Source organism: Opisthocomus hoazin, chromosome 12 (assembly GCF_030867145.1).
Source record: "Opisthocomus hoazin isolate bOpiHoa1 chromosome 12, bOpiHoa1.hap1, whole genome shotgun sequence".
Lineage (NCBI taxonomy): Eukaryota > Metazoa > Chordata > Aves > Opisthocomiformes > Opisthocomidae > Opisthocomus > Opisthocomus hoazin.
The window spans coordinates 17,197,317-17,485,674 of NC_134425.1; the positions used below are offsets into that span (position 1 = coordinate 17,197,317).

At 40.5% G+C, this 288,358-nt stretch overlaps 3 protein-coding genes across 5 annotated transcripts; all 3 read right to left on the reverse strand.

The window, feature by feature from the left end:
• Window positions 1–17,967: 17,967 nt before the first annotated feature.
• SLC6A2 (solute carrier family 6 member 2) lies at window positions 17,968–94,667 on the reverse strand. 2 transcript variants are annotated; one of them, XM_075433778.1, is made up of 14 exons: window positions 94,211–94,667; window positions 72,398–72,529; window positions 68,370–68,607; window positions 55,741–55,879; window positions 54,796–54,930; window positions 49,803–49,906; window positions 47,130–47,254; window positions 46,240–46,352; window positions 43,766–43,894; window positions 40,964–41,063; window positions 32,208–32,308; window positions 29,320–29,487; window positions 26,767–26,838; window positions 17,968–25,179 (listed from the first exon to the last, which is right to left on the reverse strand). In XM_075433778.1, exons 1-14 carry the CDS (start codon window positions 94,665–94,667, stop codon window positions 25,156–25,158), a joined length of 2,037 nt encoding a protein of 678 aa, XP_075289893.1. In that variant the 3' UTR covers window positions 17,968–25,155. The 2 variants fall into 2 exon arrangements, with proteins under 2 accessions (XP_075289893.1, XP_075289894.1); XM_075433779.1 differs by lacking the exon at window positions 26,767–26,838 and having other exon boundaries at window positions 94,211–94,550.
• A 24,025-nt stretch (window positions 94,668–118,692) lies between these two features.
• LOC104333945 (lysophosphatidylcholine acyltransferase 2) lies at window positions 118,693–151,379 on the reverse strand. 2 transcript variants are annotated; one of them, XM_075433989.1, is made up of 14 exons: window positions 151,250–151,379; window positions 145,693–145,832; window positions 144,404–144,621; window positions 142,942–143,054; window positions 139,780–139,840; window positions 138,683–138,741; window positions 137,334–137,368; window positions 134,768–134,822; window positions 131,499–131,581; window positions 130,834–130,959; window positions 129,563–129,716; window positions 122,487–122,585; window positions 120,548–120,689; window positions 118,693–120,283 (listed from the first exon to the last, which is right to left on the reverse strand). In XM_075433989.1, the coding sequence occupies exons 1-14, from the start codon at window positions 151,355–151,357 to the stop codon at window positions 120,036–120,038; spliced, it is 1,641 nt and encodes a 546-aa protein (XP_075290104.1). In that variant the 5' UTR covers window positions 151,358–151,379; the 3' UTR covers window positions 118,693–120,035. The 2 variants fall into 2 exon arrangements, with proteins under 2 accessions (XP_075290104.1, XP_075290105.1); XM_075433990.1 differs by lacking the exons at window positions 118,693–120,283; window positions 120,548–120,689; window positions 122,487–122,585 and adding an exon at window positions 126,814–127,745.
• Window positions 151,380–185,865: 34,486 nt separating this feature from the next.
• MMP2 (matrix metallopeptidase 2) lies at window positions 185,866–221,409 on the reverse strand. Its single transcript, XM_009939512.2, has 13 exons — window positions 221,116–221,409; window positions 216,632–216,858; window positions 214,928–215,076; window positions 212,627–212,755; window positions 210,833–211,006; window positions 204,621–204,794; window positions 202,474–202,647; window positions 201,166–201,321; window positions 199,229–199,376; window positions 193,970–194,106; window positions 191,972–192,131; window positions 188,419–188,528; window positions 185,866–187,080 (listed from the first exon to the last, which is right to left on the reverse strand). Exons 1-13 carry the CDS (start codon window positions 221,257–221,259, stop codon window positions 186,977–186,979), a joined length of 1,986 nt encoding a protein of 661 aa, XP_009937814.1. The 5' UTR covers window positions 221,260–221,409; the 3' UTR covers window positions 185,866–186,976.
• Window positions 221,410–288,358: the final 66,949 nt, after the last annotated feature.

Below are 288,358 nucleotides of genomic sequence, written 5' to 3' on the forward strand. Positions count from 1 at the left end.
ACTTTTATGAAAGCTAGACAAAAAGGCTGTGGAGTCCTATGGTGCTAAGAAACCCTGAAAATGAGTCAGCCTTAAATAATTTGTAACAGACAACAATTGCTCTGTTTTCCAAATATGTGAAAACTATTAGCAGTTGCTACGCAAGTTAATTTGACATTTAATTGCATGGTATTTGTCAGTGAGCCAGAAAATATATAGAGCAAGCTTTGTTTATTGTTATGTTATGCACCAAAAGCATGGGTGCATCAGCTTACCCCTAGGATAAATACCAACTTCTCCAGCAACGGTTTTTCATTTGGGAACCCTGAGCTTTGGTGAAACTGCAATATTTTAAAAATTCTGCTGTGTAGGAATCGTGTGACCTGGCAAGACATGGGGAAAAGGATATATGAGTTGAAGTAAAACTGTGTATCATGTTAGTTTTGTCATGTGGATGTATTCCTTGGACATCTGTGGCACTATGTCTTAGGACACAGAAGTCACGGTGCCTGTGTCTCTTGCACATCAACATAAAGCAATATCTGTGTGTTGTGAGACTGGTTCTAATAGCAGTCCTGAAGTTATTCGTTTTCCTCCTCGTCTAGCCGTGTCAATTATAGCCCACAAGAGCTTGTGATGGCGGCTGGTTTTGAAGACAGGATTACTGCCAGTGCTCCTTTTTGGGGCAGTAAAACCATTCTGCAGCTCAACACGGCCCTTGGTAGTTTAGTTGTCTTCATGTCTGCATATAAGTTTTATTTGTTCAGAAGGGAGTGGTCATTTTGTTTTACAGGTTATAGCTTTTCTTGTACTTCGGATTTACTTGCCAGGTCAGAGGCTTGAAATTCTTTGCTCTTGTATAGCAGGAGTACAGTTTCTTTCTGTGTTTCTAAACCCTTTAAGCATTTTAATCTGGTGACTTGGGAACAATTAATAATGTTTTGGTAATGAATTTTGATAGCTATTTGACAAGAGAAGTAGTATTTATAGGGATTGTATTGCACAGCACACAGTAAACCTTGTTTACAAACGGGTGAGGCTTTTTTCTTAGAGAGTGCAATCTCATATTACTAAGATGGAGAAAGGAAAGCTTCCTTTCAGAATTCTGATAATGCTGTTTCAGATTTTAAAAGCAATTAAAAAAATTATAAAAATCATTCCAGCAACAACTAATGAAAAACTTTCATGTGCTTCTTACCACAGTTATATGCCAACAGCCTGATGCTTGTGTAATCCTGGAGGCATTTTTCTGGGAGATTACATATGTTTTTTTCTTTGGTTTGAATGAGATTATGAGGAGAGCCCATTTGTTATCTCGGAGAAGAGCAGTGTCATCTCTCTTCCAGGAAAAAGTAAGATAGGGTGTGCAATTCCTTAAAAACGTTCAGAAAACATTTTCACCTATTGATCTACCAAGGCCTGTACTGTAGTTGATGGAAGTATGGAATAAACTGCAGATGTTGTTCTACTACCTCAACTGACAAGCCAATAGTACAAGTTTGTGTACAATTTTAAAATAGTACAGAATGCAAACTATAGCTACATTTAGTGTGAAATTATAGGAGTAACTATAGTTTCAGATTAAATATTCTGAAATTATTTTGCTGTGTTCTTGAATGGATGCCTTTTTCATGGATTTGTGTAAAATACACATTTTATAATTCATAAGATTTAAACAAAACTACTGATCTAAACAGAACAAAGTCTAAATTTCTTCAGAATTGATAGAAAAGCATAATCACCATGAACTGTTGGAAGCTCTGCTCATCTGCTTTGTATACTAGGCTGCAAAACACACCTGTCAAGCTGTTAGTGGTTCACAAAACAACCCCTCCACCCCTCCTCTTGTTCCTGGCTTGGAACTTCTGTTAAACAGGTAAAATCCTTGAATGCGTTTATTGTTCGAAGTTCTTTCTCATTATGCTTTTCAGTAACTTTTTTATCCTTTGAAATGGTTAATTCAAATACATGCTGCTTTATAGTGTTCTCAGACTACCACATCAGAAGATGTCTGCAAACATTGCTTGTCTGCACATCCAGCTTTTTCAAGAGAGTTGATACTGGGGAATGTAAATTCTGGTGGGTCAATTAGGATGCTGTTCCATACAAAAATATGAACCTATCATAGCATGACTGAGACTCATAATTAAAGGATCTAGTTGATGAAGAGCAAAGACAAAGATTCCGGAAAGTAATTCAGCCTGTTAAAGATCTGAATTGTTAATGCTGTCTGGTGATGCCTTTTTCTACTGACTGCAGAGGAAGTCTAAATGTGTATACATTAGTATTTAAATTCAGATCAGGATTATGTTTTTAAGACACATTTCCTATTTGTGTCTCCTCATGTATTTTGGCTTGCATGGAGCAATATTGGAGCAGTCTTCAGTGAACCTCACAAATTCTGTGGCAGTGTCCGCAGAAGACTGTGATCACACTGTTTTCAGTCCTACATTAGAAACTTGCCTTTTCCTATGTGACACAAAAAACGAAGGCAGCATGGTCATCTAAACTTGTAACTGCACTTTTACTAATATGCATGATTGCACAGCTTTGGTCCCAAATTATTCTGTAGGAGTTTAACATATGTTATTGGTAGAATGGAAGTTAGACCCTTAGAAGCTTCTTTCAGTCTTTGAGCAAGAAAGCTTCTGTGTTGCAGAGACTTGTCAGTTCAAAACTTCACGCCGAATTCCAATGGATATTCGTGCAAGATGTTTCCTTGTATTTCCTCTGCCCTACGTTTTCTTTGTCTTGGTGAACATTTCAAAGGAGATTGGCTATTTGGTGAATGACCAAGCCTGAGAATTTTCTGCAGAACTTCTGAAAGCCTTTCACTAGACAGATACGAGTATGTTTACCCAGTTGAATCTGGGTATATTTCTGGATTGATATTTTCTGAAAGTATTGCTGCTCTGGAAATTTTAGGAAATAACAAAAGTCCCCTCTCTAGGGTTATGCTAACTGTGGTCAGTGGCTTTGAGTTTATAGTTTATTATAGCCAGATCTCATATAAGAATTTTCCCTTGGAATAAACATGCATCAATCTAGCTGCCACTAGTTGGGCACACGAAGTACATCAGAAATAAGGAGGAATCTATAACTCTGCATACTTGAATCGTAATAGGGATAGGATTGGAATTAAGTGTTCTCTAGGATTTGGAAGAAGCTGGAACAGGAGCTGAGAGTTTTTTACAAAGTTCGTGTTCTGTGAAAGTCTTCTGGTAGAGAAGTTTTCTATAAATTGGCACATTACATTGCTTGACATCAGGCTATTCTGTTGCATTTTGTATGTTGTAAGAGTATGTACAAACTATATTAATGAAATACATAGAAAAAACACTACAGGAAATTAGCTTAAAGAATGACTTTACTTTCTTGGATATTTCTTAACTACCTTAAATTTGGGATAGTATTTAATGTTTAGTATTTATAAATGATGGAAAGGACTTTTCTGGAAACTTGTACAAGAATCGAAATAGTGTTCTCGCATGTACTTTTTCCTGCTGGAAGACGTTTGACAGGTTTTTTTATACAGCTTGAAAACATTCAAATAAGATCAGATGCAAGTTTTGGGGAATGGTAGCTTTTCGATCAGCAATCAGACGGATTAATGTTTTGTGAATTAGATTAGTTGAAATTGTCTGAACAAGTTTGATACCAGACAGCTAACGAAAATTTTTTTTCCTCTTGAATTGGATTAAACTGTTGTAGTCACAGCAATTATGCTGTCGTTTGTGCAGTTTACTGACTTACTATTTAAATAAACTTTAAGGAATTTTGTAAGTTTGACCTTTTGTAACATCAGATAGCAGCAGGAGTTTGGAAGGAAACCAACTGGCTAAAGAACTGTTCAAATGCCAGATTTTCTTAAGCTTATAATAATTATTGAAGATGGATTATATTAAAGCTGTAGAAGATCTTTGAAACTTCTCAAATAATTCTAAGGGATATTTTTCTAATTTGTAGTGTTTAGTTCACAGCAGTTTTTCTTTATTGCTATGTTGGAAATAAAGCCTTGGAAATCAAGAAATACTGGGCAGTAATTACTCTTCCAAATACTTTTGATACCCTACTGATGCATTTGTTCTAGCTAGGTGATAAGTACTTATTCTACTTGCATACCAAAACTGTTAAGTAACATCCTCCAGAAATAAAGGAAGAAAATCGCTGTGAATGTCTGACAATCTGTGGAACTCTTACTTATTTCCATTTTGAATCAAAATTATATTGCAGGCAGAGATTTAAGTAAGGATTGTGCAAACCTGAATTGTGAGTACAGAGTTGTTTCAAACCCAGTACAAGCAGAGTAAAAAATCAGTGAAGTGAATAGCAATAAATTCTACCAATTTTGTATGTACAGGATTAAAATCTGTATGGAACAGTTTTTTTGTATGTGCAATCTAATAAACATCCTTGTAGGACGTAATTTGATTTTTTTGGCCTGGAAATGGGAATGTAGCATGAGTTAGAGGAACTCAGGATCCAGTCAAATTTGTTAAACTTTCTCTATCATCTGTACTTATTCTCTATAAAATATTCCAGTGTTATTAAATACATGAGCAAAAGTTAGCTATTTGATATAAATAAAAGGACTATTTTTGCTGAAATTATAGCAAAATGTTATGTAGGACAAAGCAGTAAATAATCGCTTCTCTTCTTTGCATAGAGAAATTCTCTGAAACAAAATTTTGGGAGGGCTAGTTTAGTTTTCTTGACAGAAGCTTTAACTTCTTGTCTAAACATACACCATATTTTACAAAATATTTAGCTCATAAACCCTTTTTGTTAGACTGAGGCCCTCATTTGGACAATTGTAATTTTAATCTTATGGAGATTGAGGTTGCTATCATGAAAATAATCCAAAAAGTTTGTTCTGGTGTAGCTACAGGACACATAGCTGAGTTGAAGATATTCCTTGAAATAGAGTTGGTAATGCTGATAGCTAGGTGCTAATGATGGCTGATGAAAAATAGCAGTTATAACTCATTGGTCATGGACTAGAACTCAAAACCTAGGGAAAAATGAAACATGTCTTTAAAATATGAAACCGAAATATCTCAGAAGCCTTTGGAACAGGGCCTATGTAGTGCCTAAAAAAGTGTTGCAAGGGCTGTTACTTAAAGCAAAACATCCAGAAGATGTGATAAGGTATCTCTGAAGTTTTGTGGGACTCCTAAGTCTGGAAAAAAACCCACACCAAACTCTAACCCACAGAATAGAGCCCGAACTGAACTCTTTCTGACCTGAATGTGCCTGCTGTCCTCATTTGTGTTGTGAGGACTGTCAGAGCTTGTATACCTCCAACAGGGCTCTGCATGGAAGGAGCGAATGGGAGCAGAAATGGTTGATCATGATTCCTTTTTTTAGCTTTTCTTTTTAGTTGTTTAATTGTATCTTAGCTTTGTAGACAGTGACTTTTCTGTGCTACCTCTTTCTTGATGACAGCAGCCTCATGTACTTAAAGGGTAATGTCATTTGGGCTTCAGAAAGTGTTGAAAATTCAGTGGAAAATGTGAACTACTGAACTGGCATATTGCAAGGACAAAACCATTCCATCAAATGAGTACAAAACAGTTCATTCTGTTATTGAAAAACAAAGAATATTCTACATGCCTAGGAGGGACATTAATATTTCAGATTTTATTTCTAAATAGATTTAAAAGCAAGGAACAAAATAGTTCAAGAGATTCAGGGTCAGTTCAATAGGTGCATTCAATTATTTGCTCTGTAACATGCTTCACAAAAAACAGAAGAGCAAAATAGTGATTTAAAGATAGTTTGAAATTCCTAGGCTGCTTAAGTGTTTCACACTAAAGCAAAGCTGATACAGGCTTCTGGCCTTTCTAAGTAGGTGTACTGGCACTCAGTCAGCACCCTAGCTTTCCTTGCCATTCTTTTGGATGAGACAATTAGAAATTGAAAAATAGTTTGCTCTTTTCCAAAAATGGGAAATCAGAGTTCTTATACAGTCAATTCTCAGCCTTATTTACTTAGCCTCATATTTAGAGTAGGAACGGGGCCATTAAAGCCTGCTGAAACAGGAAGCCAAATTTAGTATTTACGTTATAAAAATCAAATCAGCTCTTTCTAACATTCAAACTTAATAGTGTTCAGATGCAGACCCTTATCTGTGTTTTCTTGGCAGGTTACCTTTTTCTTATGCAACCGCTCTATTACTTGTCCTAGACCAAATGAGCTACAACTGGTTGAAATAGCATTGTTGACTTGAATCTCTTTGAGTAAAGAAGATTAGGAAAACTATACACAGGTTGTATAGCTGGCAAATCTGAGGTGACAGGAAAGGCAAGGCAGTAACCTGTAGCATGGTGCAGTGCAGCTAGGGGACAATATTAGTGTCAGCTGGCAGAGCTGATGCCAGTCAATGTGTGCCGTGGCCTCACCTCATTAATGCTGCATGTTCGTTGAGGGCTCTCCTTTCACTACATGAAACTTGGTCATCTGTGTTTCTCACCACGCAGCCCTAAAATGCCTTTGTCTCCTTCAGAATTTTCATTACTGATGGTGAAAGGTTAGTGACAGCAGAATTAAAAATTAGCTGTAAAGTTAAATCAATATACTGTCTACAATGAGGTTTGATAAAGGTTTGAAAGCAGAAGCTTGAGGGAAGCTGTCAGTGACCGCTTAGCAGAACATGGTAGACTTCGTGTTGTTCAGCTCTCGGGACCAAAGTTCTAATGAAGACAGTAGGTGGCAGAAAAATCAATCAGTTCTAGGAACAAAAAACCAGGACAAGATCCTTTAGCTTGCGCTCAGTGTCTGTTTCACCTCAGGCTCAAAAATTCTGTTCTCTGGTTCTTTTAATGTGCGTTCTGGAAAGAAGTCAGGAAATAGTTTGGATACATGTGTATTTGATTGCAAGGACATCATCCACATTTACGTTAAGCCTTGATTCAAGATAAGCTTCCCTTCTTGGGGCGGGATGAATTAGCCTTAGTTAAGTATGTATTGAACAGATACGTGCTTTTTTTGTCCCTTATATTGCACTTGGAGAAAGAACATAAGCTTCTATATGATTGGGCCACCTGCACTCAGAATATCCTTTGAGTCAGGTGTTCCTAGAGAGCCACTTGAATTCTGTCTCTGTTTTAGTGACTCTTGCGCCATAAACAGGGTAGGCTTTTTGTAGGGAATTTTCCACATCAATCTCTTTCCACATAATTCTCCCAGGATTGTCCCATGTATAATGGTTAATAGCCATAATGAAATCTTTGATATTTTATTTTAGTTTTTCTGGTTTTCCCCTTACAAATACAAGAATGAAGTATTGCTCTCTTGTGGTAGTATTTTAAATTTGTTAAAGTAATTTTTCACTTGTGTTTGTCACTTGATGGAACACTGAGTACCCTGGCAGGCTTGTGATAGTCACTGTCTGCATGTGAGGTAGCAGTGACAGTGCAGAGTAAGGCTTGCTCTCTTATGGGCTGGATTTGTCAGAAACTTTCTTCAGGAGGAAGCTGATATTCTGTCAGGTGGCTGCTGTATTCCGGTCTGTGGGCTCTTATGCTTATCAACCTGTAGCAGCTTTGCCAAATCTGTAGTCTTGTTTTCCATGTCGCTTGTCTGCTCTTGGAGTGAAATTCCAGTAGAATTTTTTTGTTGAGCTCCTTCATTAACAGTTGACTTGAATGTGATTAATGGTCATAATGACATCCCTGGACCTTTTGGTCTTGCAGCGGATTTTTGCCTGTCTGTTCTTTCTGTACACCTGTATATACATGTGTTTGTGGTGATATGCACTGGGCAATGGCATGCAATTGTCTTGAAGACTTTGTCAGTAGCTTCCACGTTATCTTACTGACTGGAAACACCTTTTGCAAAATGCATGTTTTGCTGTCAATTTTTTCATCTACCAAAGAAGAAAATCATTATTTGCAGGAAATCCCATTGATTTTCAGAAGGAAATAATTATCCTTAAACTCCACTATATTTATACCTAGGCGCTCCCCATTAGAACTTTTGTGGCAGAAGATCAGCAGGAAAATACCCAGAGTTGTTATGGTCAAGCTTAGTAGGATGTGTAGGATAGCTTTCCTAGTTGTAAAATTTATGGGTTCAAAGACAGATGTGTTCATATTTTTAAGGTAGCCTGTTGTTCATGAACAACAGTTGCTCAGCTGCAAGCACTGATGAGAAATGATACATACTTGGCAATGAAGAAGAATGCTGTTGGCACATAGATCAGTCTGCAGATTAGGTGCTTCAGCTGCTCTAGCAGAGGTTTTATATGCAGATAAACTGTGAGTAATAGGTAATTTGTATTAAGTGTGGTCAGCAGCAGACAGCTTTGCCTGTGGAGGTAAGCTGCTTCAAGCCTTTTAAAAGGTTGTGCCAACATGTGTGGATTTTTTTTTTATTAGTAAAACTTGCTTGACGTTCCCATTTTTTGGATAGGCCTCCTATGTGTAATGATAGTATGTGGGTTAATGCTGGTTAAGATTATGTTAATGAGAAGTAACAGCATGTGGCTTTTGATATTTCACAGAATTGTCTTGACTGGCTACAGCGTTAGTGGGGCATCCAGTATACCTCCATCAGGAAAGAATGGAGAATTTTGACAGTACTAGCACAGGAGCGTGGCTTCTGCACTTCTAATATGTTCATTAATGTTGGAAAGAATAGTAGTACATGATTTTCTTAGATCTAAAGTTCTTACTGTATGGAATATTATGTTTAAAAATTGTAATTTTTAAGGGTTCTTCAGAGCATATCAAAGTAAACTTAAGGTAGATATGAAATTTTTATGTAAGGCTGTATGAGAGAAGAGATCGAACTATGGAGACAGGGTTAAATTCAATCCCACATTTTATGTCCTATAGCTTTTGAATCCTTGGGAAACTTCTTCCATATTGAATGATGGTATCTGAGCCTCTCTCAGAGGTTTTCAGGTTGGCAGCTCTCACTAAGGGAGTCAATACTGTCAGAATTCTGCTATTGTAGGCATAGGTTATGATAGAAACACCTTTTTTTTGTGAAGTTTTTCCTGTCTATTAATTTTTTCACTCTTTCAAATTTAAAAAAGAGTGAAAATCTGCAGTATCAATTATGAAGCTTTCAATTTTTCAATTGAATAGCTGTAACTGTGAGCATTTCCAGTCACAATCAATGTCAAAATATACACATTTCTCAAAAGACTTACTTTCATGGGCACCACATAATGAAGTGTCAAGCATCTCTTCTTTGAAAGGTAGTAGTATTGTTTCTCTACCAGAAATTAAAGCTTTTTGTAATTCCCCCCCCCCATCCTTTATTTCTACTGTAGCTGTCTGGTAAAGTTTAGGTAAAAGGTAATGCGTCATGAAGACCAAAATGTCATAGCAATATATTGATGTAGGTGAAAGTTTCAAAGGGAATGGGATTTCCAGTCGCGGTTATAGACAGGTAATAAGAACAGGTAACAAAAAACTCAAACTGCATAGTCACTCCCAGATTCAGAATAGGGTCAGGAGCAGCTCATTGCAACATTTCGGCTGAAAAACAACCCATGGCACTGAATCACAATGAACAATGTTCTGTAGATAGACAAACCACTCGCAACTGAGATTAAAAGCAGGTCTGCTTGAATTAGAATAGGATTTGGACCTAGATTTCTTGCATTCTGTACAAGTACCTACCTATCAATTAGATCCAGGGAATGAGGAATACAGCAGCCTCTTTATGTGGAGAGTATGCACATGAATGAAAAATTGAAAGCAGGACACTTTTAAAAAGTGTTCTTGCTTTTCTTTGAGCCCTCTTCCATAATGTGCAGAAAATATTGAATGTACAGGTAATGACTAATGCAAATTTCACTGTGTTGTCTCAGTGTTCCCTTAAATATGTTATGTTCATGTCCTCTGACCTAAGTTTTGTTTTTATGGTATTTGGAAAGGTCAGTGGGAAGCACTGCACTAACTTCGTGTAGGTGACAATTCTGTTCTTGAAATTACACTGGTAGTCTGAAACTTAGTTGATTATTTGGCAAATAGGATTACAGCCTTAGATTTTGATGTGTTTTCCTAAGATGTCTGCTGCAGAATAATACAGCTATTAGCTTTAGAAGCAAGCTGGTGCAGTCAGATTATTGCATGTGGTTTACATCACCTGGGATTTCAAGATTCATTACTACATCTTCAGAGAATAGCTTGATTAAAAGCCACTCATTGCATCTATATGATGGACTATTATGCACGGCTGAGAAAAATATGGGATTTTCTTGTTTCTTCAACAATGATATAGTTGGTCATTGTAGTGAATACGTAGATGTCACATCCTTCTTCTAGTAAGGGAATGATTTGTGTAGACCACGAATGTCTAAATAGTCATCCTTTGAAATTATCACAGAATAAGCCACTATGAACCCTTCTCTAGATGTACTCCTTTTTATTTTGTCTAGTTCATACAATAAACAAGTGACTTGAATTGGTTTTTTTCCTTAAAAGCCAAGTAGCGAGCCAGGTTCTTTCACAAGCTTTCTTCTATAGGAAAATCAATCTTTTTAAAGTACAAATATTACAGGAACAAATACTTGCATGAACTGGGTTGGAATTACTGAGTCGAAGCATTCGGGTTGGGAATATTTCTTCCTTCTGACTTTTAAACTTAGCCACAGATCTTTTATTTTCTCTGTACTGAAATAGTTATACTGAACTAAAGAGACAACCTGTTTAAACATGTTATTGTTTTGTTCTTAATCTTTCAAGTTGAAGAATTGGGAGCTAATTGGTCAAATGAGGCCTTAATTCTACCTGTCTTATGTTCACTGAGACTGACCAATCTAGAAAAAAAGGTATAATCAATCTCCAAGTATTTCAATAAATCTTTGTATGAATTAGGCTGGTGTAGCTGATCCTTCACCATCCATAGCATGACAGGTCTGGAAAATAAAAGACCAGTCACATGTCCATAATGCTGGTCACCAGCAAAATCTTAGTCCTTGCTTGAATTCACACAATTAAGACTCCATATGAAGGTACTCTGAATTCATCCATGGTCCTGATGTGTTACTCAGTTGCCAGGAATTAGTGAATTGCAAAAGTGGCTTTACAGCAGAAATGGCTTGGCAGGAGAAGAGCACAAAGTCATTTAGTTATAAAAGGTATTCTATGTGTTAGAATAAAGGAGCAATGAAACTTGATTTCAGGAGTGGTTTTTATGTGCAGATGTATGCAGTGTGGAAGCTCCCAAGGGACTAGAACACTCCTCTACAGCACTAGAAATGCAACAGCAGCCATGTAAATAGTCACGTGGACCAAAAGCCTGTGAAACTGAGTACTCTAGTGGTTGTACTCCAAGATGTCTGAATTGCAAAGGCACAGCTGAGCAAATATTTCCCAAAATTGTGCATGACTTAGACCACAACCTCAGTTTTGTTCTCTGTTTGTAAACTACTATGTTCACATTTGTTAACATTGTTGCAAATAGTTGCTTGCAGAAGTATCTGTAGAAGCAATAATTTTCATGTTAGTATTTGTGGAAAGCAAGTGGGTTTTTGCTTAAAACCGAAAACCTGTTTCTGAGCATTAATCTCCTGAATTTGTCAGGACTGTGTCAATTAAGACAACTTGAACTTCAAGTGTTGTTTTACAAGCCAGTCTGTGGAAAATTTGTGATCAGGAATTTAGAAAAACAGTATTGACAAACAATAGTCTCTGCTTGATTGTTTTCTGGCTTTGGCAGAAATAAAGGTAATTACAAAAAATGGATTTTAATTTTAAAATGTTTCAGTGTTATGTAGGTATCTTAAATTATATTTTGGTTTTTTGAGTCTCAGTAGCTACAAGTAATAAAACCTCAACCTTGATCCCTTGTGAAAATTTATGCAGTGTCATATATTTTGGTTAAAATTGATTTCTGTCCATGTAGCTTGAGAACTAAATCTTGACTGAAATGGAAATCAATGGCTTGACCGTACATTTTTGCCTGAAATAGTAGTAAAAGTTACAATTTCATTTTAACAAGTTACTGAAGAGATGAATTCCTGGGTGGCTGAACTCTTAGTATGCTTATGTGCATAAGGAGAAATTAAGACCAGTCGATAGTGGTGTTTAATTCTCCAGTTTGGTTCAATGATTGTGATTTGATTAATGTGGAATAACTGTTCATTGAAATGTGGAAATGTTTCCACTGACCTGTGTAGACATCTAAGAAGAAAATTATTGCCGCCTTTTGATTCTTTATGGCAAACCATGAGAAAGGGAGAATTAACACTTGGTCTCCCTTGTCTTGCATAAGTGCTCAAGTGGTGATTTATAAGTGCAGGAACTCCTTTTCTTCCACTCATTTTCTATGTCTACATCAAATCAAGCCCCCCAACACCTATATCTTTCCAGTGACTCAAGTTATATTTTTAAACATAGTTTTGAGGAAATGCTTACTGATTTCTGCAGCATGGCGTGCTTGTTTGGTGCCTTGGGGTTTTGCTTTTCTAGAATGGATCCCAAAGCAGGATAGTAATGCCTATCTGAATTAGAATTCTTCTGTGCTATAGTTAAAACAAGTAGGAAATAAAGTTCATACAGAAGTCAGTTTATATAAAAAAAAAAACTTTGCTAGCTGTTTTAGCATGAATGGTTAGTTTGATTAATTCTCTGTACTAGAAAATAGAGCTGTGAACAATAGATTTGACTTCTTCCTCTAGAAAAATCTGTCAGTTAAATGACTGAAATTTGAAACACCGAGCTTTTCTATACTCCAGTTGAAAATGCAGTCACATATCCATAAAGATCATCTAATTTCAAATACAGTGAGAAAATTACTGTTTTATTAAGTATTCCAACTATAACGATTTGAATATTTTTCTTCCATAACAACAAAGGACCCAAAGAAAAACAACGGTTTATCTGCAAAGAATTTCAAATATCATTGATTTTTGTCAAGAACAAAAATACAGGAATTCCTGAAGACTAAAGGTGTATGTAATTTAACTATCTTTTTCTGGCTAGTATTTTTTTCTTGTTCTTGGCTAGCTGAGTTTTGAATGTCAAGCGGACTTTGGATCTATCTGGCTGAATTTCTGCCCAAGGCAGTGTAAATTGGCATTGTGTAAGATGTAATGATCGGAAAAAGATCAGCCAGTATTATGAAAATCTAAACACATACAGTAATGATAATACTTAGCTTTTACAGTGCACTTTTCATCCGCTGAGTTGAAGGTACTTTACAAGAGATCAACTCCCTTACCCTGATTAGCCATTCTGTTGAAACATGAATTGTTCGTGTATACCTGCAAAGAATTATTTTGTTACTTGACTCCTTGTGTTATTCTGGTGTCTCTTATGATGTTTGAAAACACTTGCTATTAATGTTTGTTTAATTTGGAAGATGTGTTAAGCTTCCGAATTGCTGAAATATTTGATAAGGAGCTGTCCTGACTTAACCATTCATGTTTTCACTTCCAAAAATCCTTCAGGGTTTCAGGATAGATTAGGAGCTGTTAGCTATAGAATTATTCCTGCTATCTGAAAATTGGAGCTATTTGTAGTTACTTCAGTTCTGTAAGAATTCTCTAGAATGCTTCTATATTCTCTAGAATATCGAAGCTCTTACCTGTTCTTTTGATTTCAGAAGCAACCGTGCTTGTCAAGTATTTCACTCTCATGAATGAGGAGAGGGCAGAGGAGCATACGTCTTCACCCTTGTAAAAGCTGAAACAGTGGTTTTCAAAGTGGCTGATCTAAAGTATTTTGATGGCTAGACTTCAAAATTGGTTTATTTTTGCTTTTCATCTATTTTTAATCTGACTAAATTAAAAATGCTTTTAGTTCTTAATTGCTGAATATTTTGGTTTTATTCTTTTTTGTCTTGTTCTCTCACCTCTGCTTGTGATGCAAGGCAATTGAGCTGGAAATTGTTTATTTTACTCTATTTTTATTTGTTGATTTTGAAAAATGTTTATTTTCCTATAGAAATGTTTCATGTTACCTTTCATTTTCTATACTTTCTGCTTTGTCTTCAGTGGTATGAATACACAATTTTGTCCCTCCAGGATGGAAAACTTCCATATTTTTAAACCTTGGCTTTTCTTTTCTTACATATTTCCAGCATTTAGAATGGCAATGGCCATATATGGCACTCTGATATAAGAGACTTTCTCTGTATTTTTAAGATATTTAAAACTTGGTGTTTAAGTCAGAAGAAAATGAGTTCTCTAGGAAGATTATCCTGCAAAAGTAATTCTGAAAATAATCTAGCACAATAATTTTAGTCATGGCACCAGCTGTGTATATTTCTGCCATATCTCATCACTTTCTGTTTGTACATCTGCCCACAATTGATGTTTTCCAATCTGAAGTAAAAGCAGCCAGGCAGATTGACTGGATTGACATAATGGGTTTTTTTTTTTAGTAGATACCAATGTTATGCAACTCCAGAATGTGTCAATTTATTTTGAATGTGCAAGTGGAAGATATGATGGCTGTTCCCTTCAGCAATTAATTTGTGTATGTTTATGTAAAATATACTGCCCCTTTAAAGTGGGTCCAAGCTGGCTCCAGATTTTCACTGTTGGCTGAGGTGGATAGTTAAAATTATTGAGCTTTGTATAAAACCAGAAGATTGGTTCTTTGTCATGTTACTAAGAAAATTGAGAACTGTGCTTCAGAATGCTAAATGTCATCTGATATCTAAATTCAGTGAAAATACCCAATATTTGGATGGACGAGGTGCCTGAGCCTATGAACGTATGGTATGCTGTTATTCCTGTATCGTGAAGGAACATAGTGGGCACTGACCTATTCTGCCATGCCAAAGAATAATTAATCTGGTAACAAGAGTATAAAGATGACTTTACTAGAAATGGTTAGACAATAAAATGTGATAGCATAGGGAAAGGTCATATTGATGTAAGAAGAAAAATGTAGTAGTCACTCTAAAGGTGACTCTTTCTCTAAATTCAATTTAATCTTATATATTCAGAGCACTTTAAATACAGAGGTGGATACCAGATCCAATATTGCATGTCTCTTAACTTGCATCTAGAAGCATGATGAGAAACAACAGAATGTAACTTGGCACCTACAGTGGTACATTAGCTGAAGGGTTGTGACTGGCCATTCTTTTCCTAATCTGTTTTACACAATGGTTTGGAAGTTTGTCACTGGTCTTGTGAGAGAAATTATCTCTCTTGTGACTTCAGCCAAGTTTGAGGTCAGGACCCATGAGAGGGGTTGGCATCCAAAGGCATAATTCTTTAATTCTTGAATCTTAGACTGGAATCCACAGTACTGAGCTCGGTTTCTTTCAGGAGGGTACTAAAACTCCCACAAAATTCATAGGTAACTTTGAAGATAGTGTTGAAGAAAATAGGAGTAAGAGAAGCAGGCATATAGCTGGATTGGGAGAAGAGGAGGCAGGCAGCAGTGGATAGTTTTGTCAGAAAAGATTGTTGAGGTTGTGTTCGGAACCATGTAAAATGCAGATCCTTTCAAAGGCAAACTGCTTTTACACTTCAATGATTTAAAGTCCTTAACTGAAAATAATACTTTTCAATGGAGATGTGAAAGAAAGCTAAGGCAAACTTCTTTCCAAAATACAGGAGCGTTTATAGGAAGGTACATCATTATGGGGTTCTTTGGTGCTTTAATAAGTTTAAATAACTGTAGGAGTGAAGGGTTCTCTAATAATTGGCTATATGCCACTGCTCTGCTCTGTCGAAGATCTTGCAAAACTTTATGGAGATACGCAGTATTATCACTGTTTTTACAGTTGAGGAAGCAGACCCTTTCTTTTCTCAAGGAATTACTTTTGATTTATTGCTGGAATTACACATTGGTAGATTATGCAAGTGAGCATTTCTGGTTCTCCCTCAATTATAGCAGTACATCTTTTAGTTTAAGAAAAGGCTAAACTGGTTTCTCTTTGAACTTTTTAAAAAAAGTAAGCTTTTGTTACTCATAGTTACTACTTCTAAACACGACATCTGTTTTTCCCTCTCCATGCTCTGCATTTACAAGAGCGTCATGTCTTAACTTTTTGCTAGAATTGTTTATTTGTGTTGTGATGAAAAAAGAATCAGATATATTCCGATTTATCCCCAGCCTTCAATTTTCTTTTCAAAGATAAAATTTTTGCTTATGTTAACTTATATATTAGCTAATAAATAATAATAAATATTCGGTTGGGTAAGATGGCAAATTAAAATGTCATGCTTGCTTTTACAAATCTGAGATGCTGAAGAATCAGAGATGCTGAAGCAGTTTTCTTTACTACTAGCAGAATAGGTACCTAATCTGCCTCTTCTGTTTTGGGGTGTTGAAAAAGGAAGTAACTTAAGTTCTTACTTTTAGAGTAAGGTAGGGAATATCAGAAGAGATTATGTAGTTGTTTAAAAGCAGCCAGGAAACTTGGTATCTGTAATAATTCCAGGAGGGCAAAATTCTACAGTTATTTTAAGCAAGCACTGCCTAGTTTTACTTTCATAACAGTATGCTAATGCTGAGTCTAAAAGACTTACCAGTTGAGAGAAGCTTGGTGAAAATGGTAAATGGGAGAATGAATAGTAGTGAAAAATGAAAATTTTGTAAACAGGCTTTTGTTGAACAGCAAAACAGATTAAAAAAAACTTCTGTGAAACACTTAGAAGTATTTTAAAATTAATTAACTTTGAATTATTTTAGTATTAATTTTTGGGTTTAAGTATTTTACATTATTAGAAACTGACATACAAAAATTTCATTATTCAGTTTCAGATGTATTAAAATAATTTAAGCCATGTTTTTCTTAGAGGCAGTAGAGAAACAAACAATTGAATGTACCTTAACAATGTTGAGATCCACTTTAAAAAAAGCACTAAGGGAAGTAGATTAGTCTCTGTATGAAATTTGTATGTAGATAATTGAGGTTGCCTAACAAAATGTACCTTTGGAAATAGTGCTTCACATCATTTTGTGAAGTTCCGTATGGAAATACAAGAAAATGGTTTTAGTAAAAAAAAGCACCAAAAACATTTTTATCTATTCTTCCTTTGTGTTGGATAAGAGTAGCCTTTTTCCTGGCTGATCTATAGACTAAGAATAATGCTTTTATGGCTATTACTACTTACGGCAAAGTTAATGAGACAAAACAATTTGCTTATAAAAAGGAAAACAATGTAGCCTTGGGGAATTACAGTTTTTGTGCTATGCGTTTCAATTCATGTTCCTAAAAGGTCTTGATTATTTGCTTTCAGTGTGTGGTTGTGAAAACTTCATTGTACTACTGTTGTTACATTCCTGAAAGGAGTTCAAATGTATGTATAAATCTGTTCACTGCATCCAGCGGACACCGCAAAGATGTTAACTATCGCATGAAGGCTGAGAGCTGTTGTTGTGGTTTTGCCTCAATATGCAACAAAAGAACCATGCAGTTACTTTCTCACTCCTTCCCCCTCCCCGGTGGGATGGGGAGGAGAATCGGAAGGAAAAAAGGGGGAAACTTGTGGGTTGGGATGAGAACAGTTTAACAGAATGGCAAAGGGAGAAGAAAATAACAATAATACTGATAAAAAGCATATACACCATGCAGTGTTCTCGCCACCCGATACTCAGTTTGCTCCTGAGTAGTAAAAGCTTCTCCTTCAGCCAGCTCCCCACTTAAAACACTCAGCCTGACATCCCATGGTATAGAATATCCCATTGGACTGGCTGTTTGGGTCAGCCCAGCCAGTTTCTGGTGAAAATTAACTCTATCCTAGCTGAACCCACGACAGCTGTATAGGGTTCCTGCTTCTGGGCTTTTGTTTTTAGTTGTCTGCTAGCCTCTGGAGTCAGCTCAGGACTGACTTCTGGCAGCCTTTTCTGCACTGCTATCAGGCAGGCCTGCCCCGGAAATGCCCATCCCTGGGAGACAAGCATGCCACTGCTGGGGAGATCTCTGCAGAGAGCTGCCTGTCACTGTGAAGCTTTACCTGGCAACAGTATTGACCATACACAAAACTTTCATTTCAGCTTTTAATTGACTGTCATAAGTAAATTCTTGGTACATAAGACTTTTCTTTATACTTTATGTGCATATTTGTCAGATTTTATTTAAATAATTTTATACACTATATTGGAATAATCTGTTACATTAATGCACAGCTTAGAACAGTTCTTATTTACACTGATCACAGGACAGAGGAATGAGGACAAATACTTTACATTCACCATCTTTATCAGCATTTTAAGTATAGTTAACCAGCACACATCACATACATCCATATCCATATTTATAAGAAATGTAGTTGTTTCTGATTACACACATGGGCATGTAGGTGTCTCCCTTTAAAAAAAACAACAAACAACCAAAAAACAATTAATGCCATTTCCCCCAGATAACCAAAGATTTACAAAAAAGCCAAATGGCCCTGCAAATTGCACAATTAATGGAGTCAGGTATGGAAATGTGGTGGCTGTGTTTGGACACTTTTTGTTACTGGGGTGCCTTGGAGAGTATTTTAACTGGTGACAAGTTTTGAACTCCTATGACAACTTATTCCTGAAAACTGCAATGTGATCTCTTGCTTTGGAAGTAGACCTACTGGACACTAACACGTTTGGCTTAACGTCAAGCTGTCTCACAACATAGAACTGCAGCCATAGGATGCTCTGGATTTTTTGTTCTTTTCAAATATAAATTAAAAACACATGACTTCCTTTTATGAGATTAAGGCAGCAATGGAGAATATTGTGCTACAATATGCACTTAGTTATAGATAATGTTTTATTCTCCTTTATCACATTTTTACATTTATAATCGAAGGCCAACATATTATTGAACTAGACTGGCTGACTAAAAAAGCTTATAATGGAGAAATAGGTCTTGTGTGATAACCTGCTTACATAAAAATTGAATTTCTTGCCTTACAATATACACTTATATTCTATGAAAATTAAAAAAACTGGTAAAAATATTAAAATATTTCCTATACAGAGGTACCCTTATCTAAGGTAAACTCTAGTCACTGCTATAAAAAGGCATTAAAAATTAAGTAAAACACTGGTGTAAACTAAGTAAATGCTCACTACAAAGCTTTTATTTGTAAGGCAAATCTTCATCAGACCTATTAGAAGTTATTTTCAAAATGCACTATTTGGAGATTCTCCCTTTGTAACTGATACTACCCATAGCAAACAAAAGCTAAGTCTTGCAGATAGGCTTACAGAGAGTGTAACATAAATTACAAATGCAGGTCACCTGCAAGTTTGAGGCTTCTTGGCAATGACCAATAAACAACAGGACACCTTTAAAAGAGAGCCAGCTTAAGGCTTAGTCATGTTCTTAGTTCACTGAATTTATTCAGTTCCCTTAGCAAAGAAATTGAGTAACTTGTGTTTAGCGTTTCTTTAGCTGCTATACTAAAGAAACACTAAAGAAAGGAGGAAAGCAAAGCACACAGGTGGCCCAATGTGGCCATCAGTGCTTGGGCAAAAAAGGCCCACTGTTCTCAACATGAAAAGTAAGGGCAGTAATGGTTAACTTGCAGGATGGCTGCATTGCTGGACTGGGACTTAAGCCTCTCAGTTTCTTCCCTTCTTGGCTCCATCCCAACCACTTGTATCTAGACACCTACATGTTCTTCTAAGGAGGACAGTTTCACTGAATACAATCACAATGTCTATGTTACTGGCTGTCTTTGTTTCTCTGTGTGCTTCTGCTAGGTTTGTACAGTGACTGCAGCTTGTCTGAACGTGTTGTGTTTTTAAATGGCAAACGGAAACTGATCAAATTCTGCACTTACATAACTGCTTTTTTCCTGCTGGTTGAAATGTCTTTATCTGCCATCTAGTTCTCTATAGTAGTCTATGCATGTAGAAGCATCTAAATTGAGTCGCAGGCAGTGAACAGTACCACTATACAAATTAATCACTAGCTGAGGATCTTGGTCCTATGTTGATTTTATTTTTATTAGAAACAATGTGCAAAAATCTGAAATTTTTTGGCCTAGGAAAAATTTCTCTGTGCAGGGCATGGCTTACAAGTCTTGTCATTTCCATTAAGCTGAAGCAGATAAACCCAAGTAATTGTACATCTAATCACAGCTAAGGAACACCTCCATGCCTGCTTGGTCAGCCAAGTGGTCTTGGCTGACTGTCAGCAAAAATTGTCCTTTGAAAATATGGATTAGAGAGGGCCAAGTGCTTGGTGAAATGTTTCTGTTGAAATCTGAGTTACCATAGACTGAAATGGCTGACCAAAAAATTATCTTCCACAGCACAGAGGCACTCAAACATAGATGTTTGAGATACAACTATTCCCTGCATATGATCCTCTCTGAAACTCAGTGACGCAAGGTCACAGGTGTAACAGGGCTTCACCGAAGGCTTAACTTCTGTAAATTAAGTTCTAAAATGATTTCCCAACTGTTCTGCAGTAGCCTCTACTAGTGTACCTTTTTCCTAAAGGAACCCAGAAGGTGGCCGGCTTTCTTGTGTACCAGCTAATATTAGTTTAGTAAATGAAGACCTGTAGTAGTTTAGGTGTCCAAGCAGCTCATAGATTCAGTCCTGTATGGTGATTTCTGGCCAGCTTTGCTTAGAATGGTCCATATGCTGCTCTCAGCTTGTATGTAGATATGAACCTAGTAAGGTCACTTCAAGGTCCTGTTTCTGACTTCTGTAATGTATTACAAACATTTAAGCTTCATATTCTAACAGCTTAACTTTCCACTGATTATCTAGATCAGCCCACAGTCAACAATAGGAACAGGGGTATGAATCAGAGGAAGGTAGACTGAAAAAGTGTTTTTCCTTTGGAGAAGACTTTCTGGAAGTGTTTCTAGAGATTTGTCTCCCTATACTATAGCCAAGACTCCAAAATTATTCAAGGGTCTAAGCTGCGACATTGTGTTGGCCTTTAATGGGACTGAGTTCTTGCACATGAGCTGATCTGTGGACCATAAATATTCTTAGCCCTGAGAAAATAGTGTATTAGAACAAACATATCCTGTTTTACTGCTCTGTGAAGCTCAGAGTATATGTGTAATTTCTGCAGGTAGATTATATACTGTCATTTGTTGTGCTGTGGTAACTGTCTTATATCAGAGTTCTTCATGCCCATTTTTGAATGTTATAATAGGGCACTGCAAATAAAACATTTGTGAGTCTCATCTCTTTTGAAATTGCTAATCTATGGTTTAAATTTGGTTTTTAGGAAAGAAATTCTTAAATGTTTGCCAGTGTCTCATGAAACTTAGTGAATTAGTCCAGGGTATGGACAAAAGCTATCTACTCCCATAAAAGCAAGTATCTGCTAATTAATGCTGTATGAGTTGGAAGAACTGCAAGAGACATAAAAAGCGAAAGAACTTTCTACGTGACCTCCTACAACCTAACAGTACAAAATAAACTTAATCATGTCAAAACAATAGCGTGAGAAGTGGATGTATATAGAAAATGTTTCAGTTTAACCTTTTTAAATAATAGCATTTAAGTGGTATTTTGCTGAGAAGAAATGACCAATTATCTGGAATTTCCTCTGGGCAAATTACATACCACATACATTGCATGTGCAGTTAGGGAACATGTACAATAGTAACAGCCAAGCATTTCTCCTACATTCTATATTTAAAATATCGTGTTTGATCCTGGATTTTCTGCAAAATCCCTCACTATGGTAAAATGTCTTTCAAGTGTTGCCAGGGTGTATGCCTCAGGACATGACAGAACACAAGACAGACTGACAAAAAACATATGGTTCAAACAAGGACCAAACACTAAATAGCACTAGTGCTTTTTGGACTGTTGCCCATGAAGGACCCATTGTTTCTACCAGAAATCTGAATCTCTGGAGTTTTAGTAATGCAACTTTAGAACAGTAACAAGTATATGAAGTATTGTTCTGCTGAATGACAGCAGAAGTACAAAGAAAATGGAGGATCTCTTTCCTTGGTGCTAACTAACTTTCTGTGGCTTGATGAAAAAAACATGGATCACTGACGGGAAGGAAGGTCAGAAGAGAGATGCTAATGTATGACAGCTGCTTCCTTTATCAGTTTACAAAAAGGCCTTCATGAAAATATTTTCTAGGACTGTCAGATGAGCTGTTAAATTGCTTCACTCAATTCTTCCCACTGGCTTGTTGCTAAAATAGCCAACATAATTAGCAAGCAGATGATACTGCATCTTGAATAAGCTTGTATTAAATTTCTTCTTTTGGAAGTGGTCTGCCTACTCCAACAACATATACTTGCCATCCCACAGGGATATATGGGAGAGCACCAGTCCCCATAGCAGGTCTGTTCCCACAACAGGTATAGCTGAGGGAAAGTGTGACCTGCTTGGCTGAAAATTCAAGACTGAGTTAGTGGAAGACTTGCAGTTAAACCACATGGGTGATAAGGACCTGACTGGGTGATCGGTTTTTTTTAAATACAAGTGGTTGAACTGAAGGGAGATGAATACCTTAGTGGCATTTGATATTTTCCATATTGGAGATGTATTAGGCAGCTCAAAGCAGGTGCCTAAGAGCAGCTAGGTGCTAGAGTTGTGGCTTCTTATTGGACGGTCTGTACCATATCACTGGGTCAAGGCAAAGAATATAACCTGGTCTTCACAAAGGTATTTGGCATTTGAATGGGTGCTAGTTTGTGTCTAAGGGCATCATTTATTCGTCCAAGAGGCATGAGGTAGTTGAGCATCTTATTCTGTGGAGAATTGAAGACACTATTCTTCATCTCTGGTACAGAAGTCATATTGCTTTTGGGGAGACTTCCTTTGGGCAACATCTTGAACTTAAAGCCTAGCTGTGTGGTCGTGCAATGTGTATTATCTTTATTTTTTCATTCGGGTTATTGGTAATGAGATTCCTGCTTTCTCTGATTTGCCTATTGTCTTCTGTATAGATTGCAAGCTCTTTGTCTATAAAACCTCAAAACAAGATGGCAGTAGTGCAATGGAGTCCTGAGCTATAAATACTACACTAAACCTAAGAAATTATACAGCAATAGAAATAAAAATAACGTAGTAGGTAAGTGCCTTGGGAGATGGTATAAAAAATACAGTGAAACTCTAACATGCTGGGTAAATCCGATTTCATTCCTGTGTTAACATAGCTTTGCTCCTATTTCAGGGCTGAGCAGTGACAAAATGCAGCTTTTCATGCATGGATTTTGCTATTCAGATGGTGGTGATGGGCTGTATCACAAGTGAACATTGATGCAGGTTGTCAGCATTTCTAGTCATGAGTGAACCAAACAATGTGTAATGTGACCAGCTATTAAAGCTCCACGTTAAAGAGCCTTCAAGAGTTTCAAAAACTTCGTAATTATATCTATGCTAAGAAACTTTTGAAACGTGCCAAGTCAGTGACCGAAGCAGCTGTATTACTGAAAAGTAAGCTTTATAATGATGAAAAGATGCTAATGTAGCTTAGCAAACAATAAAAATGGGATTAACTGTGAAGCTGGTGGGATGGCTTTCTTGAAGCCCTCAACATATTTTCACTGTTTGGCATCTTGTATAATTACAGAACTAGAACCACAACATTTGAAATTCCAATATTATTGAAATATATTTAATAACAGGGTTTAAACAGCTATTGGCCATCAGCTGGGCCAGAAAATATGACTTCCTTTGTAATTGGAATAAAATATCCTTTGGGTTTAAAACCCTGTTTAAATAAAACTACTATTTGTTACTGAGACTTTGCAAGAAAAGGACAATTCTTGATATCTTCCAAAGCATGGATTATGTTGGATAAATAAGGAGAGAAATTTACATTCTATTTTGAACAGAAATCGATGTTAAATGGAAAAGGCCAAAATCACTTGGGACTTATAAATTCCACTATTTCAAAAAAGGAAAAAAAACCTCAACAAAAACTGTATTTTAAATTAAAAAGTCCCATCCTTTTAAATGGCCTTTTTAAAAAGAGGAAGCACTACATACATTTAAAAGACAAGCTGAATTGAATGTATAAAGGCAGAAAAAATCAGAGTTAAGGTCCAGAGGTAAACTCTGGGCTGGGTTCAGCTGAGAAGCTACTGCTTCTGAAAATTACTATTGATCTAGTGATAAAAAGTACAAGAAATAACTTAAAGCTACCAAATCTAGTGATTGCTGGGAAGATACTACGGTGATAAGTGATCACAGAATAAGAACAGCACCCAAATGCAGAGTTTGTTCTGTATTTTCTACCTTGCATAATGCTACTGGAGAGAACAACTGAGTATGCATAAAATATCCTTCCAAATTATTAATCGTAATCTTACTATGGCTTGGTAGGTGAATCTAAGTTAGATTATAATAATAGCATGTTCACAGCAGGAGAATAAAGCCAAAGTTTGGTATTTTGGTTCCTCTAGGTAGATCATGTAATTCTAAAAATGATTCTCTCTTCCTATGTATTTTACATTCTTTATCTGGAGCAAAATATAACAAAAAAATGAAAGGCTGTCTTTGTATGTAACTTTCATACTTAGCTGAAAAAGTCTGTGGAGTATGGATCATATGATAAAGCCATTTTAATTGTTGGTATAAGGGAATATATTTAAGTACAGCATTGTATTAAACTGTATTTTGTACTTAGCTGTAACAGGATTTCTGTTCCTGCTTCTCTTCAGCTTGTATAATTAAACTGGACAGAAAATGGCACGGACCTATACAGACAGCAAAGACAACCTTCTTCACCAAGAGAAGAAACTAATAACAAACCACTGAAAATGAAGCACTGAGTCTTCACTTCAGAAGGATGCAAACTCATATCCCAAAGGATAGTATGGCAAGAAAGCTAATGACATGAGTAATAGTTAAAGTTGCTTTTTCTTCATAATTGAGATGTACTCTTCCTTTAGATCTAAAAACGTTCAGGTGGTGTTGGTTTAAAATAGGTCGTGGCATGAATATCTGAAGTAATTATTACTGTCAGAAAAATTTAATTCACTTCTTCATGATAAAAGAGCATTTAACTTATGTTGATTGCTTTTTTGGTCTGCTCCCCCTTCCTCCACTTCTGTCAGTAGCAAAACTCACAAGTTTTGGTCATGTAGGGATCTCATGGCACCAAAGGATATATGAAAAAATAACTGGAGTCTTTAAAGATCGTTTGAAGCCAAGTAATAGAAGGGAGGCACTGAGAACAGAGAGCAGATGTCTTCCTTCAAAGAGTCAGTAGATAAGCTCTGAGCCAGCCTGGTCCAAGCATAATCGAGGGAGCTTTGAACTTGACTTTTCTGTACTCCCATTTTAACTTAACATACTGGCTTTTTCCTCAACCTGTTGGTTGTCATATTGTTAGCCAGTGTTGAAGCTGTAAGGGAACAGAAGTAGTTGTTTAATAACATAATTGATTCAAATGATGAAAATGAGAGATGTTTTAAATACATTAGTTGACAAATCTAGAGTTACAAAGAGGTTTCAAAATCATGGATAGATTATAACCAAATTTCTGTGGATTCCACTTGGCAGTGAGAAATCTGCTGAATATAAAGGCTATTTAGTCAGCTCTCAGTTCAGTTTTAAAATTCAGAACTGCTGAAGATATGAGAGTTTTTTGTACTTGTTTGGTTATGATAGTGTTTTGTTTACAAACTTAAGCATCATGAACAAATCACTAACTATGCTTTAGCAATAAGAAAGCTGTTCCTAGCTGTTTGAAAACAACAACAAATTAACATACCCTGGTGTCTGAAATGGTTTGAGGTATCATCAGGAATTTATTTCTGAGTACAATCTTTTCTAATTTAAGTGAAATTCATTTGCTTCCTTTTTGCTGTCATAGATTTGCATTCAGAAGACTGGTACTGTGTAGGAATGGCTGTTTATAGCCCACTTGCACAGGAACGTCTGCCTCTGGAAAAATGAAGTTATTACCTACAACTGGAACATTAAATCTTCAGACAACTGAGGGGAGGAATAGGGGATAGATAAGGCAGGAAGAGGTGCTGTGCTACTGTATATTTTTGGCCACGTCAAATGAACTGTGATCATGAAACAGGAAGCCTTTTTTTCCTGCTTCCATTCTGCATCCCATAAATCTACACTTGGATTATTTCCTTTAAAATTCAAAATTATACTTCAAAGAGTATTTTTCAGAGTAAGCAAAAGGCAAATTTATTTTTTCAATACCAACATACAAACCACCACTATAAAATCTGGGTCATGTTTTGAGGTGATGTGCATAATTCTAGCTGCTTTCAACTTTGAAGACAGAAAGTGGTCTGGCATGAATGCTGATAAGTGTAACCAGTTTCATATTTGCATCCTTTTTATCTTCTACAAAAAGGACTTTATTTCAATAAGCTTATTTTATTTGCTAAAAGGAAAGCAGTGTTTGGAAGCCTATAGCATATTTTTCATGGCTGCTTAAGAAGTCTCCAGCAGTGTTTTCAATCAGCCTGTGGGGAAAGCCTATTCCACATAACCTAGCACATTATTTCATCACGGCCATTATGTCTGAGGTCTGACACTGAATATTTGTTCTGCTGTTTACCATGTGCTGTGGTACATAACTTGAATTTAGGAAACATGACTTCAAATTGTTGTGCAGTAACTGAGAAATAGGCTATGACCTGTTTAAATGTTCATGATAGTTTGGAAATACCTTCGTCTCTTGGTGAGATCTCACTGTGTTCAGATACAATCTAAACTACTGTATTCAAGTGATCAGTGAGATTGTAGGTTCTGCTTCGTTGAGGAAGGAAGGTGCCAAAAGCCTTCCAACAGAGCTGATGCGTGTGGTACTGAGCATCCTGCATCTTGTCATGCTGGCAGAAAAAAAGAACTACAGACCTGCAGAGGTATCCACTATGAGGAGATTGGTCCAAACCTGTAGTTGTTGCTAGAGACAGGAATGGGTTGGTATCAGGAGAGAAAGCATGGTGAAAGGTGTACAAACCTTAAACTGCCTGACATTTCCTTGGGCCACGAGTTGGTGCTCATTTTCAGGTGTGATGCAGTAAGCTAGTCTCTAAACCAAATGAGAAGAGGAAAGTCAGCCATATGAAGTGGTATTATGTCTGTAATCCCCAGTCTATAATGGGGAAGTAGCATGAACTTTATTTAGAATGGAAACTTAAATCTTTAATATCACTGCATCATGTGCCATTAATTTAGTCACTGAGAGAACAAGCTCGTTATAAGCCCCTTGGTATTTGCCTTTAATATAAGAAGCAACAGTAGAAAGTTTATGCAAACACCAAGTCCAAATATTTCGCAAGTGCATATGGAGAAGAACATCAGGAACAAGTTGGTATTACAGGCCTTACCTCCCTTAAATTCACACTGTTCTGATAGTGCTGTAATGAGGTTGACTAGTCCCAGTGAGAGGGGGAGGAGGTACTGACTATTTCCCAGCTCATCTGCCTTGTCTACCCTATGCTGTGTCATTTGGGATCACATGTAGATGTTGATTTTTAAGTTCCTGTTAGACTAAGAGCATACTTTTCGCCATACTTTTAAAAGCCCCACTTTAGGGCATCATATCTTATAATAGTTATTTGGATGTAATATACTAGCCTTTTGCTCTATTTCTCATGGGGAGACGGAAGACCTGCTGTCTACAGGAGCTGTAAAAGACAAACCAGAGCTTGCTACCACTACAAAATGAGTGAGAAATGTGTTTTTGGCCAAAGGCTTGTGCATCCCAGTATCATAAACTTGTGCAAGATGGTAAAAGCCTTGTTGGGTTAGGCAGTACTAGAAAATGAGTTTGTAAACCTCCAGGAACAGAACAAAATAAAGGGCTTATAGAGTTGCTGGAAACGAGAGCTAGAAATCATGCACAACACTGAGATTTTGGAGCTGATGAAAACAGCGTAGGTAAAGAGGAGTTCCCAGTCTGGGGTGCCCTTCTGAGGTGAACATTACGTGAGGTGACTGTAATGTTTCAGAAACAAGGCATTTAGGCCTGCCAGGTCGATGCAAGGGGGATATGTGCCCTGTCTAGGTAAAGGATGAGATCCTGTTTTCTTCTTAATTCTCTGTGTGGTGATGGTTCAGTGATTTGCCTAAGAGTGTGAATATCTTGCTGCACCACTGTGTAACTCTTAACTGTAGGAAAGGAGAGCAACAGAAATAGGTATGTCAGAGGTTCTAGATTATGTTATAAAATTATGACATGACGGGACAAAAATTCATGCTGTATAGTGGTGAGGAGTCTTCATTCTAAGCACCATTAGATATTTTAAGACTATAGATAATTTACTATGACAGTGATAGTCAAATTAATATGGCGGTAAAATTAATATGATCAGTGAACCTTAATCTTGTGCCACTCTGAACAGATAAAGAAAAGTACAGGGGAGTGAACTAAGGAAACACAGATGCATTTATTTCCCATAGAAACAGGTTCTTTCAAATAGAATCGATATATTAATATTGCACATAAATTATAAATGAAAATAAAAGAACACTATTGAGGTTGCAATGTTAAACCTTGCTGTTCAGCAATTCATTAGAGTAAGATGGTCACAAATTTTCTCCCTCAGTTTCTGCTTTATTCAGTGCACAGACCAGATATATTATGCATGAAGTAGGTTTATGTAGAGCAAGATGCTGCTGCCTAGTACCCTGGATCTTTTACTGAAGTAGTTAAAAAGCAGCAGGCTAGATGAGACTGTAAGCAGTGTCTATATCAGAATTTTCATGATTTCCAGATCTATTTCAGCACCTTGGACTATCCTGAATATTAAGTTTCTTCAAGCATTCCGATATTCATGATGAATAAACTAGAAAGATCTGCATTAATTCTAGCCTTGGCAGAATGTTGTAATAATTCCAGTAAAGAGACAGAGAATTTGACAGAGAAAATCAAATATGAAGTGGCTTCTGTTATAGACAGGATACTGGGCTAAATGGATCTATTGCTGTGACCAGTAAGGCATTTCTTCTGTCCTTGCTAGATGCTCATTAGATGAACAAAGGCCATCCTGAACACAGGACTACTTTGGGGGCACATTCCACTCTGCCAGCATGTGGACATGTAGAGACTCTTATAATGCTAAGATAGGAGAGGTCTGAATTACCTTTGTACATATAAGTTTACAACACTCTAGTATAGAGTGAGTAAAGCATACCTTGGACTGAACTTTCTTTAGGTAGAACTGTGTAAAGACCATACCTCAGAACTGAATATGAAGATTCCATAACTTGTACATTTTTTTGTTAATAAGGAAAAAATAATCTCATCAATCAGATTAATTACATGCAGCAAAAATAATTTTTCAGAATTAATATGGTGCTTTCTGAAAAGCTAATTTCTATCTAGCAACTCAAAACAGCATGCAGTAATCATACATCAAAACTCCAATCCATCTGATGGTTGGATCCAAAAGGTCACTCATAAGTAATAAGTTTCAGGAGTAAGAGAAACAACCAACCAACCTCACTCCAGCCATTTCATTTCATAGCATAGCAACATTTCATGACATTTTATTAGCGTTTCACTTACTTCTTTAAAGGTCCCACGCACACTCATAAATTTATAGATAATATAGGCAGGCACAAGTATCATTGAAGATAATGCTATTCCCCAGCCAATGCGATTTGCCCAGAGAGGGAAGGTGTAGTCATCGTAGGTCAAAGGCTTGAAATTTATTATACTGACTATCACGACAAACTAGGGAAGAAAGAATAAAATGAACCACAGTTTTGAGACCAAGAAACTTTGTGGGAAACCGGTTTCATGTGTTTTATTAGGCAGCTGTCCTAAGGTGTATTTCAACCCAGCTCTACCATTTACCTTAATCCTATTTACTTTGTGCCTCTTACTGCTTAAACTGTTGAAGTTCTTCACGCATTTACTAGTATTAATGGTTCAGTTTAGCTACTCTGGACAGAGACTATTTGATATTTTGATGGGAAGATCATTTAAATGAATGTTACAGATATATAAAAGGAATTCTGTAGTCAAGAAAAACCTCTGCAGGAGGTTATATTGGTTTTTCCCTTCTTTGTTTCCCTGAGGCATTAGGTTTCATTTAGAAGTTTTGTCCTGATTTTTCAGTGAGGCACGATGCAAGCTCCAGCATGATACACTTACTGAGGAAAGGTTAAGCAGCCTTTAGGACTGTAAAATAAAGTTGTTGTTTTTTTCTGCTGGTGTTACCCCATCCAGTGCTAGATGCAAGAAGTAAAGAGCAGGGTACTACCCTATCTGCCTCCTGTTAAATCTGTATGGGTTGTGTAAGATGCAGAGTTCCTTGACTTGGTTCTCCGGGCATATACATTCTGCTCCATATAGTGATTTCAAATTAGAGTATTTTCAGCCTAGAGTTTGAAAAGCTACACAAGGAGAGTAATGGTGTGGGCTAAAGGAAGCCGATAGTGTGAAATCCAGTTAGAAGAATACTAATTCCATTTTGAGATCTTTCTTGGGATGATATACATAGCTCCAGACAGTATGGAGAAAAAGCTTCAAGGAGATACTTCCTAATACCAGATACCTGACCAACCCCAAATTACCTTTATTTTATTTAGAATTGTACTTATCCTTAGGAACTACTCTAATACATTACCAGTCCCAAACAGGGGCCACTTTGCACTAAACATGCATGGGATTGTTAGAGCAAGAATTATACTGAAGTCTAACAGTTTTATAGCCTTTCCAAATTATCCTAAACTATATCTGATTTTTTTTTTAATTTGTTTTTACCATGCTTATGGTCTCAGTCTCTTCTGGTGAGGCAGTTTGTACGTTTCATACAGGTGGCATAAAAATGCTGTTTCTCAGATTAAGTGACCAATTTTCTACAATTTGTAGTTTTAAATTATGTAGGCTAATAGTGGACTACCTTTTTTCATGCTAGTGACCATCTTATAGTTTTCACTTATAAATTACTAAGTTAAACTGGTTTAGTTAATTTGATGTAATTTATTTTCCTAATGTATTGAATAATGAACCCAAAAGGCTGTGAGAAGGTAAATTAGAATTACTTTTTCCCTATAAATCAAGATTGTCATGTCCACGTTGCCTTTTAGAAAATCGAGGAAAATGTACAGCTATAATAAAACTACCCAATGTCCCCTACCCAGTGTGATACCATTCCCGTGGGTTTTAAAGTATATTAGTACCCAGTAATTAGTTGATATGTTCCAAGTTTAGCACTTCCAGCTGGGATTAAAAAAAAAAATTGTTCATTGTGTTGGCTGAAAGATGCATTACCTACAGATTCATTCTGATCCTTATGTTTATAGGTTTCAGTAGGATGGTATTGGGGCCATTTCACCAAGAAATCGTAAGCTGCCTGAAGGTTAGACTGACAATCACTTCAGTTGTCTCTAGCTAGCTTGGCAGAACTCTGCTCTTTGTAAAACTTAAATTTTGACAGTCTCCTAGCATGCAAAGCCTAAGGATGCTTGGTGCAGCATTTTTCCGTTCTGCTTGAGTCAGCCTGTTTGAAGTGCTGCAGGATATAGTTCCACACAAGTTTGTCTATAGAATAGTGTTTAAAAGGATAATTAAAACATGATTGGTAGGTACTTAGTGATGAATTGGGACCAGAAGCTTTTATACAAAAGAAAAAATGTGGACCTGAAGGCTGTCATAAAAGCCTACACAGTGTATCTTTGGAACACCAGTACTGTTTTAAGAATGCATGGCTTTAATGCAATTAATAGTCTCCTAAAATCATAGCGAGGTCAAATTTCCATATTACTCATCCTGACCTTTTGATTTACAAATATGCATAGGGAAAGTTCCCAATATAAAGCTGTACTTCAGTTCTGAATCTAACCTTTACACAAAGCAACCAAATGCACACTCTGGGATTTTTTTTTTTCCCCAAATGTAATGAAGCACTTGTTTTTCACATCAAGCAGCGTACAAGTTATATTTAATAAATCTCTTCAGTGTTTTGCATAGCTAATTACCGGATGTAGTGGCATGTTAGTTATGCTAAGGTGTTATTCCACAATTCAGGGATCTTGGTATCCTCCGATGAAAAACAAATTCTTGCTAATGCAATCTCTTATCCCTGGTTAGTTTATTTTTCCAACAGGATGATTTATGTTTAATATGTGTAGATGCTGGGGGGACAGGAAGAACACTGCCTAAAGTGTTCAGTGTTTCCTAAGAAAAGCTGCTTTCTTTAAATCCTGCAAACATGAAAGGACAGAAGGTGACCACAGCCAAAATTAACTTATCTTTCATAACCAAAATATATATTATAAAATATAACCAATGCCATTGAGTAGAAAAAAGGAATTAAATTGGACTGTCTTCTATTCATCCTGACAAAATCAGGCATAGCAAGAAATCTTGCTCTTCATACCTATTGTATATTCTAGGAAGCAACATACTATCATTCTTTCCATGATGAAATAACTATCAATACTTACCAATAAAAAAGCAGGGCTAACAAATTTCCAGCACAGTCTCCAGTAGAGGCCTGGCTTGAAGCCCATCATTTGTTGGATATCTTCGCTGAATCTGTCCACACCTAAAAGGGATGTGAACATCAGACTGGTGTAAATCTAAACTGATGAGATGCTGGCATACCCCAAAACATCTGCTTTTTCAGAAAGCAGACAATAACGACTTCCAAATCATAAGACATGTAACAGACACATGATCTCCTTTCAATGACTACATGTGTCTTTGTCATTGCTGTATCCAAGTCTTCAATGCCTGTGAGCACTTGCAAATAGCCTTAACATTGAGAAGTGATGTTTCACAAATATGTAGAATTTAAGTTGTGAATGGGATGCATTTTTTAATATTTGTGGACTATTGTAACCTAATTACTCAATGCTATTGTGACTACACTGAAGGAGAACCCAGATCCTTACACAAACTGCTTACTGATAATGAGGTAGATTCATACGATTTTTATTTTATCGAAGGAAGCTTATTTGTTCCACTTAATGGCATACTTATCTATCAGGGTTTCACTAAATAGCACAAATGTTCATTGTATCTATGAGAAATGTCATTTCACCTTTTATCACCTTTCCAAGGCAGATCCTTCTTCTGTTCAATGTAAGTATGTACAAAATTACATTAGTTAGAAACAGGTAGCCTTTTTTAGAGTATCCTGTTTGTTTATGAAAATTATAATACCAACCACAAATTTTTAAAACTTTTATGTCTATGAATCTAAATATCTAGTAATGTAGCTGTTGTAGATATCTTAGAAGATACATGATCTGTTCATGTGAGTAAAAACAAAGAGTAGTCAGAAATTTTATCTGCTGCAGTAATCAACACAGCAGAGGATAACATGAAAATCATTAAATGAAGACACAGAGGACATCAAAGATAAGTGCTGATAATTGTACCAGGCATACAGAATATAGGTTTAGAAACATGACTTGATTGCTTGATTATTATCAAACCCTTGATAGTAACATACACTATTTTAGTATAAGGCTCTGTATATTAGCATGCAAGAAGTAATGTATAAGACTTCTATTGTCAGGAAAACTATGTAACAGTATTCCATTCAAAAGCCCTCAAACAATAGCTACCTGCAATGGGATTCTCTGCATGGCAGTGCAGAGAAATGGAGGTACCAGAACAAAGTGTTTAACAAATGACCACAAGGGAGAAGAGCTGCCAATACCCAGTTCTCGGTCTGCAATATTCCTTGAATCCATCTAGTCTGAGATTTTGTGTGTGTGTTAAGTGTGTGTGTTTAGTACTTATGTCAGTTAATAGCTGTGGAAATAGTTGAAGTGGAAATCTCTTCGCACAGCCAATGCAGAAAGGAAGATCTTCTGACCTTGTTGACTCCCCTTCAGAAACACTGTCTAGATGACTTCAAAATCAGAATGGGTCATGCTGCGCAGACCAAGGTGAAAACAAAAAAATCTGGACTAGCAAAATTCTGTGACAGTGAATAAGGAAGAAAAGGCATTTCAGTCAGTGTCTTTTAATTCCTTGTGGGTTTTACATGTTTAAGTAAGTGTTATGAATGCTGTGTCTGAACACCTTAGGAAGCACTAAGCCAGTATAATGCACTTTCTGTGAGTGGCACTAGCCTGATCTAGTTAACATTTTGAGTAGTGTACAAGGTTATCAACCTTTGTATGTGAGAAATGAATGTGTTTTTTTTTAATCTACTAATATTAATTCATGGTAACTCACATGCTCTGGACTTTCTGGAAGTACTCTAGACTTCAGTGGGACATTTTCCATCTTCAGTATTTATTAGAACACTTTTTTGCATTAGGTGATTTACTATGATTTACTATGCAAAGCAAACATGCATTTTATGGTGACTGTAAAACATCCATTTGAATGGTAGCTTCTTCCCAGTTTTTGAATGGATTGTATTCTGGTTGGGTTTACCAATATGAGGTATCTTGCACAAGTTTAATCTAAGCCCATGCTATTTTCCGCACTGTATTTTAGAATGGGATGATTATCGCTGATGTGAAAATGATAAAAACATATCCTTCTCAGTTTTCTTTAGAAATAAAACAATCTCTGACTTAACACCTTAGAGACATTGGCTAACAGAAGTTCTCTCTAGTGCAATCTGTCATGTCAGACTACTAGTCTGTAATTTATTATCATTGATGTGTTCAGGAAGTTTACTTTTAATTCTGAACCCTATTAGGTAAACAGCAGAAGTGCATTTTTTGCCATGAATATTTGTTTGTTAGAGGGGATGCATAGTTTACCATAATATTTTTTCTATTCCTGTGGATCAGTTCAGTAGGATTTATTTAATGTATTTAATGCAAATAATTAGGACAGATTGAGTTAGTCCCTTACATGCAGCCAGGAGGTAACGTATTTGCAATGTCTGGACATTGGAATGTAAACTTCTCTTTGGTTTCCACCCCACTGATATTATGTACAGGTGAAGCAAAGTAGCCAAAAGGATCTGCAAGTGCTCTTTAAATTTAATCTAATTCTGTTTGTAGTGCCTTCTGTGAACTTTAAAGTGACTGAATTTCAACTGCTATGAATACTGAGTGAAATTTATCATTATGCAGAAGGTCAAAGACAAGGACTAGATATCTAAAAAAAATTTTATTCATAGATTTCCAGACAGACATACTTATACAGCTCAAATAGTGCTTTGTACTCAATTTCTACTGAAAATGGGGAATATGTAGGCCATGCTCCGACTCCTTTTTCAACAGCATGCTTTTTCAATACTATATGTCTTCAAATAACTGTTGTAAGAATCAGCCTGTGAAGTAGAATGTAGCTATAGCTACAGATGATGGTACCTGTAGGGCCTGTTTTTTTTTTTTCCAGTTCTTGAAAGCATTTACCCCAGTTTCTTTGTGATTCTGTAGGACAAACTGAGACTCTGCATAACTCATTTAGTTACAGGAAGAAACTGGTGTACCACAAACAGAACTCCAGCTTACTTGTTGCAGACCTGGTGTTGAATATGGAAATAATCTCCTTGCTTTTCCAGTGAAAAACAAGTAAGAGATACATACAATTTATGGTCAGATCCTGGTTAAATACACTAAATTCAAAGAATTGCAGTGTAATTTCTGAACTAATAAATACTGCAGCTGCCTGAGAATGTCTCCGCTGTAATTATCTATTAAATAGTACAGAAAATTTGACCCGTTCTCTATGTACACAATACCGTGTTGTCAAGGGAATTAAATATGAAAAAAAGAACAGATTAGGAAGAAAGGGAAAAGTAGAGGCAAGTTATCCTTCTCACGCTGGGACAACCTTCTTTCATCTTGGTGATACAGATATCAGAGTTCAGGTAGAATGAAAGCCTATGTGTTAACAGAACCTCCTGCACCTGCTGTCTCATTTTATGGTGTAGGCTCAGCCAGTGGCTTCAGAACCACTCACTTGCACAGAAGCCCTTCAGCATGTCATGGCCCTGAGGTGAAAATGCTCAGTGGCCATAGCTGAAATAATTTGTGGGCATGTTTCCCAAAAGGAGTGCCAAAGCTCAAACAATCATTTGGATCCCTACAAGCAATCTTTGTATGTGTCATTTTCCCCTCCTGTCTTGTTTAACTATGTGATGCACAGTATTCTTTTATATGCTTGGAGTATTTTTTTAATTTGGAAAGTAAAAATTAGTAATAATGCCTTTAATGCCATACATATGATTTAAATGAATCAAAGAAATCAAATTAACTATACTGAAATAATAAAGTAGTAAGAAAAAAGGTATATTGAATCAGTTCTGAAATTATTTTGCACTCAATTCCCTTTCCCTGTGAATGTTACTTCACCGTTTCTTCTCCTGTATCGAGTTTTACTTGTGTGGGCATGTATAACAGTGTATGAGCTCACATAGTTTGTATGCAGATAAAGAGTTTTAGTAAAACTGCTTCGTTGATCCATCCTATATTTTGGCCGTTGGGAATTACAGTAAATCATAGAACCATCACATTACTCCTTGGGAGGTCTCTAGTTCAGCCTCTTGCTCAAATCAAGATCAGCACAATTCAGAACAGCTTGCTTATGGCTCTGTCCAGTTGGTTCTTGGAGGTGTTCAAGACCCAAGTCAGCCAGTGCTCTCTGGGCAAACTGTTCCAATGTGTAATTATACAGAAAAATTATTTTCTTCCTTCATTGATGTGCACAATGGGAGACAGAAGACCATAATCTAACTGAAACTCTTGACTCTCTTGATAACTTCATGTAGGTATTGGAAGACCACTATCAGGTCCTCCCTAAGCCTTCTTTATGCTAAATAAGCTTAGTTCTCAGACTTTCTTCACAGGGTGTGTGCTCCAGCTCCTGAATACCTTGGTGGCCCAACACTGGACTCTCTCCAGCTTAACACCACCTTCTTGTACTCAGGGTTAAAAACAGGACACAGTATTCCTTCCAGGTGCAGTCTAACAAGTGCCAACTTAATCTCCTGGTTATGCTTCTGTTAACAGTTCAGTAGGGTGTTGGCCTTCATATGCTGGCAGGTCACTCTTCTGACTCATTTAGCCAGTTGCCCACATCCCTGAGCAGCTCATCTTTGAATGTAAGTAGCAGATCCAGGAGAGTGTCACTTCTGGTTTGCCCACCCAGCATCTGTACTAAGAATTTGTTCCTGATACTTTCATATGTAACAACCAAGGTCTGATCTGGTTACTTCAATTTGCCTAAAAAAGGCTTCTTCCACTTCCTGACCCTGATCAGGTGCCCTGGAACAATATTCCCTACAATGTCACCCTTTCCGGCCTCTGCCCTGACCCACAAGCAGTCAGCCATCTTGTCATCCGTTCACTGCATCTGAGTTGCTCTTCTGCACATAGATGACACTTGCCCCCTGCTTCTGTCCTAACAAGCATGTATCTATCAAATGCAGAACTCCAGTTGCATAAGCCCTTGGCCAGGAGACGATGAGGGAAGACATTGTTTTTTCATGCAGCTCAGTGATTGCTGACATTGGGAACAGGAGAAAGAAGGGATAAAAACAATATAGAATTCATCTGCAAATCCTACAGAGCACAGAACAAGGTATCTGTTGATTAGCCCTGTAATGAAGCAACAACAATGATCCTTTTTTGTTCCTGAGTCTTCTTTCTAACTCTGGAGCAATACTGATATTTGTTGGTGGTGACCCTCACCTGGTGGCAGTAAGCCATACCACTACCATTCCCAAAGAAGGGCAGCTGTGCTAGTGTAGAAGCAAGTGGGATGGTAGGAAACATTTCCGCACCGTGGCAGTGCAGTAAGCTCTCCAAGTTGGTTTGCTTCATTTGTATTTACATTCTGTGGAAATGTGTGCATTCGTACTTTGTCTCATGCCAGGCACGCATCCATATAAAAGCATCTGTGTGCAAAGATGAGTTCCAGTAGTCAGTACTTGGTTAATTTCTTTCCCTTCTGCAAAATGAAATGGTCAACCTTAGTTTTTTGTGGTGGGTTTTTTTTTTTTTTTTTTTTCCCAAATAAATGCACCTTTTGGTCTGAAATTTCAGTCTAAGGAATCTTTTTGGAAATTATTTAAGTAAATGAAAACAATGAGATTACTTATTATGAGGATGAAGATCATTGCTAGCTCATGCTGAGCTTATTGTGGTCATTCAGGCAGGTGTTCACATTAACATCTGAGCAGAGACTTTCCTGCAAATGAAACCGAAGAGCAGTCTGGTGTCAGTGGGAGATGCGTCTGGCTTTTCTTAGAATATTTTTCAGAGGAGTGATATCAGGGTTGCACAAGAGGAAAACTGCTAACTAGCTAGCAGTCATAACTAAACTAGCTCTCCCTTCTCTGACACATACAGGTGGCCTTTGCAAGAAGAAACTTCACAGTAAGTGGTCATAGGTATAATGTGAACTAAATTTCCACCTTTTTGGTCTGTGCCAAAATGTCAATGCTTGCCTTCAGGCTGGCTTAATATTCAGCTGGGTCATTAAGGCAACTGGGGTATGTCAGAAAAGAAGAGGTAGACAAGACCATGCCAGATTTAATCAGTTTAAATAGCACCTGGGGCTACAACAAGTTCTTTATAAAGCAACAGGTCATGCTGTGTCAGTAAAAACATGTCAGCTGTCTAAGACAAATGAGTGGATATTTTCTTGGTCATGGGGAGGCAGGAGGAAGAAAGGAAAGGATGACAAAGGAGAGAAGGTGCAAGAAATAAAATTTTACTAACCTTGGCTTAGTCTGTGAACCACATACAAAGCCTAGCTATTGTAAAGTGCAGTAAATCCTATTTTAATAGCAGTAGGTAATAACTTGCCCTTACTAACTGAAGAATATTTTTATGCCTCTGCTTCTGAGCTATGATCACTCTTCTGCATTCAGCTCTTTCACAGGGATTAAAAACAGTTGTCTGTGAAATCTAGTGCCTCCACTATTGAGAGAGAACAGCATATGAGCTGCTAGCTTGATGCTTATGTTGGGTGACAGAATTAGTACATTAAAACTAAAAACTGTTACTTTCGTAGATTGAACAGCTTTGTGCATGAATGCATTTCTTTCACTTCATTCACTCATCAACAGTTTTTAACTGCAAGCGAGAGTTTGTTTCACTAGAAGAATATGCTGGCACAACTCAGATAAGTGACTGAGGGAGGTAAATGGCAGTAAGAATGATAATATCTAAGAACCTTCTGAATCATATGTTAACTGTAAACACTATCTCTGAATAGAAATGAAGGTGACTTTCCGGGGAAGAACAGTCTTATTGGGAATCAGGGCAACTAGTTCAATACAGACTTCAATGGGAAGATGATTTGTAGGCTGCTATGACATTGAAACCTGGTAATAATGAGAAGAGCCAGAAAGTATGACATGAGAATTAACAGGAGATGAGGAAGAAAAACAAGAGCTCAAGAAATTTGATTAATCTAGCAGCATGCGATTTCAGATATAACTGATGGTTTGGACTGTTGCAGTGAGATAACTTGTATACAACCTAAGACGCAGAATCCTATTGCTTTACTTGAAGAAAATGAGATATACTTCTGGGGTCCTTATAATTTTACTAATCCCGTCTATGACAAGTTAAAGAACTGATAGCATTCTCCGTAAAAGAAAGGAAAAATCAATTTCACTGTTTCTTTAGCAAGATATACCTAATTCAGTATAAATTATGACTTTTTTTCTGCTTGATTTCGTGACTTAACAGTACTTTGTAATTTCTGCTCTTTCAGTGAGTAATTTCTTCTTTTCCAGTGAATAAGCTTGAGGCTATGAATTGCCCTACCTTCCTCTATGATAGGGGAAATTTTGAACTCTGTCAGCGCTAGAGCATAAAAGTATTCCTCTAGGTTGGGGGCTTAGGGGAAAAGGGAAATGTTTGAAATATTGACTTCAGATATTTAAAAACACCTCATCTATTAAATGCTGAATTAAGGACGTGGAGAACACCCATGGGCCAGACACTCTCTCATAACTTTATAATCAGATGTTTAGCAGGCTATATATAATCAAATATTCAAATACTTCTGTATTCAATATTCAGTTTAATCCTTTTGTTTCACTTTGAGAGTAGTAGTAGTCAACTTGGCACTTCTAGCAGAGGATTAGGTTTTTTTCCGTGATGAAATTACACAACGCAGTGTGTAAATTACACAACAACTTCACAAGACTGAAGCTGTTGTAGGCGAAGGACTGAGCTCAGGCAGACTCAGTGTCCTGCTATGTTGCCAAAGTCAGTGTTGTGGTAGAAAGCACAACTTCAGTTTGTTGGGTTTTTCCCTGTTAAGGTTATCCAAGTGCATTCATGTGGGTTCAGAGCAGTGAACATGGCTGTTTGCCATCATTGTGGTCATTTACATGGTGGGAAGGAAAAAATGTTTTTTCTTCTTTCTTATGAAACTTGTGTATCAAGTGTCTTGCTTTTTATTTATGTTACTTTAGGGAGGAGAATAATATTGAAGACTAAATAAGGCCAGGGAAGTTATTTAATAAGCAGGGCACATCTTCTGAGACCTGACTTAAGTTCTGAGGCATATTTTTTTCAGGGTACTGTAGAACATCCCTGCGCTATGGTTGGCACACAGTGATTCCAACCTAGTGCCAGAGATCAACTGAATACTCCGAAAGCCTGACGTATTTGGGATAAAGCAAATTACTGCACCCTTTTTGTGGCATAAATTAGTATGAAATACTAAAATAGTATTTTTTTCTGGTATCTAGGGTGTTGGGTGTTCCATACCATGCTGTGAAAGAAGATAAATTTTAACCCAGTAGTGTTTTACGATTAAGTAGAATATTGTCTCAAGCAAAGGGGACTAATGTAGGAATTACTATAATTCTTTAAAGACAAGCTACTGTTATTTGTACTGCATGGGAGGATCTTGAGATTGGCCCTGGAGAAATCACGGAAAAGAGGAACAGGTGAATCTATATTTCGGCTAATCTACTTGCTGTGAAACTACCAGGTATAAATGTGCTATTAGCAGTCATCAGCTGTGTTAACAGCTGCAAAATACTGGCAAAAGTATCAATGTTTCCATCCCACTGCAGTCTCCTTCACAAGGCAGTTTTCTTTGGCTTTGTGCAGGGTTTCAGTTTGGCTCACTGAGCGTCTGCATTCCTGCCGCTATTCATAAATCAGATGAAAATCACTGTATGAAATCTGGCTTGTCATGGCGTTGTGTGTACAAGGCTATGCTGTTTTCCCTTAAAACAGTGTGTAAGCCTGTCACGAGCACTTGGAATTTTAGAAAAGATTTTGCAGGTGCAAAATGAAGTGCTTACCATAAAACCAGGAGACTCCAATTGCCTCCATTAGAACAGCAAACAATATCGAAGTTCCAGCTGCAAATGTGTCCAGAAGCGTGAGCACATAAATTCCACCCTAGCATTGGGGAGTTAAAAGATGCAACAAAATGAAGTTACAAATACAATTGTCTCAGTAGCTTAGTATCTAGTTAACAGAAATCTGCTTTACTTTAAACAGTATCTTAACACGAGTATCTTAATGTAGAGCTGATACTGCAGACGCGGGTTCATATTTGCATATAAAATAGTGGAATCAGACTTGCAGCTCTTTTAAAGAGGCTTCCTTTCACCTGTGTCCTCACTGAACTGGGAAACAGAAGCCCCAGCTTAGCATGAATACTGAGGGCGTCTTGGCACTTGGCGTGTTCAGTGGAAGGTGAAGGCACTGGCTGTTCAGGGGAATGCTCAGCAGCTTGCAGGACAGGGCCTGTCTACAGCAGCTAATGAGGATCTTTCTAAATTACTGCCAGGAGTGGAGCACTACAAGAGTTTCCACAAGCCGTTATCACTCCGTTTGTTCCTAAGGCAAGCTGTTCTGTAGTCCAGTGAATCTGCAGTCTGAGACTGATGTCTCCTTTTCCCAGAGTGCCTGCATCTCTCTTTTCCAATGCTCCTGCAAAGGGCGCAGTTGCATGTTAAGTCTGTGTTACCAGCCCAGCATGGAAGCAGCTTTTCCCTGTTCAGTTTCTTTGCTGTGGCATTAGCAAGCCTTTGCCCAGTGGAGAGAGCGAACCAGCTCATCTTCCTTCACAACACATTCCTGTTCTTCAGTGGTTCATGACTGAGAACAGTAAACACATTTACTAAAGTCTTGTTTCACTATTTTTTGTTGGTTTTTTGAGCTGCAATTTGACTACTGTTTGCCTTATCCAATATGGTATAAATTTGTGTAAATTACATCTCATTTTATCAAGTTTGGGCTAATGAGGAATGGCAGACCATGGTATGTTTACTTGTTTCAAAATGACCCTGAATAAAGTGTTTCAGGACATTCTTCATCATATGTAAACAACGAATAATTTTGCAGTTGCAGTAGGTATTTGTTAAAATCTTTTTTTTTATAACCAAACCTAATCTGCCTGTTCAGAAGAGGAGGAGCAAAGAAATTATTTTCCATGTTTTTACCAATGATTTAAATAGCACTTGTACCATTTAGAACTCTAGGTGATTTTAATCTCTGCAATCAGTTTTCTTTTTTCTTATGAAAAGATGGTTTTCTGAAACAGCTGTGCATATTTACAAAAAAAGAGAGAACAGTACTTAGGCCTTGTCTAGGTTTTTAATTCTGTGGGGACTTGTCCGGAAACTGAATGAACTTTGGTGGTTGTGTTAGAAAGAAAATGTTACTTATTGAATGACATTTGAGTTTGACCTCTTGTTTTTGCTCTACACCTGCTCTAAATGAATGCCTTTGCTATCAAACTTAGTAAAGCAAATGACAAATATGGTTTTGTAAGAAACATGTTTTGAAAACACAGCCTTAAAATTTCAGAGGACAAAATCAGATTAATTTAATGTGATAGTATCACAAGGTTTTTTCTTTGTATTTTGTACACATTAGAAATGTTCTTCAGTTTTGTGAACCAACACATTTGGACAAGTTTGGGCAGTTTTGTGCATTCCAACTGCTGGGATGAACTGAAGTCCGAACAGGTGCAATTATTTGAAAGCTAGAGCTAGGCATTATCTTGATCTGCGGTAGCTCACTTGAAGGCAGTGGAATTGCACCCATTGGCACCTGTTCAGATTCTTAACTACCGAGTTTGTTCTGATATTGTATTTCAGGAAACTTTACTGCAGTTGAAACTTTGAATAAGGAAGGAGCATGTTCAATTCTTTAGGTAACAACTGAGAGCACGCAGTATTAAAACAATAGGTATTTAAAATGATGCATGTATATTTAGTGTGTCAAATGTTTTCTGATTTGAGGAAACTAGAGTAAAAATACTGGGTGTTTTTTTTTTTAGTGTAAAAAGAGCTCTGTGATTCATAAACTTATGCCATTTCAGTAGTCTTAATAATAGATCTGGACACCATTTCTAGGGAAGGAGAGGGGTTCAGCCTATATACTTTCGTGGTAGCTACCTCAAGTTTCAGTTGTTTTATGACGCTTTTGGCATCTTTGCTTACAGGTCTTTTTACTTTTTCGTCAAAAAAAACGTGGAAAGTTCTCTCCAGGCTAGAACACTGTGATTCTCATCCTTTAATTAGTTGTCAAAAGCCAAATTATTCAGGATGATGGTAGTGATAAATACAGGTTACTAGATGTTCAGGATAAGTTCTCTGTGTGCTTTTTATGGTGTTAAGAGTAAGAGATAAGATCTAGGTACATGAAAGAACATTAAGAAACACATGGGGGAGAGGAGATGATTATTATAAACTCCTCTTAAGAAGTGAATGCTGCTTACTTGCTGCCCAGATGACTAAGGGTCTGGTCACCCGAAATTCTTAGTTCCTCACACAGGAATAAACACTCAACACAGTTCCATTTTAATATGATTTAAAAAAAAACAAACACACAAAACCAAACAAAAACAACAGTAGCACAGGCAGTTCCTTGGAACAAAGACTCGTAGGTTCAGTTGATAGCTAACGATCTTGTGCAAAAAAGCAGACAAGCTTCATGTAGGTAAGACTAAAAGTAATGTTCTGCCCATAACGTTGTTTAAGAATTAATTTGTAACAAAAATAGTCACCTGAGCCTATTCATATTTCTGTCTGAGGAGGTTAACTGCATTTTTAAGGTAGCTTGTTAATGGAAACTTTTGTTGTACTTACATTGGTGATGCAAAAAAGAGCAACTAGGAAGGTGCCAAAAGAAACACCAAAGGTGAAGAGTTTTCTGTGCTGCTTCAGAATTTGGAAATCATCTGCCAAGCCAGTGATGACAGCCTCCATTCCGCCCATCTGAAGAAGGGAAGGCAAGAGCTCTGGTTAAATGCTACTGACTGTTGTAAATACAGATCAAAGAATGTAAAGCAGTTTGTATAATTAATTCCCAACCACTGTATGACTTCTGACATTTCAGCTGTAAATCACTGGTGTTCTGAGGTATAATTTATTTTCTGGTGGTAGAGAACTGCGTCAGGGAACTGGACATCAAGTGCCATGGTTGTTAGCTTGATAGCCATATCCTCTGCAGACCCTTTGCTGACTCATGAGGATGGTATGTAGACAGTACTTCAGGAAAAATAATACACGTTTTAATATATTTTGGAAAAAAACCTGGTAGCATAAGTAACCAAACTCCTGAAGATATTTCTAATATTGAGATAGACAAATCAAGCACCTAGGGGACATGCACTGAACAAAGGCTCAGTTTAGCTGTTGATTAACCAAATCCGGTTTGACAAAAGTCTTTACATACCTGGAAGAATCACTACATAGGAAGCTTGACGTAAATTTTTTGTTGACAGCATAAAAGAATTTTACTTTGTTTTCTAGAACTTAATGCTGAACATTAGCCATTGTTGTACAATATAGGAAAGGTATTTTCCAAGTTTTCATTGAAATTGCTGGGTTATGTAGGTGGTTATGAATTTTAATTTCTTTCCACCAATGAAGCGTTCTGTCCCTTCTCCACCAAGAAGTTGTGAAAATGAATTCATGTCTTCTGTCATAATAAATAAATTTATTTAATATTTTAGGGAGGCTGGATTTAATGCTTTTTCTGATGCTGAAAGATCGTGGCAAGACCTGGAGTGTTTGGTGCAATACAGTAGTTGGTTAGCAGGTGCTGACATAGCCTGTCCCTTTCCTATAAGTATTTGGTGAAACTAACATCTCCGGTTGAAATCAGTAGCAGAGAACTATCTAGAATGTGAATGATTCCTGTCTAGAGCCAAATTGCTGGGGGCAGTGGACCTATTTTTTTTTTTTTAAAGTTAATGAATGCTTATAAGTAAAATGTCCCAAAACCTAGTGTAGGCCTGGATTTACTAATGTCTAGGGGGGCATCAGTGAGTGCCCTGCAGTTAAGATGGGTTAATACTTGATGTTGTCAGAAGTTGTTACCATGTTGGCACTTCAATGGTCTTGGAGAAGTTGAAAATGGGAAGAGATAGCTTGGATTATTTTGGCGAAGGACCACTTCTTAATATATTCTTAATGATTTATTCCCCTTGTTATTTCCCTGTGCCAAGATAGATACCTAGTCCAAAAAATATTTGCAAACCTTTGTTCCATTTTCTGTCCTTTTCATTGTTGCTTGCTTAAACTTGCATGATCAGATTTCTCTTTGCTTAAACATTTGGACAGTTCATTTTTGTAGAGATGTCTCTATTTCTGTGCCAGTGCAGGGTTATATGCATGAGTAAAAGTATTAATATATAATTATTCCTCTTTAGCTCTGGGATTTTTTTATTTTTAGCTTAAAAAATTTTAATTTTCCCTTTGAGGACTTGGTGAGCCAAATGTGTGGGGAGAGTTGAGGAGACTACCATAAAAAAATTACTGCATGACCAGAGGGGTTTTTAGGTAAATGTAAATATAGCATGATGTCTTGATGCCTCCTTGGCAAGAACAAAGCAGTACAAATCTTGTTAGGGGACTTGGGATATTTTATGGTCTGAAGTTTCTGTGATCCTGAATATTATGGTACAGTAAATGTCATGACATAATGGAAAGAGCAAATACACTCGTCATACTAGATATTTTAAAGTAAGATGGTAAAAAGAAACTGCTATGGAAATATTCTGGTGTCACTGTTAAATTGTAACTAAATTTACAGGAAATTCGGTATCATTGCTTGTAGAATAACATCAGACTACCTTCAGACACGGTCTGTCTTGAGCAGATTAATGAATTTCAGCACATGTAAAAGTCTCTTCTAGAAACCACTCTATTCAATGTCTTACTGTGGCTTGTGTTTTGCAAGTAGGGTTCCAAAACCTTTTTGCAGGTTTGTAGTGGTAATAGTTCATAGCAGTGATGTTGGGTCATACCTTTAAATAGTAGTAATAGTTGATGAACAGCCCCTCTGTACGATCGTAAAAAATCAGCAGTAAGTAATTATTTGCTGGCTTGTAAAAGCTTTGATCTGTTCCTAAACCTCTTAAATTTTGTGAGTCTCTAAATAAACTGCAAGATGTAATACTATTGGTATGTTAGCTGTGACTGTGAAAACAGATTCAGGGAATGTACAGAATGTTTATCTGAAATGTAGTAAAGCCCCTATTTAAGGTTGATACATCTCCAGTTACAGAATATAACAGTAAAGTAAAAGTATCATGGCTACAAGGAAAAATACTCACCGAACTGTCGATGCCAAGAGTAAGGAGCATGATGAAGAATACTACAGCCCAAAATGTAGATCCTGAAAGAGTTGAAATTGCCTCTGGATACAGGATGAAAACTAAACCGGCTCCTGAAATAGAAAAGAAAAAAAACCACAAGCCAAATATTACTAAATGAGGTTTTATTAGCTTCACAAAAGTGTTCATTTTAATAAGATAAATTATGACTAAGTTGGCTTTTTACATTGGTCCACATCACACTCTGAGTAGCTGTTAAAACTAAATTTCCATTATACCAAAAATAAATTCAAAACACTTTAATAATGTACTCATGACAGTTTTGTATTTAAAAAAATCTATCCCATTCTTTTCCACTTATGATAATCTTTTATGGACTTCACAACCTTACTAGCCATTTTTCAACTATGTAGTAGAGAAGGAACCCTGTGGATGTGGACTCCACTCTTTGGCAGGTGGACTCCACTCTTTGGCAGGAGAACTCTGGGATGCGATAAGAGATCCAGGAACTGAAATCACAGGTGACCTGTTATCAGTGAAAGGACTCTACAGCTAAGCTTATCAGAACCATCCAAACCAGTAACCTATGGCACTGAACAGCAATACTTTCTGAAGATACTGTGCAGTGGTAAATGCCTATTTGTTGCACAGGCTGAACTTCTAATGAGCAGGATGTTGGGGAACCACAATTCAGTAGAGGGTGAGATGAATCGATACCATTTAGAGCTCACATTTCAGCGAGGTGTTTACACATACAGTGTTAGTTTTACTAATATAACTCGGGTCACTTCTGTGAGATTTTCACATACTTGTTTGAAACAAATATAAACACTGTTACAAAGAAATGGTGGACAAAAAGGTATAAAACTAGTATAAAATTCACTTCATACCTTCAGTGGCTACATCCTCAATTTTAACTTTGTGCTCATGAGCCATGTAGCCCAATATGGAGAAAATTGCAAATCCTGAGATGAAGCTTGTGACACAATTAATGGTACTCGTCAGCAAAGCATCCCTAATGATGGAGAGAACAACAGCCCAGTGAAAAAAAACCACTTTAAGAACTAGGTGGGCATTGTCTTACAGCAATAGGAAGATTCTTGTGAAAATGCTAATTGTGCAATTATCCTGATGATCAAAAGCTCATATCAGCATACTATGCTAGAAAATGACATATTTCTGTTTACTGTTTTGATTTAAAACTGAGTTCTGTTAAAAAAAAAATCAACAAAGCTGTATTAAATATTAAGATATTAAAGAGTAAGTCATCATCCTAGCTGGTGAAACAGCCTTACTAGTCATCAATTCACATAAGCAGTTATTCAGGAGTATTTTCAGACAACTCCAGTAGTGTATTTTTAGCAAACTGCTGCCATGCAGATGGCAGTGGATAACCATCCTTAATCTGTAATGAGGTCCCTTCATCTATGAAGTTGGCTAGGCTTTTCTGAAAAAAATACCACTCTTGTTTATCAGATCGTTACAACAGGGAATTTGGTTTAAAGGTTAAATATTACGTGATGTGCATCATATAGTAATCATTGTACAAAGTTGTTTGAATCAATCTGCCATGGTATTATGATAGGTATTTGAGTTTTCCTGAGTATTAATAACCCCTATTTCCAAACCTGGCTTGAAAATAGGTAGACCATACGTCTTTAGATGCTTTCTTAATTTGTACAGTGTCTGGTATGTAGTCTTCTGCTGCATATGACCTTTAGAACAGAGCACATGGCTCTGTGAACATCAGTGATGTTTAGTACGCAGGAAGCAAATATGATTTCCTATCATCAGTTACACTACCTAAAAACACAGGTGCCATATGCCAAACTTCATCCTCTTACTTATATTACTGAATTTTGATAACACTGAAGAATTTATATCCTGCAATTCTTAAAGTGTTTTCCTGGGGGACGGCTGCAGGATTGAGGGATACCGGATTGGACCCATAAACTCCAATTATTTTCAGTTATTAAAGAAGAAAATTTCTAGGTATTTGTCACTTATAAGATGGCAACAGTATTTCTTGTTTCCCAAAATTAAAAAATATTCTTATGCAAGTGAATAATGCTTCTTTCCACTTAAGCATCACTTATTCCAGTTATTGACTATCTCCTTAAAAACTGAGCTGAGGTAGCTCTCAGTATTTTGCATGTAAAACTAGATTATAAATTAAGTACAGTTTCTCATATTTTCTAGCCCTGATTTTCAGTATTGTTACCCTAACTTACATTGACACTATTCCTCTCAAGGAAAGCGTGTTGAAGCATAGATGGGACGCCATAGTGCCGAGTCATGGCCTTCATTTGGAAACAGTACTAGTTTCACCTTATTCTGTTTCAAGAAAGCCTTTTGAAAAAAATATGTCAGCACGCTATGGAGTTATTTGACGAGAAGACAGATATTTGTGTTGTAAGTGCTACTGAACTGAAGCTTCCATTTATGGTTAGAACTAAAACACAGTATTTAATGATACTATGGATTACTCTTACAGGGAGGGCAAGGCTTACGAAGCAACACTTAACAAATATAGTAAGCTAAGAATAAAATAATATGATTTCACATATAGTCTGTAGTGTTTTCTTAGTTTCAAGTGGATTTTTTCCATTTCAGAGCAAAATTAGAATACAGAAGAAAAACAATTGTATAGGGAGCTGCTATGAGATTAATACAAAATTATTTGCAGATGATGATAAATGTTATTTTGGAAGATATGGCTGGCCAGTTATGGCTGGCCTTCTAACTGAAGGGTTCTCAATCCTGGTACTATTACCTACTGCAAATAATCAGCTGGCAACCTGAAGTTGCTCTGGGTTAAGTTCAAAGCATTCTGAAGTTAGTGGAAGTATTCCACGATTTTGCCTTTCAAGCTGTGTGAGGCAGTTCAAGTCTATATATTTTCTTGTACCTTTTCAGTTTAACGTTTTTTTGCCATCCTTCAGTTCACAATGTATTTATAATACATGTACTTCCTGAATTTACATTTAATGGGAAATTTTGAAGTGATGCTTGTTTTCATTCCAAAATGGAATGTTAACAAAATTTCTAAATGTTGGAAGTTCTGAGAAGGTGCAGAGCAGTTCTGGTTGAATTTCCATGGTGGTAGTTCAGCAAAACACTTACAAACTGACTTGATTTAAGGTGCATTCCTAAATTGGAGCTCCACATAAAATATCAGAAATATACTCCCAAAGCACAGAAACACTTCTGGATTCCTTCTGCTTTTAGTTCCTGGACCAAAAAGATTTCATCCTGTGTTCCCTGTTGCTCTTAATGGTACTTTTGAAAGGCAAACACAAGCACAGTTTACACAGCTGTCTATAAAGTCCAAACCTAATCCCATTCTGTTTTGCTGTACAGCAGATATCTTGGCAGGTTCCATTTCCTAAAATTTCAGTAAGGAAGACAGTGTTTTGAGATTTGGGTTGGTTGCTATGTCCACACAAGACTGACCATCATTAATAATGACTGCAGATAAAAAGAAAGCTTAGAACCTATTCCAGCTGCAGTTAGAGTAAAATAGTATCATTCTGAAGCAGTAATAAAAGAAGAGGCTGTCTTACCTGTAACAGTTGTTGTCAAATTTATTGTAACTGGCAAATGCAATTAAAACACCAAACCCGGCTCCTAAGGAGTAAAATATCTGAGTAGCTGCATCAATCCATACCTGCATAATGACACCAACATTGTCCGTGTCAGTTCAGTCCAAAAGATGCATCAGGGAAATGCAAGAGTATACAAGATAACTGGTTTCTGAAAACTGATCAGCGCTTGTGCTTATCGGAATGTAAGTGCTTCTCAGCCCCCATGAGATGTCACATGGAGCACAGTCATGGTCTGGAATGGCTTAACCTGAAATGGTAAGGGCTGAAGCAGTGGGCAGGTTTTCAGTGCATGCACACTGATACCACAGTGGGGTGTACCACTTGGATCGGTACTTCTGAGCTTTTACTGAGTACTGGAATGATTGCATGATTTTTCTCCTGGGTGACAGAAATACACTTCCAATAGTTCTTGTTCCAAGTTAGCTGGGAATGTACAACCAGAAAACTAAAAATAGCTAATGGGTCAAGAGTTGCAGGACACTTCCTTTCCCATAAGGGAGCTTTCTTCATTTGACTGTTAGTACACTTCATATTACGCTTTCTTGTTTCAGAAGCTGAACCATGACTGACATGCTGTGAACAGAACCATGCAGCCTATCTGTCACCTTTCCCACTTAGTTGGAGATGGAGTTATTCCTGTGAGAGTCATTAAATTTCAGTTAGATGCAGCTTGGTCATTTTAAGAATTGTCCACTAGGGGAACCGTGGTTTTAATGCTGTAACATTTTCTAAAGTGATCCTCCAGCCCAACATCCACTCAAGATGTACGGATAGCAGTCAGGAACAATGCCACAGTGCTGGTCTCCCGAGTCAAAAGCCTGAAAATAGTCTACCCTGGGTTTCACCTACTCAGTTGTTACATAGATATATTTAAACAAGCATCTTCAAGCAGGGTGATGAAATCACTGGAGTGAACAATACTCAATGTTTCTAAAAATGAGGTCGTCATTATTTGATTAAATCTGGTAAGTGCTCAAGACTATGAAAAGCACTGGATTTCATCTTCATCCACCTCTATGAAATCAGATCCAACATACCTGTTCAGCAGTGGCCTTCTAACAGATCTAAGCAGCTTATGAGCTCCATCTGTATTGGGATTTTAATGCGAAGCTTTCACATTTGGCCTAGTGGAGAGTGGCTTATTCCATCTTAATGCAGTATATAAAAGCACTTATGCTAGTGATCTATTTTTTTTCTCAACATAGATGACAGATGCTTTCAACTATTCTTCTGAAGACTGTAAACTATTTGTTGAACTCTAGATTTGTACAGGAACTTAATTTTATGAACTGTTGAGAGTTAATTACTTGAAAGATAATATGAAGAACAATCTGTGGTGTTTATTGCAGACTGGTGGGTATGATTTCTCTCAAATTGCAGTTTGTACAGGGCTTTTGGGTATCACAGATTTCTTTTACTAAATAGCAAAATAATCCTGTAAAATTAATTCCTGGCTTATTCCTTTTATATACCCAGTAACATCTTAATGTTCTATCTCCACACAAAGGTTGGGATCAAATAGGGCCATACTCTGGAGAGCGTTAATAGGGATAAGAGTGCAGAAGGAGGGATGCAAAGGCTCCTTTAATTTTTCTTGTTTTTTAAAACTTCCTACAACTTGTGTTGTTCGGGAAGTGCCTGAAATTTTTTAAAATGAATTTTGCTTAAACTGTAACTAGATTTGCATGTTGCTATCATAAGACACTTATTTTTAGTGATTATCTAGCTCTTTTATGGCTTGCCAGTGGAGTTGTATTCATTATACTTCCCCTTTCTTACTATTCAAGCACCATTAAGCATTTGCTTAAGTCCTGTTGATTCAAATGAGGTTAGCACCTGCTGCCTACCAAAGGAGTTACGCTTATGCTTAAGTATCTGTTGAGTAAGAGTCTTGGCTCATAGTAGCTGATTAGGAAACAAATTGAGCAGATCAGGGTGAAGGGGGGGAAAAAAGAGCAGAAACCAGAAATTCCTTTAGAACTAAGATTAAATGATAAACATTCCCTTTGTTATAACGAAGGGGGACGTGAAACAGACAGTGAGGCGAGTTCTTCTGCAGTTTACGCTCATGTTTTCTGTTCACTTCAGCTGAATTGGCTTCTGATTGATGCATAGTCTAACATCTTTTACAGCAGGATATTGGTTTTATAAGCAGTAAAAATTAAAAAATAGCAACATTTTACAGGAGGCAGTCATTGATCTTTCCAGCTTTGTTCATGGTTTTTTATGCTGTTACAACTTTTGTGCATATTCTTCCTTGTGTGTGCGTTTAAAGAATTACTGTGCTGTGTGGAGAGGAAACATTGTGTGCACCCCCAGATGTTATACAATCTTCAGGAAACTTGTTAAGGTGTATGAAAGAGCGAGTGTGTTCTCATGACTGATTTACCTCTGTGTTTAACGCCAATTCCTTTAGCAGAACAGAAGTGTATCTGCTGTTTTACACAGAAGTTTAATGTATCCGTTTGTGCAGGGGAGATGAGTATTATGGCTTTGTAGCTTCTGGACTTTCAGCAAGGAATATAGCTAGGTATTGGTCTAGTTAAGAGGTTCTCAGGTGAATATCTTTTGCTCCTTTTTATAGAGACACCCTTTGTGGATTCAATAGCCCTGAAAATTGAGGTGTCTCTGCTTGCTCAGTGCTGCGCAGTGTGCGGCCTTGACACGGATCAGGATGCTCTAAGGTCTTTTAGAAGAGCTTTGGCAGAGCCCTCTGTAGGTCACTACTGTTTCTGAGTTATGATGTTTCTTTGTTAGATTCTTCATTTGGGAGGAAGAAAAATCATAAATCAGAAAGATTTGGAGGCATGTTGACATAGAACTGAAGCAGGAGTCTATTCTTCAGAGCCTGAGGACAAAGATTAAATATGCAAGCCTACTGCAGCAGCTGGCATCCCAGTTCCTGAGCAGGAGAAAGGCTGATGTGACAAAGCAGTTCGTGAAACTTCCCTTATAAATGATCTTTAGCCTTGTGTTATTCTAGAGCAACTTTTCATTGTTGTTATCTGAAAAATTTAGTCTTCGAAACAAATAACTTCAGCGTCATCCAGACAGCAGCTGCAGAAATATTAAGCCAAGAAAGACCAGTGCGCAGAATATCCTTCCAAAAGCACAAGACAGCTATGATTATGGAGGCCTAGATTCTGAACTGATGAAAGCTGGCACAGCTCCATAGACATCTAGTTCAACTTGTGACGTTTTTTTCCAAATAGCACTTAAAATATATAAGAAAAATTTAAGCACTTCCTTCGTTCATCCTTGCATCTTTGTATTTATGTGTATGCATAAACATGAACTACTGAGGTGGCTGCTGCCTTGGTGACAAAGGTGGATGAAAGTCCTGTATCTGAAGTTCGGTTTGACAATTCCAAAATGGAGTAAGTTGAGGTCTGGGTTCCAGTGATAACTCTGCTATTGAAGAAGTGCTGGTTTCCAAAATTCAGTATTACAAATTTCCAAATTCACTATTACAAAACCAAGGAAGGATTGTTTTGCTAAGAGTATATAAAATAGATGTGTGTTCTAACACTCAAGGTCTTTGTCTGCCTTTTGATTATTCAGGAAAAATCAAGATAGGATGTATAGGAAATGTACAGTGCAACTATGTACAGACTACAGGCATCTCTGAAAGCTGCAGATTTTTGAGACAGTTCATTTCCTGCTAGCAGAACTATGTCCTTGCCTTTCAGTTTTGTAACCATCTGAATGGCCTCATGACCTATCCACAAAGACACCGCTGTCTTATAAATGTTTTATGATATTTTTAGAATAGCACAGTGGTAAGATCTGTCTGCAGTCACCAGATCATTGTTTTTTGTAGGTCTGAAATGCTGCTGATTTCATGAGTTAGTGACTATATTTGTAGGTCTTGCTTTACAATGGATGAAATAATTCAATTCCAAGGTACTCCACAAATTGAATTGGTTTGGATATATTTAATGAGAATGTATTGTAATGTTAAATGATACAGGGAAATGTACATTACTTCCAATAGTAAGATAAGAACATCTTACAAATGAAAATCTCATTTGTATGCAGAACAATGATTAGGTGAGTTAGACCTGACTTAGTACTTTCAGCAAGGTTTTCATAGGCCGGGATTTTTGTTTACCAGGTTAATGTTTAACCTAGTGATTCACAAAGCAAAATTTTCTTCTTGAGGGAATTCTTCTCCTTTTGAGAACTAAATTTTTCACATGACTCAATTTTCATGTGTAAAGGATACCACAGTTTACAGGATGCACAGTCAAAGCATGGACTTTAAGGGACTGCCACACCTGAAGCTGCCCTCATACAGCATTTTTTTGTGATCAGAACAGTTTGGGTTCAGGCTGAGATAGTCCTGTTCTGGAGAGTGTTGGAAAGTTAGACTATCAGGGACAGTGGACTAGTGCTTATGGTCCAAAGGAGGGCTACAAAAATGATCCGAGGGCTGGAGCACCTCTCCTATGAGGACAGGCTGAGAGAGTTGGGCTTGTTCAGCCTGGAGAAGAGAAGGCTTTGGGGAGACCTGATTGCAGCCTTTCAGTACTTAAAGGGAGCCTATAGGAAAGATGGGGACAATCTTTTTAGTAGAGACAGCAGTGACAGGACAAGGGGTAATGGTTTTAAACTAAAACAGGGTAGGTTTAGGCTAGATATAAGGAAGAAATTCTTTACAATGAGGGTTGTGAAACACTGGAACGGGTTGCCCAGAGAGGTAGTGGAGGCCCCATCCCTGGAAACGTTCAAGACCAGGTTGGACAGGGCTCTGAGCAACCTGATCTAGTTGGCGGTGTCCCTGCTCGCTGCAGGGGGGTTGGACTAGATGACCTCTAGGGGTCCCTTCCGACCCAAAACTTTCTATGATTCTATGATTGTTTCGGAAATTAGCTCTAATATTTCCAGTTTTAATAATAGGGGCAACAGGTTTAATAATAACAAGGGAATGAGAGCAGAAGAATACACTTACCGTGGCTTCTTTTAATCTTCTGAAATCTATGTGCAGGTATGCATTTATTCCATTGTATGCACCAGGCAGGGTTATTCCATGTATTAACAAGACAAATAATACAACATAAGGCAAAGTGGCCGTTATCCAAACAACCTGCAGACAACAGAGATCCCAAAGGTTAATCAGCTGTTACAGAAGACTGAAGAATGTGTGAAAAATACAGCTGGCATTTCTTGGTTTTGTCCATTCAGTTTGATGGAGAAGCTCTTTATAGGATATCTTGGGGGAAAATGCTGTTATGTGTCATGAATCTTTACATATGTATGTTTACAGATACCAGCAGGAGACAGTTTTGACAAACAGAAGACTTGGAGTGCTTGTACATTACCAGTGTGTGTTAGACTGCTGATTAGGTGTTCAGCTGCATATTCATTTAGTGAACAAGTACAGTCATTGCCTGATGTTAGGCGATACTTTCATGAAAATGGACAAAAAACTCTCAGATGTCTCCAACCCTAGAATTTCTGTCGAGGTGTTTTCTGAGGGATGTCAAAGAGTAATTTCAAATTACTTTCATCAGGTATTTCTCTCATCATGATATTTTATATAATAAAACCAAAGCATCTTAAACCATCAAACGTTAGTACATTTGGCTAAGACTGGGAGGCATATTTAAGACAATTTAAAGTCTTTAAAAATATTTTCTGGGTGAGACTACTAATGCTGAATTGAAAATAATATGCTAATAAAATTTCCAGTTGGAACATCACTCAAGCAAAGCTTGTAAATAAAATAAAGGCTGAATCTGGATTGTGTATTTCCACTGTACACAGGCCTCTCACATGATTTGGTTCTCAAGGATCCCTCAGAAGCAGTGATTTAGTCTCTTGCTTTCTAAAATTAGGGGACTTCTTAAGGGAGACAAATAATGTAGTTGAGATGGAAGGACAATATTAGCTCTACCTTTCCTGAAGTCTTCACGCCTTTCCACAGACTAAAGAATAGAATGATTACCACCACCAAGAGGCAGAGGGAAAGTTGCCAGCGAGGCAAACCAAGGTCATGGATTCCACGGCTTTCATGCAGGTGCAGAAGTCCTCGCCTACATACCAGATACACAGAAACAAAGTGAAGTCACTGGGTGAAAAGGTTTTTACATATCTCATCCTGCAGGCAGCAGAAATGGATGCTGCACTACAGCAGTAGCTGCCCTACTGACATGGCTAGCAGTTAGTGAAATCTGTTTTGTGAAGCCATGTATTGTACTTCTTCCCACAATGCCTTTTGCTCTCACTGGCCCATCCGTATCTAGCACCACAGTGCCGTAATGGTAGCACTCTTCTCTCCTTCACTGGAAGTGTTTTGGGGATTTGGAAGTGTCATTCATTGATTCTTGCTTGAATACTGAACAGAAGCCAGAGAATGTCCATCCTTGGAGATTTTAAAACTTGGCCAGTAAAGACCTTGAGCAGACTGATTTACTTTTGAAGTTAGTCTTGCTTTGGGTAAGGAGTTGTGTTAGATGACATAAAGAGATGTCTTTCAACCTAAATTATTTTGTGATTCTAGATAAGCAAACAGCTGTCTTCCTGCAACTTGGGCAGTTCCAAAGTTACTTTCCATTTCTTTTTGAATAAACTATTGTGAGGCTGCAAAAAAGTGGTTGGATAGTAAAAGCAACGGTTGGTAAATTTAAATTGGATGTAGTGCTCTTGTGTTGTTTACTGAGATAGCGGAGTGAGAGCAGAGGAAATTCTGTTGCTTACCAGGGCAGACTAATTCTTTTGAGATCTACACAATTAAATGGATTAAAGCATAGAAAAAAGTGTTTGTCGCCATGACTGGTGATATCTACATTTAGAGCTGTTAAAACACATTGTGTGCAACAGGCACAGGGATATGGGAGAGCTGTTATAGGGGATCTCCTTTCCTTTAACTCAGTTCTATGCTATTCAAGTGTCTCCTGCTGCTTTTTCAAATTTAAAAAATACAGAAATATTTTGCTTTACTGAAAGCTGTATTTGTGAAGAGGAGTGACATTGCAGCTAGGGCGGTGCACTAGAGGAGGACTGCAGAGCTAACTCCTGGTTCTGATACAGATCTACAGGATGCTGGCTCAGGCATTCAATTTCTTAGTGTTTCAGTGCCCATCCAGATACGATGGCCATGACCTTCCTTGTCTCCTCCCCCTTCTCTGTCACCTGTTGTTTGCTATGCACTTTTTGGATGAAATAGAAAATTGAACTCTGTTGGCTATTCTTAGCACCATGATAGTACAAACAAGCCAAGTCAAAGAAGCCCTTTTCACTGGGGGACCTTGACGTGTTTGACGAAGATAACTACATTTTAGAGAAGTTTAGTGATTTGCCCTGCACAACTGCAGACATGTAGAGACTACATCCCAAGGAGTGTAATTCCAGCCTTATTGGCTGTCTGTGTACAGTCTCTTACTAGATATATGGTGCTTCAGAATGGACTTAAGCACGTGTCTTATCAAGTCAGAGATGAGTGAGATAGTTGAGTAAGTTCCAAGATAGGGCAAACCTGTGTCAACTTCAATGGGGAAAACTGAAAAATGTCTCTGTACTACTTAAACTGTAGAAACATGCTGGGAAAATTAAGGCCTGTTAAAATGATGCATCTACTAATATGAGTTGCATACAATTCCCTTTTGATTCCTAAAGCATCAAGATATGATCAACTAATAATTGTGATGGTTCTGCTTCTGTAGTTTCTCATGTTTAATAAGAAATACTGTGTTTTTGGACTGTTTCTATGATTTATCCCAGATTGGATAAAAGATGCTCATAGAAAGCATCCTCCTGAACTAAGCAGCTGATCTGTTTCTGTTGCATTATAAGGCTAATAACAAGTGAGGTATTAAAAGGATTGCGACCATGTGTTTGTGGCATATATTGGAGAATGTTCTGATTTAGGAAGTCTGAGGTGAGTTTACCTCTTATCATACAATAATATAGTTATATAACAATATAGCCATTACTGTGGAAACAGTAACACAGAGGCGGACTTCTTGATATTGCATCTAAAAACCTATTCTTTTTAATGAAGTGTAAATAAATAGGTAGTTCTCATTCAACTTTTGCTTAGTGTGTGAATGAAAGCGACTTGTATTTCTGCTAATTAAGTATAATTTGCCAGAGGATCCCCAGCTGTAAATTAATCCTGGGCAGGGATGCCTGATTCCATTCTAAACTTACCAGCTTGGGCAGTGATAAGTGCAGCTGGGAAAAGCTTCGCAGGCTTCTGATCAGAACGTTTGTCTAGGATCTTGGGAGGGTTTTGGCAATCTGTGCTATCACAGTTACACTGCTGTTGCTGTCAGAGATGGATGTTGTAAAGAAAGGTTGGATTATGATGCGTAGATGTCTACTCAGAAAACTGAATCTGAACTTGCATTCTTTGTACTATTTAACTTTTTATTCGTCTTGCCCAAGTATTTTTCTGGATGTGTAAAGCAGCCTGCTTCCTTGTGTGTTTGCTTTCCAAGAAGCAGCTAGCAATGTGTCTTACTGTTTGGAACACTTGCCAGAACTGCCATTTAAAGTGTGGGATTCCCAGGATTTTCAGGAGAATCTCTATTCCCAGAGTTCTGCTCCCTTGATCAGACTAAGAGATCATAAAATAGGAAGAGAAAAATACTTTCATAACCAGTCAAAACAGCTGTGTAACTGGGCAGCTGAGCAAGGAAATCTTCATAGACAGTTGCTGTTTCCGAGCTGTAATTCTGGCGGGTTTTGCTTCCTCTTCCTTTTTTCTTTTTTATTTTTCTTTGTGACTTCTGAAGATAAGTTATAGAAGCTTTCCGCAAGATGCCTTTTTTGAGGGTTCCTGGGAAGTAGTTCATGCATGTTTACCTATTAGAAGCTACATTTCTGTTCCAGCAGCACCATAAAGTATAAAAGATCTAGTGCTAGACTGTGATTTAGGTTAAGATGTGCTGACATCTAAGAGATGGAGGACAGAAGCAGCAGCCAAAGTATTAGATAGACTAAGCCATCTTGGCTTGAAGGATATAACTCTGTAATGTTCTTTGAAAAACAGTCATTTTTTTGGAGAAGGGCAAATTTGAAAAAAATTTGCATTCATCATGTTCATCCAAGTTGGAATACATTGGTGATGCTATAGAAAATCCAGTTACCTCAGTTATGCCACAATTACTCTTATTTCATATCAAGGAGTACTGATTTCAGGAGCAGCTGAGGCTGTTTTTAGCCTGTCTCTGTTAAGGCAGGTTGAGTGATAAATCCCTCACTGGTTCCGTTAGATTATACTCAGTCACTTCCCTTATACTGGCCACAAAGAGGGAAATATGAAGTAAGAGATACTATTCAGGAAGGTCTGAGGTCAAAATACCTGAATTTTCAGCCTTTTCATATTACAGCACAATAAAGCAATGTGGCCAACATGTGGCCTGAACTGAGGTTGCCTTCACTAGCTGTAGGATTGTCCCGTTGCTATAGACATGTATGAGTCACAGACAAAATGGCATAAACTGATCTCTCTTAAATCCCTAAACCAGGGAACCAGAGGAGATGCAGAACCAACTAGTATTGGCCTCTGTTGTCTGTCAACTTCTTTAAATTATGTCCAAAGCTACTGGTAATGTCTTCAGTAAAAGCTTCTGAAAGTGATTCTTGTTTCATAAGTGTAGAGGTATTTGTCCAGTTATGCTAACAAAAACTCTCACAACTCTGAGTCGAAAAGAAAGGAAAAATCAGAGGCAGTCAGACAACTAGAATTAATATTTTGTCTGTAGATTACTGTTGTTGAGAAAAGAATGAAAGTAGATGAGAAATGTGTGCCAAAAGGAGAAGAAAATGTTATGGGGGAAAGATTGAGAATAAACTTTAACAGATGGAGCTGACAAAGTAGAACAGGGACCTATTATATTTTGCTGAGCAAAATACAAGAGGAGCTAATAAATTGTTTAAGCTTTCTGATATTCTAGTTAAAGCTTTAGCAATATTTAGTTAGTATAGCAGGAAGAATCGAAGAGCATGCAATAGAGATAAGAAATTAACTTTTTTTTATCAGGGGTTTGTGCAAAGGAGCCTGATTTATGCTAAGACTGCTTTCCATGTAAGGGAGTGTAAATTACATTTGCAATGACTTTGAGACTATACATCACTGTAAATATGGTTCCCAAGAGTCTTTCTGCCTATCTGCAAGAGGAACAGAAATGTGAAGGGTTTTCAGATTGAAGCTGCGTTCAGAGATTCTGGTTTCTCTCTTTGGGATGTTTCTTCTGGTCCTGTCCTGCCCTGTACTCTCTGCTGGGAAGATTCCACTAGTCACCCAGCAACTCTGGCACCAGTTCTTGCCTTACTTCCACACTGCATTCAGCTAAAGGGAAATAGTACACCTCTGTTGAAATCAGCAAACAGCAACTCATTTGCTGATACCACTGTCCTCTGTTTTGTCTTTGTGCAGCACTTGGGTCCTCTTTAATTTGGTGTCAGATCGCACAGAGCCAACAGGAAACTCAGCTGTTTGGTACTCGCATGTAAACCTTACTGAAGACAAAATATTGAGATGGCAGGGGGCCAGCTGCTCAGTGGGACTCAGTAAATGAAGGATCCAATCATAGTTCTAATAATAGGTAATGTTGGAACCAATGCATTCTTCTCTGTGTCTTAGTGTTCCCCTCTATAAAATAAGGGTCATTATAAACCTTTGCTTTGTCCCCGCTCTGAGCAATTCAGAACATACTCTTTATGGAAGTGGTATTTGAGCATAAGCAGGCAACCAAACCAAAGGAAAGAGAAATGCCAAGGGCCGTGATCTGAAAATTACTCTGTATCCTGTTCCCGCCAAAACGTTTAATCCATAGCCAGAAAACAGGCAGTGAGAGTTTAGGTGTAGATATCTCCTGGACTTTTTTGTCAGACTAGTAATTTCTAAGGCGCCTGTTGTATTATTCATCCCTAGGCAGGTTTACATGATTGTATTATGGAATTTTAGAAGGTTTTGTACAAACAGATGAAGTTAAAGGTCTTGGAGTAAGCCTCATTTTTCCAGTCCCAAATTATAATTTTAGGTTTCAATCCAAATATGATTACACAGCTCTCTAGGCTCATTCCTTCTCTTTTTATTAAAGGCAAAGGTTTGATGGCCAGATTTGATGTAGTCAATAGAAGGGTGTCATTTATCTAAACAACTTTTAGATGTGTTGTATCAGTTGTGTTCAGATTGCAAAAATGTCATCAACTTCTCAGCAAATCAGTATGTTAAATAACAAGTGTATTTTTTAGTGAACACATTAAGTACTTCTAAAAACTTTCAAGTACTTCTAAAAGTTAGTAGCGACTTTGATGGGATCAAATCCAGATGGCTTGCACAGAGTAAGTACCAGCAAATTGGCTAAGATATAAATAGATACAGTCCTGGTCTCCTGAGCTCTCATTCCCTATTCTGGTAGCTAGACTATTTTTTTTTCTATGATTTAAAATTTAATGCAAATTGTAGACTGAAGATGCTAAAAGGACTATCAGTGTATACAGTGTGCAATCTATAGAAATTAAATTACATACTCAATTTAGAAGGCAATTTGAAGCATGATAATTGTGCTCAATTAGAAGGCTCTACTACATGCATCTCCTGTGTTATATATTTGGGCAACCATAGTTCAGTTGTCACTGCTGCCAGTTTCCTTCAGAGTGTGAAATACAGTTGGTTCTTTTATCCGTGGAAGGTTAGGTTACCTGCTTTAAGCACTTGTGGATGGAGCTCTTTTTTTACAGTTTGCCAGGCTCCAGGTATTCTTACTTCAGGTACAGCGCTGCTTAAATTCACGTGTACTGTTTCCGCAGCAGTTTGTGTCCACAAGGTGTATATCCACAGCTGTGCGGTGCAGAGCTGGTGGTACAAACCCTGCAGACCTGAGTTGGCTCCGTGCAAATTGAACTCCAGTGTCCTGTCACTGTAATTCCAGGGCTAGGGCTGCAGTGCAGAGACAGCAGAGTGGCTCCACATGAAGTCAGCAAAGTGCAGCAGGGTTAGCCTGGCTCAGCCCAGCTCTACTATACATACAGCTCCTGTCTGAGCTGCTTGGGTGCCTCTGGGTGCTTTGTAGAGAGCTCTGGGTATGGCATCACTGCAGTGCAGGAGGATAGCCTCGCTCAAGGACAGTGCTCTCCTACAGCCAAGAGCATGGGAGAGTGGTGCCGAGCCATCTGCAGTGCAGTGCTACATGTGCACTGCATACCTCTCCCCCACCCTGGAGCCTGCTTCAGAGGCATGCCAGGGGCTCTGCAGCAGCCAGCTTGGGTTCAGCTGGATGTACTCACTCCAGCTCTGTTGGATACTGCGTGGTCTTTTGCCAACACCTTTGTTGTCTGGTTTTTTGTTTCTCAAGACATTTCAGCTCCCTCTTGTGTTGGAGAATGGACCTGTGTAATGGACTTCAAGCTAGATTTTTGGAAATCACTTACAGAAAAGATAATTTACCAGTGGCACCCTGGCTGGCTTATAATAAATTGTTATTTGTACTGAATGAAATGGTATTTCTTTTTGAGTCATGATAATCCTGAAATCATACGTGACCACTAGGACTAAACTCTTTATTCACTGAGAATGTTTATCTCAACTCACTTAAGTCTTCACCCAGCTTTATTCTCCCATTAACTTAATTTTGACACCACCTGCTATTTGTTTTACACTTCAGTACATTCAAGTCTGCACAGCACTTTGAAAAAAAGAGATTTTCAAAATCTGCTTTTGAACCCATTATATTGAGATTTCCAGATAGAATGGAAGTACTTGAATTTCACCCTTCCATAGATCTAATGAATACTGAACTCCTGAAAAAAGTTTATTGTTTGAGCATACATGGCAAAGCAGTTAAGAGCATGTGTGCTCCCATCTGCCCCAGCCCTTAGTCAGCAAGTGAAATGGTGCTTCAGTCAGGGTTCTCAATGGGCCATGCACTGCCCTAGACAGGAGGGTCATGAAAGAAGAGCCCCAGCCTCTCCAAAGAAGCTGCTGAGCTTTCATGAAGCTTTACTGATTTCAGAAGAGCTGCGTGGAAAATCACAAAGCTTCCAGAAGAAAGTCAGCCATAGGAATAGGCCCATGCGCCACAAAATGAGGCATTTAAACAAAGGAATGCTCACATTATGGTTTAGCATTTGTTGCAATGCTGGGTCCTTTACACAGTGAGTTTAAGTGCGTAACCTTTTGATGGATTTATGCTTGCATGTGACAGTTTCAGATGAGCAAAGACTTCTATAGCAAGCAACACATAAAACACTAGTGGTGATACTATGTCAGTACTGTCTTGTAGAGAACATTTGAGGAGAAGCAGGTGAATACAAATAAATGGGTGTTTAGTTGTGTGTGACACCTTTATTGGCTTCTGTCCACAGGGAAAGGCTCTGCTTCTGCTTGCCAGGATTACAAATGCCGGGTAATAAAGGGGAGATGCTGCAGCACTGACCTCAGCTGCTGTAATTGTTGCTCAGAGCCTGGTACCACTACCAAACTACACAGAATTCTGTATGTAAAGATAAGCAGTTAGAATTCCTCCTACAAGTTAGCCCAAAGCAAGCCAATTGCATGCAGCATAATGTGCAGCTCCTGACGTTTGCAATATCTCATAAAACCCCCTTGCAAAGTTAAGTTGGCAAAGTGGTCATTCTTCCAGTCTTCTGGACTTGCTACACAAGGGCGTGTTGTGGTTTAGGAATCATTGCCATAACTCTGTCCAAAGCCTAAGAACATGTGTACACACTTACACGGATTGGCTTCCACTGTACTTGCATTTAATTTCTGTTCTTTTTGTGTAAGTAAATGGTCAATGAATGCAAAGATGTGAAAAAGAGAAAGAAAGATTGAGGTACTTAGCTGAGTCCAAAAAAGTCAACACAGTCAAAAAGTGCATATATACAATGTGTAGGGATGCAAATGTTAGTCTGACTATGGATGTGTAAACAACGCACCCAAACACTGCCTAAACATGCCTGTGCAGTTAATACAGAATTGATATCTAAAGCAGCTTGCTTATTGCTGTTTCAGCAACATGGCCATAAATTTCCCACATAGAGTATTTAATAATGTGCCTGATTCTAAGGCCACTGAAATTAGAGGAATTCTTCTGTTACATTCAGGGGATTTTCTAGGGGTGAAGGTACAGAACCTGGCTGGAATTATTGTTAGTCTTTGATTGTGTGATTTCTATGAAGGTAAACAGATGACTGCTACCCAACTTCAAACCTGTCAGAAACATTCCCTTCCAATTAAGAAGATGCAAAAGATGAGTAAGTCAGTGCTCACAAACTCTATAATTAGTTCATAGAGGATGTTGTGTGAAGAAACCTCTTAAAGAAGCTTCAGACATATTCAGTGGAGGTTTGCTGTTCAGGAAAGTGGTGTATTGTTGAGAACTGCTGATCATGTTTAGCCTGAGCTTAGAGTCTTTTCTTACCAGATGTGATCAGCAGAATATAGGGCTGTCCGCTCTCCTTAGTTCTTGTTGTCTGATTCAGTTTTTATAAGCGTTCATAGGCATAATTGCTTATGCTTACTTTTGGTGTTTTCTCTCATTTGGGAGAGGTTACCTCATGATTGATTGTTTTATGGGGATAGGTTCCTGCATCTTCCTTTGGAGCACATAGTGTTGATCGTTCCATCTGATGTGATACTGAAAACAAGTAAAAGTAACTTTTGCTGCATAGGGTGAAGGTTTTTTTCAGAATGTTCTTGGTTCACATAGTCCCTCTAAATTTCTGTTCATCAGTATGATAGACATGGACTGCCTTGACTGAATGTTGTCTTTATTCCTTGTTCTTAGGTAGCTTTTTTCAATTACTTGCAGCTGGGCAGACTTGTGGTTTCTGTGAATTTCTTTTACTGAATCTGGCACAAAAATTTCCCTGTTAAAAAGCGTTTTATTTCTTATGCAGAAAGAATGGATTACAGCCCTCAGAAAAAGTACTATCAGAGGAAAATAGCTGTAGCTCAATACATTTGTTGACAGTTTCACTGTTTTGTTTAAAAAATTGCCAGGGAGTTGTTCCTACAACAGAGCATGATTTTTCACAGGCGCAGTACCTCGTGAGAAGAATAGTGCTTTTGTTCCTCCAAACTGGTATTTTTTAATTGTCAGCGTAAATGAAAGCAAGATGGGAACGAACTTTTCCCAGACACAAGAATGGAGAGAACAAATATAAAGTATGCCTGTATTCAGAGAAAGTATTTAAATAGGAGTGATATGGATAGGGGAACTATTTTTTACAGTGCTGTACTTGTGTTCTTCCAAACAAAATGTTTACAATTAATTATTTTAACATATGTTGAAAGGATAGAAGGTCCTTTGCATTTTGTGTGTTTAATTCCAAACCACGGAAGAGGGAAGTAATTAAAGTAACATGTACCTCCAAAGAAATGTGGAATTGACGTTTTATTCCTAACTGGATTTCTCTTACGACTATTACTGGCAGAAGGGCACCAGTTCTTACCAGATTTTTGAGTGGTTGCTTTCTAAGTTTGCAGTGAAAAAATACTTTATAATTGATTTTAACCATCTCTAATGAAATATTGGAGATGTCCCATTTCTTCCTGTTGCAAGCAACTGCCCTGCTGACATCAGTGGCATCTTGGCCTGAATTAAGCCTGAACGACTGAAACCAGACCTAGTAAAATGAAACACTCTAGAAAGCGTAAGTGTAGAACCACTTCAACCTCAATTATTGCCCAACCCTTAAGGCTTGAAAACAAAAGCCAAATATGTTTGTCAAAGTCCGCCTGTCACTGCCCTGGCATGAAAATTGCAATTTGAAGTGATTTCTTCCAAGACTGAGGCTTGGAGGTTTCTCCCTGCTTTCCCTCCCTGCCAGATAATGGTCAGACGAAAGATTTGGCCTGGATTCTTAGCAAGTTTCTCTTGCTTTCACTTAATGTAAGTGGTGAGAATCAGCGTATTTCTGTTGAACTTAGAGGTGCCTTTCTTGAAGTATTTGATGAACTATCACATCACAGCACTCTCACCTCTTCCTACAGTTTATTCTTGTGCTAGTGGAGATGCAGTCAATCACCTCTGGCAGCTGCATGGTTTTAAGAAATAATCCACTCTAAATTCATGGTCAGGCCAGGTTTGCATGAAGGAATCATGTTCCAAAGAGAAGAAGAGTCTATTTCTCTTAAGGGTAACCACAACAGTTTTCTGCTTGTGGCATGTTTGGGAAGTACCTCTTTTCAGTCATTCTCCAACTGCAAAATAGATGTTTGGTGTTTCTGGTCTCCCTGCTTCCAGTACAGCCTGCCTACCAGACGGCAAAAGTTTGCATATGTTCTTGATGTAAATATAGAACCTAAAGAACCAAGTCCAATCTGTACCACTTCCCATGTAATCTTGAGACTAAGGACTTACGTGCTTGGGCACATTTAGCATCCTTAACAAGTCTTCCATAAGCTGCAGTGCATCCCAGTAACACAGAGCAGCAAGTTCTTATTACACTAGTTACTGTGGTTGAAAACATGGCCCCAGATACTCCAAACTGGATGATCTCCTGTATTTAACAGTACGTCATCACTTCTATTTCCTGACAATCTTGTACATATTACAAAACTTTATAATCAGAAGATTCAGCTCTCCTTGTTGTAAAAAGACCATGGGAATCAGTTAGGTTGTTTGACATAAAGAGAAGAAACACTGTTTTCTGAATTGGGCTGTCTTTATTAGGTTGAATCTGAATACACTAAAACTTTGCACATATTTGGGTCCACACCTGAGCTGTACAGCTGGACTTGATGAGCTAATCCAAATACTGGATAAGTGAACATAATGCCCCTTGTGGTTCCCTGTTTTTACAGCTGGGGAAGCAGATGTTACAGACTGTGTTACTTGAGTGGTTACTCTTCTCATTTTTGCAATATAATCTAGTTGCTAATAAGTACAGGGCCTAGGGACTTAATTACAGCCCCAAAATTCAGGGATCAAAGTGTGATGAAATGTCAAATTCCCTTTTTATTCTTACCTTCTGAAAACTGCACCTTGAATCTATTTCATGGTGAGGAAAGAACGCTAATATTTCAAGTTCAGCGTACAGACAGAATCACAAATTGAGCTGTTCCCCAGATCATTGGAACTAAATCAAAACATTGTGAATAGACTCTACCACAACATCACCCACTACAAAGTCAAAATCATACCCCAAGTGTGATGTGATAACAAAATGCATAGAACCACTTTAAATCATAAAGGGACAACCCCAAGACTATAGGGATTGCATTTTGCTTTACAAAGCCTTAAACACAAGCAAATTATAAAGAAAACCTTTTTTTTTAAAATACTGTTCAGATGAAAGTTCTGTAATAATGCAGTTCTTTGTCTGAAGATGCTGAATGTATAATTTGTTATAGTTCACATCAAACTCAGGTTCTTTAACTGACTACATGCGTATATAGCCTTTTGCTGTAGATGACCTACCTTTACGTTTGACTTCTGAACACATCACATTTTGGCTTTGTAAGGGCAGCGGAATTCCTAGCTGTCATTATTTGCCATTGTAGTGAGTTCCTTTGAACTCAACCCCCTTATTGTTTTCAGAGCACTGAGTTTAATTTACCCAAACCCCTGCCAACAGTTTGCCTATCGCTACTGGTCTTTCACTGTGCTGTCTTCAGAGGAGAAATAGCAGCCACAAATGTTTCAGAGCTATAAACACAGACCTCAAGATCCCTACTGTAGCCAGGCATGGTGTAACACGCACTAGATTATTTATGGTAGCAGTGGTGTCCCTTTGTTTCTACAGGGTTGGACTCACTGCTCTGCAGGTGTGTGCCCTGATATCCTTCTATTCCCAACACTGGAACTGATTATTCAGGTTAATTCAACAGCTATTCAATTAGCCCGATGCCCATCCTCCTTTCTTTATCCTAATCAAATCCTGTTTTCCCCTGGAGGTCTATAATGCAATTATTTATACACAGATCGATATCTTTGTTTTATAGTTCAGTTGTTAATTTATATACCTTTTTGGTTTTGATTTCAAGTGTTTGGATTGAGTGCGTCTTTGCCTTTCTTGGCCCATATTGCAGAATGCTCTTTTGCTTGGGAATTAGAAAAAGCCTGTCTTCCTATAACTGTGGTGTTCTCCTCTTGCTCAGTGCTTCATCTCACTTCATTGAACTACTGAAGCAGCTGAGCAAACAGAGGTCTGCTCTGAGATATTTTGCAAGTAGAGGAACAGGCCAAGCCTGTTGAACAAAGGATTATTTTAAAGCCTTAAAGTCAGCTCAGTTTGGCATGCAGTCGTCGTTGTCAGAATACTGCTGCGTTTCCTTGCCCTGGCAAAATTGGTCCAACCAAAAGTGGTGCATCAGGGACGATTTGTGCTTTTGTCCAATTCCATTGTGCTCAGTGGCAAATATTGCATTTGCACAGGAGAAATCAAAGCTTGCAGAGGCAAGAGTCTGAATCACACAGGAACACAGATCAACATTACAACTGCATTTTAACCTTAGTCTTCTGATGCTTATTCTGGAGGCTGGATGCTAAGCTGTTTTGCCTTCCAGAGGAAAACACTCTTAGACATAGAATTTTGAATAAATAGCAAAGTGAAGTCAACACTTACTCATAAAATTCAGCTGCAGGAGTGAGCTTGTATTTCGAGTATTTGGTACCATTGCCAAGCACTGATGCATTGAAGAGTTTGGGATCTGTACAGTTTGGGCTGTTCCAACTGTTGTCGCAGTTTGTCCAGGGAAGCTCAAATGTGAATGATGAAAATAGATAATACAGAGACCAAGCTATGATAACGTTGTAGTAGAAACCCACGTAAAGAGCTATGAGTATCACTGCATAGCCTACACCTAAAGACAAATGAAAACTAGATTATACATTGCATTTTACATGCAACAGTATATGCAAACACTGTAGTTACTCAGCCATACGTGGTTGCAAATTCATTTTAGATCTTCAGACCATTAAAACGAATTTTTTATGTTTACATACACACATACTGACATTAAAGCAGAAAATTGCATTAATGATTTTGGAAAATGACTGGCTTATAGCAAATCCAGTTGTTTGCCAGAAAAAGAAATTAAGCAGTGCAATGTCAAACTTTGCTCTTGTACAGCTCTATTGCTGGTTTGCTTTCAATGCAGAAGATTGCAAGCCCATGTTAGTACTGGAACTTACTTCATAATGTCAGAGTCCTTGGAAACTTTTTTTGGAAAAGTAAAGCTTGAGACTTACGTGAAGTTTCCCTGTGCCTCACATTCCCACCCTGAGCTACTTGGAACAGACACCGATTCCTCTCCTGTTTCTTTACCATTGTTACTCTCCAGATTGGCTTCCGTTAGCGTGTAACTAGGTCCAAAACATGCATGAAACAGTCTGTGCTGTTCTACTGAGAGTCTCCAAGTGGTTTTTGGTCATGCCAGTAAATCTTCGTGAATATCAAGCTTGGGGCTAAACTGTGTGTGGACCTTCAAACCATTTTATTATCTCCCCAGGATTACAGAATCCCCACTTGCAAGCATTCTTTTTTGACTTTTGAACATTTGTTTTGTATTTTTGCATACTGTGAAGTGTGCTTGGAGGGTCCTTTTAGTGAGAGAGCCCTAGAGAGGGCATGTTCTTCTCATGAAAGTGGACATTTTTTCAATGGTTTGGGAGAAAGCTTTGGTACTGATGTCAGAGCAGAACAAAAGTTTGTTGCCAGGATTGTTCAGGAAGCTTGCTTTACTTTGGCTTATATCATTCTTCCTTTACTGTGGGCGCAGCATTGTTCTCTGAATTCTACCCCAAAGTTGTCTGTATTGCCTACAACAGGTAGAGACTACAGCTAGTTTATGACTATCATCACTGTACTGTCACAGCACCTAAGTGTAAACCTTTACTTGTGATTTTCTTCAGTTTAGTTTTTTGGAGATGCTGCACTGGAGGCCTAGCAGTTGGAGATTATTAGACTTTCATATTTCTTGATAAAGCAAGGAAGTAGCACATACTTCGAGTGTTAATCCTTGGTTTAAAATTTGCATAAGGAACAGATGCTGACTCTGAAGCAATTGGTAGTTCAAAGACTGCTGCATAGACCAACGGTACTCTTTGCTCTTCAGGAGGCTTTTAATACATAGGCCAGTTTGCCCATCCCTAACATCGGGGAGAAGACTGTGAAAGTAAAGATGAAACTGTATCTTCAAATCCTTGGTACTTAAATGAATCCAGTACCTTAACACTCAAACTCTAGTTTGAGTACTTATGATCAGTAGACTGGAACGGAGGGGGGGAATCACCCAAGGGGATAAATCTTAAATATTAGTGTGAATGTTAAAATACTAAGTACAAATAATATATGTTGCACTGAAATTGAATGATTTTTGTTTAAAAAAAAGTGTTCCTGAAATTCCTTGAATTCAGGAGGACAATGATAGATAGTTAAGATCGAGATTAAAAAACAGTGGATCAACTGTATCTTAAATGTCACTCCTCTGAAATCATAAGAATATTCAGGAATGAATTTGCTCTCCTGTTTCTAGGTCTAGCTTTTCTTAAAAGTAATACTGCACCACCCACACTCTAAAGTAGACCCTGGAAAACACAGAGATGAAAACAGACTGTGTTGGAAAAGTTAGAAGGTGTATTTTTAATTGCATGCGTTATGAGGGTGTATCATTAGAATTGAGTCCCTAGAGTTCACAGCAATAATATTCATAGCTAAAATTAGTACTATAGTGCTGTTCATTTAGAGAAGCTGTTATAAATTTGTGTAGACTGTGTACTTTTCATCTGAGATGTTTGAGTTATCCCAGAAACAACTCAAAAGCATTAGCAGTAAAATGTGTTTGTACATTATCAGAAGATTTGGTCAAAACTTTAAAAGTACTGAGTTTATACTAGTGCTGAGGTACAAATACAACTCGATGCTTATTACTTTTTGAGAATCAAATAACTTATGCTATTCTATATCCTAGTAGTAAGAACACTTAAAAATCAACAGTGATGTATGTTTAGTCCACCTTGAAAATGTCAGCTTAAAAACACAGCTGGAATGTCAACAAGACTATACATGAAATAAGTTCTATTTTCCTTTCTCATCATCTTTTCAATCCTGAAGTCAACAGATAGAGTACCTCTGAGCACAGTGGTATTTGGCTCACACACTTTGAGATCCTTAAGGTCTAATTTTTGCAGTTAGGTTTTCAAAATCCTCATTGCCATCCAAAGGTATTAACTGATACCGTCGGGAATTCTGATTGAGCAAGAATCTTTCAGGTTCCTGGGTGCTGGGATGAATTTTGTCTCCCATGAAGGGATTATAGAAGGGCTAGGTAAATCTGTATGAATTAATTTTAAAATTTGGCAGCACATATTTTATTAGCTTGCTTGCTTATTTTTTATTGTATCTCTAATTTTGCTGTAAGTTTTGGGTTTGACTGATAACAAAAAACCCTATACTCTTCCTATTCTGTGGCACTAGACTCCTTGATGAGGAAAGCTGTATTTTGAGAAAGAAGACTAACATTTACTCAGTGTAACCTATATCCAAGCACCGGATCTGCCAAGTTTGGATTGCTATTGTTAAGCTCCTCAGCTTTTGTCAATCACAGGATGAACATGATCTGAATTTTAAGCTTCTAAGATCATCTGAGCTTGACTGGATTTCATTTCAGATAGCTCTGTGTTGCAAAGGCTTTTACACAATATTTTAGATACAATCTGGTATAGGTATAAGGAAACTTCCAATTTTTGTTGGCAAGCAATGCTAAAGAAAATTCTTGAGGCTCCTTAACAAATATTTGTTCCATGTACAGAAAACATATGGCTTCTTTCACTCAGGGAGATCCCTTTATCCCTGACCAGTGCCAGACACACTGGTTGATATCCAAACACCTAACTTTGCATTCTTCCCTGCAGAATGATTGCAACGTAGTGTACAGGACAACACTCCACAGCCTTTTATTCACTGATGCTGGAGAGTGAACCCTAATGGAAAACACTCAATAGTAATGATAATGTTTGGGTTTTGAGAATTGCTTTTCATTGCTAGATTTGAAAATCACTTTACAAAGTCTATCAGAATCATTGCTTCAATTTCATAGGCAGGAAAATTGAGGTACAAAGCCACAGATAACTTGTGTGATGTTGCAAGTCTAGTGGCTGACCTACGGTCTTCACAACTCCATTTTAGTGTTCTAGCCACTGTGGTATGCTGACTTCTGCAGGGAAAGCTCCACACAATGAACTGAATGGAGTCAGTGGTTATCTTGCTCACTGGGGGAGACAGGGTTGAACTGACCTGGATGATGGGATCTGGTATTTCCGAATGTTTGCATTGCCAACTCCTCCCTCCACTTAGAGATACCCAGTTCCTCCCACTCCCCAGTGCGCAGGGGAAAAGGAGGACAGGGATGAACTACTCCTGCTCATTGCTCTCTGTTGCACTCCTCAGCAATCACCCTGAAGAATATTGCCGTGGCTTTTCCCATTTTGTGCTCCCCCTGTGATAATCAAAAGACTTCTGACTTCAAGGGTTGGGGAAAGGTCAGCAAATATCATGCTGTCTGTGGAAAGATGAGAGACCTTTACTTTGTTTGTGATCACAAGTCTGTGGCACCCTCATGGTGCTATTCAAGTGAGTAGAGGGACACTTACCTTTGAAAACTGGACAGATTTTCCACACAGTGGCAGCCCCTTCTCGGTTATATTGTCCCAGTGCTAATTCCATATAGAACAGGGGCATTCCAGCAATGATTAAGAAGAGGGTATAGGGAATAAGAAAAGCACCTGGAAAGAGAATAATTAGATGTTGTAGTCTATGATTTGGTTACATTTTGCTTTCTCTGTTGCTTACTTTTACTGGCTAAAGACAAAGCTACTGCCTTTGGGAAGTAGAAAGTTATCTTGTCCCTTTCCTGTATTTTTTTTTGAGGTCTCAGAGACAGAACTCCTGAAAAAAGCTGTAGTCCATGCCTTCGATTTCCCCCTAATATTTCCCCTCTGCTTTTTCCCTTCAAAGGGAAAAAAACGTGTCCCTGAAAATGAATCCCTAATTGAAGAAGAAATGATGCCGAACATGCTTGCAGAGCTAAAAGAGAAAGGGCCAATGAAAAACTTTATGTTTTTTAGTGTAGTATGTTCAAAAGGGAGCATGGAGGTCAGCAACAGAGGGGAAAAATGTTGTGCAAGTTCCTGTAAGTGCGGTTTAAATCATACTGTGTAAGGTGTCTGCAGACACCTCTGGCTTGAAAATGAATCACTCCTGATCATTCATATGGAATTTGGGCTTCCATGGCGTGTTTTGATTTTTGCTGTAATAAATTCCCTTATTCATATGAAATGTGTTAGACAACACACCCCTTTGCTCATCGCCATCAATGTGGAGGTTTCACTGCTAGGCCCAAGTACAGCATCTTTATATTGCACCAAAACTGTCACCTGTGGAAAAATCCTAATGTGTCAGTGCTACTATCATAAAACATATTGCCACCTGAAATACAAAAGGACCATCTAACTATCTGAAAATTTCTTAGCTATTTTTGTATGATCTGGGTCACAGAAAGACTTCCCCAGTGCATGGCTACATGTGATACTATAAAACAATTATAGTTGGTGTCATGTTTAATAACAGGGTGCTCTGTCAGTCCTCTGCTTTGCCCTACCTGTAAAGCATAGCTTTTATTTTATTGCATAGCTTACTTGGTCCAGAACAGTTCAATTCATGTAAAATTTGTCTGTATAAAACATTATTAGATTGTTTCGATAAAGAAGCAGCTGACAGAGTAGCTACATATTCTGAATAACTGACTGTTGTCCTTAGGAGTTATGTATGAAAAAGACACTAGATTGTGAAAATCGTGTTTAAATTGTTCAGCAAAAGAAAGAAGACAAACAACAGCAGCTCTCTGTTTCTCCCAATAGCAAGCAGTAGGAACCTTTGCAAACCAAATCTGCTGTACTGGTTTAGTAATTTGAAAACTTCACTTGCAAAAGAAAGTAAGTTTGCACTGTTCTAAATATATAAGCTTACAGAAGGTATGTGTAGTCTATAAAAGTATAAAAGCATGACTGTAGGTATCTAAAACATGCCAGTAAGCAGACTGAATTGCGTATTTAAAAAGTACTTCTGAAACTACTGTTGTGCTTTTAAAAGTCTGACTAGTTGTTGCTCCTTTACCTTTCATGTTTGCTTTTCACATATATTACTAGCTGCCCAGCATGTTCAGGGAGGGAATTTTGAGTATATACTGGAGAATAAGAATGGAAAACCGTACTCTGTTCTCTTAATCATACCATGAATCTACTTCTAAAAGTAATGTGCTGTAACATAGCAGCAAGGACAACGTATTCAGCATTCAGTAGTAAGTTCAGGCATTTGAAAGCTGAAATCTTGCAATGAGACAGAGACAATGTATATCAACAGAAATAAAGAATAACGTAAAGTTTTGAGAGTATATCCTAAAAGCTGAAATATATTGGTTGTATCTCTTTGGGGGCAAGAATTATCTTATCCATGATGTTTATATGGAGTGTAGTGTGAATATAACCTGCATTCACATAAGGTACTACAGTACCAGCAATACATGTTTTAATAATATTTCAGTGTTGTTGATAAGCTGCTTTCTACGATTGTCATGTTGAAGAGACATATGTTTGAATATTGTGGAAATAAAATATTTGTATTCAACAAATACTTGATACCCTGCAGTTCGGAACTCTGTCCGATGTTGAAACATACTCAGCTCAATCAGTCTGGGATACTACATATTGCTTTCACTATATGTAGTATCTAGAAAAATTATTTTAGATGGGTTTACTGTCAGATTTCTTCTAAGTGACAGCCTTTGAAGTGCCATACTTTTCTTGCTTCAATAGTATTAAAGTGTGTGGAGCTGACTCACAAACCTAGCTTGTATTTGGGAGGTATAGAGTTTGCACAGGATGCTGTTTAATTTCAAGAGACTGTGGAAAACATGATGCTGCAAACTGAATAGGGAAATTTGTGTTTGAGAAAATTAATCCTGGAGATGTGTAGTGAACATACGTATTAAATGCTAGTTTGAAATACATGCTTTTTAACTATGACTAATACCATGATGAACTGTGAAGTGTACTGTACTTACGCATACTTGTTTAAGCGTCATCTATTTGGCTGCGAGTCATTCCAGGCTTTAGTTAAAGGAGGTTTCTTTCTTTTTTTTCTTCCCCCGCCCTGCCCCCGCAAGGGATTAGTAAAGTGTGGTGTAATTTTCAGCAAAGAGCAGTTACACAGTGTGGCAGGGTTTCATAGCTGGGTTACTTATCAGGTAACTAAATGATTGAAGTATTTTGAAATTGAGATAAATATCAAAGTAAGGGTGCTTAGTCACATTAAGTTGACTTAATGTTTTGGAGACTTCTGGAAACTTCTTGTTTAGCAGCTTCTGATTAGGTAAAAAATATGAAAAAGTCAGGTGTTTTGTAAATATATTGATATTTGCTTTTCTCTTCCTAGCCAATATCCAGAATGAAACTTCATGGTGTTTCGTGAATCCTTTCTGAGATCGTGGGCACTTCAAAGGAAAATAAATGATGATCAAAGTATCATTCAAATATCTGCAAACTAGAATGGTATGCAAATGCTTATAGACAGCACATGTGTGATATATATGATCAGCCTGACTCTGTGATTGCACAGGGGCTCCATCATAGGACTGGTTTGTGTATAGTATTTTATGAATAAGGAGTCTTGTCTGGAAGAAGACTTCATACCGTCCTGCATGGGCGAACATCCTGTAGGCCAGGGAGGAGGCAAACTGGCATCCTGGTGGGACTCTTCCTTTAGGTCCACTGGTATGAATTTGAGCATCATACCAGGCTTCTCTGAAGGAGCAGCCTTCCTGTTAATGGCTACCTGGTCTATGGAAGTGCGTTTGGAAGAGTGACATGACGCCATCTGTGTCCCTCCCGCCTGCGCCACTGGCTGCAGAAACTGCTGTGCTTTAATTGCATGAATCCAAGGGGCCAGTCAGATCTGTATAGCCCAGACAGCTGAACTCTAAGGGAGCACACAGTTTGGCTAACGCATCAGACTAGCTTGCCAAGATCTACCTACCTCAGAGAGCTGAGCGAACACAATCTGTGGGATTGCTGCATTGGCTGTAGCATACTGATAGCACTCGAGGGGATTCCACTCCTCCACTGTGCGATGGGATGGGGCTGAGCACACAGCTGCATCCCACAAGGCAATCCTGGTCTCAGCAATCCCTAATGGTTCATAATTTCCCTTTACAGATAAAAATCTGAAGTAATTAACATCTGTCATACAGCCCTGGTATAAGAGCCATACTTGACTGGCTACTGAGTCACACGCAGCTCAAAAGCCACAGGTTGGCCTTGGACTGTTGTGAATTACTACATCTCTCTGTTAACAGATTTCATGAGATCCATATACATCCCTTAAGGTACCAGTGTATACATGGAGTTAAGACAGCCTTGTGTCTTATGCAAAATTAGATTAGGTCAAACCCTCAGCTTCTACAAGAACCATCTGTGTGAAACTTCAAGCGGAAACTTAAGCAGAAGTTTTTTTAAAAATCTATTGCGAGTAATTAATGAAGGACAAAGTATAAGACAGGCTTTGCATTCCTGTGTTCAGGGCCAAAACAACTTCTTAAGTTTGGTGTATCAGAATCTACGCACAGTGTCTCCTCCCTCTGTTCTTCAGCATTCACAGCATCCTAGGGGGTGGGAAGCAGAGAGGAATACAGCTCTAAATACTCCTCTCAATCCTACAAGGAGGTCTCATCTCACTTTTAAATACCAGAAAGAAAGAAGCATTAATTTACTACTACTGAAACAAGATCATTTAAACAGCTGTGGTTATCCTAAAGGATTTGTTGATGCACGTACAAGAAGCAGGCCAGGACAAGGGTAGTTGAAACAATTTTGAACTATTTGTGCTTGTTAGCCTTCTGCATTTGTTACCATGGTTATTCTAGTCAAAATGCTAACTGGCGGGCATGCTAAAACAACAAACTTTGGGCAAATATTGCAGCATATTTTCAGATAGGCACGTTTCCGGTACTTGTGCAGGGAAAGAATTTAAAAACAAAGATCTCCCAACTGGTGAACTGACATGCAAGCTAATCTCTGTATCTGAACAACATTGCTTGTTTTTTTTCGTACAGTACTTCAAACAAATAATAATCATAATAGTACTTCAAACAAATCAAACAGTTGATAGAACGCAGTATGTTTGCTCGGACAATGAGGAAAATGGGTGGAAACTCTAATCTGTGCAGACTGTTGTGAACGAAAAAGGAAGTCCCTGATGCGGAGATCTTGAAATCTAGATTGTACAAGATCACCACAGGTAGAAAAACTAAGGAATCAGAAAGGCATGCATTTCTTAGTACACGAATATTCGTTCTGGCTCTTCAGCAGACTAGCTGCCAGCTGGCTTGCACAGCCACCAAGGGCACCTCTGAAGGAGGTGAGCTTGAGCCTGCAGCTGACTCCTGGGTGGAAGGGTAGACTTTTACTGACCTGAGATTACAAGCAATAAAGGTTTGCGTGGTACAGCAAAAAGTCAGAGATACAAAGGAGCATGATGTAACCTCAGTGTCAAAGCCAAGAGGATGATTTTAACAGCAGCTGTATGATGGTGTTGAGCCCAGCCAGCAATAGATTATGGTAGTGAAAAATAACATTTTTCTGCAAAACAGATCGTATGACATACTATAAAAACTTCAGCAGCACTTTGCACGTATAAAATCCTCCAATTATGCAATAAAATCTTCCAAGTATGGAACCTTTCTCGTGGAAAGTATTTCTGAATCATAAAACCAGTGGAGCTATACCACAGTGAGTGACATGTTTCCTTTGAAGCCCTTATATTTAGCTTCTCCCTCTAACAAACCATTGCTGGATTTGAACCTATTTATATTTCTACTTTCAATTTGGGCTTAGAGCCTTCAGTTTTTCCAGAATTCCAGTTTTAATAGTGTTCATTTCACTCAAAGGAAAGTGAAGATAAATAGTTTCCAGAAATGGTCCAGTGCTGTTCACGGCCTGATGCCAGCTGCAGCCTGCATTTTTTGTCTTGAGCTGTTAACCTGCTACTTCCTTGAAATCACTTGTGAAGTGCAGTGTATTTAGAAGCTGGCCACTGGGTTGTAATAGAAAGGGTTACCCAAGCCCTTCCATGCAAAGCCAGTCATTTCTTTGGCTTTTTGTTACACGAGTAATGAGCTAAAGAAACCCATTAGTAGCTATTTTGAACAAACTGATGAGAGTTAAATATACCCAGAGCAGCACGATTCATTCATAAATAATACCCAAGTCATTGGCTAAGGTCCTATTTACATAATTTAATGAAATGATCACATTTACAACAGTGTGTAGCTTAAAGGTAGTCACATGAACATACAAGAACAGAACCCTAGCCTATGCTGTTTGATAGGAAATTAAAGAATAAGTAAAGAGACCTGGGTGGGTTTGAGAGAATATAAATCAGGTTGATCGAAGGTGGCCAGTGTGGCAGTGGGAGCTCTGGAGCTTTGCGGGGGATTCCTGCTGCTGACCTTCACAGCACTCTCACTGTTGCTAGCTTAGGAAATTAAGCTATTCCCATCTTTTGCTGTGAGTGTGACTGTAGAAAGTCCGAAAATCTGCTTTACAAGGTTGCAGTGATAGCTTTTGTTTTTACATCTTGCCTCGTTATAGCAGAGGTACTACTGGAGCTGGCCCCTTTGTTTCTAAATAAATGAGTTAGCATCAGGTGAATTTTGACAGTACCTTTTGTAAGTAAATAACCTGGAGTTTGTAACAACGTGAAGGTCTAGCTGTTAACATTCCTGTCCAAATCCATCTTCTTGATTTTGTGCCTTTTTCTATTTTAACTACCTAGCTGGTTTAAACAAGAAATGAGAGAGTAAGTGAGCTGCAGTGTGGAGCCAGCTTGTAGACTGTTTTGTTACGTGATTTATGAAATCCCTATTACTAATATTCAATAGGACAGGGTTTGTAGGACTGGTAGTATCCTTTCATAGAACAGCTAACACTGTTGGGAACAAAACGTCAAACTTTCTAGTTTACAAGCTCTTCAGGAGGTGCCAGTCAGGTGAAGTGCATAGTACTGGACTGCTGGGTCAGCATGCAGATGCTTAGCTGGAGCACACTGCTGCTTTGCAATAGACATGACTGGAAGCTTAAGAGATGCTAAATGAAGCGGAAAAAATACTATTCCATCATTTTATTAATAGAAGTGTTCTATTCGTGTTTTTTCCCCAACCTTGCAATTATTAGGGGTGACACAAGGCTATATTCACCTACAATTGCATATCAACAAAACCACCCATGTAAGGTGTAGGCTGTACTTGAGATGTACAAAATCAAGTGTCTGTCAAAATGTACTCTGATTTATTGGTGGCAGAACATCCATGGCTAAAAATATTTTTGAATGAAGACATCAGAAGCTATTTGCTGTGAGCTTGCGGATCAAGATAAGCAGGTTTTGGTGGATTCCAGCACTAGAAAATCCGTAACAACAAAACCACAGGTGAAAAGTTTTCCTTGAAATATGTGTACTGAAAAACTGTGTTCTGTGATGCACAGAATACAGTCATGTACATGAAGGGAAATACTACTTCATCAGCTTTAGCTGTCTCTTAAGTGTAGGGAAGTCCTTGCTTGGTGCCAGGGAGATTTGGCAATTACAGTTTTACTTCAGTTCAGGTACAGACTGTTGGTCATGGTTTTCTCTCCCTTCTCAGAGAACTTGTATGTTCATTTGTGTTTATTTTGTCTCATTCAGCTGTAAACTAAAATGAATGTTTTCAAAATTCACGGATCCATCTGATTTTGATGCCAGAATGGATTGTTAGATACTTTGATTTAACTTCCTGTCTTAACATAAATGGGAGTTTCAGACAGAAAGTGACCCAATTCTGATTTGAAGATACCAGGCAGATCCTTTGCGTTTTTTGGGTAGTTTATTTCATAGGTTAATAACTTTGGTGTTATAAAAGCTAATTCTAAAAAAAAAAAAATCATTATTTCTAATTTGACTATATGTGCTATTTGATTGTGGCAGTGCTTTCCCTGATAAATTAAAATACCCTGCAATACTTTGTTTCCCTCTTGTAAGGATGCTTAAGCACTGCAATCGAGTGTTTCAGCCTTCTTTTTATAATCTGAAGAGACTGAGTGAACTAATGAATTACAGTGTAATAGTGATTCCTGCTTTTCTGTCTAAAATTCCCACCTTGCAGGTATTTCTTGGTGTAGGAGGTTCATATAGTGGCAGTTTGAAAAGTTCTGTGGACATTTTTTGTACCCACACTAAGGTTTTGAACCCAGTTTGAGCTGCGCATTTGATGCTCCAGGACTGCCAAGTTTATATCCCTGAGATGTTCCTCCACCTTACTAGAAAAGAGTCTGGGATAAATCCTCTGGATTCCAGCCTGTCATTTAAGCAGTGTTATTCCTTGCTTTGGGCTTTCTGCTTTTGGTAACATTCTCAGGATTGCCCTTTTGGGAGCTGCTTACTATCCTGTGCACATTGTAGAGGGGATACACAGGGACACTCACCTCCTAGTTATGCCACCTGCACTGCGTGCCTGACACGAAGTGATACAACTGCCCCGACAGAGCTAATTAGAGCCACTGTAGTAGCTAATGTACACCGTGAGACAAGGCATGTTAAATGTACTTTGTTCTGTACATGTAACAGTGCCATTTCTGGTTCACAACACAACCTCAGATGGAGGGTGTTTCTCTTAAAGACTGCTTTTCTTTTGCAGGTTGTCAAAATAAAAAACAGCCCCAAAGTTAAGCACTCTCTGGAGAGGACGCAGTACCCATTTTAGGCAGCTTGAAATTCATAACTGTGCCAGGGTAAAACAAAGTGCTTAAGACATCTTAAATCAGCTCTAGACAAGTGCCAGGCAGCTTTCAAGAGGATTAATGTACAAACCAACAGGAGGTAAATGCCTTGAAATTCTGCTAGGGAAGAATCAGGTATAAACACTCTGGGGTACACTTAAAATTTGCCTTATCATTTAGTGATTAGCAAATTTTAAGTTCTAACTCCAATTTTTGGACTCAGTGACCAAAGCAAAACATTCCTTCTCCTTCCAGGCATTATTAGAGATTTATTTGTAATAGTGTAATACTTTCTGTACTATCTTAATCTTTACAAACTCTGGCACAACAGAATCCTGTAAATTCTTTCTGTCACTAAAGGGTTATGTTCTATTACAGAAGCATGAGACGGTTGTACATTCCTACCTATAAGAATTCAAGTAAAGCTAACCTTTACTCGTAGTCATTGTAAATTATGCCTTCAGGATGAATGTTATTTCTGATGCCACTAAATGAAGCAGAATAACTATACTGTAAACCACATATAATGCATGTTTATACACGGCTTTAAACTTTTGTAAACTTTAATGGCTGTGTGTGATGCTGTTAGCAATGATTTTGGCAAATTTACCATTACAGTGATGGCTACTATTGCATAATTGCATAGAACAATGCAAAACCCTGTACTATTATCAAAGATTATAGTTGCTGTTGGATTCTGCTAAAATTTTGGAAGGTCTGGGCAAGGGTAGCTACCAAATGGCTGTGGCTCCTTTACTTTGTACCTTTCTATTCCCAGTGAACACAAGAATTTCACAAAAACTGTCACAGCCATCTTCCCAGAAAACCTTTCCATTTGGAAAAGATCTGTATTTGGCCTAGAGTAGTGCTGGTAATATTCTGTACAGAATGCAGAGTCATCAGGTGGGGTCTTTGAGAATTTGGGCACAAAGCAAAACTTTCCAGTAGCATCCCTGCAACAGGAGGACTATAAGGACTACTACTCTTGAGATTCCCTTACTCCAAACGGTAAACTGAGTCTCACCTAGACCAGTATGAAACCACAACAGTGCTTGCATCTCAGTGTAGCTGTACTGGCTAGCAACACCCTTCCTTCATTTTTTGCCTGACTAATCTTCCTCTTCTGTGGGAATTAAAAAGACAAAAGTTTTTGTTTAAATTTGAAACCTCAGCTTTATGTTTGTTCTTATTTAATGGACTATTTTCCTAATAGGCTTTAAGCAATAAAGTAAATTTTCCCCTCAGTCCAAGCTGTCCAGTACAGACTTTATCACTGCCATTCTGCACAGGGCCTCCTAGCTTGAAATGCCAAAGAAGAATCTGAAAATGACCTCAGGGCCCATCATAGCTCGCTGCCAAGATGAAGCATAAGCCTGTTAACAGTTTGAAGCAAAATCCTTGTTATTTCATCACAGTGCAAACTTCTGCTAGGGCAGATTGTAGGGCAGTTTTGTTCACTGATTACTCAAAACTTATGATAAATCAGTGTGGCTGAGCTTGGTGTTTTCAACTTATCACACAGCTATAGTTCTTTTTCATATTTCTAAACAGCTTTTAAACACGTAATACCTCATGACTGTAAAGCAGCATTTAGAAGGAAAAATGTAGGTGGTCTTGAAGCTCTCAAGATCTCTTAATTTAGGGTTAGAGACAGTGATTTTGTCATCAGGCTCTATATGCGCCAGTGAAGGATTAACCTGCAATTTAGGAATAGCCTGGTAACTGTTCACTGTCACTTCTCTTTAAGGAAAGACTCAAGGGAGAAAGAGTAACTGCTGCCAGCTATATTCCTACAACCGCCGATTTCAAAAGTTCTAAAAATGTGGGTTAGGCCCCAGAATAATTTAAAATGTGTTAAAATGTAAGATCTAGTCTAATACTTTTATTTGTCTGCTGGCTTTTAGTCTTGTATTTGCTTGTATTTTCCCAGCTTTTCTCTTTAGCCTTGAGAGATTATTGCCTAATAATTTGTCTTGTCTCTATGAAACTGTGAGAGTAAAAAGCACTTCTTAAAATAGTACGTTTTTATTGCTTGAGCCTTACATAGGAGAACGCAGAGGTCATAGTTTAACTCTCGCAGAGTAAATTCATTTTGTGTAATAATGACTGTCATCTATGTAAGTCCTGACATTTTGCATATTAGGTAAAGTACTGAGCTATTGCACTGAGTGAAGATCAGTTATTAGTCAGTGGAAGTCTTCTATATAAGTTTAGTCTGAATAGTTTTTTATTACTTTACTCTGTTTTTATTCCCACATAATTCTTAGTCTGGAACGTCTGTCTACTTCGGAGTCCTTAAGAGAGAGACGTCTGTTATTTGGGTTGAAATCCTGGCTCTGGTGACGTCAATGGAAAAAAACCACCCATTGACTTCAGCTGGGTCAGGATTTCTCCCTTGTGGTGTACAAATCTATTGATTTTAACTAAGGCTGTAGAGCCATACATAAATGAGAAACAACTGCAGAAAAGAAGCAAATGATCAAACTCTTCCCCAAAACAAAATCCTGGAGTATCTCCGGTCTTGCCAACACCTGCCACATGATCTCACTGACACATGTGCATTTCTGTTTAGAGAGGAAACAAAAGCACTGCAGAGTGTAAGCTATTCCTTAGTTTTGTGATAAATCTTATAAGATGCCTATGTACAGCTCAGCTGGGGGCATGAGCTTTTGAGCTTTCTTTTAGCGTCAATCTCCATTGCACATAAGTAGACAGATCCAGTCCTGCATGCTGACGAAAGGTCACGTAGCAAAGATACTTTTGAGTAGATTCTAAGCTGTGAACTTGATGTTTTGGTAACACTTGGCCTTCAACTTTCTAATACCATAGTTAGTCCAAAATACATAATTTTTCTTGCTCACTGAAACTCTTTGCTTTCTGTTACTGGTGTTGTGAAATAATGATGCTTCTGCCGAGGCAAGGCGCTGAGACCTACTGGAAGGCAGGTTACATTAACATTGAAGAGGAAGAAAAAAAAAAAGCATGGCTCTTTACTGTAGAATGGTAGTGAAAGTCTGTATGGAGCTTGTTTGTTTTCCAAAAGTAGGTCTTTTGGGGGGACTGCAGAGAACAACCTACTAAACTTAGTATTTGAGAAATTATTTCCTCCTGTATGATTCCTTGGGGTGAGGAGACTGTATCTCGATTTTAATATTGCACTCATTTAAAAAATGGTGTGTTCAGGGGGTAACATCTTGTTATCAGCAAATTATCTCCTTGCTGTCATTGTGGCCATACTGACAAGTGAGTTCCTTGGTGTGAATTAGGCATCGCTGAAAGCTGCCACTCCTATCATGTTGAAATGAATCAGGAAATCCAAGAAGTGTCTGCTTGGGAACAATTATTGCTATTACTGGGCAGCTCTGTATTTGAAAGTCATGAGCCACCCTGTGAGGTCCTTCAGTAGTTTGGGATTTTTTTTTCTATAAAACGCTGTAGGTTGCTGTTACCTTAATTATCAGGTTAGGATCTATTAAGATCTATAAGGATCTACTGCTCCACCTTGTGGTCTGAAAAAAGTTTTCTGTTACTCTATTCTGTAGAGTGGTGTATCAGAAAAAGTCCAGCCTCTCCCTCTTTTTTTATTAAACTGGAATTTGACTGGAATCAGTATCATACTTTTCCTCAAGATATGGATCTTAAGGGCAAGTGATGTGTTGTCACCTTTGGCATGCTTCAGGATAGACATTGCAAGAGGTATTTGATTATGGAAGAAGAAAAGAGAGAAAGAAAAATTAAAGTTAAACCAGTGAAGGGTGCTATTCAGTACACATAGTTCAGAAGGTGCAGAATAAATTACAAATAGCTAGCAAAAAATAAGATACACAATACTCGGCTGCTTTTTTTCAGTACATGCACTAGACCCATGGTAACAGCTTGTTTGTATGGTCAGTGAGGCAATTGGATAGGGTGTATTCTTCCATGCTGCCAATGGGCCAGAAAATCAGCAGCTTCCCACAGTTCGGCAGACATCAGTGAAGATGAATGCTGTGCAATTACCCAGCCACAATCCTTCCCGTACATCAATGCCACAAAAGCTGTTTCTCAAACTAACAAGGGCGATAAAGCAAGACATGGCTTTTTACTCACTCGGTCGCTAATTGCAGTCCTTCGAAATCATGCAATATTTTTCTCCAGCTCTGAAATAAAGACTGTAAAGGAGTAAAATTCTTCTGCTGTTGAAATCACAACTCCTGTGTACTTCAGTGGGGTGGGATCAGACCGGTACTGCTCTTCGGATGCTGGGTTTGTTCTAGGGAAGCAGTTTATAACAAAGCAGTCCAAGAAAGGCTTTATGTTTGTGTAGTCTAACACCACTGGTCTGGGAGTGTTGGATCCTATTTTGGACACTTCAACAGTGTCCAATAGTAATAGCCAAACAATAGCAACCAGAGCACAGCTTCTGCACTCACTTGTGCTGTTGGAAGTGAGTGGTTGTGCTCATAAAGCCTTAAGGAGTAGGAGCACTGGAAAAATTTCCATCTTCTATAAAAGGGCCTATTGTATAATAAGGGGAGCTTGTCTTACTGCATACCAGCAATCAGAACGCTAGTCATAAAAAACATTTATGGACTGGCAAAAGACAACTACCTACCCAGTCCTGTCCAAGTTTTGTTTAGTAATATGTTATCACGGAATTCCGTGCGCTGGAAAGTTGGTGGTGTGCTTTGGATGAATATGAGTGTGAAGAATTATGTGGCTTACATAGCCAGACCTCCCTGCTGACAGTTTCCATTTCTGAATGGTAGACCCTAGTTCTCGAAGTGATGCACTGTGCTGTCACCTTTGTCATGCTTCAACAGAGAGATTGCAAAACTTGTTTAAATAGAGAATAGGGGAAAGGAGAAGGAAGAGTGAAAATAAAACAAAGGATAGCTTTGATAAGTAGTTTAGAGGTTCTTTCCTACGGTCTTCATGAAGAACAATGTCACAAGGCAAGGAACTTAACTGTTTCCCTTCCATTCCACCCACCTCCTTCCCCCTTCTTTATGGATTAAAGGTTTCAAAATCTCTATGGCTAAAATTAAGTATGTTGAATCTATACAGAAGTTAAGATACTGAATTATACTATAGTTATCTCTCCAGAATTTCCATGAGAACAGGAACTGTTCAGCTATACTGGGGGTCTAGGCACTTTTGGTGATGATTTCCTGAAGGACTCCAATATCCATCTTTAGGAAATCAAGTTTTGAGTGTCAGCAAAGCCATTCATTTGGAACTGTTCTGACTTGGCATAGTGCATAAGATCTACACAATCAGGATGAAATCTTGCCATGAAAGGTTCAAGACTTAACTTGCAGGAAAGGGGAAGATTAAGGAGTTGTAGTTGGAGGAGGGAATTACAGGTTGCCAAGACATGGGTAATAGGCTACTAACATGAATCCTTTGTCTCCAAATGCCCTGAGGAAGGGAAACTGAAGGTTTATAATCAGTGTGATATTCCTGGAATCTTTACATATTCTTCTTTGAAACTGGATTTGGGCAATGGAGTTGTCCTGAATACAACTTATTTCAACTTTAATAATAATAATAATAATTCCTTGTTATCACATTTCAAGTCGAGAAGTCGAGTCAGTTGCAAGATTCCCCCAAATCCATTATCATGGTTTAGTATATTCTATATGAGCAATATATACAGAGAGAATGGAAAGTACTAGGAGCAAGGTAGTACTGAAAGATCTAGAATTGTATTACAAAGACATTCTATTTAAATTTGTCTCCTGCCTCCTGAATTACACATTTTAATATAACTGTATCTGTACGTATAGAATTTATTTGGTTATGGTTTATTATTTTGTCATAGTGCTGAGAGCAGTTAGGTACAACATGATCTAACAATTATGATGCATGTAAATGCTATGGAGTTTACAGAGCAAACTGATATCAGAGAGCCATACTACAGTTCTTAACTCTTTAATTGGTTGGGACAAAAGCTTTAGAACTGGGAGTTGCTGATGTGCTTCCCATTAGACACAGCAAAAATGAAGGCAGGAGCTATTCGATGTTGCTTCACAGAACTGCTCAAAATTCTTTAAACCATTTGTTTCCATTTTAGTTCGCAGCAAGAGGTTCAGTAATTTGTGGACTGATTTTAATCATAATTTTCCTCACAGCATATCTAAACAATCACTGAAGCTGTATATTCCCTCTGATCTTATGTGTAAGATCACAGTATTAGCATTCTGTTTCATATCGGTGTAAGTATGGGGAGGAAAGTATCTGTTGCAAAACAACATCTTCAGACTGCTGGAGCTGTATTCATGTCACTGAACTGACAGACAGGTTTGTGATATTTTGTCAAAAGATGAAAGGGAAATTCTGCCCCAAAACTACGTAGACCATGTCTCAGAGTCCTGACATTTTGGCTTCTTCAGTAAGGAAGGGATGCCGGCTGCTACACTCTGAATATGGCTTTTTTATTTTCCATTGCTCCCAGCAAATTTTATAAAGAGCTTAAAAATATGTTATTGAGAAAACAGACTAGAAACAGATGAAGCTTAAGTGCCTGCTATTTCAGCTTGAATGAGTATCAAAAACCTGAGATGCCTAGTCAAACTATAAGAAACTCCTGTATCTGTTTTAATAGGTGTTAATATGAACATAGAAGGCTTCTTAATGCAACTTTCAGAATTTACTTGTCCAGGAGGGATATATATCCTATTGGTATGGATTTCTAGGGGTATTTCAGTACTTCAGTTTCTTGGCAGAATTGAGAAGGACTGAAAATGGGGGGAGGAGGAAGATCTTAAGCAGAGATTTTAAATTTCCAATGAATGAAACTGTTTACTACTTGATGTGTTTTCTGCTTCTTACTTTAGAATAAAGTGCTTCTGAGTGCTAATCAAAATGCATTCATTAAGCATGCTTAGAAAGAGGTATCTTTGCTTTTGTCAGAAGAGCTTATTTGACTCACACCAGCTTTTTTCTTGTCTTGGTAACGTGGAGAAGCAAAGGTGCAAAACCAATTTTGGCGATTGAGTGGAGCACCCCTTACATCAGTTCTGAATGCTTGCCCCGCATTAATCACAGGATGGTCCCCTTAAGGTGTAGCGTTGAGCTAAATACCATGAATCTCGTCTAGAACCTTTCTATGCTTGTGTATCTCTAGAACCTTTGTAAAATTGGCAATCTAAAGGGCTGCTAGAATTGTTCAGGGACAAATAAGTTCTCTGCTCAGCCAGCAATTTAGCTGAGAGTCCATACAGCGTACCACTTATATGCTATTTCATAGTATCTTATCCCATAGTCAGAAATTAGAATTTTAGAACTGATGAAAGATTTGGGTGAGAAAGATTCAGTTCTTCCTTATCAGTTAGGCATAATGCTTCATATGTAGTAGGTGTATGACATAGTAGCTTATAACCGTGCAGACATTACAGTTCTGAAGATTTATTTTTCGGAGCCAACAAGACAGGTAGAGGAGAATGGGGGATTTCAGAGAAGCAGCTGGCAAATGGCATGTGAGCTACCGTGCTGGTGAGCCGAGGTGAACTGATGCTCTGCATACACAAGGTGGTTACTGACTGATCAGGGAAAGGAAAGAGAAGTGATGAAGTCACTGTGAGCTGGCCACTGAATACAGCTCTGGGGAAGGAGGTACTGTCACACTATACAGCTGAACATTGTCCCAAATGTCACAGGATGTCTGGGAGCCCACAGCTCATGGCCACAGCGTGGAGATCAGCGTTACAGTTTAACTTATCTGAAGTTGCTGGTGCGATGCGCTAACGGGAATTGAAAACCCCTTATTAGGAAACCGAAATCACTAGATTTGCATCTAAGCTTTGATTGATTGATGAGTCAAACTCTTGGCGTAGGCTTTGCGGTGAGATTATTTTAAAGTTGATTTATTATTATCATCAATGCTATTTTGGAATGTAAACCCTGATATTACAAGGCAAAGGTTATCCACCTTTGAAGTGCAAAGTGCCAGATTATATTCTTTCTCAAAATAGTGATTCAATTCGGTGGCAGACACTTGGCAAAACGCAGGAGGCAGAGCCTGGTAGAAAGGCAAGGTGCTGCTGGTCAGCCTCATAGCTTGCTTTTGGCGAAGCAGTGCGCTAGCCAGGCTCAGGGCTCTGTGGGAGGTGATGCTTCCACAGGTGTCATTCTCAATGTGCGACAGCTCTTGGCTCCTGCCTTTGTGCTTGCCCTGTTTGGGGATATTCGGGTTTGGTTGTATGCTGTCTTTGGTACCTGTGTGTCCAATTGCTCAGTCCTGCATTACAGCTTATGGGAGTATGAATAAGAAAGGGAGCATTAGGATAATTTGTAAGATAATTCTGTTCTGAAGTGTATTGATTGCTGGAGAACTGTTCTTTGAAGCAAACAATTTCTTCTAGAACTACGGTGGTCTAAAAACACTTAAAAAATAATGCTTCAGAGGAGATTAAAAGTGTATATTATGATAGAGAACTGTTAAAATATTTATCTGCAGTTATTCGTAAATTCATTAAAAGCTTAAGTCTGATTCTTATGATACAGTAAGTCTCCAGTGACTAATCCGACAATTACATGCTTCCTAATGAGTAGTCTGAACATGACTGCCCTTGCAAATGCTTTGGCTCACAAAAAAAAAAGTATTTTATGTTGGTAAATTCTTCTTCCACAAATTTCAATAGGAAATATTAATTTTGCCTATGACTATGCAGGAAAACGAAACAAAACCGAACATTAATACTAAAAGTATCTTGTACAAAAACTACAATAGCTTTGTTAACTGAGCATCATCCTCCCCCACTGTGAGCACATCAGTTAATCATACTAGGCATTACTCAACTTCATTTGGCAGCAGTAAAATTTTAGATGTAATCCAAATATCACGGTAAATTTTTCCCTAAGTTGATGAGAGCCTAATTTTAACGTTCAGCATAGTCTTTTACAGAACTGGGGAGCCCTTAAAAGGTTGGATGTGTTAGACTTGTTTTGAGTACATTGATGTTGACCACTTAGAGTCATACAGCTAGGGAGTTTCTTTTCAAAAACAGAAAAATGGGCTCTTGCCAGAAATGACTTATAATGAGGATATAGCACTTGTGAGAATAGCCAGTAGAAATGACTGTAGTTGATGATTTCTCCAGTGACATTCCCTGCTCTCAGAAATGGACTGCACAAAAAGTATCTGATTTGCTGCAAACAGTGCTTGTCCTTTGTGCTGTGAGCAGCAGTCAAATACATGTAAGTTGTGGTGTTTACTGATCAGCCAAACTGACAAGGCAATGTTTGCGAATTCCCCCTTCTGGAGTGTTGCCTTATTTGCTTAATGAGAGCTTACAGAATTTGACCATCTGTATAGAGCCTTCCTATCATCTTATGAAGTAGTTTAGAGCACATAGTGGGCATAGCCTGCTTCCAAGGGCAAGATCTCATCCAGTCTGTTCCTACTAAATTGTCCTGCAAGTTTTCTGTGGCCTGTTTCTTATTATAATACAGGCACTGGATCTGTCTCTGCCCTTGTAAGGCAGGCAAGTCCTATGGAAATAGGTAACTGACACAAAAAATAAACGCTCTAGCTTTTTAGGTCTTTAGACTAAAGACTGGGGATTATTTTTTTTTTTTAATAGCAGAAGAATGTTTCCAAAAATCTTAGTTGTTCACAGAAGGGTTACATTCTGCCATCTATCTTTGTGCTGAAGTCCCATTGGGGTCTCTCAGCAGGCTACTCCCAAAACACAGATGTTTCTGGCTATTCATTCAGCATTTTAGTGCTGCTGGATGCTTCTTACTCTTTAGCTTTTTGTTACTTGGAAGCTTGTTAAAAAACAAATAGGTTTTTTTTGTTAACACCTCTGGTGCTGTCTCCAAAGTTACATAACATAAAAAAGTCTATATAACTATCACTGGGTGGTGTACACCTCATGTAAGTAAAACTCACTGAAGTAAATTATAGGAGTTTTGTATGTGTGGAACTTCAAGATATAACCCAAAAGCCTGTATGTCTAGTTTTTAATCAGGAAATTTCCCTAGAGTTTATCAAAGACAGGAACTCGAGGATTTGGCTAGTAAGAAAGTGGGGGTGTATATGCATCCCTGTCCTTGGAAAATTCAACTTTGAATGAGGGAATACAGTGTGTATTTATACTTTCTTTCTGAGTTCCTGTAAGTTCTCACGCTTTATTGAGAACCACCTATTTTTACAAGCATGGTAAGGCCCTTAGCGTGTCTGCTGGCATCTTAAATTAATCACAGTCAGCCTTAGGAACGTAACAGTCCACATGTCACCCATGTCGCTTTTTTCAGATGTAAAAGGGGATGCCATTTTCTACCACGACCATGTCCTTGACACTGTTGTTCAACATCTAAGAGCATCTGTAGAACTTCTGTGGGTGTAGATTTTGGAAGGATAACAGAATTTCTTTTTGCTAGATAGCACAAGCTATGCTGAAAACACGCGTTAATATACATCAGTGGCTTAGGACTTAGGACATTGCAACATGCTTCCTTGTCACTGCCTGTTTTGTATCAATCTGTTGAAGATACACAAGTTCCTAACCCACATTTGGCTATCTTTGTCTAAAGTCAGCTCTAGTTAAGTTGCTAAAACTGAGTAATTGCTGAGGCTTTCAGAATAAAGACAAACTGAGGAAGGAAGAGGAAAGGAAACCTTTTCCTTTCCACTGATTTACTTATATATGCCATCCAATTCAAGTTTCATCTGTTTTGGGGTTTTTTCCTCTATCTAGTAGCTCTTTATAAATATCAAAAGGCAAAATTTAGCCCTGTTATGAACATCTTGTAAAACTTTTTTAAAGAGCAAATCTGAACATGCTATACAAGTATGGAAATGCCACCTGATTTTGTCTCTTCAGCTTGCTTTTCAGTCCAGTAAAACTACTAAGATAATGAAATTAATTTTCTCCACTTCTGTTTATTTTTATTACATCTTTTGTATTGAGATATGTAAGCCAGCAGTTATATGAAAGCCACTGAATTATTATTCTGCGGTAGCAAAACTTGCTCTAGTGCTAGAAAGGTTCCCTCCTGCAGTAGCAGTGTGGAAAACAGAAGATGTTTAAGAATATCCTGTGGTTTAGGACTGGAAAGTTATCAACAAAATCCAGCCTTATCCCATAGCTCTGCCCATTGCCTCATGTTCTTTGGTCTTGTAGGAAAATGTACCCATAGAGCTAACAAGCTCCCAAACCCAGTTTGAAAGAGAGAAGGGACGGAGTTGGCTTGAAACTTGGTAAAGTACTTTTAGAGACTGAATCTCTTCCTGGAGTTTCTACTGAATGAATCTGATTTACATGTCCACCATGGGAAGCAATGGATGAAATTTTTTTAAGATAGCATAGAGACTACTGTTGTAAAGAGAAGGAGGAGAGCTGTTCACTGGTCCCTGGCTATATTTCCATTCCCCACTTCTTAGTGCAGGGTCTATCCTGGAAATTCTGTCATGACCGACTACTGTCAGCTGATATGCTGATGGCCATACTCTATCAAACAGCATAGAAAAAGAAAATCTCAATATCTAAATATGGTTAAACTTCATGAAGCCAAACACAATCAAACTGTAAAAATTAGTTCATCCCCCTATTAGCCAGAGCTGATGCGACTTCATCCAGGTTAGCTGGCTGATGTCCTCCATGAGAACACCTCTTTAGAAAAAGCCCATTGTTGATGGTTTTTGACCATTGGGATTATCCCGTCTTTAATTTTATGGTGAAATAAGTCTTTTAAGCACCAGTAAAAGATGATGTGTACTGTATATGTTCAAGAATGACATCCTAGGTGTTGATCGAGATGCTTCCTGCTGTAGTTTGTTCTCTATTGAAGAGCAGAGTAAACGAGTGTTTATAATCTCTGTATCAGTAAGCAGTTCTCAGTCATTCTATAGACTTTGATAGGATAGGGCCTCTCTACCTTTGCTTGTAAAGCTCTCATTTCACTTGGCTGGTAGGGAAGAATTGGTGTGAACTTTTCACTGAAAGGTGCCTCTTGTAGCTGTGAAGTAGCTTTCTCTCCACAGCAATTTGGAAGGATTTGAATTAGAAGATGCTAATGACGACCCAGGTTTCTCTAGCTGAACTGATGTAACATAATACATGGAGACTAAGCAAAATGCAAGAGAGGTGCAGACTGTTACCTCCTGTGCCTGAGCTAGCAGCAAATTATAAGGGAAGCAGCTTAGGAAATTAAGTGACCCAAAATACGATAGAAAAGAGTTTGAGCACTCTGGGTGTCACCTTGTGCAACATAAGATGGGGAACAGCTCTCTTTCCCAAAAAATTGCCAGACAACCTGGAGATCTGGCAGTGGTGCATGCGTCCTAAGTGGCATGAATGATGCTGCTGCTACACCTGACACCGTGGAAGCCTGCTGGGTTCATGATGCATTGTGCTGCCGTAATGTGAACTGCTAGAATGATTTCTGGACATAAGGAAATAAGGATGGAGGTACTAACTACTTTCTGTCTGAGGGGTGAGCAGAGAGATTTTCTGACTCCCCTCAGAAGTTTTGGAGGCACCAAAGTAGACCAAGTGTTTCAGTACCAGCCCTTTCTAGTATTCTGTTCAGTTCCAAGACCAGATGTAATTCCGTGTTAATGGATAGGGATTTTCCAATCCTGCATTCCCCTTTTTTATGCTACAAGTGTGAACCGTTAGCCTTTATCACCAGGCAACCACATTATCAAGACGTACATAACTATCTTACAGAACTTGCTTTCTATGTAGCAGTTCTTCTGCCTGTATCATTCACCGTCCCCACGAACAGCCCTCCATCTGCTAGGCAGGGTCTGTTTTTCCTACGCGGGATTGCAAGGCACCCCGTCACCTGCCCGGCGTGCAGACGGTGTTACTCCATCACGGTGTGGAGTCATCACTGACAGCACAGCGCGATTAGGCAGATGAAAGGGGATGATGGAGTTAAGGTCTCACTGAAGATGTGCCAGACAATCTGAGCTAACTGTAGTTATTGTGTGCAAATTTTTGTTGTTGTTGCTGTCATTGCCAAACTGTGGAGGAGGCGAGGTTTAGTCTGTAAGAAGTCTCCTACCTACCTGAGGTGGGGATAGGGGTGGGGTGTGGAAGAACCCCCAAACCACAGAATGGAGGGCAGAAATCCTGCTCCCACGTTAAAACTGCCCTCCCGAAACCTTCCCGTGGTCCGGCGCTAACTTTTCTGTGATGCCGTTTTTCTGCTCGAGTCTGCGGTTTGGGTTGTTTTTTTTCCCCTCGATGCTATTTTTAATTTTTTTTTTTAACGAAAAAAAAGCGTTAAGTGGGCTGAAGCGGCAGCAGAAGGCAAATACGCCTGTGCTCAAAACTAAGTTCAACTCGGAGGGGCGTGCGAGCGGTCCTTACCGTGCAGGATGGGAGCGGCGAGCCGTGCGGGGCCGGGGCGGGTGCCGCGCCGGCCGGGAGGCGCGGGGCAGCGCCGGGGCAGAGCAGGGCAGCCCCGGGGCAGCGCGGCACCGCCGCCGCTCCTCCTTTCGCCAGCCGGCACCGGGCGCGGCGGGGCCAGCCCCGGCTCTCGGCTCTCCCCCTGAAACTCCGGGAGGAAGGGGGGGGGGGGGGGGGGACGGGGATGCCGCCCGTGCGGCGGCGCGGCTTTGGGCTGGGGGGCCGGGGAGACAGACCTCGCAAGCGCTGCGCTTACCCCCTCCATTTTTGTAGCAGAGGTAGGGAAACCGCCAGACGTTGGCCAGGTCCACGGCGAAGCCGATGACGGAGAGGAGGAAGTCGATCTTCTTGCCCCAGGTCTCCCTGTCCTGGGGGCCGCAGCGCGGCGCGGGGGCGGCGGGCAGGAGGCTGCTGCTGGTGTACTGCACCCCGTTGTGCTCCTTCACCAGGATCAGCTCCACGTCCTTCCTCGGGGGCGGCGGCCCCGCGCGCTCCGGCAAGGGGGCCACCACCGACACTTTGCGGTCGGGCTGGGTCTGTTTGTTCATCCTCGCCTTCAACACCCAGAGAGAGCGAGCTGAGGAGGGGGAGCGGGCGCGGCCGGGCGCGGGCGCGCAGATAACGGAAGTGCACTTCCCGCTGGAGGCGACTCCGCGCTCCAGCCCGCCGGTGTCAGCGCGGCGGGAGCCGGGCACGGCCGTAATAAGAGCCATGCAAATGAGGCGGGAGAGGGGGGACCGGGGTGCCCCCGGGGAGCGGGGCTTCCCGCGCCCTGCCGAGCCGCGGGTGCGCGCAGCCCCGGCCGCCCCTGCCCCGGCCGGAGCCCCGCGCTGCCCCGGCGGCGGGTTCGCCTCGGAGTTAGGCGGCCGGGGCTTGCGCTGCAGCGGGCTGCGGGGCGCTCGGGGCTGCTGCTGCCCGCCGGGCGAGAGACGCATCCCCCGTCAAGCGACCTGCAGGTGCCGTCAGCGGGCAACAGGTAGAGCTGATCGGGACTGCCCGCTGCCCGCCCTTCCCGGCCGAGCTGCGGCGCAGAGGCAGCGTTCCCCTCTCTGCTAGCGTGGCTGTAGTTCAACAGCAGAATTTGGCTTTTGACATCAGAGCCTGGTGGGGTGGGGGCTGAATGGCAGAGCTGGACACTGCTAATGCTCCCATGCCAGGACTGACGGATGCCCAGCTTTTGCTTTCCTGGAAAGCGTGGGCCTGGCAGGGTTCAGCTGTCAGGTTGAGGTATTTGCGGGATATTAACTATTTGCTGCTATTCCAAATGGGACCTGGGCCTTTTAGGTGTGAAATGAGCAAAGAATTAGTTGGCAGAACAACAGCGATTGGTGCCAGAAGTCAGCTAAATACTGCTGCAGAAAGGGGTTTTCAAGGACTTCTCCTGTTACAGCTGTGAGCAGTAACTGTGTGTTCGGTGTCTGTTTAGGGAATAAAATTTGAGCACAAAAGGCAGAAGCTGGCTCCCCCTTCCCTGTGTTAAATAGCTTCCCTTCTGCCTGGCATCAAAGAGAATAGGTCAGATCGCAGAGGATTTGCAGTGGTGTTACAGCCTACCACTCTTACTCCCTCTGCTAGGACTGATAATACAGGATTATTATTGTAACATAGGAAGAGGTGCTAGCCAGAGTTTACAAGGAATATCAGGAATTTGGAAAAGAATCCCAACTTCAAGTTAAGGCTTCCATAGTGGTATCTTCCCCTCTTCAGGCCACAAAGATGCTACTAAGACAGCTATTGACAGTTTGCCGATTTTCTGCCTTCATAAAAAGCTCTTGGTTCAAGCTGCAGGATCCACGCTGTGACTTGGATCCTAAAGCCCTTGTCTGGGTGAAGTATTTGAGCAGTGGCTGTACTGTTTCAGAGCAATTGTATGCTTGGAACATGCAGCTCCTATGTTCTCTATCTGTTACTCTGGTTTCCTGCGCCCATCTTCACCAAATCCACCGCATAAAACCATTTTCTCTATTGATTTTGACACTTTATGCCCCATGTGCTGCAAGTTCTTCCCCTGTGCGCAGTCGTTACATAGTACCCTGTGAACACTTGCTGTTTGCCCATGCAGTGCAACCCATATTCTTACACGCCTGCACAGCTACGCTGCTGCCTATTCCTGATACATCGATCCCTCACAGCCACCAAACGCATCAAATACAAATCCATGTTATATGCAGTGCCCCCAAATATGCCCACGCTCCCCTGCGTTTACGTGAGCCTGCACACCCGTTCTCCCATAGCAAATAAAGGACAAGCTCCATTCTGGGCACAAGGAGTACTTCCAGCTGCAGAGCCCTGAAGCCATCTTGCTGACAGACTCACCAGAAAGCACTGGGGATGTCTCTGTCCCATTCCCTGGTACCTATGGGGAGGAGGAAGATGACTGAAGGGGGATTCGTCCTTCTTGGTTCCACCGCACTGGGACTGCAGTTTCTCTGGGAGCTGAAGCTGTAGCCTAGCCAGTAAGGAGCTTTTTAAACCTGGTTCCCCTCTCTCCACGTGACTATTGCTGTCTTAATAATCTGCACAGACTTCCTATGCTAGACAACAGCGCTCCCATATTGCTTCTGGAAAAACAGGGCCTTGCTAAGGAACACCCTTTTTTCCACAAGGTCTCAATTAGCTGAGCTTGATCATGATGTCTATGGTGGGAGAAATCTAGAAAGCCTCCGCTTATTTCCTAAGAGAATTAAGTCACTGTGCATATATATATATGCCTTTAGTTCTCGCATGGAAAGCGTGCACAATCTGGTTAATGTAATATCTGCCGCACCCTCAAGGTAAGAAAGTCCTCAATTGGATTTTATAAAAAAAGTTGCTTAATCTTGAATCTGTCTGGATCTTGTTATGCCTAATGGAGCCTGACAGCGGGTAGAGTTGAAGTCAGAGAAGGGAATGTTGTATTTAGAAACGTCATTGGAGCCAGGCAAGATGGCAGGCTGTTAGTGATATTCCACTGTTGACTGGGAAATGGGCTATAATTTACTTTAGAAAATAGTCAGGTGTTGCTAGATTAGCTATCAATTATTCAAATTTTTGTCTGTTGTCCTCTTTGCAATGTATAGGAGCATATACTGTACGCTGTACCAGTAAGCTTGGATTGTCACTCTCGTACATTAGAATCTATGAAGAAAAAAGAACCCTAAGAACAACAATTTAGCGTGTGCTTCCAGATCTTCATTTGCTGCCGGTGTGAAGGCTCACCGTGCGTTTTGGCAGCAGGGTTTGAATTCTCCAGCTTCGGCAGCACAGCCCTCTGCCACTGATATTACAGAACCACAGGAGCTAGCTACTGTCCTTCCTATGAACCAGCTTTTGAGAAGGGCTGTGTCAAACAGTGTTCAAATAGGCTGGAACTCGCACTTTACAGTTGGTGCATCTGAAAGAGTCTTGCTTCATGTTATGTCTGATACACTTGATGAAAGCGCTTGGCATTTGAGCCAAACAAAACTGTGACTGAGAGGGAATATGACTGCTTTATAAATAAATTGAGGTAAATGTCACTGAGGAAAAAATCCACCACCAAAAACACTGAAACCAAATGACAAAAGAATCATGATAAATTTAGTTGGAAAATGAGAAGGAGTTCTAACTGTCAAAGTAGTGATTACAGTGGGAACTAAAGATCTGGGGTTTAGGGTATTGTTTTATGAGCAAGAGTTGTATGATGAAGTTGCTTGTGAGAGCTGGGATTTGGACTTGAAGACCTAGCACATCCTTTTTTTAATACAATCCAAGATACAATGAAAAGAGTATAAAGGGGCAGGGGATATATCCACCAGTTATTTAGCTTCACATCCTGGTACAGCCACAGAAAGTCTCAAGCTCATTCTGGCCTTGGGGCTCACCGGCACTGAAAGGCTATAAACATTTTTCAAACAAAGTGCATAAGCTGAATGAAGTTAGGTTTGGTTATTCTGTGACAAAAGAAACTCGGGGAATAGCCAGTTGCTGCAGGAACTGGGAACAAAGCAGACAACAGCCTTCTGACTGAATCAATGTTAAAACAATTTCACAGTGATGGGAACATGGCAATGGCAGGGGTGCCCATCTTTCTAGGTTAGCAGGTAAAGGATACCATGCTGTAGACTGTACCAGACACCTTTTGATGACAGTAGATATATCAGCTCCGGCTCCTTGGACTGTTACGAGTGGGCTGGTCAGGTTTGCTTCATAGTATCTCTAAAATCATCTTGTCATTCCAAACGTTTTGTTTACTTAGTATTTAAAAGCTTTGTGTTGTATTGTTAGCAGGCTGTTGTCATAGTATGTCTTCTCTAGAGCCAAAGAAATGCATCTCTTTCACTGAGAGGTCCCATTTGGGTTGGTCCAGCCCTGCATTTTGACAGTCAGTGTCTGTCACGCTACCAACTGTCTTCACACCGAAGATACATATTACAAAAGCACAATGTTTTGGTGTTCCATTTATGCAAGAATGCCAAGTTCTAGGGGAAGACAAGACCTCTCCCTGTTTCTTACAATAGTAGCATTTGTATCTTTTTTACCGAGTTGCTTGAGCTTGTCACAAATACACACCTCCCAAGCTCTTTTTACCTAGGGTCTTCTACCCCTGGCATCAGGTGACCTTCTTCCTGGGGCATCTTTATCTTTTTATCACATATAGGATATCTATAAGTGTGTGCATGCGGAGAGGGTGATGTTGCTGTCTAGGAGGTTCATCCCTCACAATTTCACCACTACTCCTTCTCTATGGGCACACCCTCTTCACCTCACTTTGGCCTCTCTCCAGCTTACTAGCACTTACTATCTTCTGAAGAATATCAGTTGTCTTTGGAACATTTCATACCAGAAGTAGTTAAGTTCCGGCTTCAGCAATATTCCTTCTTGCTACCTGTTTGAATCGCTAGCTCTTGCTGCTGCTTTAGCATCAGCTTTATTCTGTCTTGGAGATAGTTGTATGACAGCAATTTGCAAAACTGCCTGTGAGTGGGGTGAAACTAGGAGCACTCCCAGTTTCAGTCTGGCTGCGCATGGTGTGCGTGCAATCCTCCTCCCTTCATCCTGGCTTGTGCAGGAGAGAATCCAGGTGCAGGGTCCAGAAGGGAGCAAGGGCACGTACCAACCTACAGTAAGACAACCACAATGCTTGGGTCCACTGTAGTCCGTCCTCTTGGTTCACTATGTCATATGTAATCTTTTTTTGATAGTTGGAATAAACCTTTCCTGAGCAAAATCGACCTCGACATTTAGTGAAACAGTAATAATTCCCAGGATTATCAGCCAAGACTTTAATGAAAAGGGGATCTCGCTCACCTTTTTCACACCCGTATTAAATGTTTGTCCACAGACAGGTTATAAACACCCAACTCATTCTGCTCTGTCATTTCCAGGTGACAATCCTGTAGTTTACAGAACAAATTCTTGTTTCTCTAATCCTTAAAGAGCAGGTTTAACATTTTATTCTGTTTGCTTCCATCCCATTTCTGGTACTCTATGATTTCTTTGTTTTCCTTTGAGAGTCCCATTCTTCACTGATTTAGTATTGCCTGCCAACTTCATCACCTCTAAATTTCACTATCAAACACAAAATTTTGGTTGCATATTATTAGTGTAAATATTTAATAAGCTCATTCCCAATAACAGATCTTTCAGGATGGGTAATCTCACTCCAAGCCTGTAATTATCCTTATAGCACAACATAGTATTATATCCTCTTTAGTCAGTTCCTTTCCTGTCTTAACAATTCTATTTATCTCTATCTCTTCTGCTCAGACTAACAATTACAAGTGTCATTGTAGCAGCTGCTTTTGTGAAGTCATGATAGATTAATATCTACCACATTTTCCTTGCTTTTATAAAAGGCAGTTATCAGAAGAAGGTAGCAGATTAATCTGGCTTCCTTTGGGAAGCTCATTTTGTGTGTAGGAGTCTTCTGTGCTTATATGTCTATGTGTCAAATTCATGGAAAGTGTTTTAACTTGAGAACTCCATGTGGTCATAGCATTATATGCATCCCCCTAAACAAAGGCTTTTATTAGATACTTCATAATTTCTGTCATCTGCAGGCCCTGAACAAGACACCTCGCTCAATGTCCAAAGCTAAACTGAGACATGACCCAAAATATATCATGATATGAAAACTTATTGAATTTCAGATGATCCTTAGATTTTTTTGACTGCACTGCTGATGGCAAGGTGCTGGATATTATTTTCCTCCTGTTGAAAAGACTAAACGAAAAAGTAGAAGTAATCTGTCCTTGCTTGCTGGGCGGACCTGTCCTTTCTCTTGGTGCCAGTCTCTTGCTGACATCTCTGCTTGTACAGCAAGTAAAATATGTCCAATTGTGCAGGCTGCAAAAAAGACTTAGAACGAGCACTGGTATCTGCTTAATCAGAAATAGACAACTTAACACAGGCTTCTGATCTTAAATTTATTGTGTACTACACTGATTATTGAACATAATCAAACCAAATCTTTCTATAACCTCATTCATTTTAAGAGGCACCATGTACCTATATCTGAAGATACAATAGGAGTGATTCTTTTGCCAAATGCAAAACAGCTTATTTCACTGATGGCACTAAAGCCCAAACAAACCGTGAGAACATTTAAATTATTCACTGTTAGGCCTAATATTAACATTTGGGACCAAATTATTTCCTTTGGTATAGAAACAGAATTGCCTTTGCGGCCATTGAGAATGGTATGCACAGATCTGGAGAGGAGATGTGGAAATCGTAGAATCATACAATGCTTTGGGTTGGAAGCTACCCTTAGAGGTCATCTAGCCCAGCCCCCCTGCAGTAAGCAGGGACATCTTCAACTAGACTGGGTTGCTCAGAGCCCCATCCAACCTGGCCTTGAATGTTTCGAGGGATGGGGCCTCCACTTCCTCGCTGGGCGACCCGTTCCAGCGTGTCACCACCCTCATGGTAAAAAGTTGCTTCCTTCTATCTAGTCTAAATCTACCCTTCCTCAGTTTACAGCTGTTACTCCTTGTCTTATCACAACAGGCCCCCTTCAGGTACTGAAAGCCTCACTTACCTAAATTCTGTTTGTCATTTTTTGCTTTCCTAAGAGTACTCAGAAACAAGTGGGTTGTTCTTAATAAAGTTGCCTTTTCAATAAGGGAAAGCATGCAAGCAGCAGCTCACGCTACTGTTATCCAAGGTTAACACTGCCGTTACATCCGAATCAGCGTTTTGTTGTGCTAGACACTGAACATGCATAAGCACAGAAAAAAGTCAGATTCACCTTATCTACCTAGAAGCAATTAGCTGTCTATTGCTGGTAGCTGGAGAGAAAGGACCACTGTGTCTGTCAGTGATCCTGAGGCAAGTGATTTCCTTAAGCTTTTGATATTATGATTTCAACTCTTTGAGATAGGAGAAAAAAAAACCAGTAGCTAATTGAAAATAATCTCCTCCAAAACACTGAACAAGACCAGTTCTTGATTTCTTTTAAAAACAAAGCGGATCTGTAAAAATACAAGTATTTGAAAGGATCCAAGTCTCATCACAAGTATTAGCTGAAGAGCCAAAAATAGTTTATTCTCAGAGTTTAAGAACTTTTGTGTATGTTTTGCCATATGTAAGTTTACATGTTAATCTTACAGGTGTTTTCATATGGTTACTTCATGTGTAAGTTTGAATGGGTTTTACTTACTTTTACCGTCCAAAGCCTTTGCAGTTCTATAGCAACAGGTCGGTGTAAATACTTAAAGTTGTGAACTGATTTAGTACTTGGAAACCTCCAGTTGCCCTCAGTTGTAGCATTTATCCAAGTGCAGCACCAAGTAGCAAATTAGCTTCCCAGCTAACATTGACTAGTTTGGACAGTTATAAGTAAATTGTTTTTGCTAAGCTGATTGTTTTAAAATTAAGCCTTCAAGCACCGAAAGAATCAGCAATGCCGAAGGAGACTCAGAGCCTGTCTTCAAAGTTATGACAAGTCAAGCACTTGGCAGTTTTCACAATGACCTATATTTTAATATGGGCTATTGGATTATTTCTAAAGAGGCTTCTTAGCCATAAAAGAATTATGCTCATTGGCTGGGCTGTGGCAAAAATACAATTGAATTAAGGATTGAAATAATTTAGGATCCAGCTGGACAAGTTGTCCCTGCGGCTGAGCAGTAACAGATGTATTAAGCATTGGAAATTGCACAGAAAAAAGGTATAATTGATCTAAGGTAACCTCACTACTTTATATTAAATAAATCAATGGTGATAAGCTGAAAGGTTAGAAGCAAGAAGCTGAATTGAAGGAAGGTGGACCTGGGAAAAAGCAAGTCTAGGTAAAACAAGTTAACTTTTGAGTGCTAAATGTGGTAGCGACTGTGGACACTTGAGCTCCATAAGTACAGTGGCTACGCATTTCCAAATCGTCAGGAATTCTGCTTGGAAGTGCTGGGGGAGAGCGGAGGAGGGGACACCAAACTGCACATCCCTGCAGAAGGGACACATTTTCTAAATGAGAGAAAAAATTACAATTAGCCATCTCTGTCTTAACTTGTGCGTCTGAAGTCATTACTCACTGAAAACCATGGGTGACCCACAGTCCTCACTCTCTCAACACGTGTGCACCTGTAGGCATTGCTGCATTTCAGCTCGGAGATTGAGAGGGAAAGCTGCGCGGTGACAACCACATCACACGGAGCAGCTGGTGTGTTGGGAGTGCAGTGTGTGTGCTTTAAAAGAAGGAGGTAAAACCCGAAAGTTGGACAGCACTGTAGGGTACAGTAAATTCCTTCTGGAGACCCTCGGGGCCTGAACACTCGCAAATGGAGCGGTGCTGGAGTGGGAGGCTGTAGAATGAAGAAAAAAAATCTTTTTCTAGCTCTGTCCTTTGCAAAGGCAGAGACAAAACTGCACACAGAGCAACTTGAAGTAACCCCTCGTGTATGTGTTTAATGTAGATGGAAATACCGAGGGGCAGTACTGGACAGGATTTCCCTGTTGTTACTTCACTTCTGATTCCTTTTCCACCTTTCCAGGCTAAGCACCAATGGTTCTGTAAGCATTAACCTTGTTTTGCAAAGAATGGAAAGACAGACTTGCGTTATGGAGTGTACCTGTATCAGAGTGAACTTATGCTTGCATGGCTGTTGTCAGTTTGGGTGTACATTAAAGCCAACATTCGCTTGCGTGGCTGCTGCAGCGGAGAGCAGGCACTGCCTCGCTCGGGATGACCCCTTTGGTCCTCCCGAGCAGGCAAAGCGGGTGCCGGGACCGGGCGGCGTCTGTCGAGATCGGGGTTAGGGAGTAAGCGCCCAGAGCGACAATGGTTACGGTTCTTTGGCTGCCCGGTTCCCAAGGGTCCCGCTCGGCTGGCGGGCGGCCTGGCGCGGCGGGGGCACTGCGCACCGCAACCCCTCCCGCGAGCGAGCGGCGGGGGCACCGCGCACCGCGCACCCTCTCCCCGGCGGGCGGGGGGCAGCTCTGCGGCTTGCCCTGAAGCGCCACCTGCCGGCTGCCGGGCGGAGCGGCTCTGCGCGGCGGGGGTGGCTGCGGCTGCTGCTGCGGGACCGGCAGCTTCGGAAAAGCCGGGGGAGGGCAGGCGGGTCGTGGCTTAGGTGCCCGTTCTCTTACTCCTGTCGAATAGTGGAGGCCTCTGAAAAGACTAGAGCGCCGGGGGTTTCTACAGAAAGTAAAGACACCTGCTTTGAAAACAAGGAAGACGCAAACTTCCGTAATGATGCAGCAAGTAGGCTGATTTAAAGCAGATATTTGAGACCTATGAATGGCAACATTAAAAGCCAGTCCCGGGTGCAAAATCAAGCAATCGAAATTGAGGAAAGGTTGTCAAGATAATGTTTTAGTTAAGATTTTGCTGTGGCACGAGTGAATGGAAGAGCCGATGTTAGAACACAGCTGTGCCTCTGACTTTCGCCTGACAGCCAGCCCTTTCGCGCACCAGACGTCTTCTGTCTCTCTGCCATTTCCAGGAATTGAAACTTTTGTGACCTGCTAATTCCATGTAGGCTTCCTAAAGCTAATACCAAATTTTGCCTGATTGCTGCTTGTCCTGAGCAGACAAGAATCTTTGACGTAAGAGGAAGGGGAGTGAAAATGCTGGTTTTGAAGTTAGGTGTAGATTTGAAGAATTGTTTGCTTGTTTGTTGATTTCAAATAAACACGCCAAGATGTAACCAGCAGGTAAACATGCAGTCATCCTTTGCTGTGATCATTTAGTTTTCAAACTGTTTTTAATCAAAGTACACTGCTTGCATCTCAGTAAAACATAAGCATAGAAATGGCTAAATGTAAAATTATGTAATTTAAAAAATGTGATAATGCTTTGCCCAGCCAAACCTTCAAGTTTTGTGTATGTACTGGAAGAGTAGCAATACCGAAAGATTAATCAGCCTGAGAGATTCTTTGTGAGACATGATATTCTGAAGGAAAGATGGGACATTCAGAGGTATCCTCAACTTTAAAACATCTCTTTTGCTTTCTGAAGATTTGCATGTTGCGTTCTCTTGCTGTCCGAGTTACGATGAGAGAGTATATAATTCCTCAAGGTCAAAAATTACCATTCATTGGGAAAGTGTGATGGGGAAGTCGAATACACTCACCTCTAGACTGTCATTAACAATTTCTGTGCTACTTCTGAGAGAATATTGCGACTTCTTTGACAGCAGAGTCTAGAATCCTGTTGTGATAGCAAGTCTGCAATGGCCTTCACCCTATGCTCATGCACAGTTAGAGATAAGGACAGAGATTATGGTGGCAACAGATTAGACGGAGAGGAGAAGAGATACATAAAGAGTGGCTCAGATTATGCTGTGGAAGAGGTCTTCTGGTAGTCCATGCCCAGAATCGCATCCTCTGAATGTGAATTCTTTTCTATAGACCAAGGGTACATCTGCAGACTATGCAGTCTCTGTTCTACCTGAAGTAGCTTAATTTTGGGATAATTGCTCTTTTGGTACACATTAAAGTACAAAGTTTTTAGCATTCCCAGGAGGGATCATGGTGGCAAGTCTGGTAACACTGGGATTCCATGTTGGTGACTGGAGTCCCACTGCACTTCAGGAGGTATAAGGAGAACTTACCCTGTCAAGCAGAGCTGACAGCTGTGCTCCCTCTTTTTCTTGGCCAACACCTGCATTTGCAGTCTCCCCATTCTCCATCCCACTGCTGATCTCTCATATCCCTTTGCAGTTAATCGTTATTAACTGCATTCTCATCCATATAAACTCAGCAGAAGAGTATTTTGCCTGCCTTCCCCGTGTCTGTAATTTGGATTTTTCAACTTTAGGCATAGAGTGAGACGTGCATTGGAAAGGCAAAGGAAGTTGCTACAGTTTGTCTCCAGGCATGGCAGAACATTGTGCTGTGTGCCCGCCTACCCTTCATCTGTGCTTTTGCCTCTGGTGAACTGCGGCCACTGTTCTTTTAGGATTCGGGTGCAGAATGGGAACCCAGATGACACAGTTTGCTCCCGTTTTAAGTGACACCGTTTGTGCACTAAGGACAGTGCACTGGGAATGGGATGGGACCTGGCCCTGCCGTCACTGTGTAAGGGGAGGAACCGGGATGATACAAACACAGTCACTCTTCTGGCCATGGAGAGGAACCCAGAAAAATTAGCACGGGGTGGAACAGCAGTGCGTGCTCTGAAAGGATCTCCCACAGAGGGCAATCTCCTTGAAAAGAGAATCTGAGAGAGTGCCAGCCCCAGGGAGGGCCTGGCAGCGAGGCTGAGTGGCAGCAGAGCTGGGGAGGGCTGGTGGGCAATGTGGCCTGGTGCAGACGGGCTGCTGTACTGCAGCTCCCCAGGGATCCCCTGCCTGCGTGGCTGGGCCCAGGGCTGCCAGCTTGCCCAAACCTCATGATATTTAGGGTATTTTCATGAATTCCTACCTTCTGAATTCATGTGATTGTATTAGAAACCTGGCTTCTATCCAAGAATGAGAAGCTGCATTTCTAGCTCATAAGCTTGACAATGTGAACCTTAAGGACTCGAAAATGGAAGGGTAATAAAAATAAATGCCTTACTATTTTTCTGAAGAAAAACAAAGATGAATTTAGGAGGGTTTCTCAGTGTGGTTTAGAAAGTCTTTAGAAGAGGGAAACACCTTGAGCCTCTTTCTGTGCATTCAGAGAGACATCTCAGAACCTTTCTAAGACTTCACATTCTGCAGGTCTATCATGGCAGGGAGGTAGAGATGGGGAAGCAAATGGAATCAGGCCTTAATTACATAAAGTTCCACTTAGTTGTGCTGTCGTGCAGTTGTACAATGCAGAAATTTCCTGCACAAAAGAGTACATGAAATTAAAAAAAAAAAAAAATAAAAAAAAAGGGGGGGGGAGTGAGCAGAACGTGTGAAAGGATGTTGAACCAAAAGCAAACTAGCATGTTATTGTGGAAAATCAAGATATACTAGCATACATGGTGTGAGCTACTGAGCAGTGTAGAACAATGAGTTGTTCTACATGCTCACTCCTAATTTCTTAAAGAAGCTTTTGCTATTAATGGCAGGCTGTTGTTCATTATTTGTCTGCCTGTTATTAATGTAGGCAGTGCTATTTTTTAACACATTTTTATGATCCTAGTGTTTTCTGGTGTTTGTTTGTTTTTAAATTTCTAAAGTTCAGACAAGGATCTGCCTGAGCTTCCATGCATACTGCGGAAGGAGATCTAAGGGCCAGTCTCATCCCTGGCTTCTGCACCTCATTAGCAGTTTGCAGATTTTCTGGGAGAGAGATTGTCGAATATTTTCAGTACCTCTTTATGCGGGGCTCAGACTCCTGCTGGGCCACACAGCAGTGTGGTTTGCCTTGCGTTCAAGTCCAGACAGGAGTTCAGAGTCCTTCTAGCAAGGACTCTGAGTTAAGGCAGGCTGATGCAAATGAGTTGAGTTAGACTCAAAACTTTCCTCTGAAAGTGGGAAATGTGGTTTCTCCTTTTTTCTTTTATTTTTTTCCTTTAGGAGAGAGAAAAAAGAAGAGATAGGTATAGGTACTGCTTGGTTATGCCTTGTGTGTGCTGGCCTCAAAGAGCTGGTTTCGTTATTTAGGCTGCGAGAAGGAGTAGGCTAACAGATTTGCTGGACTCTGATTTCTGGTTAGCCCTTTCAATAAATTAGCAAGTACAGAGGAAACTATGGTGGAATTTGAGGACGAGAGGATGAGTTGTTTGAGTGGGACACTTCTCTGAAGCTTCCTGCATCTTTTTTTCATCATCTGTGAGACCCTAGGTAAAACTTGGAAGGCAAACTCTGGAAGGAATATTGTGTATTTAGTTATGTCAGTACATGCTAACTTCACAAGACTAGAAGAGAGAAAATAATAAGATAGAACCAAATTAAATTGGTATGGTCAATAACTTAATCATGGAGAGGGTTACTGAAGGCAAAACTAACCTATGTTTAACTACATCTAGGCCAGGTACCAGTTTGCCTGCTTCTTTTTGTTCGGGAATTGCTGCAGTTTTCTTCAACATTTCCCTTTCCTTAGGGCTTCAGCCCCTACAACTCTGATCTGTGTGTCTGTAAGGAGACAGGGTTTAGTGCAGCAACAGCACCTCAGTACTCTCCTTCTCAATAAATGAATCATTAACATTGACCACCGACTCTCATATTATTTATCTTACACTGTTCCCTCTTTTCTCTTACCCTCATTCTTTTTTCCCCTCTTCTGAGTTGGGCTTAGCAAAACTTGGTTCCAGTCCCCACTGTCGGGTAAGTCTCTGCATTGCCTACGGGGAGAAAGAGAAAATGGGTCGGAGCTACTGAGGCAGCAGCAGGGCGCAGTCACCTTACTGGAATGAGTATGAGGCCAGGAACAGAGCAGTGCTGGAAGCTTCGTGCGGTGTTTCTGTGGTATAACAACAGCTCTGATGGCACACTAATTCAGTTTTTTTACTTTTAGGAACCACTAAGGCAGTATTGATGCTTCCTTAACTGTGCTAGTTCATTATCATACAATGTAATTATCTGATTCTGGTATACAGTTTGTAGGACCAATTTTCTGGGGCCTGTTTCTTGGCAGATATGCCTGATAACACAGCTTCCAAAAATGTACATTGAAGGGTCAGATTTCTGTGCTGAATAAGTTATTATTTTTATTTTGGTGGGGTCTGGGGCCCTGTTATGATAGGTTCTGTAAAATGTCTAACATAAGGCCAGTCCAAGCCCTACAGAATTCAAGTTTAAAAAACCCCATAAGAGTATGTGATAGGCTCAAGTCAAAATCCCAAACTTTTGGGAGGAATTCGGATATAAATTGGAACTTGGCAGCTCTGGAGGTTTATAATTAAAAATGTCAAATAAAACTCTGGTAGAAGCCTTACCATGTCATTGCTGACATTAATGCTAGACTGCCTTACTGGGATTGGTAGAGGCTTTCTTCCTTCTTGTTTAGTAATGTATTTCCTCTTGGAGGAAAACTGTGGTGGTAAAACTCAGCAAAGCCCACAATGTCTCATAAACAAATTAATTTCATTCTTCAAACATTGTTTCATTCAAGAGCAATACATTCAAAATTAATTTTAGCACTGGATCTTCAGCTGGTTCCTTTTGCAGGAATGAAGCAGCCATTCTTTGAATCTCCCTTGAAGTCTGCTGAATTTGTTAAAATCTATGATGTTATCTTCTGTTGGGAATGCATCCTTTACTGAATTGCAGGAAGGGAATGACCTTGATAACATACTTGATGTATGACTTTATTTGGAGTTTATTAGGAAAAACCCACACATTTGTTTCTAATGGTGAGCACTTGCCTTTAATATGTAAAAAAAATCACCCTTAATGTGTCTCTAGACAGATGTAGTGGCGTTTCAGGATTCTTCAATGATTTTTAAAACAAAAAAACAAACAAGGGAGACCTGTTTCTCGAGTGAGGAGATCTCATTTTATCTGTCTCTGAGAAAGCCCCAGCTGCTCTGCTTCTCCCAGAAACGTACTTAGCAAGGCCCAAGGAAGAGGTAATAGGGCACTTTCATTTGTTTAACGTTAGGCATAGCTTTTGCTGCATTTCTTGATTCATTGATTTTTTTGTTTTTCACGCACTACTGTGATGTACAGATGTGATCTGAATACAGTTCTTTTTTATGGAGACTATCCAGTCTCTTTGCCTCTGGTTACTAAGTGTAGTTATTTGAAATGCAAATACCTCTGTGTTACTTCCAGTATTTAATGTTCTGTACAGAGAAGAGACAGAAATGAAGAGATTGAAGGTAAAGGAGAAACGATACGATCTAAATGATTTTGTGGCTGAAGACTGAGTGCTGGCTAAATCTGGGAGGAATAAGCACCTGTTTGGGAAGTGTTTCACCAAATAAAAAACACTAGGTTCAGTTTATTATACTTTTATATTTTAGCTTATTCTGTAGGAACAAATGAAATTCAGATTGCTAGACATTCATTGAAACAGTTATGCAGCTAAAGTTACCTTGATTTTAGCATTAATATTGCCTGGAAGAGCATTAATATTTCGTGGAAGGCTGCAGTTTAGGTTAGTGGTTTGTATTCCCTCCCTTTTTTGGGGTGGTTTGGAATTTTTTAAAGTACTTTTATTCAGTGGAGGAGTAGGGAACGCACCATGTGATTGCAACAGTATAGCAGGACTGGTAAGTAAGGCCAAAGCTGTGGAAGACGGTCTGCAGTGTAACCCACGGCTGAAAGAGTTCAGTTAAAACCATTCATTAGATGCTCTCTCATGGTGAGTGGATTCAGAGAATATCAGCACTGGCTTTTGAACCACTTATCAATTAATGAGAAACCAAAGTTGTAATGAGTATGGTGATGAACACTGAGTAGTTAATAGTAGAAGCTCGTAAGCAAGAAGAGGCCAGTGCAAAACATGGCACTGTGGCAGTTGTTCCCTCCCCTAACCCTGAATAATAAAAGAATTGAATAGGAGTTGCCCGTGTTGGAAATAAGCCTACACACACAGGCCTGCCTTGTGAGCCGGCATTGACTTTCAGCAGCAATAACGAAGTCAATGCGCTACCGTGCTATACAAATGAGATGAGCTTCCTTGTGCATAAATGAGGCTTTCAGCAAAGAAAATACGTGGGGTTTGTTGCACTGGGTGGCAAACATCTTCCATTATCCCCCTAGCAATGGGGGCGGAAATTACTTGGTGTTTGGCAAGAGAACATACCTGTAAGCCAAAGGGGCTGTGCCGTGCTGCTGCTCTGCCTCTAGTTGCAGTTGCCCCATTACCAGGACAAGACTTGTTTTTCTGCCAGTACTGTGAATGCTGCCTGGCTTCTGGTCAGACTTTGTTTGCTCCAAGAAAGCCATGTGGGAAGACTGGCTTGTGCTTTTTTTACCAGTCCTGTTCTTAAGTCCTCCAGACAGCTTATTTTCACAATTAAAATGGAGTTAACAGGGATTTTCTTCTCTTCTGTCACACTCTTTGTGCCTTGCACTTGGTTGTGCTGTGTTTTTCTGAAGTAACAGACTGAAAATGTGTTTTAGTGATACTTGGTCCTCTAAACTGCAGGTGGCTTTTGGAAAAGGATACTTTAGGCACAGAGGTACCTTTGAGCTTTAAACAACGTGACCTTCTGTCTGTGGGTGCTTCCATACAGCATTTGTCTAGAGATCAAGGTAAATTTTTATCTGAGATGCTTCCTCTGAAGTAATTGCTTGTGAAGAAACAGAAAAAAGCTCTTGATTTTTTTTAATCATTCCCCACTGTCTGAAAGTGGATGCCACCAGTGGGACACGGGCATCTGTCTAGTGGCAAACTTCTAACCTAAAATGAATATTCTTGTCTGATGGCTCATTTCACCACGAAAGACATAAGCTATAGAGTTATAGTAACTGAAGACTTCACATCTATATGTGTTTTATTCCTTAGAGTTTGGGTGACCTGACTGCAACAGCACTGTTTTTAGGAGAGAAGAGGTGGTGACCTTGTCATCCTGGCTTGGTTATTGTTAAGGTTGCATCTGAAACAATTGCCAAGGTGGTTTCTTTACCGATGTTTTTAATTAGGAAGTATCACCAAGATAAATTTGATTCAGTTTTGCTACATCAGTATCATGGAGCGGATTGTGAGCTGAAATATATGTAGATGGCTGTCCTGGGTTTGGCCAGAACAGGGTTAATTTTCACTGGACTCCAGGAAGGGGCACAGCCGGGGGGTGGGGGCTGACCCCACCTGGCCAAACAGAGCCCGGTATTCCATACCATGTGACGTCACGCTGGGTTCCGGTGGGGGGGGGGGCAGCGCGGCGGGAAGGCACTCGCGGCTTGGGGGGGCGCAGCGCCGGTCCTGTTTCGGGAGAGCGGCTGTCTGGGCCGTACGGTTCGTTGTTGTGTTTTCTCTTTATTTGTATCGTTGTTGTTCCTGTTTTCCCTCTGTTTGCTGTTCTGTTAAACTGCCCTTATCCCGACCCACCAGGTTCTGCCTCTTTCTTTTCATTCTCCTCCGCACGCCGGCGGGGGGAGGGGCGGCCGCGTGGCGCTTTTGTTGCCGGCGGCAGCCGAAACCAAGACAATGGCTAACAACTTCATGTCTTGAAATTATTTTATATTTTCTCAGTTAGAAGATGGTGGGATACCTTGATGGGTAGGCCTGATGTAGGATCAGAATAGGATTAGAATATATTTTTCGAGTAAGAATAGTGTGGAAGTTTCAATATTTTAAGGAAAGGGGTGAAATACTTCATATTCATTGCACTTATAGCACAAATTACTTTCAGAGAAACATCCAGTGATTAGGAATGATAAAGTCTTGATGAATTACCCTGCCTTACACAGTGATATAATTAGACACTTCTGGCTGGCTTTATTTTGTATGACCGGTGTGATATATTCCCAAGAGACAAAAGCACTTTCTAAGGAGGGAATACATTGTCCTCGTAGCATCAACAGGCCTTTCTTGAGTACATTGTGACATCCTTTTTGTGGGATGTGTTTGTCACCATGCTATATGGGAGATGTGTGCGTAATGAATTCAGTGGAAATAAACAGTGTTTTCCTCCTTATGAATATTTGTTCTATGATTTATTTATCCACCCAGACTTGGGCTAGTAGCATGTCAAATGCTGCCTGTTTGTTTTCCTGTTGACATATTTCTATCAGCAGTGTCTTCTGTATTATGGACAGGAAAAATATTAGCAGACTTATAAAACAATGGCTTAACGAGACCAATTCTTTGATGTAAGCTAGATTGACTCCACTTGGGAACAAAATAAGAGATTAGGTGGATGGGAGGGGCTTTTTGTCTACTGTGAAATTGTTCACATTAGGCTGAAAGAAGAGTAAATTGAGACTGACTGACTCCACCAGAAGGTCAGACACTGACCGGTGCTGGCAGGCCGGTGTCTGCTAGGGTAGAGCTTGCCTACGTACCCTGTGTCACTGTATGGAGACCCGAGATCTCTTTCTTTTGCACCTTAGCATGCACCAAATCATGGTGGAAAGAATCAGGCTTGATATCACTGAAAATGCCTAGTTGACAGCAAGCAAGTCAGAGATAGCTGCAGGTAAGAAGTACAAGTATTTTGATAGGAAAGAAGATGCTAGAGTCTAAATGCACCATCTTGCAATAAATGATCAAATCTGTTTAATTTCTGCTTTTCATGATCCGATGCTGAGTTTGCCGCCTTGAAAAAAAAAATCAGGGGAGTGTTAAAGCAAAGAATGTCAAATTTGATTACAGGGTTTGGGACACCATGAGCACCCAGGGGTAATTCACTTCATCAGAACTCTTGGCATTTCTATCTCTGCTATGCTGGTACCCTCTTGTGTAAGTTTGCAGCAGGGTAGTCATTTTCCTTTTGCCGTGTCTATTTATAAACTGTTAAATATCCAGGAAAGGTAGAAACCCTTGTTAGTTATGTGCTTTATACAATACTTAGTTCAATGACTGTTTCTTCTGTTGGAGCTGTGAATTCCATTGCAATGAAATTAATAATAATGGAAAGTTCTGTCAAAGGTGACTCTCGTTACTTGTCATTGTGTGCAGGACTTCTTCTCTGTGGTCCACAGAGTATCTCTTCTGCTAACAGAGAAGTTGCCACTATATGGAGCATAGAATTTTGCCTTTAAAATTGGCAATAGCAAAGGTAGAAAGAATGGCTCCTGCTCGTATTTATTTCAAATGTTGTTTTAAGGTTTAGTGTCGCTTTGAGTTAATAATAGTTCAAACCTGCATTCAAACTGCGTAGGTGAAAATGTTACCGTTTCTCTCTCCCCAGTGTATATCGACAATATACTTTTCTGCTTACAAGAGGCAGGCTGTCGAAGACATGTAATTAAATAACATTAAGGAGATTGGCATGCTTTCATTGAAAAGACCAGCGTACAAAATCTAAACATTTTAAATTATTTCTGCTTTGAATGGCTGCTGTAGTTCATGGCTGGTTATCTCCCGTATCAAAGACTTCCGGCATTGAGGAAAACAGTGTTCCTAAAAGCTGCTGGCAGTTCTGGTATGACTCCTTTTAGTCTCCTATACTTTTTCCTGTTCATTTCTTTTTTACATTTAGAAAAAACCCATTTTGGATTATCCTGCAATCTTTGATATCAGGAGATACGAGCAGAAGCATGCACTTGCGTATCTAATTGTGCACTTGGCCTTATCTCTGTCTGCAAGGCTGATGTTTACCTTTGAAAAGGAAATTATTCTTTTTGAACAATTATAGCCTCTAAGCTTTCATCATGTCTCTAATTTGTAGTGCTTTGCTTCTAATGCACTGTCAGATGCTTAGTGAAGTTTTAGGAAGATAATGTCCTTAACAAAAAGGAAGTAATTATTTTATTTGTTTTTAGAAAAAAGCTCTTTTTAACAATAATCTGAGCTGATCAAAAGGTTCTTGATAAACTGGTCTTTTAAATTCAGCAAGGATAAAGCTCAGATACTGCAGTAGGCAGGAATGAGCAGTTGTGGGAAGAGAGAAAGGGGAAGCTAGTTAAGGAGTACTTCTTTAGAAGAGGATCTAGGGCTTACAGATCAGCGATAGCTGTATGTGAATCAGCAATGTCGTGGTGTTTTAGAAAAGCCAAGCCTTGCACTGGATGTGTTTGAGCAGGAATATTGACTGTAAACTGTGTAAAGAAAGCCTTCTAATCTATGGAATGGTAGGGCTGAGGCTGAAATGCTATCTCCAGAGAACTTACATATATAATATGCAGAAGTCTGGAAAGTGCAACCTGTGAGGAAAGAGGTTTTTCTTTTTGGCTTGAGGAAGGCAGGCTGGGAGATGCAAGAGTGAACCGGGCATGATGATAAGCTCTGGATATGTGTATGTACAGATATAAATAGTTACCCTGCAGAGAAGTAGAAATGAATCCATTGTCCCTGAGCAAGGTGAACACGGTACCTAGTGACTTCAGCTGCAGAAGTATTCAGGTTAGACCATGAGAAAAACTTCCCTAACAGTAGAAATTGTTAAGCAATGGACTAGATTGTATGGCAAGGCTGGGCAGTCTTCCACTGTGGAGGCCTTTAATGACAGGTTTAATATGATGAAGTCTCACTTGTGGAAACAAATTCTATTTGCTGAGTTTATAGGAAGGGAACAAATTTTTATGTGTATTTATCGGGTATCCTTTCTAATACCAAATTCACAATAAAGCATAAGCTAAGTAGCATTCTCAAAATGCCTCGGTTTTGCTAGCAATTCCTGGAAAATACAAATCCCCAGTCTCCTATATAAAACCCATGACTGGTTTGAATGATTCCTGTTGTAGTACTGTTACACTGCTAAACTGAGTCTTGTGCAACCATTGTATAACCTCAAGAAATAACATGCTCAAGGAGACTTACAGAAACTAGGGAAACATGCTCGCTCGCTCTTACCTATGCCCAGTTTAGAACAAAGCAATGACCATGCGGGTGTAGCTTTAAAAATGAGCCTCACTTGAACCTCATTTTAACATGCAAAAGATTTTCAGCAGAATATTTTCTAGATAGTCTAATAAAAATGAACCATTGAAAAAAGTTAACATAATTGATTTACTTTTAGCACATGAAAGCATGTAAAAGCATGAAAACATAGACTAATTGTGATGTGAGAATAGAGGGGCATATATTTACTTTCAGCCTGTTATGGTATAGGGGAGGTTTAAAAAAAGACAAGAGCAGGTGGTGCCTAGTTAAGATGATGAAATATTTCCTGTTATAACAATGTCACGTGGCTCTGAAGTCTCACCTGTCAAGCCGTGGTTGTTACAGAATATCTTAAACCAAGAGGATGACACAATAAATGAAAACTTTCATAAAATTTAATCGGTTCACATATTGTTTTCCTCAGTGAGGGTAGTGTAATTCTTACCATCATTGACAATAACTAGCCATGGAAGTGTTTCTTGTTTTTTAATTAATAGTATTATTACTTAATAAGTACAAAGTATCTGATTGGTGCCCACAGGATTAAGCATACACTTAAGTGCTTAGCAGAAGTTGGGTCCTTAAATGACCCTTCTGTATTTCCTTTGTCATGGCACTAAACCTGCTGTGCTGCTTGAACTTTATCTGAGTAAGTGCTGCATACTGTATTTATATCAGACACATTTTTTTGTTTGCATTTTGGCTTTACGAAATGTCAGAATCAATCTTATACTAATGAAATGTCCAAATTTCATCTCAGCTATGAACATAGCTGCTAATCCTATAAGATGTTTACTTTCTGCCTCTCTGGCTATGTATAGTAACAGAGAGTCTGCCAACTTAAGCACTGCTGACAAAAGTCTCCCTACTGCTAGTCAGTCTAATAAATGTTATTTCATTGAGCAAAGATTTAAAATTAATTAATTAAATGTCATTAAAATCCCTTGCAACCTTTGGCAAGTTTGCTCTTACTGCACGCCAGTAAAAGTACTTACCTGAATGCTCCATGAGTAGCCCCTGAATCCCACCCAATTCAATAATTTTTATGCTGTAATCTCACAGTTTCTTTAATCATTATGGAATACAGATTTTGGTGGTAGTGGCTGCGTTTTGGGCAGAAACATGGAGGCAAAAAGTAGAGAGGAAAGGTAGGCTGTTCCAAGGCATGCAAAACCACTGGGAAAAATGTAAGCCAAAGGCCAATCCACACAGAGTCCAGCCTTCCTCGCAAATCATACGCAGTGTAACTACGAACCTTCCAAACCTTTCTTAAAAATTGGTGTTAAATTTTTTACTGTGGCATTCCAAAGGGAGAGCTATGTAATTCTCAGCATGAAATCTCAGGCTGCTTTGCTTGGTGAAGGCTGTGGTCAAACGGTTGACAGGCAGACTCTCCGCAGAGGAGTGCAGATGTGTTTGTATGTAGTGACATTTTTTACATTTAGTTTCTAAGCTTCAGGCCCTGATTTTCCACATCCATGCATTCTGAGTAGCCCTTGGCACTGATGCAGACACCACCAGAAGCCTGCTCAGGCACAATGGTGTAGTTATTTGCTCTGGCATAGTGCCTGAGGAATTACCCAGGAATAGGGCCTTGGTGCGCTGACCACCATAGAAAAAAAGATCTCAAAAAATGTTTCCCAGGGAACACTTTGTTTTAGATGGGAGTTGCTAGGCAGGTGACATCTGGCCAATTGGCCCTTACCCTGTACAGCAGTCCTATGAATGGTCATTAGACCTGTCACACAACACGATCCTTCTTTGAACTCCCAGGGCTCTTAGTCCTGGGTTCTTGAGGGGTTGAACAGGTACAGCATGCAGCACACAGCTGTCTTGCAAAATTTCCCTTGCAAACCATCTGGGAATCACTGAACTTTTTTTTTCCCCACAACTTATGGAGCTAGCTGATGAGGAAGAGGAGGTAACACCCACAGGAACATTGTGGGAAGACAATTTGGTACCTAACTTGTTCTGATGTTGATAAGTACAAAAGCTCAGAAGCAGCAGCCACTGCCTGGCTTGGTACCTGTGACCGATGCTGCACAGCTATGAACTGTGAAAACAGGAGATCCATTTTCAGATGCTTTCTGGAAGTGTTACTGCTCCTCATAGTTCTGCTGATGGACAGCAACCAGCCAGGAACTATGGGATTTTGGCAGTTTAGGACCAGATCTTATATCAGTATTATCTGGCATGAAACCTGGGTGTGCTGTCTCCATTTCTGCATTTAGGCAGTGCCACTGATGCAGCAAAGCAAGTACAAACATCATTTAAATTTTCTTGGATCAGAAGCTCTTTCCCTCAGAAATAAGCCTCTGGTTTGGCCAGTGGAGACCTGACTTATTCACCTTCCTTAAACAAATTGATCAGGATTTACATTTATGAATATCTTACTTGTTCCAGGGTGAACTAGAAAGGTCCACTTCCCTAGGTGACCCACCATTGCCTTTCATGTGTTCACAAACAGGAGCCTAGCTTTTAAAAAATGAAAGTGAGATTTATTCATAGTGATTGTATGTACTTTATGTACATAGTTATCAGAAAACATGAAAAACAGCAGCCCATGGGCCTCTGTTCTTGAGAAATAGTTGTGCTTGCCTCTTGTGATAGACTTGTTCTCATCAGATTCTCACCCTTGTTCGGTTAAGATTGCTGGAGTTTCTATATACTTTAGTGTCTTATTTTGGTATCTGTGAAGGATTTATCATCAAATCCATGTTACAGCACGACAGATAAGTACTGATTAAATAAATTATGTTTCCTGTGGTGATGTGGGACCCAATATACCTTTCTAGCTCTATTGTGCAGGACTCGAAATGGTCTTTAAACACCCCATAGACTTAAGAATTTGCACCTCAGAAGTCTCGGGCAGAAAGGTGTCATCCCTCAATGACTGACTGACAACCGTGTTCTGTTTAGTATTTTTAATCTTCTCCTTCTGTTTCGCTCTGCCACTTAATGTAATGCCCGTTTATTGCAGAGTGCTTTTAGTTTGGTCCTTTTAAAAGCTCCCTGAGGCACAATGATGCCTAGAAATGAATGTATTCCCTTCCCACACATCAAGCAGATGTGTGTATATTGAGTTAGTATCTCTAACGTTTAGCTGATTTCTTTTCAGAGCATAGTTGAATCACTGCTACATACCAAACCCATTTGAGGCCTTTCCTCCCTAAACTATTGGGATATGTAGATTTATATACGCAGTATTTTTAGCTTTAATTGTAAAGTGCTAGTGTGATTTGCAGGTTTTTATAAAATCACTAGTCCTAAATATGCTACGCTATTAGACAGCATAGTGCTCCATTTGTTGAATGTGGCTGCGTTCAACAGGAGCGTGTAAGGCACCTTTAGCATGCCAAGACCTGAAGGCGGTTGCCTTTGTCATCTTTGCCCACCCATCTTTTTCTTACTGGTTAGAATAGAAGTCATCTTTGAAAAGGTTACTGCTCGTTGGAAAGCTGAGGACTTCGGTTAACATGCTCGGCAAAAGCATGCTTGTGAAGGAATTAACATGCATTCCAGCTAACTGTACAGCCAGGTTAGGGTAACTCCTGCTTCTCCTTCTCAACAGTGAAAGAAAATCCTCTCCTAATGTTTGTATTACACAAAACCATGATTGTTACTTCTCAGCTATGGTGGAGGTTGCTCATTTTACCTGTAAATGGCTATGCTTTTTCTTCCATCGGAAAACAGTGGTATCTCCCATGTACCTGCAAATCTTCTTTGTACCATATCCCCTCTTGCTGAGACAGTCAGCAGAAGTAACTCTTTGGGAGAGCATCAGTCCTGTCCTACTTTTCTATCGTTGCCGTAAAGCAAAGTGCCAACACACTCAGAACTAAAAATGCCAACTTCAGCTTGCATTGTGTTTATCAAGGTAAGACAACATAAGGATGATTTCCTGGAAATCCTCCCAGCCCCTGAAGGCAGACAGTACCCTTCCCACTGTACTGAAAAGACTTAGCTGTTCAAGTAAAGTCTTCTAAAAATATAGATTTATTTTAAGCATGTGAAACATCAGGATAGGCACAATTATAAACACAGAAAGACTGAACATGGCAATGACTTTGCAGCCAGACAACGCAAGCAATAACTTAGAGGCAAAGGTTACCGTTTCACATACAAAACCTGCTGAAAATTGGTTATTTCAGTTTTAATCTGAAAATATCCTGCCATTCCACCACCTCCAAGTTTGTATTTAGAAGTTACTTGTGTAAATACCTATATATTTTAAATACTGTATAAAGTGCGTTCAGATGAAGGACGGATAAAGGCAAAGGCCTAATTTCCAGTGCACTAGACAAGACTGAGGCAAAACATACTCAGATCATTGACTAGAAAGAACTTGGTTTTGAATCAAACCCTAAGAATATATTGAGTAATGGCACAGTAATGCAAACATGGTTTCTAGGAGACAACTTTAGAGTAGATACTAACTACTAGAACTATAGCTTGACAGCATATTTGCCTTTAAAGTTTTGCAGAGCAAAGTCACATTCCTCTGTTTATAATTACTAGAATAAAAATATGCTGAAGTTTGAAATATTCCTCCTAATGTGATCCTAAACAGTTGTTACTATAAACAACATTCTATTTATTTTGAAATAGTTCATTAATTCTTGGGTCTTACTGTCTGCATTTTTGTGTAGACTGTGTGCTGCTATCTTGGAATTCTAATTAGTTTTTTGTTGTTAGAAGTACAGCCATCTTTAACTCGCCTTTAAGCCTAAAGCTGTTCCTGTTAACATCAGTGAATCAGCTTGTCTTGTTCAGAAGCTTAGGCTTTATGGATCACAAGTACTTGAGGGAAACCTAAGGACAGCTAAAAGAAAGCAGCTTCAACTCTCAGCTTCTTGTAACTCACTGTGTCTCTCAGAAACTTGAGAAAGGCTAAGGGATATTGCAAATTAAAACACTCTGGCATCATTTTTTTTCCCCTTAAGACATGTTGGGGATGTAGAGGAATTGAGCAGCACCAAAAATTCCACTTGTTTTTACCCAAGTGTACTCCTCAGTCTCCTCTCTGAGAGGTCACTGCAGTGCTGGAGCCTGTTAGTCCTCGTAGCCTATCTGTTACTTTTGTGGAAGCATGGTCTTGGAAGACAGTGGACAACATTCCCAGTATTGTGATACTGACATCAAGGACAGAATAGTTACAGTGCTTTTGCCCTTACACTCTAACAGGAATAACTCCTCCTAATATGAAAGTAATAAAAGAAACTTTTTTTTTAATTGTAACTTCCATCTCTGTTTTATATCAATTGTACTTATGAATAGCTAGGGAAAAAAATCCTGGAGAATCCAAGAGCTGAATTCTCTGACTCGTCTCAGTCATCCTTTTTGTCAGAGGTACTTGAGTTATCCTCTTCATTGCCTTCAGGACAGACTTTATGTCTTGCAATTGGTGTTGTTTCTGAGACTGGGATTGTACTCTTTCTAACTGGGCTGTGTTTGAATTCAGGTGACTCAATGTTCTCCTCCTCCAACATATCTGACTGGTATCTCTGTAGCTCTAGGTATGTAGTAAACAACTTGGCATATTCTGGATGCTTGAATGCAAAGTCCTTGAACTCATCTGAAAAATATAAAAAATACAGATATTATAGTGCAGCAATAGAATCAAGGAAAATTTCAGTGCCTGCTCCTTTTACTGAAGCTGATCACCAGTTGCTTTCCTCTGAAGCACGTCAGGCAAATCACACAAAGTATGTAGGTCTGTGCTTCAGCAGTTTTCCCCAGAAACAGGGTAGGAGATAATTTCAGGGGAAAAAAGGGTAGGAAACGCTCACTGTCAATATGACTGTCAGAGTGCTCTTCGTTACAAAAGGACGTAACTTACCATAGGACAGCTTCCCGGTTTCATCTGTATCTATTTCTTTAAAGAGCACAGAAACGTCAAGCTCAGGCACCCCCAGAGCTGACTGAATGATACAGGCAAACTCATCTTCTGTTATAGTGCCATCCTCATCCATGTCAAAGAGCTGGAAAAGATATTACGTGCAGAAATACTTTAGCATCAGTTTGCCTACGAACCTTCTGTGCACATCAGCCACCCATATTAGGTTTCTAATATTCAGAAGGTGATCTGCAAACAATGCCTGGGATTTGAAGAGACTGGGTGCATCTCACCTCCTTTCTCTTGCAGAAGATTTTATGTATTTTTTCTGGAATAAGACTAAGCAGACACTTAGCAAAGTAATGTACATGCTCTAGTTGGGATTGGAATATTCTCTAATAGGAAAAGTACGTAGCAAACCTGCAACAACAAACAAACCTCACAGCATTAGTTCAGTAATAAAGCTCATACAAAACTGATACAACATAAACAAAGGTTTATGTTACTGTCACCATAAGCTATGCTAAGGGTCTCCTGGATTCAGCCACTCTATACTGGAACATCTTAATGTTTCAGTCTTCACTTTCATTAAGTTATGGCACGTCTGCTATCACATTAAACTTGCCATAGTTTATGCTCTGACATAAAATACCAAAATTTTAGAATATGTGATCTGTCATCCCCTAAGGAATTACTGTGATTAACAGGGAATTTTGGTGACCGGAATGCAGGCAAGCGATGTACACTGACCATCCCATCCTTCCCAGCACAGTGACAGTAAGCATCTGCTATGAATCAACCCCTGGAGAAATACAAGGGATGGATGGCTGTAATTCTTCAGTACTTGCTACAGGTAAACTTTCCCATTGCAAAGGAAAGCACATTTAGTGGCAGTGAAAGCAAGCAGCAAAAGAAAACCCATAGTTCCATTTCAGACTGAAACAGGCTTTTACCAGCTGAACCAGTCATTTCCTGCTAAAACTGGGAATTAAAACAAATTACTAATTTTATAAGCAGTGCAACTGTTAAGAGACTGAAGAGTATAGTCTAGAAAACAATGAAACAGCAACAAGAGCTGCTAGGCTTGCTTCTTCATAGGAATCTGTAGGTATAAAACATCACTGAAATAGCACAAATCACTTCGAACAGCTGTAGTGCTTATCCGTAAAGCAGCCAGTGGATATAATGGATTGCCATGAAAAGTCTGGTACTTCCCGAGAATGCATCAGTACTAAAAAGTATCCAGTTTAAGATGAACATGATCCATATCTCAATATACCGTTCAATATGGAACAGATTAGTGGACAAAATAACTGACTCTGTGTCGAAGATCTACTAAAAAAAAAAAGTCACTTGAGCATTTTTCTACTCATGGATTCACAGCCTGCGCATCCCCGGTCACATACTGCCTGCTTGTACCTGAGATCTGAAAGGAGCTACTGCTCCTTAACTGCTTGTACTATCAGGACACCATAGTACAAGCCAACAGATGAGCTTAGATGCACCCCAGTTTTGGATGTGCCAGTCCTGAATAGCCCGTCTTGATTTTTTTTTTTTCTCTCCTGTCAACAACAGTGACTCTACTGAGTGCTGGACCCACAAGAGGATATTGCTCCATCTATTGTCTACTTGTGACATTGAAGAATCACAGCAGAAAAAACCTCAGGCGAAAAAACTGCAAGTGCTGCTGAATCATTTTTGGAGTTAGCCTGCCAAGTTACATATTCATTAATGCCTTCACATGGCTTTTGAAACCTTTTTCTATGAAGCTGATGCCTGCAATTCTCCCCTTCCCCTTCACAGTCTAAATGTCAATTGGTTTAAGAGTATTATTCACATTTGCATAACAGATTGAAACTATAAACTTATGATTTGAAAGCTAACAGATTTACAGTCAGTCTTGATTTGTCAGGTTTGTAGATTTACACTAAATTGAACTTACCTTAAATGCCATCCGAATAGTGTCTTCTGTGTTGGCTGGGTTACAAAGAATAGACAAACCAATGACATATTCTCTGAAGTCAATGGTGCCATCTCCATTCTGTAACCAAAATACGTATGGCAGTAGTTACAGTTAATACAGCAAATCACTTTAAAAGCTGTTGTATAAATCAACTATACAACATGCACTAGGACAGTTCACAATGCTAGAGGTATTTGTTCTTCCTGGAAAAAATACTAACAGCTCGCTAAATATATGCAATACTAGGGCTGAAGTAGCAATATATGTATTTTCAATAGCTACAAATTTGGTATCAATTTCTATCTTATAAACACCCGAACAAAAAAGATTTAAAACAACTGATAAGTTTTTCTTTAGTGTATGACCTCTGAGAAGCCTCTAGCAAGAACTGGAATGCATGTGTTCAAGGAAAAGGTAACAGTTCATGGAGCACTGGCACTTTAGCTGAAGTTCAGAGACGGATGCAACATCCTAGAATAAACAAGCCAACAGTGAGCCTCTTGCCTGGAGTTAATTCTTCCTAAGAACCTTCAGCAGTAAAATACATGCCAGTGAAAGTACTGCCTGCTGATGCAGTAAACCTGCGTGGTCTATCTCTAGCCGTTTTTTGAAGCAAAGGCATTGCCCTGTGTGTTGTTTTGAAGCAAATACACTGTCCTACCTTTCAAGCCAGAAATGCACTGAATTCATTGTAACAGCCTCTCTGATAATTGCGGTTTTGATCTGAACAAACATTTCAATGAGTTAACTACAAGGCTACATCAACAAAACATGTGAAGCTTGCTTTGATGGGATTCGTGATTAATTCTATGTAAACTGCATTATATTTGCAGACAGGGAAAATCGCAGATGCCCATTGAAATGTATGCTGAAGTCAGTAGTGTTCCTGTGACCACACTGAAAGTTTCTTGAGGGTTTTGGGAAACATCCAGTCGGGGGAAGAAGCCATATATAAGCGTTAGGTGAAGGGACACAGAGCAGTTAATGAAAGCATAGCTGAGATGACTAGTAGCTCATAGTTTGGAACATTCACAATAAGGGCATTTATCAAAAACATTTTAAAAGCAAACCAAAGTGTAAAGTGAAGTTCCTTTGTGGATAATGTGTTGTACATTTCAAGACGAAAAAGATTTTTTAAAAACTGGACTCACTAAGTCTGAGAACAGCACAAAACGTTTTCAGCCAAGCAAAAGAGGTGTGGTCTCCTGGGTAAATCTGTAGTGAACAGCCAGATCTAAATTCTATTTCTGGCTCTGCTACCAACTTCTAATGCCCGCTTGAGCATACCAGCCTTAACCTTTCCGTTCTTGGCTTTCTGCTGCTGAGTAGTGGAATATGGAACTTGCCAGTGAAGAAATGCTAAGGCTGCTCTCTAGAGCACTTTTAAAATCTTGGGTTCTAGAAAATAGGGATTTCTGGTACTGAATTTAGGTCTTAAGACAGTCTTTAATTAACAAAATACGTGTAATAATGGATTCAGTACTAACTTTTCTTTATCAAGGTATATATTTGACAGGATTTAAAATTGTTAAGATACATCAAAACCAATTCTGTCTGTTTTGCCCAGATAACTGTTATTTTCTTTATATTGATGGTCTGACAAATCTTTTTTGAAGACGTGCAACTTTTGAATGTCTTGTACTTTTAAGGCCTGTGAATTTTAAGAAAGCTTTTTAGCAAAAATATGCATAGTCTTTAAGTTACTTTCAAGTGTGTCTAAGGGATATAACTTTTGACAGTTTTTAGTCATTAGGAAAGGACAATGTTCTCTCATAAATTTGGTTTTATTTACAATTCTGTGCTTTTGTGCTGCAGAGTTTGACTTAGTATTTTGGCTACATCATAGTTCTCATAACAATAATAGATCTAGCTTTGAAATGTATCATTATAAACCTAAACTCTTAAAACAACTGAAGCAAGAGTGTAGATATTAATTGTTCAAAGTTCCATGCAATATTATTTTGGGGCAGTTTTATAGACTGTATTCTTAGCAAAGGATTATTCTGATGCCATTAGAATAATTTTTAAAATTTATTTTTAAAGATAATCGCAGCAAAATAAAATAAAATAGTCTCATTAAAAAACAGCTTCTGAAATCAGTTAACACAGCTTTGGCTGCACGTGGAAAAATTACAAGAGCTAAGAAGGGACATATTACTTTCATTAAAGTGCTAAAACCCAGTAATCAAAACTGAGTGCAGTCTGATACACAGAACTCCAGCCATCTGAGTAGGAAGTAAACTTACTGCACTTGCAAGATCATGTTGTGACTAGCTCTGCTAAGCCCTGGGATGCTGGCTAACTTCCAAATGCGCTGGCATTTTGGTTACGGAGAAATGATAGGGTTGTTGCCTGGAAAGAGAGATGGGAGTTAAACTGAAAATGCAGAAAAGCCTTCAGTGCTGGTGTAGCACCACTGCAAACAAGCACTTGCAACAGTCTTTCTATGCATATCTAGCTGTGTTTGCAGCCTGTGCACCCAAGAAAATTTTAAGGAAGCTACATGTGAGCTGAGCTCCAGTTCTCTAAATAGCAAAGTAGAACATCAATATTTATATATTTGTATTTATGTTACACAAAATAACCAAAGCATAGCGTAACCTCAACAGCTCTTGTTTTCTTTAAGGTAACTAGTTTTCTGCTACTATTTTCACTATAGCGTGCTATGGTAACTAGGGTTTTGTTGTTGTTTTTTTTTATATAATACAGTAAATCTTATGGGGAAAAAGAAAGTTGGCACTTTCATGAACTGTCTCCATTTAAAGTTGCACAAGGAGATCAGGGCTAGATAATCAGTTAGCTTTATGCAGTTCACAAAGCTCTCTGCAAGACAGATGCAGTCAATAAAGTTTAAAGTACTACTGCCCCAAAACTTTTTTCTCACTATGTAAGGCAACAGGAAAAGTCAAGTGTGTGTGTGTGTGCGCGGTGTGCACACACACGCTAGTAATTACTGTTCTGATTAGCTAAGTAAACCCAGAGTTGCTTACAGGGCTACCACAGAGAAGCTACAACTGGACCATTTGGGGAGGAACTGCAAATGCACCCTCATGTTTGTATCTAGGCTCATCATCTAAGAGGCTGTTGCTCTGACTCCAAAATTTCCAACACCTGTTGCTACATGCAACTAACTAAGTCCTAACTAGTCAGAAGGGGAAATTCTGAAACCAACCTGATAGGGTGGTGCTCACCTAGGGGTATCCCACCTTCCCTCGTGCTCCATTTTCCTTCACTCAGAGCCCAAATGCCACTGTGGATAACTTTGTGCTTTTCCATTGAATAATTGGGAGGGAGGTGAATGCCATTAGGAGGGACTTGACCTCTTTCATCACAATTTAAGCCAGTATATGAATATTTTTACTGTTTCTGTCACCCAGTTTGGTATAAAACAAAGTGCTGGCGGAAAAAAGTCTTGGCAAAAGTTGTAAGTTACTTTTTCCTAAGTTACAAGTAAAAGGCTTCTGCAAGTATACCAGGGAGGAGATTTCATCAGTTTGGAAAATATTATTTGCCAAGTGTAACTGCAAGTTTTAGAAATCAAAGCTATGGAAATTTGGAAACAAACCCAACCACAGTGCCCCGTTAGTATTCAGATGCCCTGTGGGTATTGTGTGGTATTTCTCAATTAGTGACTGACGTCTCCCTGGGGAGGGGCAGGGGCATATGGACTCTCACGTCTGGAGACTGCGGGTAGCGCACAGGCTGCACAACTCCCATCAGCTAGCACACACCCTAGACAATTTGCTTTTAAAGCAGCAGAGCCCTGCTGAGAAATCTGCCTTGTTACATTGCAGTGCAAGAGCTGTTTTCATCAACTACATAATCCTTAATTCAAAGAAACGTACCTTTGATAGTTCATGTTACTCCTTTTACTCATAAATTTACATCTTAGATGGAACTGCATAACTAGCTTGAGTTGGATGCCGCACCCTGATAAAATTTAACTCACATAGCCAGAGGCTGATTTTGGCTGGCTGGCTGCTACGCAACTGCATTATTACAGCAAGCTACTCTAAATATAAATGTCATATTTTAAGTTGTTTTCATTATAACTATAATAAGGCTTGAAGGAAAGAGAGAAAAGGCTAGTTAATAGAGTTTTAGGAAGGAGAAAAAGGTTGTAAAAGTAGCCTTATGGAAGTCTTCAATTTTGCCCTGGCCAGCAGGCAGAACTGACAAATACCACTCACGTTTTGTTTCAGCAGCAAGCATGAAAAAGCAGAAGTAGGAAGGAAATTAAAGACGATTATGGAAATTCATTGATCACTATAGTTATGCAACTCCCGTGTTTTTCCCCTTGTTAGAAATAACTTCACAAGTCTCTTTACTAGTGATCGCCTTCAGGCAAGCAGAGCTTTATTCCAGCTTAGTGAATGCTGACAAATCGGAACAGTAACATCACAAAGCAACACCAAACTTAGGACCTTTTCATATAATATTTACACTCGTATACAAGCCGCTTCATGTAGAGAAATAACTATGCTTTGATCCTTCAACATATTCCCTCACTTCAGAGTCTAGAGATAGTTTTTGGAGAGAGACTTACGCAGCTGTGCAACTGACAACTTACACAAACCCTTCAGAAAAGCAGACTAATGCATGCATAAGAGGAATCGCAACACTTTAAGCTGAGCTATCGACGACCAGCTGCATCTGCCTTAGAACAAGGCAAAGACTACAGTTCTATAGCACGGGATTGTAGGTCTTCCATGTATATCTTCCAGACGAAGCTGCTTATTCTCTGCTGTGCCTTCACGAATACATGGTCAGCTGCAGCCAGTCTTCAATGGTCATTCTGATCTGTCCAGCTCCATCTCGGTCCAGGGACTTGAAGGCCCGGAACATGCTGTCCAGTCGTACCAAGCAGCTAATGAAGTTGTTGAAATCCATGCCACCATCCTCGTTGGCATACCTGCGCACAATTACCTGGCAGAGTTGTTCGTTCAGGTGGAACCCTGCAGCCTTCAAGGCATCCGGCAGCTGAGCTCTCCCAACAGCACCTGACTGATCAGTATCATACTGCTTGTATACACATTGCCATTTCTTGATGTTGTTCCACAGGTACTTAAACTCTTCAAAGCCCAGTTTGCCATTTGTATCACTGTCCATGACAGCTACCATGCTACGGCACGTGTCTAAGCTGAAGCCATCTGTCTTCAAGTCTTGATGTCTGGAAACCACTTTGTTCAGGATGTCCCTTAGCTCTGTGGCACACACTTCCATGTCATCTCCAGCCAGCTGGGCAAAAAGGCGACGAAACTGTCTGATCTCCTCACTCTCATAAGCTTCCACATTCGCAAAATGGTTGTGAGGAGGTGGAGGTGGCTCTGGATTATACTGAGCTGCTGCTTCACTTATAAAATTGACAAGACCTCCAACAAGTCCTCCAAGATTCATTCCATGTTTACCTCCTGTTAGGAGACCTCCAAGGCCACGTGCAAGGCTCCCTCCACGATCACTACTACCTCCTCCACTCAGCAAAGCTTTAGCGAGGAACATCGCAAAGGTTTTGTGAAGGGAGTTACTCAGAGACCCAGTGCCTCTGTAACTCTCCAGAGCCGTATTGTCTCTGAGCTGGGCGTGGGCAAAACACAGCTCATCTGCATGCTTAGACTTCACCATGTCTGTGCTTGTCTGCAGCTGCCAGAGTTATCTCTGATCTCAGTGGTTTCTGTCAATTGTAAATACACCTCTATTTCTCTTCTCTGCATAGTTAGCTTTATGTGATTTGAGAAATTTTTTTAGAAGACAGAATAACAATGATGCTGAAAGCCACAGAGCAGAAGTCTCAGAATAGCTGTTCTCATAATTGAAACAATTTGAAAAGAGCCCTGCCACATTAGTGTGACGGTTTCCCAGTTAAGCTAATCTCCGTAAAGATGAATGCAGCGAAAGCTTACTAGTCTTGTCCGTTCTTGCAATCTTTTATGCCTTCAACTTTTTAGTGAATTGAGCATTACACTGCCAATTCTAGTCACTGACGCTGTTGTGCCAGATAGGGGAAGTAAAAGGAGTCTTGATTGCCCTTAATTATTTTGGTTGCCACACCTTATTTCTGTTGTACATATTGTGCTTCAGGACTCCGACTACATGATCAGAGAAGGCAGTGGTCCAAGGTGTGGAGGCAAGAATGAAGAAAGGATGAGTACCTAGCTCTGCTAGAGCTTCAGTGCATTCAGCAATTAAGGAAATACATTTGGCTCTTCTCTATTTTAGAGCTTTTTATCTGGAAAAATCCTGAAACAGTTTTAATCAGCATATACAGTGCAATGACCTCCCAAGGACAGGTGTATTGAAAAACTAACGTGTATTGAAAAACTAACTTGATCAGGAAGAGTGATGCTGAGTTGAGAGGGCTCCTAACATAAGAAACAAACTCCAGTTCGTAAGGACCTGCAGTACAACATGCTGCTTCCACTGTAGCACGTACGGGATGCCTGGAAGTGAGACGATTCTATGCTATGCTCTAGCCACTGACACTTGTGGTATAGTCAGAGGGGCACATCCACAGAGCAATTTTTCTCATCTTCAAAGAGAAGCAGAAAATGGGAGGCATCACTACTGACTATGGAGGAAAGCCTACATGATCAGACAGCCTCCTTTCTGGCTGGAGGCTGGCAAGAGGAGTCCTTATAGTGTCTAATAGCACCCTTCACAAACACAGCAGGAACGTGCACTCTAGTCAGCTTCAGTCTGCCTTAAATTATCTACTTTAAACTACATCAGTTAATTAAGCTGTCAGAGTGTACATAAGCTTAAAATCTGGGGTAGGCAGAAGGAAATGTTCAGCCATTACCAGCATGAAGATTATAATCTGATGGCGGTGCAGCAGCTTGTTCCAAAAGATGGCTGTCATCTCACAAGCTACAAACTGAGCAACGTTCTTCCATCGAAACTTAAGAAGGAAACCGTGAAAGTCACCTATCTTGCCTACAGCAGTTGCTAACCAATAAGCATTTACTAAGCTGGACAGAATGAATTAAATATCCTTTTGGGATGTGATTCTTAACAAAACACTGTCAACAAGATTTCCAGTCAGTTAACCAACTACTCACCCTGTCAAAGAGTAGAAACAGTTCTTTGAGGACATCTGAAATAGGCAGCTTCAAGTACTCCGCAAACTCCTCAATTCCAATTCTTCCCCCTTTTGAAGCACTTGCAATAGCAGCAAAGGTATCCAACTGCTCTCTGACATGATTCCATTTTAGGCTATGCAAACATGAGAGAGAGGAGATATTTCTATACAGAAGATCTTGGACAGATGGAATGTCAGTAGGAGTTATTACAGTGTTCAAAGACGAAAAATAGCCAAACAGAGCATGTGTGTACAGCATCAGAAATGCTGTACTTCCAACCTGATATTTTATATGAAATCAGCAATTAAGGACTGCTCCCCCCACTTACTAATATTAAAAGCAGGCAGTTCTATGCTTGGGTATATCAGACTTCCTTAGAGTAACTTCCCAAACCTAGAATCATCTGTCCGGTAACTAGGTAACAGAGAGCTTTTCATTACCAGAAATTCACATCATGCTCAGGGTGAGTATTTCCTTAACAGAAGGGAATAGATCTCAGCTCTGTTAGCTATGTCTCCACCCAAATGCTAGCATCACTACAGCCTGAGAAGTGTCTGATCTCTGCAGAAATACACCACTGCACCTCAGCAGGAATAATCAGGATTGCCATGTAACTATTGAAGATTGTTCCACACAGAGTTCTACAAATGGATATATAGTACATAGGCAGTAAGTCAAGATTCACTGTGCACATACTTCAGATTTGACCACAGCCACGCCAGGTTATTTGATGGAGTTACTGTATGATTAAGTGGTTCAGTCCTCAAATTCCACTGTATCCAGACAGAAAAAGTTGACACCACTAGGGAAACATGGATGCACAGTACAACTAGGAACAGTCAGCCACTGGTTGAAGTCTCAGGCTGGAAAGAAGGTTTTTTTACTTCTTACCACACACTGTCTGTGCATCTCCACAAGAGCAATTTGAATTGGGCACCAAGATTACCATCAAGTACCTAAAATAGGTACTGCTTTACCTTCCTCACCTTTTGATGACATAAATCCATAAAAGATTAGAAAAATGCATTTTTCCTTTTGTAACACTGCCCACAAAAATTATTTTAGATTAGTTCTTACTGGGATTTTCATCATGTCTGATTTCCATATAGTTTACGTATGTAAGTTATATACAAAATTACACTATATTACACATGGCCAAGTCAGTTGTCAGGTAATTTATCCTTTGTAGATGACCACCAACATCTGCAGCACTGCAGTAATTATGCTTCCAACAGTTAAACTTCCCTTACTTGAGTTTCTTGCTAATTTTGGTGAACTCCACCAGCCCAGCTTCCATGGGTAAAGTCAGCTGTCCTGCTGAAATCATCAGTCTGCAATCTTCAAAAGTGTGATCAGTGACTGGCACATTCAAAGCACTGAAACAAAATTAAGAAAAAAGAAAAATCAGTTTCTTATATTAAAATTACTTTTAGTTGATTGTTTCCCTTCTCTGTCTCAGTTTGGCTTTAATGCTAATATACAAAGCAAATCATAATTCATTCTTGCACTGCTGCAAGTAGAATAAAGCAATACGTGCCATTTTGTGAAACTGTGAAACCATACTGGGAAACTACGGCAGCATCATGGTGTTTTAACATTTACAGTCTTGTAAATGCAGCCCAGTAACCTTGGAGGACAAACCACCCACTTACTCTTGCCAAGCAAATAAGGGAGCAAGTTATGCCAGCTTTCCATGAACGTACCATGTTGTAATATAAGAGAACCTTCTTTATGCTCCAGATTTAAACAATCGGATGTTTTAGTATAAGAATTTGAAACCTCTTAGTGAGAATCTAGAGCAACTCCTATATATAGTACCTGGGACTTGACTAAATTGTACTTTATGGCTAGGATATACATGGAATTTCTGGACATAAAAGTTCTCAAAAGATTTTATTCATGACCAATTACATACGTTGCCATTGTTTGCCGGACTCTGTTGGCAAAAAGAATGGGATCGTTCTTTTCTTCCTCAGTAGGAACATGAACAGGCAGAAACTGAAAGAGATGAGTTATCCAATCAATTCAATAGTCACTGCTTCCTTAGCAACAGACAATTTCTTGTTATTGTTTGGAATGGGGGAAGAACAGGAGGAAAAAAAATCAGCCCTGCAATGAAGGAACTGGACACTAGAGGTCTCAACCGCCTTAGAACCACTCGGGCTCGTCTGCCCTAGCCGCAGAAGTAAGATTTGGTCCAAAACTTCCTCTTAAGGATTGGTAGAAGCTACTTTAATATCAAAAAATCAAACCCCCAAAGAAGGAAAGTATAATAAATGCATACTTAGTTAGAAAATTAAATGCTACATTGGTATGAATGTGAGTTTGAAATACTGTATGCTCCTTTTCAAAGTTTCTTTATAAGTCATGTTATATCCTGGAATAGTGTATGTAAGATTTTTAATGTTTTTCCATATGCATTGCAGTCCCACCTCATATCTGTTAATTCTGTCAGCATGTGACTGATAAATTTCCTGTGAGCTTTTCCTCCACGATAAAAATGTTGAGGAATCTTAGTTCTGAATTGTAAGTAGAGCACTAACCAGATACAAATACTGTAAAATCTGGAAACTCCAAGCAGAGTAAAAAACGCCAACAAAACAACCTCCTCTCCTCCCAAACCTAGAACACACCCCAGATATCTAAAAGACAACACATTTACTGCTGAGGATTTATTCAATGTTAGTATGTAAGCAGTTGAAGTAGCGTTACACTAAAAATGAACAACAGATGAATTACTGTAGAATATAGCGTGAATCAGCGTCTGTTAGTTTGCAGAGCAGTGTGTGTGGAGGAGTATTTTGTTCTTTCTACTTCAGTCTACAGTGTTCGCTCACAGCTTTGTTTGCTATGCCTTTTCTCAGTTATGGTTATTATTTATCTCAGTTCTGCTCCTCCCTACCTTGCAATCCTGCACTTAAATCCTAGAATACAGCAATTCTAGAATAAGTATAAGGTGTTGCTCATGGTTCATTGGAAGACACAGTTGCTGATTATGCGTTAATACATTTTTTCAGTTTTATTGCAGTTTCTGGTGATGCACGAATAGGCTGAACAGCCTTTTCATATTTGTTTTTAAGGAATGCTGCCTCTTAATGATTAAAAACAGTAAGTTTATAGATTGGTTATCTGTCAAATAGCTGTAACAATTTTCTGTTTATAGCTAATTTAAGTTTGCTCCCCTGTAAGAACAGCAGAGGCCCAGCCGTTCACATGAAGGTTTAAGATTTCATTCCTTCTATAAGCAGTCACCAGCTCTGTTCAAGGTCTGACATATGTCCCTGCTAATTACAACTCCCCTTCAGAAGTCACTTAAATCGAGGAAGCACAGGCACACTGTACAGACACAGAAAACTGTGTCATCACTGGGTGAGATGAAGTCATAACTCTGAGACGTTTATCTATGCAAACACGGGTCATGGTCTTGCAAGTGGTCATTACATCATTTGAGGCTGAGGTCTTGCTCAGACAGCAACCTAAATTTCTGGCAGGTTAAACAACTCCTTCCTCCCCTTCAAAAAACCCAACTACAATTATTCATTGTAGTTGCTGTTGCAGTTTGCCAGCAACCACAGCGGGGGGATGAGGAATTTGGTTTCTTGGCCTCCTGAGATGGCATGCATGATCTCACACACACCCAGCTGCTTATCTGGTGAAGACCAGTAGTAAGTATAACTTCCCTGTCAAATTGCAGTCCTGTAAGAAAAATTCTTCCAGCTCTTTTCAGCAGCAAAAATACTTCTCTGATCTGCTTTTGACCTAGTCTCTCTTCTTACAGAATTTGACAAATTCTGTATCTTTTGCAGCCCTAAAACTCACTGCCAGGTTCACTGTTGAATCTTCAGTATCCCCAATTTGTTAAGAGTATGGCTAGGCATGCACGCACTCACCCCCCTGGACTCCAGGAGTACCTCCCTGTTCCTGCACAGGGCCAGAATGATGGGAGCGGAGAGGCTACTTGCTCACAGTAAGGCACAGCAACAGAAATGTCCACTCCTAAAAGGAGTACTCTCATTCCCTCCTTCCCCAGGCAAATCTGCCCCTCCTCTTTTTAGAAATGCAAGGCCCTTCGCATGATGCCAAGAAATTAGTTCCACTTTGGGGACACATACTGCTGTGAAAGCTGCATATTTTTTCATGTTTCAGTTTCATCTTTTGGAACGTGAGATTTATTTTCTAACAGGAAAGTTTGAGCTCTGTTCTGAATCAGGGGGGAATAAACCTTCTACTGGAAGGGCTACATTAATTACTTCCTGCTCCCACATATATAAATTACATAGATACTATACCGTAACAAGGTGTTCCTTTAAAATGAATTTCATTGCTTCACAACAAAGACCATATTGCTAACTGTTAGTAGTAGCAACACTGCTTGTATGCACAAAGCTTTGCACAACTTTGCTGAATTCTATGTTTTGCAAATAAACAGCAAAACCTGTCTGAAATTCTGGCATTCATCAGGTCCCTAAATCAACTTAGTCCACACTGACAATCCTTTCTGGTCTGGTAAGGAATGTGAAGTGCAACAGTGGAAACAAACTGATCTGCTCGGTTATCTGGCTCCTCACTGCTGTGTTTTCAATGTTGACTCTTCACCGGGAGCAGTTAGACCAAGCATACTGATATTATGGAGTGTATGTGTTGTTTCAGAGGTCATTCATCTGTCTTTGTGCTGTGCAGCTGATTTTAATGATCAGGGGAACAGGTTCATTACACAAGGCTCAGCTTTCTCCCCAGTGCAAGTACTACAGTCCCTAAGTAACTCCTCTTCAGTTGCAGAAACCTTTTAGAGTTCAGTCTGGGAAGATGGTGAGGAAGACAAGGATACTTTAAAGGGAGCAGGGAATGAGAAGGTGGGAAAGAGAGAGAAGCTGTTACCTTTAACAGAACTTATTGTAATTCTTAGTTTAAACATCTGTAGAATGCATGTGGTGATAATTAACAATGATTTTACAATGCTTTAAAAATAAAGGCATTTCTGACAGCTTTCTTTTTAGGAACTCATCAGATTAAGTGATAATAGATATGGACAACAAATCTAAATATATTATTCCCATGATTCTGTTCCTGTTTCTGAGACATTTGTTTATTGTTCACTAACAGTAACTAATAATGTGAATAATGCATTTATATTAAAGTATAAATTCCCTGGTTGCTGAATCTTAGTACAAAAATAACTCTTACCTCAACTTCTACTCTTGTGAAGAGCTGACACAGCGTCATTACGCACAGCTCTTTTCTGCAGGCAAGGAAGAAAAAGATAGAAAAATACATTTTACTTATTTAAAAACAAAGTATTTTCCTGTCAGTAGATGAAACTTTTTAAAGCGTTGACAAAAACACAGCCGATATTAGGTGAGGTTTTTAAGTACCTTGCAGTGAAGTTCCCTGAATACTGGGAAAAGCATTCCCAGAATGTTGCTTTTGACATTTTTTCTACAGGGCTTCTGCACATACCTGCTGTTTGCTCACTGGGCAGGCAACTTCTTGTCATGCATGTTAACAATACTATATAGTTACTCGGCCAGCAAAATGTGTACAAGTTACTTTAAAGAGGTGAATACATACTGTATTTTAAAGCTTTAAGAGCTTTGGTTCTGAGAAGTAGCTTTATTTCATCTTTTATTCTCTCACCTGCAAAATAGGGCCAGTAACTTCCTTCTGCAGAACTGAAGCAAGGATTTGTTAGTATTTGCTAGCCATTTTCCAAATTATAATAGTGCTTACGCAGCTGTGTTAGTGAAGTGTCAGTATGTTGCAGACCTTCAGTGCTTTTACAAAAAGTCAGAAATTTTAGTATCAACAGGTAGGGCGAGGAAGAAACTGCAAAAGAGGATAAGCATAATCACTGCCACTTCTGACTTGCTCTTTTCACTCTGATTTTTAAGCAGAAATGCACACTTGCTCTTTACTTTAAATCAGGTAAATTATAATGTAAAACCTCCTAGCAATCTCCTGTTCGTTTTGTACAAAACAAAAAAGAGAAAAGGAAAAGGCAAGAGAAGAATAAGGGATCCTTTCTACTTTCTGCAGGAATCTACTCTTTAACACTTGATTTTCTAACATATAACATTAAGCTTTCCTCCCAGTAAGGCACAAAAGTAAGAAGTGAAAGCGGAAACTGGGTCAGGAGATTTCTGAGAAGGAGAATGGTACTGTCCCATCCTGGCCACAATATCCAGGAGGTTTTACAAAGAGTGTGACTGTTCTGCATTTTGTGATCTGTAGGTTTGGGGGGAAAATGTTCTCCCGGTTCCAGTTCTTTTTGTGAAGAATCTCTAAATTCTACCCCATCCAGCCCTTCTCTTGCCATGATTTTGCCAAGCTGGTCCTTTCATCTTCTCACAGGTTTCGATTTGAGCCTCCATCATTCAGCCACCAGGCTTAGAGCAGTTCGCAGTTTTTAGCGAATGGGCAGCCTCCTCCCTACCAGGGCAATACCTCCCATTTAGTTTCTTTCTTCACCTATTCCTACACCATCTCTCAGAATGGAAAACACAGCTCCTTTTCAATCTTCCAGCATAACTCCTTTATGGGGGAAATCTGTAGTATGCTACTGAATTTGCAACATTCATTACTCTCAGTATGCTGATAACTGTAACAGTAATAATCATAGCAAAAAATTCTTGGGAAACTAAGAGAGATGGGCATTTTCATCTAGGTCAGCTTTCATAACGTCCATTCTACAAGCGTGCAAGTGCTAGGGTTAACTAATGATAGCTTAAAAGGTGCTTATGATCGGCTCCACTAGTTCAAACATGTTTCAAAATAAGTTGCCTTAAAAATTTTAGTCACTTAGTAAATCAGTACTACTGTACTGCACACACACAGAATCACACACAGAATGGTAGGGATTGGAAGGGACCTCTGTGGGTCATCTAGTCCAACCCCCTGCTGAAGCAGGGTCACCCAGAGTAGGCTGCACAGGACCTTGTCCAGGTAGTCCACATGAAAATGTGGTATATGGATTCTGCAAGTCCACACTTTAATGAATGTTTATAAGGTGAAAAGTATTTTCCAGACACATTTTCAGTGCAGCTGTAAAGTTTATATATATATAATAAATTAATAATTAATAAAATATTTTAGTATGTTAGAAAGGTCACCTGTGTTGAGAAATAAACATGGGTCCATTGCCTACATGGCTTATTGAAATATTTTTCTTTATTTCAATGTCAGATACTATATATATAGTCTTCACTGGGATCTCAAAACAATTGCTTTTGTTGAGTTAGGCAAAAATAAAAATCTAAACAATCTTAGATGTTAGAATGGGGAAAGATGGGGAAAATTAAGACTTGTTTTGCCCATCTTCTTCATTTGCTCTCATATGACTCTTCAAATGAGATGGAGGAATGAATAAACAGAGGGGATAAAAGAACTTTTTTTTTCTTGTTTGTATACCACGTAGGAAGTAGTAAACATCTGTGGGTTTTGATGACTATGTTTGTTCCCCCCAAAAAAAGAATTTAGAATCTTTCTTTTGCTAGTGTAATGTGCAAAACACAGGAGAATATTAAACAAAATGGTGGCAGAGCTGGAAATAATGCTTTCCCATTTGCAAACCCCTTCTCTAGCTATTCAGGTATGAAATCTACTGCATGACAGCATTCTCCCCAAGTGTTTCCCCCTCATAAAAACAGATCTCAAAGAACAGGTGTCTTGGTTTAGCAGAATCTGTTTGGCAGACTGTTTAGCAACAGGGGAAAAAAATCCCATAGGTAATTTTCAGTAGGATTAAGAAACTTACAGTGAGTAGCCCTGCCATGTCCAGGTGACAGTATCCTAAGGAAAAAAATAAACATAGCAATGTATGGCAAAACCAGATGAAAGTTAGAGAGCAGGTAAGTTACTTTATCAAACAGGCACAAGTTTAGTAAAAGCAGATGATGGTTTTATAGTCCTGTAGTGAAAATAAATAAGGGTCTGAAGGCAACTAGGATTCCTTGCCTTAAAAATCTGGATATAAGCATGGCAGACTTTTGATAATATCAGCAATGGGAATAAAATTTATATAGGTACTTAGATGTTTTAAATCATTAATTCTTATCCAAACAACAGAAGTAGGAAAAAAATAATCTAAGACTTTTGCAGAGGACTTCACCTGTCCCTTTAGAAAGGCACCCTCATAAATATGTTTGATTTAGTTTTTACGGACATTTCTGCATAGGTAATTAATCTAGCATGCTTTTTCTTTGCTTTTTTTTGCTTTGCCTTTTTTTTGTTTTCTTATTGTATGTTTATTACTTCCTATATATGATTTTCACAATGTATACTGCAGATCCTTAAATCCTATTGGTGAAATGTGATACCAGTCCCCTTTAGTGGTTCCCTTCACTGCTTTGAAATTGATCTGAAAAAGGATTTTACAAAGGAATCTTTGGAAATAACAACAACAACAACAATCACTTGTTTTTTCCTCTTAAAAAAAGCAAAAGGGATGAAAAGTTTGGTATTTTCTGGATGTGCTGGATGACCAGATAATAAAAACCCAAAAGTTTAAAAGTTGCTGGACTCGCATCCCAGCATTACACCTCTCAGTGAAGCAGAGCCATATGCCTGCACTCCTGTACTTGGCAGAAAGTGTAACCATTCACTTAGCAAAACAAGGGAAAGTTGCATGCAAGGAACCATCTGCAAAGCTGCTCTCCTGAGGTGCCCGAAGGAGCGGGGTGTGGGAGGTACTGCATGGCTCGGCTTTGCTTATGCTCAGAACCTTTGCAAGCCCCTTTGCGGTAAGAGTTTTTAGAGCTCAAACAAAAAATGATGACTAGTAGGGAAGTTGTGTGCATTTTAGACTTCAAAGTGCAGGCTCTGCGGCTTTGCAGGAAGTTTCTAACTTCCGCTGCAATACTTTCCCGTGCTCCCTCTTACTTCAACTATAGCGAAGAAGCCCAGCAGTAATTTTTTCACAGTCAGAATAGCAACTACACCATGGTGGCACTTGGGAAGCCCGGCTGCTTCCAGGAGCTCTCCAGTGCTAAAGCTCAGGACAATAGATTGTTCAGTGACAATGCAAAATATTTATCATAGATACCATTTAAGTCAGGATTTTGACTTTCATATTACTAGTTAGTGACAGAAGAATGTTCTGCTTACCAGCTTGTTGGGGTATCGGAGCAACACAGGTTGTACAGGGACTCGTGGAACAAAGGCACCTGTAACCACAAATCAGAACTGATTGTTAAGACAAAGCTTAATAAAGCAGTTGGCAGTTTTAAGTGATCCATGTAAGACATAGTATCTGGAAGGAGAAATTTTTAAAAAGGTGAGAAGAATGGGAAGCGTTTTTCTTGTTGTGGTTTTTTGTTTTTTTTCTGGAGGGGTGTTTGGTTTGTTGTTTGGTGGGGTGTTTTTTTTTGTTGTTGTGTTTTCTTTAAGTCAGCAGTGCAGCTAGCAAGAAGTTTGGACAGAAAAGGGCTAGTCTCCATTTCAAGGAGAAAGCTGCCCAAGATTCCTGGACTGTTCAAACTCATTTTCTGTGTATTACCTCCCTGTTGATTGGCATTCATTTCAAAGGATTAGATGCTTGGAAGGCTGTTGAGCATTTCCTGAACCCTTCTCTGTTCTGATCATGTTCATAAGTGATATGGGTGTGAGCATGTAGTACTGGTTTTGTAACTCTGCTACCCAAGATACTGTACAACAGTAAGAAAGGAGGTCAACATAGCTTTAACTGAAGTGCAGCACAACAATCTATTGATCAGTGATGCTATCAAGTACCTTTCTGTGTTAAAAATTATCTATTGGCCTACCTTGCTAAGCACTACGCAAAGAGATTTCATAACTTGGTTGATAAAACTTGTGTGGTAAAATTTACAGGAATCTAAGATGGCACAACTGTAAGTTGAGCTAAAAGAACATTGCACGTAGCGTGTATTTTGGTAGTTCATCTCCTAACGATCAGAGTCAAGTTTCTGGGTAAATAAATTTGATGAAAACTGTACCCAGAAAAAGCCCAACCAACTAACTGTATACGTCATAGGTATTTTGCATCCTGCAAAATACCAAAGATCAGAAAAGTAAACTGAATAGTATACATTACTGGGTTAAATGCCACTGGAACTTTAATGATGTAAGACATTATGACAGTGCTGTTGTAGATGATGTACCTGCAGAAGTATAGGCCTTACTAGAACTATCAGATTAATACTTCACACATTATTTTCCAACAACGATGCAACAAAATCTCTCACCTTGTTTAAATGTGATCAGGCAAGATCGGTTTGTGCAGGTGCCTTCTGGGAAAATCAGTATCTTGGATTTAAAGAGAAAGAAACACATATATAGACACACATTTCATAAGAAGATTATGCTTCAGCATCAGTTACATAAAGGCTGACCTTTTATGCAAGCTCTGTGACATGTTACACTGCATCACATGAATATCTTTACTGTTTCAAAAGGAAATGGACAAGTGAAGGATGCTCACAGTAATATTACCCTGTTAACCTGATCCATCTCGATTTGGAACAAAAGCTTTGTAAGAGAAGAGTTCTGAAATATGGTACAAAAGGCGTTGCTTCACTTCAAATGTTTAGTGTTAGTAACAATATGAGAATTGTTCCTCTGCTGGCAGCTCCTTATTGAACTGCTGGGTGCATAAACGTCAAGAGTCTGGGCTGACATGAAGTGCGTAAAGTACTTGAGCCTTTACGGACATAGATGCTATCACTGTGAGTCGAGATGGCAGCTGTGATGAGAAGATCACAGCTTGAGAGGTAGCAGTAAAAGGCAGAGAGAGCATGTGCATCTGTGATGCAGAGCTCTGCAGGCATTACCACATCACTGCATGGCCTCTGAACCCGAGTGACTCAGACACACCAAATACCCAGAAGGTTTCTGAATTATGTCTGAAAGACACTAGATTAGGTGCGCAGTGAGCTGCAGTGTGACACACCAAATCCAGCCCCCTATGGAATACAAGGAAGATTTATGTTTTTCATATCACTACAGGGTTACAAGCAGCATTCCAAAAAAACTCAGCACAAGAACTGGTCTGGATCAAGAGAGTGTTCAAGGTGTGCTCCCACTTCAGTCCGAACCAACAGATCAAGGCTGGATGAAAGAGGGCATCATTAGGTCATACCAAAGAGACACAGGCTGTTCTAAAGTAGGATAGACAGCTGCATGTACCAGTTTACAGTTAGTCTTTGACTTTGCATTCTGTAATCAGAAATTATTCCTGGTGCTACGGACACAAAAATGGGTATGTTTCTTCTTAGCATATGTCATAAGCCCTGGAAAACATATTAGTGACTGACCAAAGAGTAGGTAATCATTCCCTCCTCCTTTATTTCGGTATGGGGTTGGGAGAAGAGTTAATCAGAACCTCCTGCTATTAATAAGCACAAGCCTGTGCCAGCCTGTTGCGTTTTGGTTTTAGGTGGAGGGAATGGGAAATCCAGTTACTCCTCCTTTTGTGATGTGCTGAGAAAATGCAGCCCAGGCATGCTGAAGAGGATATGACAGACATCATCTTGTGGTCAAGTTTCTTAAAAAATACCAAACCAACAGAGTAGGAGGAAGGTGTGGCCAGGGCACAGGACTAGGAACCACCCAGTGACACTCCAGGTAGTACTGCTGACTCAGTTTGGGAGATGCCCAGATTATCTGACTTACAGACTATTTATGCCAAACTATAGATCTAGTTTTCATCTCAAGTACAAGATTGGTGTCAAGCCAGTTCCTCTTTCCTTCCCATGCTGTTTCCAGCAGAGATTAGGTCTACCAGGGCATTGTTGGAATAACTTCATCCATAACAGTTTAGCAAATCATAAGCATCAGTGTAGTTTGTAAGCACAGTATTACAAAAAAAAGCCTTCCTAGCTTTGACGTGCCGATTTAAAATCCTCCATATAACTGACAAAGTGAAATAATAATGGAGGCTCTAAAAATATTTACAACAGCTTACAAAAATGCATTTATGAGTCAAATTAAAGTAACCTAAACACTAACTAAAAACCTTTTCGTAAGGTGCTTGCTAAAGAAAAATGATGCAGAGAATGTCTGAATAATGCCATCTCAAAAAAGTGGCCAGTGTTGGTCTTTCTTCAGGATGAGAAGCAGTTACACTTGAATGTTCTCTGTTTCCAGAGACTATTCACAGAGCAGTGCATTCAGGTCTAGCTCCCACAGAGGTACCTGCTACCGAAGTCTGTATTTTCACTAGTCTCTTTTTCCTCAAGAGCCACTCACTGGAACAAAAGTGAAGGAAATGGTAACTCTTCTCAATCATTTAGAAGGTAGTCAACTATGACTAAACAGATCTTGTGACTTTAGCTACTTAACCAGTCACTTCTATGAGTTTTAAATTTTTTATTTTAAGCAAATTAACCCTTAAGAAAACAAGTGAAGAACTAACTCAGAACACAAAGCATGAACTTGTAGACAGATCCACACAGGATATCTTTGAAGAAAGGTCTTGTATCACTGACTGTATTTGTCCAGCAGCATGGCAATGATACTGTATTTGTAGTGTCTGAAGGCAACATCAGAGCACAGTAATGCAAGAGAAGAAAGCAGAGAGGCACTGCCAAATGAGATGTTAGTAGGTTCACAACTGTTCCAGGTTTTCCTCCTTGCAAAGGATGCAATTTCCATCCCAGCCCTCTGCCTGTCATAAGAGCAGCAGAGTTGCTGCCGCAACATTTTTCTCCCTCCAGAGCAACCCCTGCTCCATCAGCTCTACAGGACGGAAAGCCATCCAAGGCCTAGAAGCGCAACAGCAGCTTGCTGCTGAGGAACGACCACGGAAACAGTGTGCAGAATCAGTAACTACTGCTTCCACGTTAAGATCTTTCCACAATTCAGACCAAACTAAAAGCCTTGGTTGTATTGCATTGTTAACCTAAAGACTGAACTAAGTTTCACCTCAGCTATTTGACACATGTGAAATTGATGTTTTAATCTTAAGTATTGTTCATGCTGGAGCTTGGGCAGCCCAGGTTAGTCATCTCGTCACTGCTCAGCCTCCAACTGTTGTGAGCACAGCTCTGCAGTAGTTTCTCACACATGAGCTAGCTTGGGAATACTGATTTGCATATACCAATCCACGTCATCTGCTATGCTGAAGACAGCACGTTAAGACTTAAACAGGGAAAACAGAAGGTCAGAAGCATCCGCATTTTGGAACAGCAGTTGTTAACTGGCTGGATTTTAACTGACTCATTTGTCATGACAAAACTTTTTGGGCACCAGCCTCTCGTCTTCCTTTCCTAAACCAGTCATATACCCGAGAGCTGATTTCATCTTTGTACACAAACAGAATCATATTCAGCTGGGCACTTGTGATATTATCATGCACAGGGAATATAGAATATGAATACATGAGAGAACAGTAGTAGTATATTTATTACCTGTGGCCACTGGCCTCTTGATAATGCTCGCTTTGTTATCTCGGTGACCGTGTTCTTTCGTGAATCAGGGTCTTGTCGACAAACTGATACAGGCTGAAGGGAACTTAAAATTGCTGTGAAAGAGATAAAAAATTTTATTTGTCTTACACTAGAGCTTAGAAAACTAGTAAGGGTTCAAGGCTCCCTTGTAGCAAAAAACTTGTTATTCTTGTACTAGGAGACAGACTCTGCACAAATAGCTTTCAGACTAAATAGATAAGAAGAGTATTAATATTGTCCCCATTCTGCAAAACGGGAAGTAAGACTTAGAAGATATATCTATACTGCCAGCTGAGGAGCTTTACAGTAGGTATAAACATGCCAAATTCACCCAAACACATTCTGCTGATATTGCTGTTATCTTTCACTGAGCATTTCCACACAATTCTAAGGAAAAGGCCTGACTGGATCTCTGCTCAGGAGCCACACTCAGGCCTAACTCATGCAGACTGCAATCACCGAGTACTCTGAGCCTGTGCAGAAGTAGTAAGATGTCCCTCCCTTTTTAGTTATTATAAAGCATACACAGCTCGTGTAAATTACAGGAAAAAAAACCAAACTCATTTTGTCAGAAGCCTACATCAGAATGGGTGGACCTATTGAGATGCGATGAGAAACTTAGGGAAGAATTGTCATCTTCTATGGACTACTCTTGTACTTTTAAAAGAAGGTCAATATATTATTAGTTAGCTTATTTCTGTAAAAGATGCTTTTTTGTGTGGCCTGCTGTGTTTAGTTTTGGGTTACTGTTGGCTTGTTCTTTTAAGAGTCCTATAAAGATAAGAGACATACAGCCAGCAGAAAGTCTACAGCTGATTCTAGTAATAAGGTAAACAGGAATTCTTTTTGTGCCAAAAGGAGCAGAGAATAATAGAAGCATGAGTCATCTGATCTTTTCCATTCTCTGCATTTCCTTTTTAAGTAACTTCTCTTTTATTCTTTCCTGGTTTGACTCCTGTTAAAAAAAATCTGTAACAGTGCCTGCAAGTTTAAACTTATAAATATGGTATTTTCCAGACTGCTGTAGTTTGGGTCTGTTTTAAAATAACCATCACTAATCGTGTTCTACATTTGTGGGCCACATTGTTAAAAGACAGCAGTCGAACAGATTTCTTAAGCTACCTCCTGGGAGAATTTTAAGAAAAAGCCTCTAGCCTGAGCAGTTATGAAACATACTTTCAGTATAAAGCAAATTTAAAGTGATACTGTATTTCATATCTGGAAAGAAACAGCATACTTTTAGACATTTTGACCCACTCAGAAAGATAACTTGTCCCAGGGATTTCACTAGAAATAATCTGTGAATATCTTTGGAACCTAAGGATTTAAAAAATTCTGCCCCTAGATCACTTCCAGAGATCAGATTTTTGGCCTCATGTCAAATTACTGACTTCTAACATTTTATTTTTTCATGAATACTTACTGCCAAATATCGGAGTTGACAGGTTCTCTGCTCTAGACACTGTTGACGGCATTCCAGTGAGGGCACAAATAATGGCATCAAAAAAGCTTGAATGAGGAGCTGCAACAAAGATTGGGGCTTCCAGCAGACTTGCTATTTTCCCTTTTACTTTAACTTGGAAACCCATTACGAAGAACAAGGCACGAGTTAAGCAGGAGAGGGTTGTCTGGATCATCCTCCTTGTAAACAGAAAATCAAAAATATCATCCATCTTACAGTTAGTGTTTATTTTGTACTTTAAAACAGAAGCCCATGAAAGATTTCCTAGTTCTCACCAGCACTGGGGCCAGGCACAGGGTCCCAATGCTACTCACCAGGAGAGCGTAGGGCTAATGGGGAAGAAGCAGAAGCAGGGAAGGGAACATCAGCTTTTCATGTTGAAACCAGACTATCATTTTAAAGATAAGGCAATGTACAACACCTTACTAAACCTTCCTCCCAGGTATGCTGTTTTTCTTGCCATATCTTGTAGCACTGTAGCATAACACTATTGGTAGGGGAGGGTGGGTAATTAGCTGATTCAGTGTCCTTTTTGTAAGAACTCATTTAACTCTGATACTGTTCTTTTACTACCAGTTTTAACAAGTAAGATTAAATGACAATGTTCCCTCAACAGGGGACATGTTCCCTTCATGGGACTCCCCGTAATCTCTCAGCCATGTGAGAATTCACTTCCTGCGTCTCCTCCTGCGTGCAGCTGCACTGCATCACCAGAAGGGAACTTCATTACTCTGAGGTCAGAAGCTGAGCGACTGAAACCCAGAACCCCCAGAGGCAGCTGTAAAATACTCCTTCAAGGGTAACGTAGCTAAGACAGGAGCTGTCAAAGCTAATTTTGTGATAAATTATAGCATAGCAGGAATGACAAAGGCTACACAGAAACTCAGCCTCTGTAGTATTACCAAATACTTTTCTTAATGAGTTTCTTTTCTCAAATATTCCTATCAGTATTATTACTAAAATAAGTCCTGGCTTACAAATAGTCTTTAAAGATTTTTTTATACAGATTTGTTTTAGCCTCAAGACAATTAAAAATCTACCTATTTAAAAAGCTCCACCATTTTCGTAAAACACACTCATGAAAAAGTTACTTCACCTAAATGGGTAAAACTAACATTTCACTGAGGACTCATCTTTAATCAAAAGGAGGGAAGGAGTGAGAGGAAAAGAAAAAGCTTTAGACCCTGGCTTTGTGTTATTGAAAAAACCAAAACAAAACAGAGTTTTCACAAATACTGGTCACTTTTTACCTTCTCCATCCTTTAAGTGGCACAGATCCTTTTCCATGGTGACGGAAAGTTGCAATTGATGCAAACAGCCATGCTAGCAGTAGAATGAATGCCATGCCTATGGCACGGAGGGGCAGCAAAATAATCCCTTGAAGAACAGTCTAGAAAAAAAAGAGAAGAAAAATCTTAAGAAATGGTGTCAACAGGAAAGACACTGATATCTATGTAGTTACACTATATGGACTTAAAAACACTAACATTACTGCTATGTGATTTAATAAGGAGTGCATTAATGATTCATGTTCTTATGGGGAAGTCTGTCATTCACAGCATTTCATTTTCACTTTTGGGGTTCCCATTTCAGGTAGAACTGGAACATGGGCGTATTTGAGTTTTTGGCTTGGATGTTGTTAGACAGAGTAAACAGAATTTGCTGGCTTTAGTTTATACTTAGACTCGGTCTGCAGCATACAACTAGCTGAGATGAGTCTGCCCAGCTGATGGCTATCTCCACTACAGCGCCTTCTATCACTGGCTGCCTGTCAAGAAGCCAAGTGGGATTGTTACATTGCTAAAATGCACTCTTGCCCTTTCAAAATGACAAATCTTGTGTTGAGTCACACTATTGCTGCAAGTGATCCTTACTACTACTGCTTGGAGAAGTGCACGTGCAACGCAACTTCATTTCCCCTAGCTGGGACGTAAGCAAAATGGAGTTTTCAGGAAAACTGAACCTGTGGTTTAAGGCAAAGTTTCAGACTTTACAGTGCTGTTGGAGCTCCTGTAACAGCTCTTGCCTCACTGCTTTAGGAAGTGGTTTGCTCACCGCCTGCAGCAAACATACAGCAAAACCCTTCTGATTATGAAGATTAACTTGTTGCCTCCTATTTAAATATCTTGGATATTAACCTGTGGGCTAGGACCGCCTTGAATTTTTCAGAATAAATTGAGAAAGCTTAGTTCCCTTTCCTCCCTGCAATCAGGAAACTGTTACTAGCTTGCTTTAACTTGAAGCAAAAGAAACTATTGAGAGAGTTCTGCTACAGTCACAGAGAGCCGAGCTAGGTAGCGAAATTGGTATGAAACAGATCCAAGCCAACGCTGCGGTTCACTGCTTCTTCAGTTCTTCATATGCATTTGTAAAAGGAGTGGGGTGAAGGAGAAGCACTAACCTGCCCTGGTTGCAAAGAATCCTCAAATATCAGCCCCAGCCCTCCCTAAGGCATTTCTAGCTTGCAGTTTTTCCGTGTGCATCCCCAGGAAACAGGTGTATTGGCACAAGCTTGTGAGCAGGCAGCTGTGGTATTGGGCAGGGAAGGAAGAAATTCTTTGTGATTTTACCCCAGTGAATTAGGTTAGAAACTATATCCTGAAGGTTGGCCTTTATGGTGCAAGGCAGCACTATGCAGGTTGAGCAAGCTGCGGTCTGGGAGGCAGTGAGCTGTGCCAGCACATGAAGTTACAGCTTGGCGTTCCCGGTAAGCTGGTGAACGGTTCAACTCCCTTTGGCACCTAATCCAGCTCAGCTGCCACTCACTGGTGAGGACCAGCTCTGTGCGCATACGTCCGCACACAACAATACACACTGACGCAGAATTGTAATACTGAATTTTTATGTGGACTGTTTCTAGAAGTCCCTCAAAACTTAGTATGAGAGCGCATCAGTGGTCACAGACTGACAGCTCTACCAGTTCAGAAGTATGGTGGAAGTTATTGAAGGAGGGTTATGCTTATGCTTGTGAGCTTACTATTTTTTATGCGTTACTTTTTTTTAAAAAAATTAACAGCTGATCAGTGTTCCTCTCTCAAAATAAGCCTTTCTAGTCAGCTCTTCAGTAATGACTATTTAATGTATAGGAAAAGCAAGGTTTTAATAATAAGTAAGTTTTACACTATAGTTTGCAACTGATATACTTGAGCTGTGATTATCAGGCAACACAATGGATTTTAATTTATCTCTTTTCTTCAAAAAGGAACAAATGTTTGTAGTACATTTAGAATATAAGCATCTTTGCATATTATTTATCCAATTCTTTAATATAGTAGGTCGGTTCTAACTGCCCTTTTGTCAGCATGGTCCTTTCCCTCCCCACCAAATTCCTTCCATATTCACATAATATCCTCTTACTGTCCTCTGATCAATATTCAGGAGGGGCTCTGGCCTCTGGCTCTAAACCCTGTGATACTGATGAGGATTATCAGGAATTCAGGGCCTTCAGGATTCAGTTCTGTGTTACAAGAGGCAACAGACCAAACATGATAGTGGATACACAGTGTGAATTAGGATGAGAAGCGGGTACCTGGTGTTGCTGCTTATGTTCTGTAAGCACTGCCACACAGCACATCTCCGGGAGAGGTCTGAACATTCAGGTCTGATTCTTTCCTTCTTGAAACATACAATGTTTCTTTTATATAGAAGTTGTATATAACTAGCTATGGAATTTTAACTGTAACTTCATGGACAACAGGCAGAGGACTGCCTTGGATCACAGAAATGCATTCAGTAGCTGGGTATGAGAGATTTGGCCCTGGAGATCTATTGCTTCCGCTCTCTTTGGTGCCTGTTGTGGCAAATCTGAAAATGTCAGGTAGCAAGTTAAACCAACCAAGACTCCTTGCTTGTGTCCCCAGATCAGACGTGTCTTTTTTTTTTTTTCCATATGTGTCCTCCTGTGCTATGATCTATGGTCCCAGTTCAACATTTCAGCTGCATTCAGTTATGCGGAATGGACAGCATAGGCATAAATCAGTGTGTTTTGACTTAAAATTTCTTTATGAAAAAAAGAAGCATATTTATGCACTGACCTACAATGAAAAATAAAGGATGCAATAACAAAAGCAAAACAATCTCTTCATCAAAATTTTAATAAATTCATTAATCTATTTTAGGCAGATGCGCAGGTGGTACTGATTTGCTGATGCAAGCTACTGGCTTTCTAGGTCACTGTGTAATGCGCCAGAGTTGATTTCTGCTCCATCAGCTGCAGAGCAGGATAAGAAAAGGACAGAAAAGAGAAAGGTCAAGGTAGGCTAGAAAAGCATAGGAGAAAGATATACAGAAGGAAATACAGGTTCACATTTAGTAACTGCTAAGTAGGATGAGAGCCACTCCAACCTCTGTATACAGTAATCATGAAGAGAGAATTATTCTGAATCATCCAAAGAACCAAATACTTAACTCGTATTTGTGCTCTACAGGGCAGTTCAGAAGTTAAGAGGGTAAGTGAGCAATCGGGATGACCAGAGCTAAAACCAAAACACTAAAAAATCCCAACAGTGAATTGCAGCCAGTTTCAGTGAGAGGATGGAAACCAGAAGTATTTGAACAACTGTTTTAAACTCTTGTTTGGCGCATACAGATGTTTAGCACAGCACAACTGATCCTTGTTTCGAAATGCGAACAGCTGGCCTGTCTCAATTCCAGGCTCCCTTCATCAGGGGACAGCAGCTTTGACATTCAAGGAATTCACGAACATACGAAAACCCAGCTTTGGCCTCCCAGAGAGAGTTTTGAAAGTGTGTCTGTTTTCATCAGCGTACGTTAAAGGAATAGTATAGAATAGGGGGAAATATAACAAAACAATCCTTTAACATGCAAGAATGGAGATATACTACACTTGATTTAAATGGAAAGAGAAGGGATGTCTCCCTTTTTTCAAGCCAATAATAACACTCTGGTAAGGCTCTGACTCCCGGCTGGTCTGATACGCAGTGCTGGGCGAGAGAGGAACAGATGTTTGCAGGATAAAGCAGACAGTAGCAAGTATCCTGTCTCCGCGACTGTAGGGGAAAAAGGACAGAAGGGAGTAACACACAATACAAAACCGTTGCCTCTCCTGTGTCTTTCTGCTTTAAAATTCTGTGACTACTGCAATTTTGCTTCAAAGCTCACTAGTACCAGGCCCTGACCCCGCGGGGTGCTTTTCCTTGCAGGTGTGCTGTGGAGTTATGTGCAGAGTGTATCTTGCTCTAAGACATACCATGTTTTTCATCTCTTCCTCCTGAAGCAAAAAAGCAGGATATGTTTGTTATAGATAAAATGGATATTGCAGCTTAAAACTGGAGCTTTTGAAAGTAGTCTGTGCATCCTCTACAAAGAACAGCCAGCACAGAAAGCTGTCCATTTCTGGAACCTCATTAAGGAACTGGAATCTTTACCTTGGGGTTCATGCCTGCAGCTACTGATTCAGAGCACTTGAAATGTCTTTCAGCCTGCTAGTAAAACATAGGGGATAAAAGGACTTGAAATTGTTTTCCAAGTTTCTCACATTTCCTCCACCTAACTACCTTCAGGGCAAACATTGTTTATAACTTCAGGAAGAGCTTTATGAAACATAAAATATTTAGTTGCACATCAGCCTCAGATATTTAAAACAATCAGCAGAAAATGCTGTAAGTTCACCTACGCAGGGCTGTGCCCATTGTCCTCAGTGCGATGTCAGTTCGTATTCGGTTCATCAGCTCAATTTTTAAAGAGAATCTTTTTAAAAATCAAAGCCCAGAAATACTGTTTGCTTTCTTAATTGTCAGAGTGTCCTCCAAGTCTTGTGTGCACTTGTACACGAGCTGTACTGGGACAGCACTCAGCTCAGAAGCCTAACTCAATTCACCCAGTGACAACAGTGAGTAACCCAGTAGAACTGGGGACACCTTATTTTATTGTCCACACTGTAATATGGAACGAAGAGATGAACTCCTCCCCAGCCCCAACCCAGGCTTAAAATCAGCCTAAAGCGAGTTAAGCGTCTGAGACAGGATTATTGTAAAAAGTTATTTTCTATTTTGGCTTATGTCAGAGAGAAGTTATCATCATCCTCACTCTAGAGCTGAGGCGTCTGCCACGATGGACAGACGGACAGAATTTCATTCCAGCGGTTCAAGCCGGACGCCAAGCAGACTCAAACGGGCTCCTGTTTTCTCTGGGAGTAATGTGTTATTTGCAATGATTGTGCAAATCTTCACAAAAGCTTGTTGCAAACCTTGTGTTAGAAGCTTAAGTCTGCAGTCGATAGGCCTCTGTGTGTGCAGAGCACACGTGCAGTTTGCGGACGCTGAGGAGCGATGGCTCGAGGAACTCCAATCCAAAACACAGGGACTTTTCTACGCTGAGCACCTTCTGCACCTCTGCTTTGACCATTGACACAACCCGTCTCACTTTCTCCTGTCACTGGACTAGACCAGGCAGCGAACCGTGCCGTACTGGGGAAGGAAGTGTTCTCGCTCGGCACCTTTTCCTGGCCAGGATCAGCGCTGCAGCCGCCCGCGGGAGCGCCCGGCTCGCTGCCGCCCCCCGGCCGGGCACTGGGGCAGGGGGGCGCGGTGCCCCGGCAGCCCCCGCCCCTCTCGGACGGGAGCGCGGCTGCGGCGGAGCCGCCGGCAGCGCTGAGCAGCAGCGACCCTCGCCGCCGCGCTCCCCGGTCTGCAGCGGGGCGGCTGAAAGCGCCGGCTCACAGCGGCCAAGGCAACGCTGCTTCAGACGGGCTGGCAGACAGCCGCGCCCGGCGGCGACAGCCCGCCCCGATGCGCATCCGGCACCGGGCGGCCCCGCGCCCCCTCCGGCCCGCGCCGCCAGCCTTACCCGCAGCTTGTCCCCAGCGCTCAGGCGGCCCGGGTGGACGAAGGGGTTGGGGACGGTAGGCGGGCAGAAGGACTGCTGCCTGGGCAGCGGCAGCACCCGCTGCGCCATGGTCCGCTGCTCCCGCCTCCGCCCCGGGCGATTGCGCATGAGCCGCCGGGGGGGCCGCGGCACCGTCGCCTGGCGCGGCCCGGCCCGGCCCTGCCCACCGCGGGGAGCCCCGCCTCGGGGCAGGTGAGCGCGGGCCCGCCCGCCCGTGGCTGCGTCTGCCGAAGGGCCGGCGCTGAGGCGGGAGCTGCCGCGCGGACAGCTGAGGAGGCGCGAGGCGCTCCCGCCCGCTGCGCTGGCCCGGCGGCCCCGGGAGCCCTGCCCGCCCTCCGCGGCGGCTCCGCGCTGGCTGTAGCCGTGCGCGCCTCTAAACACCGGTCGCCGAGGCGGTGGCTGCTGAGCGGTGTCGCGGGTGCGCTGTTTGTAAGCGCTGGCAGTGCTCGGGGCCAACGTGGTCGGTTACCCGAGAGAGGAGAGGCAGAGGTGCCATTTCCAGGAGCAGGATGTGGTTCCGCCACTGCAGAAAGCTGATGGCGGAGGCTCTGGTCTGGAGCAGGGGAGGTCTAGAGATGGGCTGCAGCCTTTCCGGAGGTGCTGGGTTCACGCGGGATCTCCTCCCGCACGCCTGCCCCGCAGGGATGGGCTGCCTCAGGCAGGCGGGCCCTGCAGGCCGCAGGTCGGGCTCAGGGGTGCTGGGAAGTGCCCTGTCCCTCACCACCGCCGCCACAGATGCTGCTGCTTCTGCTTTCAAACCAAAAGGAAGTTTCAGCCTGACCATATTTAGGAAATGTGCCTTTAGGTTCTGACAGTAATCCGTCTGCACAGAAAGCACTGGTCTGAGACCGCTGGCTCCCAGCCTCTTCTGTGACCTTGTTTCACTTTGTTTTGTTACGGCTCTTTTCCCTTTCTCATATCTGTTCTTCACACAAAAATATCGGAATTTCCCAACGCAACATTAGGCTGTATGTTGTTGGGCTGTTCTTACCGCTCTGACAAAAATAATTATAAATGTCTCATAGTTTAGTTCCCAGTTTGACGTGACTGCTTCCACAAAGATATCATCAGAATTAATGAAACTTAATTATTGTAAAATTATTGTTTGTGTTTTGCAACTGCAGGTGCTTAAGGAGTGATCATAATGATATATTTGGGCTAACTGAAGCCTGCCTATAATGGAAGCCTGAGGAGTGTAGGATTTCACTTGGCTGGTTTCCAGGGTCTCCCTGGGATTGCCAGTCCTTGCAACCAGCACTGTGCTCTGAAAAACCCGAGAGCTGTGTACAAACCAGATCAGCACAAATGCCACAGAAAGTAAGGCTGGGGGGAACAGCAGAGGAGAAAAATCGATTCTACCTCCATCATTCTAGGCAGACTTCTTAAAACCCTGTGACTTCCCTAGCTGGTCTGTTCCAGCACTTCTCTGGCAATATCTTGAAATGATTTTTTCTGCATCTAAGCAGAGTCTTTCTCATTGCAATTTCTATCCATTCCTGGTGGACGTGAGAACTGTTCGCTTTCCTCTTTGCAGCTACTTTTGTGCTCACTTGTGTAGCGTTACGATTCTCTCAAGCTTTCCCTAGACTAAACAATCTAGTGTTTTCAGGTTTTCTCTCCCACGTCATGGTTTCTAGATATCTTAGAATTCTTAGTGCTTTCCTCTGGCCTTTCTCCAGTGAGTCCACACCTTTCTTGCAGTACCCAAGCTGGAAATACTACTCCCTAGGAGGACTGACCAGTGCTACTGAGTGGGCAGGAAGGATTAGTTTGCGTCTAACTCATAGTATTTATATATCCCTGCGTAGTGTTTGCTTTTTTTATCACTTGCCTGACCCTGTGACTCACACTGTGATACATGATAACACTTGTATCAATTTCTGAACAATTACTTGTCATTTACCATACAGAGTTTTAAGAAACACTGTATTTGTCCTTACCAAATGGTGATCTTGCCTCCAGAACTGAGAAATACTAAAACATCTGGCTTTACAGATATGGTGCTTTTTTATGTAGAAGAATGTTTCTGGTGACTTGTACATTTGTTAAAAACAATGATACTGTTTTTAAATATTTTGCTCTTCTAAGGCTGGTTAACCCTAGCACCATCAAAAAGGCTTAACATTGCAGGCACCAAAATACAAACAAAGTGCAAGAAAAGTTTTAATGTTCAGAACATGCTGGATAGATGAAGGGAGAGCCGTAGATGTTGTCTACCTAGAATTCGGCAAGGCTTTCGACACAGTCTCCCATAATATCCTCCTAGGGAAGCTCAAGAAGTGTGGGCTGGATGAGTGGTCAGTGAGGTGGATTGAGAACTGGCTGAATGGCAGAACTCAGAGGGTTGTCATCAGCGGCGCTGAGTCTAGTTGGAGGCCAGTAACTAGTGGTGTCCCCCAGGGGTCAATACTGGGCCCAGTCTTGTTCAACTTCTTCATCGACGACCTGGATGAAGAGTTAGAATGTACCCTCAGCAAGTTTGCTGATGACACCAAACTGGGAGGTGTGGTAGACACACCGGAAGGCTGTGCTGCCATTCAGCGTGACCTGGACAGGCTGGAAAGTTGGGCAGAGAGGAACCTGATGAGGTTCAACAAACGCAAATCCAGGGTCCTGAACCTGGGGAGGAACAACCCCATGCATCAGTACAGGCTTGGGGTGGACCTGCTGGAGAGCAGCTCTGTGGAGAGGGACCTGGGTGTCCTGGTGGACGACAAGTTGACCATGAGCCAGCAGTGTGCCCTGGCTGCCAAGAAGGCCAATGGCATTCTGGGATGCATCAAGAGGAGTGTGGCCAGCAGGACGAGGGAGGTTCTCCTTCCCCTCTACACTGCCCTGGTGAGGCCTCATCTGGAGTACTCTGTCCAGTTCTGGGCTCCCCACTTCAAGAAAGATGAGGAGCTACTGGAGAGTGTCCAGCGGAGGGCTACGAGGATGGTGAGGGGACTGGAACATCTCTCCTACGAGGAGAGACTGCGGGAGCTGGGCTTGTTCAGCCTGAAGAAGAGAAGGCTGAGAGGGGACCTAATATGTGCTTACAAATATCTGCAGGGTGGGTGTCAGGAGGATGGGGCCAAGCTCTTTTCAGTGGTGTCCAGTGACAGGACAAGGGGCAGTGGGCACAAACTGAAGCAGAGGAAGTTCTGTCTGAACATGAGGAAGAACTTCTTCCCTCTGAGGGTGACGGAGCCCTGGCCCAGGCTGCCCAGGGAGGTTGTGGAGTCTCCTTCTCTGGAGATATTCAAGACCCGCCTGGACAAGGTCCTCTACAACCTGCTGTAGGTGACCCTGCTTCGGCAGGGGGGTTGGACTAGATGACCCACAGAGGTCCCTTCCAACCCCTATCATTCTGTGATTCTGTGATTCTGTGAACATGTAAGAAGGTGCTATCTTATGTAATTCTTTGGCTAAATTGATGTCAGCATCTCTTTTGCATAATAATTCCTTTTTAGTCTGAATCTATGGTAAAATGAACCTTGACTAATGGTCCACTAACACAAAACACCACCAAGCTTCTGTGAACCTGGTATTTGGAATCACCTCAGCATCTTTCCTTCACCAGAAGGTGCATACGGTTCTAGAGACGGGCATTGAGGGAACTCAGTGGCATTAGCTTGGTCCTAATTATTTTTCTAGGTTGAAGCTACAGCTTTAGTTCTGCAGGTCACCAGGAAGATGCATGCTTTTCCTGAGGAGCTTTACCCTTTATTGCTTTGATTCTGCCTAGAAACTGTAAGGAAAGTGTGTAATTTCCGTAGACAATCCAAGTGAATCATACTACTAGTGATACCTGAAAACCCAGTAAACATTTCCATAGTGTAAGACAGGGATATGTCTCTCATATAAACAGACACAGCTCTTTTAAAGTCTATGGAGCTTTATAGTTTTAAATATAAATTATATATACAGTTTAAATTGGACTAAGGTCTTTGCCTCATGATAGCTGCCTTTGGGACAGTTTGCTCTCTCTTCCTGGCATTTGTAAAAATCTGCTCCAACATATCTTCTTATGATAACGAATTTAATAAAACTATAGTAATTTAAAAGTAATTTAAGTATATATCAGTTCTATACGATGTGGGGTAGACAAAATCATATACTACAGAATATGAAAACCTTGCAAAATTTTCTTTGAAATCTTTTATCAGTAATTCCTAATCTGAACCAGAAGCTGAAAGAAGTTGCCCTTTTTTGCATTTCTATATTTAATTCTTCCGATTAGGGCTGTTGTCTTACCTTTGTAAAACGCGCTCACAAAAGCATTTTTTGATACAGAAATCGAACACTTTGTGTTTGAATTGCTCTCCGCTTGCATTTGACAACAATCCGCCATCTCCTGGCCACAGTCGTGTAATGCTGCTGCACAGGAAAGTTAGGGCAGCATCTGTTAACTGCTTCTGAGGAAAACAACCACCTTTCCTCAAGGCCTAGCTACAGAACTTCTTCATGCAAAGTACAATTCTAGTTTTCCTGTTTTTGTGATATTAAATGTGAACTACTTGTGCAAAATGAGTATGAGAATAGAAGTAGATTGCCAATGTGTTTCCATTGTCAATTCAACTTCTTTCTTTCCAGGCCATGGGCCCCTAATACTGGTTCAGTTTCTGCTTCCCTCCTGCAACAATGCCAACTAATGCCTTCCAAGAGGAAATCTGGATGCAGATGTCAGGGTGTTCTTTGCAGGGACCGGTGCAGCCGTCTTGCAGACCAATGCAAGTCACATCAAGTTTGTCTTTCTCCACCTGGGACACTCTTCCAGTGTTCTCCTGGTAAGCCATATACACTCAAGGGTACAACCTCGGTATCGTGCTGTGTAAATGGCATTGTGGGTATTTTGAACTTAAAAGCCACAAACTTTTTTGATAGTTGTATCTCAGAATCAGAAAGGCATTGTATGAGGCTCTGAGGAGATACAGGCTTAGCGATGAGCAGTGTGGACATACTTGTCTCCTTGATGAGGTCTACAGGGATAAACGTGGTCTGTTGTGCAGACAATATCAGCTGCTATAGTAGACAAAATACTTACTGTGGAAGAGGAATTAGAATCACCCTGTACTGTTTCAACATCTGCACTGATAAAGGACAAATTAAATGGCCGACCCTGGGGAAAAAAAAGATCTGATTATAGAAGGTAACTGAAACAAGCATTACTCAACAGTTCTTAGAATTAATGTCTTTTTAGCATTGAATAAAAAATGTCATCCATGGGAATGTTCAATGGGCTGGATAACACATGGTGCAATTTGTTAGGGCTCCATCAGTCAATTTCAGTCTGCTGGGAATCTAGCTCTGCATGTCCCTCAGTGGAATTAGTTGTGTTATCAGGAGTAGTCAGCATGGATTCACCAAGGGGAAATCATGCCTGACCAATCTGATAGCTTTCTACGATGACATGACTGGCTGGGTAGACGAAGGGAGAGCTGTGGATGTTATCTACCTTGACTTCAGCAAGGCTTTCGACACAGTCTCCCATGATATCCTCCTGGGGAAGCTGAGGAAGTGTGGGCTGGATGAGTGGTCGGTGAAGTGGATAGAGAACTGGCTGAATGGCAGAACTCAGAGGGTTGTCATCAGCGGCGCTGAGTCTAGTTGGAGGCTGGTGACAAGTGGTGTCCCTCAGGGGTCAGTACTGCGCCCAGTCTTGTTTAACTTCTTCATCAACGACCTGGATGAAGAGTTAGAATGTACCCTCAGCAAGTTTGCTGACGACACCAAACTGGGAGGTGTGGTAGATACACCAGAAGGCTGTGCTGCCATTCAGCGTGACCTGGACAGGCTGGAGAGCTGGGCAGAGAGGAACCTGATGAGGTTCAACAAGGGCAAGTGCAGGGTCCTGCACCTGGGGAGGAACAACCTCATGCATCAGTACAGGCTTGGGGTGGACCTGCTGGAGAGCAGCTCTGCGGAGAGGGACCTGGGTGTCCTGGTGGACGACAGGTTAACTATGAGCCAGCAGTGTGCCCTGGCTGCCAAGAAGGCCAATGGGATCCTGGGGTGCATCAAGAAGAGTGTGGCCAGCAGGACAAGGGGGGTTCTCCTTCCCCTCTACACTGCCCTGGTGAGGCCTCATCTGGAGTACTCTGTCCAGTTCTGGGCTCCCCAGTTCAAGAAAGATGAAGAGCTACTGGAGAGAGTCCAGCGGAGGGCTACAAGGATGGTGAGGGGACTGGAGCATCTCCACTACGAGGAGAGGTTGAGGGAACTGGGCTTGTTCAGCCTGAAGAAGAGAAGGCTGCGAGGGGACCTTATAAATGCCTACAAATATCTGAAGGGTGGGTGTCAGGAGGATGGGGCCAAGCTCTTTTCAGTGGTGTCCAGTGACAGGACAAGGGGTAATGGGCACAAACTGAGGCACAGGAAGTTCCGTCTGAACATGAGGAAGAACTTCTTCTCTCTGAGGGTGACGGAGCACTGGAACAGGCTGCCCAGGGAGGTTGTGGAGTCTCCTTCTCTGGAGATATTCAAGACCCGCCTGGACAAGGTCCTGTGCAGCCTGCTGTAGGTGACCCTGCTTCGGCGGGGGGGTTGGACTAGATGACCCACAGAGGTCCCTTCCAACCCCTACTATTCTGTGATTCTGTGATTCTGTGATTCTGTTTTAGTGTGACTTCAAACAAGAAAAGCAGTTTTGGACGGTTCATTTCACAGTGCTCAAGTACTCGTGGACTGGAGGATGTGTGGACTTGCATACATGTATCCATCCAAGCAGGCACACACATGCACATGCACGTATACACAAACCCAGACACACTTTCTCTTTTCTTCTAAGATAATTGCAGTCATATGTGTATCTTGGAGTTGTCATTAAATGTAAGACAGAACTGAAACACACCTAAATCTAAGCTTTCTCCTGAGTTTTCCTAGATGTTTTCTCTACCAGAAATTCCTTTCTCTGCGTCTTTCCTCTCTTCCTTAAGTGTTAGACTTTCTGTGCAAGTGTTATATCCCTTATATTGGTGCATGTAGGGTTCACACAGTGTTTGCCTGGTGAGTTTCCAAATGATTTGGTCCATTTGAGAGTTTTTTCTGGCTGTTTTTATTAGAGGTAAGTTGCTGTCCCCAGTTTGTTAACTATGACAATCCAGCCCATAGGTATAGGTAAAGTAGTCTAAGAATATGTCCTGGGATGCCGCACCAAAGAGGGAAAGTCCATGCTAAGAGTTCCCTGAAACTCCTGCAGAATTCCTTTCTCTTTGCCCTGCTTAATGGACAGAGGACAAGTAAAATCAGAGGCAAGAACCTAGTCACTTCAGTAGGCAAGTTGTACTTGATAATGACCTCCGCAAAGGGAGGCACTTAAGGAAATGCTTAGCTTGCATCTTGTTAGTCCCAGTGGAGTAAGTAGGACTTGTGTTAGATTTTTGGTCCTAGACAGGCAGATAGATTGCTGAGGTAGCTTGGTTAGCAAAACAGGAAAAAATAGCATTGGGTCTTGCTGATGCTGAGTGAAAATAAAGGTAGTGTTATGTCAGGGAATCCATTGGGTATGTCCCCTTGGAGAATCCTCCTTCCTCACCTGAACTGGCTGCGGAATTGGACAACTTGACAAGAATTTCTGTTCTCTTTCTCTGGTTAGGGAAAGCTCTAGGCTGATGATGGGGGATCTCCAACTCCCAGTGCTCTCAAACTGGTACCTTCCCTGATTATTGAATTCACTTGAAAATAAAAGAAAAAAGTAAATTTACAAGAAAAAGAGAGACTCCAGTGAATTGTGTAAGAATGAGATATAAAATTAACTGGTTTTTTTTTCCCTTTGAACTGAACCCAGGAGCCTCAGTAAAGTTTACCCTATTTAAAGCATTAATTAGGGAGCTGACTGTACATAAAGATAAAACAGAACTCTTAAAGAAGTCTCCAGGGACTCCAAAAAACCCAGTTTTGTCTACATGAGGCAAAAGAATTTTAATTAGAAGCAACTGAATTGAAGTGAACTGATATGAGCAACAAAAAGAGAATTTATCCCACAATGTATTCAGGGAACATAATTGAATGTTCATTAGCTAAGAGTTATATACTGACTGTTAATGAGCAGAAATGAATATGTATTATTTCTTATTAAGCTGGAAATATATGGAACTAATTGCATTTAAATATAGTAGCTATAAAGCTGCGTTTATTAAGTGTCACTACTAAGAACAGGAAAGACATAGGTGAATTTGTATTCTTTACTGTAGTATCATTTTAAATATTATTATGCTAAGTGATATTAAGACATGGCTTTTCCTGGAAATGGTGATTATGTTGTGCTAGTAGGACTTGGTGATGCCTTCATTTGGATAGGGTTTATGCTTTGTTTATTATAAATTAGGGAAGGCAGCATAACCAAGATAAAAGCTCTTGGATTACTGTAAGACAGTGTTATTTTTGCTTCTCGTAATGAGAGTCCTCTGTTATTTGTGATCAAATGGCACTTGGCTTCTTGATATTACGGCTTGATAATAATCTCAGGAGACAGTTTTGGTAAGGTTTCTTTGTTGAAGAGGTACAGGAGAAAGCCATCTTGTTACTAGATGTGGTGATAGAAGAACAGAATTGATTTGTGTTAACACAGTGGATGTGCTGTGCATGCACCCAGGAAGGGCCTATGGCTGCCTGGAAAAGCTGACAGTTATGCAATATGTTGAGTCTAAGAGGAAACTGGCAGCAGATAGCGGCCACTTCACCTTGTGAGGGGACATAGAGAAGTGGGTGGGAGTAAGCAATTACAGAATTGTTTAGGTTGGAAGGGTTCTCTTAAGATCATGTAGTCCAGCCCCCCCAAACGTTATTAAAGGGTTCATGAAGAAGGGAAAGCAGAGGGAAGGGATGACGTAGCTGGCCTGAGACTTAGGGCAAGGCATGAAATGTAAACCCTGGTGTCTAACAGCTGGTGCTGACCTTTGCTTTCTCTCATCTTTGGAGTTTTCTGTGATGAGTGATGGTGGCTTTGCCCAAACATTTTATGGCTTTGGCCATGATTTCAATGCTCTCTTGGGAAAGGAGAGGGACAGTGGAGGGAGAGAGAGAAGGAAAGGAGGAGCAGCAATGCCCTGAGTGGGTGTGGAGCAGCAGGGAAGAAAGAGGAAGATCCTTAAAAATAACTCAGTAGAAGTCTGATGGCTTCCCACTGTTGAGTTAGCCTGTTTTCTTCTGGAGCTGCTCTGGTGTGCTGGACCAAGACACACCTAGTCCTGACTGTGGGAACTTCACTTGGGTCTGCAAACAAAGCTGAACGTAGATTCATGACTATTCATTGTGGCTAAAGGCCACCTCTTCTCCTGCATGGCAAACCCAGATGTTTTCATCCTCCCTTTTCATGCTCTCTTTGAAATTGAAGGCTATTTTGGGACTGCAATCAGGGAGGGTTAGCACACCTTTGAGCTAGTGTGTGCCATTTGACATCAGTGCTGTAGGCAGTGATTTTTTGGAATTTAGATTGCTGTCTTCCTGCTTAAATGGAAAAATACCTTTTTTGGTCTGATTTGAATGGGAATTTTTTTTTATTTTGCTATTTATCCTTTTGTGATAAAATTCTGATAGATTATTACAGTAACCAGTGGTTCAACCTTTAGTAATCCAAATTTATGTTTATTAATTTTACAGATATCTCTTTACTATAGGATTCTTTAGTAGTAGCAACAACTGCATGTTCATTTTCTGAAACATTGCAACTTTTTTCCTATTCACAAGAGGGCGATAAATTCCTAGTCATCTTTATCCAGCCTCTATTAAGTGATCAGTACGTTGCTGCAAAGTGTCATAAAAAGCAGCTTGCTGTCAGATAACTGATGTATCTATATATACTGATCTGTTTAAAATATTGTGACTCCTTTTCTTTTGTTTTATGGTAAGTTTAGGCTAGGATCTGTTCATTTCATGCCCCTGTAGATCCTATTGTCAGTAGTAACTAGATGTGGAAAAGTTATTTATAATATTCTCCCCACTTCAAATGCAAGTGTTTTCTTCATTGTACACTTACAAGTATTAAATTCAGATGAACATCAAGTGCCTCAAATAATTTTTAGCATACTCTTTGGGAGAATTTCCCATAGCCTAAAGGTTGTTGAGTATGTTTATTTCTTCCTCATAGTGAAACTGTTTCTTTGGTAATTAGAATTTTTCATTTCTTAACTTTTATACTTTGCTTCAATTGAAGTATCTTTTCTCTTGAACCTTCCCTTTAAATGCAGTGTTATTTCATCTAAATACAAGGATCACAACTTTAAGACTTTTTGTGATGATAATATCAGTATGGGAAGCTGCTATTAGCACTGTGATTTCTCTATTTGTGTAGAAAATTTTGTGAATTATTAGTACACTATTATATTATAAAATATTTAGATTTATTCACTTTCACATCCATTGTCTCTCTTAAATAGTTTCTGTTCTACATTGCGTAGTAAGAGTAATTTCAGGAGTTTTATATGGAAGAAGGGATAAGGGGAAGAAAAAAGAACAACTGGTTCAGTATACTAAATTAATTTATGTCTCTGTTATCTGAATTCATTCCAGCTCCTGTGTTTGAAAGAGCTGGATTCCTTCCAGCTCTAAATTTCCACAACCCAGCCCGTACAATTTTTAAGCTGTCAGTATCAGAACAAATTCTTAATAATTTATAGTATAGTATGGCCTCTGAAGAATGTTTTCGCTCTGTGTCTTAATATAAAAAAATAAATAAATAAATGCCCAAAGTCTCTAGCTACGCACTGAGGCATTTGCTCAAGGTGTTACTACAGTGACCAACTGAGTTTAAGACCCTCAAATGATGTGACTTCCAATGTATCCTTTAAATAATAAGACAAGTCTAGGACTCTTGAGGCTCTTTCTACAATCTGAGTGGAGTTCTGGGGCTGTCTCAGAGGGCTGAGACAAAAACACGTTTAGATTGTCCTTCAACAACTTCAGCAGTCTTTGGTTGCAGAGGTTGAGTCTTGTGTGGCCCGTTGCCCAGTCTCTGATTACCTCAGGCCTGTGGTAGGAAGGGGCTGTTAGAAAGCTACCCTTAGCTTATTTATGTTGATATTTTCTTGCCTATAACAACCTTCACAATTCACCTCCACCCCCTCCTCACCTCTGGTTTCTGCAGGGGCTGCACCAGCACAAGGGCAGAGTTGTCCTTAAGCATAGCTCCAGTTCTCCTGCGCTACCGGCAACTGTAATGCAAACTGGGCAGCAAACAGAGCTTGGAGGCGACGCAGTTTGGAGTTTTTGGGACAAAAGCTTTGTCTTGCTTACTCGGTTTAAGTGACATTAGAGTCTGCCTCGTTCCTTTCCTAATCACCAGACAAGGTCTATGACCTCTTCTGTTTTTTCTCAACTCCAAAGCCAAAGGATTTGAATGAGTGTCTTGCCACTGTCAGTAGTTCCTAGGTTGGGAGCTCCACTTTAAACACAAGCTCCTTCACAGAGGTTCTCTCAGTACAGCCAGGCATTTTGGCTCTTCTAGTTAAGACCAAAATTGTATAACAAAACCATGTGACTGTGTCTGCTGGTTTATGATCAGCTTTGCTCCAGACAGCAGCAGAGCTCTGCGTGCTTCATTAACGTCTCCTAACGTATTTGGCAGATGCAGCCCCAGTTCTGCTATGCATCCGAGGGTATGAACGTCTTAAAAATTCAATTCTAACTATGATATGCCTTACTGTAATGTAGAACTCATGTGTATCCAGTGAAGGAAAACAAACCCTTCTTACCACAAATATGTGCCCTCCAGAACTCCATCCATATGTCAGAAAGAGACTCAAGTCAGATTTTTGTCATATTATTTAAAGTTTTAACTACACCACAATAGTAGGAGAGCAAGTATGCAGACAGGCCGATTCTTTTTACACATTTGCAAGAAATAAAGAGGAGTTGAGAGTAAACGCGCAAGAGCAAGTGAGGCATTTCCAACCAGCTCACTCACTGTGACTCAGCTTAGGTATCTGAGGAAAGACAGACATTGGTAACTATAATTAAGTGGGGAAAGGAAGGCATGTAATAAATCATTTTTATCTAGCAACTGTAGGAAGATGACCTCCAACTTTAGAGAATTTTGTTGAAGTCTATGGACTTCATACAGTGAGTAGGATGAGAAAACCATCAATAATTTGCTTGAGCAGTAGAAAGCTGAAGGTTCAGTGGTATTACTGACTGACAAAAAAAAAAAACACTAGTGGGAAGCCTAGGACACAACATGGGTTGTGTCAAACTATGAAGTCCATTTTACTTTGTGTGTTGATAGAAGTCTGGACGTGTCCATTCTGTAGTATTAACAGATAGCTACTTGCTTAAACAAGTTTCTGGATGCCTTTTTAAGTGCTAACACTGAAGCCAGGTGTGAAGACAGGTGTGGCTGCAAGATTGTAAGGAGAGCAGCAAAATTCAGGTGTGTGAGCTCAACGCTAATGGAATCTGACAGAACCACACCCTCTTTTCAGATGCTGCAGATTTGTTGCTGATGGTGAGAAAGCTGGGTAATTTAAAGCAAGACCAACTCTTCATTCTGTTTGGCAGTCAGGACCCATGAAGACTATAGCAGGGTCTCTTCTACACAGGTATTCATAGATAAGGTTGATGTGATAAAGGGACCAGCCTAGAATTTTACTATGAAGCACGTAACAGAGATGTATTGTGAGCATTGGAGCATGGGTTAAAAAAAATTTTTTTTTTTAGAGGAAAAGGGCAGGAAGAGTGGAAACAGTGACAATCTTGCAAAGGAGTGGTGAATTCTAGGGAAAAGGCTTGATATAACTTAGTGGTTTTCAGGGACCTGCTGCTAGTTGTGCATTAAGAAAAAACGTTCTGCTCTTTCTGCTGACTGTAGCCAACATAAGTGGCAAGCCAAAAGGCGGGGGAAGCTCTGAGGAAAAGCATGTTTGTAACAGGGAAATTTCAGTTGCTGATTACAGGTGCTTTCCCCAAGCGTTGGAACTCTTTGTTTCAAAGAAGGTTTGAGTCTGGAAATGTGGTTTTAGAAACACTGCCTAAGCTCTACCAAGCTGGCCTGCAGCTTTTGGACCCTGGTATGTGAGGCAGGTTCAACAGACTGGGATTGGGTCTTGAACAGTGAAACAATAACCTCTTTTTCTTCTGTGGAATCAGATCACAGATGCAGATGTTATCAAAGGGTTATGGAGCTGTAGCTCAGTTCTCATAAAGATAAATGGTGATTAGTTACAGAGACTTGTGAGCTTCTTCCCAGCAGCAGAGGGGCATGGACCCGCTGGAGCCAGGTGTTGGAATTTCACCCATGCTTCACTGGGCAAATGACTGCAACTCTGAGCTGGTTTTCCAGTCTGTAGTATGATGTGGTTATCTTAGTGAAGGGATTGAAAGGCATAATCAATTGTAAAGTGCATTGAAACAGAAAGTGCTATCTCGGTGCAAAGTGGTTTTATCTACTGCTGCACAGCCAAAGGATTGAATTTTGAGGTGGAGACACATTTTTTTAATGCCTGGGATTTGTACCGAAACAATCAGAAATAATAAAGCCCTGGGTTAGTGGTGTTGGAATCTTGTTCTTATTGAGGCAATTCGGTTACTGATTTCAGCAGGAGGAGGATCAGGCCACGTTTACAGGAAGCTTTAGGTAAATATGAGTTTCCAAACGATCTGGGTTTTTTTGGAAGACTAAATTATGTGGTGCTAGTCCAGTGGTTCAGTATAGACACTATATGTCAACTAATTACCAGGGATTTAATAACTTGAAATTTTGAGGAAACTACTAGCTTCATTGTTGTCTACAAATGTGGAGTACATACAAACAAAACATGCAGGGTGAAGAAGGTCTGAATAGCCTAGGGATTTCAGCAGAAATCGAACATAAGATAAAGTATGTTAATTGAACAAAGGAAGGTAGTTTGAAAGCATGCGTGCCATTAAAATGGATAATATGATCCATGAAAGAAGTTACAAATAAATACAGCACACCACTGTTGTGGAAATCGAAAAGTGACAGTAGATGAGGAGAACCCAATAGAAAGATAGATAGAAAAAACTGCACAAAAACAAACCAAAAAAGACCTTGTGGAGATTTGTGGAGATTTACCCCAATATAAATCTAGTTTAAAATGTATTGATATTTGGGAGATGCCTCTGACAGTTACAAAGTCAAACAAGAAGCATGGCTTTTGCTCTGAAGAATTTCAGAGCATATGGATCTGCTAACAATTTATATATCAAAGCAGTCACCAAATGGGCTGGAGAGGCTAAGCAACAAATCATTTCCAGAAGCTGCCATTATCGGGATTTAAAAGTAACGTTCATCTCAGTGTTGCTACAAAAGTGAATATTAATTTCTGTATTTTAAATAAAATCTGATTTGGATTTTGTTGTGGGGGCTTAGAACTCCTTGGAATTGATCTTGGAAAACTGTGCTCTAGCCATGTCAGCTGGAGTCTTTCGACATACAAATGACAAATCTGGAAAGTTTTCTAAACCATCTATGTACTGTCTTGTTAAATCACAGTGCAGTGTTTCAGCTGACCGTTAAAGACCTGTATAGTAAAAAGAGCTGACAGACAGGTGCATAGGTGACTTTCTTATTAAAAATCAGAATATCCCTCATTTATTCCTGATGTTTTTCTAAAGGATTTGTGCTTCCAGATGATTTTATGCCTTTGCATTCATTTCTTATTTTGGAAAGGAAGATCTTTTAATAATGTTTAGCATCAACCTCTCTCACCCCTGCAGTTTGCTGCTCTGGTAAAAGTGCTGTTCCTCTGCAAAAGCTCATAACATGCTATATGAAATGTCAAGAAACATAAAGCAAAACAAAGAACCTCTGAAGTAAAATGTGCTGCCATGAATATCTGAAATCTACTGAACCACTGCTTTATTATACTCAAATTTCAATAAACACTTTTCTTAAGAGCTTGAGTTTCAGTAGGCAGGGAAATGTGTTTTCTATGTAAATAGCAGTGTTTACCTTTTCTTTAAAAAACGCATTCTCACCACAGTGGTAAATCCTACAAGCAAGCTAAAACACAGTTTAGGCCATGAATTATGGAATAAAAATCTCTGAAACCTCTCTCTGGGCTTGTGGGATTGCCATTTGTGTTCATAGAGCAAGAATGCCTTAGAGAACCGATTTTCACAATATGTTTATGTACTTTCAGGTTTTGAAAATAAGAGAAAAGGGAGGAAGCCAAAACCTTCAAAAGGGTGCTAATAAGCTCATTTTGCCTCTCCTTTGTTTCATGTCTTGCTACAGATTTTATAGCTTTGTGCTTAGCAGATATGGTATGGCACAAGATTTGTTTCTGAGTACTTATCACTCCTTAGTAGAAAGCATTGAAGTTTTTCTGTAAGAATGCTTGCTATTCACCTCTTCTTTGACAGCATTTTTGTCCACTTCCTTAACCCTGACGTATCACTTAGAACGTTGTGCAAAGTTTGGCAAGAGTTAGTGTAACCATTAATGCATTAAAGTTGTATGCTGGAGGTGTTAATGCTTTGCTGCCGGTTGTGTTTCAGTGCTAGCTGTCTCTGGTGTCAAAGGGCTTCCTTTCCTGAATGCAAGGCCAGCGTTGTCCCTGTCTGAAGTCTTCCTCAGTAACTCTACTAACTCTCCCAGTCACCACTTTGTTTCCCAAGAAATCAGGCTTGGAGCCTTGGAAGTTTGAAAATGTATCGGTAATGGCTTTTACAAATGTTTGCGAATAGAACTGGTTTTCCTTGGTGGTCATTTCAACATGTTTCATTTACATCTCTTCAGGGCCAATTTAGGAACCGAGTGGGAAGACAAGTAAAAAGGGGTAGAGGGTAACAGGCCCAGTTTGTGACTCCATCCTTTGCAGAAATATCACTTGAATAATGTTTTCAGAATGAAAGGCAGAGCCTCCACTCCAGTTTTATATTCTGCTTGTGTTTTTCTACTATTCTCTTCCACACAACATCTGAGAGCTTTTGTGTAGTTTTTCAGGTGAGACAACTATTATCTGCCGTGCAGAGCTTTCTTTTTTTTGCCTCCTTCTTGCCAAAGAGGAACATGATAAGGGAGTAGTAGAATAATAATATTGCTACCTGTATTACATTGACTGCTGTGGTGATTGCTTAGTTTTGCACAGACTAGAAAAAGACTGGAGCTGCAGTGTTCCTGAGTCTGCTGGTGGTTTATTTGTTGAGGTTGGATCAGTTCTCAAGCTGGTTTAGGAGATCTGTTTCACTGGCTGAAACTAACAATCATAACACTTATCCATGAAAGCAAAGTTGCTTGCGTTTACACAGATCTAAGGCACTTCTCCCTTGGAGATAAAGTCATAGAAGAAAATAGTTTAATGAAGGAAGAATGGAAGCATTGGTGAATTCTTTGGTTGTTTTTTGAGATTTCATCTTTCTGTTCCTTATCTCAAACTAAACGTTCTGTCTTTGCATGAGTAAGTTGGGTTGTATGTCAAGACCTATGAATACGCATGGATAGCTTAAAATGAAGAGACTATATCATAGCGTGGTTGAGCACAAAGTTTGTGGGCAAGTTTATATGCTTCTGAGGGGAGAATAAACACGTTTAAGGAACTTCAAGATAAAAGGCAAGGGATTTTAGCATGCACAGTTGTGCAACAGTGTTCCAGCTTGTGCTTCATTAAAGAGAAAAAGCAATGTAAAGAGTTACCGATGTCCTGTGACACAGTGGTCTAATCAAATGCCACTGAGCAGATCCTTGATACAGCATGGGTTGAAGTCTTACTGAAATAAACAACAAGCTAATTGCTATTTTGGGCCACACTGTTGGATCCTGAGTTGATTGCCTTATCCATTTGGGAATGTCTTATGTAATAAGCTAGAACGTACTGCAGGTGCAGAAGTTCCTATTATGTTTTCTGGAGAGAAGTCCAATAATTATGCATTTTTTATCAATAACTCAGAATTCTCAGTACTCTGACCTTGTCTTTCTGAAAGGGAGACATTCTGCAAAGGCAGAGTCATAACACTAGCTAGATTCTTTAGTGCTGCTGGACTGGAAAGCTACTGGCTTTTGGGCTAGCACTAGTAGTCTACCACTAGCTGCCCATAATTGCACCAAAATTAAGAAGCTCCATAATTATAAGAAGTATGGTCATGCTTTCTTCTACCCTGCCCTGCCTGTTGCTCGCCATACAAGTCTTCAAGAGGAAGAGATTAGCCTGTGGCTGCTCTGCAGTTCTTCAGGGAAGGTGGTGTTCTGGATCTGGTGCCTCTTCCTGTGGCAATTCAGACTCCACAGCTCCCAGAGGTGTCCCATGGATTAATTAGATCATGTTTATAATGTGCCTTGATTTAGAAAGTGTCATTATTACTTAAAGCTGTTGAACTACTCCTTGGAATAGAGGTGCAAGACTAATAGTTTTTAGTTACAAAAAATAGGTATGCCGAGAAACACAATCCAATTGTCTGAATTTCAGTGAGTTTTAATTTGTGGTTTTCTGTTGCCATCCGGTTGACTTTTAAGAACACATGATTTTTTAATTTTTTATTTGGAATAGAGGTTGTCTGACGTTAAAAGATTTATTCTGATTTTATTTTTAATTGCGTATAGAGAAGCTTTCATTGAAAATATTTAGACTGATGAAACCCATCCATGCCAGTAGGCTGTATTTGTGCTCAGCTCTTCAGGAAATTGCTTGTCTGTCTCTGTTGCTTGGCTATAATGTACTTAATGAAAACAGCTTTTTGTTGTTTTTTAGAGTAAATCTGGTGTAGAGACTTTGCAAAGAAAATCCTGCTGACTTCCCAAATAATTATAAGAAAGAGAAGTGTAAATCAATTTGTATGTAAGCTGTATTATTTCTCATTCATAGTGTTGCTTTGCCTCAGAAGCCTTGGAAAGGTTAGAATTAGGTTTTGCTGCAGGCAAATGATGTAACTGATAAAACGAACATGGATTAATATGGAGTAATTGACAGTCCATCTATTTTAAAGTTGTTTATTCCACTACCTGTCAATCACACGCAATACAAGTTGATAAAAGCAAGAGCTTCTTTTCACTTCTTCCTCTAATGAGGAATCATTCCTTGACTCTGAGTCTCACTGAAGGTTGACAAGTCCAGACCTCATATGTGTCTTTGCTTGAAAAGGTGGACACAGTAATATGGTGGAAACACTTTAAAAAAAAATATATATATTGATAGTTGCATTATTTAATTTATTCTAATTTAACTTGTGAAAATGTGACATTAACCTTGTTGAATGCTTTGGTTCTAGGAAGACCAAGTAGTTCTAGCTTCTGCTTAGGGCACCAGGGTTAGCCTGAGTTAGTGAATATTATAAAACAAACTAACGTGAAGCATGTTTTCAGAAACACATTTGCAGTCAATAATGTTGAAGATTAAAGAGCGTTATGGACAAATTAATTGACAGCATATTCTATTTTGAATATGAAATTGTTGTGCAAATGTAGAAACAGTGTAATTCTTGGGCTTTGGAGGTCTGATACAGGGCTTTGGATAGACTCTCAGCTACCAGCGTTTGTATGTTTGCACATAGTTCGTAAACAACATGATTTGGAACCCAGTCATGTCCTGTGGTTCCCTCATATCCTTCATGTTGGATGAAAAATAAGCTGTCATTCATCGCATTGTGGAAACAGAACTACTTAAGAAGACAGTCATTGGATGTGGTAATTTTTGTGTTGTTTATAGCCTTGAGATCGAGGTATCTAAAAGTGACTGTGATAGCTGTAGTAATCAGTGGCTGAAATTTGAGGGGACATTTAAGGAGATCAGGCTAAATTATCACAATGTTCCTTTAAAAGTAAAAGCTACAAAAGCATTACTGAGTGTATGCACAATCAGAATTTTATGTACTACATTTATGTTGACATGGGTATCTACTGTTCTAAAGGACTTTGCAGGGGGAGGAGGGGGCCTTCTCTTTAACCCTTCCTTCCCCAAAGTCAGCGTGAAGTCTGAGTTATTTTAAAGTTCTGTGCAAATAGGAAGGAAGAAAAGAACATCCCTCCTTTATCCATAATGCAGTGCTGTTGTGTTTAATTCTAGGTCAATCACAGAATCACAGAATAGTAGGGGTTGGAAGGGACCTCTGTGCGTCATCTAGTCCAACCCTCCTGCTGAAGCAGGGTCACCCAGAGCAGGCTGCACAGGACCTTGTCCAGGCGGGTCTTGAATATCTCCAGAGAAGGAGACTCCACAACCTCCCTGGGCAGCCTGGGCCAGGGCTCCGGTCACCCTCAGAGGGAAGAAGTTCTTCCTCATGTTCAGACAGAACTTCCTCTGCTTCAGTTTGTGCCCACTGCCCCTTGTCCTGTCACTGGACACCACTGAAAAGAGCTTGGCCCCATCCTCCTGACACCCACCCTGCAGATATTTGTAAGCACATATTAGGTCCCCTCTCAGCCTTCTCTTCTTCAGGCTGAACAAGCCCAGCTCCCGCAGCCTCTCCTCATAGGAGAGATGCTCCAGTCCCCTCACCATCCTCGTAGCCCTCCGCTGGACACTCTCCAGTAGCTCCTCATCTTTCTTGAAGTGGGGAGCCCAGAACTGGACAGAGTACTCCAGATGAGGCCTCACCAGGGCAGTGTAGAGGGGAAGGAGAACCTCCCTCGTCCTGCTGGCCACACTCCTCTTGATGCATCCCAGGATTCCATTGGCTTTCTTGGCAGCCAAGGCACACTGCTGGCTCATGGTTAACCTGTCGTCCACCAGGACACCCAGGTCCCTCTCCACAGAGTTGCTCTCCAGCAGGTCCGTCCCAAGCCTGTACTGATGCATGGGGTTGTTCCTCCCCAAGTTCAGGACCCTGGATTTGCGTTTGTTGAACCTCATCAGGTTCCTCTCTGCCCAGCTTTCCAGCCTATCCAGGTCACGCTGAATGGCAGCACAGCCTTCTAGTGTGTCTACCACACCTCCCAGTTTGGTGTCATCAGCAAACTTGCTGAGGGTACATTCTAACTCTTCATCCAGGTCATTGATGAAGAAGTTAAACAAGACTGGGCCCAGTACTGACCCCTGGGGGACACCACTAGTTACTGGCCTCCAACTAGACTCAGTGCCGCTGATGACAACCCTCTGAGTTCTGCCATTCAGCCAGTTCTCAATCGACCTCACTGACCACTCATCCAGCCCACACTTCTTGAGCTTCCCTAGGAGGATATCATGGGAGACTGTGTCGAAAGCCTTGCTGAAGTCGAGGTAGACAACATCCACGGCTCTCCCTTCGTCTACCCAGCCAGTCATGTCATCGTAGAAAGCTATTAGATTGGTCAGGCATGATTTCCCCTTGGTGAATCCATGCTGACTACTCCTGATAACCTTCTTTTCTTCCACTTGTTTGATGATGGCCTCCAGGATAAGCTGCTTCATCACCTTTCCCGGGATGGAGGTGAGGCTGACCGGCCTGTAGTTCCCTGGGTCCTCCTTCTTGCCCTGTTTGAAGATTGGAGTGACATTGGCCTTTCTCCAGTCCTCGGGCACCTCTCCTGTCCTCCAGGACTTCTCAAAGATAATGGAGAGTGGCTCAGCAATGACATCCGCCAGCTCTCTCCACACTCGTGGGTGCATTCCATCGGGGCCCATGGATTTGTGGGCGTCCAGATCGCTTAAGCGATCCCTCACACAGTCCTCCTCGACCAAGGGAAAGTTGTCCTCTTTGTAGGCTTCTTCTCTTACCTCCGGGGCCTGGGAATCCTGAGGGCCAGTCTTAGCACTGAAGACTGAAGCAAAGAAGGCATTCATTAGCTCTGCCTTCTCCGCATCCTCTGTCACCAGGACACCTGCCTCATTCAGCAGCGGCCCCACATTGTCCCTAGCCTTCCTTTTGCTGCTGATGTAGTTGAAGAAGCCCTTCTTGTTGTTTTTGACATCCCTTGCCAGCTTCAATTCCAGGTGGGCCTTGGCCTTCCTCGTCGCATCCCTGCATGCTCTCACCACGTTTCTGTACCCTTCCCAAGTGGCCTGCCCCTGTTTCCACATTCCATGGACCTTTCTCTTCTGCCTGATCTCCGCTAGAAGCTCCTTGTTTAACCATGCAGGTCTTCTGCCTCCTTTGCTAGATTTCTTTCTCAGGGGGATGCATTGCTCCTGTGCATGGAAGAAGTGTTGTTTAAAGAGCGACCAGCACTCAGGGACCCCCCTGCCTTCAAGAGCCCTGGCCCACGGGATTCCTCCCAGTAGCTCCTTGAAGAGGGCAAAGTCAGCCCTCCTGAGGTCCAGGGTTTTGATCCTGCTTATCACCCTGCTTCCTCCACGCAGGATCCTGAACTCGACCATTTCATGGTCACTGCAGCCGAGTCTACCTCCGACCTTCACATCCTCCACCAGTCCCTCCTTGTTTGTTAACACAAGGTCCAGCAGCGCGCCTTTCCTTGTTGGTTCCTCCACCACTTGCATCAGAAAGTTATCATCGATGCTCTGTAGGAACCTCCTGGATTGCGCCTGCCTAGCTGTATGGTCTTCCCAGCTGATGTCAGGGTGGTTGAAGTCCCCCATGAGAACCAGGGCTTGTGACTGTGAGGCTGCTTGCAGCTGCCTGTAGAAGGCCTCATCAATTTCCTCCTCCTGGTCAGGTGGCCTGTAGTACACACCCACCGTAATGTCACCCTTATGAGCCTGTCCCTTAATTCTAACCCACAAGCTTTTAACTTGTTCCTCATTTGCCCCCGGGCCAAGCTCAATGCATTCTACTTGCTCCCTCACATATAGAGCAACTCCCCCACCTCTCCTTGTTGGTCTGTCTTTCCTAAAGAGTCTGTAGCCATCTATGACAGCATGCCAGTCATGCGAGTTGTCCCACCACGTTTCTGTGATGGCAACCAAGTTGTAGCCGTCCTGCTGTATAATGGCTTCCAGCTCCTCCTGTTTATTGCCCATGGTATGTGCGTTGGTATAGACACACTTGAGCTGGGCTGTCAATCTCACCCCTGGCCTTGGCACGCCAAGCCTATGCTCATCCCTAGTGAGCTGGGCAATATCCCCTTCCCCCTTCGAACCTAGTTTAAAGCCCTCTCAATGAGCCCCGCCAGCTCATGGCCAAGAATTCTTTTTCCCCTTTGAGACAGCTGAGTTCACCTGTCGCCAGCAGGCCCGGTGCTGTGTACACCTCCCCATGATCAAAGAAGCCAAAATTTGACCAATGGCACCAGTCTCTGAGCCACCTGTTAACCAGGTGAGTTTTCCTGCCCCTTTCAGTGCTGTTCCCTGCCACTGATGGGATGGAGGAAAACACCACCTGCGCCCCTGATCCCTCAACCAGTCGCCCCAGTGCCCTGAAGTCCCTTTTGATGGCCTTGGGACTTCTTTCTGCGATCTCGTCCCCGCCAACCTGCATTACCAAGAGGGGGTAGTAATCAGAAGGCCGCACCAGACCAGGGAGTTCCTTAGCAACATCCCTAACCCGGGCCCCAGGGAGGCAGCAGACTTCCCTGTGGGATGGGTCCGGTCGGCAGATCAGGCCCTCTGTTCCCCTCAGAAGGGAATCACCTATGACAATGACCCTCCTTTTTTTCTTAGTTGAGGCAGTCGTAATACGTGGGGCTGTCTGACTCATCCTAGGCAACCCCCTGGATGGAGCCTCACCTTCACCCACATCCTCTGTGGCCAGTCCCTCACATTCCAATGTTTTTTTCCCTGAGTAGTCAAGAGAATCTTGCATTTTGGTAAACTAAACGTGTTTCTGAATAGCCACCAGTACTGTGATGCAGATAAAAGCTGCTCATGTTAATAGCATGCATCCATCCCGTCAGGGAAATGGAGAGGTCTTGCCAATATAGATTAGATCGTGATGGATGTTAGACAGTAAAGGTGAACAGATTAATCTATATAGATGTGAAGTATTTAGTGGTATTCTTCTGCTCCAGATAATGAAATGCCGTCGGAGCACAGTTAAATTTCTGTTTATTGACAAACATCTGCTGCCTTAAAGAGCCTGCCAGGAGCATGGTCTATGTTTTGAATTGATTTTATATCTTGATAACTCTCCATAGTTGTGTGAAACATGCCCAAGTGCTGGAATGGAATTCAGTAGTTCTGTCTATAGTAATAATTTATCTGTTACCTTGTCTATGATTATTCCTCTTCTGGTGACCCAGCTTGCCTCCCCCTTGCAAATAATTGCAGAAGGAAGACCTCTGCTTTTCCCCTTTGATGACAAGGTAGTTCATTTTAGAGTTTTGAGCTGCTTGAATACTTATTTTATACTATCAATACTTTGTTAATATTTCCATGTTCCTTGAAGCTTTGGATCAGTCTAATTGCAGTAGCAGCTGTGAAAGCTGGTCGGTCGAGAAGAATAGTTTTTGTTCCCAAAGTGTAGCTTTATGTTGCTGCCCTTCAGGATCTGACAGTGAGTGCTGAGAGATGTACAGGGTGGGATGGCATGGGGGAGATGGGACCGGTGCTGACTTCCCAAGGGTGAAACAGGGCCGTTAAATCTCTGTGGAGATGAACCGTGTGACTGCTTGTCTCAGATATCCATTTACTCTACCATTTCTCTTGCCCTTTTTCTGTAGTCATCCTCACTTAGGGCTTCTATATGTTTTTGTTAATCCTGTGAAGTTATTGGCCAGTAGCTCTGTAGTTTCACTGAGACTGGATTCCACCGCTCTTCCTCCTCTGTCGTTCTCAAAAGACCTGTGTTAGGGGTGTGAGTGTGCAGCAATTATTGTTCCTAATTAGCAGGATTTCTCACTGTATCTACTCTATTCTCAAGCACACAAAGATATTTCAGATTATATTTTCATGGTGATGCCATAGTTGTGCCATACCTTTTATTTGTGGAGGCAAGGCCTGCCTAATTTCCCATTCTGCAGGCTGAGAAGTTGGCGTGCTAGTAACATGCCAAAATTTCTAAAAAAAATGACTTTGCAAAGGGAATTCAGAGTTAAATAAACAGTTTTCTGTGTTGAATTATACTGGAGAATTGCAGTAAGGTGACCCGTTAAAATTTCATTCAGGTGGTATTGGTTTAAAGAATAAAGAATTTAACAATATGTGTGTCTGGGAAAAAAAAAATACAGATAATGGCTTGGAATATAAATAGTGCATGGCTGAGATACTGCTGAGACATGGGCCAGAGCAGAGGTTTACTGGCAGCACACTGTGCTGCTATGAAGTCGATCTTTGCTCTTCAGACTGGCAGGCGTTGCTGTGGGGGACTTACCTCCAACAGTGAGGAAATGCCTTGAACCCGGCTCAGTCGCTCCCCACCCTCTCCTGGATGAAGGCTGTGTGGCTTTGGACAACTCTCCTCCTTTGGCTTGAAGGGATGGTCAATAAAATGAAGAGCCTGAGGGACACAGGGAGGAGGGAGGGGACAGGCAAACTTAAGGAAAAAACTTTCCCTAAATGAGTAGAGAGTGTGTATATAGCAGAGTATATATGAGGGTCATGGAAGATGGCACAACAGTTCTCCTTCTCTTTAAAAAACGCCTGTGTAAATGCATTTTCACAGTTATTCCCAATGAAATGTGCTTTCCTTTTGATGTTTAAATACCCTTTATCTTTTTGAATAGCTTGGTATTACCCCAAAATAACTGGCACAAAGAGAAGAAAATCCTGCAAGCCTCCTGCTTGGCAGTCTCTTGCTCTGCATCGAGGACTCAGAGGGATACAGCTATTTTCTGTGCTGCCTTTGTACACAGGCTTGTTCTGGGGCCATGATTTTGCTGTGGAGGAGGAGTGGGTTTGAGCTCGATGAAGGCGCTTTTCGTTAATTCTCACAGAACGAGCTCCATGGGGTGGCTGGTGCAGTGATTCTTTTTTGCCTGCAAGTGGCATTGTTTGTCTGGTTACTGGACTCCACAGTCTTGTTAATCTGAAAACTTTACCCAAGGTGAAGTATTTCAGAATCGCTCTTTCTTTTCAAATGTTTGTGTATGACAACCTGTTTGCTGACTCTAGAAATAAAATTAAACTAGAAGCAATGCTGTGTCAACTGCAATAACTCTGTCTTAGTTTGCTCTAAACCCATCAATTATTGTAAAGCCACTTCTTGGCACTGCAGAGGCTTTTCTCTCCTTGAACTTCAGCAACACTTCTAGTTTACTTCCCCATTTCATAAATGCCCTTCTGAATAAGCTGCCTGCCTTGGAATTGTACGTAGGGGTCTAGTGAGAATGCAGCCTATTTCCAAACTGAGGAGAAAATAGAACTGTGTAAGTCTCAGGAACTTTGGTATACTGTTTCCACCGTAACTTCTGCAGAGTCTCCTTTACCATTTTCACTATGTGCCATGTGGTGTCTGCAGCAGCTCAGCTCATGCCACAGTTATTCAGGTCATATGCTGTTATTTAAATGTGATTCTGAAGAATTTTAGCATTGGAAAGCAAGGGAGCTACATCTTTTATGAAGATACAGGTATTAAAACAGTGTCTTTGTTTCTAGAAGCGATTTCTTTAACTGCTGCCGTTAATTTTACTCATGTATCTCCTCAACAAGAAAACGGAGTAGAATTTCTGAATAGTTTGCTGATCATGGCATTCCAGATATACCTGAAAAGAACAGTGTGTTTCCCATTGGTCTGTTTTGGGTGATTTTTCACTTTTGAAAAACTAGAATGTATTCCCGCAGTGAGTCTGAAATACAAGACAGCCTCTTGTCATAAAATTTTGATTAGCAAATGTGGGAAGGTGGTTCTCCAGTGGGGCTGTATTGTGCTGAGAAAGGGATATGGAGCTGGGAGTCTGGATTCTTTTGTGGCTTCGAGAGATCTTTGCGCTTACATAGCAAAGTATTTAGGTAGGATTCATGGTATACTTACAGACAGCGTGTGTATCATTATCCTTAATTTTTTAAGTAGAGAAACAAGGGCCAATTCAAAACATGAAAAAAGCTGAAGTTAATTTCAAAAATGAGCACCTAAATGGATGTTGTAACATGTGTCCTTAAGTCCTTCAGGTTCCTTTGCCAGCAGTGAGTAAAATACTAATAAGGAGGAATGAAATATTGCAAAGAGAGATGAGGAAGGTGAATTAGGTTTGCTGTATACCTGCAAAGTTTAAAAAGGTGAGATAGAATGTGTTCCCTTGACTGTAGACCACCTCAGCTTCGTAAAAGAAGAATTCCCCTTGAGTTCAGGACTTCACTGGCTGTGTGTAACAAACTTTGAATAGACACAGTTTTCTCGGGAACGCTAAAAGCTGCCAGTGTGCCCTAGAAACATAATATATTTTAGCAATACTTATTATGATGTTAGTTTTAATTTTCAGAGACCACATCTAGTTTTGCATGGCTAGAATTTATGGAGCAGAACTTTTCAAGGACTAGAAATATTGAAAAAGAAATATTTTCATTTTTTGCGCACAGAGGCCCGGTGAGGTTTCAGAATCCACACAGCTTTCAATTTTAGAAGTATTCTTTCCTGCATTTTCAGGGACTTCTCACATTCCTGAATCTAGTTATGGGATTTTCCCCCTAATTGAATCCAGGCTTAAATGCTGGAGTCATGCTTACTGTCAATTAGTGCAAATAAATTCTCCGAACTCATTTAGCGGGTGCAAATAGTTTTTATTTAGCACTTTGTCTCCAGTGTATTTGGCACACTTGTGCAAAGGACACGGGGACGTTCATATTTCTAAGCTTTCCAAGAAAGTCACAGGAAAAATACTCTCCATTGGGAAAGTTAATTGTGCAGTACCAGTTCGAAGTCGTGTTCAGCTGGTGTTCAAGGTGCTTTTCCGATGGTGGTGCAGCAGCAGAATTAGTTATACAGCTTTTCTTTCTTGGCGGTGCCCACTGTGTGGTTCCCTCTAGTCAATATAGCACTGGCGGAGGCCATGGCTGCACCAGGGCAGTCTTAGATACTAGGTGTACTGTAACTCTGAGCCTGCTTGCAGAAATCTGTGTGGCTTGGAGGGGTGGTGGCACAGAGGCATCATTCTCTTAGGGAGGGTCAGGAACAAGTGTATGGAATCCTTTTCTCAAAAAAGGGTGGGTTTCTTCTCTGTGAAAGCAGCAGATCCACCAAGATGGGATCCTTGTCCATGTGCAGCCTGGGGAAACCACAGTGCTCAGGCTGTTGGCATCATCAGCCTATGGAGGCTTCCTTGGCCCACTTTCTGGGCCAGCTCTTGCAGCCAGTGTTGTTTTTTTTCTTTTTTTTTCCTGTTTTCTCTTTTTGTCCAGAAAACTGGACTTCTGACATGCAGTCCCAAATGCAGGGCCTGTCTTGGTGGAAAACTTGGCCTCAGTGAGGGAAAATAATGTTTGTTTTATGTTTTGGGAGGTTAGTACTGCACAATCGTAAAAACTTGTGCCCACAGAACCTCTCTTACTGCTGCCTGGAGTGAAGGGTGTCAAGTAAGGAGCTAGCAGTTGGAAAAATAATGGCATAGACAAGACCACAAAGGGATGTAAAATTGGCCAGGCAAGCTTCCCACTTTGTCTGGACAAGAGTTCACCTACAGTTTTACCCTGCCTGTCTAGTTGCGTTTGCTATCATAATACCTTGTGAAAACTGATGAAGTGCGCTTGCATGGTTTGATTATTAGCTCTAGCATGCCGAAAGCTTCCAACAGGCTAAAATCCACTGCAGTGTTTATTTCACAGCAGACTAAAGATCTCAGAGTATTATAAGCAATCCATATTTAATAGCTTTCTGGATGTGTTGGTGAGTGTGGCTTTCAATAATTTAATGTGAAGAATTGCTAACAGTGGAAAAATTCATTGTATTTATTGTACTGAAGGTAACCTGGTAAGAATGCTAACTGCGAGTGTGTTTCAAATTGGGCTGGTGTATGAGCGCACAGTTATGTCTATGATGGCAGAGATACCAGACAAGGGGCTTATGGCAAATTGTTCATACTGCTTTAAATTTGAGATTTTCTTCTTCATTTCCCTGCTAAAATCTGCTTGTGCCTAATGTTGTAATCTTTGTTTGGAAGTGTGTGCACCTCGATCCAAAACATCAGGAATGGTGAATCAGCTCTTAATTAAAATTAAATGCTTGGTTATCTTTCAGAAAAGCATGTTTGCCACATGGCAAGATGGACTGTGTTTAGAGTAGACAAAGGGAAGAGTACTTGCTGAGACTGTGATTCAAATTGCGATAAGCATGGGCTTACCCTGGAGAGAAAATAGTTTTCGAAAGGATGTAAAGTAACCTTACTTTAAAGTCTTCAGATTAATGCAATCTCAGTGTGTGTGATTATGTGCAAAACTGGCCAAAAACAACACAGCCAAATGATGTGACTAGACACCTGCTGGGCCTTTTTAAAAATGCTTTATGGGTTTAAGCAGGTGGTGGTTACCTTAGTCTAGTTAAGGCTCATCTGCAATTTTTTGACTCCTAAATATTTTAGAAAATCTGACCTAAATCCTGATGTGCTATTGCTTTCCTATGCCTATAACAGATTTTCTGTGAGATCTAGATACAGTAAACATCTTACCCTATTCTACCTCACTTCTCCAGTTTCTGCCACGCTTTTTGTCTTGTTTGGTCTAGACATTAGGACCTCTGACATAGGGATGTGTCTTGCTGTCACCTTGCCATGCATTGCATACCAAATGTCCACTCTTAACTGTGAACTTCTGCTTAATGCAGGTATACAGTATTTTATGCAAATATAAATAACCTAAATATCTACACAATTATTAGGATAAATAGATAATAAAATAGTTGGCATTAAAATTCTTATGTGGCCTCTTTGGCTTGAATACATACAGATGAAATTCCCTTATTCTGAACTCAAAATTGAAAGTAGAAGAGTCTGCGTAGCAGATGTATTAACAGTCAAGGGGGTGCTGAGATTTAAATGGAAAAGCTCTTTATAAGTTCGTGGTTTCACTAAAAATGTACAGCAAATCAGGCACAGAATCTGCTTGCAACTCCTGATATTTCCCAATTTTTCTGTCTGTAGTACTGAATTTGCATTGAAAAATAAAGGGTGTATGTAGACAAAAATATCTGAAGGTGACATGGTCTTGTTTCCTAGAGTGGGTTTGAACTGATTTACAGCTCCTCCCTGCCAATTTCTTTTTTTGGTCCCAATGTCTAGTTCTTTATGTAAGACACAAATCTGAAAGAACAAGAGAGTAAAAAGGTGATAAAAGTGCAGTGAAACCAAACCAAAATCTGTAAGGGCCACGAGTGCTTTGAAATACTATGTGTTTCCTCAAAGAACTTGTTCAAGGTAAAGCCAAAGCAAAACCTGAAAGCTGAAGATCTGTTAGGCAGGTGCCCTACCTTTTGGGTTGGAAACTTACTCCCTTTCAGCTTCAGGATGTTCCTAGATTCATAAATACTGAATGAAAGTGAGAGGAACTGGAATTTACCTGTTTGAGCATAGAATCAAACCATAATTGTATACGCATAATCAGTGATGTAAGACAAGAGATTGAGGACAGAGACAGTCCTACGCAGTACTACACAGGAAGACATCTAAATGTAAGAATGGATGAACGGCATTTTTCACGAAGAAGAGAGTCCTACAAAGTCCTACAAATGAGGATTTTAAAAGGACATAAATAGAATCTTCTTTGACCACATGGGAAACGGCAAAAAAAAAAAAGGATTTTCAGGGTAGGTCCTCCTACTTTATACTTTCGAATGCTTGGAGAGAATTGTCAGTGGCCTTGATAAGTAAGTGTTTCTTGATGGAAAAGCATGAAAATGCAAGCATTTCATGAGCTTTGCCAACTCTTCAAATAGCAAGAAATCGCTCACTCTCTGTAGAGGACTGGGTTCAAGAGTTAGTGCATTGACCACAGAGAGAAAGCAGACTGATTGTCTTGCTTTTGCATGCAAGACTTGCCTCTCAGTAAATTGCTTCAACTTGCTTTGCCTAATCCGGTAGTCACCTGCTGTCCTGTAGCGGTGAGCTCTGCTGCAGTGGGATTCCCCGTAAGTCGAATTAAGGGACTTGAAAAGGGGAGCAAGGGAGAGAGGCAGTGACCAGAATTGTCTATTATAAGTGCAACCACAGAAGAAATTGTCTTCCTGGCTTAACTTACTGTGTGATGTGACACTGGCTGGGAGACCTGTGGCTGAATTTCCTAATTCCTTGGCTAGTGGTGGATACAGACTTTGCGCAGGGGAGGTGGTGGATCTTCGTCATTGCCTGGCATCCAACTGAAGAATGTGAAACTGCTTTCTAGCTTCAGCCTTTTTGACGGCTGTATTGTGGCTGTTCTAATGGGCATAGGGAAGACAGAATAAAGCTGTCCAAGGTTAAAGCAGTGGTTAGAGACCAAAAAAAACAAGCCCACTTGGATAGCTTAATATTGTGCATATCTGTCTTTTAGGAATGGGAGACCACCTCCAAGTAACTCCAGGGACAGACTGCCAAGCTCTAGGCTAATGTAAATGAAAACAATTATGCTCTTACAATTTTAAGTTTATTTTGGCAATGCTAGCAAATTCTTAACAGCAAAGCGAGTTAGTCACTCAGGAGTAGTTCTGAGAAGTCCCAGAGGAAAGCACAACAGCTGAAAGCTCAACGGTTTTCTTTGTCACCTTCTGGTTCGTTGTGCTGAGAGTCTGCAGCAGGGTTAGCAAGGGAAGCACAGACTTCTAGTGATGTGAGGCCTTTTATTCTAATCTCCCTTTGTTAGAATGCCTTGTTGGTTATCTGATGGAGTCTGAGCATGCACGTGGTGAAGCTGGCTGAAGCTGAACTTTAGAAGTATACTAAGAGTTCGGGGATTAGCAAAAGGGTAAAAGAATGATCCAGAGGTTATATTGGCAGGCAGTGTGAATAGAGCCCTCCCAGCGCTGTTTAGGCTCACCAACCTGGTAGTGTTGGTAGAGCTACTGTGACCTGTTGAGTGGTCACTTATTCTGCTACTGCAGCTACGTGGAAATTACTTAACATTAGAGCACTAAAACCAAATAACTATGGATAATTTGGAAATTCTTGACTGTTACCTCCACTAATGCTACCATGAAAGAACACCTGTGTAGCCTGAGTACTTGTACCTTTATCTCACCATATTGTCCTTTGCTCTGAATGTGGCATATTTTATGGAGAAGGGAAAAACTGGTGCCAAGTCCGAAGCAGGTTAAGGTCAATTAGTGTTCAGGCAGTTGGATCGCTGTAGGTCCCTTTGAACTGAAATACTCTATTCTAACATTCATATTAAATCCTTAATAATAAATAAGATGTTATGTTATAGCCATGAGCTATTTTGTTGTGTGTATACATGTTTGTGCTCATGCAGGCATATATTTAATATGTAATTTTAAAAAGCTATCATATATACTTCTTTAATATAGATTAATTTCATAGCCTAAGGCAGTCCAAGGCTAGAAGAGGCCTTTGGTTCACTTAATCCAATCCCTACTCGGTCCAGACCAAGATTTTCTTCACTTGATGTGTCTGAGTGAAAGATAGTCTCCAAAAATGCAGTGAGTCTTGATCTGAGGATGTGAGCAACCCTCAAGCAAGCAACCAAAATCACAAAAAAACCTGCTTCTTGCTTCTTTTGGTAGCCTGGTACACAGGTTTTTTGGTTTTGCAACTAATAGTGTGCATTCTTTCAGGTTTTGTTATTTTCTAGGCAATGGTTCCTATTATCTTTCTCCATTAGATTAAAGAGTTCTGAGATAATATCGTGATTTATTGATATTTGTCTCAGTTAAGAAAAGACTAATTGGAGATCTTACAAAAAACCCCATTTTTAATGTAATGATGAGAATGAATGAATGTTGTTGAATTGTGTTGTTTATACTGAGTATCATACACCTGGAAAATTTGAGCCCGTTTATTTCTGCAGGGAAAGACTTGCTGTTGCAGTTGGGGTGGGGGGAAGCCATGTACCCAGCTTCCTGGCCAGTTTTGTGTGAAAACATGGCTGTTTGTGCGCACGTGTAAATCGCAGAACTGGACAATTTACCCTAAGATGACATTTTGCTCTCGCTTCTGTTTTAAAAGGCAATGCCAGAAGGAGAGGCGTTTCAAGTAATAGCATGTGACTGGCAGGCTCGGTGTGCAGAAGCCTTGCTGGCAGCTCTTGAGACACCTCTGAAAGGAGGCCTGCATGTTCTGCTTGCCTGTGCTATTTCTCTGATGGAGTCTTGGAACTGTTGGTTTTGTCATAGTTTTGGAGTGTTTGTTCCAGTTTTATGGTTTTGTCCTTACTACAGTTACCTACATTGAAATACTTTAGTACTTACAAGCATTTTACATAACCAGTCTGGAACAGACTGTTTCCCCTTGCAGGTATAAATCTCTGAATTTGCAGCAACCCCACAGAGCCCAATGCCTGCTCATTTGTTGGCTTCATCTCTTTCAAAAGCAGAAGAATGTTCAGTCAACTAGTCTTTGCTGCTAAAAACACGTATGTCTGCATTCATAAATAGAAATAATTTGTCCAAAATGGGCCCGAAGGACCTACTTTCTCCCGATTTAAAGAACAGCACAGTTACAGTCAATTGCTTAAATTTATGGGTAACTACTGCTTTGTAAAATCATGGCAAAATAGCAGAAAGAAAATGTATTTTTAACAAAATACAGTGTTAGTGAGACAAAAACTGTTGGGCATGATTCACAGTTCAGGCTGCTATGTCTATTAAGTATTTAAACTGTGGCATTTCATTATAGCCTTGGCTGCCTTTTATGTATTGTGACAGAGCGGTTACTAAACCACTACCCTTTACTACATTCGATTGGAACTGTCGTGCTGGGTGCGTACAGCCTGTCCTGCTCATAACTGATAGAAAATTTCCTTCAGCTGAAGAAGCAAGCATGTCTGAGCTCTATCCATTTGCAACAAGCCCCTGGGGAGTTTAAAGTTCAGCCAAGAGTCCAGGGATCACCAGAAAAGACCATAGTGATGGGCAGGTCCAAAGTCAAAGAGGGAAGCAAGCCAGTGGAACAGATTGGCATGAGACATGGCCAGGTACAGGCAGAGCTGCAGTGCTGTTCAGGCAAGGACTTCCCATCTCATGGTTAATTTATTACAAACAGGAAAGAAGAGGTACAAAATCATTGAGGAAATATACAATTTCTTGGGTTTTGGCCATAGGAAAAAGAAAAGCATCCCTAACTGCAGAAAATGCGTTAAAGTAACTTTAAAGTTTCTTCTCAATTATTATGACTAGGTGATATCCTGGAGGTGGAGCAGGTTGTTTCTGAGTTCCAACAGTGCGGTTTTAAAAGTGGCTACCAGCAAGTGCAATTAGACCCAAAGACCTATTCAGGACACATTTTGTGACTTTTGGCATTTCACAGGTCAAATGTTAAAGGGTAATGAGAAGGGTCACTATAGTTCTCCAGCTTGTCTGATATATGTAGATGATAACCTGGTGAATGTTACAGTTCATGAACAGAAACAGATGTGTTTACAAATAACCTGAGATAAGTTTAAGGTTGCCAGTCTGACACAGAATCCAAGGAAGTGTGAGTTGGTTTAAGGATAGAAAATTTATTTCTGATTTTCTGCCAGTGATGTAGTCATTGGAGAATGGATTTACATAGGCAAAAACAAAACAAGAAGCTGAGCAGAACTCCTTAAACCCACCAGATGTGTGGAGTTTTGTAGGATTGTGGTCTTACTGTTACAGAAGGTAAGCTGGTAGATTTGCCAATGTTGCAAAACATAGATAATTTGTAGATGTAAAGGAAGCTATTTCAGTCATCAGTAGAAATGCTATTTAGAAAGTTCAGAGCTGAAAAGGCCCATTGCCAATGTTCCTCTACTATATCTATTTTTCAAAACCCTTCTTCATATTAAATACAGATGCTAGAGCATGCAATTTGGGGCAGTATTGACACAAGAACATAAAAATCTTGAGGGGTTGGTTATTGAGGATGCTTAAAATAGTTAGAGCCTAAATTCTCTAGGGAGAAATTATTGCGACACTCAAAAGAAATTCGTGGCAGTCATTAAAGCTATAGAATAATTTCAATTACTAGCTTAGGAAGATGTTTATGGTCAGGACAGACTATACATCCCTGTAATGGCTCAGTAGATCCTGTAATCCTGAGAAGCTTGCCAGGTGTCTGTAAAAACCGCAACACTGACAGTTTGCAATTACAACTGCTATCTTTTGTGTTTTATTTTGTTGACTCTGGTGCAGCATTAATTGGGAAGGCAATTAATGATTTCAGAAGAGAATGAGGGGCTCAGAATGAGATATGCCATCTTTTCTTTTGACATAGGTGAAAATAGTACTGGTTCATGCAGGTGAGAGTTGTCTGTAGTAACCAACAGCTTCCCAATGTGGGAGTTAAATCTGGATAGTGTGCAATGGAAAGATGATTTGGCAGATGCAGTCACTTTAGAAGCAGTATCTTTTCAGAATACCATAGTAAAAAGACTGCTTAGAACAGGGAAGCACTGAGTGTTAATGTGAAGTTGTAGAGGCCATGAGAAGAAACCATTTGATCATTGGCTCAGATATTAGTTGGTTACTAGCCAGCTCTGTGAATCATGGACTCAGTGTGAGAGATGTGTTGAGAAGGAGCTGAGTTGACCACTTGCATGATGCCGTCCATAGAGTCTCACAAAGCGTTCCATGTGCATGGAACTGGATAAGATCCTTGGCCAAATAGTGTCTGATTTCATGGGCAGGAGCCAGGTTTCACACCTCTGTTTCTCAAGCTTACATTCCCTATAGGATCCGTATACCACTGTGTCTATTTTGACTCTTCCTGTCTGGGTTGTGGTGAGAGAGCCTGCTGATAAGGAGAGAGCGTGGATAACAGGCATGTAAGCAGTTCTGAGATGCCAGCAAGCTTTGCGGAGGCGTGGGATCGTATCATCTCTTTAATGTAAATTGTTGCAGTTACATCTTAGAACTAACAGAGAAAATAACCTAGGTTTCTAAATAAATCCAGTACGCAGTTATATACGGGGGTCATACTGTCTTTCCTTTGACAGGCATTTCACTGTAACACGCTACTGAATTTCTAATTTCAAATGATTCAAGGAAGCCTGGCCATGAGAAGTGTTGACAGTGTAATTTGATTTTATTTGTATCATTGGCACTTCACATGTGGGACATCCTTTCCTGTATTATATTTTTAATGAGAAACATTCCATCAGATTGTGAAAAGAACATTTTCTGTTGCCCAATGCATAAGCAAAAAACCTAATCGAACAAAACCCAATATTATAAAGAACAGAAAAATAAAACAAGTTAAACAATAATACTTGACTTTTATGTATAACGCGTTGACTTCAAAAATCTGAGTCATTCCACCCATATAAACGTTATATTGTAGTAACAAAGTGCATGAAGCAAATTGCTGAATTTAACTAAGGTATTAAAATAGAAAGTACTTTAAAACAATACTTTAACACAGTTTCTTGCCATGATTCCATCATGCATCAACACAAATCAAATCCTGAGGCAACCTGTGCCTTTGACAGTCTTTCTGTATTATTATGTAAATAAATTGAAGTAATGATCAAGCTCGCAAGAGGGTGAAAAACATCAAGACAAACCATCTATTTATAACAGAATTGAATTAAAAAAAAATTAAAAAATCAAAGTGCACTACTGGTACATCTCATTTGAGCCTATTTGGGATGTGTATAACACAGGCATGATCCAGTCTCCAATGGTTTCAATGCCTTGTTTAAGCACCAGGGGGATAAAGAATGATGGCTGTTCTGTTACTAGCGTTACTATGACTAGCTTGAAAACTGAAAAATTGTACCAGAATAGATACGTAAACATCTTTTGTATACTGAGGAGGCAAACACTCTTAAATTATCTGATGTGTACAGTACTGGTACTTATTGTTTTGGTGCCAGTACCAGACTGGTCCAGTAATTAGCATTCAGATCTATTTCTAATTACAGATAAGGCATATAACAAAAAAGTAAATATTTGGTTATTAATATCTCATACAGTTCAGCAACCCAACCAGTCAGAATTTATCTTTCCAATTTTAACAATCTTCAGACTCTTGTCTTCCATTTGTAGATAGTACTGATCTTTGAAAAAGTAGGTGTATCCTGTGAAGGTAAATAAAAAAGCATACTCAGATTATAGAGCACATAATTCTTGATGAAAGCTTTTTTGTATGTTTGATTTCATGAAGCTTAATGAACTTGGAAGACTTATTTCCCAAAATATTTAGACAGAATAAAAAAGGATTGATTTTGAAAATACATAAAAATACCCATCCTGTAGAAGAGAGGTCTTGTTAAATGGAGCCAGAAGTCAGGTTACTATTTTGTGAGCCAGAATTTTCTGGGAAGAAGTGTTTTCTTGCAAAATATATTTTGAAAACATAATTAATTGAGTCAAGACTCGTGATCTCAGTGGTGCTTTCAGACATTTATGCATATCTGTGTGAAATATGAGGCCACTTAAAACCACGGGCCAGGCTCTCAGCTGGAGTTGACAGGATGTTAAAAAAAATGAGCAAAATACAACTAATTTGTGCCTGTAGTCAAGGAGATTGTCATACTCGAGTTCTGGCTGTGCTAGAGCAGGATGATGCTGAAATGGTGCTGTGACTGCGTGCTGGTACTGAGGAACCTGTGGAGCTGTCAAGAAGCTGGGAAATTTCCAAGTCATAGGGACTGGCCTGGTCATGCCTTCTGGTGTTATAACATTCTGTGCCTCCGGAACTGGGTGGCCGGAGTTGCTTTAGTCTCTGTCTCAAACTACACTAGAAAGAGAATTCTCCACAGAGCTGATTTTCCCCATGCCCAAACTGGAAAACCAGCGTCAACCCAGATCTGAGCCTTAGGGACATCTTGGCATAACAGTGACTGCAGCACGGATCACTTCCCTCCATGTCCTGGCATTTGTATAGCAGATTTCTAGACCTGTACAACTTAGCAATGGAAAGCAATAAGATGCTTCAAGACACTTAAACAAGATGGTATATAACCTTTTCTTAAAAAAATAAAAAGGCAAGGAAGAAAAGGGGGAAGATGCTAATGAAAGCTGTTTCTTGCGTTGTTAAGCTTTGCAAAGTGTTCAGCATCAAGAAGTAAATGATAAAGAGTAGTAGCAGATTGAAATAAAATGACCTTCATGAAAAGGGAAGTTGGCATAATTATTATTTGCTTGGGTAAAAATATTCAGGAGAGGTCGTATTCCCTAAATGTTTCATTTTTAAAGGTTAAATTGTGATTAGTAGGGTATTTATCAACTGATATTGAATGGGAAAATAAAGAGACAAAAAAAGTTTGTTTGAACCAGTAGTTTGCAAAGCTGAATGGGAATTTGCCTCAATTTGGCTCCTACTTGTGGACCACAAGAAATTAAAGCCTCCATTAAGTTTCACAGCAGACAAATAAGAGAGCTTGTTAGTGACTTAAATCAGAATTACAGCTTACCACTGTCACCAAGACCCAGGACAGCATCAAGGTTATCTGGAACTCCATTCCAAGAGTCAGCAATGAATTTAGGGGATGCAAGCTCCATTTTCTTCTTTTCTTCATTGTACCTGAAGAAAATTATATCCCTGCTTTACAAATCTATATTTAATGTTAAAATTTAACATTTTTTCAAGGACTCATCAGAAAATGTGACTATATAAAACAAACATAACTGAGATTGTATCATTGTTTCTATTTCATTATAATTATTCCCGACTTCTTTAAAACCCTGTGAAATTTTACATCTTTCCTCTTGGACATGCAATTCTTGCTGAATTGAAAACACACTTCCGAAGCAAAACCCTCTTCAGAAATGTAGCTTTAAAATTCCAGACGTAATTCTGGGAAAGGTAATTTTTTTCAGGCAGCAGCCAACATCTGAACAGAGCAGATTTTAATGTGAAATGGCTGTCTTTTTAAAATCTTACCTAAAATATGCTTGCAGTCCATGTAATTGATGGATTGCTATTAAATTACTTCCCCTAACATTTCAATAAAAAACCCTATTATTTTCACACAGTCTCTCTCGGGGGTCATTAACAGATAAATGCCAAGTTAAAAATATATGCTTATCTTTGGGAGACCCCGCCTCCCCCGCAACCACAATGACCTTCACAATCTGTGCTTTAAAGAGGAAAAACTGAGCTGATGTAAATCCGCCCAATTCTATGGAAGATCTAGTTTGCAGTGTCCTTGAGAAGTAAGTGGATCTGTCTGTATCCACATCTGTAGATGATCAGTTGTCTCATTTACTTTGTGTGCTTTCCACTGTAGAATGCAAAGATGGGTTTGTGCAAAGCAAGTTTTACACTTCCACAAACGAATAATCCAGGACCTCCTTTTTCATACACAGGGAATAAATGTCCCAGGGATGCAAGGTCCTTGAGACTGAAGATGGAAGGAGCAAGACTGTGGCCTGGTTTCCCCATTTTTTCTAGTTTATAGATGGGAGTCAGCACTGGGCAAGAGTGGAGATGTCCCGAGGAGCAGTGGCATGGGATATAGTTTGAACCAGGCTTCCAATGCACGTGAGGCCTCAGTCGCCCTAGCAGCACCTCCTGAGGAGCAGTGGACTTCAGCGAGGTTGTCTTTGAGCAGTACTGGAGGGAGGGAAGCACTGATGTTCTTGATTTCTGTTTATCCATGTCTGCGTGTATCTCGGGTTACCTTTCCCTCATTGCTGTTTGGAACTACCTGGATTATATCCAGAGTTACATCAGTTCAAAGGAGCAGAAGGCTGGCCAAAATAATTCTAAATAATTAATTTAAATTACTTGCTATTTTTTTCCTTGGATATTTAAAGAAAATCTAGTACCTTGCTGGGTAGCTTTAAAACATCAGCTGTGGAATCTGAGCCAGCTCCTTTTCCTCTCCCTCACAAAACTTAGCTTTGTTTAACAATCTTGTTACAATAATGCTAAAATAGCTTGGGACTGGAAGGAGGGAGAGGAAAAGGCTTTCAAAAAATGCATTTAAAGTAAGTGTGATAATGGCACAGGAAGGACTGTGGTATGTAACCGTTTTGATTCCATGTGGCAGAGTCCTTGTATAAAACAAAACAGCCACATACTTCAGGGTTACAGTGTCTGTGTTAGAGATGCATTTTTTTTTTCTGAAATATTTGTCAACTGCTTGCTTTCTTCTTTACAAAGATAAAAATCACTTAAGCTTATTTTGATTCCTTAACAATAAATTCTGCATTCTGCAGTGACTGCAGTTGATAAGGCACTTTGATAGAAATACTGACTGTGATTAGAGTGATGAATTACTTGGAGGCCCTGGAGTACAGTTAATCAAAACAATGGTTGGTATAGAGGCGACCAACAGCTTTGCTAACTCATAGTTTGTAGGTTGTGGTAGGAATCCGAAGTATTGCAGATGGCTTCATTAGAGCTACTTGCAGATGTATAAGATGGTCTCTACAATACAACAGTAAAAAATGAATAATATTCTTTAGCTTTTAAGTCCTTTTTTTTTCTTTTTTCTTTAGATAATGGAGAAGAGTACTGTCCTCAAAGTAATAAAAGTTATGATCAAGTGGCAATTGTGAAAGGGTATTTTATTTACTTACAGGAATCCGCAGCCATTAGGATATAATAAAGACACTCATGCAGTTTGATCATAACATGAAATTAATGTTCACATAAAATAGACTTCATTATACTGACACCTCCTTTGATATTTTATATAGATAATCTTTCAGAAAGGACCCTTCTAGCTTGGAGAATCTTTTAGATTTCGGGTGGGTGTTTCTGATGTTTAACTTTCCTCTAAATTGTCAGTTAATGAATCACTCAACTTCCAGCCTGTTGTTTAATGTCTGCATTCCCAACTTCAACTCCTGTTCCTGGAAGAGACCTCTGATGGTGAAAGCAGGAGTTAGTGTCTCCGTTTTGTTCTCACGCTGTTCTGATGGGCAGCACAGAGGTAACTCACAAAGTTCCTCAAAGCACCAAAGTGTGTCTGCTTTTTAAGATGATCTCCCTGCCAGTTATAATCATGAAATTGTATTAAATACAATTAGTAGACTCTTCATCAGGTGCAACGTAGGATACTTATTTCTACCACAGTAATAGACTTGAGGCATTTTAAAGGCATTTCTTCCTCATCTAAGAGTACAAGATCTTTTCTGGACAGCGTGGTAGCAGGGCACCTGAGTTGGGTTGCTTAAGTTGCATTGTGTTTGCTGCTCATACAGTCTTTCGAACAGGAGCATAGGTGCAAATACAGAGTTACACGTATTTGTGGAATACCACATCTGTGATGTTCTTTGCAACAAATGCTTCTCTGAGCATGGACTGAAATCATGAAAAGGATTGTAGAGGCTGTCACAATGAATTGAAGCTAAGATGCTTCCCAAAGCACTAACAGATACATGTCTTGTGGTTTGTTCAGATCGCCTCAGTGCCAACTCTGCTAATAGAGCAAAGGTGTTAGTGACTGGTCTATCAGCTGCTGAAAGGATTTACAGTCATCCCCAGTGTGCTTTGCTAGTCACACTGCTGTTTCTTTTACATCCAGTGGCTCCAAACTTGATGGCTTAGTGAAAGAATTTCCAAGGCAATCTGGTCAGTCTTTGGCTTCCAGTAATTGGAGATCAGCCCGCTTTTTAGGAATTCCATTCAGTTTTCTCCCAGCAGTCGTGAGTGGATGGTAGGGACAGCTTGCCCCTCTTAAGAGCCTGAGACTGACATGGGGCAGTTGCTGGTGCATAGGGACTGGGGAATGGGTTTTTAGTGGTGAGCAGCGTGACAGAGACTCTGATACCCTCTTCCCTTGCAAGCTGTTTTTACAAATACATGCTCCTTTCCTGCTGCTGTATTGGAGCGCTTTCCTAGCTGTACTCCGTGGTTCAGCATCCTCACTCACCACTGCTGTCAGTGTGAATTCTGTATTCTCAAAGGATGAAACCCCCTGTGTTTGGTTCCTGCCTTGTGAACCTCAGTGTGCATTCAGCCCCAGACACACAGCTCAGCTAGCAGCACATCACCACCGCTTCAACACAACTTACTTCCAGTATCTGTCTCCAGCAAAAATGTATGTCCTCTTGTTTCTGCCCCAGTTAAACGCTGCATCAACGCGCTGCACGTCAGGGGGTAGTCCCAGGTTGGTGAGTTTCTTTGGATAGCCCCTATCCAAGTTACTGGCTGAATAAACCCAGTACTCATTTCCTAGGTAGAGGAGAAAAAGAAAACAAACACTGTTTATTAATCAGTTACAGAGGAATATTTCTTCATTTGTGCTTTGTTATTGGACTTTTTATTGCACTAACTGTACTACTAGCCTTCCTAGTATTTTAACATCTGTGAACTACTAGATGAGAGTGCAGGTGTACTGTGATTACAATTTCTGCTTTTGCCTCTCAAGTGTTCCTTGCCTCTCAGCAAAAGACATCACCTCAGTGTGCTCTTGCTTCCTTTCTTCTTGGCTGTCTCATATTTGAGGCAGACACTCTCTTAGTCTAATGTGCAGCTACTTCCAAAAAAGGTACAGTTGGGGCTATATTAAAGGAAATAGTTAACATTGGTAATTTTTTTTGTATGCTGAAGATGGTCTGAAACCAGGTATGGGCACCTGGAGGTCAAATGCAGAAGCTCATGCTCACTCTCCATTTGTTTTATTCAGCAATTTATCTCCATGGTTTGTTTTGTGCAGCAATTTTTATTGAGCAATTAACAGGAAGGTTTTGCCCAGAGTTTCTGTTTCCATTGTCTTTTGTCATACAATGTTTTCTAATGTCTCTCCAAATATGTACTAGTGGAAGAGGTCTGATTCCATGTTCTTTACACGGAATCATAATTTACTTAGTAAGTACCCTCACTGGCTTTGCCAAAAGCCATGGGAAGATTCATTCATGAAAGGACATTTCTTTGATTCTGTGATAGAGTTAGTGGGAAAGAAAGTAAAATATTAGCATGAGAAAAGTAGAAAGTGTAGCGTTTGAGTTCCTAATAAGTTACTATTTCACTGTTCAGCAGCAAAGGGTGGGTATCAGTAGTAAGTATTTTAAGATGGGTGACTTGTAACTTTTAAACCAATCTTTGTTTGACAGCTCTTACTAATTTTTTATTTTAAAAGCAGGTTAGCTACATTTTCCTGGAAATTATAAAGAAAGGGAGAGAGGTGTAGATGCAACAGGATTATATATAGTATATGCAATATTTAAATTGTTTTGACTTGGCTGAAATAAAACTTTAAGATTTTTTTCCCACCTTCGTATAAACTAAAGCAAGTGGCCTTTGAGACGTGGAATAGATTATCATTACTGTTTTCCCTCTTGTACAGAAAATGTACAGCAGCATTGGCCATATGGTTTTTACATGATTGGAGATGTTTAGTCATGTTTTTAGTAGATACTGGAGCCCATTTTTTTCTGGCTCAATTTTTCATGTTGAAAACAGCCTCCCAGCTCCACTAATTTGGCCAGTACAGCTGAACTATATGCGCGAGTTACGATGGACAGAGCAGGCTTCCTCTCACCCTCGTCTCCCAAGGAGGCAGCTTGCACGGCCGCCTGTGTCTTCTGCCTGATGACCCACCACGGCAGATACTTGGAAGCCACAGTGGAAGTCAGTCTTTGGCCAAAGAGGAGGGGACAAGGAAAGGGGGTGGAAAAAAGGTGTAATCTTCTCAAGCAACATGTACAGAGACCACAGCTTGAAATGAGAGGAAACAGAAGAAAAACAGAGTGACTGATGAAGCACTGTTGTTGCTTTTTGCTTTAAATAATGACTCTTATTTAATCTTGCTTATTGTCGAATGTATTTTTCCAGGTACTTATAGCTCACCTTTGTTGTAGTGGAGGCTGAATGCTGTTCAAAGTTGTTCAGATCCAGCCTTTATCCTAAAATCCTCAACTTGGGATGTTTGAGATCTGTCACCCACACCCGCTGGCTATACTGTCTCTGAGGCAGGCCAGTCCCTGGCCCTGTTACAGCTCAGAGAAACTGAGCTCGAATGCAACGTTTTAGCAAATGGCTGCTTACATTTTAAAACTTAAAATGAATACCTGAAAAAAATACAGCCTTCTCGTCCTGAGGGGCTTCGTAGACAGCATCAATTTTCTCCGGCAGATCAGGCCAGAATGTAGCAACAAGAAGAGGACCTGTGGGTTTTCCTCGGGGGTTTACAGTCCTCCACATGAATCTGAGCAGAACAGAAAATTGTACGAGATTTACAATGAACTAATTCACCAGCCCATCTGTTTCTCATCATTTCTGGCAGAGGCCACATAGGCGTGCATATACCCACATGCACACACACACACAGGTTAGCAGCAACACACACTTGTAACTGTTTTCCTACAGTGACTGAAAAGCCAAATCATTTGTTTAGAAGCGTGCTGCTGAACCAGTTGCATAATGAGCTGCATGCTGGACTGCAAGTGAAGCTGCTTGCACTGATGGCTTTGGAGTTCCTGTTGCTTTTTGCGTCAGGGCAAAATGTATTCTGTGCTTGAAGTATACAAATAAATTCATTTACAAGGCATTTAAACTATTAGAGCTCTCCTGCTGTTGTGTGTGGAGCAGATGGATGAGTGTTTGACAAAAGCGGAGATTTGTATTCTGTGAGTTGCTCTTGCAATTACTATTGTAGTGACTAAAAGTTCAAATTTAATAACAGTATATCAAACTGCTTGGAAGTGAGCTTGGCTGTAAAAGAAACTGCTAGCACTAAAAACATTCATTAGAGAAATGCAGAGGGTAATTTATTGGCTATTTTACATATAAGTAGGATCATCATTTGATTTAAGCTTTAAAAAGCTGTAATTATCCTTAAATGGCAGAGCTTTGTGCTGAAGGCTTTTGGTATTAAAAATAGCACTGCTACTTCCTCCTCCACAGAATTAACAACTTTTTTCCCAACTGAACAAAAGTTTTACCATGGCCATAAAATGAAAAATCAGCAGGCTGGTAGAATTGCTCTTGCACCAACCTATAGCTATTAAATTCTCAGGTCAAACAGCTTTTGCCATTATTACATTGCTGAAGCTCAAGATGTTATTGGGATCTTATTTTTTGCAGAGTATAAATAGTCCATTCCTACCTAGAATAATTATAGCTTTGAGAAACCCATGGTCTGAAATTGAATTTTGGGTTTGCCTAATGCATGGAGAAGCAGTCCTAAATTTATGTAATAAATTGCTGTATTTTTATCAACATAAGTTTGACTGCAAACAGAGCTAGCTAGGACAAATAAAACATTTTGAAATGCATTTGCAAGTATGATTAGTTGCTGCATACTGAATTATAATAATCTATAGTGTTTGATATGAGGAAGAGTACAACTGGCAAGTGCATCATTTTTTTGTCTCTTAATTAAAAATACATATTAATTTAAACTGACATGGTACTAGTAATTAAGATAGTAATGTGTTAACTTATTCTCATTTTGCATGCATATATGTATTTTTAACATGCACAAAAATATCGCTGAGCATAATTTATCATAATTTTCATTTAAAAAGAGGCAAGGAATAAGGCATTTAGCTAATTATTCTTGCTCACCGCAGTTTTTAAACACATATGGAATGCTGTAAAAGGTAATAACATTTGTTTCATGCATCTTTTTTTGGACAGAAAAGCAGATCCAATACAATATGAAATGGAAATGCGTATAACAAATCTTTTTAACACTGTATTCACAAAAGTAGCTCCTTTAAAAATCCAGGTTACGGAATTCTCAATCAAATTTGGACCTGACTTCTGGTGGAGTCAGCACTAATAATTACTGTCTGCATGAATCCCAAACTTTCCAGAGCCAATGGAGACTTGACCACCAGGTTTTTATTAAAGCACACATTTCAAGGGACTTGTTAAAATGGTGAGGTTTTCTTATGGAAAGGAAAACTTCATCAAAGCTGAATTTTCTTTTGTTTTTGAATGGGGTAGGAGGAGGTATTTCTATTTCTACTCACCTGAGGAACTGGTGAAATTAATTATTTGGTTTACATATTTCATTTTGAACATGTTAAAATGTTTGAACTCATTCAGGTTAAATTTTAATATTAGGTTTATAGAGAGATTTAATACTTTGTTACAGTAAGCATTTTACATTATATTTTAACATACAAGATTTGCTACCATTATTATTATTATTACATGCAGTTACATAAAGGGACCAAATCAGTTGGTCTTTTTTAGTGTCTTGTGAAACTTCAGAAGTTTCAATTTTTGTTCACTTTCAGAACAAAACCATCTGTGTAAACATTGTACTGGGGCACTCTCGTCGCTTGGAGGATGCTGTGCCCAGTGGAAAGGTTCAACTGTTCTGTATGGCCAAACAGCACCTCTAGTAATTCCCTTTTATTTCCTTGGTTTGAGATGTGATTTAAGAGGGGAGGAAGAAACCACTTTTTTGAAAGAATTATTCTGATCTGACCTCATTTTTGCTATTTACTCCTTATGTCTGTGTAATATGACAGTTGGATTCTATGGTCATTTTCATGAATCATAAAAGTCACACGACACATGATGGACATTTGTTTTTTGAATTCCAAAAGTGAGTCATAATGCTGCTTGCCTGATAATTTGGAAAGCTGCAAGACTGACAGGCAAAGCCATTCCAGAGCAAAACAATTCAACAATTGTCTGCTTTTGCTGCATGTTAGGTAAAGCATGAGTCAGATTGAACAGATTGTTTTGGTATTTGCATAGTTCTTTGACCAACTGTATCTGAATGCGAAATACTTCTGTTTTGTTGGCATTATAAGGAATGCTGAATAGCTTTGCTGATTTAGGAATAGATTTTAAATTGTTCCATGTTGAATCAAGCCTTGCATGATCCCCAGTTTTGTGAAAAGCTGGTGAGTAGAGTTAAACTATGCAGCATAGTAGTAAACACTTCACATCTTCTTGCTGAAAATTTAGATCTAGAGGAGATGGCTGGACTTTACCAGCAGAATCAAATAACTATTAAATCAGTGCTTTGTGAGGGGGACATTGCTTGTTGGTTCCTGCTCCCTTTTAAATTTCATCTCTGACATCTGAGAAGGAGCAATGAACAGGTGAGCTGCAATACTTCCGTCAGCTTCGGATGCTTGTGTATGTTCCTGTATGGTAGGAGATAGTGTTTGATTTGAGCACGTGCAGGGAATGTGCATGGGCACAGATCTTGAACAGCTTTGCGAGAATGTTCAGGGTAACTGAGGATAAATGATTTCAAACTGGGCATTGATTTATGGCAGGGAAAAAGAAGCTTTAGTGTCTCTCACCATGGTGCTGCCAAGTCCCGTACTCCTTAGGAGATGCTCTTCATTGCTGAGCAGCTGGGTAATACAGGCCCTGGCAAAGGCAGTGGGAGCCGCAGCTGTGCAGCCACCTCATTTTACCAGGAATGCCTCTGCTCTCGCATCAAAAATGCCTTTTGTGTCTTCTGCCTTGGACGTCTTGCACCCGTGGAGGCTATCCCAATCACCAGTGTCCTCGATGTGTTATTACAGCAGCCATGAGTCACATAATACTGTTATTTAATGATTTTGGGCTCAATCTGGATTAAACCACTCAGGGTCTAATCACAAGATTTTGCTCACAGACTTCCATAATTGTATCTTTATGAATAAGGGAAAGGAACAGATGCTCTTTGGACCAGAACATCATAATGAAAGTTATGCTAAAGCTGAAGATTTGCTAAAACAACGTCTCCGTGGAGGAAGAGGCATTTGAGATTATTTCCACTAATTTTGGATTAACTACTTATTTGGAGGGGTGTTTTTAGAAGCAGAGATTGCAAATTTTACTGCAGTCAGATTTGAAGCTTTCCCCTAGACTGCAGACTCTATGGAATGAAATTGGGACGGATAGTGCCTCCAAAGCGCTAATCCATTGAAAGTGATGGGATTTCCATTGTTGAATTACAATCCTTGTAGTTTTTGCTACAAAAGGCACCCGGAAATATTTTATAGGGAATGAATCCTTCTTTGGCAGGCAATAGGCTCACTAATGCATCTCTTCCATTGCTAATTTTGTGATTAACATTACAGATGGGCAAATCTCTGAAGATTTGGGGGGTCATATCTGGTTTGCATAAGCGTTTAGAAGTTTGGATGGGTCTCCCATGCGTCTTTTTTTGAGCAACCCTTGTGTGACCCTGCAGAAGTCAGCAGAGTTGACACCAGGGTTGATTTTGGTGCTCCAGTCTGTGAAATTGGGCAGAAAATATGATAACAGGGTTTTTTTGTGAGGTTTCTGGCATTTCCTTGTTCTGATTTTAGCTAGAACTACCACCAGCCCAGTTGTCATAGCATCTTAGCATGTACAATCCCAGTGTAGGGCAGAAACCAGAAATTAAAAACCACTACAAAGCTGCCTAAAATAATGACTGAAGTTGAAAATGACACATTTTCAAGGAAGTTTGAGAGTAGCTCTAAGAAAAGGTGAACTTCTGGCATAATTATCTCATCTGTCTGTAGTTACAGACAATCTTTTGGACAGGAAAGTGGTGGGGAGTAGTCAGCATGGATTCTCAACTGGGAAGTCATGGTTGACTGACCTGATAACCTTCTGTGATGAAATGACTGGCTTGGTAGATGAGGGGGAGAGCAGGTCAGAAAGGTTTGCGACCTTGTTTCCCGTAAGAGTCTCATAGAAACGCTGTTGAAGTATGGGTGAGGTAAGCAAACTGAGGTGGACCGAAAACTGGCTGACTGGCTGGGCCTGGAGGATGTAGTCAGTGGTACAAAGTCTAGAAGGAGGCCAGTAACTAGTGGTGTACCCCAGGCATCAGTACTGAGTAAATGGCTGTTTGACATTTTTGGTAATGATCTGGATGGTGGGGCAGAGTGCACCCTCAGCAAGTTTGCTGATGACCCAAAAGTGTGAGGAGTGGCTGATACACCAGAGGGTTGTGCTGTCATCCAGAGGGACCTTAACCCCTAGAGAACTGGGATGACAGGAACCTCACATGGTTCAGCAAAGGCCAGTTCAAGGTCCAGCACGTGGGGAGGAACAACCCCAAACACCAGTACATGCTGAGGGCCAACAGGCTGGAAACCAGCTTTGAGAAAAAGGACCTAGGGGTCCTGCTGGAAAGCAAGTTGACCACAAGCCAGCAGTGTACCCTTGCTGCAAAGAAGGCCATATTATTTAAGCACAAAACCAGAATTTGCCATCTCTTTCCCTTAGGGGTTCATTAGGACACTTTCCTGTCTCTGAAAACATAGAAGAAAGGGCAGAGATTGTGTTTGATAATAATTTTCTAGATTTTGATGAATAGGTCTGACAGATTCCTCCACTTCAGGCCTCATTGGTAAGAAATTTATCTCACTTACCTATCTTTGAAGAAAAATATTTCTCCTCTAATTTGTGCGACTCCATCAAATACAATGTCATGCTTGCAGAGCTCTGGAGTGACAGGTCCAAGGGTTGGACGTGGTCCTGGCCCTGGGCCTGGTCCAGGTTCGACATCAGTCGATACTTCTGTAAGTGTGAACAGAGATATTCTGTTACACTGAAATACAGTGTTGCATGGGAAACACGGGGGAAGTGAACTACCATAATTTCTAGAAGGGGAATAATTAGGAGGCAGTGCTTGAAGGAGAAAAAATCTTTTCAGAAGGGTGGTTGAGTACAGCTGAGAAGGTGTTAGCTTCCAGTCCTGCCTTAATCTGCTGTGTGGTCTCATTCAAGACTCTGTGCCTGTCTGAGTGTTGATTCGTGTTCAGCTGCCTATTTAACTTGAAAGACATTCAGAATTGATTAGACTGGGTTCAAATGTTAGCATTAGAATTTGTTTTACTGGCTTCTGAAAAGATGAAAAATGTGTTTCAAAGTCCTTCCATTCAGAATTATCTGCAACTCTGCTGAGAGAGACGACAAAGTAGATTTCTCTTCTCTCTAGAAGTGCCAATATTTTGCAAGTGACAAAGATGCATTTTGAGCAATTTTGTATGATCTTTCTGCCCTCATCAATAATCAAAATGTGCTCTTCAGAACATGCACTTTGTCATCTGGTTTATTTTATTTTGTTTTATCATTTGGCTGCTGCTGTATTGCCTTATGAGGCATTTGCCTCTCTTAGACATCAGGTTGACTTACTGTATGAAACAAAGTGAATGTAGCTGATTTGAGATAAGAATAATGTAAGAAAACAGGTTTTTTTGAATATTTGTTTTGTACATAAAGCATTTGTAAGGGGTTATATCAGTTATAAAGAGGCAAGAATGATAGTTTTGTTTCAGATTTTGAAGTGTACCTTGAGAAAACTGGGTTAAATTCTGAACTTTATCAAAGGTGCTATGCAAGCTTAGAAAATTCACTTGGCGTTGCCCATGTCTCAATTCCCAGCTTTAATTAAAGCAGCTAAGAACAAGGGAAAAATGAAGATTTGAATCAGATTTTTTATCAAAAGGAGTCTCATGTGGTAATCTTTTTGGTGTATTCTTATTAACATTTCTAAGGTGTTGAATACTGTAGAATATAGTCACAATTAGGAAGATAGCTCAGTAGAAAAGTGAAAAGTACAGGAAGAGAAATGGTATAGATTTTTTCAACTGCTTACTTGACTGTAGTGTACTTGTGCCTTTATAAGATGGAAAATATATACATAGAAGAAACTGTAATTGTTGTGATTTCTATGCATTTTACTAAGAGTATCTGTGGAGAAAATAAATTTTAAAGATGTACTCACATAAAAATACTCAAACCCACTTTTTCTCCTTGAGCTTGCCAAAGACATTTACATGGAAGTATCAGCTCCCACACACTATGTGGAAATGCTGTTGTGATGGTAATTCCCATTGCTGTGAGAAGGCAAGGTGAACTGTTTCCAAGCTCATACAGGAAACCAAGTCCTTCCTCTCTCACAGGGAGATGCAGTGTGGGAAGCTGAGTGTTGCAGACGGAAACACCCCAAAACGCCCCCATCGGGTATTTCAAGCTAGAGAAATGCATGACATTTCATTGTCCTGGTAAAGGCATTAGAAACTGTCATCAAAATCTTTGGTCATCAGGGGAGCTTTGGTGCTCCTGTTACTTCAGTAAATTTAGTGACTCCTCATCCTTAAATTGTTATATTTGGTTCAAGCAGGAGCCCTAGCTCCTACTTCATAATAAGAAGTAACATGAAGAAAGCAGAGAAGGGAACAGAGGATGTTTCTGGGCTTTGTGGTATTGTGCAGTATGTAATTTACTGCAAGTGCTGAGTCCCAAATCTCAACCTGTGCTGCATGATTTTCTGATGAATACTGCTGGCAAGGGAGGACTTTACCATATAGCTCCTGGATCCCTTTAATGTCATCCTGAGAAAGCCGAAAGTTTTTGGTGTAGGTATAGATTGGGGCCATAAGAGCTCCTGGATCCTCAGAGTGCTCTAATCCCATAGCATGGCCAAATTCATGAGCAGCAACCAAGAAGAGACTGTATCCTGAAAAACACAGCAAGATCGTGTCAGCTACTTGCATCCAAATAGAAGTGTACCACACAGGTTATTCATAGTCTTATATTTTTATTTTCCTTGCTACCCATTAAAAAGTTCCCAATAATAAACATCACAATTAGTATTTACAGCCTCCAGTGGTGCATGTCATACGTATTGCTAGAATGACATTTCATTAGATTCTGAAACCTCTTCTGTAGCTGGTGTTTGCTGCTGTCTCACATGCAAGTGACTTTGACCATAGTCTTAATGCTTCTGTGAAAAAAGGAAGTGTAATAAATAAAATATTTTTAAGCAAGAATTAACTTGCAATCCAGACTTCAGATCTTATTTTTTCATCAGTAAATGGCATGCAAGTGGTAAACAGGTCTGTATATCTGTATTGCTGTGAACAGAGCCTGAATCAGTACTGTTGTACCACATATTGTTAGGTTAAAAAAAAAAAAAAAAAAAAAAATCTTTTCTCTTAGGATAACATTTTATCACTTATGCCCAAACAGTCTCTGAAATTTGGCAGTTATTGTCCTCCTGAAAGAAAAACCTGAATATAGCACGTCTTTGTAAATGTGAGAAGCTTTTTGCTTTCTTCAATTTTACCCATGTTACAAATAAGAGCAAAGATCCAAAATAATTTTAAATACTGATATTGACCATAGAAACTTAATACTGTCTGTCTCAAAAATGTTTTTCATCTTTGTCAATGAGTCACAAATGTACTTATTTTTTACATTTAGCATTTTTTCCTAATTTGGCCAATATCAGAGTATAGTTCTTATGTACTACTGAAATACTATAGTACTTGTGGGTTTTAGCCTTGACAGGAAAAATTGGTGAGCATAGAAACATTTTTTTCTTTGAATTTTTTTAAAAGTTTTTTTTAACATTTTTTGGTTTTATATTTTGGAAAGATACTTCATAATTTCAGAAAATCTGAATGTTTCAGGCAGATGAGCTCTGTGACTATCTCTTTAGCATCAGTCTCACATATAAAAGTAGGGGTTTTGCTCAGATTTTGGGTTGGGGAGAAGTGCTGTAACCAGACAGGAGTGGCAACTACAAGAATGAAACCATTGTAAGTGTGAGGCCATCAGTGTGGCCAATATGCTGTTACCATTGTATTGCACTGACAAACTGCATTACCTTGATCTGGACAGAAGCCCCACTTGCGGTCATCATCGTAGCTACTGGTAGAAGCACACCACAGCTTGCCATCGTTGCGACCTGCACTTGTACAGGACTCGTATTTATTCCCAAGGAAGATGAAGGGGAATACACAAGGGGCTCCCTCTGAATTTCCACCAACTGTTGACATGGCTGTGGAAAATGACAGAAAAAGAGTGAGAAGGGAACGCCTTTTGTGAGATTAAGCTGATGCATCTTCTCGAAAGTACACATTAGAAAATAAGCAGAAAATCTGCAATCCTCTTAAGAACATGAGGAGTAAGATTAAAAGTGATATTTGAAAAGAAAATTATCTGACAAAAAGGAAAAAGACTTGGCATTGCCATTGCAATGAACCTGCAATTAGTTTTGGCGGGAGTAAGCATGAGCCCCAGATTACTGTTTGCAGCTCTGAGAGGGCACCAGTGAAGTGTTTTGTAGCAGGTGATTGCATAGCAGGTATCTTTGTGTTGTCACTTTGATGGTCTTTCCTGGTGATGTTTTAAAGTGTGTCTTAAATAGATCGAGGGTAAATTTAGTGTCAGAAAGGTTACAGGGCTATCGAGTATCCAGCTGGCTAGGAGGTGCCCCACTGAAGTGTAAGCTTTGAAGTAAAAAGAACCCAAAAGTTCCAGAAGAGGAGTCATATCAAATAAACTGAGGAATTGTTTTACACTGACAGCAGGGTACAGTTTAAAAAGCATATGGCTTTAAACATCTTCTAAAGAAAAGGATGTCAAATGTGGAGGACTTTTTTTTTCAACCAATATTTTTATAAAAACCTGTAAATTTTTCCCCTAAGTGTGTTCTCATCTATGTTGTACATGGCAGTAGTATATAAGAAATAACATTTGTATATGCATGTACAAGTATTTTCAAGAGGGAAGAGGGTGTAACTAAATTTAAAATTACACTTCAAAGTAAGTATCATAAACAGAATATGAAAAGAATATAAAATTCATTTAAATTCATTTACAATGGCAATTAAAATTCCTTTCAAATTATGGTCTGTCTTCTGGGAAGGTACAGGGGAGCAACAAAAAGGCAAAGCTGGCTGTTATTTATTATTATTTATTTCTCATTCATTATTATTAATTAATAAGCCAGAAATTAAAAAAAAGTAGTCAGAGCTACCTCAAGCAATAACCTTTTATACTGAAAAAAAGCTTAAACTAAGTGAATTTCTTGGTTGCGTGGTAGAGACTGTTACCAGGACTTCGGATACATTGATTTTCGATGTATTGCTTCTTTTGTCTCTTGAACTATGCTTTAGATTTTTTTTTTCCTAACAGTGTAGCAAGTTACAATATATTTGATCCTTTCTTTCAAATATATTTTTATTAATCATCTGTAAGGTAAAATTGAAGGGTTACACCTAGATATCAAAGTAACAGGAAGCCAAATACTAATATATCAAATCCCTGTTGCAAATGGTTAGGGCATTTTCAAAAAACTCAAAAACAGTGCCATGTAGGTTTGAATGTAGCTTCACCTTGGCTCTGTTAAAAGCCTGAGATTTTAGAACTGCCATAGCTAACTTAGTCTAAATACTTATGGCTCTAGTCTGTATCCTAAAATTGAACACCTGCCAAGCTACACAAGGTTGTAAATTAATTTTTGTTCCTTTATGTAATAAAACTGAAGTTAAGAAGTATAAAAAAAATGCGGAGGAAGCAGAAATCTATTTTCCTGGCTAAACCATTTCACTTAGTTCTTTCGAATTGCTTAAAAGATCCATTAACTCAAGCTTAACATACTAAACAGGATTTCTTTTTTCAAGTGTAAATGGTAAGTATTAAGCTAAAAAATTATTCATGCTTTCTTCGTCATGTGAGACCTCTTCCACGGCCGTTGACAAATTCTAGCCTACTCGTAATTATCTTCAGTGGTAGACCTTTAGTCCTGTGCTCCAATGACATCTGTGTCCCTGATAAATGTAGTGTGCTATGGCATACCATATCGTTCACATAGATTGCTCCTGCTCAAGTTATCTCCTTGGCCACCTAGGCTGAAATTGCTCCTAACTCATCAGCTTTTGTGTGCTCTGGTGAAGGTGTCAAAAAGATGACTTTTGTTACTCAAAACAAGGACAAATTAGACTGTTATGCAAACGACATTCCTCGTACCAGTCTCTGGACAGAACCCATATTTCTTATCTCGGTCATAGTCTTCAGTGGTTCCACACCATCGGTATCCATCTGTCCTGCCTTCTGTTGTGCACTGGTCATAGGATTGGCCTTGAAATTTGAAGGGAAATTTGCATGGCTGCCCGTCACCATTGCCGCCCATTGTAAAAAGTGCTGTAGGGAGAGCGAAAGAGAAAAATGTCAATACGCAATGCTCAGTATCAACAAGGAATCACAATGTGCCAGTGGTAATGCGTGAAGATCTTGACAGAGATTAGGCAGCCGTTGTGTGCGGCCAGTTCAGACTCACAACCTCTATTTTACACCAACAATAAAATGCTTTGGCAAAATAGAGAAAGGCTGTTACAGTCTCACAAGTGTTTAGAAAGGAGTGACTGATTGATACTTATAAATTAACTGGGAATGAAGAAAATACAACCAAGCTGTTTGAATGTGGTTTGAATTGTGTATATCCTTTATAGCCTGCCTCATAACATAAAATTAATATCGCTTCTTGAAATAACATTTAGAAAGCGGATTCTGAGAAAGTCACTGGTTCCTTAGTGCTCCACTGATTCATTTACCTAGCATCAAAAATGTTAGCCAGAATGGCAGACTTTGTACAGAGCCACAGGCAAGCCAGCCTGGTTTTTCCTAATGGCCATCTGTGTACATTTTCAGTTTCTTTAAGATGCTGACGTACAGTAAAGTCAGAAAATAACCTGTAGGCTTTTCCCCTAGGCTTTGCTTCTTATTTCTGAGGATCTCTGCAGCTGGGCTTGGGCACTCAATAGATAAGCGAGAGAGGACAAATACGACTCCTCCGACAAAGCTGAACACTGGAGGCTTCTCCTTTCTTTTGCTTCATTAATGTTTCTGAAGGTGGTGTATTGGTCTTCTAGGGGTTGTTTATTGTCTATCCACATACACAAATAAGGCCATGTGGCTCAACCCTGAGAACCAGAAATCTCTCTAATGGATGAAGTAGTACAGATTAAACTGAGTCAAGAGTTCAGGGATCTGTTCTGGGATTGTAGTAAACTTTCTGGAATATCTAGAGTAAGCAGATAAAGTGTCTCATGCTGATATTTAAAAAATGTGTGTCCAAATTGAATTACATGAAAATGCATGTGGCTCAGAGCATCTGCCTTTCAGAAATAATGAAATCTTAGGCTTCCCTTTTTAAAAAGACAATACGAGGGTACTTTTAACTTTGTTTCTAAGTTTTTATTATTTAAAGAGAATACTTTTTTGAAATTGCAGACATTCTTAGAACACTAGAATCTAGTGGTAGCTGTCCCTGCTCATTGCAGGGGGTTGGACTAGATGACCTTGAAAGTCCCTTCTAACCCAGACTGCTCTATGATTCTATGATCTGACTTCTTGTGAATCTGCCTGTGTCTCCTCTTGGCTGCTTCATCCATGGGAATTCTCAATGGCAGGACGGTGTCTGTGAGTGCCATGTGCTGGTGAGAGGAAACAATGGAGGCGACAAACTGGGCCAGGCCTTGCACTGAAGAGAGACAAAAAATCCTTCATGCAGCCGTGCACTAACTCCCCTTGAGATTTAAGAACAGCACCTCAGAATGGGGCATGTCTGAGTTCCCTATGTAAAGTCTGCATGGTTTGGCCTTTTTTAAGGTGCCCAAGGGGACACCTTTCTCCCTCTCCTTCGCCCAGTTTAAAGCTACAGTTAAGCCCCAGACGTGTATGTGGGAAGGCTTGGCAGATTATTTCTAACTATGCTGTTGTCATTTTTGATGACCAAAAAGCCATTGTAGCCTCAGTGTCTTTGTGTGGGATTTGAGGGATTTTGCCTTTACTTAGGCTAATACATTGATGGGAAGAGACATTGTTTATGAGTGTGCTTCACTTTTTAGAGTAGTAATAAATAAAAACCCAAGACTTTTTCTGGCTGAAGGGTGACTGGGAAGGGTTCTGACGATGGGGTATTGTGACACAGATGATTTATTTTTCCTTTTCCACTTAAATCAGTAATTGCCTACAGTATCAGGGGCATGAACCAGTAAGTTACTGAACTAAGTTCCAGTCCCACTAAGGAGAAGACTTGGAGCTTTGCAGGCCTGGCTTACACATGTGAGTTAGCTGAACTTCTGATCTGGTCCAGCTCTCATCTGTATCCTTCTGCATCCTGGACATGGAAGCAGCCACACAGAGGTCCTATCACTAGGGAAAAGGTGCTCATCAAAATAAGCATAGCATGCGTTGTGCCTCCCCAAAAGAGCAAGCTGCAAATGTTTGTCTCAGATGCTGTAATAAGTCAGGAAACATGCGTTATCTAGGACTGTGGCTATTGTGATCGGAGAAAGATTTTATTTTTTTATAAAGAAACGATAGCATTGGAAGGCAAAATTAAACTGAGTTGTTTGGATGACTCATTTACCACATGAGCTGCTTCCAGCTCTAGATCTGGAAAACTCTGTATTTTAATAGCCTTTTTTTATTGGTTTAAATGTGGCTAAATTGCAAAAACCTTATGGAAAGTCAATCTGACCGCTTTGCGTGGAGTCTTTTTGAGTCACAGTCAAAATGCATTTTTTCATTTTGCTTGAGGTAACATCATGTGATGGTAACAACAACAGTTTATTAAGTTTTCAACTCCCTCCCCCACCTTAACTAGAAATTTCTTTGCTTTAATGTAAATAAAAGTTAGACAGACACTGGATCATTTTCCCCCAGAACAAAAGCTTTATTTACTTGTAAGGGGATCTTAAAGGGCCTGACTTTTGTTCTGCATCATAGTAAGCTCAGCAATTTAAAAATCAGTCAAGACATGAGAGCAGATTCAGACTGGACGTTGCTAATTTGTGAGCTGCACTGCACTGTTAGCTCTTCCCAGAAAAATCAGCCAGTTGTGATGTAAGGAAACCTCAGACTGGAAGCTGCTAAAACCTCTGTGGCACAGATCCAAGGTGGAGGTAGCTGCAGCTTCACGAGGGTTCTGCCTGGGAGAGCAGTCGAGCAGCAGCCTACGAGAACTGTGAGCAGTGCGAGGGGGGTACAGGCGGAGTACAGATCTCAGTAACGTGAGGTATCGGAGGACCAAAGTTAGGACCCTAAACTCTCTGTAGTGTCAGTGGAGTTTGGTAAAGAGAGAGATTCAAGATCCTGTGATCCCATAGGCCAAAGAGAGGTTCAGCACACCTGTGTAAGATTTGTGTAGTAGGTAGATAACTTTCTGCTTTCCCTTCTTCTGCTTTACAAATGATAGTTGAATCAGTCTACAAAATTAGGGCGCAGATCTGGGATTAACTTTAGCAGAGCCTAGTGCAACACTAAGCTTTAAAAATGTTTCCAAATATGCAGCATGGCTCTATAACAAGAAGAATTGGAACTAACTTCAGTGAATTAAACGGGAGAGAAACTGACAACTAGGAATGTTGCCCCCAGCACAGACTCTATGATGAAAATCCTCCCCTATCTGAACGCACTAGCTGGGTTTTAGTGAATAGTGCCTGGGAATGAGTGAACAATGCTGTGCTGAATTTAATAAGAAACATCTGTGCATAACTGAGGATCTTGCGAAACAATTAGATCAGAAACAAAAGGCTGAAACCCTTCTGTTCCGTTTCAGAAACCTTGACAAAAGCATTTCCAGGAATATCAACTTCCAGAACCAACTCTCTCTGAGAGTGCTTCACTGCTTACATTTTCGGTCTTGTCCAACTTTGGGATTTTACAAAGGTATTAGTCAGGGTATGTGGATCTCGGTTTGTCCAGCTACCTATAACCTGGGCTTTGTTCCGATTATATCTGAGCATTTGGAACATTTTAAAGAAATAAGCCTAATTTTGCACTTTTCCAGCTGAGGGATTAATCTGAGGGAGAGGAGATGTGGGGGAAGGTGAGGAATGAAGGAGATGGCAAAGTTTTAGGAAAAAATGATTGTGCGGGTATGTGCATGTGCACGTCTAATCTCCTGAAGTAAATGTTAGGCTAAAGAAGCTAGTCTGGAAGTCATGTAACTAATGGTAACTTTTTTTTTGGTTAACTGAAGTTTGTTAAAAGTTCACACTCCTGCTTGTTCATCCCCTGTGGTTGCATAAGTAGCTGTCACCATGGTAGATCCCAGCTCTAGATGTGATCTATAATGGGCAGTTAGGATTTAGAAATGAAAGAATTATTTTGAACACTTTAGGGCTAGAAGATTGATATGTTCTAGAACAGATTAGCTTTGCAAACCACTAGCATCCTGATGCAGAAAATTGTAATCTTATATTGGGAAACTGTACGGGTTTGCAAAAGAACTTGAGAAATCCCCAAAATCTGTCAAGCAGGAATCCATTTAGTGTTTGGCTACAATGGGATACCAGAGAAGTTCTGAAGACAGGGTAGCTGAACTTTTTCTACATAGACATATGTGTCCTGTTTTAAAAAATTGTGTGTATTTAACTGACACCTATTAATGCACGTACATGTGTTTTTACAGTAGTTGTTGAGGCTTGCCTAAGCACATGTTGAGCTGTGTTTCTGCACTCTGGGTGTGGTGAAACCCTGAAAATATTTTGTTAGCTTTGAATCTTCAGCATCACTCATTTCCTTTCAGCAATCTAAATTCTCTTTCCTTGTGCTGACTGCATGTAGCCATAATGTTATAAATAAGTTCAGTACTATTGTTCCAAGCAGGATTAGCATGAGTCTGACAGAAGTGCCATTGTTTTCTGTTCCATTCTCTTTCATAACTCTCTTCTTACTTGTTATGACACAGCAGTAGCAGGCAGGAGTTTTTGTGACCCAGTGGATCCCTTGCTCAGGATGTAAGGTGGCCAGAGTGACGAAACACTCCCAGCTGACAAAAGCGTATGGCAGTTGGTTTGGTACAAAGGGAAAAAACTGAATGTGGGAAGGTGCAGTACTGGGAGTGTCTGTGAACGTAGGTGCCAGCACTGGAGCTGGCAAACAGGAGATGGAAGAAGGGGCTAAAAGCCCCTTACCTTCTCTGCTCTTCTTGCTGCTGATAAATGAGCACAGTAGGCTACAGCCAATTATACTTAATTGCTTCTCTAAAGGTTTCCTGCTGTGTGACATACAGGAGAGCAAATTAACATTCATATAATATTGAACTGTCCGAAATCTTATATCCAGTAGACTCATCAAGATTTTCAAGCATATAAATATGTGTTCCCAATGTTTAATAGCAAACTTATGGTTATAATTTCATTTGAAAGATAATCATGTTGTGTATATTTAAGTCATGGCTACATGAAAAGATTGAACACATTGTCTAATCTGTAAATAAGTGTTTCCAAATATGAAATAAATTGCTTGTGAAACAGAAGATTTTGTTCACTTTCCAAAAAGTTAGAAATTATGTACAATCTTAGCTTTCCTAGACCCTCTAACAGTTTTGTAGAGAGGCTAATACTGAGTTACAATTTTTGAAATATGGTGTCATTCCTGTATCTAAAGTAAGCTGTTGGCACTGCGTCATGAGTAGAAGTCCTAACACCTGCATTAAAAATAAAAACCTAAATTCTAAAAATGTGAGTGTTCTCCTGGCTAGCAATTTGCAATGTAACAACATATAAATAACTTTGTACCAGCATAGATACTCACTTGAAATTCTGTCTTTTCTATTTTGCAAAGCAGTATGAAGTCATTTAAAGGGTGATTTGTGACAATAATAGTGTCACGTTGCACTAAAGGGACTCACAGACTCAGAGGACCTGGGCCACCAGTTCGTGAAATTGGTATGCAAAGTCAAAGAGGTTTGGCTTGATGGGTTTCATCCTTAACTGCTAGTTTTTGTTAGCTAGTGCTCTTGAAGTAGATGCAATTGCAACGGTGAGTGGAATGGCCTGCAATTTAAGGATTGATTTCTGTCATTTAGTGTGGTCCATCTCCAAATCTGGCTCTATCCTTACTCTAAAAGGTGATTGTCTTTACTGGATTGTGAAACTCTTAGTATCTTTGAGGTGTATATGGGGCTGACATTGCTTCAGATGTACCTTCAATCTGTCCTTGTTTTTAGAGAAAGGCCCCGGCCTGGGTCATTATCAGTTATAAGCTCTCCTACACCAAGGGAGCCTTTAGGGAGTTTTGTCTGCTTAGATACTGAGAAGGTGTTAGAGCAGTAAATCTGAATCTGCCAGAGAGGAAGTGGAAAAAATACAAGGAGAAGTGGATGGGCAAATAAGTAGGGAACAGTCTACCAGGAAAAAAAAGCACAGTAGATACAACATTCCACTTACACTCGTGAGGACAAAAGCCATATTTGCCATCTGCATCAAAGTCTTTGGTTGTGGAACACCAGAGGAATCCATCACTGCGTCCTGCATCTGTGCAGCTGTTGTATTCCTTGCCATTGAACCAGAAGGGAAATTTGCAGTATTCACCATCTGCATTTCCATATTTAACTCTAACCACTATAAAGAGAACAAATGCAGTGGTAAAATTAGCCACCAACTGATACAAAAAAAAAAATAAAAATACAGTTTCTGCACATCATCTTTTCCTGGAGGATGCTGGTATAGCAAGGTCGTCTGAATTTCCACTTTGAAATTCAATGTGCTGCTGGTCTCTCTATTGGCAAGAGGATCATAGCTGAAGAAATAACTGGTAATTTTGAAAGAATTACATGGATATTACTCATGGTGAAGTGTTAGAATGAATAGTCCTTAAAATCAGCCCAGAAAAATATATATGTTGTTGTTACTATGGCAATGCAAACTTATAAACATGCTCTTAATACATTTACTAATTTAGTTTCTTTGGTAATATGGTCTAAAAAGTGCAGTATAGTTTGAAAGGTTCCAGGCAGCAGTGGAGCATGAGCTGAACATGCCTTGTGCCTCATAAACCACTTTGGTATTTCCAGTTTGACTTGAATGAGATCTGCTGTGGCACTGGGGGATAGGCTGGTAATGCAGACACACCCAGATCCTGGGTTTTATTTCAGTTTGTCACGTGTAGAGTACAGTACTGGTGCTGTAATATATGTTAATATATAGATAATTCACGTATCCATAGCATTTCTTTTAATGGCAGTAACTAACTGGATGCTTGTGCAGTATTTCCACAAATAGGGAAAACAGTTTCCTCCTGTTTGTTGTTAGTCTGAGGCAGGGATCCCATTCAGATAGCGCAGCTACTGATCAGTGCTTCTGCTAAAGTTAAAAGCAAGCCAGACAGAAGGAAGTTGACTATTTTGGTATTGAAGTTCAATTATTTTTTCAATGGGAGGACAGCTGAGAAAACTAGAATTTGAAATGAAAGGCAAACATGAGTTTGCATTCTTATTCCAAGTTTTCCAAATTATTTTTCAGAGAAGAATTATGATTAGTACTATATGATGGTGTTCAGGCAGAAGAAGGAGGTTCCAAACTACTAATACTTGGTCTTGTTTGTCTAGTTCAGGTGACACTATCTGCACTTCAGCTGTTTTGTTTTAAAGGGTATGGCAAACTGCTTGTTTTGTCCAAGATTCTTGGAGATGTTCTTAATCTGTTATTTGATGTCAATTTTGCTTCAGTTATCAGCATGAGGGATTTATATTCCATTTGTTTTTGGCAGATACCAGGAATATATAAAAACTTATTCAGGTGGATGGTTCCATTTTTAACAACTGCAGACGCAGCTTAAGGCATCTTAAAAAGGGTATGCCAGCAGAAAAGCACTGGCCAGTCTGCCTCTTACAAATTAACTTAAAGATGTTGTAATGTAAGTCCCTGAGAACTGAAGCAATCAAAATCGGTCGTGGCTGTGTACTTTTCCCACAGTTCATGAAGGTTGTGCAGCATCAGGCCCCTTATTAATTCAGTTTTCCAAGGGACAACAGTAGAGGAACAGAAAAGGAAATCCTAGGTAACAGTTATTTAGGAATTGCATAAACATTTTGTAGAGAACAATTTAAACTGTATAGATTAGTGTTTACCCCCTAACATTTACTGACACGTCAATGAAAACATCTAGTACAGTGCCTGTAACAGCATTCAAATACAGCAGCCAGCAGGCTATATGTTTTGAAATATTAAAAAGTCTGGTACCTTGCCCCTCTCCAAGAGTCCACAGTTCATCATCATCAAAATGGGAGTCTCCTCCAATTCCTGGCCCTGGTGCAAAGGCATGAGCCAGGAGACCGTCTTTGCCATCAAATGGATAGCCATCACCATGTTCTGCAGGAGGAAGCAGACAAAGAGGAGCAGTTTCTAATGACCTCAACTCTGTCAGAGCCTATACATGAACGATGATTATCTTGTGTACTTTCCTATCCAAGCCAGCAGCAGAATACTCTAGTGAATGAGTTTATTGGTATGGGTTGTGCTGGCAAGACTGAACCAGAAGAGAAGCCGCCAGTTCTTACAAAGAACATGAAGTGTCAGTACTGCAGTTATCACAGCATGTTATTTTATATCTTGTAAGTATTCTGGAAAGGAATCAAAGACAATGAAGAACAAGGAAATATTGTACATTAGATGTGTGACTGCATACACACTGCTATTTCTTAATGGAAACTGGTAGGAGCTGTAAAAGAAACGTTATAAATGAGGGATATTTTCAGATAATTTGTATCAGTCTCCAACACAGCAATTGGAAAGTAAAGGCAGATTTCTTGTTGCAGGCTTCACTTTTCTGCTGCACCTCAGACTGCTGTGCTCTTTCCTTATTGCTGGATACTAACTACTTTAACCAGGAAAGAAATCAGCTGAGTGTCTCAGCAATGAGCCTCTGCAAAGCTAGCTCTTATTCCGTGCTCTGTGTCCTGTGAATGAGCCTATTCCTCCTCTGCGTCAACCACTCCAAGACTCAGGCAGCTCACAGGGCAACAGCAGGTTAAGTAGCTCTCCTGTTATTACACTGTAGGCTTTTCTTGGAAGTACACCGCATGTGGGTAAGGCAGGCTGGCAAGGGCATAACCCTGGTATTCATAGTTTTCCCACCGCACTGACCTGTGCAGCAAAGCTGGCTGCCAGCATCTCCAGTTGCATCATTTCAGGCCTTTTGGTCTGATGTCTTGCCATTTAACAGAAGCCCTAAATACACAGGCGCGATTCTCTGCTCTCTTACACTGATTTCATGCTGGTGACACTCTCCTAATTCAGGAAAGAGTCTCCTAATTCAGTTCATTCATTTCAGTAGACTAGTGTGTCACTCATCAAGGAGATTTTGACATGCATTCGATGCTTTACTTACATTTATTTCAAAGTAGATCCTTTGCTTAGAGAAACATTAAAAATGAAAAACCTTGTGGATGTCCCAGCTCCTGTGAATCTGACATGTGGTGAAGTGGTACGAATGACAGAATGTGGGAGAAGTTCTTCTCCCACTGTTTCTGAGCTGACTATAACCAGCAAGTACTAAAAGCAGCAGAAACAGTTCTGCTTTTGTACGACTTCTTTTTTGCGAACCAAGCCACCCTGGATGAGGATCTGAAGTCTTGAGTTCTGTACAGAACCTCTGAAGCTTTTGAGGTCAACTCATCAGAAGCTAAAGCAAAGCAAACCAAACCAGCTTGAAATGGAGGCTTTTACAAAGAGCTCAGTTATTCTTTGAACTGTTTGCTTCACTTCCAAAGTCTACCTCCCAAATGATTGGCTGCACAAGTATCTTCATTAGTATTAAAAATTCCGTGCCTGTCCATAAGAAGTTTAAGTGCCTTAGGTTTACACTGAAAAGCTATAAACATTCTTTCACCGGAAACCAAAATTAATTGAGAAGGCATGTACAACGAAAATGAATCGAGTCACCTATCATCAGCTGTACTCAAACCATAATTCAGCTTAAAATCCATGTTCTTTAATTCTTCAAGACCAAAGAATGTATTGTGAAAGCCTGCATTTTGCTATGCTAAAGAAGAGAGACCAGCTATGGAATTAAAATTGAAAGTCACAAATCCATTTTTAAGCTCCAATATGTTAGGACCTTCACCACTATCACTGGAAAACTGAGTACGGAGCTATAAATAAACAGTACAGTGGCATTCCATTCTCTTCTGTGGCAGAAAGCCAGCTCACATCATCTGAAGATCTGTACCAATATTTCCCAGTTCTATTTCTGATTTGTAGATATAAAAATAAATTGTTGCCCTTAGTGATTCTCTTTTGGAAAGACAAATATAGTATAAGGATATTGTATAAATACTTCTCTCTCTCTCTCTCTCATGTATGAGAATGAAAAAAAAAAATCTTAGTGAAATAAGGTATTAGCCTGCTTGAGCCAAGTGCAAACTAGGACAAGGTTTGCCAAAAAGGCTCACAGGTACTACTTATTGAGGGTAGATCACTCCAATACTAAAGATTAATGAAAGGAACAAACCCCAAAACATATGTAAAACCAGAAAAATATACCCCATCGGCCAAAATTAATCATAATGTCTGCTTCTCCATCGTTTATTCGGTTAAATCTCAGCGGTGTGACATCGCTCCAGACTTGAAAGGCTCGAGCAAAGGCATCGTCTACTGTCTCAGGATCCAAATCGGGGGTATAGCCTATAATCCTTAGAGGTAAGAAGAAGAGTTAAATAACACGTAAACCCCCTCCCAGTATTTGTTGTTTACTGATCAAAATGCAGAGTAGACTCAGTAGTGAAACTGGTTAAGAGGTAACGCTGCTCCACCTGAGATCTAGACACTTCCCTTTGATTCAGAGATGTATTTAGACGTGGCACTTGCTATTTATTTTCCTTTGGAATTGATGCACCAGCATGAAAAAAATTATCTAGCCAGAGGCTGTAAAGACTGCATGGCAGTGGGTCTTGCACAAAATATTCAGGGTTTTGTATCAGTGCTTAGGTGCTGGCGAGACATCACCTTAAGTTCTTTTGCTCTGTTGGGTTTGAGATCTACATTTTTGTTGACTACTTAGCTTGCAAGTCATGCTGTCACTTTAGACGTGAACATACAAGCACATCTTGACATATAATGTTTATCTGCCAGAAAAAAAGCTCAGTAATCTTCTGAAAGTTTCAAGTGTGGATTGTTTTACTTTTTAATAGTAACAGAAAAAACAGCCGTTCTCCCTCACCTTTGTAGTTAGCTGCGTATTGTCTCATCCCAGTTGAATGCTAATCCTTTACCAGTGTTTTGGTTACATTGGCAATAGGATACATGGGGAAATAGGAGGTAAAAGCATGCAAGATAGAGCCATAGGCCTGACATGGGAGACGGATGAACTCTTAAGTACATTGCTTTCTTCATCTATTTTTGCTGGACTTCTAAGTGCGTTATGTTATAGCCAGCTAACCTCCATGTAAAGACAAGTTTCCTATTCTTTGCTGCTGGGACTGTGCACAGTGAGGGAAACTACTTTGTGCCTAAGGAGAATGAGGAATAATCTGAGGAAGCACACAAGCAAGAGGAGGCTCTGAGAGCTGCTATGGGGTTTATTAGACTAGTTGTAGAATGAGGGATGCTTTGTGTCGTAACTTGTGAGAAAGCAGCACACCAAATCAAGCAGCTAAGACAAATCTCCTGTTTGTTCTCATTGGTGCTAAAAGTTTGTTCCTGGACCACCTAAGGTAATGAGATTTTTTTTATTACTGACTTCAGTGAGAGCTGTATTGATCCCTAACTCTTCAGAGTAAGAAATTAAAACATGCCAAATCCATTGCAATAGGTTTGCTTTAAATTATGTCTATGTATATCTGAAATATGATTATTTTCTGTTAAAATCTGTTTGATGACCTCCATTTTTATGACTGCTGAGTGCAGAGTTTGCCCTCCTACATGGCCTCCACAGTCAATAAGTACTGTGGTCCCCGCTGAGCAGATGGGTGGGTGAGATACTGCTCCAGTTCCCTTAGGATGCTTGCAGCAGAGCAAAGAACAAAACCAAAATCTCTTTAGTCTCATATTCCTGAAATTTTATAATTTGAAATTTCAGAGGTATTTGCTAAAGCATGTGCTAGTTATCCAAACACAAAGAGATTCTAGTTCAAGAAATCCTGTCTAGCCCACTAAAAGCAGCTACTCCACTTCGAAGTGTCGTCTTTGATTGGTTCATGAGCACGCTGTGGTTATATGTGAGCAAAACCCAACATCACCAGTCAGTACCTGTATGTTATATGATTCTTTTCCCATTTTGGCTTTCTTGGAAAGAAGTTGTAATTGGCTACATCTGGGTTACCACAGCGGGGTTTCTTCATTGTCTCAATAGTATTTTGATCCAAATCTCCTGTTTCAGGCAGCCCAAAAAATTTCTGCATTTTCTTCAAAGTATCTTTCAGGACAAATAAATTGCAGTTGTCTTTTGGGCACCCGTAGTATTTATTCAGGTATTGCTTGGGAAAAAAGCACAGAACAAAGACTTTAAAATTCATAAAAGAAACAGTTAATAATTACAAATAAACACTGTAATTCCATGTTAGCTTTCCATCTGTAATTTGCAAGGTTTGTTTGGTTTTTTTTTTTTTCAAAATTACTATTATTAGTAACTGAGACACCAGCAGAATCTCCTTAATTGACACAAACCACACAACATTGCTAATTAAGCAATCATTTCCACTATTAGCTATCACCTTTACTTAATGAATTGCTTTATTAGTAAGTAGACCATAGAGCTTTAATGTAGAACTACGAAGTAAAAATGGGTTATCTTTTTTGGTTTTTTATGATATATACATATGCTTACAGTTTTAGATTTTATGTATCTTTTTTTTCTTGGAAGATTCTATGGTTTATTGAGAAACTTGTCAAGGTATCAAAGCAACCACACAAATGAGACCACAGTAATAGAAAAGGAAATAACCTATTGTTTATTCAAAGGGCACAGAGCTATTTGAATGTTGTGTGTGTTTGCTTTTGAGTCAGCCATTGCAAAGACCTGAGGAAGGAGGACTTTGGTAACATCTCAGTTGCCTGGACACTGCAGTCAGTATCTGCATACTTAAAACTCCATCAAACACTCCAGTAGATTATGTCAGGCTGGTCTTTCTGATACAACCATGGTGGCAGATCACAAAATTATCTCTACTTAGAAAGCAGTGGTCATAAGGGATCAAAAAGGCAGTACAAATTCCTTTATTTTCATCTCTTATCTAAAATAATACACCCCAAGTCTCCTCCACTTTCCATTTTTATCAGTATGACCTAATTAGCAGGTGTAGTGCAGTTAAAAAAACCCAAATCTGTCTGTTGTGTGCTTCTGCCTGTAATCCCAGAGGAGCAATGGGTTAGTCTGGTCCCTGGCAATTTTTCCAGTTAGCAGCTATATCTTTCAGATATGTCTTGATATGTTGCCTATTTATGTTAAACTAAACTGTAGACAAACAGCTGTGGTCCTCCTAGTCCATACCTGGTGCCCACCTTCTGTGCAATAAACAAGGGAGCTCACACAAACACTTTAGTATTTAGTATTTTTTCTCTTAAGTTCAGTGCTGACTGACAGAAGAACTGTGAGCTTCTTGGGGTAGGAACCAACCCTGAGTGAATGCCTGGAAGTCTCTAGCGTGTGGTGAAACTTGCCATAAAAGCATAGTCATTCAAATGAAGGAGAGTGACAAGAAGTTACATCTTCAGCAACTGTCTAAAATCCTTTATCAGCACTGTTTTTAACTGGAGACTAACAAACATGGCCACACAACAGACTGCTGGCTAGCTAGAGGTTTTGGATTCAGTGTTTGGGTCCAGACTGAATTTGAGAAAACCTGTAGCTCAAGCTGTTACCTTAGCTTGAGACAGCTCAGATAGGCTCAGTCATGCTGTTTAGATTATGTACAGTGTTAGATTGTTGAATGTATCCTCGTTGAGGAGGATAAATGGATTATGATGATGAGCTTAGTTTGGGTACTTCTGTAACAATAATAACATATCATTATCTAATTATTTTCATTCTCAGGTTCTAAACAGCTTGACTAAACTATCTGGAGTTGTAGACTTTATCAAGTGAAGTGAATCCTAGGTTCTCTTGCACAGAGGTTTCAGGAACTCCACAATCAAGTCGGGGTTTGCTATATTTTATGCCTAGCTCTAAAAGAAAAGCTATAGCCATGTCAAATAGCAGGTATTCCCAAACTGGTGCTTAGCACGGTATAGAACTGAGAGATGCCTTTGCTAATGATGCTGTTAGACAGGAAGGTTGCAAGTTACTGATCTTTCCAGTAGAACGATCTGTAGCAGAGGAAGAATTATCCTTCAGGTAGTGTATCCAAAATATTTACTACAAATCCAAGGTAGGAGAACACCCAAAATAAGGTAAAGGTATATTTGCCAACAATGTATCAGAAATATCACGGAGAATTCTTTCTAACTGAGGATTACAGGAAGCCTGACAAAATGACTGCATATGTAAGTTCTTGTGCCAGGAAGTATTCCTGAAGGAAACCTTACTTTATGTATCTAATTGACTGAAGTTCACCCAGGAGACTAGGGGTAAGACTACAACATCAGCAAAATATGGCAAAGGATATCTGATGACTGCAGTTGGTCAAGCCTGGATTTCACCACCTCCTCATTAAGTCCAGGCGTACTTCATCTACCCTGCACGGGAAATGGTTCAGAGCTTACTCAGAAAAAGGTTTTAATCAAGATATTACACCATTTCCTTCAGAAGGTCCTCCATCCACCTACTGACTAAGCACAGACTATGCCTAGTTTTTCTTATTTTTATAACTTCTGATGTGGTATTTCTTCAGTGGAGACTGTGACCCTGGCAATGGACACAGAATGGTTTCACTTGCTACCACTAAGCTTCTGTCTACTCACAGTTAATGAGGCCTGGTGGAAATTACGTGAAGTGTATTAAGAACATAATCAAAGAGACCAGTTTGGAGGATCTGTTCTTATCCCAGTTTTCATCTTAATGTAGTTTGATATGTTTTCTTATGCTTCTGTTTGCATCTCCCAATGAGGTAACGTGATATAGTATAGACTATACATCAGAACTGAAGTTTACAGAACAAGCAGGGTGCTGCTCTTGCCATTTTAGATTTGGGAGTAAGATACACAACCAAAAATATAAAATGATGCATGGTAAAGAATTTTACTTGCTAAGATTCTGAATAAAAAGCTAACCCCTCTCAGTTTTTCCTAAAATGGAGATTTTACTGAAGATGAAATGCACATAACCAGCTGTTCTATGAGAAGAGAATCTTGAAGAAAATGTGGTGTTTGTGTAAACCACGTCTTGGCCTAGGCTGCGAAATTCAGTTTCCCCAGAGTCAGCAGGGAGCTGTGGTGATCTGGAATTTTGATCCAGCCCGTTAATGAAACAGGGTCCAGCTGCAACATAGCAATTTGTGTTCTGATGCTGAGCGTTGGGGCTGTTCCTATGGAGGGTATGATGGAAAAGCATTACCCAAGAATACTACAAGACAAAGAACTGTGGTGTTAAACCAGCTTGTAAATTTTCCTCTGAGTACACAGAATAAATAAGTTGTTCGAAAGAAATGGACATGAGGGGAGATGTGGATTGCTGTTACTGAATAACAAGTCTGTGTCTAAGAAAATAGATTATTGAAGAGTGGTTAAATTGCTATTAGACAAGTGGGACCCCACTCTCCTCTCCCACATGCACTGCCTGCCCCGCCCCCCCCCCCCCCCCCCCCCCCCCCCCAGTCCCCTGGCTGCTGTGCTGCTAAGGCAAAACTTTGGGTGAGTTTGTTTTGTTAAAGGCTGAAGAGTGCCCTTTTGGGGTCAGTTTGTCTGTTTTTCCTAAACTTTCCACCACAGCTCCCATCTGGAACTTCTCTCTTTACCCTCCCCCAGACCTTCTTTAACGTGGCAAGCTTTTTCAAGATGCACAACAACTCGTAAAGTGACCAACTTTCAAGTCTCTGTGTCCTAAAATAAGAATAATTTATCTCAATCTTCCTTAAAATGGATTTACTGCCGAAGAAGAGAAATGTCTATCATTTACATGCTAAAATAAGGATAATCCATCTCAATCTCCCCTTAAATGGACTTCCCCATAATGTCATTTTTATGAAGGTCCACAGGGCTAAAATAATGTTCCAGAAATCCAAACTCCTTTTTTTGTTCCAGATTGAATTTGGAAAAAAATATTTCTTTAAAACTCTGATGAGATTTTTTTTTCCAAAGTCAAAACTAGTCACAATGGCTTCTGAAACTTGAGCCAGCTTTTGATTGTAATTGTCCCTTAAAGCTGTGTTTATGCAACACACAACAATCTGGAAAACAAACTTCTGAAAGCTGTGATACATGCATTAAGCGAGTCTTGACAGCCCTCACTTTTACTTAAGTTAAAAAATCTGATGTCTCTTATTTGCCTTTCTCCCTTCTTACCATTGCAATATTTTGATTACAGTCGTGATGATTTAATGAAATTATTTTGTATGTTCAGACTTTAGGGAAAAAAAAAAGACTTTCTTTGCTGGCTTTACAAATTTTAAGAGAGGAAACATTACTTGGCTGTAGTTTTAACTTCTGAAAGCTGATACCTTTGCTAGCTAGCTAGCGCTTCCAGAGACTCTAGGGAGAGAATGCTGCAGTCATTCCTTAGCCTCAGCTGAAACAAGAAAGAAACATCTGCTTATGAAAGAACAATATAAATCTGAAGCAAAGATGAAACCAACACTTACCACTGCTAGTTCTTTGTCTGTTTTGGGAGTGCTGTCTCCAGGAAACTTAATGATTGGTGACGGTGCAGCTAAAGTTTTGGAAGAAAGATATACTTGGATTAATAGTACTTTAAAAGCAAAGCCACAGACAATCTGAGTCTTCATTCCGCCTAAAGTTGTGCTCTTCTCTTTGGAAGAAGCTTTTGCCTGACTGCCTGTCCGTTACTTTAGCTGCACAGTGCACCAGTTGCTTATCTGCACATCTTAGCTCTCTGCACCGTTTTCTCTTTTGCTTGCTCTAGCAATTCCTTTGTATGTTTAAAACATCCAGATGCGCAGTCTCAAGCTACCACAAGAGGAAGTCTGAAAACTAGTGGAAACATGAGAAAAGGGCAGTTACCAGATGTGATTGCTGTGATTTTAAGGTAGCAACGGGCAGATACTTATTACTGCTGAAAGAGGCCACATTTTCTCCTTATTTGCATATATGAAAGCGTTTAGTTGTGCCAGAGAGCAGAAAAAAGCAGAATCTGACAATCTTGAAGATGAAGCATCCCATGTATATTTTAAATAATAATAAAAAAAATTCCTAGACATTGTTTTCCTGGTGAAGTATTTTTATTATTTTTTAGCCTATTTTTTTGCCACAGACTGAATACTCTGCTTTAGTCATATGTGGTTACACTTCTACACAGTGCCTTACAGAAACATTTTGATTACGGATTTTGAGGCAAACCCTGCACGGGCCAGTGCAGCCGAGTGAGGCTTCTTGTCCCTCTCCTGCTTAGGCTACACAAACAGTAGGTCTGTGTACACAGGGCTCACCCACTCTTGGCGTGAGCGTTGCTCCCTCTCTGGTCTGTGCAGAACGTGCAGAGCTCTGAATAAGATTCTTGTGGCTTGTTTGGGTTTAGAACCAGCTGGAGGCTTTGCCACCAACAGACACGGTGTATCACCTTGATCTGCAGGGTAAGAGATCATCAGGCAGACTCGGCAACAGAAATTATCCTCAATAACTGATGTCAGAGGAATGGTACAAAATTCAGGGTTGCTTATGCTGGGGGTTTGGTCTGCTGGTGTGGCTGCCTTAGTCTGAAATTTTGGTGTAAATAAGGCCATTGTCACAGACAGTCTTTTTATTGTGTTGTTCATAATATTGCCAGCTGTGAGACGTTATTGCAAGCTGAATATTTTTTTAGCTCAATATCCCTAATCTAGGGCTTGGCTGATGGCTTTTTAATACAGGAGGCTGGCAGTCCTGCGTGAATGCAAACTGTGTTCTGGCCAGCCAAGTGTCACAGAACAGTTTCTATTAAACATGAATCCAGCCATCACGGCCTGAGCTGTATGTCAGCATAAAGGTTGTCACGGCTTTCCACTGAATGTTACTAAATGAAATTTTTCCAGATATGACTCTTGTTACCAAATAGGGCTGTTAAATACCAGCAAAGTATTTATTTTTCATTACTCATAATATTTTGATGTTGATAGTAAATAGTTGCTATTGACAATTCTTTAATTTATGCTAATAGCAAGCTATTTTGCTGAGTGCACCCCATCATCCATGAACTGCATAGTCTTACGTAAAGGCAAGGATTTCAAAGGGTGGGCTGAGAGGCTGACAGAGAAAGCATTGGCAGGAGCTCTTGCTGCCTGTACAGTTCCATTGACAACCAGCACAGCGGCTGTATGCACGGCTGCTGGGTGAATTGGCCATGGGAAGCTGCACTTAGCACTTAAGAGAGAAAGAGGAGTCACGGGAGCTTCCTACATGAATGGAGCTTTCTTTATAAGCAAGTAGCTTTGTATTTATGCCCGCTCATCCTTTCACGTGTGATTCCAATGACACTTGAGTTACAGTGAACAACTTTCCCCTAATGGTTTGGCTTTGAAATTACATCTTTTTTAGCTTTTCCCCATCAGCAAAAAACCACTGTAATTTCTAGGAGTTGCCTTAATAAACAGCAGTTCTGAAAATATGATCCAGTTTTTCCACAGCCCTGTACTTGGTTGTGGGGAATGACTCTCCTGCTTTGTTTGTGATGACGGCTCATATTTGTGTCTGGCCACATGAAACTGGAAGAGAACAAAGGCTAAGAAAGCCTTCACTAGATGTGCCAAGTTACTCTTAGCATCTCCTTAATTAAGCAAGTAAAAATATTATGTGTCATGTCACAAGATTCTGCAGTTATCTCTGTGCTTGGCATTACGTCAGGGGCTGCTGTAAAACTTAAAGCATAAGAAGCACATCATTTGCATATGAATTTTAATGTATTTTATGATGGCTTAGTAGCTTTCATTTAGAAGGGTACTGCAGTAAAGTCATTTAAAGCCAAGTGTGTCCTGGCACATTCCTGTCGCACTCATAAGCCTCACTGAAATCTGAAGAATGCTCAATTCTGTGTGTCCTGATGAGCATCAGAAACGTATGAGGAAACTTTTGAATGGGCTGTGAGGTCTGTGCAGTCTGAAAATCTCGCTGTGTTTTGTTTCTTATCTTTGCTGGTGGTGAGAGTAGGTCAAGGTCACCTTCTAAATACATTTGCTTAAAAAAATCAGCAAAGCCATGAAACCATAGGGGTGTGCAGTGAAACACTGTTTCTCACCTTTGACTAGTTTTGCTGGTAAACTTCTTTGGTAGTACTACTTCAGCTAGTCAGCAGTTAAGCATGTGATGCTCCATTAGCAAACATAACACATAATGGACAACTGGATTTATGGGTACTGGGTGAACCCATATGTTGAGCTTCTGACCATTCAGTGAAAGGCATTGTCTTCCGTTAGCATATGAGATCAGCAGCAGTTTGTGAGATCCTAGCTGAGGTGCCCTCTTTCAGATAGGCAAAGCAAAATAACCACTGGTGACACTTCTTTGTGAGAGCAGAATTCCTATTGCATTACGATTGAATTTGGGGTCAAGTGTTTCTTACCTCCTTATGTTTCTCTTTAAGCTCTGTGGGATCAGCCTGTTCTCACTGTGCTACAGAGGTGCTGCTTGTTCGAGCTAGGAATGCAATGGTGCTAAATCCTGAAAGCAGGGAAATTCTGCTGTTGGCAGGCCTCTGCTGCGAGCCGGAGGTTGGGCTAGGTGACTTCCTGAGCTCTGCTACAGCCCACATTCCTCCATAATCCTGCCACCCTTGCTGAATTTGAAAAGACATGGTATGATGTGTTTTCTGTTCTCAGACTAGATAAGCTAAAAATCAGGGAGACGGATTCTGAGATATTTGAACTGGTCTGACATTGGCAGATTAACAGTTCAACTGCTATTAGTGTTTAGTGCATAAACATTCCTGGACACTCCATACTCTAAAGTGATTACCTCTAACATTAATTAGTGACTTGCAAATAGATTCCTGGAAGTTAAAAATTAAGGAAAGAAGCAGTACAAAACTGAGAGAAAGAGGAAAAAGCCCCTGCGAAGAGAACGTAAGACCACCTACCAACTTTATGGAAGAGCTGAAAGAGTAACCTAGATTTCCTTCCTCTTACCTTAATACTTACTCTACAAGATATTTTGGCTATGCACGTAGGTGCTACTTCTGGATTAAGCTACAGAAAAGGGACACAGTTATAACTACAACTACAGCCTTTATGTATTTGCAGAAAAAAATAATTTCAATGTTGCATGTAACTTCCATATTAGGTAAGATATTTACTTAATATATACTTTAATTTATCTCTCCTGAGTCATAAAAAGCTCCTTTCTCGTTACCATGTTTGTTTCAGGTTTGAACCACTCCGTATTGAAAATTTTAAACCATCTAGTTTGAGTAAGATGCTAGATTTGGTTCTTAAATGCCTACTTTCATGCACTAATAGGAACTGTATGCAGAAACCACACAGTCTGAATGGCAAATGCCTCTTTTGAGGGTATGCTTCAGTAATAACAGTAGAAAGCGAATCATGATGTCTCGTGAGCTGTAAGCTACATGTCTCAGTAGATCTGACTGTGAAAAGAGACACATGAGCGTGTATTTTCCTGTTTTCAGAAAATTATTTTTTAAATGATTTGGGAGCACTTGGCAGTTTCAGCAATAGACAAAGGATGGTGTCCTGGGTCATTTGCTGACAGAGTAGTCATCTCTCCAGAAATACAGTGTAGTGATTCCTACTGTCACTAATTCAAAAATGTTATCAAAAGCTGATGACGTCGTGCTGGTTCCAGAAGAATACGTTAGGCAGACTATCAATGAGCACAGTCCATGGGAGAAAGATGGATTTATTCTTAGTGAGATTTCCTGTTTTAAATTGAAACCTTTTGCTAGACTGAAGAAATAAATAATCATCAGGACAACTAAGATCGCAAGAAAGCAGCCGATCATCAGAGTACAGAGTCAGCTGGCTGTAACTGGGTGCAGTGGGGCATACGTCTCCAAGGAAGCTACTGCGGTAGATGTATATAACATCATCTTGTATCTGTTACTTCTTCCAGGTTCTGCAGTGTCAGTGTATAGCTTGAAGTTTAGGAAGCAAAGTAACAATTTGATTAACATAGATGGACTTGGATTGATTTTTAGCAGGGTTCTTCAAAAAGAAATAACAGATTAAAATAGTGAGAAAAAGTCAATGTGGTGTTCTCGGCATGCTTCATTCAGAAATTCTAAGCGACTGGAAAACCTGAAGCTCAGGTGATGGAGAAGTTGCCTGGGCTTCAGGAAAGGTGCCAATGGGACTACCCCAGGTCCAGTTCATCTAGGCCTTTAGCTACTTCTCAGTTTGCCAGGGTTGCCTTGTAACTCATTCTCCTTTGTGTAGATCCTGTTCTGTAGTTTCCCCTGGAATATCATTCTAGTGCCGCCTTTCTTCCTCTCTGAGGAAGAGGAGTTTATAAGGATCAGGAAACCAAAGAATTTACAGAAGAAAGCATGGGACCGGACCAAGCTAGAGGAGGGATTCTGGTGCATTTTGGCACATGTCTGACTTGTAGGGTGCTGCAGTAGAAAGCAGCAAGGCTACTAGCATGGTGTCACACTGAAGCCCCGCTGAACCTGAGGTGCATATGTATAATTTATCTACTCACTGCTCTTTCTTAGTGGTACCTCTGCTGGAGATGGACCATCTATGCAAGTATTAGTATTAATATACTAAGACTGCATTCTTCCTGGTGTTTGGCACTAGCAAGACACTAAGCTCCAAGTACCTGCCATTCGGAGCCTGTAGCAGAAGTGGGTGTCTGCTGCAGCTGACTGTCGGAGACGTGCTCCTGTAGGAACAGAGAAAGGCATGATATTAGCAGTTTATCTGTTTCAGTAAAGTTGTCTCCAGGAAGCAATGATTAGTCACAGCAGTCCCCATTTGAGTTTAAAAGGATTAATAACCTCAGTAAGAACTCATTTATATTGCAAGCAAGTGAGCTCATCCAAGACATGTATGTTGAAGAGTTGATCCTAGCAGAATGTAAGCCTCAAACACCCACATTGTTTATTATTTGGATATGCTTTCTGCCTGCTCAGCGGCTGGCTCAGATGCCAGTGATCTAATTCACCGTATCTGACCACCACATGAGGGAGTCTTTAAACTGCTGGAAATCAGTGTGTGTGTGTGTGTGCGTGCGAGGGGTGAGAGCGGCACAATGTATGCAGGGTCAGCAGTTGGTGCCAGATGTGATTTTGAGCATTTAAAGTAGCAATTATATTTTTGCTTTTGTTTCTCTTATGCCTTCTCTTTTGGGAAGTTAGATCCTAAGGATGTGAAGTTCCATTGACACATGGATTTCATTTGTTAGGTTGCTACTAAACGAATGAATTTTAGATAAATCTGTTACTCTCAACAAAACATTTTCCATTGAATTTGTTCACGATGCTTCTGCCTGAACCAGAAATTCCTGCTTGTGTTACTAGCTAGTGTTAACTGGCATTGCAAAGCTTCTGTTGGATGAATTGGTTCAGTGGAAATATGCTTAACTACTTTGGGCAAAACCCCCAGGCCGAGTTTACATGTGACACCAGGACAACCTTCTTTGTGCCTTCTTAACACTGCCAGATAGTCCGGAGAAGGTTTAAAATGCAGACTCCTTGGGGGTTGGACTAGATGACCCACAGAGGTCACTTCCAACCCCTAACGTTCTGTGATTCTGTGATAAATTTACCTCTTATCCCTACACATTTTCCCATTATAACTCTTACCTGTTTTAACTCTTGATTTCAAGTATCTGATAGGATAAAGTGATACCTGGTGAGTTCTTGTGACTTCAGTTTGGGGCATTCTGATTACTCATTGCTGTTGAGCATTCTGCTAGCTTGTTAGTTCAGAAATCATAAAGCCTTTGGGAATTTGGTTAGAAACTAGTTTCAAAACATCTGTTTGAAGTTGGTCATTGCCTGCTTGTCACCCCTGAATCTCAGACAGAAAGTAGATATAGTAAAAAAAACCCCAAACATATCTTAGGTATGTTCATTTAGAGACTGATTTTAGTAAGTAGCAGATGCCTGACCTGTTAACTGTTAAGGTCACTAATTGAAATGTGTCCTCAGTGAAAATTATGCTAGTAAAATGAAAAGTGTAGTGCTTGCAGTAAAAATGATGCTGTTTAATAATGCGAGAGATTTGAATGGGGAGATATTCCTAAATTGCCATAAATGGAACACAATATGTAAATAATGCATTTCTTATGGTGAAACTGTGAAAATACTCAGATAAACAGCTTCTACACAAGAACAATTAATTAATAATGGAGATCATGAATTGGACAACTAGTGTGGAATATTGTGAAAGTGTGTATTGATGATGTTTTTCAGAATGAGGCTGAAGAACTCCCTTTTAGCTTATAAGGCTGTTGAATTTAAAGGATATCCATTTGGTCTATTGGTCAAGATAAGCTGCTCGAGGAACGAAAGCTCGAGCAAGGAGATGGCTCTGGCTTCCTCAGCGGCCTTGCTTGTTAGTTCCAATGGGGCTGGCTGCCCACACCACCCGTGGTTTGCAGAGAAAACAGAGATCAAACTGCTCCTCAGCAGTGAGGTGAGAAAAAAGTTTTAGTGTCAAGGTTTCGGCTGCAGAGGAGTAAGAGGAAACCTTTGTTTTGGAAAATGAATCAAACTGCTTTGGAGTAAGGATTTTTTAGTTTTGAGTTGTCAATATTCTCTGAGGACAGTGCATCTGTAAAGGGCACAGAAGACCTGAGTTGTTTCTGATGTAAACCCAAGCACCCTGCTTAAAACAAAGTGCATCTGTTTGTGTTATTTCAGAGAAAAACTTAATGACTTAGTATCTGATTTTATAATTTCTTTTCTACCGTGTCACAGGCTGACGCTTCCCCTTACTTTCAAGTGTGTAATTCTATAGTGATTTACAAATGAGGTTGTCAGTTACTGTGAGATTTTGCCCAGTTGGTTGCAATGTATGAAAAACACCTAGCTATTTTGTGTTCATTTGCATTTCCCTTTGTGAAGTGTCATCTGACCGATGGCTTCTCTATTTGAAAATGAGCTGGATCTTGTGGATAAAATGTGCAGAACTAATTTGCCTTTAAAAGAAACTCCAGGTCACTGCTGGCTCAGCAGAAGTAGGACATCTCAATGCTTCTGTATGTGCTTAAGCTTGATCATAACTAGCACTGGGGACAGATCCTGCCATCCATATTGATGTTGGCTGGCATCGTGTTTTGTCAGGGAGCATGTTGATCTTAATGAGGCACCTTGCAGCGAAAGATATGAGTAAGCATGATGGGATCTAGGCCTTAGGTAGTAAGATAGCCAGTAAGGTTAGTAAGGCAGTAAGAGCAAGAGCTAAGTTGACGTGATTGTGTGATCAGCTCCTAAGCCCCATAATAGAGAGCTGTGGAATTTCTGCTTTTAATGTCAGAGACAGACCCTAAGGAGTGCCGCACTGAGGGACCCATTTCTCAGATTCTCAGAAGAGGCACATTACTTAGTGCCATGACAAAGCTTGACTATTCCCCACCGCTGTTCTGTTTGTATTCATGGGAGATCTCTTTGCTGTAACAATCGGCAAGTGCAATCCTGAATATGTCAGAATAATAGTTCTGCTTGCTCTGCTGCTGCCGTGCAGCCGCTTGGTGATAGGCATTGTGCATCTCACTTGTCATTATAATGTTAGTATTCAGACACCAAGGGCCTTAATTAATGACTTTGAAGATCTGGTCTTTTATAATTCACGACAAAACTTTAATTAAAATCAAATATATAGCAGTTGAACTAGCAAAGGATTTAAAGTGCACGATCTTTGATGGAGACAGTGATTTCCTCTGACCACTAGTGCTGTATGCTGAATGCAAATGCCATTACATCACGGCAGATGCAGAGAACAGAATGGGCTTTTTTTGAAACAGAGAGGTCCCTGTTGTTACAGACTCTGGAAAAATGATAAGGCTGAGGGGCCTGCAGTCACTTCATTTCTTCTCCCCCCCCCCTAAAATCCTCTTATATTTTTAATGTCTGTATTGGTAGGGGGAAAAAAAAAGGAAAAACATTTGTATGATGCTTATATACTCATTTATTATTTGTAGAAATGGTGTGTTAAAATGTTGTGTGTGGATTAGGTAGTCACTTCAGGACTTTTATCAAGGCAGTAGATAAATTCTTCCTTCACGTGAAGAGAAACTGAGGCAGTGCTTTCACTAATACAGTGTAGGGGAAATTCACGTGGTTTTGAAGAGTTCAGCCTGGCATGCTGATCAATCACACCTATTTCTGGCCTATGTTATGGTAACTGCACTTAAGCAAATATGTGGCAGAATACATTGCTGTAGATTAAATCCGTTGTGCTAGGGAACATAGTTTTCTTATGACAGTTGAATTAGTTTCAGTTTATTTGGTCTTACTGTATACTTTGATTCACCTGAATTTCTTATAAAATATGTTTTTTATTTAGGGGATTTACACTGCTATCCCGCTACTGCAGTGACTTCCATAAAGCTCTTTGAATTCATGCTTCATAGTGTTGCTGGTAACTCTGCCTTCTCAGGGTAAAAATTCAGAGGACATTTGTGGCATTGATTTTACGGTTGTGGGTTTGATGTTAAGGTTTGTTGTCCACTAAAGGATGGATCTTCCTTTCTGTGGGAATAGTTGATTGTTTGGCGTTGCTAAATTTCCCCATCCTATGTATGGAGGCCAATCATGATCTTACTATCAGAATCAACAAACAAAACCAACCAACAAGAATAACTACCTGCTACCTATATAAAAACTAATAAATTAAACAAAATTTACAATTCAACAGAGCTAAGGGAAATTGGTCAATAAGTCACATTAAGATCTTTCAAAAAAATTGCCTTGAAAAGGGAGATGAAGAATGGAAAAAATTGTATTTGAATAAATTAGTCATTGCAAGCTGGCAAAAATTCAGAAATGTCTTATTTGCTAGCTGTAGAAATAGTTTAACAGTAGGAAAATACAATTCACAGTTTTTCAGCAGTTGCTGAACAAATGTGTTTGATGAATTTTGAACGTCATTCAACCATCTGTAGTTACCATCTTTACCTTTACAGTGGCAATAATTTCTTAGTTATAAATATAAAAATATAAATATATCTTATAAATATTAAATTACTTCCCTGGAAAGGAGATATTACATGATTTCTGAAGTGGTTGATCTTGGTAATGTCCCAAAAAGTTTGTTGGTTTTATATTACTAACTTTTCACACAGTAATGTGACCAACTGCTAAAAACTACAATTTGTAAACTGTTAAAATTGAATTCCCGGGCACAATCATGAGGGAGCTTTCTCTGGAGTTTTTTTTTTTCTTTTGTTTTTATTGCCTATTTGCTACAGTAAACTGTTACTCATATTTGATAATTTCAGGCTGTTTGGCTGGTGGACGTATTTGTATATGAGTCTTAATAGCCCTGGGCTGTTACTGCACATCCAGCCCTTGTTAGGGCAGCTGGGGCTGGGCTTGGGTCATTTTCAGAGTGTTAAACCAAAGTAAATGTCACCTAATTGCAGACTCTCGTTTGGCTGGGCAGTGTTTTGTGGCATCATACTAGAAAATCTTTGGATTATTCTCGAGCTCAGATGTCCGGAAGCACGTTCAGTGTCTGTACCAGGGTTGTGCAGACAATTACCAGCACTGGACGTGTCACAGGAGCTGACTGATCAGGCTGTTAGGTAAACCAGGCTCACGGCTTTGGTTTAGTGACTTCATTTCTTGTGTAATTAGGTAGCAAGGTCAGCTCCTTTCCCTTTGATAAGGCATACTAGGTCATTGGTCCATCACGGAGATCTCGGGAACAGAATCACAACCTCAAAGATGCCAAAAAGGAGAAAAATCTAAGGGCATGGTGGGAATTGCAAAGGGGAGAAGTGAGGAAGGTCTACCAGCCCGCCGTGGTGGGGTGGGAGGTGTTGAGTTCAAAGGAAAACCTCCGGTAGAGTGAAAACCAGAACCAGCGGCACTACCTGCAGGTCCTGTAGCGGTCTGGGTTAGCTGTTAATGGGGATGACTGAATAAAGGCAGTGTATTAATGGTCAGTGAGAATGTTTCTATGAAGGGGTTAAATTCCAACTTTTTGTCTTGCAACATTTTTATTACTCTTCCTATGCTTTTTATGAGCCGTTAATTTCTTTCGTACTTGACCATTATTAATAGAGGGCAAATAAGTGGCTAAACTACTTCCAGAGGCAACTTGATCAGCCATACAGCATGGCTACATTTTCCTGTCAGGAAGACTGATTCTAGGGCCATTTGCTCGAGTTTTGTACTGGTTTTTGTTCCTTATTTTAAGATGATATTAAATAATATTACCACTGCTGGACACAAAATCCGGATCATGTGGTTTTTTTCTCTGTTTCAAAGAATAAAGTGCTTAAGGTTTTACTCTGAAATATAAATGGAGATTTACTTTGGTTTCATTTCTGGATTTCTTCTCCTCCACCCTCGCTGTGATGTAATAGACAAATATTTGAATCAGGAATTATGATTGTAAGCAAATCAATACATGTTTTCTGATGATAGGAAAATAAGCAGCGGGAACTTCTGTGTACAATGATGGATTAACAAGCATTACTGAAAGCATGTCATCTTCTATGGTGCAGCAGTGCCAGTTCAGTGTTACTGTTTCCTTGGTTTTATTTTTTTATTATTGCCATCTGTGATGGAGTCATCTTCCTGTTCTAGGAAGGGATGTACTTTAAAATGCAACAAGTCCTCTTGCTTTCAGCTCTTCCTATTGACAGTCTTTGCAACCTGAACAGTCGTAGGTGATTATCTGCTTCTGCTTGATCTCCTGAGTAGCGTTGGGAATGGCAGTCCATGTCACCTGAGACGAGACAGGTTCTTTTACCCAGAACACTGGTTTCATTCTGGACGCTGCTTTACTGAGCTTTTGTCCACTCCTCTGGTGCTCGTACTTGCAGCCTACAAATCTCTCTCAGGTAATTCACTGGTCAGAAATCTGTAACATTAAAAAAAACACGTTCTGTGTTCCCAAGGGAAGCTAGGACATTTAGGCTTCTTTGGGGAATGAAATAAGTGATCTACCATTTATTTTGGTCTACAGAGATCTCATAAATTAAGACAAGAAGCTTTTTCACACTCTTGGTCTAAGACCAAGTGCTTCCTCTTCACCACCCCTTTCTGAGCATAGTGACACTCAGCATTTGCTGCTGACAGCTGTAAATTAATCTTAGCCATATTTCTACACGAATGGATCCAATACCTTTCCTGATGACAGAATTTAGTTTCTGCTTACCTTAATACCTGAGTTTGAGAGAAGGAGGGCTCTTCAGGTGTCCCAACTTGAATGCTTTATTAGGTTTTGCATTGCATGTCCACTGCAGATTTTTACACATTACCTCTTCTAGTTTTCTGCTCCAGACAGAAAAGCCCTAGATTTCCCTCCCAGAATTCACCATTTTAAGAAATATTTGTATGTATGTTGCTCATTAGTTCAATCTTACTATGACTTACCTGTAGATTGCTCTGTGCTAGGCTGTTTTGTAGGTACTTTAGCTTATGTGCACAGAACCTTCTGTCTTCATTTGCTTCACTTAAATTCACCAGGCTCTTTAAGGTTTCCTGATGCTGTATGTAGAGCTGGGGCTAGGATTGCTTGGCTTGTAGTATCTGAAGTTTTCAAAGTTTTGGTACAGGGCGGGGGGGAAAGATGGATCATGCTCAGCCTTCTGGATTTAATTGTGATCAAGGAAACCTATTTGTCTTGAAGTCAGATAAGATCCTTATAATCTGTAATGTTGCAGATGAGAAATTGTAGCCCTCATCACAGTGAGTCTCTGACCTCATGCAATGTCTCAGGAAAACCAGTTGCAGTGAACACTGTTTCTATTACTTTCTGGTTTATTGTAGATATCGTGAGAACTGATTCATAGTAATCATTTGTTACTAATGTAAATATACAGATCTGAAACAATTAAATATGTCTGGATATAGCTCATTTCACTGCATGTAGTCTAGAGGAATTAATGAATTTACATCTTATAGGTTTCACAAAACTCTTTATACTCTGGATTAGTTTTTTGTTTGTGTAAGAAATAGAACAACAACTGATGGGAATGCAAGCCGAAATGGTCAGAGACATTGTTGGTGTATTAGATTCTCATAGTTTTAGGAAGTGCACCAAACCTGATAAAACTGCAGAAGGAAACCCGGTCCTTGTAAGGATGGTGAAGGGAAGAATCTGTGTTTTCCCTCAGACTTCTCAGGTTTTCAGTTAGTGTTGCTTTCCCTTCCAATGTCGGAGCAAGATGTAACGGGATATTGCACTTCTAGAGGAAGAGTCAAGACTATGATAGAAAACTCGTATCTTTTTGGTTGGGATTTTTTTAACCTCTGTGTAGAGATACTACACCAAGTCCATTTGGTGAGGTGGCAACCAAATGATTGATAGTTTCTTCAAGATTTGGAAAAGAACTTTTTTCATATCACAGGGTTCCACAGCCAGTTGCTGCTTATTCTTGCAAAAACTCTTACGGCCTCAATTTGACAAAGCACTTGAGCACTTGTTTTTACTTCGTAGCCATGTGAAACAAAAGAGATTAGTCTTATGCTTAAATGCTGTATTGGAAGGTATTTGCTTGAAGAAAATTAAATGCATTTATCATTGCAAAGAATGTAAATTCTGTACTGTCAAGTTCTAATGGGCTGAAGTTCAGTCAAAAGATTAGTGCTGCTTATAAACAGTATGAAGAGGAAAGCAGGCATAATAGCAAGAAGAATATTTAGTACTTCCAAAGAATCTTTCACCCAACGAGTTCACATTGCTGTGTGCATAAAAATGATCAACATTTCAACACTTCTGTGAACTAAGCTGAATATCTCCTTTCTCAGATGGGAAAGTCAAAGCACAAATACTTTGAATGATTTATCTACATGAATTGGTGGCAGAGCTAAGAATCAAATCTTGGCTTGACTCAGTCTGCCATGGCGTTATTGCTCATCCCAACTATTCAGTCATTTATACTACGTAGAATTGACAAGCTCTGTCATTCAGCTGGATAAAAATAATTTTAAAATATGATTTCAGTACAGGTCTTACTTGCCATTGTCCAAGTTCCTTTTATAAGAAGTTTGCTTTTTTCTCTCCCTTGACACCAAGCCTTGGATTTAAATTTTACTGCAGTTGTTCTGCTTTTCACTTGAACCAAGCAGTAAGTTTGGGCTGGCCAAGTGAGCTTGTTCAGTGTTAGTACACTGCTATAATAAAAGTGTAAATAGGCAAGGCTATGTGCAAGAATCATTCCCCTTTTACAGGCATATAACACTAGTTGTGAAGTCTGTTACTTCCTACTCATTCTGAGAGCTACGCAGCAATGCATATTTAGGAGATGTGGAATATACTCCCCTGAAGCATGGGCCGAACTGCTTATCACACAACCCAGCGATGCTGCTCTATCCCAGCCCCTGCGGGCTAAAGGTGCTGCCTCTCCTGTCTCCCCATTATGAGTCATGAGAATGGATTTTTTTTTTTTTTTTACAGTCCTTTTTTGTAGACTATACTGCTAAAAATAATTTTGTTCTCATTATGTAGTAAACTGGAATTTCCAGATTCTAAGGAAAATTGCATAACGAAGAACCTTAACGCTATGAGTTCTTTACGACAAAATCTGTAGTGTTTTGACCAAGCGCTTTTCAAGTGCAGTAAAACAAATAGCTGGTGGTTTACTCCTGAAAGTTTTGGTGGTGGACTCTTCCTCTTCCAGACCTTGGAAGGCTGGCCATTCACTTCACTGGGGAACAGGAGAGCGTCCCTTACTTTGAAGACTTTTAATTGCTTTAAGGTTTAAGATTTCTGTTGTATAGAAACCAGATGCTTTTCTTAGTCCAGCTGTCTCTCACACAATGCCCACATGCATATCTTTTAGTTTACATGCGGCAAGTAACGTCTTCTTAAATGCCATTACAGTGAGGGAAATGACTGTAAAACAATGACATTCGCCCACTAGACCTGCTCCCCATATGTCTGATGTATCTGCTTACTTAACGGAAATGAGCTTTTATTATTGCTAACAATTAAGAGACAATATAGTTGTGGGAAAGTGAGCTGGTTTTCTGCTCTGTCTGGCACATTAACAGCATCACTCTCGGGTAATTTTAGTTACCAGATTTCTGTTATTGGTGATGATACTTGAGCCCTCGGGATCAGACTTCTGATTCCAGGTTGCATTTGCAGCACTGGCAGCATGGGGGGAAAAAAAGGAGGAAAGTCAGTCACTTGCTTTGTAAATTGAGTAGGCTTAGCCTGGAAGTCATTGAGAGACACTAATGGTGCATTAAAGCACATTGTCATTGTTTTTAAGTTCAAACAAAGTTGCGTGGGGGCAGGGGGAATACAGTTGCCAAAGGTGTTTGTAGAAAAACTATGTCAAGGTATGAGAGATACCATGATGGATTGTGAGTCTTCGTTTGTAATGTGACATGCTTTTACTCTGTTACTTGTTGTGTGATGTGTTTCTCCTCCAGGACTTCAGCCTCACCCCATCGTCTGGCTGCATGCACTCGCTTTTCTTTCTGCCCCTCCAGCACACTCTCCAGAGGCACAGCTTGCACTTGACATTCAGGAATAAACTCACTTCAGTGGCGTTTCCGAGTACCATCATGGTTGTGCTGTTTCTACTTCTGGTTATTTTACTGCAAGAGACTTCTATGACTGTCACTTTATTAATTCAGTGTTTTATTGTTGTTGAGATCGTAGTACCAAATAATTCAGAAATTAATTAGTTATTTCTGCAAATTTGGTCAGAACATTTAGCACCAGATGTAGTAATGAAATCTAAGCTGTTGTGGTCTAACTACTGCGTTGCTGGTGATTTAGGTCAAAGACACATTTGCTAAATGGTTGTTAAGGTGAGTCAGGGGCCTCCCATTGCGTGATTTAGCCACATCACTGGCTTCTAAGCAACGTGCACCCACTGTTTCATTCAGATGCGACATTTCCAAAATGACCTCTCTTCTTCCTTAAATGTACATGTTCCTTGGAGGCTCCAGCCTGCGGGAAGCAGACACTGCTTCATGCTTTGCAGAATACCTGTCCTGAGTCTGAAAACAAGGAATCAAATGAACGTTGAAAGAAGCTGAGCCATTCCCAGGTTCTGGACACGCCAGGAAATATCTGCTGTGTCTTTGCTCTTCAGCACAACTTTGATATATAGAGCTAGAGTTAGAAGGTTTGGGTTTTGATTTGTTCCTGCCTGGTAATGCAAAACAATTTTCAGTGCCGTTTAGCCAGCAAGTTCAGCTGAGATGATGGTGACAGAGAAGCCAAGCCTGGTGAAATCTGTCCCAGAGTGTAATACTGGAACGCTGATTTGTGCCTATAATATCTGGGGTACAGGAAATGTTACGTATTTTGCTGGAGATCACTGCATGTTCTTTCCTGCACTTTCAGTAGTTGAGTGAACAAGACATGGGGATGACAGTAATGTGGCAGGCAGCAAAGGTAGGTTGGGAAGTGATCCCACAAGATATGAACAAGAGAGAGTAGAATGTGAAAACCCACATTTTTTTAACCTGCCCATAACAATAACAAAGGAAAAAAACACAAATAATGGTGCTGGATGTTTCAAAAACAACCCAGCATGGTTGGGGTGTGATTAGAAGAACACTAGGTGCCTTTTGGTTTGGTCTTACAGGCAATGTTTGGGAAAGAACTAAAAAGTTAACAAGATGATAAAATGTCTGCTGTACTCATGTGGCTTCTTTGACTTCTAAGAGGTGATTTCTCTCCCTTCGTAAATTGGGCAGCTACCAGCTCCAGTATTGCTGTGTGGAGTGGTGAGTGTTGGTAATCTCTCAGGAAGTTGGTAATCCCTCTCGAACTGAATGTTGCAGAGGTGCAGTTGTCTCCCCAAGATCACAATTTTATGGATTCTGTAACTTGAATATATTGTTGTATCCCCATTGTGGGAGGCAAAAAGCAGGCAAATATCCCTTTTACGAAGCCGTGACTTGCAGTCTCAGACCAATCTGACTCTGTCTTCTGGGTCATCCACAATCAACAGTGCAAAACTGCATGTCCTTCTGACTCTTACCAGGAGACCCAGCACATCTACCACAGCCGCTGACATCTCCTTGCCTTTTGAGACCAATGCTGAGAGGTCCCACTGCCACCCCTCCAGTTCTTTGACATCGTCCTTTCGAGGCTTACTTTTCAGAAGTCCCCGAAATGTTTATAACTGAAAAGCTGTTATGTGTGTGTTTGTCTGAGGATGCCTGTGGGAACATAGTGGATGTGTTGCTAATCCTGGAGAAAGTTTGAAAAGCAGCTTTGACTCCTGGTAAAGGCCTGTTGGATTGGGTAGCATTAGATTATATTTCCGTGGAACAGAGAGCACAGCATAAAGATACTTCTTAAAGATGTGCAAAAAGAAAGTTGTTGCTCTCAGTGATTTGATTTCTCCTCTAGGAGATAGGATCCTGTGATACTGAAAGGGCTGTATCATGTAGGTTTGCTCATCAAGTAATGTGTTCGGTTCCTTTGCAATGGAAAGTGTTACAAGCAAAACATGAACTCTTAGTGTCTTCTCTCTAATGCCTGATATTCAGGAAAAAATACAGTACCCTACTACTTAGCCTGGTGTCTGTAGAAGCTTTGGGTATAAAGCAGCTGATAAAATGTCAGTTGATACAGTAATGGATAGTTTCCTATGGACTGCCCACTCTTTACTAAGTATCAAAATTCTTCCTTTAATGAGACATGAGATTACTGACTGTATGACTTGTTTTGTTATCGGTATTAGAATACTGCCACGCATCATTTATGAGTATTTGCATGGATCAACACATCTCATTCTTTAACAGGATCTACAATGCTAAGGTCTTAACTTAGGCTAGAGTTGCTGCTTTCCTCATATTTTATGGAGCATATGGACTTGATTTTTAAATTTTTAATTCTAACACATCTTATTAAACGTGCAGGCATAGAGAAGCACCACCAGTCAAAGGCATCATTATTATATGCATGGAGGGTTATCTGCTGCCTTTCTACCCTCATCATTCATTAATGATGCACAGAGGCTTGTCATTTGTCTTTTCAATTTTTTGACTTTATTTTATTGCTCGTATTTTATGACATATGGAGAGCTCTGTAGCACGCATTCATCATCAGCCTCACACATCTATGGAAATATCATCTCTGTTAGGCCAGAAAAAGTACCTTTTGTTCTCTTTGTATTTTGCTTATGAACTTAGTCTAACATCACTTTCTTATTGATACTGTTTCTTTCAGTCTTTAATTTTCTAAGAAAACCACCAACACAGCTCTGATTTATGCTGAAAAAGAAGCTAACCCGTACAGCCTCACCTTTATCTCATTTCATATACCCCACTACACACCAGGTGTATTCATGTGAACCTCAGCTGTAGCTCTAGTTTACCATTCAGGTAGTGACCTTCGATGTGATTAAGATACGGCTTAGTCTTTGTAAAACTGCCAGATAAGAAATCTCTTCTGCCAGCTATGCTGGGTGTGTGTGTCTTTGGAAGGCAAGCTGTGGTCCACTGGGAAGAGTGAGGAGACTATTAAAGCAGTTCTGACTTCTACATGTCACTTTGGAAAGCCCCCCAAGATACTCTGATCATAGAGCGTTTGGAGCGTTTTAAGTTTTTCAAGTTCAGTTTAAAGAGCTTAATCAAACTTTCTGACACAACTGGCACACATTAACATTTTTCAGCTGTAAACACACAAACCCAGGAATTTCTAATTGCCAGTAATTAAAGTGTGTGGTTGGTTTTGAAATGTTTTCCTATTTTGAAGAAGTCTGAAGTGGTACAGCTCCCCAGTGATGTTCCCAAGGAGACAGAGGCCTGCCTGAGGCTGCCTTGCTGCCTCTCAAAAGGTAGTAGGGAAAAAACTGGGCTGTGTACTCATCTTGCATAAACATTTAAGCTGGGGCTACTGTTGTGTGGATTCATAGCAAAAATTTAGGTGGATGACTCCTTTTTATTAAAAATTAATTAGCTCACCATGCAAAATATCGCTTACTGCCTGTATAACATTTTAAAGGATCCTGGTGTGCATCAGGTTTTTGCTGAAATGGTTCGAGAGCTCAGAAACACAAACCCATACTGTCCCAGCAGAATGTGGGTGGCTTCTATTGCTTTATTAAAAACATTTACGAATGAAATGTTCTTTGGACTAGAGCTAACCCTGAATTGCTCTGACAGGATCCAGAGACCTACCAGTTAGGGGCCAAGTTATAAGCATTTCCTCTGAGCTCTTTCGAGCACAGAGGGAGGCAGCCCTCGTCTGACGCTTCAGTGCTTTGTCCAAACGCTGACTATGGGAAACAGGAGGGGGGGAGGGTCTCCTGGGGAATACGATAGGCTAGGACTGTCTCAGCTTCCTCTGGAGCATCTGGGGCTAATAACTGCTAAGAGCAACCTGATAGGGGCCATAGCCTAATCTAATATGGTAATTCCTAGATTTTCACGATAGCTTGGTGCTTGACAAAAGCCACTACTGCTTTTCTGTTTCCGTGTGCTCAGTCACAGAAGATTCTTGCACAATATAGCTCAAAAAAAGAGCAGAGCTGCTGAGCCAGGGCTTGGCAGTCCGTTCTCTAAGGATGCACTTGCAAGTATTTTTGCTTCTGAGAGTGGTATTTCTGGTGGCCACATCACGATTCAGTTTTCAAGCACTTGTCTTTTATTATCTCTCACAGGGTTTCTTGATCTTCCTGTCTCTTCTAGTCAGTTCAAAAATACGGTAAGAGCAGCCTTTATTGTGGCATTCTGGCACTTCTGTTTTCAGTTTCAGCTATAGTGAGGAAGCCCAGAAGGAAAAACGCCTGTTGGGGGGGGGGCAGGGGTGTGGTTTTTTTGTTGTTGGAAGAGGTTAACCATTTGGAGCCTGAGCTCATGCAGCAAGTGCAGAATGGGGTGATGTTGCTTACTCTAGCTAAGGTTCAAATTGAAAAAATTAAACATAATCTAAAGTTCATGTTGGTTTAAGAGCAGAAAGTGAATTAAAAAGATTTAGCATTTAGGTCGCTAAAATGTGTTCCACTGCAGTGCTAGGAATCCAGTAACACAAACGGGACCTTCTCTTACAGGTTGACCAGTCTCTAAGTGCATGTTCCTTTGGACTACTGTCACGCATGTGCAGAGAATGGTTGAGCCCATGAGAAATGTTAGGCAAGGGGCGTTATGGAGCCATCTGAACTTGATACCTTATCTGCCATCTTTTATTTCTGCTTCTGCTCCAGGCCAAAGTATTATATGTATGATATAGCAGAAGGGCTATAGTTAACATGTGTATGAGAACTATGATTGCTTTCACTGTAAATGTCATGTTTCCTGTGATACATATCTGTGCCAATGAAATGAGTAAATATATTAGAAATGTATCTGACATTCTGACAAATGGAAGAGGGAGTAGTTTACCAAGAAGATTAGGTTTATAACTAAGTAGTTAGAGGGAGAGTGTGTTGGAGGATTAAATTAAAATGGTTAAATTGCAGTCACTTCATTACTCTTAAGACATTCAGTAAGTATGTGTTCTCCAGAGCCTCCATTTCTGGCTAGCTATGTGTAGAGTCACCTGTCGAGAGGAAAGACGTTAAACTGGGCGCAGTTCTGTGCAACATGGATTGGAAAACAACAAGAATCAGAAGCTCAATTCATTTGTTGCCTAGTAAGAAGAATTGATGCAAAACTTATATTTTATTGATTTGTATTTTATTTTGCATTCTTCAAACAAGTGAGCATGGGGATAGAGGTTTTTGACAGTACAGGATCAGCTCTGCTCTGCTAGTGGAGGACATGTTCTTCAGTACTTGGGGTCCCTGTGATGAAATGACTCAGGTGTTAGCAATTCTGCTACTTCCTTTGGAGGACCGTTTCACAGCTGAATAAACATTACTACAGGAGTTCTTCCTGCTGTGCTTTTATTCAGAGGAGAAGTGAAAAGGATCATGGACCCCTTCATTCTGTAGGGCAGAATTGTACTGGCACCTTCGTGAAACAACGTGAAGGTGTTTGGAGGGGAAAAGGAGAAAGTCTAAATGGGTGGGAGAGAAAATGCGTACTGAGGATTCATGCTTTTAAAACTAAACTAGACAGTAGTAGATTGAAAGTCCATTCTAAAGAAGGCAGTTGCAGAATATCAGACAGATGGCAATTATGAGATAGTGATATTTTCATTTATACTTCTGCTTCCAGAAGATCCCACTTGTAGGCAGAATCCATTGAGTGGCGACACTAAATACTCAGCTTGCAGTCCAGCAAGTTGCTCTTTAAGCAGTAAAATCTTGGAAGACCAGGCCTCTGAACGTACTGCTTAGAGCTTTTCCATGGTATTTTTCAAATTCCAGCTCTGACATTTGGAAGCACAGACCAGAGTTCCCCCACTAGCCTTCCAGAAACCCGTGGAGTAATTTTACAAGGATTTACTCAGGAAGTGGCTGTGCATCTGCCCCAGCTCTGCACAGACAGGTTCTGGCTTCAGGGCTAGAAGCAAGTCCCTGAGAGCCTGAGCAAACTGCTGGAAATACGGGATTACATGGTCTTGGCACAAGTTGCTTGCAGCTGGAGTCCAGGGGTATCTGCCCTGCTTCTCTGGTATCCCAGGGTAATAAAAATTCTTCCACTTAAAGTATTTTAATGAGCATAATTACACACACTTGCTTGTATGTAGTTTGTAATGCTCTGATTTCTCATCTCATGTTTGCAAAGCCAAAAATCAGCACACTATTTTTAGACAGAGACGCTGTCTTGGATTCATACTGAGTATAAATATTTATAAGAATATGGAGCCCAAATAATTAAAGAATGTTAAATTCATCTAAATACTTCCAACATGTGAGTGAAGTTAGTTGTCAAGTAGAAATGATGGAAGTTAATTTCTCCATTCTTACAGCAGAATTTTCTGAAGTTTACAGTTAATGCATATTTTTGAGACCTGTATTTACTTGGAAATCATCTATACGCATGCCAGAAAAAGAGACATTCTAAACATTTGGCATTATAATCTATTTTGTGTCCTCTGTATCAATCTATGCAAGATGGTTTTCTCTCTGCAGGCAGCAAGTGCTAATGAAGGCATCGCACATGTCTGAAGTGGTATTAAGGTCTATCAGTGTTAGCTACAGCCAGCTGTGAGTGACTTTCAGACACTTGTGCAGTACACATCACCTGGAACCATGGGTAACTGAGAGGCATTAATGCTTCCGCTCTGGAGGTATCTGAGTCAGATTTTCTTCTGAGAAGGTTCCTTGCTGAAGTGTCAGGAGAAAGGAACCATGCTAAGTGTTAGCAGACTTGGTAAGCATGCATGGGATTGTGACACAAAGAAATAGGGTGAAAGAAGGAAATTGCAACTTACTCTTCTTTTTCCAAACTTAAAATTAATCCAAGACAAACAAGACCTTTACTCCACTTACACTGACAGCAGAAGTACTTATGGGAGTCCCATGCATAAGCTGTACACAGGGAAGGGAACACATCTGGAGGGCAGCTAGTGCTACCCCTCAGTTTTTCAAGCTCTCTTGTGACCCACATGTTCCATTGGTAACTCTGAGCTTCCCCTGCCTGCATACGGTGAGTGCACCAAATACTGCATCGCTGAACCATGAGAAGATGATCCAAGAGTGATGGCTGTTTATAACTGCCAAGTAGGCTGTGTTTTCTCAGGTGCTGGCGTTGCTCGTTAAGAGCATGTGTGGTGATGAACTCTTATGCTACAGTTCTGTGAGCTCTTATGAGCAAGAAAGGTTATAAATGACCTCAAAATAAGGCTGTCAAGGTGAGCTGGCTAACTATATGTCATTCACTTGCATTAAGCAGTGAAATACAGCCTCTGCAGTTGATGTTCACAGCCCACAGATAAGATAGGAAATGTTAATTACTATGCACGCAGTCACAGTGAATAATGCCAAATCTGATCCTAACTCTAGTACTAAACTTACTGAGTTCATACTAAACTTGCCAAGTTCACGGATCATTCGGTTGTTGTCAAAGTGGTCTAAAGGCAATCCCCAGCTCTGGCAGCCCCTGAACCATTGACTCTTAGAAGCTTGTCAAGTTTATACAAGGAAAAGTCATGCTATGCCCTTCTTGTCTCTTATGTTTATCTCTAGATATGTACTCCTGATCACCAGGGACCGTCACAATAGAGCTAGATGGGACATTTTTTTTTTTTTTTTGAACTGTCATAGCCTTTCGTATGTTCTTAAGCTAAAGACACTCACTAAACTTAACTTCAGGTCCAAAAAGGGATGCGAATACAAGGGTTGAGAAACAGGAAATGCATCTTGGCATGAACTTGGGAGCATTTCTGTGTGTGTCCCAGAGAATTTCATTGGGAGTGACACCACTTTGCAGAGAGATTCAGTTTCTCAGACTTAGCGGAAACCCACCGAACTAGTCTTTTTAGATCAAGATGATTTTCTGCTAAGCAGACCTGAAAAGATAGGTATTCTGCACTATATTTGTTTGAAAGAACCATTCTGCACTAACTGGGCCCCTTCAGCCTGGCTTACAGGGTCAGCCTTACTCAGGCACTCCGAGATTCCCAGTCTGTAGGACTTCCTCAGTCACACTGCAGTAGGGCGTTGTTATACAGCATCCGCATCCAGCTCTCCTGTGTTCACTAGCGCAGGTCAGAGGGGAAACAGCAGAGATCAACTCTTAGTTTTTGGATATACCAACAATTGTTAAGGAGGATGTTTTTGTTCTAGGGAAACCTAAAGGACAGTCCAACATTGCCATGAAAAGCTGGCCGAGATTTAATGTTTGGATTTTGAGATCCTCAAAACACGGACTTTATGTCTTCGTTTATCTGCAAAATGCCCTTCAGCACCGTATTATAAAATGCAAACATTTACAACCTCTAGCCATTCCGTTTGTGCTTGTCTAACCATGAACAAAACATTCCTCTCATCCTTATCCTTTCCCAACTTCTCATTCAGACATGGAGGAGTGATGCTCTCTTCAGGTCTTCTGAGTTAAGATATGTATTTTCTGACTCATTTTCTGCTATATAAGCTCAGTGACGTTAACGGATAGGGCCATGTAGCATGGGCAAGAAATGAATGAAACAAAGGCCTGGCTTACTGCTTGTAACTAGCTGTGAGAGAAAAGCAAGCAGATGAACTCTTAAGTATGCAGCAGAATGATGATTGCCCTGGGTATTTTGCTCTAGGGATATTATGGGATACAACATCAAAGAGGAAAAGGAGCAGTCACCACAAACAGATGATTACTAAGTTGGTTTGTAACTGCCTCGTATAGCTTTTAGTAAATTAGTGAGAGATTCTTTTCTTTAATGCTTGGTGACACATGCACAAAACCCCAGCACATCTGATTTCTAATGCTTCAAAAGATAGCATGTATTTCTCTGCCATCCAGAACATAAATAAATATGAAAATGCCTCTTTGTCTAATACTGATCATGGTCTCAGTTCTGAGCAATATGAAGGAGATTAAAGCCTGATGCTTCTGTGTACAGCCTAAGGCACTCTCACAGTGGGAGGACGGCAGTCCCCTTGTTCCGTGTACTGTTCCAAATTCCATAAATGTCTCTGTCGGTGCTGTCACCTGCTACTATGTAAAGATCAGTCTAGTTCTCTGCATCAACTTTGCTAAGTGCTTGTTCCTATTAGCCTGAACAGTGACAATTTGTTATTGTGGGCTGCTCTGGGACGTTTCCCTCACCAGTAGTACATTGTTTGCCAAATCTCTGTGTTACTGCGTTGTCTGTGCAGTGCAGACTGCTTGTAAGGATAAAGCTAGATTTTTGAACACTTTGAACACTTTGTAGCTGTAGGCCAAATTCTGTTCTCAGTTACGTCTGATCAGATCAAGGCTAGCTTCTAGTCATGTTATACAAATACCCCCACTTCTTCATTTACATCAGGATAATTGTAGGCAGAATTGATCACTCAGCCTTGGATGTCTTTTGTTTATCGAAATGTAACAAAACATCTTTTCTGTTCTGGGTAAAGGACAGCAGGGCCATTGGATGGAGCAAACCAAACACTTTTGGAGTTACTTCTGTCATAGGACGCCTCAGGCCGCTGCATTTCTAGCAAGGAGTTTTGGCTAGATGCATGGAACTGGACCAGTGAACCTCACAGAGGCTGACGGAAGCTTTACATCTCCAAGAGCACTCTGTTGTGGTGTTCACTATATGTCCTTAGCTATCGATGGGGAGGGAGATGTACTTAAAATTTCCGTGCTTTCTTTAGCTACCTAGTTCTCTGCAGAAACAGAACAATTCTCTTGCAAGGCAACAAAGCATTGATTTCTAAGCAAGCAAGACATTTGTAAACCAAACATGACGAAGAACTGAACTGCACAAATGACTTCAGTTCCTGGCCATCGCTGTGCTCACTGATAGGCTTCTGACTTCCAGCTGTGCAGTCCTCTCAGACAAGACCATCATTCCCTAAATAATTTGCTGCATTAGGTCTCCATAAGTAAATACATCTACAGGGATGTCCTCAGCTGGTGTAACTCAAAATGAGCTCCATTACAGTCAAAGAGAATTCAAATCACTTGAGCTACCTAGATTAGCAGCAGCTGAAAATCTAAGTGATAATCTGTATTTCAAATGGAGCTAAGATTTCTTTCCCTCACTCCTGAAAGGTTGTTCTCACTCAGGAGGGGTTGGTCTCTTTGAATGCTGGAGTGCTGCAGAGTCGTTGTTGAAGGCATTAGCTGCTACAAAGTAAGTTTTACTCAGTAATGGATATTTTTATCATTTCTCCTGTGTGTTTCAAAGACAACATGAGTAATGTAGAATTTTTAGAGTGGTTTTACTCATGTCATTCTTTTCTCCCATTAGAGAACAAAAGACTTCTACAAATCTCTATTATAAAATTTCATTTCAGACAGAGATATTCTCCATTTTCTGCTGTAAATATGTAAGTAGTTGTCCTGTTTAGTTGCTAATTGAAAAAAGGTTTGTTAATATTTTGGAATAATTAGTGTCAATATCATGTAGTGAAAAATGTTATGAAAGAGAAACTACCTAAAACACCCTCACTGAAGTCAGCAGCCCTGTGCTAGTTTAAGCTGGTTAAAATTTCAGTTTCAAACGTGTGTAGCAAGCACAGAAATTAAGTAACTAGATATCTTTCTTTAAATGGGATGTAATAAGCTTTATGGATCAACACTATAAGACTACTAGACAGCTAATTACTAGTTTCAGGCTACTGAACAATAAACCACATCTGGGACTCAAAGGAACTTGGTAGCAATTTTCTCTCTCCCTCTCAAAAAGAAGTGGCTTTTCTGTAGGTCAGGTTTGTAGGTACCTTGTGTCTTTTTCTCACCTGGCAGGTCAAACAGCTGAAATTTCAGACAAAGCTGAAATACAAGAAAAGAGGCAAGTAACTGTGCATTTCTGGGCCTGTGTGCTTTTGGGGCATCTCAGTGATAAACTGATCTGACTGTTTGGCAACCTTAAACAAAGCTGGGGAAGTAAAGCCAATCTTCCAATGTGGCAGCTTGAAAATGTGCAGGGTTTTTTCATTCGGTTAACTGAATCTTTTGAGGTGTGCAAGTCTGGTGCAGTATAAATCATGATTGTGGCATTTCTTCAATGCACTTGAGATTGAGCCTGGGCTGATTAATATTACTGCATGTTGCAGTTCTGCCAGGAGACCCTGGAGGTACTGCAGACGCTGTATCTGGACTTCTCAACGTTTGAGAAGAAAAGAAAGTAAATGTGTGGGATGGAGGGTTTCCTAATGAAATACAATGTCTCAAGTATTTTGTTCCTGTTTAAAATTGTATCTTGTAGTGGGGGTTGATGTAATCTCAACATAAAAAAGGTCAGACTTCAGTCAAAGCAGCTGATTCTGAATCTGTGTGTTTTGATTAGCAATTATTCCTCATTTCCTCTAAGCAGTTTATTTGGGTTACTTCTAATTACGAAGAGTATCAACATGAGGCTGCTTATGTGGGCAACATAAAAGATACTATGATGAGGGGCACTTTTGGTTTGCTTTTGCACTACTTCAAGCCTTAATATAGATTCCTCTGCCTTCAGCCCATTGGGCCTTTAGGAGCCAGTTTGGCTTTCTGGACACGTCTCTGTTGAGAGAATGTTGTGATAAATCACTTAAGGATTTGGGGAAGCATAAATTTAATGTGTATTTCTAAGAGGTAAGGGCCTAAATTCTTAAAATGAAATGGGCATCGCTAGGTGAGCAAAGAAGAGAGAATTCCTGACTGTATGTTCAGTTTTACAGTATACACATAAGGGAAGACTTGCTCATTTGTGATGCCAACTTTACCTAAACCACTGTCAGTAACTGTATATCTACCATTGTGGAGCTGAAATAAGTATTTTGCGTCAGCTCAGTTTGAAAACTAGGAAGTTCTGAAAGTACTTCTGGCATTGTCTTGGGAAAAGTCTTGAAAATTATTTTGTTACTATTATTACATTTGCAATTTGCAGTGTGTATGTATTAATCTGTGCTGAACTTGGGGCATACATTTCTCTCCAGGTTTAGAACATTACATATTTAACCGTGAATGAATTGAGGAGTATTTTCTGTGTGGTTTGACAGTGGATGCAGTGTGCGTGATGAGAACTAGAATGTGATGTACTGCTCATTCATTTACAGTACCATTTAAAATGGTTTCACCTGAATCCAGAAGTTATGAAACTTGGTTGATGGAGGGGGAGAGAATTTGGGAATGGGAGTTTTCCAAGTTCTGAAAGTTCACAGTTGCAACCAGTTTTCTGAGTCTGAAGAAAATGCTTTTATTTTGGTCTTTTGAGGCAATAAAAGATCAAATCTTGTAGCTGTGGAGTAAATCAGTACATTTAGGTTGTTTGGTGTTCCCCCCTCCCCGTGCTACAAGATCATTCAGGGCTGAAATGTACCTGGAACTACACAGAGCTTGTGTGGGTCACCTGTATCTTCTACCTGAACAAATCCAGTACGCTTCAGCGCAGAGGGATTACAGATATCTTAATCTGAAACTCAGAAGCTGTGTTTAATTTACAGCTTCATTGGGTGGATATTTGATTTCAGTTAACAACTAACATAGGTTCCCTACCATATGTTGGTCCTTTAGCCTACCAAAAATAGGTTATCATGCCGTTCCTTGACACAATGGTGAAGCTCAGAAACATAAATCTACTCTAACCCTACATTAGTTTCTGAAAGTATTAATCAAAAGTCTACTGAAATCACATGAGAAATAACGCTACAAATCATTCTTCAGAAAAAAAGCATAACAACGAAATTCTAACTCTTCTACCATAGTTTTCTATATTTAGATTTTTTTTTTTTCAATTTGTTTTAGAAAGTTAATTGTGGCCTTTTGGGGATACAGATGAATGCCTGTACAGTTTGGGAAGGTTAATCCACTTGGTCCATCAAAGCACTTGACGTGACCTTTGGGATTTTTTGCATCTTCTTTTATTGCTGTTGCTGAGGCAGTAATAGTTGGGTTTTTTTTGATTTTAGATACTAGTCTGTGCAATTTCTATTGTCTGCATTGTGCCTTACTATTTTTTGTTTTTTTCCATGTGAATCCGCTTAGATTTGCACTTAAATTATTCTGCTGTTGTGCACTATAATGCACTTTTATTACTGATGTGCATGTTACAGGAATTTAAGTGGCCATGCTGTGACAGGTCTTATAGATTTTTTTTTTTTTTTTTAAAAGTTCCTATATTCAAAAAGGAAAAGGCTGAGGGGAAACAAAGAAGAAAGGTTGATTTGTCTAATAGCCACATCCATTAAGAAAGTCTGGGTATTTCATTGCAAGTGAAACTAAACTCTAGGTTGTAGCTGCCCACATACACAATCAGAGGAAGGGAAGCAAATAAATTAATTTGACCCTAAAACTTCCCCAGAAATTTAAACCCTTCTGAGTTCATAACATGAAGATGTATGTCCTCCAGGCTGTAGTTAATGCGGGTGATCACTGTGCCACAGCCTGCAAAGCAGTTTCTGGCCTCGCACTGGCTGCAGTTAGGAGGTGATGGTGTTTCCCCCCTGCAGCTGCACTGTGCTCTTTGGGGTGCGAGGCAGAAGACGGTATTTCATTGGGAAGGAATGTCCTGGTGGGACGCTGCTTTCAGGGAATGTGCAACAAACGTCTAGCTAAATAAATTGCTGTACGTTTGCCAAAATTGCAAAGCAATTTAACACACCTCTGCAAAGCTGGGAAAGTGTTAAAAGTTTGTATTATCAAGAGCAACAAAAAAAAAAGTGTGAAGGAAATTAAATGGCATTTTTCCCATGGCTGTTCAAACGTGAAGGGGATAAAGGAATTGAGATGTCTTGTAATACCTGAATATCTTCAGTAATTGGCCAGTACAACTACAGCTCTCTCTTCTCTGGAATTGAGGTCAGTGCCTGACGGTTCAGAGTCCTGTAATGGACACCCTAAACCTTGTCTCTGTTTAACATCAAACCCAAGCTCTGCGATTTAGGCCTGTCCTTGGGCTTCTGGAGTTTGTTAGTCCAGCCCATTAGACAATTCCAGTCAGATGGGACTACTTCTGGGGTAAAACTAGTATGCGATAGAGGGATTTAGTGTATTTGCCGGATTATTTTATACATATCCTTGACTTTAAAGACAGGCCATCTTTAAATATTTTACTACAACTCAGAGGAAAATATTTGGCATAGTCATTGTAATGGAAGTCAAAACTTAGAGGGCTCTGTACCCCAAGTGTTGCCTTGTTACTTACAGCAGTCAATGCAGCTTCTGTGCCTCTGTTTCAAATAACTATTAAAGCAGATATGAGAACGTTTTAAACTTAAGATACTTTATGGTATAAGCTGGGCAGCTCAGAAAGGGATGCTGTTGGGCATGCAGAGCAGATGCTCACCACAGGAACTGGTTCTTTGAAATCCCAGGCTGAAAGACATTATATAGCCACAGAGTTGTTTTAGTAAATATTTATGATTCATAGTTGTTTTCTGTTTGGGTGTTTCCCTGAGACTTTCAAAGAGCCTTTCTGTGCATTTATTTTCTCTTTAAAAGCAAAAAGCCTTTGCGTGTATTTGTTTTTTGTTTAAAAGGAAAAAAATGAAAGCAAAGTAAAGCATATTTGAAATGCTGTAATGCAGCAGTTTCTCCTTTGCTGTCGTCATGATGGTTGGTTTCTATTCCGCAAGCCTCTTGATACCAAATGCAGGCAGGTAAGTGCTGAATGAGGAAAGAAATAGTACTTTGCCATTTGCCTTGGAGTTCCCTGCTGGCGTGGCACAGAGACTACAGCTTGGCAGGTCTGTACAGTGTTATTTAACACATCGTAAATGCTCTAAAGTGCCCTTCCTAAGGTCAGATATCTGCTGTCAAGTCCAGGGTGACATATCACAAACATTCTGAAAGACTGAGCACGGAAAACAAAGGCTGGTTTTGAAAGTGCTTTAGTAGCCCAAATTAGTCGTAACTCCCAAGAACTGTGACGCAGTGTTGCTTTGGGGGCTGGATAAACTCCAGGTATGAGCAGTTCTCCTGGTTTTCAGATTGCCAGCTGGCTACAGCTGCTAGAAGTGTTCATGGATCTTGAACTAAGTCCTGGTTTGGATGTTGCATTTTAAGTGGTATTTGATAATTTCTGTACTTAGCACATGTCCGTAAGATTTGGACTCGCTGAGACAGGGATACTGCTGTGTGTATGGCTGGGAGAAAGGCAGGATGGAGCAGTCCCTGCTCTATGGGCACAGTCCCAGCCCGAGATGTGACAGGGAAACCCTTCTGTGAGTAGCCTGCTCTCACTCTTCCACTCTTATCCTCAGGCTTCACCGATAACTGTAAACAGCTTGACTGAAAAGCCAGCAGAGTTTGAGGAAGACTTCTGCTCTTGAGTATGCAGGCAGTCAGGCATCGTGGTGTGGTGTAGAAGAGTCCTTAAACTTTTGCTTGTCCCAAAGATGTCAGTGGCATTTCACTTCTTGCCTGAATCAGGATTTGTAGTGCGAATGTCTCATTATTCAAATTGTCTCCATTCAAGATACCTGACCCCCCAGCAAAAAAAACCCACTTTGTCAATGGCACTGTGAACTTGCCATGGGGGTCTGTAATGATGTGTGGCTCTGGAGTTACCCCATCTGTGAGCAGGGCGCAGAGAGGGAGTGACGTTAAAAGCCCAGCGACACACAGTCAAGGAGCACTGCAGTGCTTATGCGTCTGAAGTGGATTGAGAACTGGCTGAATGGCGGAACTCGGAGGGCTGTCATCAGCGGCGCTGAGTCTAGTTGGAGGCCGGTAACTAGTGGTGTCCCTCAGGGGTCAGTACTGGGCCCAGTCTTGTTTAACTTCTTCATCAACGACCTGGATGAAGAGTTAGAATGATGTACCCTCAGCAAGTTTGCTGATGACACCAAACTGGGAGGTGTGGTAGACACGCCAGAAGGCTGTGCTGCCATTCAGCGTGACCTGGACAGGCTGGAAAGTTGGGCAGAGGAACCTGATGAGGTTCAACAAGGGCAAATGCAGGGTCCTGCACCTGGGGAGGAACAACCCCATGCACCAGTACAGGCTTGGGATGGACCTGCTGGAGAGCAGCTCTGTGGAAAGGGACCTGGGAGTCCTAGTGGACGACAAGTTGACCATGAGCCAGCAGTGTGCCCTGGCTGCCAAGAAGGCCAATGGCATTCTGGGATGCATCAAGAGGAGTGTGGCCAGCAGGACAAGGGAGGTTCTCCTTCCCCTCTACACTGCCCTGGTGAGGCCTCATCTGGAGTACTGCGTCCAGTTCTGGGCTCCCCCGTTCAAGAAAGATGAGGAGCTACTGGAGAGAGTCCGGCGGAGGGCTACGAGGATGGTGAGGGGACTGGAGCATCTCTCCTATGAGGAGAGGCTGAGGGAGCTGGGCTTCTTCAGCCTGAAGAAGGCTGAGAGGGGACCTAATATATGCTTACAAATATCTGCAGGGTGGGTGTCAGGAGGATGGGGCCAAGCTCTTTCCAGTGGTGCCCAGCGACAGGACAAGGGGCAACGGGCACAAGGTGAAGCAGAGGAAGTTCCGTCTGAACATGAGGAAGAACTTCTTCCCTCTGAGGGTGACGGAGCACTGGACCAGGCTGCCCAGGGAGGTTGTGGAGTCTCCTTCTCTGGAGATATTCCAGACCCACCTGGACAAGGTCCTGTGCAGCCTGCTCTGGGTGACCCTGCTTCGGCAGGGGGGTTGGACTAGATGACGCACAGAGGTCCCTTCCAACCCCTACCATTCTGTGATTCTGGGCAAAAGTGTCACGAGAGATGCTCCTTTGTGTCCAGCCGGCTCTATGGGGCTGGCACTCATAACTCCTAGCAGATTGGTGGAGCTGTCCATATATTTCCTCTTACCCTGGCAATCATCTCTGCTAGCTACTCCCATGCATGGGGAGAATGTCAATATTGAGCTTCCCTTCCTCTTTCTCCGGCTTGTGCTTTATCCTTAGTTACCTGAATTATGCTGAAGGCTTCATTAAAGTTTGACATGTCTGCTTTATCCTGAATGGAAATACAGAGAAAAGGAGGTGGCTTCCCACTAGTTTTCAAAGTGTGTGTATCCATGTGGGAAAGACATTATAAAGAAAAGCGGAGAAAATTCTGCTTTAAAATTTATTAATTTAAAAAAAATAATTTATTATTTTTAAAAAAATTATTAATTTTAAATATTTCCTAAATTGGTTGTCCTGTGAAATATTGCCTAATTGAATCATATCTTAAAGGAGTGATTGGTCGTGGCATCCTTGAATTAGTAAATGAGATTTTTTTGGTATTCTGAGGATTCTCAGCTGAAATGACATCAGGTAAAACTGTGATGTTCCAGGGCTAAAAGACAAGGGTTGGGTGGAACTTTGCCCTTTTTATAGATTAAAGAAATCAAGGTCATCTGAATGAATTCATGGAATTTATTTTAACAAAAAGAGACATCAAAGCATGGCGTAACTTTGTCTTCACAACATTTGTAAAATTCAATATTGAAGTCATTCAACTTAAGGAGTAAAATGTGATGTGTGCAAATGTCAAGTGCTGTAATTCTTCAATCAACATCATGAGACTGAGCTTCTCTGGCATTTGATCAAAGGTGAACTGCACGGGTTTCACTTTTTTTTATATTAATCCATTTTCTTCTTTGCACATCCTCTAGGGCTTTCACTAACAAGATGTTTCAAAGTACTTAACAAACCCTCAAATAAATAAATAGTCTCAAACTGACAGATCTGGTCAAACTCTAGAAAGAATTTTTAAATGGGTAAAGATGCCACTGCCCCTAGTTTTATTTTATGAACTTCAGAAGAAAAGAAAATACCTGGGAATCTTTAAGGGATAGTTTTAGGATTATTTCTGCTGCTTCTATTGGGGATACATTGCATTTTCTTTTCAGAGCCCCTGTTGAAATCTGCTAGAAGTTGGCTCAAATGCAGCTGGAAAACGAAGAGGCACAAGATCCATGTGCAGAAAATGCTGAAATAGATAGAAATCAAAATAATCTGGGAACAAAGAGGAAGTTTGGCGTCAATTCTGCTTACGCTGGCCTGTGGGGGGGTTTCTGTCCAGAAATTCATTCTGACTGGAGGTTGGCATATGTACATGTGTGAGAGTTGTATTCCACAGCACGATTATAAAAGGTTTTGTGGGCATGGGAGAAGTAGTTTGGGATCCAGCTTGTTTACAAGTTCATGCACTGTGCCCCACTGAATTGTAGGACTGAAGTTTGTTCCAGTTCTATTCCCTTTTGGACGTGCTATTTTTACACTTGAAAGGAATACTTCTGGCCTCCTGGGGAATCCAAACTACTGATTCCATAAATCTGAAGGAGAAAAGAGTACTGGTCCTAAGGCTGATTTCTTCCAGCCTGGTACTACTGATCTAATTTCTCCTGTCCTGCTGCTTCCTGACTTGCTTCTGATAGTGCCTTTTTTTTTTTTTTTCCTTTCTAGTTTTTTATTATTTGATCCCCACCCCCCGGTCAAGAAAATTCTAACCTTTTTCTCTCTGACATTGTTAAGAAGCATAATGCAGAGCCTGTAGTAAACAGAGGGTGGAACCAATCTTCGAATAGACTCTTGCAAGCATCTTTCTATATCCCATGACTATGTATACGAGAGAAGTGTTGTAAAAAAACTAGTAGCTTTAAGAGTTTTATTAAGTTACGTTTCCAAGGAATTAAATCAACTGGATTTATCAGTTTGAATAGTTGGGGTCACGTCAGAGGAATCGCTGTGTTCTTTGGATGGATGCAGACTCAGAAAAACGTGTATGGGAGTGATCCCGTTTGGTCTAACTCTTCTCCCAAAAGTCTGACTTTAGCCTACAGTGAATAAGTAATTTTCCCCATGGTTATAGTATAGAAGTAATCTCTCACTTACCAAACCATGCTATCGCTGCTCTGAAGCTAGGGATCGTTTAGCAGCACAGTTTATCAGGAGGTCAAACATCACACAAAGCCTTTATTACTTCCAGTACTGATATTACTAAATCAATTTTTATTCTTCCTTGATTTCCTTCCGAGAGTTAAGGACTTGGTAATTTACATGTTCAGTTTAAATAACCATAATGAGATCACAAATGTATCTGCAAAACCAGTCATGGGGGGTTTTAGTTTTCTTTAAAGGATTCATCTTTTGCGAGGTGTTCATCTATTGGAATGTTTTGTTTTCTCTAATGACAGCTGAATTGGAGGTATGATAACAAGCATTTGGGATTCATCTTTGAGAGGCACCAATGTCTTTGACCTCCCAGAGTAGTCTGGTAACTTGCTGAAGATAGTCCTGATATTCTTTCTTACAGAGTTAGCCACAACCAGGAACAGAAATTGAAGACAGTGGTTGGCTAGACAATTTTGAACTGGTTCAAATTTGGATCAAAATTTTAGACTTTTCATCTCTGTTCTATCTTTAAGATTGTAGGAAATCATTAGCTTCAAAAACCTGCTTCCTTTGAAGTAGTATATTTAACTGAATAGAGATTCAGGTGTGATCTAAAGCTTTTACAGGAAGATCATGACCACCAGTGTGTACAGTAGAAACACAGCTAGGGCTCCTCAAGTGTCTGCCCAACTTTTTTTTTTTTTTAAGGTACTGACATAGAGTTGCATGTAGTATACTGTTCAGCAAAAGCTGCGGTGAGTCTCCTGCTGTGGGCAAGATAGGAAAATTACCCACTTCTTTGATAACTGTAAGAACTGAAGTATTAGAAATGAACAAGACTTTAATAGTAGAAAATGCAAGGTATTCTACTTACAGATGAGTTGCGGGAATGCTTGTTATACGCTTAGGCAGCTCAGTGACCAGCAGACTAGTGACATCTGCACATCTTTGACGCACATCTAGCAAAGTCTGCCTGATGAATTGTTTATATGGTGTCTGATGCAATATTCTCCTGCATTTAGGAAAAACAGGGAGAAACTTGGGTGTGGTAGAACCGATTCTTGGCAGGAAGCGAATATGCGTGAGTTGGTAATAACCTTAGGGGTTTATTCAGGTTGATTTCAGAATTTCTTTGTAAGGCTTCACCACAACTATCTGCTGTATATGGCAACACATGTCTAGTGCCGTAGATCTCCTGGGAACGAGACTCACATGAGTGTTTATTTAGGCAAGCCTGTGCCTTTAGGTACAGCCCAAAGCAAAAAAAGTTAAGTGAGCTGCACTGGACTTCCCAAACATATTGCTTTTTTCTCGCTCTCAGGAGAAAAGTTGCAGCTTGGAGAGTGGCTAATAAATATTTCAAATGTGCCTATATACAATTTACTAGCTCTTCAGAAGCACATACTTTTGTTCTACATTGTAGAAAACCAAAATTATATAATTTTGCAATCACCATATCTAGGGTTTGAAAACGTGCAGTGGTTAACTACCGTCACGCTGTTTTGGATCATAGGATAGAAGTGCTATGGGAATACCATGGGTATGTCATTGCAGAAGCAAACAGAATAAGGAGGTGAACTGGTGCTCCCCAGAAACCTTCATTAAACGCTGTGTTCATAGACGATGGAAGTGTTTAGGCCCGAATCTTGTTATTTGCTACTCCAATTTCATAGAATGGGGCAGACCTGAGCACGTTTGGCTTGGGTCTTTTCTTAAACTACAATTTCCTCCATGCTTAACAACTGGCTCGTGGCCTTTGGCCAAGAAAGCAATGTGTTCTGAAGTTTTAAATGTGTGCAATGATGTTTTTATTGGCCCTAAGCATCTTTTACCATTGTAAAGATTCCTGCAAGTCTAGCCCAGTCTCTGAAGGACTGCGCAGTGCTGCTGTTTTAGTATCTTTGGTAAAAGTTGCATGTGATGAAGCTGAAGCAACACCCTTTGTGTACATATTAGTACTGGCAGGCAGCCACTCCAGCCGCTCTTAGCTCACTTCCAGTCCTGAGGTTCATTGCTGACGTGAGAGCACTTGCCTCCACTCACAATCCCAGCACCTATGGTGGGAATGTAAAACCTGGGTTATGTTATGATGACCTCTGTAACGAACAACACTCAATCTTGGAATCCCTTCCACATGGAGAAGAAATGTCACTCCCTGGCTATCTATGTGAAACACCTCTTTAACCGGCAGTAGTGGACCTGGCTGCCATCGAGCATCACAGGGTCTTACTCTTGTGAGATGGAATGCACAAAAAAAGGCACGGAAACAACAATTTATGGGTGATTCTATGTTGCAGGCTTATTAAGATATTTTTTCCAGAACTACTCTAGAGAAAAAAGAAAGGATATTAAACTTTGTTTCTGGATGTTTTCTCAGTTGAAGGGAGCTTCACTGCTCTGTGCATGCAACCCTACATACAGTGCTGCAGGGCCACAGGACTGGTGACTCAGCTGGAGCTGCCTCTGCTCTAGGGCCTTCTGTTACTTCTGAAAACCTTCCAATATGCCCTTGGGGTTATGGCCTCCCATGTTTTCCTTCTGGAGATAGTTTCTGCAGGAGCTTTGCGTGCTCTTTACTAAAGAGCTGCTTCCTTCTAGGCTTCCCCACCTGCACCTCTTCCCGGGGAAGAGGCTGCTGAGTGGCTCTCCCCAGGAGGACAGTGGTGGGACCCAGCTGACAGGTCCCCAGATCCCCAGCACTGTCCTTGGGTCTCTGCTCTGGACGAGTGGGAAACAAAAAGAAGTTAATAGAAAGTTTGTATAGGTTCTGAAGCCAAGCTGCGGTTGAAGGTTTAGGGAAGATGGTTAATATTATTTGGCATGAGAACACCTTTTCAAAAAAGACGAAATTTAAACTGGGCATTTTATTTTTTGTTGTCACTTTTCAACAGCCTTCAAGTTGCAAACTGGCAAACTTTCACTCAAAATTAAATTTTATTTCTTTGATATTATACTGAAAATATTTCACGTCTTCCCTTGAGCGCTATTTTTTAATTTTTGCTTTTAGTTCAAGTGACTTCATTTGGAATTGGGATTAGATTTTCTGCTGCAAAATGCAGCTACCTGTTCTAATGAAGCCTTATCAGATAAGCAGACTGCTGTCTCCTTGTCTGGGATTGCTCATTGTTTCCTACTTGTGATGAGGCTACACTTAAAGGGGCACTGTCAGAAATTGAATCAAACGAGTTCACCTCCATCTCGGGAAAGGTGATGGAGCAGCTCATCCTGGAGGTCATCATCAAGCAAGTGGAGGAAAAGGAAGTTATCAGGAGTAGTCAGCATGGATTCACCAAGGGGAAATCATGCCTGACCAATCTGACAGCTTTCTATGATGGCATGACTGGCTGGGTAGATGAGGGGAGAGCCGTGGATGTTGTCTACCTCGACTTCAGCAAGGCTTTCGACACAGTCTCCCATGATATCCTCCTAGGGAAGCTGAGGAAGTGTGGGCTGGATGAGTGGTCAGTGAGGTCGATTGAGAACTGGCTGAATGGCAGAACTCACAGCGGCACTGAGTCTAGTTGGAGGCCAGTAACTAGTGGTGTCCCCCAGGGGTCAGTACTGGGCCCAGTCTTGTTTAACTTCTTCATCAACGACCTGGATGAAGAGTTAGAATGTACCCTCAGCAAGTTTGCTGATGACACCAAACTGGGAGGTGTGGTAGACACGCCAGAAGGCTGTGCTGCCATTCAGCGTGACCTGGACAGGCTGGAAAGTTGGGCAGAGGAACCTGATGAGGTTCAACAAGGGCAAATGCAGGGTCCTGCACCTGGGGAGGAACAACCCCATGCACCAGTACAGGCTTGGGATGGACCTGCTGGAGAGCAGCTCTGTGGAAAGGGACCTGGGAGTCCTAGTGGACGACAAGTTGACCATGAGCCAGCAGTGTGCCCTGGCTGCCAAGAAGGCCAATGGCATTCTGGGATGCATCAAGAGGAGTGTGGCCAGCAGGACAAGGGAGGTTCTCCTTCCCCTCTACACTGCCCTGGTGAGGCCTCATCTGGAGTACTGCGTCCAGTTCTGGGCTCCCCCGTTCAAGAAAGATGAGGAGCTACTGGACAGAGTCCAGCGGAGGGCTACAAGGATGGTGAGGGGACTGGAGCATCTCTCCTATGAGGAGAGGCTGCGAGAGCTGGGCTTGTTCAGCCTGAAGAAGGCTGAGAGGGGACCTAATATATGCTTACAAATATCTGCAGGGTGGGTGTCAGGAGGATGGGGCCAAGCTCTTTCCAGTGGTGCCCAGCGACAGGACAAGGGGCAACGGGCACAAGGTGAAGCAGAGGAAGTTCCGTCTGAACATGAGGAAGAACTTCTTCCCTCTGAGGGTGACGGAGCACTGGACCAGGCTGCCCAGGGAGGTTGTGGAGTCTCCTTCTCTGGAGATATTCAAGACCCGCCTGGACAAGGTCCTGTGCAGCCTGCTGTAGGTGACCCTGCTTCAGCAAGAGGGTCGGACTGGGTGACCCACAGAGGTCCCTTCCAACCCCAAGCATTCTGTGATTCTGTGATTTTTGAGTTTGATGAAAGGTATGTAGGTGGCAGCAGATTTTGCAGAAGCTAATCTGAATATAAATCTACTCCTGAATGTAACCAAGTGGTATTAGGAAGCATAGATCCTGGAAATTTGGTACTGAACAGTCATTTAGATATCCTTAAGGAACTTACTCTGTTGCAAGGTGTGAGCATAGCCCATATATCCACAGTAGGTGGATCTGGGACTAATCGCTCAGTAGCTGAACGCATTGTGGTGCAGTCAATATTGCCAACCCAGGGCATTCACAAATTGATACTCGGCCCTCAAAAAATCATGGGCTTTTGAAAGCAGTATAGGTTTATATCTTGTTTTCAGGTTTTAATCATTCACAATGCATGTTTTCAGATTTTCATAAATATTGACATTGTAATTGCCTTGAAGACAACTAAAACAGAGCCTCATGGAGTCACATAGCTGTAGAAGCCAGGTCTTCTTAGAAAACAAATATTGCCATAGCGACAATCAAGTTATGTGTTGGCAACTAAATGAGCTGATTTCCTTCAAAAGACAAGCCAAATAAACTAAGCCATGAAAGGTTTGAATTGATTTTTCATTTTCAATTAACCATTTTTCTGCGGGGTTGGTTATTCATTTGCTCAGTCCGGCTTTGCTGGCATTGGAGGTCAGCAAGTGAAAATGACCAGTCTAATTTTGGAATTCATTGAGGCTGAGCAGTACATCTACAAAACATATGGCAAAACACAAACTGGATTTTTAAAAGTTGTTTACATTTTAATAATCTGGAATGATAAGAATTTGAAGTGCTTTATGTTGATTGAGCCTTTAAAACAAAATTGACTTGATTTGGAAACATTAATGCCCATTTAAAGCAGATCCATAGAATGTATTCCAATAGACAAAACTACCATATGTGTTTTGCATATTTTTAAAATCTAACAGCTTGTTATTTTCCCTTCTAGGTGACAGGGCTCTCTGGATTAAGCATGAAAACACAACATATTCTCAAGTCTCACATGAATTTTGTCATATCCTGACATTTTGATCAGCACTGGCGCTTCAGTGATATGCTGTTGAGAAACAAGTATGTTCTGCTAAGGTAAGGTACCTCACTCTGAAAATAACTCCCTTTAGATGCATCCGAGGGCTTCATAATTCATTTTAGAAAAATTGTCACTGCAATTTCAGTGGTTTCCTTTTCTGTGTCCCTTTGTTTATAAAGGTGTTGTGTCAAAATTTGCAATGTTGAAAAGCAGCAAGGACTGAATGCTTCCTAATTCTGTGTATAGACATTAGATAACGTGGTGGGTCCCTACAAAGTAACCAGAGAGACAGCCAGTCAGATAGCAGTGATACCACCTGCCAGCTTTTCAGCTGTGTTCACACTAGCATTTCACTGCAATGTGTTTTACAGTTCTCCTGTCTACTGAAGTCTGTGTTTGACCTTCTAAAGGTACTTTCTGCTTCTTAGAAAATCACTTTCAAGAGAAAACCAAGGTTTTTTCCTTTTGCCCCCGTCTCCCTCAAGAGGTAATAGCCAGCCTACTTCACATTTTCAACCTACTGGGCAACTACTGTTTATGTTGCTGGGAGCCGGTCGTTCCCACTTCTGTAGGACTGGCAGGTAATCTATCTACCCCTGCTATCTTACTAATAAACTGCTTGTTTATGTAGCGACAAGAAGTCAGATGGCATCCAGACTTTGAAAGTAATCTGTAATTTCCCCAAGTCTTGGCTTTGGCTGTGATGCTTCTCAGGCAGGACTTTTTGGCAAATATGACATCAAATACATGGGATGAAACTGGTTCACCTACAGTTGTTAATAAGTAAGGCAGCTCTCAGTGAGTAGCTTGTGATGAATTAGAACATCTGTTAGTTATCTAAATGTGAACAGATTAGTCTTGCTCCATGTAGCATTTGATGGGTTCTAGGCTTTCCTTTCAGTAAGGTTAATTTCCATGCTGGTTTTGGTCCTGATTAATGCTTTTTAATCTCCCCGATTCAGAAGTTAAAAGTAAACAAACAAAGCACTGCTTATTGTAGACTGATTCTGTTAAGCAATAGTGACTAAAGAGGCTTGGTTCTTGGTTTTTGTGCAAATTACTTTAAACAAAACAAGCCAGTTTATACTACCTGTAGCCTTGTTTTAGACTTGCAAGACATAATCTGGACCCAGCTTGATTCTCCAAATGTAGGAAACTTGTATTTTATACTCCTGTTTGTCTAACATTAGAGAAGTTACATTAGATATGCAGTGCACATTTACTAGGAGTCAGAGGAACTTTTTCTAAGCAGAGTATAACCCTCCGCGGTTATAGACTGTGCTAATATGAAATGAGAGCTTGGTTTGAAGGGCCCTCTAGTGGCAAATGGCATGTTGGATCAGGCGTCCGAAATGAAGTCGGCTAGAAGGGAAGCAAGCAAGCTTCAAAGCTAGGTCACCTTTGGAGAGTAACTAAGATCGTTATTGCCCTGGTCTGTTCATTGCTGCTCCGGCGGCACAGGCAGTAGGAGTAAGGATTGCACATCAGGACGGGCTAATACTCGCCAGGTATTCTGGTGAAGTTTGAGCATATAAGGAAATAAGCTGAAAAGGAAGCATCTAAAGAAATCTGTGCAACTAGATCCAACCAGAAGGGAAACTGAACAGTTAGAGGTGCATTCCTGTGGCCACGTTCTGACTGTTATCGAGGAAGATGCTGGCAAGGAAAAGCTATAGTTGCCAACTTCCTCAGCTGCTACAGTTCAGAAAGATACTACTTTGATTTGTGTTTGACGTTTGGTGTCCGTCTGAGGAAGGTGAAGTGGTGTGGCACTGCACTTGTCATGGAGAGGCTCCCAGGTTCCTGCAAAGCCGCACAGTGCTGCTGGAACCGCGCTGCTGGTCAGTCTGAAACCAGAGCCCGTTTTCCCCCAGTGCCACTGCTGCAAAGCCAGCTCCGAGGTGTCAGAGAGCGACTTCCTTACCTGTGTCGGATTAAGAGAAGTGGGATTTCAGAACTGCTGAATGAGGGTACTTTGCTGTGAAGGGACACAAGTGAAGTGGGTGAACTGGGGAGGGGGGGGAAGTTGTGTTGTTCGCTGTGAACAATGGTGCCAGAACTGAGTTTTTTGGGACTTCTACTGCCTTTTACATAACTTGCTCTCAGGGGTGCGGCTTTAAGGCATGTGAGTCCTGTGCTTGGGGCAGATGCATGTGTAGACAGGGAAAGCATATTTAGCAGTATCAAAGCGCAGTACAATAAAATGCACTCTCACTCCTCACTGAGGGGATGCCAAAGGGCCTGTTTTTTTTCTTGTCATAGTTGTGAGTACGACACAGTGCTCACTGGGATACCTCCACCCGCGTTACCGTGAACGGCGGGCGCTTTCATCTGGCCTGCGCCAGAGGAGGCCAGGCAGGTACAGCAGGTACAGCTGCGGCGGACCCGTGAGGGCCGTTACCGGCTCCGGCCACGTCTCGGGCTGGAGCCGCGTCTGCACCGTGTCACGCGCGGCGGGCGGCACCACTGCCAGGCGGCAGCTGGGGAAGGCAGGCAGGCCCTTCCCGCGCACGCCGCCAGCCGGGGGGACCAGCACCTGCCTGAAGAGCTACCCGCGTGGTTTCTGGTTGGAGATCTACCGTTCCGTACTGCAAACCCGACCCGAAGTGTTTACTGGGCGGGGTCCCGCAAACGAGCCGGAGCCTCTCGGTAACGCGGGAGGCCTGCGGCGCCTCGCGCCCTGCCTTTGGTGGCGTGGCGCCATCTGGTGGGCGAGCGCTCCCGGCCGCGGGAGCCTGGGGCCGGCCCGGCGGAGGAGGAGCGATGGCAGCGGCCCGGTGCCCGCGGTCCGTGTCACAACGGCGTTTGAGAGCGTGTCAGTTCTGTCTGCCTGTCTGCGGGGACAGCCGGGCGTCCGGGTGCAGCAGGACAGACCACAGGCGTCTCTCGGTGGAACGGGTGCGGAAGTGTCGACAGATAACAGGGGAGCTGATGTAGTCACCTTTGGGTTTTTCATAAGAAAGAGGTGTTACTTGTGTTAGCTCACCTGCCAAAACATGAAAGGTAACACCCGAGTGAGAACAGGGCAGTTAGTAACTTTCATGTAAGTTAGCAGGTGAAAATAGAGATTATGGGGGAACAACAGGCTAGGAAAACTCTTTTTTTTTTTTTTTAACAAATGCTAGGCTTCACGTACATTTAGTGAGGGCCTGTAACCATTGTTTCTTGCTATGACTTCTTGTAAAATAATAAATGCTTTTCATTTAAGGATTTTCAAATGCTTTACAAATGAAGCAGTTACTATACTTTTTGTATTTATCCTTCGTTGTCTTATTTGTAAAGTCTGTCTCTTTTTCTTCTTTTCTGGAAAAGGTAGCATTGAAAATTCAATTTACCTTTTAGTTAAATAAAGTACACATGTCATTGGTTTAGGATTGTCGAAGTTACTGCCTTGGATTCAGTCTGCAAGAAGCCTGGGTACTCTGCAGGTTACTCTGATAGCAAGTAGTGCAAAGTATTTCTATTACCATGGTGCGGAATATCGCAGGGCTAGTCTGGGTAACGATTCCACGGTTATGGTGAAAACTGGATTGTATAAAGGGATATTTATTCCTCTCTGAGACAATCGGAGGCCAAATTTAAGTCAATGTGAATTTTTCTGTCCTGCTTTCGCGCACACTGCACTATTTTCAGCACTTTGCTTTGAAGCATGATTTTTAAGGAATGTATAGATTTCAAAGGTTTCCTCAGATAAAATGGACCATTTCCTCAAATTAACATTAATTTCATCTTTGTCAAGTTGTACAGTTAAAAACTGGTGGTGTTAACGCCCAGGAAAACAGTCTAGATGCTTTCATGTTCCTACCAGCTAAAAAACTCTGTTCATCAGCAATAGGTACATCTAACATACGTGGTCTCTTGGAAAAAGAGGAAAAACTATATTGTGAGAAGATGGTCTCTGAGAACGCAATCAGTCATGCTCCAGAGAAGTCTGGCTTAGCAAAGGTTGTTTTTTTTTTTTTTAGTAAAGCATCCTGGGAATGGGGGGAGTCTCAGGCTTTAAACCACTGTGCTTTACCCTACTAGTTTCTGGAGGGGGGAAAAGAAAAAAAAAAGAAAAATTATTCATGGCTTGGAAGTCGCTTTTGTTGCGGTTGCAAAGCGCACCGAGGTGTGTGTTGAAGTATTAATACAGGTAAGTGTACTTTTTGCTTTTAAATTATTGATCCATCTAATTTTCTGATCAGCTAAATGGGGGGATACTTTCTAGTAAAAGAGATGAAAATTCTTTTTATCGTCTGTTCTTTCCCACGTAACAGTAGGTTTCTAGGATTAATAAGGGAGTAGTTGTTTTACTGTGGAGAAAAATTATAAACTAGTTAGTGTTGGTTGGAAATAATTTCATGGAACGTTTTCCCCAGAAAGATAGTATGACCCCCCAAAAAAGCCTTTCGGTCATTGTTTAATGAATTTCCTATTTTTAAAGGAGGTAGAATAAAGTTTTGCAGAAGTTTAACTTTACTTCAAAACGGTTGATGTCAGAACAGTCTCATCTGGTTTGCAATATCTTTTGGGTTAGATATTCAAATTAATAATAGAGCATTGAAATGAAACATTTCAAGAAAAATGTTCCATTCACCTGACTTACCTTTGTTTTGTTTTCTGTGACAGTTCATGGCTTCACTTCTGCATCATCAGTAAGGCTGGGGATATTTTTGTTTGTTGTTGCTTTATTTTTATATGCGCTTGTGGGGAAAAAGAGGAGGAGTGAGGTAAATATGGACAAACCTCAGCAGCTATTGCTGCTACTGCTGCCCACGGAGCAGGCTCCCCAGGCCATGGAAGTGCTGGTGTAAGGAACCAGAGGTGCCCAGAAGCAGCTGCTACAAGAGGTGGCAGGTAGGAAGTGCCCTCAGGTTGGCCTGACGGCTGTGTTCTGTTGAGGAAACTTAACCTTTTTTGGTTTTGGGGTGGTTTTTTTTGGCATTGTCTTGATAGCAGTAGTTTATGTTTCAAATTCATAAAGGGCGGGCAACCGTTTCCAATGTTTCTAAAGGGGCACATCTTCATCTTAGCTTCATTAGCGGTGCTTGAGCAGTTCAGTGGTAGCGTTGATGAGAGTGTTTGGTCAAAAAGGTATGTGTTTGGCTCTTCATTTTTCTTGTGGTTCCAAGTCTTCTGAAGTTTGTCAGATCGTTTTCCAAGTTGCCTGAGCACTGCGTACAGGATGCAGTCTGGTGAGGAATAAAGTAATAATACCTGCTCTGCATACTTTGCTGTAGAAAATAAAACATTACATTTTACATCTGTGAGTTACATGACTGTCCCAGCTTTGCGTGACTCTGGACTGAGCTCTGCTGTCAAAGGCTCCATTCTAGATGTCTAGATTAATTTCAGCATGAAATATCAGGATGTCAAGCCCATATTGAATGCATTGGAACTAAAGAAAAACATTTCTGTGAACCCCTGTGATGCACAAACAGAGCTTCACACATGGTCTACTCCAGAGTTTAACAGCTTCACATGTGCTGTCCCACAAGGAAATCCCGGTGTGTGGATGGATGCAGCTCTGCCAGGGATGGGGCTGGGAGCCACAGAGCCCGTGGCTCTGCACCCTGCCACAAGGAGCTCGTAGTGCTATACCGGGTACTGTTGGTGGGAGACAATCCTTCTATCTTCTGTCTTGTGAAAACCACGTCTCTGGATAAAATGTTCACCTCGCTTTTACATTGTGTCTAAAATCAGCTGAAATAAGTAACTGAGTTATCCATACTGGAGAGCAGACTGTAAGGGATTTCTGATCAGGTTATGCAGTTTTTCAGCCTACCCTCTGAACTGCAGTGGTGGAGAAACAGAGTAGCTTTGTAACTCCCTGGTCCCTGCTGAATAACCTCTTTTGCGGGGACTTCTTGATCCCAGTAAGATGCTGGTGCTGTGCTATCACTTGTGCTGGAAGGGGTGTTTGCCATTGGGTTTCCATGTGGTCTACTGGTACGAGTGTCCTGTTGTTCTGAGGGCCTTCATAATGTGTTTGAAACCTCTCTTGCTCAGAAAATATTCATAGGCACAATAGCTGCAAGCGCACAGCTGAAATTAGAGCGATACGAAAATGCAACAGGCGTAAGGTTTGCCAGAGCTGCTTGATACTGCTTTGGTCAAGTCAAGCTTTAAAAAAATTTTAAATCTCCTCCACTCTTTTGAAGTGTGTCAGTGGTTTAGCAGGGACTCCCACTTTTGTGCTCAATTTTGCCCCATCCTTTTCTAAATTGTGCTTTTTCCTATTTTTATTTTTGGGTGAATTTCACCACAGATCCTCCCCAGGCCTTTCTTTTCTTGGCACCGTTGCATGAATTGTGCTTCTGCCTAATACTGCCCTGTGGGGCTCTGGCTTAGGTTTTGCCTGCACCCCTATGAGCAACAAGAAGCCTTAAGTTTTGCCTTTGCCCAGGCATGTGCATGGCAAGCAGCCTATTTGAAAGACATGAAATGAGATTAGCTCAAGCAAATGGGTCTTGCTTGGAAGAAAGAGCTGCAAGTTAGGCTAAAGATGGGGAGACGGATGTATGTGTACCACCTTGAGAAGGCATTGGCTGCTGTTTTAGCATTAGTCCATACATATATACACGGAGAGAGAAAGAGAGAGAAAAAAATATTCAGGCATTTTTGGCATTGTAGAAGCCATGATAATCAGTCTGCTGTAAGTAAATATAGAAGAGAAAGTAGCTGTGAGGATGGAAAATGGCTGTCTGTAGCAGATAAGTAGTGGCTGGAGAAGTCTTATCGGAAATCCTCTAGGAAAAGCAGCCAAACACCCATAGGGCCAGGAGAAGTCTGCTCTATCAATCAAACTAACCCAAGAAAATTGTGCAGTGAAGCCAATGTTCAGTTTTGCCAGGTCTCAGCCTCCTTGCTGGCTGTCTATTGTATAGAAATGCAACTGCGTACAACAGTCTGAGCAAAGCAATTTGTGCAGGGAAGGGAGGGAGAGATGCTGGGTTGTGCTAAGAGCCGCTTATCCCCAAAGTGCCCCAGGCCCTTATAAATCCACCTGGCTCCATATGCAGACTTATGCCTAGCTGGCATTTGTCTCCACTGCAGCTAGAAGCCAGCACTACTGGAAAGTTAGTTCTAGAAATGGAAAAGTTAACTAACATGTGAAGAGGAAAGACCCAGCTGACCTTCATGCTCCCATGAGTTTCGCTCCAGCAAAAGCTGTCAGTCTAGCTGCGGTGGTCTCCAAGTGAGAGTGGTTTTGAGTCCATCCTCAACTGGGAGGGTTGAGTTGGTTTGAGGTTTGGAGAATTCGAGTTGAATGCTGGGATTCAAATACTGTGAAGACACCTTGGATGTGAAATAGGGAAATTCTCAGTAATATATTTTAGTTATGTGATGTTTTCAGTTTTGCTTATCCAGTTTGTCTGGCAAAGCTTCTTTGCTGCAAACCAAAGCTGCTAGTTACTGTCATTATGGTGTTTTGTTTTGCTTTGGCTTTTCAATGATATTAGTAAGGAGAGCCTTGCAGAATGCTCATTCGGGCTTTGGTCTGATCTTATAGACTTTCTGTCAATGCTAGACAAAAATGAACAAACTGGTGAGTTTCTGATCTCTTCATTTAAAGCGTGGACTGGATGCTTTGGGAAGGTTGCTTGTGAAAGTAGTGCTTATTCAAAAGGTTCCAGGCTAAGAGCAGAGAGCTGGCTTTAGACATGAAAACAGGCAAGTTCCGATGAGGTTCATCAAATGCTCCCATCAGCTCAACCTCGTATTGGAACCGAGCCAAAATTTTCAGGAGGAACTTGGTGCTTGACAGTTTATCCCTAATCCAAAGGGCAGGTTTTACAGAATGACAACATCACTCGTTAGTGAATGTTCCTGGATACGTGGCTTTAATATGGGTCAATAAAATGTTAAGAATGAAGACTTAATGTCAGAAATAAGCATTTTCACAGTGAGGTAATTTGGTTGCAAAAAGATGAATTTGGAACCCAAAAATAGTATTCTTGAGAGTTTCTGAGCCAGGTTTCTATTTAGGAAGAGTCCACTTAACGCTGCTCAATCCAGACCTGGCTGTTAGGAAGAGAAATGCCCAGAAAACTAATAGGCGCAAGTCTACCAATGGATTTTATTTTGCTTTTTATAGATGATGAACTCTATTGTAAGAGTGAACATGCCTTTAGACTTTTAAAATCTTTCAGCGTGTGGGAGACTCTCAGTGGAAGCACTGCCTTTATCACTGTTTCTATTTTTTATAGTTAGACAGCAGTGTTGAGAGCTCACAGCGGCCACCAGCCATCTTGCTTCTGAGCTGCAGAATGTGTCTGGTAAAAAGTTCAGACAGGCACTATTGTAAAATGGAATTAGAGGGACCTCTGTCCAGTGCCTTCCACACCCTTAGACTTTAAGGCTTTGCTGGGAATTTTGGAAAATTAGCTTAGAGTGGTTGCGGTTATTCCTGCCCCGTGTTGCACGACTTACATGCTTCGTGCCACATCACCACTAGAGCATTTTAGCTGAGTATCTGGACCCTCACAAGGACTGTCTTCTAAATCCAGGGTCACAGAAAGAGTGTGTATTGACTAATGCAACAATTGGTGAGCTCTGCTATGTATTTTAACTTGCACTTGAATAATCTTACAACTTTTTGACATCTACTAAGGATCCTGTATCTACTGATAAATATATCCAAAAGGCAAAGGAGACTAACAGAATGTAAGGGAGCTAAATATATATAACATATTGCACCTCTTTGTTGTCTCTGCTCCGTTAGTCCTCACTCATTTGTTTTCTTCATAGGAAACACTCTATTATCACTCCATACCGACTTTTGCAGATGTTACTGAATCAAAATTAGAAGCTAAGTCTTCCTGGTTTGTATCTAGTGGGAATTCTTTCTTGCAATCAAAAGCACTGAATGTTTCAAGCCCTCCAAACAAAGCCTGGAAAACTATGTAACCTCTATTAATCTGTCCATTTCCTTTGCCTCCATATTCTTGTCCATTACTCTTATTTTTGAGGTGCATCTGCCATTACAAGACTGCACGCTTCCACTCAGAGGAACACTCTTAAAATCGTCATTGGTACGACCTATGGGGTGGATACTGGCGAAGTGACAGTATAGCAACATTCCTATCAGAATTGCTCTTAGAACACCAGGTATATCATCGGTGTAACAAACTCCAATTGGCTTCATTAAAGTTATTTTTGAGAAAATAAACTGGTTTAGGAGACAGCAAGTTTCTCTCTTCGTTCCTACTGTCACTGCACCTTTTGAAATGTAAAATGTGGCTTCACTGTAGAAACCCATTAAAGAGAGATAATATTTCATTCAGGTAAGTATTGCCTTTCTGCTTAAAGGGAAAACACCATTGTGAGCTTAGTAAAGAATTTAATTTGATGTATATCTGCAGGAAGCAAGCCTTACATCAAAAAGTAAGTACCAGCAGCTGGGTTCAATATGGGATTTGACACTGTTTTCTATAAGCTCTTTACCAAATGTGTGCAGTTTCTGAAATAGCCACATGCCCACCTTATTATGATCCTTTCCTGGAAAGAGAAATACCTTTAATCTTAAATATGACATTCACATGCTTATTTTTTAAGGAATTGATTTAATATGAAGGATTTTATTTCCTGTTTTTTATTAAGATCCAGGTTCCTTGTCAAAGTACTGCCGTAAGTAACAAGCTATTGCACATCCTGTTCTTCATTAAAACAGGCAGGATATCAAAGTAAAAAACATAAGAAACATAAATGTAGAGGAATTTTAGGATTGAACTGTAATCTATACCATGCAAGTGACTAAATAAGGATCTCAAATGATAAAGGAATTCAAGTCTGGGTAACATAACCAGAGCAACTGGTTTTTTCCCCCTAACTTATGATCTAAACTACTATTTTCTCCTGTACTATTAAAAACATCATGTTCTTGAATTAATATTTATGTTAATTTATGAAGAATCTTGGAAGAGATGTGCAGTCATTAATTCCTGCTAGTGCTGTTACTCTCCTTAAATTCTTATTTTTTGGGGATGTTACTATAGATGAATGCAAATATCACATTGAAAGCAATAAGTAGTTGCTTTAAGAAATTAATGTTAGCCATTCTAGTATTATTTATGGGCTTTTTCAGCAAATGTTTTGCTTGTTCCATTTGCTGTTTTGAGTTTCCATGTGAAACACTTTAGCTGCCCAGGAATTGATACACACTTCTCTAGTCAGAACAGGCAATAATACACAAATGTGATTTTATTTGACCAATTGCACCTAATTAATAAACTCCTGCTGAATATGATTACAGTGGATGTGAAATATGAAATATCCTCAGGGAAACGGAGAAAGCGGGTATATCTGCAGATAAGGATACATTAGGTTTAATCTAGACATCATGGCTAACCAGAGCAATGCAGGAACAGCAGAACAGGCTTCCACATAAACTAGTGACTAGAGGATATCTCCATCAACTCTGGTGGGCTTGAACTAGATATTTTGACTGCCTTGTCACTAATACTGTTAGTTATTTTGGCTGGCTGAAGCTGGCGTGAATGTGGAGTTGCATGCTTATCTGGAAGTGTGGCATAGAATACAAATGAAACTGAATTTGTGCATGTAAATGTTCTTGCTGTTTATTTCTGTGTTGCTTAACAACAGAATCAAAAAATAAATGTCCACAAATTTAATAGAGGATATGCACAGAGGTAAAAGAAAGTGGTGTTGAATTGGCATTATTCTTTGAAAATGTGCATGTGAGGAGAGAATGGCCCAAATCAAACAGGAGTAAGCAGACTTTTTGGGTCCGCAAACCTAGAAAAGATAGGAAATTTCCTTCTGGCGAAGGTATGAGAATGGACCCAGGAGACCTCATTGTATCATGTAGCTGGAGCTTAGTGTTGCTTGTAAATCAGCCTTGCATCTGAGGCAGCTGGCACAATACGAAGGCCATTACTTCAGGAAGTGTTCTGCATGTAAAAAACACAGAGAAGGTAAGGGACACAAAGGATGGACCAGAGAGGAGCTAACTATACAATTGGGCAGGTCCTGACTTTATTCTGTAGTGTATAAAAGAAGCTACTACTCATCTCTGTTGAGACGAGTGTGAGCACTTTGCACTGGAAATGTGTGTGAAGCATGCATGTAAAGCCAGCAGTCCCTGGGAGACACAGGCTATCAAGGACTTAATCCTCTTTAATCCCACAGATACCACAAACTTTGAAGAAAGAATATATTAAAAGAAGCCTTGGAGTGAAAAAAAAAGACATCTCAAGTTTGAAAATCTATAGGGGCAACAGGATGTCTTTAGTAAATGTTTCCACCAGCACCCACGTCTGGTTTGCTCCATTTGCCCTTCTTTCCAGGAGCTGCTCCTCCCAAAATGCAGTGAAATGACGCTAAAGTGTGGGGTAGTGCAACCTTGTGAGCAAAACCACTCTTTCTGCTTTTCCTCTCTGTTTTGGGAGGGGGTGTCTTTGCAGCTTGCAAGACTAGGGCAAGCTGAATTTAAATCAATGAAGCGTTTGAAAGCGAGGAGAGCTGGGGGAGGCAAGAGCTGGAAATTGGAGCAGTGGCGAACAACAGGAGCCCCCTCTGTCCCGACGGCTGGGTGCCAGGCCTGGTGTGGGTGAGGGATGGGCTTTCTGACGGGTAAGGTACGTCATGTGCTGGGAGATCGCAGCGCGGCAGGATGGAGGGTTAGGGCCAGATGACTCGCCCTGTGTCACCAAAGCCTCATAATTGCACAGGCTGTTCCCTGCTTTGTTGTGCGTTGGCAACAGGAGATTGCAAGTGGGAATGCCAACATATTGCTGCCTTCTCAGGCTGTGGCTGTGCCTTGTCTGCATCCCTCTCTCAATGTATAGATTGAATTTAAGTGAAGAGAAGGAGACCAAAGCACTGCTGTTGGTGATAAGGCGGGGCAGAGCAACAAGGTGCTACATGCTTGACGTTCCTCCAGTTTGGTGGTCCTGTGAGTATTCAGGCTTTCACACAAAGCATTTTTCAAGACTGGGCCCAGGCTCTGCTGCAGGTAATGTCGTGAGTCACCTCCAGCCTCTGGTTCTGTTTTCTTAACCACTCGCTTCCTGCGGATCTTCGTATACGGTGGAAATTCACCAGACAGGAGAAGCAGTAAAGGAGAAGTTGTCTTTATTCACTGTGCTAATCATCTGATAGAGATCAAAAAGTTTTACTGCTATCTATAGGAAGGGCTTCTTATCTGCAGATGCAGTTGGCTTCTGATGAGAGGGTGGTTGGGATATTAACCGAGCTGAAAAATGCAGCCGAGCTCCCCTACACAGGTCAAATACAAATTCTGCCCTTAGATATGTGTAAGCTGCTCCTATCACGAGGACTAGGGAATGTGTGTATTAAAGTGGAATGAACAGATGCCAAGGGAAACATCAACTGTTGGGCCTCCAGTTTTTATGGATATTACACTATTTCTTCAAAAAGTGCAAAATGCAGCCCTGAGAAAATAGACTTCTGATCTATTTCTACTACCCACATGGGAAAATAAACAAAACACCTTTGAATTGTTTTTCTTAGATCATTTTGCCCATCTGCAGTTTTTTATACACTAATAACATTGTACAACTTTCATAAAACCCTAAAATAGGTCAGATTTTGCGACCAGAAGATGCTCACCAGTGTTCTGCTTACAGTCTTGTAGCAGCAAATGTAGACAATATATAAAAACATGGCACATGTGCAAATTTGCCATCTCATTGCTTTTGCTGCTCTGGCTCTGTTGTCAGTAATAACACCACAGCAAGGATGGTTGGAGGGAAGCCAAACATTTATTTGGTCTTTAGGTTTTGATAGTATGTTGGCAGCTGTGTGATCTTTGTTAAATTCAAAAATGCGAAGTGTAGCTTGTTTGTAAGAATCAGATGAGACTGTTGAGACAGATGCTTTTTGGAGCGATACCCAGTGAGCTGTGACACACATGTAGATGGGGCTGTTCGACCACTTGCCTGTGTAGATTGAGATTTGCCTGGTCTCTGGAGCTATTTAATTAAGTTGGGATTCAGTGTTACACAAATGAAACATTGTGAGCTTGGACAATGGAAATCACAGAATCACAGAATAGTAGGGGTTGGAAGGGACCTCTGTGGGTCATCTAGTCCAACCCCCCTGCTGAAGCAGGGTCACCTACAGCAGGCCGCACAAGACCCCGTCCAGGCGGGTCTTGAATATCTCCAGAGAAGGAGACTCCACAACCTCCCTGGGCAGCCTGTTCCAGTGCTCCGTCACCCTCAGAGGGAAGAAGTTCCTCCTCATGTTCAGACGGAACTTCCTGTGCCTCAGTTTGTGCCCATTGCCCCTTGTCCTGTCACTGGGCACCACTGAAAAGAGCTTGTCCCCATCCTCCTGACACCCACCCTTCAGATATTTGTAGGCATTTATAAGGTCCCCTCGCAGCCTTCTCTTCTCCAGGCTGAACAAGCCCAGTTCCCTCAACCTCTCCTCATAGGGGAGATGCTCCAGTCCCCTCACCATCCTTGTAGCCCTCCGCTGGACTCTCTCAAGTAGCTCCTCATCTTTCTTGAACTGGGGAGCCCAGAACTGGACACAGTACTCCAGATGAGGCCTCACCAGGGCAGTGTAGAGGGGAAGGAGAACCTCCCTCCTCCTGCTAGCCATACTCTTCTTGATGCACCCCAGGATCCCATTGGCTTTCTTGGCAGCCAGGGCACACTGCTGGCTCATGGTTAACCTGTCGTCCACCAGGACACCCAGGTCCCTCTCCGCAGAGCTGCTCTCCAGCAGGTCCACCCCAAGCCTGTACTGGTGCATGAGGTTGTTCCTCCCCAGGTGCAGGACCCTGCACTTGCCCTTGTTGAACCTCATCAGGTTCCTCTCTGCCCAGCTTTCCAGCCTATCCAGGTCATGCTGAATGGCAGCACCGCCTTCTGGTGTATCTACCACACCTCCCAGTTTGGTGTCGTCAGCAAACTTGCGCCTTTCCACATGCCTGCTAGCTGGGAAGCCCCTGTTCTGCAGGCAGAGAGCACGCTAGATTAAACAGTCCTCGTAACTGGGTCTCTTGTAATGGTAATCCTCTAAGAGAACATGGAGATAGATTATTTTCCAACTAAGTTAGCTCTCTGCGTGTTTTATGTGGTATGTCCATAGTTGATCTCTTGCCAGCAAGTCTGGGGTTGGTATCAGCAACGGTTCATAATAACTCTGTAAAAAAGCAGTGAAGATGCTGCTCCTTTCCTTTTTCGGTCTCTGGTGTGGCCAGACTAAGCAAGGATTTTTGTAAACATGAGCATACTGTAGCGTGAATATTATAGGAGTGAGTAATACCTCTACTTATGTGGCTGAGGATGTGGTTTCTTTTGCCATCAACAGGACTGGAAAGCATTTTTTAATGTTGTCTTCAAGGTTTTTTTTAATGGTGCAGAATAAGGGGGTGGGAATGAGTAAATTACTGAGTGCAGGACAGTGGGTGCCCCAGGTCCTGTTCCTGTTTGAAATCTGTTCTTTCCCAGAGCTTCTGCTTATGGGCGGAGGTGGAGGCAAGGAGGAGGTTTTCAGTCACTGACATCTGCAGTGGACCAGCCAACAGATAGCTCCAGCTCCTGCTGCAGTCACAGTTTTAGCAGAAAGTTAGACTAGTTCTCTTAAACTTCCTTGCTACCCAAATGCAAATGAGAAGGAACTGTACCAAAGTACATATGCTCCTTTTTCATTACAGACACCTGGGTATGCTAACAGCCAGAATCACACAACCAAGTGGATAGGTAGACTGACAGAACCAGACTGTCATACAACTGCGTCGCTTTTATTTGTTGTTCTTAGTCTATACCTGTAATTTTATTGCTGTCGTCCTTTTGGGGATTGAAGTCAGACTGAAATACAATTAATTGCACTGATGGTTGCTTGCTGTGGCCAGAGTGTGACGTGGAAGAGAGTTCAAACGCAACTATCTGCATAATCAACTGTGCAAAGTAAGGAAAAGTCCACGGAGCAAATAAAACTGCACGAGCAACGTTAGCTCCACCAGTCACAGCCAGAATGCTGAATATTAAGAGGACCAGAATACGTTTGAAATGAGAACGACCAAGAAAAACAAAAGAACTTAGCCAGGAAACCACTTATCTGTTGGGTCTTGTTAGTCCCTATGAGACTCCCAGAGCCACATTTCCTTCTTTGAAATAATGAAGTGGCCCAGAGCCACTGTTTTGCAGAGCTGTGAGGTCAACTATAAAAAGCTGCAGGTTGCTGAACTCGGCAGCTATTTTTGTTATTGAGGTTGGTCTCTACATGCCAGCACGTTCAAGCCGAAATGTAACTTGCCCAGGAAATTAGTTAGTGTGCACACAAATACAAGATTATAATTACAGCTACAGAATGCTGCTCACTGGAGAATTGAGCTTGGATGGGAAAGCTCGGCCTTTTCTTTGCCCATTTTATTTGGAAAGAAAAGCAACAATGAGAGCTGCCAATATTTTGATGTCAGCATCCTTTGTTTTTTCTGGCTATCTGAGACCTCTTTGATCCTCATGCTGCCAGAAATGTTTGCTCTGGCCACACTCCTTCTTTCTAGCAGACCAACTATTTTGCCACAGGTTGTGAGAATCATGGTCTGCAATTGGATGAACTTTAGATTGTACATCTCTTAGGCACTTGTTTCTGTCCAGACCTCTTTTTGTTTTTAAACATGTAAATTGATTTGTAAACCATGACAATAGGTGGCACAGGTAGAACCCAAATTCAGGTCCTCTGCCTTTGCTCAGTGATGAGACTCTATTTGGCATGGCAAACACTGCTGGATGTATAATGTTGGTTATATTTGGTGGCCAGGGTACATTGACAGAGAGTATCAGCTAGCAGGTTACGGTGCTGAAGCACCTAATTCTGGGAACTGTCTTGCTGTTGTCTTTGGGACTTGTTGGAGGAATGTGAATAAGACTTCAGCTATAAATAACTGATTATTTACTAAGTTATATCTAGGCAAAAGCAAACCTATGCTTTGTGTTTTGTATTGAATTTGTGTGCTTTGTAGATCTCCTGTGTCTCACAATAACTTTTGAGCTGGGACAGAATGAAAAACTTACCACAGAGGGCCCATATTGGTTATCTAGTTATTTTTGGTACTAGGAAGCACCACCTATAATCTTCTAGGAGACAAATCATATTTTATATTATACAAGAAAAATATATTAATTTTTCATATTTGTCTAATTTTTCTTGTCTGACCATCTGTATATATAAAGTATTAGTGAGATTAATCTTGTGATAGTTGAAATCCAGTTGGATGTTTTTAGTTGAAACACATATAAATAACTGAACTAGTATCACACCATAATCCAAAGCACTGATTTACATTATAGTCATATATCAGAATCTTTATTCTTTTATCAGAGATGTTTTATAACATTTAATGATTACAACAGTGTAGGTGGTAGGACGTGCGGAGGGTACTACTGATGTAGGAAATTGCTTTTTGTATCCACAGATCAGAACACTAAATCATTTAAGAATTGGTGCATATCCAAAATGCATCTGTTGACCCAGATTCTGTCCTCTGATAACAAGACTGAAGTGATTGTTTTTCTGAGAACCTGATAGATTTTATTTACATTAGTGGAAGTGCCAATAAGTGCTTGTTGTGGGATTTGTAGGATGTTGCTTTTCTTAAAGAATGTGTTCATGAAATTTGCCTTTGTGTTACCTCCGCTTAGCTTTCTGATTTGGGGTAATATTGCACCAAGAATTTAATAACAATACAAGCATTCAGATGGAGACAAAGGGGGGGGAAAAACCCTGTTCCAAACAACTGCTCACGATAATGTAATGTTTTCTGGGCTGCACAAGTGACGTAAACACCATGAACCGGATACGTATAATACCAACTTTTTCAGAAATAGAAGATAATTTGTAGTTGCACGGAAAATGAATTGGAGGAGGAGACCTTGAGCCTACCACATCAATCCTCTTGATGTATATTTTATTCTGTGTAATAGTGAGTGTTTCCAAGGATGGGGTTCTACCCAGTCTTTATTTTCCACGAAGTCAAGAGTCTCTTCTGGTGATCCCTCTGCTCTCTCCTTTACTGAGTGAACACATGTTCCTGTAGAATTAGTCCTGGCATAGACTATCTATACTGTGACCTAGAAAGAGTGAGCTGGCGCTCAGTCATAGTTCTTTTCCCATATGGAGACATATTTCTGCCTCCTTGTTCTTTGTAGAAAAGTGTAAGCTCTGTATAATGAGGATACCAGATGTTTGCCCTTAGACAGAATTTGCATTTTCATGGCTTCCAAGCTGCCAGGAAGGTCTGGACTCCAGCAGTGGGTTATTTCCTTAGCGAGAGAGAACAGAGTAGACATGTGCATGGGATAGTTTATCCTGGTCTGTATGTATTCATAATAATCTGCTCTTCTGTAGATATAAAATACTCCAGAGCAAAACAAGTAGATGTTACAACTCTGAGCTGAAGAAAACACATGTGCTTCAGTCTCCAGTCGCTTAGTTTCTCATTGTAAACTACACCAGGCACTGAGATTCAGATCAACTGTTCCAAGAACTAGGTCAAAGTAGTATTTATAGACAAACCTGCAACATAGGCCTGAGAGGAAGGAAATCTGAATTACATCGTGTTTCCTTGTTCCTCTTCTGGGAGACTGGGGGTGATGCGGTGCTGTTGGAGGACCTGAGCAGCCAGTGTTGCTCTTGGGGTGGCCTTATGCTCCCCTGTCAGCTCCGTCTGACCCCTCTGATTTGCTCAAAGTGCTTATCCACCAATGGCTCTCCTGTGCAGGGACAAGCTCTAGCAGCTTGCTCCCTCCGAGACAGATGGAGCCCAGCTGTGTCCTATTCACGTTGTCCCTCTAATGCCTTTCCACAGGGAGGTGTAGAAAAGGACTACTGAAGAAATCAGGGCTCTGATGTATGTGCGTAGCGTGTATGTGCTTATATCTAATATGTATATATGCAAATATATAACATTCTTTTGTATATGTGATCACCCTTCTTGTCTCCACTTGCAGCGTGTCTTCATCTGTAGATAGCGTTAATTTTTTGTTATCTTACTTGGTTCTTTATTTATTTCATGGTTATTTTCTGGGTTCTATCACTTTGTACAGTTGAAACAATGAAAATTTATGGCACATTTGTTGAATAACTTATAACAAATGAGACTTCTTTGAAGACCTGAAACACTCCTATTTTTCAGATTAGGTTTTTCCAGGAGGCTTTTGGGCCCAGTGTTATGCTAATGCGACTAATGTGGCTTCTGAACTGGTGCTGGCTTGGGTCCAGTCTAACTCTGAGCACAGGCAGAGCTGGCTGGCAGCTGTCAGTACCCATCTGTGGAGGCATAACCAATAACATTCATTGTATTTATAAAGACCCCTTGCTAGCAAATGCATTCAGCCTTCTGAAACAATACTTCTTCCAACTAATTAAAAACAACATTACCCCAACAATATTACATACTCAAGAAGTAAACAAGCCATAAAACGATCCGCAAACACAGCAGTATTCATTTAGAAATGTATCTGCTGGAGCAGAGGGTAGAAAATGAGCTCGATGTTGAGCTGGAGGATATTCTGTACTCCTGGGATCACCACCCAAAAGCTAGAACCACTTACTGATCCTAGCATGGTGGCAGAGCTGCAAAGCAGCAGGTGTCAGATGAGTGAAAAATCCCATCTGACAGGAACAGAGGAGGTGGTACCGAGAGCTCTAGACTCCAGCAGGTTCATCAGAGTATCCATTTAATAGGCAGCAATTACAAGAATGTAAATCCTGGTGAATATGATCACTGTTACTCAAGGCTCTGATCTATCTTGTCTCCTGGTCCTTTGTAACTTACAAGTGACAGGGGGCTGAGCAGTAACAGCGCAGACGGAAGCTGCCGCTGATGAGAGCAGAAGTCAGAAGATCCTAATGCCAATGGCCGGCACTGGCCATCTGTAGGCCAATGTGAGGGAATGAAGACTTCTCACTGCGTTTCTTACACCAAGGAACTACTTTAATGTGCTTCTGCCATTATTTGGTCATAAAATGACTGTGGAAAAACTGCAAAGCTGAAAATTATTTCCGTACCTTTGGTTTGGTATGGGACCTTGTTTGGAGAGGGCATGATCTATACTAAGAACTAAAAATTTATTCTCACTGTCTAAAGGAGTCCAGTTGGACTGTTCTGATCTGAAGGAGGAGTGAATCACCTTGTCAGAACATTCTCAGTCCAGTAACATTCCTGTCTCCTCTGGAACGAGGACAAGGCAGCTCTGACCTACCCAACTAGCAATTACATGCCAATGATTGAATAAGCAGAGACTGCAGAGCATGTTCCCTGCTACAAACTTGTTCTGCAGGTTTGGATATACTGCTTCACCTTTTTTCTTTCTGCTATCATTGATTATTACTTTGAGTTGTACAGTTGGTAATATCCTGGTCTTCTAAAGAGGAGAAAACTTGTCAAGTTCTAAATGCCACTGGTATTTTGATTGTTTTTTTAAAAAAGCTATGGTTGTGTTGTTGAACGAAATGTTTTGCTCAAATCATAGCTAAAGTGCTGCAAAAATTTCTGTAGTACAAAAATGTGACTCATATACCATTTGAGGAGGAAAAAAATACATGCTTTGTCTGTCAGTCTTGTCTTTTGCTGTGTGCCTGCCACATGCCTCCACTGTGGTGGTTAATGAGTAACTGTATATATGCCATGTTGCAGAGACAACTACCATTGTGTTCACCTGGATGCAAATAGGTCAGTTCTTAGCAGTCTAGCTTTCTTTGAGTTGCCTATATTTGAGGACTAATCAATAGCAGAACAAGAAATAAAAGCTATAATATTCATCTTTTTCTGAATAGCCATTCTTTTTCTAATATCAGGTGTTGCTGGAGTTACTCTTGCCATTGCCAGATTCTAGTGGATTTTCACTGTAAGACTAATTTGGATGCTGACTTTAACAGTATTTCCAGGAGGAAAATACATTTTCCTGTACTGATAGGCCGTTGATGGCCAGGTATTATTAAATGCATTGGCCCAAATGACACTGCAAGGCGGATGAACCGAGTCCTTATTTCCTGAGTACCTGCATGGTAACATCCTAAATAAGACAGTGCTTACAGGAAAGGGTAGAGTCTTTTATTATATTGACTGGTGTAGCTGCAGGATACAGACAAGTCTTCGGATGTGCAAAAACTTCTGGAGTCCTGACCTTGAGAAGCACTTGTGTTCCCAAAAAACTGGCCTAATAAAACCCATTGCTGCTCTTCACCGGCCTACCCTTGGGTCCCTCCATCATCTAGGCTACAGGAGCCTGCAACAGACAGGATTTAGGAGTACGTGGTGTTCCACTCTTAATTTCTATGTGCATAGCTTATATTAGTGTTGAATTAATAAAGGCAATTATCAACAGGGGGTATTAAATGTATACTTTGCTAATAAAGAGATATAACGTGCTATTTATTTTGCTGATCTGAAAATTCTCTTCCCAAGTTGTGCTCCCCGTTGGCTGAATTTGCTGTAGCAGTGCCTGGTTTTTAACAGCAGGGCTTTAGTGGTAACTGCAGTTTGCACAGGAACAATGAACTCTTTGTCACAATGAAGCATTTTGATTAGATGAGATCAGTTGAAAATGAAAATAAATTCTTCCAACTTAGGAAAGGTATCATCTGAGTTATAGCTGGGTCAGGTCAGAGCTCAGTGTGTATTCTAAGTAATTCCTCTGTGGAATTATTACCATCACCATAATAATATCTCAATGGAATAAAAATGGAGATATTTGTTCTGATAGCCTTTCACTTTTTATTTGGAAAATCATTATAGTTACATTATCTCAAGGTTTATGGAGGAAAGATAACACCTGCTCCAGGAATCTACTGAAAAGTTATTTCAAGGGGAAAACTATTAAACTAGAAATTAGACAGATTAAAACCAGAACACCATTTTCCTTTGTGACAAAACTCAGTCTTGAGTTGCATAAAGCTCCAAGTTAATCACAACTGGGCTTTCTGTCTATGGCAAAACCTGTCATTTCCAGCAAACTGTACCCTGCATCACTCTGTCTCCCACAGGAAAGTGCATGTTGCTTGAAGTGAGTTTTTAGTGGCATGAGATATTAGTTCTGAGACATTCAGTCTGGCATCGTTCATTCTCAAATAGTTTATTTTCCCCAGTATATCAGCTGGAAAGGTAGAGATCCTTTATCTGTTTGTTGCTTTTCCAGCTACTGTCTAGAGCGATACATATGTGAGTCTTTGAATGTGATGAACTTTGTCTTTGCACCTCCACCTAAAATTCATTTTTAAGGAAGTCTCCTGTCATTTTATATGCCCTCTTTTCCTTCAACGTCTGCAAAAATGTGCTCACCACACAGCTGTGGAAGGGCCACACAGCCCTTCGCTGTGGGCTTAAAATGTCTGCAAGGCTTCACCGTGGTGTTGGAGGCATTCCTTGACTGACAGGGTCTATTTATGTGTAGGGTGTGGAAAGCTGTTTAGGGTCCTTCAAAATAATATTTTGCTCAGTCATAACTATTTTGATTTTTGAACATAATGTAGCTATGGGTTTCAAGCCACACTTACATTTTAAAGAAATATTTCTTCTCATGTCTCCGATGTGTGCAAGTTTCTTTTGGAGATGTTCTATTTCCAATCCCATAGATTTCATATAGAATTACTTTTCTGTGGACTAAGAGAATATTTTTAGATTTCCATGCTTGCGTTTCTGCTTGCCCTAGTTTTCTTTGAGCGTGAAGAAGTTAATCCTCCCCTGAAAGAAGTCACATGCATTACCTTGTGGAGAGAAACCTGGTTTTAGTATTAGTTTATTTCCCTGCACTCCAGAACGATAGTTCTAGTTTTGTTAGTACTACTCTTTTAGGAAATAGAGAAGGGCAAGTCTGGGGAGTTAATGCTTTCTTTCCGTTGAAAGCCAGAGGAAACGGGGATCTTTGGTGCCCGGTGGTTTGATGGTGACTGATCTATGTTAGCAGACTTTTCTTCTGAAATTCTTGCATCTCTCCCTTTGAACGAACAAACAAAACAAAATTGTCCCAAACAAGTTCTTATATGCCTGCAACATCTTGGTACCACGGTGGTTCTCTTCACCACAGCCTGACGCAGTGCTGATGGCAGAGTTTTCTGTACCAAAGATTTAGATGTAGGAACTACGAAAAATGCATTTTCTTGCAGGGAGAGAAGAACTCTATTCGCAGTGCTGACAAACCGTGGGAAGGCAAATCAGCCGTAAGACTCATTAATTTGATTTTAATCTTTACTTTATAAACCTGAGCTTCTGGATGATAGGACACAACCAGTTTAATTAAATAGTCTGTCCTACTTTTTTTTTTTTTTTTTTGGCAAGAGCTTTGTATAGTTAATAAGGACAGGATTTTACCCTACCTGTAAATAACTGATTTGTGTAACTTCCAAGTTATCGTACCAGATTCCATTGTTTACCAGGAATCATTGACAAATGTACAGGTTTTAAGCAGCATTGAAGCCAGGGGGCACTTGCGCTGGTTGGCAGACTGATTAAAAGCTAAATATAACATCATCTGTATATATTTTCAACCTCCTAAAAAATCCTTTGGATTAACATTTTTTTAAATTTCTTTGCACTTCGTGTTACCCACCAGTACTGGGAAGAAAATCTGTTTCAGAGAAGTGGAAGTGTCATGCTGCTTTCACACAAATGCTCTTAATGTACCTTCATATGGGTCCTGGCATTACTTGGAGTAAAACTAGTGTTAACGTGGTTTTTTTCCTCCTCTTTCTGAAAGACAAGCAGGGTTTGCAGCTCTGGCTGGCCTAGGTAGTTTCCTGCAAGTAACTTTAAACATGAGAAGCCAGCTTGGGCTTCTTTCCTATTCTGATGAGGAATGCTTCTCAGTTTCTCAGCAGTCTGCCATTAATTAGCCCCACTTATTGGTAGCAAACGTCAACTCAGTAGATGGTTTATTTTCTTTAGCGCAAAAGGTGGCAAAGAAATCAACATCATATGACAACTTTTCTGGTTTGTTTTCTTTAATTCTTTTTTTCAGTGGAACTTTTCACATAAGCTTGCATGTGTGCATTGGCGTCAGCCTTCTGCAAACGGAAATAACGTGCATGAAATGGTGATCGTTGCCAGCATCCAGTGCAGTGGCTCCTATCTAGGGCAGTGGGAGCTATCATTTTTCTAGGAGGCTATGTACGTGGTGCTGTTAATTTTACAAATTAATTACAGGAAGAAAGAAAGGAGGCGGCATATCTGACGGATCGTTATTGATGAAAGAATTTATTTTTCCCAGTAATTGTTCACCGTTCATTTGTGAAAAGGAGAGGATGCATTTTGGTTGTTACTGGTGCTCACCATGGAGGCTGAGGCAGAGGGGTTTGGGGTGTTCTCCTGTGTGAAATTGTTTTTGCGTCATCTCCTACAGAAATTCCTGAAGTAGACTGAAGTACAGAGAGGGACTGTTTTTTTGTTATTTCAGTGCTTACTGATACTTTTTCAAAGTGGTTATGGCTGCTGTCTCACTGAGTCCCATGTGCAGCTAGTAGGATCCAAACCCCGAGGTTTTATGCAGATGAATTAAAAAAAAATATGCACTGATTAATTTCTTAAATGAAGAGGTACAGGCTTGTATTCTGCCTGGGGCTTGGTTATTTGTTATAAATCTGAATTTTAAAACGTAAACAAGCAGTTTTCTCAAAACAGTTTCTTTTAGTTTCCTGGCAGATAGATATTGCAACAGTTTTGAAAAATTGTCTTTAAATGGTAAAGTATAAATTCATCTGAACTCTTGGCCACTGTCCCACACTGCTGTTGGTTTTTCTTTCTTCTCTTTTTTTCCCCATCTGAACCCAGCAGTCGCCCAGCTGGAGTGACATTTCCAGATGACCCGTTTGAAAAACTGCGATGTAATAGCAGGGGCGAGCCCCTCAGCCCCGGCCCCTCGCAGACTGCCTCGGCTGTCGGAGAAGCCTGGCGTGTCTGAAAAGCCCCGTGTCCACTTGGGGAAAGATCCTCGTGCTGCTGTGTGCAGAAAACAGCCCGAGGAAACAGGCAGCCAGCCCATGTCCTTGCAGTGCAGAGCAGCCCAGGATCACAGAAGCACAAAAATAAAGTAAATGAGGCATAGTGCTTTCCCTAAGAAATCATAAGCTTTGCTTCAGAGTGATTCAAATTGACTGCCAGCACTAAACAGCTTCAAGAGGCATCCCAGCTACCTTTGCACTTCATTTATTCTGGCACAACTAAACAGAGCCTTTCTTCTCCTCTGTTAAGACAGTAAGCTTTGCACTCATCCATGAGATCACATACTGGGTCTCAGTTTCAGACCTCAGTAGCAGCAGCTGGTGGAATAAAAGGATTCCTTGAAATAGCACCAGGTCCACGTGGTTGTGCCTGCGCAGAGGGAAGCGCAGGTTTTCGAGTAAGCCCTGTGATCTTGGGCCTCTGCCCATCCAGCCTGCAGCACCCCTGGGAGCATGTTGTGGTTTCCTGCCTCTCTGCACCTTGGTTTCTTTCCAAAAGAAATCAAAGCACACAAGGAGATGATGCGCTCTTGTTTGCGTCCCGGGATGGGGCTGAGCTGCACGGCAGTGTGCTGGGCTGCACACCAAGCAGGTCTGCTCTGCTCTGGATCTAGAGGCTGGTGGACTACATTGTCACTACACTGTCCTGCTGCTCTCTGACTTCTGGGGTCTTTGTCTGAAACACCTAATGCTGGGTATCCTTACTTAGAAACAGTATAATCTGCTTGAGAAATAAAGCTTGTAATCTGTTTTCTATTGCTGAGCACACTCACTATGCTGGCCAAATTATGTTTCCAAGCCCAAAGCTTTCTCAACAGGACAAGAGTAGTGTTCCAGGCAGAGTGTCCATCCTTGGATGCTGAGTTCCTGGAAGGTGTGGTGCCTTCACTGTGCATGACACCATCACGTGCTAGCTCCAGGCTTATTCAAGCCAGCATTAACCTAATTACACTGTGCAATCACTGCAATGTAATTGTTAGAGTAGGAATATATGCAAGCAATGAAACTATGCTGAGCTCCTTATGGGCATGACTACGTGTGTAACTGGACCCAAGCGATATTAAAGCTGGCTGGTGTGTGTCTCGGCAACTGTGAACCTGCTTGTCCCTGTCCATCCTGTGTTTAATTTGTTCTTGATGCAAATAGTCTCGACGTGCTTTGGTGCATGCTGTGCGCTGAAGGCGTACCTCGGTTTGCAGCAAGGCAGGCAGTGAAGGTATGAGGTGGTGCTGAGCCGCTTCCTTGCCGTCGATCCCGCATGGTCTGTGCCGGCAGTTCTGTGTGATGACAGCTGCTAGATGTGTGTGTTCTCCAGGCAGTGCCGCAGAAGCCTGTGTAAGAGCTTGTTGTTCGCTAAAGTTCCTGGCTGGGGTCTGCGTGTTCTGGTCTGTGGGACTGGGTGCTTAGAGAGGCAAAGCTGTGGAAGCAGAACAGTCTATTGAGCTTGGTTTTTTAGTTCATTCTTTCTATCCTGCCTTAAAACTAGAGTTTGATGTTTCGGTAGTGGAGAATAGTAGTTTGCTTGTTGGAATTTTTGATTATTTTATTTATTTTTAAATATTTTTTAAGTGAGATGAGTGGCAGGGAAATGGTTTTAATAGATAAAACACACCACCTAGATTCTGCGTTCTGGTTAACAGAGTGTGCTGGTGTGTAAAAACAAGAGGGATGGGGATTTGTTCAGTCTGTGGACTGAGGTGAACTGGTGCTGTACTTCCCTTCCAAGTTCTGGCTACCTGAACAAACGAAGGAATTTTGTAATAGGTCAGTCAAATTAGCATGTAACAGTTTCATAATTCATTCTAGTGTCCCTTATCTTCCTACTGATCTTTCTGTTGAAGGTAGGGTAAATTTCAGAGGTCCATTGTCATATTAGATGCTTTAAGTATGAAAAAAGCTCACATTTGTTGCATCAAATTTTTTGTAGAAAAATAGTTTCTTAGAATGCGAATTTGGGCTAAAGTACACAGAATTCAGCAGCACTTTGGATCTCCATCTATTTCTGCTTATAAGCATTTAGGTTAGGATAAAGCCTTGATGGTAAATTCTTGGCATTTCCAAGCACAGCACCTCTCACAGAACATGTGCGGAGAAACCACTCTTCTTTCGTAATATTTGTTACCAAATTTAAGGCACGCTTCAGTAACACTGATGGCATGCGTGTTTTGAATCTTCGCTTTAGCTAAAACCAAGCAGCCCTGACTGAAATGATCAAGATAGCCCAGCTGCCCAGGGTGAAGCCAGAATATTACTAGATAGGTGTTTCTGCAGTGTGTCTGCCCCCAGCCTGGAAGGCTCAGCTATTGAGGACTGCAGAATCATGGAATAATTTGGGTTAAAGGGGACCTCAGGAGGTCATCTAGACCCACCTCCTACTCCAAGCAGAGTTGGCTATGAATTTTGGTGAGTTGAGTCGAGACTGCAACGCTTTATCCAGAGTGGAGGTTTAAAGGATCCATGTCATCTGCCACAGCCCTTCAAAATCAGCAGACAGAGACCCTGCACTGGGGGCTGCTCTTGCGAAGCAAGAAGGGCTCACTGCTTCTGAGGCAAGCAAATGGCAATCATCTCACAGGGTATTTATTGCATTACTGAAAATGGTATCTTAAGAACCACTGATTTGGACCATGATGAAACCTTTAAAGGAGAATTGCTTTCAGCTGGGGAATCCTCTGGGACCTGATTCTCAAAACAGGGCATTTACATAATCACTGTCAGCATGCAAATTCTTGATTTTTGAAGAATAAAGGACACATAAATCTTTAGTAAAGAGGGCCTGATATGAGTGTTTTTTGTCTTCCTCAGTCGCGAGAGAAACATTATAATACTGTTGGTATGCTGCCTAAATTTAAAGACATCTGTAATAGGAAGAAATCTATTTTCTGCATATTTATGTTTTTATGCATACGTAGCTTTGTGTGTGTAGGTACAATATGTATACACAGTTGATTTATACCTTATAAGGTAGCTCAGCTGCTAAGTTATATGCATTGAGAAATATATTGTCAACCTATAGCTTGTACATTTTATGCCTTCTAGAGACAGTTGAATAAAAACAAGTGCTTTTCCATAAGAAAAGTTCAACAGCCATAAAGAAATATGCACAGCGTGTTTCCATTTCATCTTTACATATCTTGTAATTAAAGATGTGCCAAACTCCTTGAAAATAATTCACTTGGTCAGTGAACCACGTTATTCGGTGATTTGCAAGTATCGCAAAAGAGAAAGCTTAGGCATTTTGATTCACTCTGAATCGACAGAGTGTTCCTCCACATTATGTCTCAGTGCTGCCTGGCAAATTGACTCTCATTGCTTCACACCACATTACTATGCATCAGATCACTGTAGCACATTTTTTTTTTGTCAGATGTGAAATGTTAGATGGCAAATACAAAAGTCACAAGAAATTTAGCAAAAGGGCTATTTGCAAGGTAAATCTTGGGGAATTGGTTCTCAGTAGAATTATACTTTATTAATATGCTGTAAGAATACAATCAACGGATTTGGAGGCAAGTAGTAAAATCGATCTTGTCTCTCTTTAGGGCATGTCTTTTTAGGAGGCTTAAGGAAAGTGGGGTCACTACACTGATGTATCATGGCCTGATCTACTGCAGTGATACACAAATAGGGGTTCATCCCACTACAGCTGAATGCACTGAGATTTCTGCACAAACTGTTCATCCCTGCTGCTGGGACTGCAGCACTTGGGCAGTGAAGGAGGGAGAATGACCCCCTGAGATCCAGAGCAGCCTACCACAGGATTACCGTGTAGCCTGTTGTCCGGAGTTATGGCAGATCATCCCGGAAACCTCAATTGTTTTTCCCCTAAAAACCAATCTCATTTTCTTTAGCTATGTCCTTATGACCTCAGCATACAGGTGGGCCCTATGTAAGCTCATGACCTCCATGTGCCCACCTCTACCATACACAACACAGCAGGGCATAAGCGATCCAGGAGGATTCTGGACTGCGTTGGTGATAACTTCCTTCTCCAAGTGATAGAGGAGGCCATGAGGAGAGGTGCTATGCTGGACCTTGTTCTCACCAACAAGGAGGTGCTGGTGGGAATATGAAGCTCGAGGGCTGTTCTGTGCCATTCAGACCAGT

Excerpts from the sequence above, each read along its gene's own strand:
- SLC6A2 (XM_075433778.1), bottom strand. The coding sequence starts at position 94,667 with ATGGCTCTTATTACGGCCGTGCCCGGCTCCCGCCGCGCTGACACCGGC. Across the intron at positions 68,608-72,397 it reads AATCTGTCCAGTTTTCAAAG|GTGTAGGCTATGCAGTGATA; the intron begins GTAAGTGTCCCT and ends ATTTGTCTTTAG. Across the intron at positions 43,895-46,239 it reads CTCTTGGCATCGACAGTTCG|ATGGGCGGAATGGAGGCTGT; the intron begins GTGAGTATTTTT and ends TCCCTTCTTCAG.
- LOC104333945 (XM_075433989.1), bottom strand. The coding sequence starts at position 151,357 with ATGGCGCAGCGGGTGCTGCCGCTGCCCAGGCAGCAGTCCTTCTGCCCG. Across the intron at positions 138,742-139,779 it reads CCTGATCACATTTAAACAAG|GTGCCTTTGTTCCACGAGTC; the intron begins GTGAGAGATTTT and ends TTGTGGTTACAG. Across the intron at positions 120,690-122,486 it reads CTATTCGGATGGCATTTAAG|CTCTTTGACATGGATGAGGA; the intron begins GTAAGTTCAATT and ends TATCTTTTCCAG.
- MMP2 (XM_009939512.2), bottom strand. The coding sequence starts at position 221,259 with ATGAAGACTCAGATTGTCTGTGGCTTTGCTTTTAAAGTACTATTAATC. Across the intron at positions 204,795-210,832 it reads TGGCTTTTGTCCTCACGAGT|CACTTTTTACAATGGGCGGC; the intron begins GTAAGTGGAATG and ends CTCTCCCTACAG. Across the intron at positions 194,107-199,228 it reads ATATTTTTCTTCAAAGATAG|ATTCATGTGGAGGACTGTAA; the intron begins GTAAGTGAGATA and ends TGTTCTGCTCAG.